This window comes from Triturus cristatus, chromosome 1_2, assembly GCF_964204655.1.
Source record: "Triturus cristatus chromosome 1_2, aTriCri1.1, whole genome shotgun sequence".
NCBI lineage: Eukaryota > Metazoa > Chordata > Amphibia > Caudata > Salamandridae > Triturus > Triturus cristatus.
The window spans coordinates 1,077,989,842-1,078,278,199 of NC_140580.1; the positions used below are offsets into that span (position 1 = coordinate 1,077,989,842).

Genomic DNA, 288,358 nt, shown 5'->3' on the forward strand with positions numbered 1-288,358 from the left:
AGACATGGCTATTCACCCAATGCTAATCTCTCCTCTGTTCTGTTGTCTCACTCGGTGTTAATCTTAGCTCTGGGGCGCCTCGTTGCTGGGGCCGCCATGCGCTCTACAAATACCTTAACATCATTCCATATACATGTAAGATAATGCATGCGTGTTAATGTATCAGAACAAATGCACGCACTAGGGGAATGACGCGGGCATCATTTGATTTAATTTTTTATTTACCGATCTAAGATGGAAGAAACCACTGGATTGGTAAATCAAACAATTTTTGGGAGAGAAAACACAATTTTGTTTACACACGGACCTCATAAGTGAAGGGGTGTGGTGAAGGATGAGCGAATGGTGGGGGCGATGGGGGGGCGAGAAGGGAATAAGCATTGAATGAGGGAGACAGCATAATCGTGATGGGGAGCAACATAAATGGAAAAAACAACAGAAAGCACTGGGGCATGGGAAGGGGTCAGGGAGTGTGGCGGTTTGGGGGAAAGAATCATACAAAAGAGCCAGAACACAGAAAAGTGACAGCAACATAGGTAGTGGGGTAGAAGCACAAGAGCGCAAGAACAAAATGGAGCATGAGGAGGTGAGGGGGAGAAGTATACAAGAGAGAACATGTAGCAAGTGTGGGCACTTGAGGGGAGCACAATGGAGAGTGTAGGAGATATCTGGAAATCACACGCACTCTCATAGAGTGCTTAACAAAAAAAGAAAAAAGGTTCCCTAAAACTGAACAGTGGAAGGACAGAAGCCAACCAATCAGTGAGATGGTAAAGAGGCTACACTCCAGGGGAGGAACAAGCAAAAGCTGGGACAAGAAAATCCATCAAATAAGAACAAACCAAATCAGAGTGAGAATAAATCCAACCAATTGTAAGTGTGCAGGCTAAAAGTCCACTATATATTCTTGGTAAGCCCACATCCGGCTTTTGAAACCAGACAGCTTGAGCAGTCTGATAGGCTCCACCTAAACAAGCACACATCCTTTTGCAAATTCATTCCCTACTATTCAGTTTCAATGCCCATACTCTTGTCCTCGCGGCATACACACAGTTCTAGCGCTATCATCACCCGGAATGTCAGGACTGTAACAGCTTGCAATGTTATAAGAGGTGAGAATCCGCCATTTTGGCCAGTTCTCTTGGGGTTGAGATAGAACCAGAGTCTCGCGCAGGAACAGCGATGCCGTGTTAAAACACTGGCTCTAGAGTGCTACAAAGAGTTCTTCTCTGATCTCTGGCCTTGATGGGCCGGCATAGACCCATCTGGTAGGCTCCACCTACAATCAGCTGGATTGCACTGGTCCCCCAACACATCTTTTTTCACATACAGACAGCACTTTAAATGAAATGCAGAAGTGAGGTACTCAGTAACAAAGAGTATCTGTTTGCTAAAGAGAGGTAGTAGTACTCTCCCGCTACAAGTACTGTACAAGTACTGAGAAGTGCTGGTACTCTCCCTTTCAGATTCAAGTGCAGTACTCTGTACCTGCCAGTACCTGGCCATTTACAGCACTGCATACGGACTTACTCCTCACATCTCAAGAATGTATTTATTTTATGTACGTACGCCGAACGTTTCCACATTAAAATGTGTGATGACTAAAATGTCCTCTCGTTTTTTAGTGTTTTGTGTGTTTTTAGATGCACAGTGTACGGTAAGTGCTCCCCATTATTCCTTCGGATCACTGCATCACCCCACATCCCCCCACTCTCCCAGCCTGGCAGGCCTTTCCTCTGCCTTGTTTGTCTGTTTGCTGCTTCCGTTTTCCTGTTTACTTTTGCCAGTGTTTGTGTTCCTGCCGTTCTCACGCATTTCTTGCTGTGTGCTGTGATTTTACTTAGAACACAATAGTCGCTGTGATGTGTTTTCTGTACTCCGTTTATATTGATTCACTTTTGTATTCCCCCCCCCCCCCCCCCCCCTATTTTTCCCTGATTGGAAACTAGTCTAGTTTGGTGTGTGATGACCTGATGTGCATTGTTATTGGAGGATCAGCGGGTCATTTTGAAGAACCATGCAATATCAGAATGCTGCATTGTAATTGGCTGATGAGCAGACCATTCAGCAAAACCAGATGAGTGTGCAATAACAGAATGTGTCCTCATTGGCAGATGAACAGATTATTTGGCAAGAAAGCATTCCCCACAGCACTCCCAAAGTGATACGAGCTCTAGGTCAATCTGATTGGCTTATTTCGGCAAAACAGATCGATCGACTAATAGAGTTGTGCATTTTAGCCACCCTTATTCATCGCAGAATGTTCGATCAGACGAACCGAAATCCGGTGCTGCCTTTGGAGACAGGAGGGCTAAGGGGTTTAAATAATGGAAGGCAAGATCCTTTTGGGGGCTGAGTATTGATCCCAATGCAAAAATCCAGATAGATAAATAAAAAGAGCCTTTTTCACCATTATACCCCGGGGGCAGTTTGTAGACCATCCTGCTGACTCCATATAAGCAAATCAATATCTGGTATACCTTACAATTCATTCAGATAGGGGAATCCTTTAAAAACAAATAAGAAACGTTGTGACCAGACCTGAAGTCACCAACAGTGATTGCTATTTTTTTTCTCTAGGGTTTTGAGGTCTTTCCCTTATAAAGTGCTTGAAATATAGGGACAATTGGCACACAAAAAACATTTCAGAGTCACACTTTTTTATGTCACTAGGTCCCAAAAATCCAGATAGACAAATAAACAGAGCCTTTTTCACCATTATACCCCGGGGGGCAGTTTGTAGACCATCCTGCTGACTCCATATAAGCAAATCAATATCTGGTATACCTTACAATTCATTCAGATAGGGGAATCCTTTAAAAAAAATCAGAAACGTTGCGACCAGACCTGAAGTCACCAACAGTGATTGCTATTTTTTTTCTGTAGGGTTTTGAGGTCTTTGCCTTACAGAGTGCTTGAAATATGGGGACAATTAGCACACAAAAAACCTTTCGGTGTCACACTTTTTTATGTCACTAGGTCCCAAAATTCCAGATGCATAAAATACTCTTGGTCTCATTCTCGGAACATCAGTAGATCTGTGCCCTAAAGTAAAGTTGACGTGGATACCTACGACATTCTGAGGTTTTTCCTAGAAAACCTTAATTAATTCCATTTTCTTAATAGCTAATATGGACAGATATGTCAAGCAATGCCCTAGCTTACTTTTTTATTTTTACTCTTCTCCATTTTGGAGGCACTTCTTCCCTTTCCCAACCTGCAAGGAGATATACTCCTGACCTTGTTAGGTGTCAATTTACAGTTTAGGGTGGAAAGGATTTGGGGGGTGGAAAGGATTCGGGGAGGAGCTAATGAATACCCATACATTTTACCCAAAAAAGTATCTGTTTGTGGGTGTCCATAAACTGACCAACCGTTCCAGCTCTTTAACACACACTCTAGTCCCCGTCGCCTCACCTGAGATCTTGGTGAGAGTTAATAATTTTACAAGTACAAAACCAACATCTGTCAATTCCAAAGTGCTTTGCCACTTGGCAAATGGCCCTTTACATCTATGAGCCAAACATACATGCAAATAGCTTAGTGATTTGAGCCCCATGTCCTTCCTGAAGATGGCTGCTTTCTTTGAAATTCACTCCTGGTGGACCTCCAACTGAAGGGACTTCTGTCTGTGTTTTATCTGGAATGATTTGTTCTTTCTTCTTATTTTGTTGTTTTCTTCCCCTGAGGTTTCGTAGTTTTCAATCTTGTAATTTATGTTATGATGTTTTATGGCTACTCTACTTTATATACAATCCTTTTTGTCGTGTTAGCAGATTTGAACAACATTCAGTTGCCATAGGCCAGGTTAGCACATTATAGACAAGTTAATAAAATAAAATGATTTTATAGCTATGAAGGTTAAGGTTGTGAAGGAAAACTTATGAAATAGCACAGTTTCCCAGCGTGGGCGACTGTGCCCAAAATAATTATATCATTGCATCTGCAAGCATCCAGGAAGCAAATAAAAAAATATTACCAAATAAAAAAATGAAATAAATTGTTTCTCTGGCAGTGCTTATTTGATATGTTATGCCAGAGTAGAAAATACCCACCGTTGTGCCAGGATACATCACCCCAGTTTTCGGGTCTGGCTTTAGAAATGACCTCTTGATTTTACTAAGATTAAACGTATGTTGTACTTACTGTTTTGCGTCAGCAGGTGTGCCCAAGAATCAGCTAGGCTAACCTAGAACACTATGACCAGCCTAAAGGGAGTAAGATGTACTTTGATTTTCCTGGCCGGCAGGGCTCGGCATTCTTTCATCTTCTAATGTCGACAGGACAGATTGTGGGTTGTATCTTAGCAATGGGAAAAGTTGGGAAGTTGGGGCCAAGTACCCAGGATTCACCAAAGCTAACCTACGACATTAGGACCAGCCTTAATGTGCTGGGGGTAGTTTTTTTTGTCCTGGCTTACAAGGCTCAGTGTACTTTCATCTCCCAACCACACGCCGTACATGGTGCAGCATGCTGTCTGTGTAGTTAAGAGCTTCAGCGCCCTCACCTATGGATAGTAAGCGCTATACAAATGCTACAATACAATACAATACTTAGAGGGCTTTTAGACAGCCTACTTTATCAACCGGTCTGTTAGTGTGTCATTCCCATTTTTCTTCCAAGTACTAAGGTATAGAGCAAGGAGAAAATTGGGTCAGCCCACTTCAGCCACTGGCTAACTTCGCTGTGAGTGATGGCATTTTGCCGTATTACAAGGAGCACAGCCACACACAACGTAGTTCCCTTAAGCGCCAGAAATGACTATAGAAATACGTGTTTTTAGAGACCAAGCATTTTTTTAGGTTAATGAGGGTCTGACGGTTTTTCCAAGAATGTTTTGTAAATGCTGTGACAAAACAAAACTATTGACAAAGCCAAAAGGCTGGTGGACAACTTTAGATATACCAGCTTTGCCAATCTTTGTTAAATCTGTAGCAGGACTTAAAATGGCAGCTACAGTTCATATGCCAGAGCCACAACCGCATTCCAGAAAATAAAATGCCATCAGAACTGGTGCCATCACATGCTAGGTTGACCTTTTGGTGCAACCCTGACTCTAAATTAAATATATTGCCTTCTTGGTTGGTGCCTTGGTCCTATAGGTATCTCTGGTACAGGTAGTGTTGACAGCCGCCAAGTGTAACTTACCCATCGGATACTGCTGACCTGTTTTAATGAACAATTAAGTTAGTGATGGTGTGCTTCTAAGAGCTGGATCACTTGTGGACTTACAACTTTGCACCAAAGGTGCTAGGACACTAGTACGCAGTCCATATTCCACTAGGAACATTAGGATCTGTCTGCGTTACAGTGAAGACGTTGAGTTGTATTCTGGACAACTGTTGCTCAGACTTGAAATCACTGACAAGTCCTGGCTTAAAAACACTTCTCACAACATCATGGATCTCTTCTTTCCTTCTGACTTCTACATTATGTGCTGTGATAGTGTGCCAGCGCCCAGATACCCCTAGGGGTGACAGTGTTGCACTTTACAAATGCTATTTGATTGAGGAGTGCTTAGAACATGTTATCAATCAACATGCTGTTTCCGAAAAAATATCTGCTTAAGAGATTTAAGTCCGCGTTCCTCTGAGACCAAGTCTAACCCAACATTGTTCAAAGCCAACCCGCATTAAAGACTCTACTCTAGAATTGATAAATTCTAAAGAAACTCTAGTTGTTTCAAACAATCCCATAGTGGTTGACTGGCCACTCACTACCTGATTCCGTTCTCACTTGTCCTCCCATTAATGGCAAATTCACAAGTAGCAATGAACTTGCTACTAATAACCTGGTTGGTTGAGATTAGCATAAACTCTGATCTATTAGCCAAAAAACACACTTAAATTCAATGAGTGTATACCTGAAACTCTTGAAGAAACAGCACCTCTCCAAACCAAGAGGAGAACACTGTAACGCCTCGAGTGCGGCTCTGAACCAACGTCTTTAAAGAAAATAATGCCTTTTATGCGGGCGAGGGAAGAAATGGAAACAATCGCACTCCCTCTCCAACATGTGCCCCCTCAGAATAGTCAGAAGGTTCAAAGAAAACGTTTTCATTGCCACAGCCAAACATATGAACACTCTATCCACAAACGGCATACTGATTCCATCCCAAAAGGGATACCTTCAACGATTTCCTAGATCTTATCCTGGGGGTCACTGCCAAAGATGTCGCACTGTCAGTTCTTTCCCTACTGGACAGATTTAGAGCCTCTCTGTCATACAATGGCTGTTTCCAGAATTTCTCAAAATAAACTAAGTTACTTCTATGCAGAAGAAGGCCTCAGCCGATTTTTGGGATCTAAACAAATTTCACTCTGTTACTGGTCTTCCTTTTCTGGCCAAAATTATTAAAATCTGGCTTGTGACTGAAGTAATACAACATATCATCAAGACAACGTTGAGTTGTAGATGATGCACTTGCATCCTGTATGATCGCGTCCTGAATTCAAGCAACTCTTTGAGTTCTGCCCCGTGCCAACATTACTGCTGCATTCAACACTGCGAACCACTCATGACCTTATAGTGAACCACTCAGTGACCTAAAACAGAACTGGGAAATCTTGTCTTACTCCTTGCCTAAGCTTGCAAAAAGCCAAAATTGGATGGGTTTACATCATCTGAAACTCAATCCCCTAAAGATAGAATTTCTCCTCATCACACTCAACACTCCAAGTCAAAACATGGATTAACGCTTGTGGAATATTAGATTGAAACCGGCCATCATTGTCAGTGCTACTCCTCTTGGCTGCATCGTAGACGATCAGCTTAACTTAAAAAAACAGATCAATGCAATGGACACAAACACTCTCTATAATACTACTGGGACCGGCCAGTTCATCCCAGAACAAGTCATTAAGACACTAGTCCAATATTTGGACCTCTCCAGACTCGACTATGGTAACTCCCGTCTGATCTAGCTTCCTAGAATACAGCTTGCTTCTGTCGCCCAACTTGCTACAGGAACTAAAAAATTCCAACCACATAAGGTCTGTGCGACTAAGGTTATGCTGGGTGCCCTTTGCTGCTGGAGCAATGTATAAGACTGCAAGAATTACCCAAACACTTCACACCTTTCCTCCCCTAAGTTTAGGTGGTCTCAATTCCCTTCGCAGCTCCGATACATTTCTTCTAGAACCAGCAAATTTCGAAAAAAGAACGCACTATTGCACAGACCTTCTCAGGTAATGCACCAATGGTTTGGAACTCTGCACCAGAGTTGGTGCAAATCTCTGGCTACTTTTAAAAAAGAGCTGAAGCTTCTCTTCTGAAGATAATTCCATCCTAACCGAATTTAATCTTGCATCTTACTCTTTATTTGTGCATCTTTTTCTGGCTTTTATCTTACCGTGTGATCTTATTGACCCCAGTCCACTTTGTAAAACTGGACATATTATATATGTTTTTTTCCATTTTCTGGTATATAGGACTCCACGTTCACATTGAATTGTTTGCCTTGTTGCTCAAATAGAATGTTATTGTTTCCTTTTTGTAGCCTCCTAAGATTGTTTCTAACCATTGAGCTGTATTAATTATTAAATAAACACATAAATATTCATTTTCAAATAAGCAGAGTCAACTGGATACTGACTTTTATTGTGTGTGATTACTGTGTTATACTATCCCCGGACACCGGCCGATCAACCTCACCCCTGTGTGACTCTCGGCTGACTGAGCTACGACTGGAAAGGCAGGCACAGAGCGGGATCCTTGGCGGATGATCTGAAGAGCAGTGGTACCCAAGGGCTTCAGACCCCAGGACAAGCAGTCAGTACGTAATTCATAACAAGCATTGGCATAGGCCGCATAGCCAATAGCAAAAACCAAAGGAAATGATGGACGGAGTGTTGAACATTGCAAGCACTCACCCCCAGTCAACTGATCTGGGTTTGATCCATCACCGTTCTTTAGCCCACTCTGCCACCCCAGTTCAGACATGGCCATATGCAAATCAGTCTGACCCTGTGCCTCATGGGAACAGTCCAGCCCGAACTGCCAAGCCATGTCTTCCCTGGACCGGAAACAAGCTTCCTAGGACCGGTTTCTGGCATTTCAGCCGTCTTCAGCCAGGCTTGCTTGAATCCAGTGGCAAAGTGAGCAAGGGACTCACGTCTGAACATACCCTGCCAACTTATGACGAACAAAGCAAAACCCAAAGGAAATGATGGACGGAGTGTTGAACATTGCAAGAACTCACCCCCAGTCAACTGATCTGGGTTTAATCCATCACCGTTCTTTAGCCCACTCTGCCACCCCAGTTCAGACATGGCCATATGCAAATCAGTCTGACCCTGTGCCTCATGAGAACAGTCCAGCCCGAACTGCCAAGCCATGTCTTCCCTGGACCGCGAACAAGCTTCCTAGGACCGGTTTCTGGCATTTCAGCCGTCTTCAGCCAGGCTTGCTTGAATCCAGTGGCAAAGTGAGCAAGGGACTCACGTCTGAGCATACCCTGCCAACTTATGGTGAACAAAGCAAAAACCAAAGGAAATGATAGACGGAGTGTTGAACATTGCAAGCACTCACCCCCAGTCAACTGATCTGGGTTTAATCCATCACCGTTCTTTAGCCCATTCTGCCACCCCAGTTCAGACATGGCCATATGCAAATCAGTCTGACCCTGTGCCTCATGGGAACAGTCCAGCCCGAACTGCCAAGCCATGTCTTCCCTGGACCGGAAACAAGCTTCCTAGGACCGGTTTCTGGCAATTCAGCCGTCTTCAGCCAGGCTTGCTTGAATCCAGTGGCAAAGTGAGCAAGGGACTCACGTCTGAGCATACCCTGCCAACTTATGGCGAACAAAGCAAAAACCAAAGGAAATGATGGCCGGAGTGTTGAACATTGTAAGCACTCACCCCCAGTCAACTGATTTGGGTTTAATCCATCACCGTTCTTTAGCCCACTCTGCCACCCCAGTTCAGACATGGCCATGTGCAAATCAGTCTGACCCTGTGCCTCATGGGAACAGTCCCGCCCGAACTGCCAAGCCATGTCTTCCCTGGACCGGAAACAAGCTTCCTAGGACCGGTTTCTGGCATTTCAGCCGTCTTCAGCCAGGCTTGCTTGAATCCAGTGGCAAAGTGAGCAAGGGACTCACGTCTGAGCATACCCTGCCAACTTATGGCGAATAAAGCAAAAACCAAAGGAAATGATGGACGGAGTGTTGGACATTGCAAGCACTCACCCCCAGTCAACTGATCTGGGTTTAATCCATCACCGTTCTATAGCCCACTCTGCCACCCCAGTTCAGACATGGCCATATGCAAATCAGTCTGACCCTGTGCCTCATGGGAACAGTCCAGCCCGAACTGCCAAGCCATGTCTTCCCTGGACCGGAAACAAGCTTCCTAGGACAGGTTTCTGGCATTTCAGCCGTCTTCAGCCAGGCTTGCTTGAATCCAGTGGCAAAGTGAGCAAGGGACTCACTTCTGAGCATACCCTGCCAACTTATGGCGAACAAAGCAAAAACCAAAGGAAATGATGGACGGAGTGTTGAACATTGCAAGCACTCACCCCCAGTCAACTGATCTGGGTTCAATCCATCATCGTTCTTTAGCCCACTCTGCCACCCCAGTTCAGACAGGGCCGGTATGCAAATCAGTCTGACCCTGTGCCTCATGGGAACAGTCCAGCCCGAACTGCCAAGCCATGTCTTCCCTGGACCGGAAACAAGCTTCCTAGGACCGGTTTCTGGCATTTCAGCCGTCTTCAGCCAGGCTTGCTTGAATCCAGTGGCAAAGTGAGCAAGGGACTCACGTCTGAGCATACCCTGCCAACTTATGGCGAACAAAGCAAAAACCAAAGGAAATGATGGACGGAGTGTTGAACATTGCAAGCACTCACCCCCAGTCAACTGATCTGGGTTTAATCCATCACCGTTCTTTAGCCCACTCTGCCACCCCAGTTCAGACATGGTCATATGCAAATCAGTCTGACCCTGTGCCTCATGGGAACAGTCCAGCCCGAACTGCCAAGCCATGTCTTCCCTGGACTGGAAACAAGCTTCCTAGGACCGGTTTCTGGCATTTCAGCTGTCTTCAGCCAGGCTTGCTTGAATCCAGTGGCAAAGTGAGCAAGGGACTCACGTCTGAGCATACCCTGCCAACTTATGGCGAACAAAGCAAAAACCAAAGGAAATGATGGACGGAGTGTTGAACATTGCAAGCACTCACCCCCAGTCAACTGGTCTGGGTTTAATCCATCACCGTTCTAGCCAATAGGTCTCGCCTTTGGGACCTTAAAAGTGTTTAGCCATGCAACAGTTGATGTTGTTGCACCAAGGATATTGTGCTAGATAACTAAACACTGATAAGGTCCCAAAGGCGAGACCTATTGGCTATACCAATGCTTGTTTATCTAGAGCTTTATAACTGATCATTAAGGCGTTGAATTTGACTCGTTGCCTGATAACCAGTGCAAAGCCCTTAGGTCGTCACGGATGAACTGCTTTTTGAGGACTTTGTGGATTATACGTGCTGCAGAGTTTTGCATCAGGTGGAATTTATTCAACAATTCTTCAGCCCCCCCCCCCTTCAAATACAGTGCATTAGCATAATCGAGTCTAGCCGTAAAAAGGGCATGGGCAAAATCTTTACGCGTATGCATGGGCAGGAATATGATAGTCTTTGAGAACAAGACAGAACAGCCTGACAACTTTCAAAAGGACAGCATTATAACAAAACTATTATGACTATTTCTGAATGTGAATTAAAACCAAAAGAATTGAGAGGCATGCAAAACACTTGCACACAGACACAGAAAATAATATATGATTCAAACTACACCAGATATTTATAGGTATTTCTTATGTATAAGCACCAAGATTTTACTTGTACAGACCACGTGCAGAAATAACTATCGATTGTTTTGCTCAAAAGGCCTAGCTGGTTTTGAGAACTAAAATAAGCTTGCTATTACGTATCGAATGAATATGGGTCAACATAAAACTGACCCCCCCTTTTCAAAACTTCTTCTTCTGGCGATGCCCATTCGCGAAGCGAGAATTCCGGTCTAAATTAACAAGATTACATTGTGAAATGCTGGTAAACTTCGATTTCTCTAAAGAGAAACAAAAGGTGTTTATTAACGGAGACCAGGCAAATAACTATCCGCAAAGTCCATGTTCTAAGAGCTAAAGTTCAGTAAGTATAGGTATGCCACCAATTCAGTATTGTGTCCACGGTTTGAACAGACCACTCAATTGTTCTCTGTACTGGTTGGAAATGCCTACAGTCAATAGAAGACACACCTAATCCTGCATACAAGCCATGCGAAGCCAAGCACCCACTTAAATCTTACTCACTAGATACTAGTCTCAGACAAAGCAACCCATGAAAGCAACTCACATGAGTCCTCATATGTACCCACTGCCCAATGAATGTCCAATATCAAGAATAAAGCTTTACAAGGCAATGTTCCAGAAACACAAACCAAAACAACACGTCACGTACCCTGTAAAATTGTTGCACCCCATACACTTAACATCGCTAAACCAGAAGCCCTACTGGCATGCAGCACGTGTACACACCTCAACCTACACATAAAGCAACAATGCTAAATGGTTGTGCCAATTTCAATGTTACCTTTTATAAAGCAGTTTTGGGAACCGTGCTCCAGTTGTCTTTGGGCATTCTAAGTATCGTCTATACAGCACGTCCTTATTAATTGCAGGAAAACTCATTACACCAATTGTGGCACAGCAGAAGTCCTAGACCTATTAATAAAGAAGCGTATAAAGCTCAAGCCTTCCTGGCGAACTTATGCAGCAATGCCCATCCGGTGTGTGAGCATGCAGTGCTGTGCGCCAGTCCTGTGCATACAACATCATGTGAGAAAGCACTGGTATTGAGACAACGCTCTTTTCCATACAGCATGGCATTAGGCTTTTGCAATACCTCAGAAGTGAAAGGAATGCAAGTAAAACGAACTTACAAAGGGAATACCAAAATGCAGGTGCATAGCCTACAAACCCAAGAACGGCTGGGTAAACAGAAGCAAGAAATATATGGAGCACCAATTTGTCATCGCAGTCAACTCCTAACTCTACCACGGCCCGCTGGCGTGCAGACAGTCTGATGTGGGTGCCTTGGTTCAGTACGTTCTACCGAAGCTATTGAAAGAACAGCAGTCAACCCACAGGCAGTGGCAGCTGCACCATCCCGCTCGATAGCATGCACACTGAGCAGAAGCGGAATAATTCAAGCCTGCGGCAGCCAATCCACACACCACGGAAGGTGTGGAGCAATGGAGCAGCTCATCGCTGCTCTGAGCAGCTGCACTGCAGGTGAGAGCCTTGTGTCACACTTACCGTACTCGTAGCAACGGCCGGAGGAGGCGCGTGCCTGGAACATGGGTTGCAGAAGCAATAGAGCCAGCCTGCAGACGGGAGACTCTTAGATCGGCCTGAGCCCTGCGTACACAAAGGGCACTCTGCAGCTCTCAGGAGCGGCGGGAGGGGTACCACAGGAGGTGACGTTTGTCAGACAATTGTACAGGCCGGGTGGATTACGGTGGTACATCTGACTACATATATCTGTTGAGGGGCGGGGTTAAATCTGACATCGACAGCAGTGGAATACATTATACTCACTAGCTCAGAGTCTGCTGGCCTGAAGGAGTCTTCCAACTACCCAAGACATAAGCGCCAGAAAGCTGGAACACAGATAGAAGCAGTCACCTTGCAAACAAGCTCAAAAACAAGCATGCAAACCCTCGCTCCAATGAGCACAATCAAAGATTGACGACTCTTTTTTTTCAATATTTGATGCTTTTAGTAAGCAGCGCAGCATGCCGCACTGCTTATTAAAAGCATCAAGTATGGAAAAGTGCAGTTTGCCGAGACAAAAAAAAAGTCCCCAGAGTGTCACGCCACCAGTGAAGCACCCTGTCCCCGCGTGCACATCTTCTGTCCGTCTGCCTGCACGCTTGAAATCCGTATTGATTCCAAAAGGCCCTAGGGCGTGTGCAGCGCATGTGCGCTGCTAACGCAAGGCGAGACCTAAAAAGTAATTGAGGGGTCCAAAGTAGTTTTAAGAGTCCTCCAGTCACGCTACCGAATTCTGGGTTGTCAAAGATCTTGTCCTGTTTTCTGTTATGCCTCTTTCTTTCACCACCCTACACTTTATGTCTCTTTTTCTCCCTCATGTCGATTATTTTCCATCAATGCTGTCTCGCTTCATCAGTTTTCCTGTGTTTCTTTTGCTCTTTCTTTCTCACTGTGTCTCTTTCTCTCTTAACCTGGGCCTGATGATGAATAAGTCCCGGACCCCAAAGATGAGTGTTGGTGCCCACCACCTGCAAACACCGGCACAAATTAAGCACTGCAAAGAACAGTCCTCATGAAAGACATGGTTCAGCAATCATTGACAGCACTAGCACCTGGAGAAAAGGCCTGACTCTCGCTCCGCCGTAGTTTTTTAGCATCGAGCATTTTAGAACTGTGAGAAGTCTTTATGAATATCCTGTATGTGTTTCTTTAGGTGTTTTCTCAGACCCTGCTCCTTCAGAAGTTGTTTCAGGATGGAGGATGCCATGTTAAATGTTGTAAACTTGTAAAGCGCACAGCTACCCCAGCAACGGGGCGTCCCGGCGCTGTAGACCGCTGGGGAACCCGTCCTGGCTATCCCTGTGAGATGGTCCCTTTCTGGGTATCTCCAAGGTGAAACCAGGCATCCCCGACGTCTGTGGGGGGGCCGTTGTAGAGATGAGGCAAGCTTAATGCCCAGAGTTGACGAGTGTGTTCCTGGTTACAGTAGGTACCGAGGCGAGAATTATCGAGTCCGTTTTGACCCTGGTCCACGACCCTGCCGCGTCGGGAATTGAACCCTGGTCCCTGGCCGATTCTCAGCTTACGGGTCTGCCGCCTCAAACTAGTGAGCCACACCTCTCCACATGTGGGAGACGGTGGCTTCATCTGGAGTGTTCTACAGTCCAGTGCACAAAAGGCAGCAGTTTCATGGTATGTGAGAGCGCTTGACAGGCAGTCTTGCCTGATGTAGTCTGGTCCTTTCTGAGAGTTGGTAAGGGGGCCATCGACGGCATCAGGTTTCTTGAAAAGGTTATTTTAAGGCTCCTTGTGAGTGGGGGTAGGGTGCACAGAGAGCTCTAAGGTGCAAGGCCAAGGAAAGCCACAGTCCAATACCTTGTCCTTGATGGAGTTTCTCCAATGTTTGTTATGTTTGGAGTGCTTGAGGTATTCATCTGCAGCCCCTTCACCTGTGGAGACAGGTAGGGCTATAGTGGGGCTGGTATCTGATAGTACTTCCATTATTTTCTAATCAGATGTTGGACAAAATACAGGACCTCTAATGTGATTCCCTGGCTGCCCAGGTGTCTGTGATGGGGTGTTTACTAGAAAAGGGGGCTTTGGATAGGAACAATTGAGGGTTTGATTCTAATGTTGGGAGTGCCTCTATTTACTCATTAAGTTATTGTCAGAGATCTGTGTCTTTAAGAAGTTGCTTCATTAATGGGAACCCCCTTTCCATACATGGCATGGGATTTCTCTGTCAAAGAAATCTGCTTACACTCCACCTCGAGTCTGAAGGAGTTTAGTGATGAAAAATGATGCAATGGTCCAGGAGGGTCACCCTGAACAGACTGATGGAAACCATCTCTACTCGTAGAGACAGAGCCCAAATTTACTCTCTGGCACACACGGGTTCCAAGTATAGGTCACATAGTAAGATGTCACACAAAGAACACAAGCGGGTGCCTAGCTGAGACCATGTGAACAGCAGAACGACCTCCAATAGTAACAGAAATGTAAATATTTTTGTGATGAGGAAGTTATTCATCTATTTAATCCAAAACACAAGTGCTTCAATGTTGGAGAAGGGCCCTTCCTGTGGGCAATGTAAGCCCGAGCCGGAAACCATGGCTGAGGCACGGTCTAGTTACACTCACTGGAGCCAGTGGATGTAAAGGGTTTATTTCCAGTCAGGGGTGTTTCAGAGTTCAGGTGATGAGATTCAAGGACGTTTTAAAGGTCACTGCCTTATACCTTCATATATGAATTAACTCACTCAGTCAGTCAGTCAGTCACACATCTGTATTCGGTTCAAAGGAACCATAAGAGTGAATAGATTAAATATTAAAAACATGATAAAATACAGGTCACAGTGCAAAAACATCAAATAAGATTCGGTACGTTTCACAGCATTTCATTGCAATAAAATACCATTTGATTAAGACAAAGCTAAGAAAACCAAAACCTCTAAATAGTCCATAAAAGGTCACATAAAGAGTCTGCCAAGTTACTCGGGATGTCAGTCCGAAAAAGAGTCTGACAAAGTATCAGTCGGTTTTACTTGGGACTATGTAAAACTGAAATGGCAAAAAGCAAACCACTTGAGCGAAGCGTATTATAATAAGCCTCCCACATAAAACCTGTAAAAGGAGTTAGCTGTAAATGATACATGATAAAATTGAGCGGGTATATATTTCAAATGCAGTACAAGGGTACATAATGCTAAAAATGATGCAGTTATCTTGAGCCAATTATATTTATGAGAATTTCTGATTTTCAAAACCCAACAGATAAAACTAGTAATGACCAAGTACAATATTTTTATTCTAGTCGTAAAAGACAGGATTTAACTCAGTTGACGCTGACCTGGGTGACTCATGTCGAGACTGCAGATGCGAGGGGTTGGTGGGCTGTAGTGGGGTGCTTGTTACTGGAAGCACTATGCACTGTTATTTTAAGGGCCTTTGATTAGCACATCATTCGCCAATTCATTGGTCCCTTTACACATTAGGCCTTGGTGGGCAGACACGTGTCTGTCGTTGTGAGTTTACGAAATGGAGGGTCTCTGGAGTGGGAGGGGCAGTCTACCTTACTCTGGAATTAGTATGTGTGGGTGGTGTGATTGTAAAAAGAGGGGTCCCCAATAGTGGTGTTTCTTAAGGGGTAGAACGTGTGACCATCCATCCTAATCTGTGTCAATGAGAGATATTTCATTGTTATCCCAGCGGGGTGCTCTTTAGGAAATGTTGGGGTTTCATGGCCTAACCCATGTCAACTATGTTAATAATATTGTGAGGGGAATGGACTGTGTGACCTTCCAAAAGAATGCTTTGCTTGTTAGAGATGACATAGTTCAGTGTGTGTTCCTCTTCTGCTTTTTGATGTACTGACCTTTGTACTTGTAGTTTCATGTAGCGTGTACATTCCCATATTGGCATCAGAGCACATTCTTTGAGAATAAATGACTAATGAATAGAGAATTTTACATAAGAAAAGCTGCCTCAGATGTTACACATACAAATAGATTCATTTTCTTTAAGATACTGTTGCTAGGATTCAGTGTCCAGGTTATTGCAATTGGAAGTCAACTTTGGCAATTGAAACATTATTCAATACAGGCCCCTTGAGGTTACATATTGAGAAATGTGTCTTTCTTCTGGACAAACTGCGAGTGGACCCTCACCTAATATGGCCACCAAATTGTCATTTGATTCGTATGAGAAGCAGACCACCATCCTTGGAGGGATGGATGCAGTATAGCCTTTTAGTTTTCACCTTGAGAAAAGATGGCTGCTAAGAGAGGTATTGGTGTATGATGTCTGGCCTCCTCTATTATCCATTCTGCCTTGCTCCCTCGCGCAGTCCTTTATCGGAGGGGGTATGAGGCCGATGAATGTGTATTGAGTACCTGTGGGGATAGTATGGGCATCCAGAAATGTAGTCTGTCCATTATTAGGTTTTGTGCATCTACCATCATCAGGTACTGCCAGCACGGCCACCCGAGTTTTCTAACCATCATGGAGGGATGTGATTGTTTGAGGTCCATCAGCATTGCACCCCCCCCCCCCCCCCCCGAACTCTCTATCAGGAAATCTTTGTGAAGGTCTTCTCTGGAGAGTCCATATGAGTGATTAGATTTGTATCCACATGAGTGTGGCAATCAGCGTATGGGCAGAGCGGTTCACTGCCCACCACATTGCAACAGGCGGGTCCAACACAGTTCTTAGCCTCTTATAGCAGTTCACATTTTGCTTGATAGTCATCAATTATCTACATGACACAAGACCCTAACATTCTGTAAGAATTTGATTGTGTGTGACATTTGTTTAATCTTGTGTAACTGTGTAAATTGTTCTTATGTATCAAAAGCAGTGCTTAATTTGAGCCCGTGGTTGACTTATTTTTCCTCAATATACATTTCCAGAGATCAAGAGAGAGAAAAACACAAAGGGGAAAGAAGGTGGAAAAGAAAGATGGAAAAACTGTCAGAAAGGGATTAATCAGAAACACGCAGGTGTGAGATAAAGGGGCAGACAGTGTCTGGTAGTCAAATAAAGAGGTATGGGGTGGATTTAAGACTGCACAGCCTTGGTATTCGGGGCACTGACATATGACGGCATCAATAGAAAGCTTATGAGTAGAGCTTTGGGCACCGGCCCTCATTGTTTTTCAAATTAAGCACTGAACAAAACCTTTGTAAAGGTTCTCTTGTAAGCTGCTTGTATGTAAAACGTACACATACACTTTTAGGTCTTGTTCGCAATACGAAAAAAATCACAAAATGAACAATAAATAAATCATTTTCTATTGTTCTGGAGTCTAGTGTTGCTGTGTCCTTGTATCTGGTATTTCCCAGCCCCTCGACACTGTATGTGTGAGTCCCTCTGTCCTTTTGTGCCCTCTGCCCATGTCTATGGTTCGTAAAATGAGGACTGCCCACACAACGGTATTTCAAAGGAGGCAGGAAGGACAGATCATGCATCCCCCCAACATTGCATTGCTTTTGCAAAGTTTTTCTGTCACTATGGCCTCTACACAGGTCTCCATTTTACCTGCTCCCTAAGAGTCACAGTCTTTGAGGCACTCTGCCCGGCAGCTTCTGTGACGGATTGCCATAGACCAGACCAGCTGACAGAGTGGCCAGTCAGACAATAAAATGCAACAATTCAACAATACAATGCAAAAACAATTTCAAAATCACACAGCTGCCTACAAAAGGCATCCTGGTGCTAGCGGCCTAGGTCAGACAAGAACAAAGTAAGACTGCAGAGTTAATGAGAAAGGTTTTCAAGTTTTTTCTAAAAGTTGCTTCAGAGGGGGCCAGCCTAAGGCTAGTAAGGGAACGGTCTTCCTCCTCTCCTTGCTTTTTATACCCAAGCAATTTGAGGTAACCTTTGACAGACACGTATGCACCTGCCTACGGCCCTGTGGGTCACTCTGATGTCTGTGCTGTCTGCCCTGAACTACTAATCAGTGGGCGGGTGGGCAGAACTCACAGAGTTTCACTCCGCGGAATTCCGCAGAGTTACATAAAAGCCCTGCAAGATTTTGGGGAGTTCCGCAAGTGGGAGAAATCGGTACGTCAGACTGATTTTTAGCACTAGGAGCTTGTTCGGTGCTGCAAAATCAGTGCAAACAGCACCATGCGGCGCGCCAGAGGACGCTGCTTTTTTGCTGCTTCTTCAGTACATTTTTTACTCGAGCAACAGCTTTCTCACCGCGAAAGGACACAACCACCTGTGTCCGCCTGCTTTGAGAGAATCTTGTTGGGTGCCGGTCTAGTGTCCAAAATCGTGCTAGGGGACACAAATTCTCACTTGCGTTCGCCAACTTATCGTTGGTGAGACACGCACAAGAAAAAGCTCTGCCACGATGCGGTTGGCAGAGTTTTGCCGGAAGTCTGCGTAATGTGGAGTGGGCAAAACTCTGCCAGCGGAGCCAAATGTATCACCCACCGCTGTGAATTTGTTGTCTGAGCAAAGGATAGCCCTGGTGTCTGTCAGAAGTCTGCAAGAGCTCTGTAGTCTGTCATGAGTGAAGGCTAGCTTTCGTTTCGGTGGCAACTGGGTGACAACCCTGATTCCTGCACCGAGTAGAGGTGTGGACACATTCTCCTAAGCTTGATCTCTTGGAACTTAGTGTTCTTGACAACTGTGATGTGAAAGGGGAGCCCTGAGTGTGAAAGATGTAGTGTGAACATATTAATTCATAATACAAGAGAACTTGCAATCCCTGTGTAATAACTCACCTCTAATTTCTTTATTACAGTTGAACTGTGACGTCCCTGGTCACATGAAATACGGTAGCTACTGAGCTGTAATAAATTATTACAGCTGAGTTCCGACATCACAATGCTGGCTGCCAGAGCAGCAGCATAGTTACACCTGCAGTTCAAGCACACAAAAAAGGAACGGCCTTTTCCGTCTTCCGATGTGTTTTTCGAAAAAGTGATCAACAGAACAATAATATTTAAGGATATATGTTTATGATTTCCACGGATTGGTCATTACAGAAGAGATGGAATGGCGGCATGCTTCCATACATTCTGAGCTTTTTTTAAACTTACATTAGACTGGTTCTAAAATCTTTTAGTAAAAACTACTAGCTGCTTTTGCTGCGTTTAGGTTCGCATCACAGATTCTGCTTGTATTCTTCCTGTGTGCAATATTCATGAAAGAATTTAAGCAGTGAAGGGTGATGGTGTCACCATGTACTTTATGGGGTAAAATGCCCTCTGCCCTACGTTTCAAGGATATTGCAAGCCACCTCGGATTTTGATTACTTTATAAAGGATCAACAACAAGGCCGAAGATCTTTAATATCCATGCAATGTACAACGAGGGTACTTTATCTCATATATCACCAGCGGGGCAGAGAAAATGGGAAATGCTGAGGGTGGGTGGAAAATAATTTTCGATAAAAAAGTAAATTGAGGAAATGTGATTGTTGATGATTTCCTAGCCATAAAAGTGCTTTGCGTGGCTATTTCAGATGCGCCACAGGCCCTCCATGGCTTCTGCTGGCCCAGCGAGGATGCCAAGTGGCCAGTGTTGTTTTAGGGCGGAGGAGGGAGCAGGCTGCAGGCGCTGATTGCCGTGTGTGTTGTTGTGACAGCGGAGTTCCAGGTAGTAAAAATGCCCGCACTTCTTCATGTCCGTTAAGGAAACAACAAATGCCGCTGTTGCTTTTCCTGTTGTCAGACGCAGGGTTCCCAGGGCGCGCGCGGCCGAGCGCGAGGAGGTGGCGTCCCTGATGGCGCGGGGCTGACAGCAGCTGCTTTCCTCACTTCTGGAAAATGGAAGCTCTTTGATCCAGTCAGGGAAATGTCAAGGAAGAATCCTGGGCCGGATTCCGCGAGCAGAGCGCATGCCTAAAATGCCGAACGTTACCCTGAGAAAATAAAAGTTGTGTGCCTTTTATATAGCGCGCACAATGCATGAAGTTATCGCTAGGCGCGTCATAGCAGGCTATTATTCCCTAACCTATTAGTAACTTGTCCTAATAGATTTCTAACCTTTGACCTGTATCTTGCATGCAGATCACTCCTGACTGCGTCCTGCAGACTGGAGACGCTCCGCAGGTTCAGCACCTGCTGCAAAGTTGGGAGTGCGCAATTGGCTGGGCACCCGGACCGGTTTGAATCCATTTCAGCTTTTCATCCTTTCCCAAGTCAAAACAACGAGCATCATTGAATTTAGGAAACAGTGAGGATGTCTAAGAAAGCAACCAGTTCGTGCTGTGAAATGCTAATTACACTGCTCGTGCAGCCCCTCCCACGTCTGCTCTGTTTCACTGTACAAGGCAAGGCCAATAAAAGATATCATCACCGAAGAGCAACGGACAAAGATTGTGTGGCTCCAGGCACAGTACAAACCAGCGCCAAAGGCAACCAGCCTTTGTACAGTGGAAAGGATTTCTCAGGCTTCACGAACAAACACAAAACAGCTACAGTGTGGCCAACAGCAATGTGTGCTCCTCTCACACTAGTCACACACCGAACAGGCACAACGTGGGCAGAAGCAATGCGAGCATTCTAGTTATTGCACAACCAGCTGTGCAAGCTTCTTTCTTTTCAAACACAGAACGTGATTAGCATAGGCAGCATCGATGCACCCTTCCTGGCACTCATAGGAATGGTACAGCAGTGCACACATTTATGACACAGAAGAGACACCGCCCCCACGGCAGCTGTGCAGGCTCCCCTCAAACACGCAGAGCAGGCAGAGCGCAGGAAACAGGGATGCAAGCTTCCTCCACCCATACAGAACAGGTATGGTTCAGACAGCAGCAAGAAAGGCATATGCAGTTCAAGGTTACATCAGGCAGAGGACAATGTATCTCCCCCACGACGGGTTGTGAGCAGCAGCAGTGCAAGCTTGACTCATACAACAGTACAAGCTTCTTTCATAACAGAACAAGGAGGCTCACTGGTAGCTGAAGGAGAGCAAGCTTCGTGGCACCAAGGAGCAGAGCAGTGGCATGCAATGATTCCTTTCACACACAAGACTGGTATGGGACAAGCAGCAGCAGCAGTGCAGGCTTCACTCGCACACAACAGTGCAAGCTTCTTTCATAACAGAACAAGGACGCTCACTGGTAGCTGAAGCACAGCAAGCTTCTGTGGCACAAAGGAGCAGTGAAGTGGGAAGCTATGATTCCTTTCACACACAAGGCTGGTATGGGACAAGCAGCAGCAGCAGTGCAGGCTTCACTCGCACACAACAGTGCAAGCTTCTTTCAGAACAGAACAAGGACGCTCACTGGTAGCTGAAGCACAGCAAGCTTCTGTGGCACAAAGGAGCAGTGAAGTGGGAAGCCATGATTCCTTTCACACACTAGACTGGTGTAGGACACACATAAAGATGCCCAAAGAGCCAACAAGTAACTCTCAACCTGTTACCGTCGGGCTGTCAAGACTAAGAGCCAACAACTGATTAATAGATCAGAGAGTTACACCTGCGGAGGCTTTAGATGACGTACCCCCACACGAGGCCACAAACGTCTCCCAGAACCCAGCATAGATGAACTTCAAGGAGGGGCATCTGACAGCAACAAAGACATCAAAAGAATTCAACTGTTGACACTGAACCTCGACGCAAGGAGGTGTCGATGCGGAGATTGAGGCTAGGATCAGGTCCTGTTTTGGAGATAGGAGTTCCTCCCAAAGAGGTAGCCGGATCATAGGGTAAATGTTCAGACTAATGAGCCCTGGGCACAGTGCTTAATTTGAGCCGGTGGCTTCCGGTGCTCAGCACCGCCACTTAATTGTCAACATTCTACTTTGAACAGTCTGCCACATGGTGGCACTGTTCATCGAATTTAGCAATGAGCAGAACAATGGTTGTTGCCTCCCCAGCCATTCCTTTAGCTTTGGGTACCTGGAATAATCTGAACTGTTGCCCTCACAAGTGGGAGAGATGGTTAGTAGTTTTATATTTGGCAGTGATGACAGGGGCCATGGGTGGTACAAGCTGCAGTGGCCTCCTGGTCAGGGCCCTGGCACTTATTATTTTACAAAAATAAGCTCTGCCTGGGCACTTTACTCTCTGTGCCTAGTCCGAGGCTATCAAGATGACTTGGTACTGGTCTGTTCTGACTTTTCCCAGAAGTCGAGGCAGAAGGGACAGTGGCAGGAACACAAACAAGAGACCCATGTTCCATCGCAGATGGAAAGCGTCACCCAGTGACCTTTTTAGAAGAACCACCAGTTTGCAGAAGCAGTGAATCTGAGCGCTCTTGAGGGTGACAAACAGATCTGGCCACGGTATGCCCCACTGATCGATGAGGACCTGAACTACCTGTGGACTAGAAACCACTCAGCGCGTCCACTCAGGTGTTCAGGGGCCCTGCTAATTCATCGGCTACCATAATGATCTTGTGCTGGACCAGCCATCTCCAGAGATACGGACTCTCCTAATACAGGATGCAGGACTCCACCCTGCCCTGCTTTTTGCAGTATCACATGAAAGTCGTGTTATCCCACAGAAGTTTGAGAATTTTTTTATTTTTGGCAGTTAAATTTGAGGTTTGCAGGGCATACTGGGTAGGAAAACGTTGGGGGACTCACGAAAGCCATACCTCGCTGGACTACCCCGGGTGTCTAGTTTTAAAAAAAGTGTGGGTTTGGTAGGTTTCCCAAGAAGGCCACCGAGCCCGGGGCCAAAAATCCAGGTGACCGCCCTTGCAAAACCAGGTTGTTTTGTGATAGGTCATTTTGATGTCTCCTCAGTACGTTTTGGGCCCTTGCCTGTCGCGGGTACTTGACCCACGCACAGGAGTGAGGTATCATTTTTATCAGGAGACCTGAGGGAACGCTGGGTGGTAGGAAATTTGTGGATCCACGTGGATTCCCGAACTTTCCCAGACAGAAATTTGAGAAAAAAATGATTTTTTCAGCTAAATTTGAGGTTTGCAGGGCATTCTGGGTAGGAAAACACTGGGGGATCCATGCAAGTCATACCTCGCTGGCTCCCCCGGGTGTCTAGTTTTCAGAACTTTGTGGGTTTGGTAGTTTTCCAAGATGGCTGCCGAGCCCGGGGCCAAAAACCCAGGTGACCCCCCCTTGCAAAACCAGGTTGTTTTGTGATAGGTCATTTTGATGTCTCCTCAATACATTTTGGGCCCTTCCCTGTCACGGGTACTTGACCCACCCACGCAAGAGAGGTATCATTTTTATCAGGGACCTGAGGGAACGCTGGGTACCTTTAGAATCTCCATGATGTTGGAAAAAAAGGACGCACATTTGGCGTGGATACCTTATGTGGTCAAAAAGTTACAGGGGTCTAAGCGTGAACTACCCCAAATTGCCAAAAAAAAAGGCTTAGCACAGGGGGTGGGGGAGGCCTAGCAGCGAAGGGGCTAGTCCCCAACACAACACCCATGTGAAAATGTACTCCAAATAAATTCCCAGCATAAGATAGAGTCACCTAAATAACAAAGGTGAACATGTCACCGATGTGGAATCCGGTGTGAGTGACATGCTGGTGCTTGACAGGAATGACGACGTTGCTCCAAACAAGCGTGCATGTCACCAATGAACACAGTATCTGATGTACATACTACCGCTAACTGACCCCAACACATTTAAACAGGTGTACATGTCACTGTCACCCACATATGCAGACACACGCTACTCATGACAAGCTGTTAATTGTAGCTCGCTGGTTGTGAGTGTCACCCCTGAATCTTGAAAAGTGAAGACACGCAGGTAAATAACCAATACCGAAAGTGTGTGGACTGCTGACTAGCCCGCGTAGGCATGATTCCAGATAAAATGGCAGACTAGAGCGAAAAGTCGTAGCGTTGGAGCAATATGTCATAGTGTTGTCCAATCCAAGATGTGGGCCTCAAGTAACTCAACCACTGAAGCGCCAACCTCTGCTGCTCCGTAACTTGGCTAAAATGGCTGCCTTACATTGCGTACTCAGTGAAACGCACACCTCCTTAGTGCTGCAACATTTAAAATGGTAACATATTATAACACAGAGCGTAAGGTTCTAATCACTGAAGAGCACACCTCTACTGTTACTGATTGGCACAAGAGAATAGTATAACAGACCAACTAAGATGGCAGTCTTTGCGTAGTATAGCAACGGGAGCGATTATTTGTACATACGCCTTGGAACAAGTCGAACCCCCAAAAAGCAGTTGACCCGTTTAGTGTTAAGAAAGGAGATTGCTCCAGCCCCTGCAACATATGCTCTGCACCAAAATTATGGGAAACAGTGACGCTGTGGAAACGCAAAAAAAAATGATGCCGCGCTCCCTCACTCACCTTTATCAGCCAACAGAGACGGAAAGACATCACCACATAATGGGACAGACAGAATATGCGTGGGCTTTGTGCAGTGCCTCCTGTTTGTTACCAAATTATGTTATGGCGAAAGAAGCACCAGGCAGGTTTGTTGAAAATTCGAAGAGAGTTAATTGCTAGTAAGTAACACGCAGTAAAGAATCCACCACTTTCGTCTTGTCCGGACTCACTCCAACTGCCACCCAGTGGAACATACCCTGAACGAGTTTCAGTGGTGGAACCATAGCATTAACATTCTACATGTTACAATACAACATTCTACATGCTCAATACATAAATGCAGAGCATTACATACTGCTCATAAACTAGGCCTCTAGAATAGCCCATAATTGGGTGGACATGCCCAGAAGGCACATCATATTCAGTCATGCTACATGAGGAAAACACTTTCTTGACAAAGGCAATGATGGTTTTTAGGTCTCGCCTGATCCAGCGCATGCGCTGGTCTGGCCGAGACATTTAGTGTACAGGTTTTCAAAGTGCTGCCACACGGCCTAGCGCTTGCGTTCACACGAGCGTGCACGTGCGCAGCCGGCAGCTTTCAGCGCCCGAGTCTACGTCGCTTTCCTTGTCTGTTTATCTCACACTTCACCATCTCTCTCTCTTTCTTCCCTTCTTCGGTCTTCCTCCTCTGGGGTCATTGTTTATGTTCCAGTTTACCTTGCGGTGTTGCACGGAGACGGTGTGCTCTCCTGACTTCAGTAATGGCTCTCACCTCTTGTTGAGCCGGAGACGCTCTGTGCTCCCTCTTGTAACAGTGTGATCTTGGTGTGGTAGAGCCTGTGCTCCCAGAGTGCTGCTCGCTGCTTCTATGACCCCCGGTGCGCGGGGCAGACCCGGCGCTCCCTGTGGCTCTGCCCAGTGACACCGTGCGTCCGAGTGCGCTGCATAGAGGATGCGTGTTCTTCAGTGCGCTATTTGGAGGCTGTTTGCTCCCCTGCGCCTCGGTGTGCTACGTCGGGTGTCCATGCTTCTTAGAAAGCTATGCACAGTTTGTGTTTCCTGGTGCACTGCCCACTGCCTTCGATTCTTGGCGTTCTGGGGTAACGTTCTATGTGCACCACAGTTCACTCCTCTCCGCTGCTCGGATCTCCACACCCTGCAGTGCGGGCCTCTATGGCTGCAAGATCCCCTGCCTGCTCTACAAGGTGACTATGCTCTGGGGATGCTGTCCCGGGGCTCTGGTGACTTGCACCAAGGCTGTGCGCTGACTGAGGTGCTACAATATTTCTGCAACCCCCCGCGTGATGCTCGAAGCTTTGTGCTCCCGCTGTGCTGCTCTGAGGCTCGTGACACAGTGGTGCCTTGAGGCCCCCAGATATGCTGTTCAGAGGCGCTTCCGTGAGCTGCACCACTGCTCACCCTGGCCAGAGTGTCACAATAGGTCTGTGCTCCCTGGTGTGAGGCCCTGGTGCTCGGGTGTGTTGTCAGAGGCCCCAGAAGGTACACCTGGGGTTCTTCACTGGCTAGAGTAGCTCTGTGCTCTCGGGAGCGCTTCTTTGAGGCCTTCCCTCGCTGCTGAGGCGCCCAGAGATGATGCACCCCTCTTTGCTCTGCAGACTTAGTGCTCTCCAGTGCACGGCTTAACGGTTCATTGGTATGTATGCCCAGGGCTTTAAGTGGGATGAAAAAACTGGGGTGTTGGGGTCTCCTAAACGGTGAGGCCAGTGTGATTAAGGGAGTGGCTTAAAATCACGTAAACAGAAAATCTGTGCTTACTTAGCATAGTGTGCCTCCTGTTTGGTATTTGGCTGCTTCTGTCACTGCTTCCAGATATATTATACAAGTAATTACAGCTACAACAAGCCAGGACTATTGGCTTTGTCAATGGTTAGGTGCATACGATAAATAAGCAACAACTATAGCGTCCTTGTATAGCATATTGAAAATGCTTCAGTTCTGAAAATGATGAGACTATGAAAGAACTTTAACGAGTCTCTTCAAAGTTACATCAAAGGTAGGGAAGGGTGGCACTGCTGCAGAACTAATATTTATATTTTCCTATAGGGCGAGGGCAAAACTGGAGAGCCCTATAGGAGATCCGTGATCATCGCAGCACCTTCTGTTTAGCACCGGCAGGACCCGGCCCACTTAAAGCCATGCATTTGCCGTTATGGGCGCTGTGCCCTCAGCCACGCTGCGCTGAGCTCTACCCATCCAAGGCTCGCCCTCTAGAACTGTGCGCTTTTCTAAGGCCCCTTGCTCTCTTCTGCTCCCCTCTGTCTCATACAGAGGCTGGATGCTGCTAGATCTCCGCACTCTGCATGTGGGTATATGTGGAGATTTACTCCCTTGTGTGTGTAACACAAATGCCAGATCCCCACCGCGGTGCCCTACCAAATAGCCTGATCTCACTAGTGCGCTGCGAGGCGAGGAGTCTCTGGAATTCCTCGTGTGTTGCACAAATAGTTGATCTCACTCGTGCGCTGCGAGAGGGCCCTGTGTGCTCCTGGTGTGTTGCACAAATGCCCGGAGACGCCTACCCTGATCTCACCAGTGCGTTGTTCTAAGGCTCTGTACCTCCTGGTGTGTTGTGCGGATGCCTGCCCTGATCTCACCAGTGCGTTGTTATTAGGCTCTGTGCTTCGTGCGCTCTGCTCCCCGTTGCATGTTGAAGAGGATCTGTGCGCCCAGAAACATCGAGCAGGCGCTAGGTCACCCCCAGTATACGGCGCCGGAGGCCTCTGTGCCCCGGTTTGCTGGTCACGACGGTGGCAGCGAACATTGAGTTATAATATTCAAAGCGTTGGGACCTTGTGGGCTGAGCCAGGGATTATCTGCCGACTCCACGATAGGCCAGCATCATATTACATGGGCTGTTTACTAATGATTCGGGAACATGCTTTTCTCTCGCTGTGAACGAGACGCACAGGTGAGTGTCGGGTCGCATATCAACAAACACCGTGGAGGTGACTGGAGGCTCTGAGAGCCTTTACATTCTCTCTAAACCCAACTTTCAATATATATTTTGCAATATTTTAGCTTTCCAAAAATTGTACACATCGTTGCCTCGGGCCATGCAACCCCAACTCCCTCTTCTGTGAGACCTAATACCGCCATGAGTCCAGGGCCGGCCTGGGACCTCACAGCAGCCCTGGCAAATGTTGTCACACCAACCACCAGAGGCGTTTTAAAGCATGGGCAAAGTGGTCTCTGGCCCGGGGCCCCAGACATTCAGAGCCCCACCTGATAGTGTATCAACAGAAACAAGCATTGGCATAGCCAATAGGTCTCGCCTTTGGGACCTTATAAGTGTTTAGCCATGCAACAGTAGGTGTTGTTGCACCAAGGATATTGTGCTGCATAACTAAATACTTATAAGGTTCCAAAAGCGAGACCTATTGGCTATGCCAATGCTAGTTAACACTGTATCAAGGGGATCGAAGGAAAAGCATTCAGACTGACTACTGAACGCTGGACCCACAAGACTTTTAGGCATTGGGTGTCTCGTCAAAAAGTCAGGGTCAGGTTAGGCCTGCTATATACAGCAATGCCACCAGTCACCTGGCCAGAGAGGCTGAGCATAACTTAGAGCAAGTGGCCAGAAAGGGCCCCTAAGGGCCTTGTTAAATGGTAGCAGTGGCTTAGATGAAGTTAGATCGATTGAAGAGATTCAGTCAATCAGTCGCCTATTAGGTATGCCCTGGACTACATCAGAGTCGAGTATCCTCTGTTAGTATTGTTTTCGTGTGAGAGGCCGAGTCTGAAGGTCTGGCTTTACAGCCACTGGTTGTGTCTTAGTTATTTCATAGTGCTACATAGGACTCGCGTAGGCCACCGTCAATTTGGGGTCAGAGACTGACATAAAAAATGGACCTGATACCAGTGCCAGCAAGGTCAGCATTGGCGCCAGGACGGGGCAACTGGTGTGGACACAGCAGCTATTGTGGACGTCTGGACCAGCCTCAATCAAAACGTTGAAATGAGACCTAACTAAGCAGGCGGCTCAGGGAAGGCGCACCTGCAGAAGTATGAGTGCCCCTTCAGCTCTGTGGGGCCTGAATGCGTGGAAAATTTGCAACAATTGCAACAATTTCCTGCTTGGGCAATGTTGGCCCAGGAAATTCATGGTGCACCTGGACCAAATGCATGACGGGCTCGAAGTCAGGAGACACTGGACCCTTCGAATGTCCCCCTTGCAACTTCTCTCCAGATTTCAAGTGATAGGGTGGGTCCCACTTGGTTTTCTTGCGCTCAAGACACAGCGTTAGCTTCAATTTACTAGAAGGGATAGAGTAGGAATGGAATTTTGCAGAGGATGGCAACCAAAAATGGCTGCATGGCTTAAAGTGGGAATGGGGCCTCTGTTTTGAACAAGAACTCTTCTTCTGCTTGGTGACTTATAACTTCACCTCCCACTTCCTGGTTATCTTCAGGAGCATGAGGACCCACTTATGGTACACCTTCAAGCCATAACTGGAGCTCCAGCACCAGAGGCACACACTGTGTGGGTTCGTGAATGACATCTACAGTCAGGTGCATCTTGAATCCTGATCTTTTAGGTGAAGCCATCTTAGCTTACACCCTGTGTTTGATAATACTGGAGTCATCGTACAAGCGACATTAGGAGAAGAGATCCAGATCTGTGTTGAAGGACACAAAAAGACAGGAACTGATGTCAGCGTGCTGGGGTGACACTTTTATGCAGCTCTGCTCTGTCACGTGGTTTGAACTGAAGTCACTCAGGAGTCACATGATGCCATGTACCAGTGTGCGGGGAGCTCAGCTGAAACAAATCTCCGGATCCAGTCTTCTGCCTGGGAATATTCTAAAGGGGAGGAATCTACCGTAGGAAGTATCCATCAGAAAGACCTTTTTAGCACCTTATTCCTCACTGCAGAGTGCAAAACTTGGAATCAGGTGCAACCAACAACCTTATACAATGCATAAGCTGCCTTTCACAGGATAGATTATGCACCCGATACAGCAGGGGTCCTCCATCAGTCCCACTCTTTTTAATGTATATGTTAAACATCTTGCATCATTGGTAGATTCCTTTGGATTCAACCTTACATCCTACGCAGACGATACCCAGATTGTGGTATCTTTATTACCTGCGGCCCCTACCAATGTAGCTGATGATTTTAAGGAGTGTATGTCAGCAGTGGGCAGATGGATGACCCTAAATTGCCTCAAACTAAACTCCAACAAAACGGAGGTGGTTTTGTTTGGAAATGATCCTAGCTTCTGGACACCTACCTGGTGGCCAGACTCAATGGGCTCACTACCCACGCCCAGTAGGAAAGTCAAGAACCTGGGCATTATCATAGATGATAAACTTTTGTTCAAGGACCAGGTCAATGCAGTTATCTCCTCCACTTCTTTTATTCTAAGATCACGCAGGAAGATACTCCCATTGCTCCCCAAAGAATCACACAGGACGGTCATCTCTGCCCTTGCCCTATCCAGACTCGACTACTGCAATAGTCTCTACATCACTGTGCAGGAAGGTCTACAGAAAAAGCTGCAGCTACTGCAAAATGCGGCGGCAAGACTGATATCAGGCATTCCTAAATATGCCTCGATCTCGGCCGAAATAAAAAAACTACACTGGCTTCCAATAAATAAGCGAATCCTGTTTAAAGCGCTATGCATGACCCATAGAGCTCTCCATAACAATGGACCTCTCCATCTCATTAGGCTCTTCCAGTGGTATTCTCCTGGAAGAACTCTGCGGTCATCTAAGGCTAATCTGGTTGCAGTTCCCAAAGTAAACAAAGCCAACTGGGGAGGACGCAGCTTCCTGTTAAAAGCCACCACGGCCTGGAACGCATTACCGCCAAACCTGAGACACATAACCAATCATCTTGAATTCAGGAAGGCGCTCAAGACCAACCTTTTTACCTCTTAATACCTTTGCACTGCTATTATTCAGGATAGTCTTCTGTTCTACAGCGCCAGGACACCCTCGGGTATTAGCCGCGCTCTATAAAACAGAATAACATAACATAAGATGAGGCCGTAAGTGGTGCACATATTTTCTTTTTGTTACTGGTCCAGTTGCAGGATCTGGTCAGACGACCTGTAGTTCCAAAATCTTGGCAAGTTAGAAAGAGCAGAAAGAAATTCTGTAACACATTGATTTTACTTAAGAAGAAACAATAATAAATCAAGACATGTAGGTTTCTGGTGCGCCACCTTTTTAGTGGTGGCAAAACCAGCAGTGCTGAACAGATCCAGTTTAAGGCAGAAGTAACAGGGCAGTGGCGTAAAGCAGCCGTTGGGAGTGATGAAACTAAAGCAGGTAAATCACGTCTCTGTAAACTTCACTTAATGTGCTGTTATTTGGGAGTGCCTAAACAAACAGTTAGGGCCATACTGTACATTACTTTAGGAGTCCTCTACGCCTTCCTGCCAAGCAGGCAGCACCTTCCTTTTAGAGAAAGGTCTGTTCTGCTCCTTCCTGAACCAAGCACTATGGTCCCCCGCACTTAGCCCAATATAGACAGTATTTAAGTTACATTCTCATATGTTGTGCATTGATGTAGATCTATCTGGAACTGCTGAATCAACCCCCCCCCCCACTCCCCCCCCCAATCTCTTGCTACTCTTAAGGAAACCTCTACCCACCGTACTTTTTACCTAACATACAGTGGTGTAACAAAAAATGATGGGGCCTTGGCCCCTCCAGACTCTGATGAGGGCCCCTGAGTCTCCCGTATCTCACAGATATTCATTGGCCTTGAACTTAATGGGGCCCCTTGAATGGCTGGAGGTCCCCCGTCCCTTTGAGGGTTGTGGGTCCCCTGCACCACGGGGGCTGCAGGCGCCTTCCTTATTCCCCTGTTAACACACCTATCTCAGCCCAGCCTCAAACCTCAGCACTACAGTACTGTCACTGTGACAGGTTTAGTTTGCACATTGCTTTGATAGTTTTTTAAATTGGAAAGTGCTCTGCAAATGAGGCCTAAGCCCCTCTTCCTGAAGTGGTGCATGACCACCTGGGGTAATACCATTCCTGAATGGTCACAGTCTTTCTCCAAGTGATGTTTCTAATTTCCGAGCCGTGAATGGAGGAAAAATTATAATAACAATTTTTTGTAACAATGAAAAGGTGTAGCACGTGGTGCATGTTAAACTTGGTCAATATTCCTACAGTAGCCAGTAGGAAGTTATAGATAAGACCTAGTTTCCATAGGAAGAGCACTTTTTGTTTTGGCAAGAACGTTGGCGTTGTTTGATGAATACTCGCGAAATCTTCAAAACTAGTTTGATGCAAACTTCATTTGCTGTCTTGAAAGTTTCAGGGTGATCCGTCAAGCGGAAGCTGAGAAAAAGGTGGTATCCCAAAACTCATTTTGCCAATGTTAATTTCCGTAGGAACTTTAGGCGTGGCTACAGCCCGAACTACTGAACGGAATTACACCAAATATGGCAGAAAGGTAGCTGTTGGTCCAGAAAGCGCCCTTTTTGTGATCTGGTGTAAATCCCTCAGTAGTTATGGAGTAATTTAAAGAAATTTCCAGATGTATGTCTAGGGAAGCGGAGGATCCACGACCCCGTCCGATCTTGTGCTGACATCTGATTGGCTGCCAACACTTCAAACCTGAATTCTTGTGACTCGGTTGAACAGAGTCACAGAGAAACAAAAATTAAAGAAAAGGGGGCAGGGTAGAAACACACTGACCCCCTATGCCTCTTGCGGTGGGGGGAGGAAACCCACAGGGACCCTGCGGGCCAAAAAAAAGGATTTTTGTAAAAGAATATGTCTGGAGTCGCGCTGGATCCACAAATCCCACAGAATTATTTTTTTAAACGAAGAGCGGGTTCCAGCGCTTTGTATCTAATCGGCCCCCAGATGGGACAGGCCCGGGGGCATTTTAAAAAAGGAGGGGAGGGGAGGCGCACCTCGACCCCCTTCTGAGGTATACTGATTCCCCAGAGACCACCACCTCCCCGGGGCTTAGAAAAATGCGGGGTAGGCTAGTACAGCCTCCCCTGTTGCCCCGGGGATCACCACATCCCTGGGGCTTGTTTAATTTTTGAGATGGGGAGGCCTCTCAGACCCCACCAGCCCTGGGGACTACCACCTTCCCGGGCTTAATCATAAAATAATGCGGTGGACCCCCATGCAGCCCCAGGACCGCCACCTCCTCGGGGCTTTAATGATAAATAATGCAGGGGGTTGACGCACGGACCCCCCACAGCCCTGAGGACCGTCAACTCCCCGGGGCATAAGTTTAATTGAGTCCGGGGGGGCAATTTACAAGAAAGGAGGGATCAGCGCGCCCCCCCCCTCCTGGAGCCATATGTGGCCTTGGGGAAGGCCACTCCCCCAGGGCCGGCTCCTGCTATGTCCCGGGGTGCCAACCCCCTGGACATAGCTGTTTGCTATGGATTAGCAGGAGCTTTACTGCTCCCATCAAGCCATAGCAAACTGTGCTCCGCTGCTAGTAAGTGAGAGCATTGAAAATGCTCTTGTTTGCTAGAAGCGGAGCATAATTGCTTTGACAGAGAGGGAGCTGCATGTTAGCAGCTCCTTCTCTGTCAAAGCAATACAGGCTCCCACAGGAGCTGGCAGGGACCGCAGGGGCATTGAGGCTCCCCCCGCAGTCCCCAACACTACTAAGTGGGTGCCCTGCGTGGACCAGGGCTCCCCCTCTAGAGGCTGGGCCCCAGGGGATGGGGTCCACAGGGCTGAATTCGGCCCGGGATGGGGGCTGTGTGGCCCCCTCCCATTATTTATTTATTTATTTATTAAAGGAAAAGGCTGGGCCCCGGGGGATGGAGTCCCTGGAGCCGAAATCAGCCCAGAAGGGGAGGCGCTCGGTCCTCCTCACTTTAATGTATAAAATTTTTTTTTTAAAAGGCCGGGCCCCGGGAGATGAGTCCTCGGGACGAAATTGGCCAAAGAGGGAGGGTCACATGGCCCCCTCCCCCATTCAAAAATGGGCTGGCCCTAGGGAGGGTGTCCCCAGGGCCCATATTGGCCCAGGGAAGGGGTGCCGTGCAGGCCCTCCTCCCTGAATAAATGTAAAAAAAAATTGAAAAAACCCTCCGGCAAGTTGACGGAGTCCTGGCCCCCTTTCACCACCACTCTGCAAATGTGCCTCCTGGCGCACAACCAGTTGGGGGATGAAGTTCCCTGGGCTGCAGAGCGTCCTTGGGGGCAAACAAGCCCTCCTGTTACCTCCAGTAAGTCACAAAGAGCTGGATTACTGAAATTACTTTGGAGGCCATGCCCCCTTTCTCCATCACTCTGCAAATGCACCTCCTGGTGCACAACTGGTTGGGGGATAAAGTCCTCTTGGGGGCCAAGAAGCCCTCCTGTTACCTCCAGTAAGTCACTTACAGAGGGATTCCTGAGAGCTGGTCAGAGGCCCCGCCCCCTTTGTCCATCACTCTACAAACGCGACTACTAGTTAATAAACCATAGAAATTCACTTAAAAAACCAAAGGTTACAGGGACGATATAGTTAGGAAATAGAATTTTTTTAAACTTAGTAATTCACAGAAAAAAACAAAGGTTATAGGGATGTTATAGTTAGGCTCAGATTTCACTCGTACAAAACTAGTGAAATTCAGCAGTCATAGCTACCTGAGCTAATTATAATGGGAAACAGCCTTTAAAACGTGGTTTTTACCACGTTGTACCTTTACCATGCATTTTTTACTATGCATGTTTTTAGAACACATATGCTTTTAAAACATATACCTTTATCATGCATTTAAGGTAAGTTTTGGGGTACTGGGGGGTCTCCCCACAAATACATTGTTTACATACATAAATATATACGAGGCGGTGAGTGTGCTGCCGGCCCACAAGGGCGTGACTGTGCTAATTAAATAAAGGGAGGCATCTGGTACTATGGCTTGTGGTTTTTCAATGCTGCCAGGAAGAAGGGCGCAATGCCCGAAACGCGTCGCAGCTCGCATTGGATGGTGAATGGTTGCAGGCACTCCCTTGTGCAAAAAAGATTGTTCCGAGTGCTTCCCACAAAAGGCAAATCCTTCAGTTTCAGATAATTCGGCCCGCCAGGTCGAGGGAAAGCACCACCGCGATATCGCCAGCGGGTCCGTGGCTGTTTATTGGGGCAGCCGAATACGTGAGGAGCAGTTTTGCACCATGAGGAAGTCTCCTGCCACCTGTGACATCTCACTTACCTGCGTGTTTTAAAATATTTTTCCACAAAGAGGGACTACCAGACCCATGATGCTTTACGAGGCGGTGAGTGTGCTGCCGGCCCACAAGGGCTTGACTATGCTAATTAAATAAAGGAAAGCATCTGGTACTATGGCTTGTGGTTTTTCAATGCTGCCAGGAAGAAGGGCGCAATGCCCGAAAACGCATCGCAGCTCGCATTGGATGGTGAATGGTTGCAGGCACTCCCTTGTGCAAAAAAGATTGTTCCGAGTGCTTCCCACAAAAGGCAAATCCTTCAGTTTCAGATAACTCGGCCCGCCAGGTCGAGGGAAAGCACCACCGCAATATCGCCAGCGGGTCCGTGGCTGTTTATTGGGGCAGCCGAATACGTGAGGAGCAGTTTTGCACCATGAGGAAGTCTCCTGCCACCTGTGACATCTCACTTACCTGTGTGTTTTAAAATATTTTTCCACAAAGAGGGACTACCAGACCCATGATGCTTTACGAGGCAGTGAGTGTGCTGCCGGCCCACAAGGGCGTGACTGTGCTAATTAAATAAAGGGAAGCATCTGGTATTATGGCTTGTGGTTTTTCAATGCTGCCAGGAAGAAGGGCGCAATGCCCGAAACGCGTCGCAGCTCGCATTGGATGGTGAATGGTTGCGGGCACTCCCTTGTGCAAAAAAGATTGTTCCGAGTGCTTCCCACAAAAGGCAAATCCTTCAGTTTCAGATAATTCGGCCCGCCAGGTCGAGGGAAAGCACCACCGCGATATCGCCAGCGGGTCCGTGGCTGTTTATTGGGGCAGCCGAATACGTGAGGAGCAGTTTTGCACCATGAGGAAGTCTCCTGCCACCTGTGACATCTCACTTACCTGCGTGTTTTAAAATATTTTTCCACAAAGAGGGACTACCAGACCCATGATGCTTTACGAGGCGGTGAGTGTGCTGCCGGCCCACAAGGGCGTGACTGTGCTAATTAAATAAAGGGAAGCAACTGGTACTATGGCTTGTGGTTTTTCAATGCTGCCAGGAAGAAGGGCGCAATGCCCGAAACGCATCGCAGCTCGCATTGGATGGTGAATGGTTGCAGGCACTCCCTTGTGCAAAAAAGATTGTTCCGAGTGCTTCCCACAAAAGGCAAATCCTTCAGTTTCAGATAATTTTGCCCGCCAGGTCGAGGGAAAGCACCACCGCGATATCGCCAGCGGGTCCGTGGCTGTTTATTGGGGCAGCCGAATACGTGAGGAGCAGTTTTGCACCATGAGGAAGTCTCCTGCCACCTGTGACATCTCACTTACCTGCGTGTTTTAAAATATGTTTCCACAAAGAGGGACTACCAGACCCATGATGCTTTACGAGGCGGTGAGTGTGCTGCCGGCCCAAAAGGGCTTGACTATGCTAATTAAATAAAGGAAAGCATCTGGTACTATGGCTTGTGGTTTTTCAATGCTGCCAGGAAGAAGGGCGGAATGCCCGAAACGCGTCGCAGCTCGCATTGGATGGTGAATGGTTGCAGGCACTCCCTTGTGCAAAAAAGATTGTTCCGAGTGCTTCCCACAAAAGGCAAATCCTTCAGTTTCATATATATATATAAAGATAAGCGTTCCTGGCTTGCTCGTTATCAGCAACGAAAACAGGTACAGACCACAGCGTGCATTTTCAGTGCAGGTTTAATGCATCCTTATTCAGCTCAAATCGTACAGCAAGTGCCCGGCATGACGCGTTTCGACAGCAGAACGCTGTCTTGATCACATGACGCCCCTTGGGCCAATCCTCATTAAATACGTTTTTTGGATGTTTAAAAAAACTGGCAAAACATTTTTTCTTCATTCAAATGAAATAGAAGAAATACTATGATATGTACGAAATATACTGACATAGTGAAACATGTAACAATAATTAATATATAAATAATGCAAATGCTTCATGAAAAACATGTCAACTTAATATATCATGGTTGTAATTACCACATAAATGACCAGTTTTAGAATAAAAGCTGAAGAATAAATCATTTTTCTTAAAAGAGAAAAAAATGTCGTAGAGATGCTGCCACATTTCTATGTACTATGCATAAATGCATAGAATTAACTAGCTAGTATAAAGTGCAAGGGGTGTTTTAAAGTGCAAACCATAGCCAATCATCATAGAATGAAATAAGTTAAATATCAAACTGTAGACAATGACTAAAGATAAAAGACATAAAGTGCAAGTGCATCAGGCTAAAAGTGCAAATACTTCGCTAAAGTGCATATCATTCATAATCATACAGTAAATAGAATGACATAATTGTATGATGATTATGTAAGAATGTCAAGATAAAGTGCCAGTGCATCAGTATAGCTTGACGATAATAAAATACATAATGACATAGTGAGAACAATAAAAAGAGAATGGAGAATGGATATGGGAAAGATAAAAGACATACTAAAATTGCTCATGTAGCTACCCCCAAACCTTGCCCAGTAAAAGCCAAGTAAAACCACAGGTAAAATCCGGAGAATCCCGATAAAACCAGTAGTAAAACCAAGCTAAAACCAGACACAATCCGGGAATAAAAAACATGAAGCAACACTAGAGAATACAAATACAGGCCAAAACCTCAATGAGTAGCAGGCTGTAGGAGAACAATCAGATTTCACAACTAAATATTAAAATTCATAAAAAGTTGTGTAAATCCTCTCCTGTGTTTAAACCATTAGGTATTTTGGTATCAAGTGTCAGTATGTAGTAAGACTCCAACTGCCTGAGCTTTTTCTCCCTATTGCCACCCCTTAATGACCTAGGTACAGAGTCTATTACATAATAACTCAAATCTTTGAGGTCATTTTTGTGAACATATTTGAAATGTCTGGCCACTGGGTAGCTGGGATCTGAGTTCACAATGGCTCGTAAGTGCTGTAATATGCGATTATACACTTGCAGTTTGGTGCTGCCTACGTATTTTAATTTGCATGAACATTCCAGCACGTAGACAGCATACTCTGTCCGGCAGGTTAGCAGAGTTTTGATTTTCAGAGGGTTAGACTCAAATGCTGTAGTGACTGTGTTGGTATTTTTCCCAAACTTACATGCTCGGCATGAGCTGCATTTGAAAAATCCTGTTCTCTTGCTGAGCCAGTTAGAAGAAATAACTACTTCAGGACTAGTTCTCACTAGTGCATCTCTCATGGAGGGTGCACGTCTAAATGTGAGAACAGGTAACTCAGGCACCAATTGAGACAAAGTCAAGTCAGTTTTGATAATGGGCCAGTTCTTGTAAATTATTTTCCTAAACTGTTTGTCCTGACAGCTAAATGTAGTAATGAGTCTAACCTTATTATCGCTACTGATAAGTTCAGGGTTGGTTTTAACTGGAGTGTTGACATTCAAACTGACTGGTACTTCAACATTAAGTATCTGACCATTGGCTTTGTCCATAGCTATAGTTAGATCTTTGGTTTTATAACCTCGTCTCATGAATCTTAGAAATGCTTCTTTTTGACAGAGCGTGCGATCATTTACAGAATTACAAATACGTTTTATTCTCAGAAATTCCCCGTAGGGGATACTTCTTATCAGATGGTTGGGGTGCAAACTGCTAGCGTGAAGTACAGCATTGCCTGCAGTACTTTTCCTATGTAATTTGGTGTGGATTGTATTTTGTTTGATATATATTTCCACATCCAAAAACTGCACAGATTCATTGCTAATAGTTGCAGAAAAATTCAAATTCAAGTTGTTTATGTTGATCTCATTGACAAAACGACTAGCAGACTCCATTGACCCCTCCCATACAACACAAACATCATCAATGAAACGCCACCAATGTTTAACATGAGTGTTGTACAGCATTCCGTGGGTGGTTTTGAGGACGCGCTCCTCCCACCAGCCAACGTGAAGACACGCGTAGCTGGGAGAGAAGCACGCCCCCATCGCCACCCCACGCAATTGCTGATACACTTCTTTGTTGAATAAAAAATAGTTATTATGCAGGCACATTTCAATCATTTTCACCAACATTACGTTGTGTTGATAGAATTCAATGTTACGCTTGGATAAAAAATATTGGACTGCTGTTATTCCATCCGAATGATGTATGCTCGTATAAAGGGAACATATATCCATGACAATCAGTACATACTCTTATTTCCATTTAATTCCTTGGATTTTAGATAAAAATATTCACTGAAAAAACCATAGGTTTCACACACGTTATAGTTAGGAATTAGCATTTAAAAAACCTTGCAAATTCAATGAAAAAACCATAGGTTTCACACATGTTATAGTTAGCTGGACATTTTACTCATAAAAAACCAATGAAATTCCCCCGTTATAGTTAGTGCAGGCAACTATAACTCACGCGACCGCAATCCTCTGCTGATGCTAATACTGTATTTAGACACTTATTTGCCCATGTCTTCTTCCATTAAATTTTAGCTATACATATATTACAAATATTTTTTTTTCATAAAGACACATATGTCATCAGCAGAGGATTGCGGTCGCGTGAGTTATAGTTGCCTGCACTAACTATAACGGGGGAATTTCATTGGTTTTTTATGAGTAAAATGTCCAGCTATCTATAACATGTGTGAAACCTATGGTTTTTTCATTGAATTTGCAAGGTTTTTTAAATGCTAATTCCTAACTATAACGTGTGTGAAACCTATGGTTTTTTCAGTGAATTTGTACGGTTTTTTAATTGCTAAGTTACTTTACGCCGTTCGTGGAGTGCGCGCCCACTTAACGCAGTTCGTTCCGTGCGCGCACGGTGCGCTTCGCGCACCGTGCGCGCACAGTGAGCGCGCGGTGCGCTTCGCGCACCGCGCGCCCACTTTACACAGTTAGTGCCGTGCACACACGGTGGGCACGCGGTACGCTACGCGCACCACGTGCCCACGTTACGCTGGATGGGCCATGTACGCACGATGCGCTTCGCGCACCGTCCGCACACGGAGGACATATTCGGCGCTTCGTTGTGAAATGTTAAATATTAAATGTTTATTTTATCTGTTGTGCAATGCACAAATGATGCCCTACGGGCACCTTTTGCACACGGGGTGTGGGAAATTGTGGATCATTTTTTTTTTATAATTATTTTTTAACGTACGCATACAGTAAGCGTAATTGCCGTTTTTTCGAGAAAATTTAAAATTGAATTTTTTGCCTTGGGGGTTCTTTTGGGACACCTTAATCAAGGCTAGGTGGTTAGGAGCTGTCTAACCAGCCCCTTTAAATGTTATCCACCTTTGTTTTTCCTCCCCCCCTCAGAGTGCGAGAGAGAAAATGGCGGCCGCCGCTTCCTGGTTTCGACCGATTTGAATGTTTACTAAGATCTAACAGCCAATCAGAATCGCGCTCGCGCACGGCACCGTACGCGTACGGTAAGCTTACCGTAAGTGCACGGTAAGCGCACCGTAAGCTGCCACAGATATATATATTGATTTAAATGCTATTTTCTCAGGAACTACTGAACAGATTTGCACCAGACCTACAAAAGGCACTTCCTTGACCTGTAGACTACCTCTCTGCCAAATTTCAAGTAACTCTGTTCAGCCGTTCGGGCTGTAGCTGTGTCTAAAGGTCCTATGGAAAAATGCATGGGAAAAACGCGTTTTGGGACCCCCCTTTTTTCTCAGCCCCCGCTTGATGAATCCCCCCGAGACTTTCAGGGTAGGAGCGGAGCGTAGTGCCCCATTAGTTTTGAAAATTTCGCGAGGATTCGTCGACCGGCGCCAAAGTTATTCCAAATAGAATGTTGCGGTTTTCCTATGGAAACAGGGTCCTAACTATAACTACCTACTGGCGACCGCCAGTAGGTAATATATATTTATATATATATATTGCACAGAAGTTCCTCTCCACAAATCCACGGAAAAGAAGACGAGCCACACCAGTCTTGCTAGAAAAGTGTACGTTTATTTTACACAAGGGGCAGAAGACGCGTTTCGGCTGACAAGCAGCCTTGGTCACATGACCTTTCCGGTGAACCAGGAAGTATATAACACATTTGTAATTTTGGCACGTCACAGCGTGCATTGAGTGAAAGTGAAAACAGACCTGGGAGAATAACAACAATTTTGCAGTGTCGTAGGAGTGTTTCAACTATAGTAGTTCATGGACAAAAATGATACAATTGTATTATCGACCCATAATATCATTAATTCCAAATTAATTGTTGAGACAATAGTAAAACGAAACGCTTCGCAGCTCGCATTGGATGGTGAATGGTTGCAGGCACTCCCTTGTGCAAAAAAGATTGTTCCGAGTGCTTCCCACAAAAGGCAAATCCTTCAGTTTCGTATATATATATATAAATATATATCCAAAATCCGCAAACGCTTCTTCCGGACAGCTGGCACCCTTGGAAAGTGGAGTACACGCCGGCGAAGCAAACGGCAATACTATCGTCAAAGTACAAAAATACGTGCGCTCTCAGGTAAGTAAACGACACATCCGAGTTGTAGTAGTGATCAGGTTTATTCCATAACGCGTTTCGACTGCGTCCGCAGCCTTGCTCACATGGAACCGTGTACTGGAAAACTAGATGCAAATGTATACACAGGACACAACTTAGAGGGCAGTGGAGTCAAAATAGGACTAAGAGAAAGAAGGCGTCCGCCATCTTGGAAAGGTCAACATTGGTAAACATAGTGAAAGGCAAAATGCAAAGCAAATTCACAATGACGTAATGTAAAAACGACCAACAGTACAATTGCACGAAAGAACATACTCCACTGTTACATATGTAATAGGTTAAATGACCGCAAAAAAGTGTATGGCTCGAAAACCAATAATATATCGTAGCACTTGTAGATGACTCACAGTAAACTTAACGTAAAATGAATACCTAGTGGACTGCGAGCCTCGTGATCCTGCGTCTTACATAATTGGAAACGCTAGGCCAGTGTGGAAGCACTGCAAAGTAATAGACTTCCGCTCTGCATGGAATGGTGGCTGAGTAGCCAGACAAAGGGGGGGGGAGAGCTGGACCCCTTACGAGGTATTACAATAAAGGATGGTGTGGTGATAAGAAAGAGTCAGTGATGGCATAGTCAACTGAGCAGTGGTTGCAAACCAATGTCATGTCAGTGCGCGTTGCACGAAGTGCAAAATTGACCCAAACATAGTTGATGGGCAAGCGAGTCCATGATCTGACGTACATGCATAGTGCTCATACAGTGCAAGACATCTGGTCTTAAATCATGAGGAATAAAATAGGCAGTGTGCCAAGATAAGAAACAAGTTAAGAAACATGTTAGAAAGACAGTGATGAGCAAGTGCCCTGGGTCAAAAGATAACCAAAAACCACTTATCCTGCTGCTCTCAAAGCCCTTCTTGAAGTGTCCAGTTGTGAATCAAGTGCCCCAATTCTATAAGTGAAGGTGAAGACGTGACTCCGAAGAGAAGGTTAGGCACCTGTGTGGTGATTAGGTGCCTTCCTTATCTCCTGCAATTAAAACATGAGATAAACATTAGCTGACAAGTAGGAGAAATATTCAAAATACCAAGGCAAAATAAAACACAAGAAGGTACATCCTAGAAAATACAAGACATCCCCAGTAAACTGTCGGAACGTAAATAATTACTCTTTTTTCAGATGTATTGACAGTTCCTCGTCCTGGTTCATCCCGCCAGGGGCCTTAGTTTGGAGATCTACAATGTATTTAGACTCTCTCTGTCTGAGTCTGAGTGTCCTGTTACCCCCTCTGTGATCTAACCGGACTTGTTCCAAAATAAAATACTTCAGTAGTGAGGAGTCAGAATAGTGTCGCTCTTGGAAATGTCTCGCCACCGGGTATTTGGGGTCTTTATTGGTGATGGCCCGCTTGTGTTCAAGTACCCTTTTCTTGGCCATCAGGGTAGTGCTGCCTATATAGTACAGTCCACATGGGCATTCTATCACATATATAACGAATGTGGTACTGCATGTGAGGAACTGGGTTATTGCTCTCTGCGTTAAGTGGGCGCGCACTCCACGAACGGCGTAAAGTAACTTAGCAATTAAAAAACCGTACAAATTCACTGAAAAAACCATAGGTTTCACACACGTTATAGTTAGGAATTAGCATTTAAAAAACCTTGCAAATTCAATGAAAAAACCATAGGTTTCACACATGTTATAGATAGCTGGACATTTTACTCATAAAAAACCAATGAAATTCCCCCGTTATAGTTAGTGCAGGCAACTATAACTCACGCGACCGCAATCCTCTGCTGATGACATATGTGTCTTTATGAAAAAAAAATATTTGTAATATATGTATAGCTAAAATTTAATGGAAGAAGACATGGGCAAATAAGTGTCTAAATACAGTATTAGCATCAGCAGAGGATTGCGGTCGCGTGAGTTATAGTTGCCTGCACTAACTATAACGGGGGAATTTCAATGGTTTTTCACGAGTGAAATGTCCAGCTAACTATAACATGTGTGAAACCTATGGTTTTTTAAGTGAATTTGCAAGGTTTTTTAAATGCTAATTCCTAACTATAACGTGTGTGAAACCTATGGTTTTTTCAGTGAATTTGTACGGTTTTTTAAATGCTAAGTTATGTATTTTTTTTTTTTTAAGGTTTTTCACAGTGCGCGTACCGTACGCGCACGGTGCGCTTCGCGCACCGCACGCACACGTTACGCAGTTCGCAGAATTTTTCCGTTTCTACCGTACGCGCACGCTACGCGCACTCCGTGATTTTTCGAAACAAAATTAAAAGAAATTTTGGCCCTTGGGGGTCCTTCTGGGACACCCTGACAAAGGCTAGGGGGTCAGGAATTGTCCACCCTGCCCCCTTTTCACGTTCTCCACCTTTGTTTTTCACCCCCTCAGACTGCGAGAGACAAAATGGCGGCCGACACTTCCTGGTTTCGACCGATTCGAATGTTTACTAAGATCTAACAACCAATCAGAATCGCGCTCGCGCACGGCAGCGTGCGCGTACGGTAAGTTTTACCGTACGCGCACGGTGCGCGCTTATAGATATATATATATGCTTTTAAATGCTATTTTCTCAGGAAATACTGAACAGATTTACACCAGACCTGCAAAAGGCACATCCCTGACCTGAGGACTACCTCTCTGCCAAATTTCAAGTAATTCTGTTCAGCCGTTCGGGCTGTAGCTTGGACTAAAGGTCCTATGGAAAAATGCATGGGGAAAACGCGTTTTGGGACCCCCCCTTTTTCTCAGCCCCCGCTTGACGAATCCCCCCGAGACTTTCAGGGAAGGAGCGGAGCGCCCCACCTATTTTGAAAATTTCGCGAGGATTCGTCAATCAGCGCCAAAGTTATTCCAAATAGAATGTTGCGGATTTCCTATGGAAACATGATCCTAACTATAAGTATCTACTGGCGACCGCCAGTGGATAAAATATATATATATATATATATATATATATATATATATATATATATATATATATATATATAGAGAGAGAGAGAGAGAGAGAGAGAGAGAGAGAGAGAGAGAGAGAGAGACATAATATGTGGAAAACACGTTTTGGGACCCCCCCTTTCTTCTTGTCCCCCACTTCATGGATCACCCCAAAACTTTCAGCACAGCAGCTGAACCAAAAAGGGGACGTTTTGTGAAAATTTCGTGAAGATCCTTCAAGCTACGCTAACAGTTTTGGCAAAACAAAAAAACGCTTTTAGAAACTTTGGTCCTAACTATAACTACCTACTGGCAACCACCAGTAGGTAATACATGTATATATATATGCATAGGGTTCAATTGGCATTTCAAAATAAATCCAGGTTGTATCACATTCTATGCCAAGACCTTTGCGCAGTCACTTTGAGTTTACCATACTTTATGAAAATCATGTTAGCATTCTGTCAAAGAACTGGGGACAAAAATCTAATTTGGAGGTGCTCCAGCAGAGATGTGCACATCAACGCCTCCAATCACTGCCCTCCTTCACACACCTAGGGTGATTAATAGCATAAAGCCCGTAATATAGCCAGTCACATACAGCTGCGTCGCAGGTGCTGTCTATCACAATGTAAATACACACACCCCAGGGTCCTGTGGCATAATGATGGTCATTTGTGGATAATGTCACCTAGCAATAAGGGTAGTAATATGTGGCATACTGTGGCCACCCATCACATAATGGTGGCCATCCACTGTGTAACACTAACCCCCGGAGAAGGAGTGGTCATTGTTATCATATTGTAAAAACAACAGTTGATGGACAGAATGAAGAACAATGTCATACATTCACCCCAGTGCAGAGATCTGGGCCTAAAATCATCGTTTTTTTGCTCACCATGCCATTCCAGTTTGAACCCAGCCATGTGCAAATCAGTCTTGACCCTGTGCCTCATGGGAACAGTCCAGCCCGAACTGCCAAGCCAGGTCCTCCCTGGACTGGAAACATGCATTCTAGTACCGGTTTCGGGGTTTCACCCCTCTTCAGCCAGGATAGCTTGAGTCCAGTGGCATGGAGAGCACGGGACCCACCTCTGGGCATACCAGTCCCACTCAGGGTGACAAATGCAAAAACAACAGTTGATGGACAGAATGCAGAACAATGTCATACATTGACCCCAGTACAGAGATCTGGGCCTAAATCCATAGTTTTTTTGCTCACCATGCCATTCCAGTTTGAACCCAGCCATATGCAAATAACTCTTGACCCTGTGCCTCATGGCAACAGTCCAGCCCGAACTTCCAAGCCAGGTCCTCCCTAGACAGGAAACAAGCATCCTTGCTCACTTTGCCACTGGATTCAAGCAAGCCTGGCTGAAGAGGGCAGTGAGCCCGAAACCGGTCCCAGGATGCTTGTTTCCGGTCCAGGGAAGACATGGCTTGGCAGTTCGGGCTGGACTTTTCCCATGAAGCACAGGGTCAAGAATGATTTGCATATAGCTATGTCTGAACTGGGGTGGCAAATTGAGCTGAAGAATGATGATGGATTCGGCCCAGATCTGTGACTGGGGGTGAGTGTTTGAAAAGTTTCAGCACTCAGTCCATCATCTCCTTGTGTTTGCTTTGTTCGCCCTAAGTTGGCAGGGTATGCCCAGACGTGGGTCCCTTGCTCACTTTGCCACTGGATTCAAGCTAGCCTGGCTGAAGAGGGCTGTTAGCCCGAAATCGGTCCCAGGATGCTTGTTTCCAGTCCAGGGAAGACATGGCTTGGCAGTTCAGGCTGGAATGTTCCCATGAGGCACAGGGTCAAGACTGATTTGCATATAGCTATGTCTGGACTGGGGTGGCAAAGTGAGTTAAAGAATGATGATAATTCAACCCAGATCTGTGACTGGGGGAGAGTGTTTGAAAAGTTTCAGCACTCCATCCATCATCTCCTTGTGTCTACATTGTTATCATATTGTCAGCATCCATGACATGATGATGTCCAGCTCTGGTATAATGCTGGCACTGGCATGATGGTGGCAACTCTTGGTATAGTGTGGCAATCCATGGCATGAGGGAAACGGCCTTTACAACCGGGGTGAGCCATGCGTGCCGATTCCCCACAAGCGGAACGACGCTTACCTTAACCACGCATATGCCTTAACCACCCACAGGCGTGGTTAAGGCAGTGCGCGGTCTAGATGCGTGGATGGGCGGGCACAGGAAGAGGAAGGATCGGGAGACGTGGACGTGGTCTGGTGAGTGGGGCTGGAGCCTGGTTTTGGAGGGTGGAGGGCTAGTTTTTAAGGGAGGGGGTAGTTTTTAGGGCTTGGGGGATTCGGGGTTGTTTTCAGGGCTTGAGATTGTTTTTAGGAGTCAGGTTGTTTTTAGGGCTCGGAGTTGTTTTTTTTTTTAAGCTCAGGTGGGTTGGGGTTGTTTTTAGGGCTCGGGATTTTTGGGTTGTTTTTAGGGCTATGGGGGAGTCAGGGTTGATTTTACGGCTCAGGGCGGGAGGGCTGGGGTGTGATCTTTAACACACATGTCCCATTACCAGACATGCTTTACCACGAAATTGCGTGGTAAAGGCATGCGTGGTAAAGGAATACGTAGTTTAGACGCATTAATTGTTCGGGCAGCTTTGTAGAGGAACGGGTGATTTAGCGATGCTTCCCTCTGTCATACAACCATGGTATGATGGTGTCCAACCTTGGTATAATGCTGTTCTTAGGATAACAATGTTTTTGCACCATAAGCATCATAGGTTTAATGGTTACATATGTGGGAGGCAAGTAATCCTGTATTCTTGATGAAATTGACAAAAGGATGTTTGGACACCAAGCATTTATTTACTAAAAATGTTTTTTTCAGGATGGTTAGAAATCTACAGAACTTAGGCCACAGGACTCTGATTCATATATGTATGTTGGGCATGTCCAATGTCCAGTTTTTGGGGATTTGACATGCTCAGCGCTGGCAGGCCATGGCATGTTTGAAGCACTACAGCTATCAATATGTACCTTTCTGAGTGTGGGCCCAGATGCAAAACCTAATATTAAGTGCACCTGCTACACAACAATAGTAATACTTGTACTCCCCCCCCCCCCTCTCCCACAACCCCCCAAGACTAACCGCAAAGCATGATGGAATCCACCCGGAATGCACTCCGCTCGCATTGTGTGCCTCTAAAAAGGTGCCACCCTGCCAGCCATCTATCAGACGCAAAGTAAAGTATTCTGTCTGTGCCCTCCCCAGCTGCCGAAGAACCCAGCGAGTTCGAGTTCAGCGACGAGCCGCATCATGTCCTGAACAAACAGCATCGCCCTCCAACGGCCCGCCTTTGTCCCTCCGACCGGGCCTGGCCTGCGCGCCTGGCACTTGGTAGCCATGAAAGGACATTCGGCAGGTATGCACCGCTAAGCTCTTTTTATTTAATTTGCTGGAGGCCGCCGTGCCGCTAAAACCAACATTCCCACACCGACGCCGCCCACTCACTCTGTGTTTTGGGCCCATTTTTCCATAGCTGTCAAGGGAATTATTAGACGCGGGATGTGCTTGTTTCTTTAGGATTTTCGCGTCCTGCGGGGGAGACGTAAGGAAAACATTTGACAGGTGTGCGCTGTTTGCTCAGATTTGTCTAAAGTTTGCGTGCGTGAGCTACGGGGCCTTGCGTGCGGTGAGGTAGATCAGCCTTGGCCTGAAGGGGAAATTCATAAAACAGGGGCGAATTAAATAACAACTGGTCGCAGGAAAATGGATTAAAAATCATGTGCTACTGAAATTATGCGGCCGTGGAGCACCAAATTATGCGCCAGGATTTAATTACGCAGCGTGTAAAGGCTAATTATGCGGCATAGTATTGCACATGTTTTGATAGCATTTTATTAACTTTTGTAATGTTTACATATGGTAATACTGTCTGGGCAAATATTCCACTTTATTAGTACCACTTTAACAACCAAATACAGAAATAACCAATTAAAAGATGACCAATTAACATTTGCCCAGGCTCATCCACTGCGCGCGAATACATGGCGCCAAGTTTCCGTTTGAACAAAAAAAAATGTGTTAAAATCAGCAGATTATTCGGCAGAGGATGGATTATGCGGCAAATCTATAGTTATGCTAAAAAAAAAGTTGCAGCTACAGAATTCCATAATTCCAGTGGCCCCGGCTATAGGGTAAAGTACCAGCAAGGCTGTCTTTAGAAATTTAAGAGTATGCAGAAAATGTTCGCCATGTGCTATCTGATCAGCGATGCTGCATACTTCCCTGAAAAAACAAAGAGAATGCAAAAGTAACGTTTTGCAGCTCCTAGGACTAGCGACAAGCCCATGGGCGTCGAGTCACTAAAATGCCCGGGATAGCGGAAATGAGGTCATGCGCCCTTTGTCCTCTGAGGATATCGGTGAGATGACACTATTCCCCTTCCCTTTGTTTCTCAACATCCTCCTACTAGCTGCTGAGGAGATCGTGAAAAGACAAACTATTCCTTCCACTGACGTTTGAAGTTTAGACCAAGGGTGGCAGGGGGTCTTCCAAAGTGCAAGCCGGGGGTAGCAGGTTCTAGCCCTCGCTAACTCCAGGTGACATCTCCTCATCCAGACTCCATCAAAAGCACTAGGACCATTACTAACAAATTACCCAAAGCAATCTAGAAGCCTAGAGTACTCAGAGACCACTATCGGGGGGATTCCGTTACTGGCTCGCCAAAGCACAGATGGGAAGCAAATATTGCAGGACAGATCCGTCCTCCTACTTCACGGGGTGGGACAGCCACTCCTGCCTTTTTCTTGGGGTAGTCACTCTTGGGTGTAACTCACCTCCACTTCTATAGGATACTTTAGCCAATCCCAGGTCTGCATGAATAACCACGTCTCTGTTCCTATACAATCTTGATGTTGCTGACGTGGATGAGACGTAATCAGCCATTCCACTATAAATGTGCACTGGACACCAACTCACCGAGTTGCTAAAGAGACCTGACTCTATCACAGTCCACATCTATAGGTCCCGACTAGCCATATACTCTGAAAATCAGTTGGAATCTTCTAGCTTTCAACGTCTCATAACAGCTGCGCACGTCTCTTACGTCAAAGCTTCCCTCAGATCCATAAGATCTCAGGCCATAAGATCTCAGGATGGACGACCTCTTGTCAAAGCAAACACAAGGGTACGATGGACGGAGCGCTAAAACTTTTCATTCTTTAGTTCACTTCGCCACCCCAGTTCAGACCCAGCCATATGCAAATCAGTCTTGACCCTGTGCCTCATGGGAACAGTCCAGCCGAACTGCCAAACCATGTCTTCCCTGGACCAGAAACAAGCATCCAAAGGACCAGTGTCAGGGTAACACCCATCTTCATCTTCAGCCAGGATAGCTTGAATCCAGTGGCAAAGGGAGCAAGGGACCCACGTCTCGGCATACCCTGCCAACTTAGAGCAAACACACGGGGACGATGGACGGAGCGCTGAAACTTTTCAGACACTCACCCCCAGTCACAGATCTGGGTTGAATCCATCATCATTCTTTAGCTCACCTCGCCACCTCAGTTCAGACCCAGCTATTTGCAAATCAGTCTTGACCCTGTGCCTCATGGGAACAGTCCAGCCCGAACTGCCAAGCCATGCCTTCCCTGGACCGGAAACAAGCTTCCTAGGACCGGTTTCTGGCATTTCAGCCGTCATCAGCCAGGATAGCTTGAATCCAGTGGCAAAGAGAGCAAGGGACTCACGTCTGGGCATACCCTGCCAACTTAGGGCGAACAAAGCAAACACCTCTTGCCATAGACATCATATAAATCTTCGACTCGAATATAAAGTAATCTCAAACATAATCATTGGGACCTGCGGAGCCAACTGCGATGACGGTACACTGTACACCGTAAACTGCATGCCTAGCTCTCACACTCCTCATTCATCACACCGATAAGCCTCGCATCCTAAAACTAAACAAGAGCACCTGTCCGATCACTCATGCATGACATGAAAACACCTCCCACAGAGGCTCAAAACCCAGATAAGTCTCCCAGCGACACGCCCCGCACATTGTAGCAAGATACCTGTGTGGTTAATCGCTTTAGCAGCCCGATAGGGGTAAGAAGTCCTATAGAAATGCTACAATACAATACACTGGAGCACGTGCAGTAAACATTGAATCTAGTCACATGGACTGTTGTCTGCCGGTGGGTTTCCCCTGCCGACAGAACACAGCGCTCAGCTCCCAAGATCACGTCGCTCAGCGCCCAAGATCACATGGGACTTCACGTGAATAGGGAAGCCGCCTACAGAAATGTGTTCCACCGACTCCTCGTGGTTCCACTGATAGGTCTCCCTGTTACCTGCTAAAGTGCTGGGAGGGGCAGCAGAGGGCCTGTCCAACTTCAAGGAGTGGTGCAAGAAGTCTCCACCCCAAGGGGAAGAGGTTGTTAGCAGACTGGAGAGTTCCAAGTTTTTGTCATCGAAGGGGGGTTAAATAACAGAGGTCACCGCCAAGACCGAATGGAAAATCGAAGGTAAAGAAAGAAGTCCAGCAACTCCTTATGAACAAACTTCTTCCATAGATTCCATGACTCTAGTCTCCTGAGGCGCTCACCTGATTACTCACCGCCGGCTACTTTTGTGCGCTTTTCTGTGCAGTAACATCTTTACTCCCCTGCTTCTCCACACTGCCTGGTACCTACAGTGGTCTGAACTATGACAATATGTTGTTTTTAATGGCGGAACTATGATACTCGGTTGTTAGTGAATTTTGAATTTTTACTGCATGTGATATTACTGATTTTCTTACTACTCTGCTCACAAACTCTGTAAAGCGCTCTGATACCTGCCAGGCTCATGTTCGCGCTATATAAAACTTTGAAAATAAATAAATAAAGGTGGAAGGGAGGAAGAAATAGGCTGTGGGTGTAAGCTGGAGTAGAGATGAGCAGGTTTGGGAGATATTTGGGTGGATTTGCATTTTATCAAGACAAGACACACATTCCTGTAAATACCTGTTTATTAGGACGCTTCTCTAAGTAAGTACCAACAACACAAACCTCAGCGCCTGCAATCAGGCTCAAGCAGCACCTGGAGTCAGTTACCAAGATTGGCGCTATACGTCACAACTGACACATTCCTGCACCTCATCATTTCAGGGCAATCATTGATTACTCATCGTCTTGCATACATCTCTCCTTTGTGGTCATGTCTATATACCCAGCATTACGATTGTTCAGCGCCGAGGACTTTTCACAATTTTGCAGATTCTGTTAAAAATACAGGGTCCTGCCGCAGCTCTTGGATGTGGCAGCCTGCTCGCGATGACCCTGCGGGATCTTGAAATATTGCCACTCAGCGAAACTTCGCAGTACTTTAGCATTTTTTGAAAGAAAAAAAAACGCATTTTCAGAAAATCCAACCTGGCTCCTGTTTGCCTGTACCATGTGCACTTCTACCTGAGAACCAGCAATGTTGACGGTTCTCACAGAAAGCTGGACATGTTTGGGCAGAGTGAGCCATGATGCCTTTGTCAGGGCAGGTTTCACTACACTGCAGTGAAACTCTACAGTGCAGCTGCGCAGGCGGTTGGTAACATCTCCGGGATTTAAAAGAAAATAATGGGCGTAAGTGGCGTATCAAGGAAAAAAACACGGATTCACAGGAAGTGAGTATTTTGCTCGGTTTGCTGTTTTATCAAAATTGTCAAAATGTAGTGCTCGGGGTGGGTGTGCGAGCCGTCGCTGCTCTACCTTGATGTGATTGGCAGACTCAGTGGTTCTGTTGATGTTCAAATACAATCGCACATGAATAAGTAGGCTGTTTGCCAATTGGATGCGTTCGACGTGGCACGTTAGTTTAAAAAACAAGTCCTTTCTCAGATTGGATAAAACCAGACCGAGTACACCCTCAGCTAGCAAGTTACACTGAAGCCACAGGCACTAGGCGCTACCCTTTTACCTGCGGTAACGTTAAAGGGGCCATGATGTCACAATACACTCAAAGCCCAAGCAGACACCATAAAACAAAGGAACGTTCCAGAATGTCTGCTGCTGGTAATGGTTAGCGATTCATTACGGGTAAAGAGAACTGTGTTTTCTCTGCTTTGGCTGGCCCCTTTAAAAAATGCCTGGTCTTATGTCTGATATGGTCAATGTAACACTAACTGTGATGTCCATGTATAATTCTTTTTATATTCCACTGATGTGTAGCCTATTGTAGACCCTTTCCCAAATATGCATATATTTTCATGGTTCGCAAATTAATTAAAACATGAAAAAATGAAAATAAAAATAGAAAATTAAAGACTTTGGCCCCTTCACTTCCTTTAGAATGCCCTTTATAAATGAACGTAAAAGAGGAAGCTCCTTTAGCATGTATTCACAAAGCCCGCGTGGCATTGGCTGGCTGGCTGCTAGCCTTTTCACTTTACCAGAGTCTGTTTTGTTGTGTATGGTTTTGCAAAACTTTATTTTTGGGTAATCTGTCAGGCCCTTATCATTCTTTAAAAAAAAAAACTTGGCTAAGAGCATAAATATTTTTGGGGTCGCAGTAGTCGCTGGCACTTTTTGTGTGGTTCTGCTCCTTGTAAAGGGAAGAATGGCGTCACCCTCAGTGAAGTTAGCCAATTGCTGAAGTGGGCGTACCCATTGCCCCCTGCTGCGAGCTGTAGTGGGCAGATGAAAAATGTGAATGACATGATAACAGACCAGTGGATGAAAAGAGCTGGCCGAAAGCCCATAAGTAGGTATGTTATCCACATCATTTTATTTCAGGGTTTTTTGTCGTAATCTCCTATCAAGCGTGTTGTGTCATGTGACATAATCCCCCTTCATTTCTTCCTCTTCATCCAGAGGAAGGAAGGTTCATCATAAATGTCCAGTTTTATACAGCGCCTAATCCCATCGGTTTGCCATTTTTAAGCACTACCATTTCATAACTGTCAGGTACCCTACCAGCATGTGAAATATGACACCTTCCACCAGTTCTGGCTTTAGCTAACAACAATTTGCATATTGGGCCTTCTAGGCCTGTGTCCATGATGGTAAATTTAAAACTACAGCTCCCAAAAGTCAAGGGAGCGGGAAGTGCCACAAAGCATTTGTTTGCATTGAATGCAGGGGCGTAGCTCAATGGGCAGTGTTAGGGGTGTTACATCTCCCTAAAATTTATATTGTTTAGTACATAGTTGGGCGCAAAGGCTTTCAGTCGAGTAATGTGAAGTGGTTGTCGGAATTCACCTGCAATTTTTACATGCCCAGAATGACAAAAACACACACACTCACTCTCCAATGTTTTGAAGGCCTTAGAAAATATTGATTAGTTTAAAAAATATTGCATTTTAAGTACCTCTAACAATCCACCCTCCTCGCTCTTTACAATGTCCCTTCAGCCCCCCTCATGTCCTGCTTCTCATATAATGTGTTTTAACAATATGTCCTCAATTGTGACAGAGGTACCCTTCTAAACAAAAGGGACAGGGTTCAATATTCATAAAAACAATAATGCATTATTGTTTTTATGGATTTTGTTAACAGGATGTTCCAGCATGATTGTTTGGAAATCTGAAGCTCACCTCTCCCCACCCCTCCCTCCCCCACCACCACCCCCCAAACACACTGACCAAGCTAGGCTGCTGTTGGAATGTTCTGAATAAGTTACTGAATGAATATTTAGAAGCACGTATTTACCCATCGGCATCTTCTCAATCAGATTAAGTAAGTGATTCATGCAGACAGAAACATGTGACACTAGTTAAAAAGATGCTTTGAGGAACAAACTGAGCGGAGTCTTTTAAAAATGCATTTGTTATGCATGGCTTGCATGGGAAGACTCTGTGGTTTACACCAGTTCTAAATCTGAACATTCACTGCTATGATGTAGCAACAGTTGATACCAAAGCTAGTTACCCAAAGAAGGGAATACTAGGCCAGGCTGAAATGGTGCTGCTTGTAAGCACACAACATAGCTGCTGGAGGGGGGAGGAAGGCAGGGAAAGTGTGGGGGGGGGTGGTTAAGGCTGGCAATAGCATTTCTGCTGGTGTGTTGTGGTGCTCATATAGGGCTGCATGCGACAAAAGGCTACTGCAGAGCGCTCAGTGGACTTAACTGAGAAGGGACCAAGACAGGATTGAGGCTCAAGAAATGTCTAGTTACTCATGTCACTGGAAAGGTGACTTGCTAAATGTATGCCTTACAATATGCTTTTATAGGACTTCTGGTTTAATATGTGATCTACGATGTACATCATCAAACAGTGTGTCCTGGAAAATTGGACTTGGTACTGAACAGCTGGTACAATAAATTTCGAGTGAAACAAAGAAAATACATTTGTTTTCGGACGAATTGTGGGCATGCATGGAATTTATTTGGAGGTCAAAAATCTATAGGCCAAATGTATCAAAGGAGGGAATTTCAATTTCTATCTATGGCCCACGTTGATGAGTCTTGCCTACATTGTTATTTGCATTAATGGAACCTCCGAAAGTAATTGGCTCTAAAAGCTGCAGTCACAACCAGGCAACCCATTCATCTGAGGTGTTTTGTCTCATTGGCTCGTCTTGGCTGCACACACAGTCACGTATGTTATGTTACCCAAGCTTATCTTGCGTTATCTTGTGTATTGTACGTTAAGTATAGTAGCAGGGGCACCAGTCCCAATATTCCATACTGCACGAGGGAGTAATCTGGAGCATAAAGTATCCATGGATGGTTCCACATGGAACATGGACATACCATGGGAAAGCTCTATAATAATGGTGCCACAAAACACTTTGATGAATTCGGCAAAATGGTACCTGAATATAATAGGCGAGTACCTAACTTGGGGCCTTCAATGATGTAGCACATCAATTTAAAATACTCTGGAAACATCTCATATATTTCCAGGGTGCAACATGGCACCTACGAGTCCTAGAGAGGCCACGCGTGCCTCAGCATTGCCAGGCAGCACCTGTCCTTTGATTGGGTAACTTGGTATTCAACCACCAGATATTCTTTGCCAGGAAAGAGATTTTAGGAATACACATCCTTTTAGGCTAATGACATATCCAGAAGAGAGATTTATCTGCTGCCTCCAAATACTGAAGTCCAAAAAGTGAGGTTCACACTCTTCTCCAAGAGGTACGCCAGTCACCAACCTCCTGTGCCGAGCCGTGATGTATGTAACACAATTCAGTACAGTTTAAATAAAATGATTTGAAAACAAATAGGATTACAATGTAACACAGATTATTGTGACAAGTTGCAAGCGCCTGTGTAAGGGGCAGACTCTATTACTTATTTTTTTCAGGCAGGGAGGAGAGAAAAGAAAAGCACAAATAGAGTTGAGATTCAAGGAGAAGGACGCTTAGCCAAGAAAGCAATATCTGGACCACAGTCTGTGAGAAGATGTAAGGCAGGTCATATCTTATGAAGATATCTCAACGTCTTGTTATAAAGCCGGGTTTATCTATTCGAAACAGTTAACGTTAGCTGGTTCAGAGAATATATTTATGCGAGCGGTGACATTTGGATGCTCAAAACATGACAAGTAAATGGCCTGACACAGAAAAAGTGAAGACAATGAATGGTTCTCTCTTGATTAACATTTTAGAGAATGAACTGCGGTTCATGAGAGAAGAGGGTTTTCGACATAGCAAACGCACAGATCATTTCAGTACCAAGAGTAGGGCAAATCAGGGAGGAGCAGTGTTCATACCTTTACAATGCAGTCTCAAGTTTGATAGAATTATAATTGGAGCGTGCCATGTTTCGGCTAATATGGAAAACATAGGCTGTCAGGACCTTCCTCAGGGCCAAAAATCAAATTAACACTTGCCTGTGTCATTCCACACTGCCAAGGAAGGAAACACCTTAGAGAGCTGTTGTTTTCTTATGAAGAAACAAGACAGATTGGAATACATTTGGTTAATTAGACCATCGAATTTGTTTGGCACTCAATGCGACCAGAGGCCCCTTCTTGGAAGAGGTCGATCAGAAGAGCATACTGGGACAGATGATCTCCGGAAAACTCAGGGCCCTGCTCAGACAGCAATCGTTGTGACAGATGCGTGTGCGAACTCTTGTGATTGCTTACAATAAATGAGTGTACGTTGGATAAAAGCACTTTATCTATGTTAAGGACAAAAAGAATTAAACACATTCAAGGTGGTAAAGAACCTATAAAAGTCAAAATCTTTAGAAAGCTGATTTTGCAACTTATTATAATAAAAAGCGCTCATAAAGAAGCTTTGAAACCACGTGTGAACGGAAGAAGCGCACTAAAAACTAATCGTGAATAGTGTGGAAACTCTGATCGGAAACCCCCCAAAAACAGAAATAACAATCTACATTATGGTCAAAGAAAATGAAACCATTCAATGAATCGATGCACTAGTGATTCTCCTTTAAAGACAACCGGAAAGTTCAGTTTTCTCAACAACATTTTAGCCACCAAATAATATTACCCAGTTGGTTTTCAGAATGCCCAGCATACATATAAATAATCCTTAATATCATTTATTACGTATATGAACATTTATCTCATGCATATCTATAGTGGATATTTTGAAAACCTGTCTACATTTTACAATTTGGTGGCTCAGAAAGCTCCAATTTAGTTGCATGTAGAGATGGGGGGCAGACCAGATGATATCTGCTCATGAATTGACGTCAAAATTTTGTTGCAAGATGTCAAATAAATTATGTTTTCTCATCGCTTCATCTGGGGTTCAGTCAATGGCAAAGTACTGAAGGGGTTAGTCAACTGATCTGGGAAGCTGACTTCTACAGTGTGCCAGAGGCCGAATCATTACCTGCATGTGGTGCTGGTGGTAATGTGTCAGAAAACTAGAGATGAGATGACAGCAAAGAAAGATGTGCAGTTCCTACAAAGTGGAAGGTCTGGGGGAGAAGGGTTATCCAAAACCAGACTCTCACCAATGGAATGTGAGTGCACAAGGGATGGGGGTCCCTTAAGGGTGGAACTGAAACCCTCACACACCCAGCAAGCTAGGTGTCATGCTTCATCATCTGGGTTTGCTCCTCACCGGGTCGGCGGTGCAATACCCGACGGGCACCCTTAAAGGGACCCTTTACCGGAGATCTTTTGTTCCCTGCTGTTTGGTGCGTGCGTGTGAGGGCCCGTGCATGTAGATGTGTGTGAGTGAGTAAAAAGGTTGGTTAGTCTGAAATACGACTTTATTGACTCAGTAAACCACCTTATTAAAAAGGTTGAGTGGCGTTAAAGCTAAAGTGCTCACAAAGGGAGGAGTGGCTAGCTACGCTCTACTCTTCTGGTCAACATGTTTCGCGCCCAAATGGGTCAGGAGGATCCCTTGGCGCTTTGTCAGGACCGGTGATACAATAGTGATATGTGCATCTGTTGTCTCCTGAGGGAATCGCCCGGACTTTGCTGCTGTCTCCTCCCTTGCCCTGCTGCTGCCCTTTGTGCTGGTCTCCCCTCGCCGCCGCCACTCCATCAACGCGGCTGACGAGAGGGGTGGACCACAGGACCCAGAAGGCTTAGCGGCGCTCAGCCGTTAGCGGGACTTTCGCGCCAGGCGGCGCTTGAAATTGACGAGCGCCCCGGCAGAGCGGGTGCTCCTGTTGTCTCCTGAGGGAATCGCCCGGACTTTGCTGCTGTCTCCTCCCTTGCCCTGCTGCTGCCCTTTGTGCTGGTCTCCCCTCGCCGCCGCCACTCCATCAACGCGGCTGACGAGAGGGGTGGACCACAGGACCCAGAAGGCTTAGCGGCGCTCAGCCGTTAGCGGGACTTTCGCGCCAGGCGGCGCTTGAAATTGACGAGCGCCCCGGCAGAGCGGGTGCTCCTGTTGTCTCCTGAGGGAATCGCCCGGACTTTGCTGCTGTCTCCTCCCTTGCCCTGCTGCTGCCCTTTGTGCTGGTCTCCCCTCGCCGCCGCCACTCCATCAACGCGGCTGACGAGAGGGGTGGACCACAGGACCCAGAAGGCTTAGCGGCGCTCAGCCGTTAGCGGGACTTTCGCGCCAGGCGGCGCTTGAAATTGACGAGCGCCCCGGCAGAGCGGGTGCTCCTGTTGTCTCCTGAGGGAATCGCCCGGACTTTGCTGCTGTCTCCTCCCTTGCCCTGCTGCTGCCCTTTGTGCTGGTCTCCCCTCGCCGCCGCCACTCCATCAACGCGGCTGACGAGAGGGGTGGACCACAGGACCCAGAAGGCTTAGCGGCGCTCAGCCGTTAGCGGGACTTTCGCGCCAGGCGGCGCTTGAAATTGACGAGCGCCCCCGCTTCGCGGGCACGCGCGCGGGCACCGCCGGGCTAAGCCCGGGCAAAGGGCGGGCCGTCTGTGGCCGTCAGGGGCCACAAGAGGCCGGGCCGGGCTACCCCACTGACATTTTCGCAACTGGATATATCAGCAATCAAGGTACTGTGACACAAGTCTGATATGCATTCTAAATCCCTGACTTATCTCATGTGTCTGAATCGGTTGACATTCTGATTTACAAGCTTATCGGTCATCCCCCCTCACAGCTTTGTGTCAACTAACACTTAAGGGATCAACTGTAAAATTTTGTGCAATTGTGTGTACTTTACACTTTGGTTGTAACTATGAAACGCAATGGTAAAAATGCTAGCCTATCTATTTCACGCCCAACAACTAGGCAACAGACTACAACTGCGCAACCCCTCCCAAGCTTGACAGCTATTGATAAAATGCTGCAGCAGACAATTGGAGCCGTGGCCTCGGCCATAGAAAATACAGAGCGGCGTTTATCAATTACTCCTGCAATTCCCCCTTCTTCTCAAATAGTGGAGAATGTGTCAATTGCCACAACTAACGCCCTTGATCTTAATTCCTCTTTTATTTGTTCCTTCGCTGATCTACCCTGCGCACAGCCCACTTCTAGTGATACGCACGCCTTCCAGGTTCCCAACTCCCCGCGTCACCCTCCTCCCAATAAGGCTCCTGTGACTCGTAATTTAGTCAAGAAATCTAGGGTTAGGAAGAACAAAACACTAAGGAAGAATAAGCCTCTAATTAATTCCTTTGCACCGATCGATAGTTCTCCTACCCTGCCCCCCACGCAGGCTCCTTTGTGTGCCACTCATATGATTTTAGATCTTCAGGCCCATATCGAACATCTACTTGGTTCCCATTTTAAATCCCTCCTGTCTAGGTTGGACAGATTGGTCTCCACCATTAACAACGCCGGCTTTGGCAAAACCAAGCAGCCTACAGACTCCACAAACTTCCCCCCCTGTCCTGTTCCCGCCGACAACAACGTTTCCGCCGCCACTGAAACCTTCCCTGCCCCCCCTCAAATAGTTGACATGATTGCTCCCGCTGCAACTATTTCTCTGACTAGGACTACAGACCCAGAAAGTTCCAGAACACAGAGGGAGATTACCAATGCGGGGGAAAAATACCCAGACAGTCGAGCTAGAGATCATAGAAATACTCCTACTGAGGGATCTAACACTGCTCTACCCTGTATTGACTTGCCACCTGAATCTCTCCCGTATGTTGTTGTGCTTGCTGGTGTTCCCCCCCTACCCGAAGGGAAGAACGAGGATTTCTCGGATCTAAAAAACAAATGTATACACTGGTTCAATTTAAACAGCCCCCTCCCCTATAACATCTCTGGAGAAATTCTGGGTGTTCGGAGACTAGATTGGATTGGGCCTACTCCTAAGTCCATCATAGGAAATTGTGTCATTGTCAATTTTAGACATCCACTTGCTGTAAATTATATCTGCAACAGGACACCCTTTAGACCTAACACTCAAATCATCCCATTACATCTGTCATATTTCTATCCAGCCCCACAGCATAGAGTAGGACAGATCAGGGGTATGAGTTGGGCGGGGGGCCAAAACAAATTGTACCCTAGATCAGTGGAAGAGACCCAGAATATACCCTTGTTGTCATTTTTTGCTCAAAAAAATAGATTCAGTGTGTTGGAGGAGGTGGACTGACCAGTCGTGTACTCGAGTCCTGTACCCCAACCTGACAAAGCTATGGGCGTCCAATCAGCTGTAGAAAAGGATAGATATGTGAGTGCAATTCTAGAATCTCTGCCAGCATCTTCTCCCCTGACCGCAAGAGTGGAAATAAAACAAACCACCCATGAAGACTTGGTTGTTCCCCCCGATGATCTTCTGTGTAATGTCAACCTTCTGGGCGCCACAACAGTAACAAACCCTCAAACAACTGAAGTCTGCACAGATTCTACGCCTGGCGACCCAGTAAAAAGGAATAGAGCACTAGGCGAGGGAATAAAAATATTGTCTTGGAATGTGGCGGGGATAAAAAACAAGTTATCTAACTTGGAATGGAGTGATTTTGTAGGTACTCATGACATCTGCCTTATGCAAGAAACGTGGGCCACCGAAGAAAATTCAAGGATTGGTTATGCCACTTTTGACACTTTGGCAACCACAAGTGGCAGAGGGAGGCCTTCGGGTGGTCTTTCAATTTGGGTAGGGACTCATTTGGGAGCCCAGGCAACCGTGATTCCAACTAACTCCCTGGATGTTCAATGCGTCCTCTTAACCCTAAAAGACAAACCATCTGTTGCTTTAATAAACGTCTATTCAAGGCCAGTCAAGAATGGCCAAGAATCTGGTGTAATAGATGCATTAAAGCATTTTATATTGTCTTTAGACCCCCCACCGCAATTAATAATAGGAGGCGACCTTAACTGCCAATTTGAACCCCTTGAGTCTCCTAATACGGGCGAGCCAGACGAAGAAGATCAGTTCTGGCATATACGTGAATCACAGATGTCTCCTGTCAGAGCCTGGACTCCGCTCGTCCTTCAAATTAAATCTTTAACTCTTGCACTTTCCCTAAGGGCCTGTAATGGGAGATTGGAACCCGATTGCCCAGGCCATCCCACGTTCAACAGACCAGGCCAAAACTCTAATATCGACTATATATTAATGGAGGCAAGACATTGGGGCAATTTATTAGAGTTTGAAATCCACCCCAGGCAAGATAGCGACCACAACGCCCTTGTTCTGACTTTGAAACCGGGTAGTTTTGGTCTAACTAACCCTCCTCCCAACTCAAATAGCCCTATACTCCCGGTACTCCTCTCTAATAATAGGAGGAGAATAAAATGGCCCTATTTTTTGAAATCCCCTGCTAAACTTGCGCAAGTATATCAGACAGCTTTGCCATCTCTTTCCGCAATGGGGGATGTAGGTATAGACAACTTGAGTGACTCAACTAAGATCCATACCCACTTAGTTAATAATTTGAGGGGCCTATTTAACCCAGTGGGAAACAAACAACACCAGCTTAGATCACACCCCTGGTACAAGGAACCCTGTAGAAAAGCAAAAAAGGACTTGCTCGCGGCAATCAAAGGTAATGACAGGACCAACATAAAGAAACTTCGTCTAGACTATAAGAAGGCTATCGCCAGGGGGAAGATGGATTGGGAGGAGCAAAGATGGGAGGATCTAAGATTAGCTCTTATATGTAGAGATCCTAAGGCGTTTTGGGCCACTGTGAACTCTGACGGGAATGGGGTAGTACCATCCCTTGTTACAAACATAGCTCCACAAGTCTGGGAATCCCACTTTGGGGAACTGTATGGGGATTCGGAGGACCTTTCTTCTACAGACATGTCTCTCGAGACTAGTTTGATGAGAGGAATTGATTCTAGTATATCTAATGCTGAGATTCATCCTCGCCCCTTTATTTTAGCACCTTCACATGTATGCCAGCCTCAACCATCGTTGATGGGTGTAGCCACTCCTGTGACAGAACTTCCTGTGACTATCACTCTTAAAGAAGTAGAAATCGCAATAAACAAGCTCCTTTCTAACAAAGCACCTGGCCTGGATAAAATACCACCGGACTTATTCCGCTCCCAACCAAAAATCTGGGCCCCGTATTTGGTGGTACTATTCAATTCCATTCTGATGGGGGCCGCTTTGCCAGACACTTGGTTGGGCGCGGAGATAGTTCCCATATTTAAAAAAGGCTGCCCATTGAAGCCGGCTAATTATAGACCAATTAGCCTCATTGACACCACTCAGAAACTAATGGGCAGGATTATCTTGGATAGAATACAGGAATGGGTGGATGATAACAACATCTTGACTACATTACAGGCAGGGTTCAGATCTGGGATTTCCACCATTGACCAGATCTTCCGGCTCCAGGTTCTATATTGGAAAAGTGTGAGAGTAGAGGGTGGCAGTCTCTACCTCATCTTTGTGGACCTGCGAGCTGCCTTTGATCTTGTCCCAAGAGAAAAACTATGGGAAGTCCTGGCAGAAATGGGTCTCCCACCCTACCTGTTGGATATCTTGACTAGATTTCACAGTGGTAATTATGCCCAGGTTAGATGCGGGAGACATGGTGATTTATCCTCACGTTTTCCCGTAAGGAAGGGAGTGCGCCAAGGATGCGTTTTGGCTCCAACATTGTTCAGCCTATACATTAATGGTCTTGTTACTCACCTGGCTGATGTCCCTAATAATGACGCCCCAAGATTGGCTACCGGCAGAGTGCCCGCTCTGATGTTTGCCGATGATACTCTGCTGATATCTAAAACATCATCGGGCATCCAGCGCATCTTGGATGGTTTCCTGGCATTCTGTACTTCCAGAGGCTTGGAGATTAATCTAGAAAAGACTAAATTCATGATCTTCAATCCTCCCAAACAGACTCGACCAAATCCTACCTTAAATGGCTCCCCCCTCGAGAGAGTCAGGACTTTTGTCTACCTTGGAATTACGTTGACCGAGAATTTTGATTGGGGACCTCAAATTGCAAAATCATGGCTGAGGCTGTCTCAAATAGCAGGGGGCCTTTGCAAAGTCCAGCAAGCCTCGGTATATAAACCAGCAGCTCCAGTAGCTGAAATATACCGATTGCAAGCTAGAACAGCTTCATTGTACGGGGCGGAGTTATGGGGCCATAAAAACATTGCCAAATTAACCCTGGTTGAGCAGGGCTTTATGAGAAGACTCGTTGGCCTTCCTGTAAGTACACCGCTCATCCCCCTACGCCTCGACCTGGGGCTAGAACCAATTGAAGACTTGGCAATTCTCCGACCCTTACTCTACTGGAAAAGGCTCTGGACGGTGCATGAACTGGCACCTTTCAGAGAAGAATTCCTAGAGGTCTGGCCATTAATTAAAAGTAAGAACATTTCATGGCTATCCCATATTAAGGCTCTCAGTGTAAAGATCGGCAGGACCGATCTCTGGGAACTACCGGAGGTAGCCTGCATACGGATTTCTAAACCTGATCTAAGAGGCCACATAAGGGAGCTGAGATTAGCAACCTAACATGGTTCAAGCTCTTTGGGGAAACTCACTAATGAGTTTCTCCTAGTAAAACTAGAAACAAGAGCAGAGGCCTTTCTTGATGTAATTTATCCGTCTCTTGCTAGGAAGCTTTATTTGCAGTTGAGGTATGGTACTTTACCGCTTAGAGTATTCACCTGCAAATGGACAAGATCGGAAAATGCAGTCTGCCCGGCATGTAATCATAGCAGTGAAGATATATGTCATGTCTTGTTTTTCTGTCCTGCATACCATTCAATAAGGAAAAAGTGGCTCATTCCCATTTGCAAGAACTTAGGGTTTAGACACTGCATGCTCGCATGCAGGGTCTTAAGATATGATACTCACCCCCCAATTGTTTTTGCTATGTCTCGTTTTTTACATGGGTTCTGGCGCAGAAGGAAAAGTTTTCTTTAAACACTTTTGTCTTTTACCAAATGAGTCTTTTGATAACATCAGTTTAATACAATTTTTAACTATTGTATTAACTTGACACTATTTATTGTTTTAAATGAAATGTGTAATTTTCTTGTTATTTATTCTGTGCTTTTATGGTCTCCGACCGAAATAAAGTTATCAAAATGAATGAATGAATGATATGTGCAAGAACTATCTACAGTGTGGTGTACTAGGGTGGGTGTAAATTGACTACCCACCCACTACTGGTTCCCCTATTTGTCTGTATTCTGATATCAAGGGGGTAACCTAGAAAAATAGAGAAAATAAAAAAATAGAAAAAAAAAAAAATGAGAAAGGGACATAGTGAAAAACCCCATTCCTTGAGATCTGTACAAAAAATTGCACCAGTTCATAATCAACCGGTATTGCAGTTTCACACATTCTAGACAACAAGCAGGCAGTCTTAATGTCCATGTATCAATGTATCAATACTTGTGATTATTGCAAAAAGGATTAAAATTAATTTTAAGGAAGCATAGCAACATCTGGTTAAAAACAGCTGTGGTTAGACAGTTGTGATAGGGTGCCATGGTTAAGTATGGACTCACCTAATCCTAATATAAAAACCTCATCATCTGGTACATGGCGTGTCGTCAAGGGGAGAAATACATTCGTTTCCTGTGGGACAGTAATGCAAAATAGGTGATGGCAAGTGTGAGCGCACAGGATACCATCAAGCATAGTCATTGTTCTAATCCCGTATGCCTCTTAAAATATAGCCGGAATGTATGCCGGCAAGTATCAGTATGTAGAGGGAAACAAAGTAGTTTCATGCGGGACAGAAAATGTAAAAACAGGTGATGGCAGAGGAGTGTATCCCGGTTAAACATCAAGCACAGTCACTGGTCTAATCCCGAGTGATTCCTAAGATACACCCGGAGTGTGAGCCAGCAAGTGTCTATATCCAGGGCCATATATATATATAATAATCGTATAGGGCCGCAGACCCGTTGCACCTTAAACCGGGCTCATTTAACTTTTAAGTTATTTCGTTATAACCTCGACACCCAAGTATGGAACAGTGTGATAAAATCGGGTGGGAGGAGGCGGAAGAGGGAAAGAGGTATTACCCTTAGTCGTCTGTTTCGCTCATTCCTTGGTTCCAAAGTCGGGGTAGCAAGATGTTTACTTACAGTTTATAGTCCCCCTGGAGGTCCGTTAACCTGCCCACGTCGCCGAAACCGGAAGGTAATCGTTGTTCCGGCGGCGCTGGGTTATATCAGACTGTTAATTGGCTAAAAGTCGGTCACGTGGTTCTGAAGCCACACCTGTAGTAACTGCTAATAGCCAGAGCGAGTATGCCTTAATGTAGAGGCTTATCCTCGGCGCCATGATGGAGTGGTGCGGTGTTAGTCAAATGTACAAAAAGGTTCTAGTGTGGGGATCGTAGCTCAGTTGGATCATGGAGTGGTGCAGTGTTTTAAAAGGCTCACAAGAAAGAGGGGTCTTTTAGTGGTATGTCACCAAAAGGGATACCTTCAAACATGGCGTCGCTCACTATTTCAAAAATACATGCGTACATAAATCGCTGAGTATAAAGAGTTGTGTCTAGAATGTTTACTTCTGGAGTGGTATATAACAATAAGGTGGGCTAGCACTATGTATGTTGTGATGGTAACCAAGTATGCATAGTGCATGTGCATTCTGGTCCAACAAAGGTCTATATAGACTACCCATGTATTTCTGGCTGATAGTTAGAAAAGGTCAAATACCCTGTTAGTGTGATACCGCCGCCCAGGGTATTTCATCATTGAGACCATGTGAGTTTGATGAAAGGCGGTGTACCCACCGTTGTTCCAGCCTGAAAAGGGAATGTTGGGACATGCCTGGGTGGCTTTCCAGGACAATCCAGCGTAAATCACTAGGGGTGTGTTTACGCTCAAGGCAATGGCTGTAAAGTTTCGTGTTTGATCTGCCACACCTTACATTACTTTTATGTTCAGTAATGCATGTTTTTACTGTTCGTGTCGTCATCCCTATGTAATAGAGGTCGCATGGGCATATCAGTAGGTATATGCAGTTAGTTGAATTGCAGTTCGTGTGTCGTTTTAGGGCCCATTCGAAATCGGCAGACAGGCGGATGGATTTAGCCACAATGGTGTGTCCGCAACACGTGCAACCCCCACAGCTGTAGTGGCCCTGTACTGGGGGGAGGTTCCATAAGGTGTTTTGTACGGGATTCATGTTTTTCTTGGGTCTGTTGTGAACCAAGGTGTCCTTGAGGTTACTGGTCCTCTTAAAGGCAAAACGTGGTGGGGGAATCGTGAGTGTACCCGTGGACAGTATCCCCCAATGTTTTTTTATAACTTTTTTAAGGTTATTGGAATCTGGTGTGAAGGAGGTAACACAGGTGATGGTCTCTGTATTTTCTCTTGTTCTCACCTCGAGTAGGGCCTCCCGATTGTTATTTCTGGCCCTCTTCATAGAGTTTTGTATCACTCGAGGGGGATAGCCTCTTTGTGTAAGATTTTCTGATAGGGTATTGGCCTCGGTTTTGTAGTCGTTAGTGGAACTGCAATTCCTCCTAAGGTGTAGGAACTGGCCGGACGGTAAGTTGTCACGTAGGGCCTTAGGGTGATGACTGCTGTAGAGGAGGAGACTGTTTTTGTCAGTTGGTTTTCTATACAAACTCGTACTCAACCCTGTGGATGCAAGCCTGATGGTCAAATCCAGGAAGGGGATCTCAGAGTCAGAAATGTGACGTGTGAATTTTAGAAACTGGTTTTTGGTGTTAATCCAGATACAAAACGCGATGCAAGTGGATAAATCACCTCTCCAAAAGATGAGGACGTCGTCGATGTAACGTTTCCAGAGAGTGAGGTTTGAACAGTAGGGGTTCTCCACATTAGCCCTCACTGAGAACTACTTTGCATTCAAAGAAAATCTCTACCATCAATCCGAGGGCACTTCCATGGGTAGTACCTTCGCCCCAAGTGTGGCCTGCCTGTACATGGCGGCTTTTGAGGATGCAGTGATAATGAATGTGGAGAACCCCTACGGCTCAAACCTCACTCTCTGGAAACATTACATCGTCGACGTCCTTATCTTTTGGAGAGGTGATTTATCCACTTGCAACAAGTTTTGTAACTGGATTAACACCAAAAACCAGTTTCTAAAATTCACACGTCACATTTCTGACTCTGAGATCCCCTTCCTGGATTTGACCATCAGGCTTGCATCCACAGGGTTGAGTACGAGTTTGTATAGAAAACCAACTGACAAAAACAGTCTCCTCCTCTATAGCAGTCATCACCCTAAGGCCCTACGTGACAACTTACCGTTCGGCCAGTTCCTACGCCTTAGGAGGAATTGCAGTTCCACTAACGACTACAAAACCGAGGCCAATACCCTATCAGAAAATCTTACACAAAGAAGCTATCCCCCTCGAGTGATACGAAACTCTATGAAGAGGGCCAGAAATAACAATCGGGAGGCCCTACTCGAGGTGAGAACAAGAGAAAATACAGAGACCATCACCTGTGTTACCTCCTTCACACCAGATTCAAATAACCTTAAAAAAGTTATAAAAAAACATTGGGGGATACTGTCCACGGGTACACTCACGATTCCCCCACCACGTTTTGCCTTTAAGAGGACCAGTAACCTCAAGGACACCTTGGTTCACACCAGACCCAAGAAAAACATGAATCCCGTACAAAACACCTTATGGAACCTCCCCCCAGTACAGGGCCACTACACCTGTGGGAGTTGCACGTGTTGTGGACACACCATTGTGGCTAAATCCATCCGCCTGTCTGCCCATTTTGAATGGGCCCTAAAACGACACACGAACTGCAATTCAACTAACTGCATATACCTACTGATATGCCCATGCGACCTCTATTACATAGGGATGAGGACACGAACAGTAAAAACACGCATTACTGAACATAAAAGTAACGTAAGGTGTGGCAGATCAAACACGAAACTTTACAGCCATTGCCTTCAGCGTAAACACACCCCTAGTGATTTACGCTGGATTGTCCTGGAAAGCCACCCAGGCATGTCCCAACATTCCCTTTTCAGGCTGGAACAACGGTGGGTACACCGCCTTTCATCAAACTCACATGGTCTCAATGATGAAATACCCTGGGCGGCGGTATCACACTAACAGGACATTTGACCTTTTCTAATTATCAGCCAGAAATACATGGGTAGTCTATATAGACCTTTGTTGGACCAGAATGCACATGCACTATGCATACTTGGTTACCATCACAACATACATAGTGCTAGCCCACCTTATTGTTATTTACCACTCCAGAAGTAAACATGCTAGACGCAACTCTTTATACTCAGCGATTTATGTACGCATGTATTTTTGAAATAGTGAGCGACACCATTTTTGAAGGTATCCCTTTTGGTGACATACCACTAAAAGACCCCTCTTTCTTGTGAGCCTTTTACAACACCGCACCACTCCATGATCCAACTGAGCTACGATCCCCACACTAGAACCTTTTTGTACATTTGACTAACACCGCACCACTCCATCATGGCGCCGAGGATAAGCCTCTACATTAAGGCATACGCGCTCTGGCTATTAGCAGTTACTACAGGTGTGGCTTCAGAACCACGTGACCGACTTTTAGCCAATTAACAGTCTGATATAACCCAGCGCTGCCGGAACAACGATTACCTTCCGGTTTCGGCGACGTGGGCAGGTTAACGGACCTCCAGGGGGACTACAAACTGTAAGTAAACATCTTGCTACCCCGACTTTGGAACCAAGGAATGAGCGAAACAGACGACTAAGGGTAATACCTCTTTCCCTCTTCCGCCTCCTCCCACCCGATTTTATCACACTGTTCCATACTTGGGTGTCGAGGTTATAACGAAATAACTTAAAAGTTAAATGAGCCCGGTTTAAGGTGCAACGGGTCTGCGGCCCTATACGATTATTATATATATATATATGGCCCTGGATATAGACACTTGCTGGCTCACACTCCGGGTGTATCTTAGGAATCACTCGGGATTAGACCAGTGACTGTGCTTGATGTTTAACCAGGATACACTCCTCTGCCATCACCTGTTTTTACATTTTCTGTCCCGCATGAAACTACTTTGTTTCCCTCTACATACTGATACTTGCCGACATACATTCCGGCTATATTTTAAGAGGCATACGGGATTAGAACAATGACTATGCTTGATGGTATCCTGTACGCTCACACTTGCCATCACCTATTTTGCATTACTGTCCCACAGGAAACGAATGTGTTTCTCCCCTTGACGACGCGCCATGTACCAGATGATGAGGTTTTTATATTAGGATTAGGTGAGTCCATACTTTAACCATGGCACCCTATCACAACTGTCTAACCACAGCTGTTTTTAACCAGATGTTGCTATGCTTCCTTAAAATTAATTTGAATCCTTTTTGCAATAATCACAAGTATTGATACATTGATACATGGACATTAAGACTGCCTGCTTGTTGTCTAGAATGTGTGAAACTGCAATACTGGTTGATTATGAACTGGTGCAATTTTTTGTACAGATCTCAAGGAATGGGGTTTTTCACTATGTCCCTTTCTCATTTTTTTTTTTCCTATTTTTTTTTCTATGTTTCTAGGTTGCCCCCTTGATATCAGAATACAGACAAATAGGGGAACCAGTAGTGGGTGGGTAGTCAATTTACACCCACCCTAATACACCACACTCTAGATAGTTCTTGCACATATCACTATTGTATCACCGTTCCTGACGAAGCGCCAAGGGATCCTCCTGACCCATTTGGGCGCGAAACATGTTGACCAGAAGAGTAGAGCGTAGCTAGCCACTCCTCCCTTTGTGAGCACTTTAGCTTTAACACCACTCAACCTTTTTAATAGGGTGGTTTACTGAGTCAATAAAGTCGTATTTCAGACTAACCAACCTTTTTTACTCACTCACACACATCTACACGCACGGGCCCTCACACGCACGCACCAAACGGCAGGGAACAAAAGATCTCCGGTAAAGAGCCCCTTTATGGGTGCCCGTCGGGTATTGCACCGCCGACCCGACGAGGAGCAAACCCAGATGATGAAGCATGACACCTAGCTTGCTGGGTGTGTGAGGGTTTCAGTTCCACCCTTAAGGGACCCCCATCCCTTGTGCACTCACATTCCATTGGTGAGAGTCTGGTTTTGGATAACCCTTCTCCCCCAGACCTTCCACTTTGTAGGAACTGCACATCTTTCTTTGTTGTCATAGCTTAGGGCCTATGTGCAGGACCTCAATAAAAATAGCCCACCCCTTTCTCTCCTCCCTTTTGTTGACACACTCAGAAAACTAGAGCACAGCTTAGGGGAATGTCTGCAGCAGTGTAGGCGGACTTGTGGCGGCCCAGGGCCTGATGTGTGGTGCTGTGTGAGATGTTTCCCATGTGAGGAACCTGCCAGAAGGATCACCTTGGAGTTTACACCTCTGGATATATCCCATATCTTTAGATATTTGTGCTCCAGACGATAAGCACACTGGGGTCCCACAGGTATGCCTTGCACAGATAAGGGATTCAGATGTGGCAATGAAGCAGTGTAGCGAACCCTAGAGTTAAGATAGTAATATATAACACAAACTGGGCAGTGATATTGTAGTGTAGGCATCTCTTTGAAGGGAGGTTGGAGTGCAAGTCAGGTGGCATAACCCACAAGACTTTATTCAGAGCCACTGGAATTAAGCAATTCTACAGATGTTGTATTTTCGACATAATTACACATTTACCACACTTACCAGGTAATTCACCATCTTCTGCATAGTTCGCAGATTTGATTAAAAAATATTTCTAGATCAAACAGATGAAAAGTTGCTAAAAATATTTTACCACCTGCTGTGCATGCATTGGTGGATCCCTTAAAAAGATAAACTGATCTACATGAAGTTGGTGATTGCCATATTTAGGTTCTAAATGGTACTAATGAGGGGAAACATTTACACAGACCGCATTAATGTGTGTCAAAATAGCGAAATAATACTCCAGGAGTACGTACCACATTATGCTATACAATTTGTCTTTTCTTGCTGCATAATTCAGTCAACCCTGCTGTATAATTTGCTCCATCATTGCAACTTAATTCCAGCGGTCATGACTATAATATTGACTCAAGCCACATGTGAGAGTGTCGAAGACTCGCATGCGTATATGGAACAATGGAATGTTCGGTGCTGAATTGAAGACTCTGGAGAGGCAGGGAGCCAATGATAGATGCTGCACATGCCTTCTGCTGAACATTCTAATTATAGTCTTTCTTCTCCTTCTATTAGTCCACAGTGAGTGGAATGTTACAGTCATTATGATGCAGGTCAGTCTACTCTAAAAGTATCCTCTTCCTCGTTATTAGCTATTGCCTCCGACTCAGGTTTTTGACTCAGGAATAAGAATGTTAACAACTGTTGTATCTGTAGCCAGTGGGCTAGTAGGTTGTCCTAGCCATCTCTGCATGCCGATTACATTGCACCACTACTATACATGTGTGCTGTTTATGATAAGCATAGAAAAGGCTCCCTTGCCAAGTATTTAGTTCTGGTTCTGCTGCCTGTTCATATAATAGTCAACGAGGGCACATTAAGAGATACACACCCCTCTTAGATATACGCATCACACTTTCTTTGTTTTTGTGGTTCTGCTCCCGGTGATATATCTTGAGTCAGTCTTAATGTGTAGATGTGTTCACAGGTCCAGCACCTTGTGGTTCATGCGTGGACCAGTTCCGTATTCTGTGCCAAGGCCATCCATTCTCCTTTTTAGCATCATTCCTCTGAGTGGGTATTGAGCGAGATCTGAGGCCTTCCAGTCCCCTGACCATCATGTATTAGGCTTCGTGTTCTAAGTGACACCCAAAGAGACTCGACATCCAGCACTTGATCGCGTCTAGGAACCCTTGTCCAAGCGTCCACCTGCTTGGCCACAATTCCATAGTTTATCACCTTGATTTACTCAGGCAAGTCAGATTTGAGTTTGGGGCGGAAACAAAGCAAACTTAGGAATTCTGTATATACAAATAATTTAAAAAATATTAATGAGACCGATTTTTATAAAAGGAATAATATCTAAATTATATTTATTAAGCTAAACACATTCTTCTAAAAAAACACCAAACCTTTTGATTTTACATGTTTGGATGCTTTTGTTGCACAAACTGCAGTGGTATAAAAAAAAACTATTTCACAGTTAACTGTGAAATATTGAAAATATTTTATGGTTCCCTGTGAAATATAGATTTCATTATCAGGATGTCGATTTCCAAGCCACTCTGCAGGGATTTACTTTTGTCAGGGCGACAGGGATTATGCAGCATAGCAGTCCAAATTATGCGACCACCTTATCTGAATTATGTAGCAAAAATGCTAATTATGTGCCACATTCTCTGGCTGTATTACTTTCATCAATTTGAAATAGAAACAATATTTTTGTGAAATCTGAAAATTATGCAGCAAATGCAAAAAATCCCACAGAATCACAAATAACCACATTCTCTCACTTTTCTGCATTGTTTTATCGGATATTTATCTACGAAAGGTAAATACAACCTAATTATAATTCCATTCAGTGCATGTTGTTAATATACACTATGAAGAAAACTTAATTTTTAAGCTACTGACCCCAATATAAAAGTGTAAAATGAAAATTCCATAACGCGTATCATGTGTTATGTGGGTCTCTATTTCCATGTTGGACTTTTGGTGTCATTTACAAAACACTTGGCTTTCAATCTTTTGGTATATGCTGTCACCAAAACCCCTCAATGGCAATGTAGAACCATATTACACAGTTAACCGCTATTGTATTCTCTGTACATAAACACATCATATTTTACATAGAAGAAGTATCCCAAATTTCATTAAGAAAAAAGTTGTTTCTACATTGTTGGTTCTGTATGTTAGCTCTACCAAAATATTCATCAGGAATGAATTAATTACCCTATATTATTAGTATTCATTTACTACATTTGCTGTCAATATACCCATTTTTTCTAACAAAGAGGTCAGAGAGAGGTCCACTAGGTTCCTCAGTTCATGTGAGAACTGGTCTTTAGAAAGACCCCAAGAACAATGCTCTCTTTTTTTAAGTTATGTTATGTCAGTTTCTATAAATCGAACCTCCACACAATTTTAGTCCCATTTTCAGATATAAAATTTCTGTCCACATAATAATAATAATAGTGATGCTTATCATGATTATTCCTACTATTATTATTGTTATTTTAAAAATGTTCTTATTATTTTATTATGATTGTGACTATGATTGTGGTTATGATGATTGTGAATTTTATTGTGAGCATTATTATTATTATTATTACTGTTATTGTTGTTAGTATTACTATTATTATTAGATATTTCTGGTCCGCCTTATTACAAGTGCATTGTACCAATGCACTTGTAATAAGGCGAACCAGGTGTTTGTCACGTTTGTGAGGTAGCAGTCCGCAAACTCTAAATCAGGACCTTACTTCCTGTCTGCTCCACCACCAGAGGTGGTTCTAGAGGAGAAAGATATTGCTATTGGAAATCCCTAAATTCAGGGTTGCAGTAGCCAGTAAACACTCTAACACAGCTGCGTCAGCATGGAACTCTCCCACTGCAAACCTCAGGTTATTGACACCTCTGGGGGCTTTCAGGAAGCAACTTAAGACACATCTATTCAAGCTAGTGTCTCAGTCCTTTGCCGTTGACTAGACTTGGGGCTTGGTCAGACCTCAGGCAGAGGCCCGCAGTGATTGGGCGCAGTCACTCAAAGGCAACTGGGGAGGTGGGTGTGGCCCACGTCTGTCCAGTGTTTGTCGGAGGTCCTGGCACCGTCGTACATGCACTGGTCAGCAGCTATGGTCCAGTCACGGCCATTCAAGTCATCAGAGCATTAACAGCCCCCAATCAGTCTCATTCGAGCACCATGGAATAGGAGCCTCAACCAGGCTGATGCAAGCATCATGTGAGTCGTAGCCCCACCCGGGCCTATGCGAACACCAGAGCAGTTGTTGCCCCAACTGGACAAATGCCAACATCAAAGGAGTTGCAGCACCAACTGGACAGATGCGATCAACAAGATAGCTGTAGCCCTTAATGGGCGGATGTGAATACCAAGGCAGTTATAGCCCTGATTACGCCAACGTGCAAAAGCACACAGAGTTCTTGCTAGGATTTGCAGAGATACCAGTAGGCTCTGTGCAGCATGGGTCACTCCTGGCTTTGCTCACAGGCAGTCTGCTTTCTCTGGGTACTCCTTCGATCAGGAACATGCTGGGATACTCCTGCAGGACAGTTTACCCTCCTGCAGTGCTTGGCAACTCTTTACCTCTCTCACCAGACAGGCAGGCTTCTAGGCAGGCCCTCAGCTCCTTCAGCAGAATGTGCAGACTGCAGCTGATGCCCCCATGTCTCTGGCTGCTGAACTGACACTGGCTTAGGCCACACACCAGTCTTTCAAATACTCTGAGGTGCATTCTCTACCTTCTTTATGAAGAACTTGAAACTGGTACAAAGTGAGTGGTCTTGGTTCCACTTTTATAGACTTTGTTTTTCTACCCAGGGGATGTTGAGTCACTATCTGGTACTTCAGAGCGGGTATTTGGGTCCTTCTCAAGCTGCTCTCCAGAAACAGCCTTTGTGTAAGGTGATGCTTCTCACAGCAAGTAACAATGAGACTGTCTCCAAACTGAAGCCTCCACAAAATGGACAGAATGAAGCTTGAGGTTTCTGCCCCTGGATGCCATCAGCTTCTCTGAAGCAGTAATCAAGGATAAACAAAATGGCAAGCCTGACCCAGAAGCTTCCTCACAACAGACACTGGAGTCACCCTTCCCATCCACCAAATGGCAGTGCTCTGGAAGAACTAATCAACAGCTCCTTGCTAATAAAGTCTTCACTGTAGTTATAAAAGCAGCCCTTTTTGGCCTACTCATGTCAGTGTCTGGATCTCCAACCTCCAGCCACAGGAATGCAAGCAGTACAGTTCCACTGTCTGGGAAGTTGTCTTCGTCCTCCATCGTGTGCCATGTAAAATGAGGGCTATCCAAAACGGATCCTACCGTCTTCAGTACTCAGACTCGTATACATAGACTCCTACTACTGCACACATACCTGACGCGTACACTGACTTGACATGGACACAGAATATTGATGCACAATTCTGAGTATTCACATAATAGCTGAACCTTACACGAGAAGGCCAGAAGGTAGTGGGCGTGATCATAGCAGCCAGACGCGGGGTCAGGGATGGTGTTGTCATCAAGAATAGATGAGGCAATATGTCCCTTTTTTAATGGGTAAGGAAGTCCAGGAAGCCGTTGAGTTGGTCAAATAAATAAGATTTATTAAGACTTAGTTACAGGTTACTAAGATGGTAAGTTTCAGGTAAGTAGTTCATTAGTACAAAGAAGATAGAATATAGCTTACAGCCCCACCAGGAGCAGCCTCCTTGCTGCTCAGCCCACACACTCCAACTAACGCTCTCCACCTCACCAGACACCCAGGCATTCCATTCCATCACCAAGCACTCTTTCCGCCTGCTCAGGCTTTGAAGTTCAAATCCTTCGGACCAGGAGCCAATTACTTTCATTAAGGTAATACACCGCCCGCCTCCGTTTCACTCTCGGCCCCTTGCCCTTGGGAGCCCTCACCTAATCCGTTTCCTCCATCCCCCTCGCCATAGGTGGTCCCTGAGACCCTTCCGACCTATCTCCCCCAACTGGGACATCACAGAGCCTCTCCCAAGGTCAGTGGTCACCCCTACACGCCAGCACGATACACCATCACCGCGCGTTTTCTCGTCACCTTTTGACATTGGGTAAACACTTTAAATGCGCCGTCTCCTCTTCTTTTTCACCGTGCCTTATTACTAATTACCCGTAACAGTATTGCTCTGCTCTACGATGTATTAGATCACTTTCCGCATTCTGCTCATGCTGCGTTCCTAGCCTAATATTATAAGGTGCGAATAGGGATGCCAGACTTTTATTAGTCTCACTCTTATCTCGCTATAGTTTGAATACGTTACTTCCTTCACACCGCCTTTCGAAAATTGCTAAACACCGGCCTTCTCACACCCCGTCCCCTTCCCGGCACTCAGTCTGCATCGCACTTAAATCGCGTTCGCATGTAGCACAACGTATTGCTCACTTTACGTATAGCTGATACAACCGATTTTTCGACTTTTTGTTGTAATAATGCTCCTTACCGTTGTAACGATTCTCTTATGACATGCTTAATCAATGGTGGACCTTATTAAGTTTTGAAATTTATATTTTTCTCCCTGTTCCTCTCTCCTTTTCCTGTTTTAACTCCACAGGCGTTCAAATTGTATCAGGCAACTGCTTAGTTTCTAGTCCTGATGATGATCACATTGTATTAGGAGCTAGGGATCGAAACGTCGACTTGTCTAACAGCACCGCATTTTAACCATTGTGCAAACCATAATGTGGTGTCTGTTGGTATGAGCTTACTTAATTATGTAATGTAAGCCGCCTTTTTGCTCCCAAAGTTCTTGCCTGCTATATTCCTTTTTCCCCCCTTTTTTCTATTTTTTTAATTCCTTTCCCTTCAAGCTCGGTACAGGATTGTGCCCATGTTTCACCCCTTTTTGCTTTCTTCACTCTGTTTATTCCCTATGCATTGTTCTGAATAAATGTTCCTCTGTCCGGCTGGGCATTGGAAGACTTTCCATAGCGCTCATTGTAGTCTATGTTGAAATGATTGCACTATTTATTCCTAAACTAAGGACCTTTGTTCTTAAAAATAATTAATTACCCGAGGTCCTTAGATTACCTGATCGGGTCCCCTTGTTACTTATACTCCTTCCATCACCAAGCACTCTAGCATTCCACTACATCACCAAGCACTCAAGCCTTCATCCTGGCTGAGCAGCATGGAAGGTGTAACTAAGGAAAAGGTGCATAGCAACAACTCAAGTCACAACACATCTCCTTTCCTTAGGGAAACTTTTCAGACAAATTATACAAAGTGCAAAAGGAATACATATCAACATAAATCATAAGAATAGGAAATTAAAGTACAGGCTGTACTATCTAATTGTTAATTCAAAGAGCTAAAGATTAAAAATTGATAGAACATTAGTAAAACATTAAATACATTAAAGTCACACCCATCCCCTTCCCTTGGGGAAACTATTGACACAAACATACCGTACACCTGAAAGGACATGGAGCATCAGGCAACGCACACCAGGGTACACAACCCTACAACGCACACTCATGCGGTACGCCTGACAGGACAAGAGCCTCAGGCAACGCACTTCAGGGTAGACAACCCTACAATGCACTCACATACTGTACACCTGGCGGGACGAACAGTCTCAGGCAACACACTGCAGGGTGACTCTACAATCCTTCAACATAACACAAGCCACACACCTTACAATTCTATGGGTAAAAACACGAGACCTTCGCACAAGCATGGCATAATACACTTAGGCAAGAAATTAACAACAGCATCAACACAATAGCATAGCAAAAATAAAGACACACTCAGACAAAACCTTGGCAGGAAATTAAGCATGGCATACAACAGCATACAATTGGGCAGCAAATGCGTTATGACCAAAAAGAAACACAATGGCAGCAAACATGTCTTGAAAGAACAGGACAGGATCAAATAATGACACTTAATGCCTCCGGTGAGTGATCTCTCACCCAAAGTTCTTTACCAAATACTGGATGCTTCCTGTTCCCATGCATCTCCTTGGAACTTCATTTCCTGTCAAGAAGAAGCGGTAAAGCTTGATCCTCAGAAAACCTCCACCATCAGTGACAGGGCTGCATGTTCCAGCTGTGTGTGTGGAGCAGTCCAAATTTATTTTCCCAGCAGTCACCAGAACGAGAAGAATGCATGCACATTGGGCCTTTACACTGATCCGCGGTCTAGTTGTTGGCCTCCTAGCAATTACCACGGCAATAGACGTTCATCATTCCATGTTCATTGCACTTTACAACTGCTGCCAGTTGCTCTTGCTCATCCACCTACTCCAGCAACTCCTTGTGCCCCCACACTTACTGACATCTGTTTAAGCACATCGGGGCAGACAGGCATCAGTTCATCAAGTCTATTGATGTAAAGAAGGTCAAACGGCCCAGGCTGCAGGCTGTCCAGATGGTAAGGGACACTGGTGGGGCTACCAGGGCGTTTCTCTTCCTTCAAGTTGCAGGTTACTTTACTTCAGTTTCTTCAGCAGGTTCAGATACACTTCATCTTTCACAACACACAGGTTTTTTTCACCAGTGTTGTAATGGTAAGGAAGTCCAGGCAGCCGTAGAGTACGTTACATGAATAAGATTTATTAAGACTTAGCTACAAGTAATTAAGATGGTAAGCTTCAGGTAAGTAGTAGATAAGTACATAGAAGACAGCCCCACCAGGAGCAGCCTCCTTGCTGCTCAGCCTGCACACTCCAACTGACCCTCTCAACTTCACCAGACACTCAAGCATTCCATTACAACAACAAGCACTCAAGCATTCCACTACAACACCAAGCACTCCAGCATTCCACTACATCACCAAGCACACCAGCATTTCACTACATCAACAAGCACACCAGTATTCCACTGCATCACCAAGCACACCAGCATTCCACTGCATCACCAAGCACACCGGCATTCCACTGCATCACCAAGCACACCGGCATTCTACTGCATCACCAAGCACACCAAGATTCCATTACATCATTAAGCACACCAGCATTCCACTGCATCACCAACCACACCAGCATTCCATTACATCACCAAGGATACCAGCATTCCACTGCATCACCAAGCACACCAGCATTCTACTGCATCATCAAGCACACCATCATTCTACTGCATCACCAAGCACACCAGCATTCTACTGCATCACCAAGCAATCCAGCATTCTACTGCATCACCAAGCACACCAGCATTCTACTGCATCACCAAGCACACCAGCATTCTACTGCATCACCAAGCACACCAGCATTCCACTGCATCACCAAGCACACCGGCATTCTACTGCATCATCAAGCACACCAGCATTCTACTGCATCACCAAGCACACCAGCATTCCACTGCATCACCAAGCACACCAGCATTCTACTGCATCATCAAGCACACCAGCATTCCATTACATCACCAAGGATACCAGCATTCCACTGCATCACCAAGCACACCAGCATTCTACAGCATCATCAAGCACACCAGCATTCTACTGCATCACCAAGCACACCAGCATTCTACTGCATCACCAAGCACACCAGCATTCCACTGCATCACCAAGCACACCGGCATTCTACTGCATCATCAAGCACACCAGCATGCTACTGCATCACCAAGCACACCAGCATTCCACTGCATCACCAAGCACACCAGCATTCCATAACATCACCAAGGATACCAGCATTCCACTGCATCACCAAGCACACCAGTATTCTACTGCATCATCAAGCACACCAGCATTCTACTGCATCACCAAGCACACCAGCATTCCACTGCATCACCAAGCACACCAGCATTCTACTGCATCATCAAGCACACCAGCATTCTACTGCATCACCAAGCACACCAGCATTCTACTGCATCACCAAGCACTCCAGCATTCTACTGCATCACCAAGCACACCGGCATGCCACTGCATCACCAAGCATACCGGCATTCTACTGCATCACCAAGCACACCGGCATTCCACTGCATCACCAAGCACACCAGCATTGAACTGCATCACCAAGCACACCAGCATTCCACTGCATCACCAAGCACACCAGCATTCCATTGCATCACCAAGAACACCAGCATTCTACTGCATCTTCAAGCACACCAGCATTCTACTGCATCACCAAGCGCACCTGCATCACCAAGCACACCAGCATTTTACTACATCACCAAGCACACCGGCATTCTACTGCATCACCAAGCACACCAGCATTCTACTGCTTAACCAAGCACACCGGCATTCTACTGCATCACCAAGCACACCAGCATCACACCGGCATTCTACTGCATCACCAAGCACACCAGCATTCTACTGCATCACCAAGCACACCAGCATTCTACTGCATCACCAAGCACACCGGCATTCTACTGCACACCAGAAGCACACCGGCATTCTACTGCATCCCCAAGCACACCGGCATTCTACTGCATCACCAAGCACACCGGCATTCTACTGCATCATCAAGCACACCAGCATTCTACTGCATCACCATGCACTCCAGCATTCTACTGCATCATCAAGCACACCAGCATTCTACTACATCACCAAGCACACCAGCATTCTACTGCATCACCAAGCACACCAGCATTCTACTGCATCATCAAGCACTCCAGCGTTCTACTGCATCACCAAGCACACCAGCATCACCAAGCACACCAGCATTCTACTGCATCACCAAGCACAACGGCATTCTACTGCATCACCAAGCACACCAGCATCACCAAGCACACCAGCATTCTACTGCATCACCAAGCACAACGGCATTCTACTGCATCAACAAGCACACCAGCATTCTACTGCATCACCAAGCACACCACTGCATCACCAAGCACACCGGCATTCTACTGCATCACCAAGCACACCGGCATTCTACTGCATTGCTCCAGTGCGTGAAAGAGAATCGGGGAAAAAGAGGGCCCATTTCAAAACTATTCCCCCTTGCATCGCAGACCCGACGTCACACTAGCTCATTCGCACACACAGTCATTGGTGGGGCCCATTACACCAACAATCATACGTTTTCTCTCTCACTAGAGTCTGCACACAGGAGGGATGATGAAATCAAGCGCTGGACATGTTGGGGAGTACCTTATTATCTATAGGAAAGAAAAGTCAACTTACAGAATATACATTAGCATCCCCACCTATAGAATCTTAGCCTTAAACATCAAGGCACTCCACCACTTGGTCGACGGACCAATTAGTTGGACTGGTTGATGGTGATTTAGAACCAGCTAAAACACATTTTAAGACTCAGAATCCTCTACTCTCTTCATTGAAAAATCACAAACTCGTAATTTCTGTTAATCAAATATTTGTTTATCTAAATATTGTTTGTAATTAATATTAGCATTTTAGTCATTCAATGTTTAAAATTTTGTTCAATCAGCACAAATTGCATGACATTTATATTTACATATTCTTGCTATCTGGATTTCTCCTAATTCATTTGGCTCTGCATAACCGAATTTAGCCGTTAAATTGTCCAAATAAAGCAGGCCAAAGCTTAAAGTCCGAAAGTTCTTTGCTCAGCACGTTATAGTCCCAAAGATCTCCAAAGGACCAGAAACCGTGCAAGCATCTGTCATCGCCTGTGGGGTCGATAGGGGTGTGCATTCATCGAAACCGCAGAATGCCAGAGTGGAAGATGTCCCTCCCTATTCTACTACCCTTTTTATAATAAAATTCGGGATAACATGTAACATTCTTAGGCAAAGAAGGAAAATGATTGGCTGATTGGAAACGTCCGATTTTACATCAGTGGATGTTCCCATGGATTTTGCTGGTTCACTTCCTCTGTCCATGTTACCCTTATGCAACAAAGTAAAAGTTTTGCTTGTATGTCCCAATTGTTCATTTAGACCAGTTTTTACTGACTGAAGTTTGGCAGTCCTCCATGTTCCTATCCTTGACCAGAAACACTGTGCCTTGGGTCGCCTGGAGGTTCACGGAGCCATCCGAGTCTGCGCAGTAGACATCGCGCTCACAGGACGGTGGCCACTTCTGAACTCCATTTTGGACGCCATGTTTTGGTAGGCCCAAATGCCAACTTAAGCGAAACAAACACAAAAGAATAATTAATACAAAGAAATTAAGATTCTAATGTTAAACCCTCACTAATCCCTCTATGTGTTAGTATTTTCCTAGCTTTTAGTGACATTTAAAGCAATAAAACTCACCCTTACGGTCCAAAACGGGAACGCAAACATCACAAAAGCAACATAAATCATGCGATATCCTATTACCACACGTACTACTGTTAATATACGTACATAATTTAGTTATTAGAATTATTCTGCCATGCAAATAGCAATAAGTCCCACATGTAATTGGTGTATGCAAATGGTTGATATAATATAACACAGCAAACCGTTAGTCAAATTATAATATAAGTAGGTTATATAATTAGTATGTTCATGCAAAATAGAGGAGGTATACAAAAATTTGCTTTACCTGCTCCATCAGCATCATCAAGCACACCGGCATTCTACTGCATCATCAAGCACACCGGCATTCTACTGCATCACCAAGCACACCGGCATTCTACTGCATCACCAAGCACACCGGCATTCTACTGCATCATCAAGCACACCAGCATTCTACGGCAGCACCAAGCACACCAGCATTATACTGCATCATCAAGCACACCAGCATTCTACTGCAGCACCAAGCACACCAGCATTCTAAGCACACCAGCATTCTACTGCATCACCAAGCACACCAGCATTATACTGCATCACCAAGCACACCAGCATTCCACTGCATCGCCAAGCACACCAGCATCATCAAGCACACCAGCATTCTACTGCATCACCAAGCACACCAGCATCACCAAGCACACCAGCATTCTACTGCATCACCAAGCACACCAGCATTCTACTGCATCACCAAGCACACCAGCATTCCCCTGCATCGCCAAGCACACCAGCATCACCAAGCACACCAGCATTCTACTGCATCGCCAAGCACACCTGCATCACCAAGCACACCAGCATTCTACTGCATCACCAACCACACCGGCATTCCACTGCATCACCAAGCACACCCGCATTCCACTGCATCATCAAGCACACCTGCATCACCAAGCACACCAGCATTCTACTGCATTCACCAAGCACATCAGCAATCTACTGCATCATCAAGCACACCAGCATTCTACTGCAGCACCAAGCACACCAGCATTATACTGCATCATCAAGCACACCAGCATTCTACTGCAGCACCGAGCACACCAGCATTCTAAGCACACCAGCATTCTACTGCATCACCAAGCACACCAGCATTATACTGCATCACCAAGCACACCAGCATTCCACTGCATCGCCAAGCACACCAGCATCATCAAGCACACCAGCATTCTACTGCATCACCAAGCACACTGGCATTCTACTGCATCATCAAGCACACCAGCATTCTACTGCATCACCAAGCACACCAGCATCACCAAGCACACCAGCATTCTACTGCATCACCAAGCACACCAGCATTCCCCTGCATCGCCAAGCACACCAGCATTCCAATGCATCACCAAGAACACCAGCATTCTACTGCATCTTCAAGCACACCAGCATTCTACTGCATCACCAAGCGCACCTGCATCACCAAGCACACCAGCATTTTACTACATCACCAAGCACACTGTAGTAATCATGTCCACATCAGGAATGTAGTTTTAAGTAGATTTATTCAAGTTGGTTACAAGATGTAGGTTCAGTAGTATTCAGAAGTGAATCAGCCCCACCAGGAGCAGCCAGCAAAGCGCTCAGCCCTTCTCCAACTGTGGGTTTCATAGATGAACATTCCACATTACATCATCTCCACAGTGTTCCACTGGTGGAGCAGTGAATGGCAAGAACAACACTATACCAAGATACTACACACACCGGCATTCTACTGCATCACCAAGCACACCAGCATTCTACTGCTTAACCAAGCACACCGGCATTCTACTGCATCATCAAGCACACCAGCATCACACCGGCATTCTACTGCATCACCAAGCACACCAGCATTCTACTGCATCACCAAGCACACCGGCATTCTACTGCATCACCAGAAGCACACCGGCATTCTACTGCATCCCCAAGCACGCCGGCATTCTACTGTATCACCAAGCACACCGGCATTCTACTGCATCATCAAGCACATCAGCATTCTACTGCATCACCAAGCACTCCAGCATTCTACTGCATCATCAAGCACACCAGCATTCTACTACATCACCAAGCACACCAGCATTCTACTGCATCACCAAGCACACCCGCATTCTACTGCATCATCAAGCACACCGGCATTACACTGCATCATCAAGCACACCAGCATTCTACTGCATCACCAAGCGCACCTGCATCACCAAGCACACCAGCATTTTACTACTTCACCAAGCACACTGTAGTAATCATGTCCACATCAGGAATGTAGTTTTAAGTAGATTTATTCAAGTTGGTTACAAGATGTAGGTTCAGTAGTATTCAGCAGTGAATCAGCCCCACCAGGAGCAGCCAGCAAGGCGCTCAGCCCTTCTCCAACTGTGGGTTTAATAGATGAACATTCCACATTACATCATCTCCACAGTGTTCCACTGGTGGAGCAGTGAGTGGCAAGAACAACACTATACCAAGATACTACACACACCGGCATTCTACTGCATCACCAAGCACACCAGCATTCTACTGCTTAACCAAGCACACCGGCATTCTACTGCATCACCAAGCACACCAGCATCACACCGGCATTCTACTGCATCACCAAGCACACCAGCATTCTACTGCATCGCCAAGCACACCAGCATTCTACTGCATCACCAGGCACACCGGCATTCTACGGCAGCACCAAGCACACCAGCATTATACTGCATCATCAAGCACACCAGCATTCTACTGCAGCACCAAGCACACCAGCATTCTAAGCACACCAGCATTCTACTGCATCACCAAGCACACCAGCATTATACTGCATCACCAAGCACACCAGCATTCCACTGCATCGCCAAGCACACCAGCATCATCAAGCACACCAGCATTCTACTGCATCGCCAAGCACACCTGCATCACCAAGCACACCAGCATTATACTGCATCACCAAGCACACCAGCATTCTACTGCATCACCAAGCACACCAGCATTCCCCTGCATCGCCAAGCACACCAGCATCACCAAGCACACCAGCATTCTACTGCATCGCCAAGCACACCTGCATCACCAAGCACACCAGCATTCTACTGCATCACCAAGCACACCGGCATTCCACTGCATCACCAAGCACACCCGCATTCCACTGCATCATCAAGCACACCTGCATCACCAAGCACACCAGCATTCTACTGCATTCACCAAGCACATCAGCAATCTACTGCATCATCAAGCACACCAGCATTCTACTGCAGCACCAAGCACACCAGCATTATACTGCATCATCAAGCACACCAGCATTCTACTGCAGCACCGAGCACACCAGCATTCTAAGCACACCAGCATTCTACTGCATCACCAAGCACACCAGCATTATACTGCATCACCAAGCACACCAGCATTCCACTGCATCGCCAAGCACACCAGCATCATCAAGCACACCAGCATTCTACTGCATCACCAAGCACACTGGCATTCTACTGCATCATCAAGCACACCAGCATTCTACTGCATCACCAAGCACACCAGCATCACCAAGCACACCAGCATTCTACTGCATCACCAAGCACACCAGCATTCCCCTGCATCGCCAAGCACACCAGCATTCCAATGCATCACCAAGAACACCAGCATTCTACTGCATCTTCAAGCACACCAGCATTCTACTGCATCACCAAGCGCACCTGCATCACCAAGCATACCAGCATTTTACTACATCACCAAGCACACTGTAGTAATCATGTCCACATCAGGAATGTAGTTTTAAGTAGATTTATTCAAGTTGGTTACAAGATGTAGGTTCAGTAGTATTCAGCAGTGAATCAGCCCCACCAGGAGCAGCCAGCAAAGCGCTCAGCCCTTCTCCAACTGTGGGTTTCATAGATGAACATTCCACATTACATCATCTCCACAGTGTTCCACTGGTGGAGCAGTGAATGGCAAGAACAACACTATACCAAGATACTACACACACCGGCATTCTACTGCATCACCAAGCACACCAGCATTCTACTGCTTAACCAAGCACACCGGCATTCTACTGCATCACAAAGCACACCAGCATCACACCGGCATTCTACTGCATCACCAAGCACACCAGCATTCTACTGCATCACCAAGCACACCGGCATTCTACTGCATCCCCAGAAGCACACCGGCATTCTACTGCATCCCCAAGCACACCGGCATTCTACTGTATCACCAAGCACACCGGCATTCTACTGCATCATCAAGCACATCAGCATTCTACTGCATCACCAAGCACTCCAGCATTCTACTGCATCATCAAGCACACCAGCATTCCACTGCATCACCAAGCACACCAGCCTTCTACTGCATCATCAAGCACACCAGCATTCTACTGCATCACCAAGCACACCAGCATTCTACTGCATCACCAAGCACTCCAGCATTCTACTGCATCACCAAGCACACCGGCATGCCACTGCATCACCAAGCATACCGGCATTCTACTGCATCACCAAGCACACCGGCATTCCACTGCATCACCAAGCACACCGGCATTCTACTGCATCACCAAGCACACCGGCATTCTACTGCATTACCAAGCACACCAGCATTCTACTGCATCACCTAGCACACCAGCATTCCACTGCATCACCAAGCACACCAGCATTCCACTGCATCACCAAGCACACCAGCATTCCATTGCATCACCAAGAACAGCAGCATTCTACTGCATCTTCAAGCACACCAGCATTCTACTGCATCACCAAGCGCACCTGCATCACCAAGCACACCAGCATTTTACTACATCAACAAGCACACCGGCATTCTACTGCATCACCAAGCACACCAGCATTCTACTGCTTAACCAAGCACACCGGCATTCTACTGCATCACCAAGCACACCAGCATCACACCGGCATTCTACTGCATCACCAAGCACACCAGCATTCTACTGCATCACCAAGCACACCAGCATTCTACTGCATCACCAAGCACACCGGCATTCTACTGCATCACCAGAAGCACACCGGCATTCTACTGCATCCCCAAGCACACTGGCATTCTACTGCATCACCAAGCACACCAGCATTCTACTGCATCATCAAGCACACCAGCATTCTACTGCATCACCAAGCACTCCAGCATTCTACTGCATCATCAAGCACACCAGCATTCTACTACATCACCAAGCACACCAGCATTCTACTGCATCACCAAGCACACCAGCATTCTACTGCATCATCAAGCACTCCAGCGTTCTACTGCATCACGAAGCACACCAGCATCACCAAGCACACCAGCATTCTACTGCATCACCAAGCACAACGGCATTCTACTGCATCACCAAGCACACCAGCATCACCAAGCACACCAGCATTCTACTGCATCACCAAGCACAACGGCATTCTACTGCATCAACAAGCACACCCGCATTCTACTGCATCACCAAGCACACCACTGCGTCACCAAGCACACCGGCATTCTACTGCATCACCAAGCACACCAGCATTCTACTGCATTGCTCCAGCGTGTGAAAGAGAATCGGGGAAAAAGAGGGCCCATTTCAAAACTATTACCCCTTGCATCGCAGACCCGACGTCACACTAGCTCATTCGCACACACAGTCATTGGTGGGGCCCATTACACCAACAATCATACGTTTTCTCTCTCACTAGAGTCTGCACACAGGAGGGATGATGAAATCAAGCGCTGGACATGTTGGGGAGTACCTTATTATCTATAGGAAAGAAAAGTCAACTTACAGAATATACATTAGCATCCCCACCTATAGAATCTTAGCCTTAAACATCAAGGCACTCCACCACTTGGTCGACAGACCAATTAGTTGGACTGGTTGATGGTGATTTAGAACCTGCTAAAACACATTTTAAGACTCAGAATCCTTTACTCTCTTCATTGAAAAACCACAAACGCGTAATTTCTGTTAATCAAATATTTGTTTATCTAAATATTGTTTGTAATTAATATTAGCATTTTAGTCATTCAATGTTTAAAATTTTGTTCAATCAGCACAAATTGCATGACATTTATATTTACCTATTCTTGCTATCTGGATTTCTCCTAATTCATTTGGCTCTGCATAACCGAATTTAGCCGTTAAATTGTCCAAATAAAGCAGGCCAAAGCTTAAAGTCCGAAAGTTCTTTGCTCAGCACGTTATAGTCCCAAAGATCTCCAAAGGACCAGAAATCGTGCAAGCATCTGTCATCGCCTGTGGGGTCGATAGGGGTGTGCATTCATCGAAACCGCAGAATGCCAGAGTGGAAGATGCCCCTCCCTATTCTACTACCCTTTTTATAATAAAATTCGGGATAACATGTAACATTCTTAGGGAAAGAAGGAAAATGATTGGCTGATTGGAAACGTCCGATTTTACATCAGTGGATGTTCTCATGGATTTTGCGGGTTCACTTCCTCTGTCCATGTTACCCTTATGCAACAAAGTAAAAGTTTTGCTTGTATGTCCCAATTGTTCATTTAGACCAGTTTTTACTGACTGAAGTTTGGCAGTCCTCCATGTTCCTATCCTTGACCAGAAACACTGTGCCTTGGGTCGCCTGGAGGTTCACGGAGCCATCCGAGTCTGCGCAGTAGACATCGCGCTCACAGGACGGTGGCCACTTCTGAACTCCATTTTGGACGCCATGTTTTGGTAGGCCCAAATGCCAACTTAAGCGAAACAAACACAAAACAATAATTAATACAAAGAAATTAAGATTCTAATGTTAAACCCTCACTAATCCCTCTATGTGTTAGTATTTTCCTAGCTTTTAGCGACATTTAAAGCACTAAAACTCACCCTTACGGTCCAAAACGGGAACGCAAACATCACAAAAGCAACATAAATCATGCGATATCCTATTACCACACGTACTACTGTTAATATGCGTACATAATTTAGTTATTAGAATTATTCTGCCATGCAAATAGCAATAAGTCCCACGTGTAATTGGTGTATGCAAATGGTTGATATAATATAACACAGCAAACTGTTAGTCAAATTATAATATAAGTAGGTTATATAATTAGTATGTTCATGCAAAATAGAGGAGGTATACAAAAATGTGCTTTACCTGCTCCATCAGCATCATCAAGCACACCGGCATTCTACTGCATCATCAAGCACACCGGCATTCTACTGCATCACCAAGCACACCGGCATTCTACTGCATCATCAAGCACACCAGCATTCTACGGCAGCACCAAGCACACCAGCATTATACTGCATCATCAAGCACACCAGCATTCTACTGCAGCACCAAGCACACCAGCATTCTAAGCACACAGCATTCTACTGCATCACCAAGCACACCAGCATTATACTGCATCACCAAGCAGACCAGCATTCCACTGCATCGCCAAGCACACCAGCATCATCAAGCACACCAGCATTCTACTGCATCACCGAGCACACCGACATTCTACTGCATCATCAAGCACACCAGCATTCTACTGCATCATCAAGCACACCAGCATTCTACTGCATCACCAAGCACACCAGCATCACCAAGCACACCAGCATTCTACTGCATCACCAAGCACACCAGCATTCCCCTGCATCACCAAGCACACCAGCATCACCAAGCACACCAGCATTCTACTGCATCGCCAAGCACATCTGCATCACCAAGCACACCAGCATTCTACTGCATCACCAAGCACACCGGCATTCCACTGCATCACCAAGCACACCGGCATTCCACTGCATCATCAAGCACACCTGCATCACCAAGCACACCAGCATTCTACTGCATTCACCAAGCACATCAGCAATCTACTGCATCATCAAGCACACCAGCATTCTACGGCAGCACCAAGCACACCAGCATTATACTGCATCATCAAGCACACCAGCATTCTACTGCAGCACCAAGCACACCAGCATTCTACTGCATCACCAAGCACACCAGCATTATACTGCATCACCAAGCACACCAGCATTCCACTGCATCGCCAAGCACACCAGCATCATCAAGCACACCAACATTCTACTGCATCACCAAGCACACTGGCATTCTACTGCATCATCAAGCACACCAGCATTCTACTGCATCACCAAGCACACCAGCATCACCAAGCACACCAGCATTCTACTGCATCACCAAGCACACCAGCATTCCCCTGCATCGCCAAGCACACCAGCATTCCATTGCATCACCAAGAACACCAGCATTCTACTGCATCTTCAAGCACACCAGCATTCTACTGCATCACCAAGCGCACCTTCATCACCAAGCACACCAGCATTTTACTACATCACCAAGCACACTGTAGTAATCATGTCCACATCAGGAATGTAGTTTTAAGTAGATTTATTCAAGTTGGTTACAAGATGTAGGTTCAGTAGTATTCAGCAGTGAATCAGCCCCACCAGGAGCAGCCAGCAAGGCGCTCAGCCCTTCTCCAACTGTGGGTTTCATAGATGAACATTCCACATTACATCATCTCCACAGTGTTCCACTGGTGGAGCAGTGAATGGCAAGAACAACACTATACCAAGATACTACACACACCGGCATTCTACTGCATCACCAAGCACACCAGCATTCTACTGCTTAACCAAGCACACCGGCATTCTACTGCATCACCAAGCACACCAGCATCACACCGGCATTCTACTGCATCACCAAGCACACCAGCATTCTACTGCATCACCAAGCACACCGGCATTCTACTGCATCACCAGAAGCACACCGGCATTCTACTGCATCCCCAAGCACACCGGCATTCTACTGCATCACCAAGCACACCGGCATTCTACTGCATCATCAAGCACACCAGCATTCTACTGCATCACCAAGCACTCCAGCATTCTACTGCATCATCAAGCACACCAGCATTCTACTACATCACCAAGCACACCAGCATTCTACTGCATCATCAAGCACACCGGCATTCCACTGCATCATCAAGCACACCAGCATTCTACTGCATCACCAAGCACACTAGCATTCTACTGCATCACCAAGCACACCAGCATTCTACTGCATCACCAAGCACACCAGCATTCTTCCTGGCTGAGCACCAGGCAAATTGTTAGTAAGGAAAGGGTGCATAGCAACAATTTAAGTCACAACAGTCCCTAAAGACAAGATTAAAAACAGCACTACGAAAATCAATCAAAAGTAAGAATGGATTTAAAAAGTGAGTTTGACTTGAAAAATTTGAAAAACCATGACGGTTTATTAAAATATTAAAGCGTAATACAAAATGGAAAATTAAGGATTAAGCAATTTAAAATAGATGCAACAATGAGCACGATCTGGAAATTAACTAAGGCGAGTGTGCAGTAAATCAACAGAGAATCAGGCAGCATCCCTAGTAAAGACTCGGAAAGATCTGTTTCGCTCCCAAAATTAAGGGTTTATGTATCTAATTTCACCATAGGAAATGATAGAAACTGCTATGTCTGCATGACGCAAGCAAAAGAATTGACATATTCTCAAATCAAATTATAGCTTTATAAAAACTGTAATATACATCAAAGATTGTTTGTTTAGATTGCAAACCATAATATTTTGCCCACCGGTATTATTAATTAAAGAAAATACCGACGAGGCTGCTCACTTACTGACTCAGAAAAACAGCCCTGTTACACTAGCCCTGTTACACTATCTCAAAACCCAGTATGCTGCCACCATCACTTCATGTGTTACATCCAGACCGGGAGAGTTGTTCTCATTCCACTAGGAGGTCATGCCTGATGTGTCCCTCCAGTTCACTGGACAGGTCCAGGACCTCGCATAGTCAGGAGCAGGCCAGGCCTCTGCGCATTTGATAAAGAAACGTGACGCCAGGGCCAAAATAAAAGTCAGGATTCCAGATATTTGAGGATAGGCGAGGATGTGGCATTACGGCCACAGCTGCTGACTTTGGTATTGGGGAACCCGGTTGGAGTCTCGGCGTCAGCTCAAAATCCTGTGATTCTAAGCAAATCAATTAATCTCCCCGTGTCTTACAAAAAAGAATCTAAATGTAATGTAATTGGTGCTCATGTGAAGTGCTCCTATACCCTTGGTTTGTGCTATATAAAAAAAGGGCAAAAAAAATGATATATACATGCAGGCTGGTAGTCGGGCACTCACAGCAGGGGAGCATGCCTGTATACCATGTTCAACACTGACTTTTTCCCTAGGAGTGATGGTACATGCTCACTGAATTTAGGAACTAGCCTCAGAGTGATTTAGCGTCAAAGGTTTTCTGTGTCAATTTGCACTTACATCCACTTTGTGCTTTACATGAAAAGAATTTCTGGTAAGATTATTTTTTTATCTCGCTAATTTCCTGATTAGGACACGGACCCTTGTCTGTAGCTATTCTCTAGAAGGATGGTTAAAACGTGAATCCGTGGCAGAGATGTCACCCCAATCCATATGAGGGTCCTCGATTTATAAAATCAGATGTAGAAACATTCATTTTCCCATTCTGTAGGTAGACTACATTGTGCAAAACTTAAGCAGTGCAATGTCGTGCTATTTCCATTAACCAACCAGCGCACTTGTTGATCAGTGCAAATGCTGTTGCAAAGCTGCACGTCATCAATTGTGCACTATATAATCATGTTTAGATTTTCGGGAAACTGGACCTTTTCTAGAGTAAAGGAAATGTTCAAAAAGCTACCAAATTAAGATCCTCAAATGTATCGACTCCAGTGCTTTAAACGGAAAAATTAAAGTGCAGGTACTTAGTATTCTATAGTACCTAAGTGCTACTGAGAATTGCTGGTACTCTCTCATTATAAGTATTCCACTTGTGCTGAGAAGTGCCACTGATCTCTCTTTTACATAAAAGAAGTGGAGGTACTCAGTACCTGTGAGTACCTGCCCATTTAAAGCACTGATCGACTCCACAGAAAAGAAGTAAATTTACTGCACGTCAACAACACAATAAAAGACGAAAAAACAGATTCCAAAATGATTCATTCTAATGAAATCAAACCCGCTCGCTGAAAAACGACAGCTTTCACACAATGCATGCCACAATGTACCATTAAGATGTTACAGCTGAGTACATTCAAACACAGCAGGGCAGAATGGGGAAAAGGCAGATTTGAGCTGTGAGGCTACGACTTCATAGCTCCTGGTGAGGATTTCTGGTGTGATCAGACTCATGGTATGTATATTCTTGATTTCTAGGGCCCCAGCATCTCACAGCTGTATAGCCCAGTTGCCCACATCCGATATGTGCCATATTGTCAAGCTTATGTCACTATAAGCAACAAGACAGAAAAAAATGTATGAATGTTCACAATATGAAGTGTTTGTGGACATTCACAAACGTTCATTGTAACATGCCCTATGGCATAGCGGACAGAAAGCAACATCCTGGCATCGTTGGCTATAATATTTATTGCTTTCAATGACTCTTATGAGGCTTAAAGCACTTTCTCAAAATTTGAGTCAGCTGCTTCGCTGTACATGTTATTTATACATCCTGACGGGTCTTGGATGGACCAGGAGAGCTGCTAGTTTACTTGTGTTTTTTTATTTTATCATCAAGCTACCTAAACATGGGGGGGAGGGTGGGGGGTCTGTTGTTCTACTCTGTTGCATTGGATGGTACATGTACAGCGGGCAGCACGGTAATGTGGATACTTTATGGGACATTGGAAGTGGGTCTAGGCTGAGATTGATGGGCTGTTGGTGGTACTTCCTTCTGATCTTCGCTATCGCCCAGTCATTGGGCGGTGGGGATGTGTGTGTATTTACATGAAACTTAATAAAAGTCTGTTTTAAAAAAAAAAATCAAGCTACCTAAACATCTTAACACTTATTGAGCATTTATGGAAATTTGGCGGGAATGTAGGGTGGTTAACATTATATATTTTCACCTACACATCTTATATATGTTTTGAGAGCAAAAACTCATGTATATCAGAATGATAAGTTTAACTTTTAGATCATCAATACTGAGAAATTCATATCATCGAAATATTTAAAGATTAATTTGGAAATGTTTAGAGGCTCCTATAAAAATGAAGAGTTGGCAAGAACGAATCTTAGGCTGCTATAGCAAGGGCCACTGGAATTATGCGATTCTGCGGCTGCAGCTTTTTTTGTGTGCGAAATTAAGGATTTGCAGCATATGCTACATAATACTGCAGATTTTAACAAAAAAACGTTTCTGGCTCAAATGGATCAAAAGTTACTAAAAACGTGGCAACATGAGTTTTCTAGTGTTGGAAGACACTTCACAAAGGTTAATTGGTCTTCTTTCAATTGTTTATTTGTGTATTTGCATGTTAAACTTGAACTAATGAGGTAAAATGCTTGCCCTGATAGTATAAACGTGTAAAAATGTCAATATAATGAATGCATCAAAAAATGTGCTTCATAATGCAGCTCAATTTGCCTTTTCCTGACGCATAATTTTGTCACCCCTGGCCCATAATTTTGTCTGGCTTGCCGCATAATTCATGTGGCCCTGGATATAGAGGGCGTAATCCAACTCAATCCCTATTAAACTGGATTGGACGCTATTTTCGGGGCGGGGGAAACAAATGGTTTTGTCAACACGGCAGGGGCCAACCCTCTTGAAAATGTGGAGCCGGAAAACACGCAGCAATGCACCTGCTCGTTTGCTTTCAGCTGCCCGGCTCTAGCCATCTGCCCCGATCTTATCGCGGTCCTGATGACTTACAACAACAATCTGCTGATAACCACCTTGATGATGACATATGGGACAATATCTGCTGATTTACCTACCGACCATTCACGCTGTGCAAGATCATCTGCATAGAAAGCGCATTGTATTTATATATTTTTATATTGCTTTAAATATCCAAGTGAGAAGGTTAGGTCACATTGTTTGATAGATGTGCGTGTATGTAGTTATTTGAGTGTATTTGAACTTAATTATTTGTATAGGGAGGTATGCGAATTATGTTTAAAAAAATATATGATTTGCTTGATGAATGCCTCGGGGGCCTCTTACGAATTTTACAGAAGTAGCAGTCTGTGTTTACTTGTAAGGAAACGTTCCATTAGAAAAGTATACAGAAACTCCAATGAGTCATACATACATACAGTGAAGTTGTAGTTCTTAGATTTGTACTAATAACTCCGAGCTCGCTTCAGCGCAGGGGATGGAAAAGCGCTTGTTTTACTTTCTACAGCTCTCTCTGGCTGCTTTTATCTGGTAACAAAAAGACGCCACCCTGCCAGCTTCCTTTCAGGGCTCTTTGGAACGCGCAGTCCGCCTGGCAGTGGAGCGCGTGAGCCTGTCCCCCTCCTCGCGCCCCTGCCAAGCAACACAAGACAGAAGTTTCAGAGGAGAAAAGAAACCCCTTTTGTGCGTCTCCCTCCGTGTGTCACCACAAGTACAATAAAGAAGCCCCGGGGGAGGGCGAGGGGGGAGGCAGGCCCAGCGGCGGCGGCACAGACTCCCGCCTGCCTTCTCCGCCCCCGCCCTCCGCAGCCTGCCTCACACTGGCCGGCTGCCGCCAGCGCCGCGCTCCACACGCTTCCATTCACATGCAGATGAGCGGATCCCTCCGCCGGCCGCTCTGTCCCGGTCCCAATGACACGGATCTATCCGCCGGCCGCATCGCCTCGCGCCTCGTCTCGGCTTCTGAAAGTAGTCCACCAATTGAATGGAATAGCTAATGACACCTCCCTCTGGAAAACTATGGGATAGCAAACTAAATACAACACTGGGTGCCCAGGTAGCATCGCTGCCTGCTCCTGGAGGCATTTTAAACGGTTTTGCAACAGGATTTGCAACTTTGAAAAAACTTAACATGATAAAGTGCACGTGATCACTTTTTGTGCAATCATCATGTTTATGAAAATCTACACTAACAACCTCCGAGTGACTCATCCCCCAAATGTATGCATCTCCCATTTAGTGCAGTAAGCCTGTGCGTTTTAACATGATCGTTAAGGAATCCGCGACTGTATCTGTGTCCTGGGGTGTCATGTCCACAACAGGTGCGCGAGGACACACTAAGGTACGAGCCTCGTGTCCATCCATCACCGTGCATTATGACGCTCGCTTGCTGGGGCATTTCAAATTCACTAGCGGTGCTCTTAAGTGATTCTGTGGCCTGGATGCCAGTGAACAGCTTTGTGGGCAATAAGTGTAAACCTGGGTGAATAGAGGAGTAAAAAAGTAGCATTAACACCTGTTTACTTCTGTTTTACCGGTGGATGTTTACTGCGCCTTTAATTGTAAACGGCAGTATGTTTGTTTACCTCCTAAGTTCTCTCTGCCCTTCCCTACATTTATTGATCTCAATGGTCTACCCCACATGCCTTATTTTTGACAACCGCCCTTTTCCCTTTTTCTCCATCGTTTACATTTTAACTTGCGTCCCCTGCTTTTGTTGTCACCATTTTTTGCTTATCCTCTTAATGTTTGTCCTTCCTTCCATTATTTTATTTTTCGTGCCCATTTTCTCTTTTTTTCTTATTTTTTCTTGCCACTTTTGCTGTTTCTTTTGTTTTTCATCATTCACTGCAATTTTTAAATATCTGGCAGTATGGCTGGCACGAGGAAGGGGAAAATAGCTGTTGATCCTTCCCACTCTGATTGTACTAGGCTAATGGCTGAGAATGCCCAATTAGGGTTGGCCACTTGACTTCAAAATTACTCCTTGCATTGCTTCCTTCCTGCCTTCATCAAGTAGTTAGGCAACGCCAATGACCTACACTAATGTGCCTACAGGAGGGTTTGGGCACCATGCACAGGTGTAATGAATTCTGCTTTGGTATTCTATAAACTAGAACCATATATAGCATCAACGTTTGGTGTGAATGTTTTCTCACATTAGGCCCTGGCTGAAGGGCTGTTTTAACAGTATTATAGACCCCCTGGGCAAAGCAGAGCACTGGGCCCTGCCTACACAACTACTCACAGGAATAAAAATGTTTAACGAACATTTTTAAATTCTGGTCTGCATGGGGCCCTCGGGTAACTGCCCAGCGTGCCCATGCGTTAAGACGGCACTGCCTGGCTAGGCATGATAACTTCTTTGGTTGTTTAAACCAAGTTGCAATCCACTAGGGCCGAGTAATACAGCTAAGATAATGATAAATAGATACATGGGTAATTAAATACATATCACTACAAATATGTGGCCTTTCAACAAAACAAGCCAAAAACTGGCTACAATTAGCAGATCCTAAATTTAAAATAGTAGTGTTTTGCCAATCCAAGCCCAATATTCTTTGGTGTACCTCACTTGGCAAGCTCATTAGACTGGCAGAGTGAGTCTTGCAAATTCCTAGAAGTACCAGTAGGGATAAGTAGTGTATACATACTCCTCTCCCACGATTGGTTAGGCCAAAAAAATGCAAATAGCGAGAAAAGTTATTAAAGATCCAGAATAAAAAGGTCTAGTCCATGAACCAAAAGGACCAAGAACAAGCAAATGGCAATTGTACGTAGCGAAAAAAATTAAAGTTTACTGAAAAATCAAAAAGATAATCAAAAAGTGAAGTAACAAAAAAAGAAGCACGCTAGGAGAGAATAATGAAACGAGCAAAAACATAAAATATAGAAGGAAATAAGAGAAGAAGGAAAAGTAATCAAATACTATACTGACCATATAAGCAAAGGAACAAACTGACGAAGGAAATAGAAAAAGGAAAGTGAAGAATTAAATGTGTGCACGAGGAAAATGTTTCCAATCTGTCAGCCCCAAGTACTTGTTAGTAAACGTCGTGCGTCTTTTTGTGGGCGGGGCTTGTTTCTGTCCTTGTTGTTTTTGGGCGGGGCCTGCTCTGCTCTGTTTTGCTAATCCTTTGTGGTTGCTGGCTGCAGAAGCTGGCAGGGTTGCTGCTTCAGTTTTGTAGTCAGTGGCGCCTAAATCAAGAGGAAGGCAAGATACCGAACTGCTGCGAGGAGACACCCGGGTGCCCGGAGCGACTGAGACACCCGCCTGGGACCGGAGCTTATTTATTTACGCACCTGAGAGAGATACTTACCTACAGGGACACTTACAGTAGCTGCTTCATCCCCGCTTGGAACCTATGACACCTTAAAACGGACACTTGCAGCCTAAGGATGCGGTTACCGGGCTTCGTGGCGCTGCTACTGAGCCTGCCCTCTCTGGCACCAGGTAACAAGGATCGATAACTTGGATAACACAGTCCTAGAACATCCCGGGCTTCTTGGCACCTTGTTTCATTTGTTTTGGTTTGGAGTCCGAAGCTGGGATTCGAGCCCTTGGGTTTGTCGTGGGCGAGGAGCGGTGTCCCTTGAACTAGAGGGGAACAACTCTCCAGGAGTCCCTGGACGTGAGAATAACCCGTCGGAATATTGTATTATTGTGTGTCAGTAGTTATTGGTGTGTGTCTTGAAGTAGAATGTGTGAACCTGATTTTATAAATTAGCATAATGTACAACTTTTTGGTGAAAATTTCGCGGATCTAATCTGTGGTAACACAACAGAACTTTCTGCAACTCGAGAGTTTGTTTCAGGTCTTGCGCGCGCGCCGAGCATCATGTATTTGTCGGCTTTACAAAGTGGCACGCTTCCCCAACTCTTAAACAGTAGTGGGGAACGCTTTCTACACTCGGTTTTGTGGTTGAGCAACAACAGGTCTTTTAATGCTCTGACTGCTGGATGTGTGTGCTATGTGTGGCTGACTCTAAAGTGTCCAAGAGGCGCAGATTGGCAAAACCTCACAGAGTCTGTGAAGCACCTCAAACTTTGCAGGGCGACTTGTCCCGTTTCCAGGTGCGCAGGCGGTATGGGATGCGCACAGACCCCCGTGAGAGACTCGCCTGCAGAACTTGTATTTCAGGCAGCATATTTCACCCGGAGTGCAAGATGGGTCATGCTACCAACCTCCCACGGGGAGTTGGGTGTTCGTCAGGTCATGTTGTGCAAGAGGGGCGCGCGGGGGGCTTCGGCAGAGACACTGCCGAGGGTTGTGATTGTTTAACGGAAACAGATTGGGTGCCACTTAAGGGCAGTGGTAAGCAGTGCTGAGGTGGGCACCGGGGAATACATCACAGTTTTTCTTCAGGGTAGATGGCTCAGAGGTGATGTTTCGGTTACAGTGGTACGTCAGAGCGAACGTTTAAGGTGGCGTTTGAAGCGCATACCCACAGGGACCTTTCAGGTGGCGCAGAGTAGCATCCATTGGTGCAGCATGTGCAGTGGCACCGGGGCGCAGAGGCCTGGTGTGCTTCCCGAACCCTGGTTATTGCTGTATATCACAGTTTAAAACGGCGGGGAGGGAGGGGGGGGCATTTCCTTCCTTGTAGTCCGGTCCATGATGACGACTGGCTACGCCGCCGGGGGGCTCCTGATACTAGGAGCACAAAGGGGCGCAGGATACTTTAAGGGCACAGAGAAGGGGGTGGGGGTATTAGAAACCTTTCGGAGGAGGATTTGGGGAAAGATCCAATGAAGTTGTGGCACCCGGGGAGACTGGAGGCCCCGATGGGTGTTTTAGAATCGCTACGGGGCACAGAGCGCCACAATACTTTCAGATAAAGTTTGGGGCGCAGAGATCGGCTTGACGTTTCCCTAAGATTAGGATGCACAGACTTTCGAGGGGGTGCGGAATTAGCCTTCTTCGGAATATTTTGAGAGAGGCCTTAGGGGAAGTTTCAGAGGAACTAGGGTGCGCGTATGAACCCCAAGGGGATTTTTTTTGTTTGGCGCAGTGACGTTCTTGATACTTTTAGAGAGCACAGGGGGCTTTGGGTCCGATAGAACCTGTACTGAGGTCAGGTAGGGCGTTCCCAGATGCAGCTGGACTCCGGTGCCCCCGGTTATCCTTTTAGGGTCCCATGAGATAGTTTCCTGGGAAGCAGAGGGCACCGCTGAGTTGCGAGATGCTCCCACAGTGCTCCGCGGGGTACTTTAAGTTGGGGTGTGATGGCCACAGATAAGTGACTTGTACTTTTACGAGTGTATGGGCACAGGAGGCACGCTCCTGCCACTCCCAGCGGGGGCATTGCCACCGAGGACTGAAGGATGCCTGGGTGATGGGTAAAGAGAGAAACGCGAGGGGCAGGTTGACATAGGACGGAAACGCAGCTTTGTCCAGTAATGCTGGAAGGGGGCGGAAGAGGCCAGCCCTGGAGATGGTGAAGTGAGCCCTGGGTGCACGCAGTGCGCCACGGGCCTAGGCCGCAAAGACACTCGCTGCTTTAGAAGAGGATGCTGTAAAGAGGAAACGGAGCAGAGCGGAGGCTGAGCGCCGATCGCACAGAGGGGCCAGTGTGGAGGCGCACGGCCCAGCGTGCTGTCATGTGCTCTGTGCAGACCGCGCTGAAAGACTTCAAAGGGTGGCTCAGTGCGGGAATAAATCCCTCTTTTATCTCCATCTGCCTTCCCCAGCAGACGGCCCCCATTTTGATAACCTGAACTTGGCCCTTTTCAATGCAGTTTCTTTTGTTCCCTTTCAAAGTGTTGTCTGTTCCGAGGCAGTCCCGACCTCTGTGCATATTTCACTTTCTAAAGTTGAGATGTGGGTGCCAGAGAAAATGGGTCACGTCCTACAGTGCTCCGTGGTGTGCATTCCGACAAGGGGTAGACGTGCCGCCCGGGCACCAGAGAGACAGGCGCGTTTGTCAAATAAGTGTGTTGCTTTTCTGGTGGCAGTTCGGGAAGGGCAGGCACTGTCATGTGTGCGCGAAGAATGGACACCTGTTGTCATGTGTACGTCTCAGGAGTACGTCACCCGGATGTCTGTAGGGGGGCTTTAGACACTTGAGCTGCAATGGTCTCTAATAGTGGGCCTTGGTCTTTTCTGCAGCAGGCCCATGGGAGCTCTGAGCGTGGGTCCATGGGCTGTACTAGAGCAGGCGCATGAAATCTGTGAGTGTGGGTCCATGGGCTGTTCTAGAGCGGGCACATGAAATCTGAATATGTGTCATTGGACTGTTCATGAGTTGGCACATGGGAGCTCTGAGGGTGGGTCCATGGACTGTTCTAGAGCGGGCACATGAAATCTGAATATGTGTCATTGGACTGTTCATGAGTTGGCACATGGGAGCTCTGAGGGTGGGTCCATGGGCTGTTCTAGAGCGGGCACATGAAATCTGAATATGTGTCATTGGACTGTTCATGAGTTGGCACATGGGAGCTGTGAGGGTGGGTCCATGGACTGTTCTAGAGCGGGCACATGAAATCTGAATATGTGTCATTGGCCTGTTCATGAGTTGGCACATGGGAGCTCTGAGCGTGGGTCCATGGGCTGTTCTAGAGCGGGCACATGAAATCTGAATATGAGCCATTGGACTGTACTAGAGCGGGCAAATGGAAGCTCTGATCGTGGGTCCATGGGCTGTTCTAGAGCGGGCACATGAAATCTGAATATGTGTCATTGGACTGTTCATGAGTTGGCACATGGGAGCTCTGAGCGTGGGTCCATGGACTGTTCTAGAGCGGGCACATGAAATCTGAATATGTGTCATTGGACTGTTCATGAGTTGGCACATGGGAGCTCTGAGGGTGGGTCCATGGACTGTTCTAGAGCGGGCACATGAAATCTGAATATGTGTCATTGGACTGTTCATGAGTTGGCACATGGGAGCTCTGAGGGTGGGTCCATGGGCTGTTCTAGAGCGGGCACATGAAATCTGAATATGTGTCATTGGACTGTTCATGAGTTGGCACATGAGAGCTCTGAGCGTGGGTCCATGGGCTGCTCTAGAGCGGGCACATGAAATCTGAATATGAGTCATTGGCCTGTTCATGAGTTGGCACATGGGAGCTCTGAGCGTGGGTCCATGGACTGTTCTAGAGCGGGCACATGAAATCTGAATATGAGCCACTGGATTGTTCTAGAGCGGGCACGGGAGCTCTGAGCGTGGGTCCATGGGCTGTAGCTCATAAGAGTGTGAGTCATTGAATTGTTCTAGAGCGGGCACATGAAATCTGAATATGAGTCATTGGACTGTTCATGAGTTGGCACATGGGAGCTCTGAGCGTGGGTCCAGGGGCTGTTCTAGAGCGGGCACATGAAATCTGAATATGAGTCATTGGACTGTTCATGAGTTGGCACATGGGATCTGTGAGTGGGTCCATGGGCTGTTCTAGAGTAGACACATGGAATCTGGATATGAGTCATTGGACTATTCTAGAGTTGGCACATTAGAGCTCAGAGCGTGAGTCCATGGGCTGTTCTAGAGCGGGCGCATGAAATCTCTGAGTGTGAGCCATTGAACTGTTCTAGAGCAGGCACATGGGATCCTTGAGTCGTGGTCCATGGGCTGTTCTAGGGCAGGCACATGGGATCTCTTAGTGTTAGTCATTGGACTGTTCTACAGTGGGCACATGGTATCTCCAAGCATCATTTCTTGGTCTGTTCTTCAGTGGGCACATGGGATCTCTGAGTCGTGGTCCATGGGCTGTTCTACGGCGGGCACATGGAATCTCTTAGTCTGAGTCATTGGACTGTTCTACAGGGTGCACACGGGATCTCTGAGTGTGTGTCATTGGCCCATTCTAGAGCAAGCACATGGGATCTCAGAGCCATAGGTCCTTGGACTGTACTAGAGCGGGCACATGGGATCTCTGAGTGTGAGTCATTGGACTGTTTTACAGCAGGCACATGGGATCTCTGAGTGTGAATCATTGGACTGTTCCAGAGCGGGTACATGGGATCTCCAAGCATCATTTCCTGGGCTGTTCTTGAGTGGGCACATGAGATCTCTTATTGTGAGTCATTGAACTGTTCTAAAGCTTGCTCATGGGATCTCTGATTGTGAGTCATTGAACCATTCTAGAGCAAGCACATGGGATCTCAGAGTCATAGGTCCTTAAGCTGTACTAGAGCAGGCACATGGGATCCCTGAATGTGAATCATTGGACTGTCCCAGAGCGGGTACATGAGATCTCTGAGTCATGGGCCTCTGGGCTGTTCTAGAGCGGGTATATGGAATCTCTGAGAGTGGATCCTCTTGTTTTTAAAGAGTGGGCCTTTGAGGTCTCTAAGAGTGGTTCCTTGCGATCTTTATAAATGGGTGCTTTTGGATCTCAAAAATGTGGTCCCAGGGTCTCCAAGAGAGGATTATTTGGGATCTCACAAAAACGGGCCTCTAACCACGGGTCATTTGACTCTCTAAGGTCTCTAAGAGTGAGTTATTTGGAATCTCCAAGTGGACTATTTTAAATATCTACTGGTAGGTTCCTGCGATCTGTGAAAGTGTTTTTTAATCGCTTAGAACGGATCTCTGTGACCTTTAAACAGGGGTGCTTGGGATCTCCACAAATAGGTTCTTATGTGTCTCTGAGAGTTTGATGTTGTGATATCTAAGAGTGGGTCCTTGGGATCTGTACATGGGAATCGTTGAAATCTCAAACAGTAGATTATTGGGCCCTGGGGATATTTAAGAGTGGGTCAGTGGGATTGCTATGTGTGGGCCAGTGGAAATTCCCAAAATTGAATATTTGACCCAACTGTTGTTCTCCTTTTTGATAATCAGAACGCCTAAAGTTTAATTAAACACTATAATGATACAATATATAATTATACTTTGAGATGTTAAAGATTGGACTCTCGTCAAGTACATCATCGCGCCCTCAGCATGGGTGTGTGCTCTGTCAGTGAGTGGCTTATTGACACATTTTGGGACTGTTCCTCGCCTATTATAGAGTGAACCTAAGGCTATGTAAGAGTGGGCTCTCTGGCTGACCTGAAGAGAGTTCTTGGGCTGTCAAAGAGAGGGACCTTGGTCTGTGTTTGTGCATCCTCTTGGGATGACCCAGTGAGGGTTCATAGGCCCTCTTAGAGCGGGGCATTGGGCTGTGTTCATGCATCCTCTTTGACTGAGCTAGACAGGGTTCTTAGACCCTCTAAAAATGAAGATATGGGCTATGTTAGTGTGTCCTCTCTCTTGGCCTGACCTGGACAGAGTTCTTAGGCCCCGTAAGAGTGGGATGTAGGGCTGTTTTCGTGCATCCTCCTGGACTGACCCTGTGAGGGTTCTTAGACTCTCTAAGAGTGGGACTTTGGGCTATCTTAGCGTGTCGTCTTGGGCTGACCTGGAAAGAGTTCTTAGACTCTCGAGGAGCGAGGCCTTGGTCTGTGTTAGCGTGTTGTCCTGGGCTGACCTGGAAATAGTTCTTAGACTCTCGAAGAGTGGGGCCTTGGGTGTTGTTTGTGTATCCTCTTGGGATGACCTGGAGACAGTCCGTAGGCCCTCTAACAGCAGGGCATTGGGCTGTGTTTGTTCATCCTCTCGGGATGACCTGGTGAGGGTTCGTAGGCCTTCTAGGAGTGGGACCTTGAGCTGTGTTCATGCGTCCTCTTTGGTTGAGTTGGACAGGGTTCTTAGACTCTCTAAAAATTAGGTCTTGGGCTGTGTTGGTGTGTCTCCTTGGCCTGACGTGGACAAAGTTCTTATGCTCCCTAAGAGTGAGATGTTGGGCTGTGTTTGTGCATCCTCTTGGGCTGATCCAATGAGGGTTCTTAGACTCTCATAAGAGTGGGGCCTTGGGCTATCTTAGCGTGTCGTCTTGGGCTGACCTGGAAAGAGTTCTTAGACTCTTGAGGGGCGGGGCCTTGGTCTGTGTTATTGTGTTGTCTTGTGTTCACTGAGAGACGGTTCCTTATCTGTCTAAGAGTTGAGCCTTGCTCTGTTGTTAGTGTGTCTTCCTGGGTTGACCTGGAGAGGGTTCGTAGACTAAGGATGGGGCCTTGGCCTATGTTAGTGTGTCCTCTTGGGCTGACCTGGACAGAGTTCTTAGACCTTTTAAGAGTGGGGCATGTTGGGCTGTGTTCGTGCATCCTCTATAGCTGATCTGGACAGGGTTCCTAGATCTCTAAAAATGGGGCCCTCGGTGTAGTTAGTGTGTCCTCTTGGGCTGATCTGAAGAGGGTTCTTCCACTCGGTAAGAGTGAGGCATTGGGCTGTGTTAAGTATTCCGCTGCCCTTGTTCATTCTCAGAGTAGACCTGTGGGTGGGTTCTTGGGCTCTCCAATAGTGGGTCTTGTGCTCTTTGAGAGTATCCCCGTGGTCTGTGCAGTAGTGTGCTGCAATGTCCTAGTGTGTCTACCTGAGCTTTCTAAAAATGTTTCTCCCCCACCCGCTTGTTTTGAAAGAGTGACTACCTGGGCTGTCCTATAGACGGTCCTTGGTCCCTCCAAGACTGAGCAGCCAGTGAGATGATTTAGAGTAGGTTCTTCGCCGCTCCATGAGTGGGTTGTTGATTTGTCTCAGAATTGCTCTTGCAGGACCTAAAGTCAGTGTTTGGCGTTTCGTAAAGTGGTCCAAGGGACTTTCCAATGCCTTGGCTGGTGTCTCTCTCAGAGTGAGTCCATGCACTCTCTAGAGTGGACCTGTGGACTCCTTATGACTGGAGCTTTTGGTTATTAAAGAAGTGGCCTTCTGGAGTAGCCAACACTTGGCCCTTTTAAGAGAAGGGCGTGGGCTGTGTAAGAGGGTGGCCTGGAGCCACCTACTAAAAACCCCATCGGTTGTCCTAGGCAGAGTCCTTACGCTGCTTAGACTGTGTTCTTGGTCTCTTTTAAAGTGTGTCCTTAGATTATCTTAACTTTTATCTAATAGTCGGCTATCGGAAAGTGCGCTCTTGTATGGTCTACGACTGGCTCTGGTCTGTCTTATTTGCAACATATTCTCGAACAGTAGGGCTTGAAGCTCTCAGAGAGTGTGCTCTTCGGCTGGCTATACAAAGTCTCTACAGTGGGCTCTTGACCTCTTTTTGAGTATTGAAAATTCCATCTTTTGACATACCACTCAGTACTTCAGTATTGACCCTCAAATGTTTCTTTAAAATGTGTTACTATAACCTTAATGAATGGTATTCAATGTGTGGCCCTCAGAAGGATGCAAAGCTAAGTGCACCGTGCCAGGATTTAAATTTGTGCCCGCAGATCTCATTAGTAACCACTTATTCCACTGAACTTTATGCCTGTTCCTGGATCTCTGTGGGTAAACTGCCTGTTGGGACAGCAGGCAGCGGGCTCCTGGGTCGTCTGACTGTGGTCTTTGCACATGCAGTACATGTACATCTGTTAGGTATCAGCAGAGTGGGTCAGTTGGACCATACAGAAGTGGGTGTCTGCGCTGCTTAAGAATGGTTGTCTGGCTCTTGGGGAGCAGGTTTGTGGGCTGTTACTACTCCTTTGCCGACCCATGGGTTCTCCAAGTGGGCTTCATGTTCCATCATGAGTAGGCCATGGGGATCTCTTAGGGTGGGACCCTGGGCACCGGCTGTCGGGCTGTCTGGGAGGGCCCTGTGGGCTATCCAGGAGTAATGGTTGGTGCTTTTTGGGCACTACAGAAATCCAAAAGTGGGTGTTGGGCTTATCTAAGATATGGGACCGCCAACTTTCCAAGAGTGTCCCTGTTGAAAATCCCTGGGTGGGATTTTTAGACTTTAAGACAGTTTGGTCCTCTAGAAATGGATGATCAGTCTCACTAAGAGTGTCACCATTGGTGTTGGACCCACCGAGTGTCTAAAAGTGATACCCTTGAATTATCTGGGCTAAGAGTACCACTGTTGGCACTCAGTGAGCGGGGACATTTTACGAATTTCAGGGGCCCTGGTCCAAAAGTCATTTAGGGGACCCTGTTGCGAAGAGCTTAAATGTATGATTCAATTTCATCTCTTTCATGCCTTCTTTGGCCTGGTCACTGACACGGCACAGACACACTGGTCCAAATTCTAAACGTGTTTACATCTAATATTCAGGGTCAGTGACGTGTGTTTTCAATATTATAATACAGAAGCAACTCACTAATATTATTGTGAATAATCCCGCCTATTTTTCATATGTGAGGTACTGTTTTGATCTAAGAGAAACTTTGATTTTGGATGTTGGATGCAGTTGAAAAACATGAACATTTATCTGCAAAATTCCGGGTATAGACTCCCGCACATCACCCACATTAAAATAAAATGAAAGGATAACGCCATTTAAAACAATCTGTTTACGAATTATTCAAGGGCATCAGACCAAGACTCTGCACTCTATCAGTGGGGCCCCTGACAGGCGGGGTTTTTAGTCTATAAGGAAGATTGGCCCCCTACAAATGGGCTATGAAACTCGCCACCAGTGGCTGAGCCTACCATTTCTCTGAGAGTGGTGGCCTTAAGTTAGCTAGAATTTGGGCCCTCGAATTCTTCAAGAGTGCCCATGTTGGCAGTCATTAGTAATTCAGACTCTAATAGAGAGCTTGGTCCTGTAGTCCTTTGCTGGCAATCAGTTAACTCTGCCAATCAGTGACAGGCGTTCTAAGGCTGTAAGAAAGGTTGACTTTCTAGAAAGAAACCCTTTCACTGTCTAAGCCAGAACAGAATGTGGGCGCACACACCGTGCCATCCAGTGTAGAGGGAAAACAACGTTTCTCTTTCCCTGTCCTGCGTCCATAACTATCTCAACAATAGGCATTCTAGAACGTGTGTTTGATGATGTCAGCTCCTGTTCAGAGGTGCACTGTGACATCATTTAATGCCTGGCCCCTTTAAGAGCGGGGCCCTTGAGTAATGTGACTGGGAGCCTCTTTGGACTTGGCCGAGTATACCGTGAGGTTCTAAATGTGGGCGCTTAGACTTTGTAGGGTGCCCTTAAAGTGTACGGCGGGGTCCTTGAACTATAAAACTTTGGAGCAGAGACCAGCACTGAGCTGCCTCCCCCACCCCCACCCGAGATGCTCGCTGTCGGACTCCATCCGATTCCGGTAGCTCAGAAATGTCCCCTGACGTCAGGTTTCCGGTTTGGCGGCTGCTTTTCTCGGTCTGGCTTTTGGGCGGGTGTGCATTCGCAGACCCGGATAGAACACGTTTTTAGGGGCGGGGGAGCGCTCAGATGAACTATTACGCAAAACACACAGCGCGCACTGCCTTTGGCGGAGGCCAGCATCTTCGTGGGGGTGATGGCACGGGGTGGATGGCATTGATGGGTGGGCACCCGGGTGCCGCGTGCTGATGCTGAATACAGTTGTCATTATGAAATATGTCATTCACACGAGCCCTGCCAGGCGAACTGCAGCTTCGTTCACAGAATCATGAGTCCCCACAGAGCCTCGTCTGGCTTCTTCCCTAGGGGAACTTTCGCTTTACACACAGAAGACCCCCATCCCCCCCTTTACACCCGATCCCCCTCCCCTCGCCACCAACCGGGTGCAGAAAATTGAGGGAGCTGTCAAGGGTGTTTTCACTCAAAACGATTGCAAAGCGCTCTGATACCCGCAAGTGTCATGTTCGTGCTATATAAAACTTTCAGAATAAATACATATAAAACTTTCTAAATAAATACATTAATTACATTTTGGCGCAGGGAAGCTAACCCCTTGGGGTGGGGGGTGGTTAGGAAATTGTTCTGTAAGGAGATAGTTTTCATATTATCCAGTCGTTGTCAATAGCAGACACTGGTTGCCTCTCGCGCCCTCAGGTGACTTTCGCACAGCATGGGGGGGCGATTGCCCCATATCAGGTGTGAGACGCTCCTACTGTGCTGTTTTGTCTTGGCTTTCAGGCGCTTGCTATTGTGCGTTCTGAGTTAGAAATGCCGGACCACAAGTCCCAGAATGCAGATGAAAAGTAGCACTCTGTAAACTGTGCACACACCTGTTAGGTAGTGTCTGATAGATACCTGTATCTCGAGCCATTTGAGTGGGCCTAGTGTTCTGGGGAGTGAGGGGAGACGATTACTCCCTGAATCAATGCAGACCGATTTTACAGAAAGCTTGTAGGGACCCCGTCTGAAATTATTCGTTACTTGTCAAATTGGAGGAGGGTGGTGAGTGGTAGGATGTCGCGATGGAACATCAAAAGTATACTGGTGAACTTGTGATCGAAAAGTAATGTGCGGCGCAGTGTACAAATGCCCTGGCCACCTATCACCGGCCAACTTGTTGTGCACGGCGCTTCGAAACGACAGAACTGCGACCTGCAGCGCTAAATTAAAAACAGATCAGCATGGGACCATCTCTTTTTTAAAACTTGTTTTATATGTGTGTGGGGGAGGTGGCAGAAACTCAGAAAGTGTTGTGAGTGACTGTACCCCACCCACTGTTATCGGCTCCAGGGGGCATAAAGCGCAAGACAGGGAGCTCCGTGTACATCATTGTCAAATAGCGCCTCTCTTCGCGGTTACTTTGCATAACCAGCAGACGAGTCTGCATTTTTTTTGTTTCGTATGGATTGTGTCTGTCGGGAAGTGTGAGGAGCGAACTTTAGTTTCTCTAAGTGCAGTTTCCGGAGTTTCTTGGGACTTCCCAAGCCAGCGTCTCGCTCTGCAGGGGATCCCTGCCCTTTCGGGATCCACTTAACGAACGCTCTCATTTTTTGGAGTGAACTCACTGTATGAGGAGGCGCTTCCCGCCTCTACCAAGGTGCCTCGACTCCCTTTGAATGTACCTGTGGTCGCCCCCTCGCCTCCCAGCCACGGGAGACAGCAGCGTTGTCTGCTCTGCCTGCTGGGCGGGGGCGGGGCTCGCCCATTGCTCCCAGGCAGGAGGTTCAGGTATCACGGGTGTAAACAAAGCGCCAAGTGTCTCCGGCGCTTCACAATGGGCGGCTCTGATTGCGCCATTTGTTTAAAATCAGAGCGCTCCCTGCTCAGCAGCTGTTGCTATTTTTTTCCCACGAGCTCGGGAGAGAAGACAACGTATGTTTGCTGGAGAGACACAAACGCCCTCGACCCCTCCAGGGCCTCGCGGATGGGGTCACCATGAATATTGCAACAGTTGTCCTTTTCTTCCTGCACCTTTGGTGGCACCATTACACCCATTCACGGCGCATCTTGGTGGACAGGCCCAGCTCCTGGGCATTTTTTCGAATTTAGCTTCACCAGTCCACACAACGCTCAGAAACAGTCTTAAGTCAGAACCAAAAATAATGTTATTGGGTCTAAATAAATTGCCCATAAGAGTACATTGAGAAGTAGCAGCTGCATTAAAAACAGTCTTAGGTCAGCGAGGAACGTTGTGCAGGGTAGGTACTTTCTAGCAGATTGCATCGTCTCTTATCTCATTAATAAAATATGGAGTTATTGTTGCAACCCAGTGGCCGCAATAAATATTTCAACAGTTACGTTGCGGTAGATCTTTGTGAAAAGTCACCATTTGTATCTAAATTTCTGAACATCTGAGTCCGCCCCTAAAAAGTTCAGCAAAGAGATATATTTTTAAAATATCCGACCTGGAGCTCAGTTTTAGAACAATTAAACTCCTCTGCAAGGGCCATCAATAAAGGATGTCACAAAAGGTCTAAAAAATAACCACACATCATCAAACACAATCGTATTCAGAGATCTGAGCAGACATCAAAACTCTAGAACATAAAGGCCTAATACCATCAAACTAAGGTATCAGGGAATCTTAACAGCAGGCGTTACCCAGTTAACAAAATACACCCTGGGATCTAGAACCAGGTCAGAACCAACAAATTAATTACAGAGCTCGAAACCAACCAGACACTACCAAACAAAAGATAGTCCAGAATTTAAAACCAAACTTTACAGCATCCAACATAAAGGCAGTCCAACTGGACTCCACCACATATAAGACATCCTAAATTATAAATTCAACTAGACACCGACAAACAATCAAACATTCTAAAATGAACAAGCCAACTAGATGCTGTCAAACAATAAGGTGTTCTAAAATATAAAAAAACAACCAGACACCATCAAACAAAAGACATTCCAGAACCTAAAACCACATTTTAAGGCATCCAGCATAAAGACATTCCAAAATCTACTATCAAACTGAACACCATCATGTATAAGACATTCTAAAATATAGAACCCAACTAGGCACTGTCAAACAGTAAGATATTCCAAAATATAGAACCGAACTGGGCACCGGCAAACAATACACCATTGAAAACTACCGAACCCAACCAGACTTCGCCAACCAATAAGACATTCTAAACTCTAAATCCCAACCAGGCACCGTGAAGCAATACAACATTCTAATTCAACCAGGCCCCATTAACCAATACAACTTTGTAAAATACAGAACGCAACCAGGCATCGTCACCAATAAGATATTCTAAACTATAAAACCCAACCGGGCACTGTCCATCCATGGGCTTACTCCTGGGAGAGTCCTTGTAGTTGAATCCATCCATCCTCAGCCTCAGTGGGGTAGTGGTCTCACATGGATCAACCAGTAATTTAGACGTGTTCATTCAGTGCTGAGAAGTGAATTTAGGAAACCCTTGGGGTAGAGTAACTCAGGACACCTCGTGAACAAGAGAGGGTACCACCTCGCAAGCTTGTTATGCCAGGCGTCTTCAATCCCAGCGTTCCAGTGCCTAAGAGGTGCCTGTACTCCAGCATAAATGAAACATACATCATTTCAAAGAGTTTTTACGCCAGGCAAAACTTCACTACCAGCTATCATCGTCATTGAGGCATTACACTGGACTTCTTGGCGCACATACTTGGCAAGGGCAGTTATAAATTAGTTATTTAGACATACTCATGAAGGTACTTCAAGTTATGAAATCAGTACACTGGCTGGCACAATGCCAGCAGAGATGTCACTGAACCTGTGTCAAACCATGCCAGCCGGCCCCATTGTGTACACTGGTGGCACGTGGATGGCCGTGGCACACCTAGCGGTAGGTTTCAATTTTCTTAGCTACAGGAGATTCATCTATGTTAATAACATAGAAGGCACTTAACACTTTGTGTTTGCAACACTCCTTTTGTTACTCCTTCTATACATTTTATCACGTCATGTCTTCCTTTTAAGGATCAGCTCATCTGGAAAATGTTTACCCTGAACTCTATGATACACCTGGATAGTCTGTCTCTCGCAGCTCCTCTCTCTCCCAGTCTTGCCATACTTGAATGCCTCGCAGGGCCCCCAGTGCACTTTGTTTCGTTCAGTTCAGTTCTTCCATATCATGGCCTCTGTCCCTAGTGAGGTGTAGCCTTCAGTACTGCACTCCACCTCCAGGGGGAGCTACACAAATCTCTTCACATGCAGAATAATACCACGGGTAGGCTGTGTCTCTTGGCTGTGGCCAAAGCAGGCCTGGCCTCACCACTGGCAGCTGGGCTGTGATTCCTGCGGCGAGGCAGATGTTTTTCGGCAAGCTGGCTCTTCAAGAGGGCACCAGGGTGCTCTGGTAGCACACTGTTTGCCCACAGGGAGACTATCTCTGAAGGCAGTTCCTCCAAAGCCCCTACCTCTCCAAGGGGTGATTTAGGGCGAATGCTCTATTTTTGGCTCTCAGCCCCACATTAATATTATTGTATTTAATTGCATTTATATAGTGCTTTCTAGCCCTGACGAGGCATTATAGCGCTTTTTTCGGCGAGTAGCACGGTACTCTGGAACCCATGAAGGATTAAGGTTGAATTATTATAGTGAAATATGAGAATAATTTGAGTGGTGGGTAGGTAAGTCAGTTATTCGGATTGGGAAGGATAGCAGAAGGGAAAAAAGGTTTGTATTTATATAGCGCTTGTTACCCCTGATGGCGTGTTAAAGCGCTTTTTTTGGCGAGTAGCACACTACTTCGGAAACCCATAAAGGATTAGTGGTGAATTAGTATAGTGAAATATGAAAGTAATTTGAGTGGTGGATATTCGTCAGTTATTATGAAACTCTATTGCCAGGGCCCAGATAGTAATAGGCGATCTTGGGCCAGCACACCGGTTCCTTTACACAAGGGGCATCATCTTGTGTGTGTGTTGAGTGCCTGGGTTTGTGTGTATTCTTCTGATTTACTTTCTTTAAGTCTAACTTCTGGATTCAGGTTACTAATGTCTAAAAAGTTCTCATTTGTTTCATTTTTTGATAGTAATTTGGTGCAGGAGAATAGAAATAACACATTTGTCGCCCCTTCTCACAGGGGCAACACATTTCAAAAGCAGTGTCCTTAAATATCATATGCATGTGATAGTATGTTACAAGTGATGGATGAGGGGCACCCGTAGTTCATGTAGCGCCTCTCCTTCGAAGGCGCCTTGCAGCATGCCTCTCTGGGTGCTAGCATCCACGCTGGAGGTCTTCTTCCACAGCATCATCCACTCATGTTGTTTGTCAAAATGTGCACTAATAAAATATCTAAACAACTAAGGCACCTTAAAATGATCTCTTTATCCAAGTACCAAGGAAGCCCTGTTCCACTGTAATTATCTAGGAAAGAGCCATACGGGTCCCAGGGGCCTAGCTGGCTTCGGTACAGCAGGTGCAGTGGCACCAGTGCCTAGAGGGGCCCACTGAACCCTGATTGTTGCTGCAGACGGCAGCCAGGAGGGGCATTTCGACCCTTGCACTAGGGCCCGTGACAAACGGACTCCACCCTTCCACCAGGGCCCCTGGCACACTGGCTGCGCCACTGGTGGGTTATTCTTTTGCGCGCCCGGTGCCTGCTTTAGTTTTTCCCTCCCAGCCCCGCAGACACTGCAGCAGACCCTCCAGACTCCCTTCTAAGCTCTCTTGAGTCTGTGCGTGCCGCGGGCCTCCACAACACCAATGGCTGCTCTTATCAGCCGCCTCCAGGGCTTAGAAATCTGCTCCTTCGAAATCCGTAGCCCTTGGCTGACTCTGCTGCCTGGTGGCTATCTCAGCTCTTAACTTCAGCATGTCAAGTCCCTTGGACATACAGCTGACGTGTCAGGAGAAGGACTTCAACTAGCATTTTCAACTAATAGGTCGCCCTGCTTCATGAACGTATCAGATGTCGAGACTCGGCAATGAAGAAAAACTGAAATTAACATATATGGCAAATGTAAATAACATGCTTCCCGAAATTGCTACATTCTCAAACCATTAAGAAATGTATATTGACTCTTAAACTAATAAGACAAACTACCGTTCAGTGTCAAATTTAGATTCCTTTCCTATTAATCTTTATCCGACCAAAAGCAAGGAAAGGGTCGAATTAGCGTCGAACACAGGCCCAAAAATATCACTTTTGAGTGTTATATTTACTTGTGTGAATATTAAGGTGTCTGATGATCTGTGAAGTGGAAACAAAACATGTGCTTATTTTTTTCAGCGCTACGATGTACTCTGCAGAGTGAAAAATGCATGAATGGTGGAAAGTGCGAAGCCCTTCCCAACGGGACTTCCGTCTGCACGTAAGTCATTTTACCAAAATCATGAAACATCCAGGTTTCTTATTTGGAGAAAGAAACTGCCTAGCCCTAGAAAAGAGAGCATCGGTTGTCTTATTAACTCCTGGTGTTGGAATGTAAGGTTGGAACATTTTAGAGATACAAGCGAGAGCATGGTTCGTGTGATTTTATTGGCTGAGTTAGGTATTGATTTCTTGGAGGTCACCAGTGTGTAACCTAGAAAATTCCCAGAAAAAAAACGAACCTGGTAAATGTTCCCAATTTGAAGTTTCAATAATGTAATTCTAATGTCATTGCATGAATTAATTTGAGTTGTTGGTTCAAAACAAAATGTTAAGTGGTCATATAGTGGGTTTCTGCACAATGTCAGTTTTAGTGTCAACCCATACAGTTAACCAAAAACTGTACAGCTAAGAAGCAAAAAGCGCAACTCTCCCAACACACGTCAAAACAATTTCCTTCACACTGTGTAGCAAGTGTAGCTACACTTCCACGGCTGTCTTTTCTACTTTGCATTGTGTCCTCCCTGCTTGGTATCAGGGAGGGTCTTGTATTTTTTTTATCCATGGATCTGGGCAGACGTTTGGCAGGCCTTGAACAGTTCAGCATCAGTGCCCTGTTGATTGCTTTCCAGCCCCCAAGAAAGGGCTCTACCACAATGAATGCAGATCCAATCTCTTGAGAGAGCGGACAGGCAGGTTCTATTTGCTTTTTGAGAAGATGTGGGCCAGAATTTGTTAAAAAAATGTTTTTTTAAAAATGAACCGCGCTCACCCGCCCTACTCTGGAGGAGGTTTTTACAATTGTAAAACATTTCTCCAAATCCATATTCAGAATCCTCTTGTGGCAGTGAGAGTAGAAGGAATCTTCATGCCAACTGTTGAGTGCTGAATTTCCCGGGCAACGTTAGCGTGTTTGTGGATCTTCTCCCGCCACTGGTGTTGTTGAAGACCCTCTGGGTGCTTTTCCAAGCCCACCCCCTTCGTCCAGGCCAATCCTCCAATGAAAAACTTCTGTAAATTAATCGGGCCCATGAGCAATTTAATAGACAAAGGGCTAGCATGTCTTTGTGGCCCGCTAATGAATGCACGCCACTTTTTCCGCGAACTGAAGCCTTACGGACGCTTGATGCTCTAAATCTTGTTTTCTTCCATTGAAAGCGCGACAGCTGGGGTTCGGTCGAAATCCAGCGACCATTGTTAGGGGAGACAGATTAATGCCGTGTGACTAATCATGTGTGGCTTCCCGAATGCATAAATGGCCCCTTTTCCTCGTGGCCTTTCACTCCTTGTACAACCTGCGGCTTCTGATTTGCATTAATACATGCGCAGATGGCCGCGGAATCTGCTCCGGGAGAGGTCTTTGCCAGATCCATCAAAACAAGTCAGTGGAAACTCAGAAACTCTTCCACAAACCTGAAGAGTAAATATTCAGTTGGCTATCGAGAGAGAAGGGTTGCTTGGAGTGTGGTAGTCCACAATGGCACGCTTGCGCAAGAGGTTTGGCCTGGTTCTGCATCACGTCTACAGCACCCGACACAACAGTTGTAGTGACTTTCAGCAGGTGTGGCAAGAGTGTTCCTGTGGTGAAATTGCTCATAATTATACATATTTATAGATTCACACAGTGGAAGGAGGAGGCGTGGCTGAGTGCATTGTATTGAGGCAACAGATGCTGCCATTTCTGCATTTGGGGCAGTCTGGCATGACACGTGCAAGCGTCACCAATCAGATTCGTTGTTTGCTGTTGTTTCTGCAGGTGTTCGTCCTTCACCAGTTCTCTTTCAATGCAAGCAAATTAAGATAAGTACAGGGGTGTGTGCCAGGCTTTTTGATGTTTTTTTGGCATATTGGAGGCAACCGATCTGATGTACCACAGCTATCCCTTCCCTCGGCTCTGAAAACAAGGCTGCTATTCCGCCTCCCATTGGTGCAGACCCACAGATACTTAAATGTCAGTGGAGCAGATCATGAGATAGCTTCTTTGACACTCTTTGTTTTCATGGAACATCTCCCTTGGGCGTGGGATAACCTTGACACTACTGGAAACATCTGCTATGGGGTGTGTTACCGCGCACAATTACCGCAGCCCTCCAAGTATGCAGTGTGATAGTGGCACTGGCCCAGGATTTTATGGAGCAGGTGTCATCCCATTGTTAAAAGACAGGCTGGGCAATTCATTTTAATATCAGTGAACAATTCATTTTCTGCTGGTTTGCGTGTTACGCTCTCCTGCCATCGGAATCTCATGCTGGCGAGTTTCCGTGAATGTAAGATCTTTCAGCGCAAAAAACAGGGAGTTTTTATTCCGCTAAGTGAATCTCCCATTGTTATTATTTTTTATTTAGATTACCGTAAGCTTATCCACGTTCGACTTCTCAACGTATGCGAGATATAAGTGCTCGTAAAGCTGGTTTGTCAGCTACATGGTTGCCTTTGTACTTTCTCGAAATATCTATGTCGAGAATTTATTAAAATTGCTTGCATCTAATGTAGTGAGACACTACTTTTTCACTATTGTTCACGTTACAAGAAGTTGTCACTTTTTTAGTTCAGGTCTATGAGTCTGTAAAAAGTTTGTACATGACACAGTTCTAAGTTTTAGCCTCATTCACCTAAAGGGTTGATTTCCCATGAAAGGGGCTGATGTCAACGAAACGAATCAATCTTAACTAAGGCCACAGGCGTATGATAACCACGTACACATCTTAACAAAGGTCACAGCCGTATGACAACCTTGTACACATCTTAACAAAGGCCACAGGTGTATGAAAACCTGGTACACATCGTAACAACGGCTACAGGCGTATGACAACCACGTACACATCTCAACAAAGGCCACAGGCGTATGATAACCACGTACACATCTCAGCAAAGGTCACAGGCGTATGACGACCACGTACACATCTCAACAAAGGCCACAGGCGTATGATAACCACATGTACCCTCTCTACTGGGATCCACACAGTCACATATCTCAGTGACTTGACTTTAGACAATCTGGACTATCTCATTGATGACCTTGAGTCCTTCAAATAAGGAATCCACAGATTATGTGCAGTTGTGGCAGCCCCTTAAATTAATGGTGGAGCTCTTTGGGGTCTTGGTTGCTCCATATATTCCGAACAAATATATCAAAGTGTAAAGTGTACGGCAAGGAATAAGAAGGTGACATTTGATCAAGGTCAAGAAAGGAGATATTGCGTTTTCCTGGGTGAAATACACCATTGTGACCATTGGCCACATCGCAGCTTGGACTGGTCCGTATGCTAATATGGCTGCAACCGCTCATGGACTATAAATAACGCTTCTCAGATCCTTTACCTTGGATTTTTTGACCTGGTGATATACATTGAGTATGGTTTGCCACCTTCTCACTCCATTTGAGCCTTGAAAAGACCCCAGGCCTGCACGCCACAAGCCACAACGGGGCGAAACACATGTAGCCTGTGGCTTTTTGGTTGTGAAGAACCCAGACTAAATTAATTTACCTCTCATCGGATCTCCTTTACTATTTTTTTGATGTAGTGGATGACTGTCCATACATATTTATACATTGGATGAATGTCTTTCCTCTTTGTATTAATTAATCCATAAGTGACTAGCGGTATTTAATTACTTCATCTGTGTACAAATATTACCGACTCTTTAAATAATCATAGTGTGTCTACCTAGATACCTTGAGCACCAACACTACTACAGCAATCCGATTTTGGAGGGAAGTACAAAAAACACTTTGTAAACACCTAGGTTGTTGATTGCTGATGTAAAAACATCAATTTCAAGCAACAGAAAAGGAGAAGGCTGAGGCCAACCACACAAATGACTGCCCGTCATAAGGAGGGTTATGCCCGCTTTGCGTGCATTGGAAATTTTCTACAGTCATTTATAGCCTTGTTCTTGCTGGGGACCAACAGAGTGATGTACAAAGGAGACATAGAGAGGACACTTACTGGTGGTCGATTGGGGGCACAGGTGCATCTTGAAGAGTTTTTATTGTGTTTTTAAGGGATTTTTTGATGTGCAGCTACCTCAGCAAATGGAGTCGCTTGGCGCTGACGCGTTAGACCGGAACATCACATGGAAGCATTACTGGTAAACAGACGGGCTTTGAGGGCTTTCCTAAACTTCTAAAGCTGAGGGATGAATTTCGAGTGGGAATTTAGCTCTGTGGCCTCTAAAAGGCTGGGCGTCCGCAGGTGGACCTCCTCCTTTCTGTAGTGGAGGCCCGATGGTGGAGGTCTGACCTATGACGAGCCGTAGAATGTAGGCCCTCTGCCAACATGTCGCTGATGCTTCTCACTTGGTTCTGGTACCGGGGAGTGAATTGAAGATCAGAGGACAGTGTCACCTAGCATATCATAGCTAAGGCGCCCACTGCTTTGTCCAAACACAGGCTGAATCCGACATTGAGGCCTGCTCATTTTCGCAGCTTTCTCTTGCTCTACTTGGGCCACATAGATATCTGGAGAGTACTGAGAATTCATGTACATAAGCACATGTGCTGGGGTTGGTCAGCTCAGTGGGTTGAGCTCCTCTGTTGTAATTTGTTTAAATGTAAATGTAAATGTACGTGTCTTGTAAAGCGCACTGCTGCCCTGAGGCGTCCTGGCGCTGTAGACTGCTGGGGAACCCATCCTGGCTATCCCTGTGAGATGGTCCCTCCAGGGTATCTCCAAGGTGAAACCAGGCATCCCCGGCAAATGTAGGGGGCCGTTGTGGAGATGAGGCAAGCTAATGCCCAGAGTTGCCGAGTTTTTATACCTGGTTAGAGTAGGCACCGAGGCGAGAATTATCAAGTCCGCTGGCCCTGGTCCACGACCCTGCCGCATTGGGAATTGAACCCTGGTCCCGGGCTGTCCTCTGCTTCCGGGCCTGCTGCCTCTAACCAGTGAGCCACACCACTCCTGCAGCCTGCAGCCTGCAGGTTGTAGTAGTGGGACTTTTCCTCTTCTTTCTGTGCTCTCTCTTTCCCCTTGCTGTTCAGCCTGAGCATGTGTGGAATGTTGATGACGCCTTGGAATGTTGGGTGCCAGATCTGAGTGAGTTGGTTATTTCAGGATGAGCAGCTAGGAGGCTGCTCCTGGTGGGGCGTACATACTGTCCTACTTACCAACCTACCTTTCTCCTTACCTTCCACTTTTTTACAATCTTCTACGCCTGTAACTGAAGTATCAATAAAGCTTCAACCTGGAACCTACTACTTGGCCTCCTGTGGAGTTTCTATCTTCAACACAGGTCATACTTTGACCTGTCATAGTTTAGCTGTTCCTCCTTCCGAGGTCGGATACTAGAATGCTATTCTGCTGAGGCGGCCACGATAGCACGTGACCCACAAGAACCTAAAATATTCCAATGTACCTGTGCTTTGATGTGGCTGTTAACTGCTTACAAAAACAGGTATTTTTCTAACTTCTCTCTCCAGAGCAAGTTATGTTTTTTCACTGTGGCCAGCAGCGTGTTCCTGGATTTGACCCGTTGCGTGACAATGTATTTATGTTTTTTTAAAGTGATCTTGAAAGTAAAAGACTTTTAACCGGAAGTGGTAACGCCGACCTTTACACAGCAGCTGCATGCAGAAGTGTGGGCTTTGTGGTGTGTCGCAAACCAGGCATTTAAGAAATTGGGTAACCGGTGAAAGCAGACTGCCAGCCCCTGGGGCGATGGGCCCAATGTGTTTCTAGAGGCCTCAGCAGAATCCAGCTGTGAATGAGATGCAAAGCCTCTCCGCCCTGAACCCTGAGGCTTGCTAGCAGAGCAGGGCAATATGACATTTTAATCGCAAGAGTGTGCCACGTAGACCCCTGAGGGCCCGATACAGGCAGGATTCGCATGATATCCATCCGCATCAGATCAATTTGCATACAATGAATCTCAATTTTACTTAATTACATAGTCTGCATAATCAGGTGGTGGTGATCTTGAAAAGTTGTTCTGCAACCTTCCCTGGTACCTTGTTCAGCCCTTGTTTCATAGCCTGGAGCGCGACAAGACAGACACAGTGAGCTGACGTTGGAGGCATATTTGATACTGTCTGGGGTGTTTTGTGTGTATTTCTTTGTACTGTAAGTGTCACACCACAGCAATTGTGTGCATAAGATCCTGCATTTTAGGCCACCATCTTTTTCTCCTGCATTATCCAGTTTGGGCCAGAGTTGGGTTTTCAGATTGTGACCCAAGTATGGAAGTTGTGTCTTAGCCTCTTCAGTGCCCATGACGAGATAGTCTTGTCATGGAGCACGGTTGCGCTGTGCCCATGACGAGACTATCTCGTCATGAACCCCGCCCGCTAATGCAACACCCGGCACAGGGCGGGGAAAGGGCGGGGCACTGAAGGGGTTAAGGGCACAACTCTGTTGTCTTGTATTGTAATTGTTAATTGCATTTATATAGTGCTCACTACCCCGGAGAAGACGTTGAAGTGCTTTTCGGCGAGTAGCACGCTTAGTGGTGAATTAGTATAGGGAAATATGAAAATCATTTGAGCGGTGGACATGTGAGTCTGTTATTTGGGTTGAAAAGGAATAGTGGAGGGATAGAAGAGGGAGGGGTTTGCATTTATATATCTCTTGGTACCCCCGATGAGGCATCTAAGCACTTTTCAACGAATAGCACGCTATTCCGGAACCTAAACAGGATTACTGGTGAATTAGTACAGGGAAATATGAAATTCATTTGAGGGGTGGACATATGAGTTTGTTATTTGGGTTGAAAAAGATAGTGGAGGGATAGAAGAGGCAAGAGTCTAAAAAGTGTTTATCTGGAGATTCTAGCAGCAGGAGGGGCTTTGGGAGTCTTCTGTGGGTGGCCATGTGCCACTGTTTGTCTTTTGATTTCCTGAATGAAGCAAGATTCCTTCATGTGCACTAACCTTTCTTTCTCCTGAGTCGCGCACAACAGTGAACAAGACCTCGCCGCTTAGCAGTGGCGCTAAAGACCCGTTGTCTTCGCCGACCCTACCATACAGGAATACTGTCTGAAATTGATGGCAGTGGCCAGTGTTTATCCTGAAAATTTGGCACTAATCCAGCCTCTTTATTGTGTTTGATGTGGGTATCCCAGCTTTAAACTTACCCATCCTTTAGTTTTGTTGCTGTTGCGGTTAGTGTTCTCAACACGGGTACGTTTGGAACAGGCACCATGACAGGAGCCATCTTGGGTTCAAGTTGTGCCTTCCTGATCTCCGGCTGAGCACAGGTGCTCGGTACTGCAGTTCGTGTAGTGTCTTCTTTCTATGAGACTGCTGTGTGTTTTGTGAAGTAGCCACTGTGGCACAGATTAAATTAAGAGGAGCTCTTCCAACAGCAAAAATATGTATTTACTCCAGGGCAGTGTGTTCCGGCTCCCCAGAATTTATGGAGAAATATTAAGGAAATTAAATTTTGCAGTGTGAATCTTTTCTGAATTCACATGCTGTGCATTATTCTGCCAAGTAGTGGTTTGTTCTGAACTACTTCTGCTAGTTTTTTTTTTTTTGCTCTTTTAGTCTTGTTCCTCTTAACTTGAAGTTCTCATAGGTATATTTAAAAAGAGCGGTCTCATTAAATCTGAATATTCCTTTATTTAGAGGAAAGCACTTTTTGAGCAACTCGTCATTCATGTTTACAGTAAAGCTAAGAAAAATTACATCTGCAAAGGCTCTGTTATGGCCCACAACAAAATGAATGTTCAGGGTTACAGCTCACTCACGCTTCACTTGAGGTGTTACTTGAAGTTTGAGCACCTGGATGCGCTACGAAGGATTTACGAAAAATTGTCAATAAAAAATTGGTGAATTCGAATTTCAGTTTAGTTCCCAGACTCTTTTTTCGATTTTAGTGAGTTGTTTTTGAGAATCATGACTTCCCAGTCTTTTAACATGAGTCATGCACTTTGGTCAAACCATTGAAGCATGGCAGACAGGCAAATCATTCAAGGAGGAGACACTGAAAATTGCTACCACTGGTACAGTAAAGTCTACCCCTTTCAACTTTGTACTCAAACCTTGAACACCATCTTAATGAAACCACCATCCTCCTGCGTGCCTGGGCATTCTTGCCAACTCCCCCTTTTTAAAGGGACTTTCCCTCTTTTAGAAAACTTCTGATATTGCAAATCTTGTTACATTTCACCCTTCTCAGAATATCCCTCGAGGTTGGGCCCATTTTCTCTGCCCTCCCTCTCATGCCTCTTCTTTCCGCTTCCACCCCTACATTAGCGCCTCGATGCAGCATTAAGGTAGGACAAGCACTGTACAAGGAATCAAGCTGACGTAAAATGATATGACAAAATCTAATATCTCTCTCTTGACTTTGGTATTGAGTAATGCATTTATTCCAGAAATGCAAAATCTATGTAAAACAATAGTTTGAAAATATTGCCTTTTTAAAAAGTTGGTTCGGGAGGCTTTTGGGATTTGGCACATTTGAAGCAATTTACGCTGGCCGTTAAAATTAATGAAAAGTTTTTGGGAAGGAGTTAATTTTTCTCTTTAAATTCAGTCAGCTGTAAAGACACTTTCTGTGAAAGTGAGGTGTCTACCTTAAATATATCTCGGCTTTGTAGCTTGAACTACAGTTGACTGCAGTTAATTGAGAGGGTGTTAATCTAAGCAATGAAAAAACACATTTAGCAAATGTTTAACTACTCAGGCTGTTTAATGTGTGGTTGGTTACATGAGAAGAAACACGATTTGACTTGCTAGTTAGCCTCGAGGTGCAATCTATGTGCTAGTTATTGTGGAGGGCATTTTCCAAAGGGTTGCAATGTTCAACTTGAGGAAAAAGAAAAAAGGAAACTTGGATTAGGTTGATTTAGAAAATGTCAGTGATTTGGCTGTGTGTGCCGTTGAAACCCATGCAGAGGGCTGATTAACCACGCGCTTTCACGGGTGAACTCTTCAAGGTGAGAAAGGACCTGCTGAACCTCTCAGGTTTTTGTAACCATGACACTCTTTGTCGATGTCCATAAACTAAGGCATTTTAGAGTGTTCCCTTCTTTATTTTTCGACAGTCGCCCTAATATACTTAGTTGTCCTCCACTGATGACAGACTAACTCCAGTGTACATTCCATCATCTTGTGTGTTTTGCCATTCCTCAAACCTGACAGATTCCCTCCTGAAATAAATTCATTCTGCAGGTGAAATGTCCACTGAAACTGATTCTGTCAATAAGAAGCAGCACATTTTCATACATGTACAGGTTGTTTGCACTTGTAAGTCACACTTACATGCGCAAAGATCTTTGTGATTCGAGCCCTTCTGATTTACTCAACTCCTTGGTTGTCTTTACGGCCGTGTTGACCAAATCTTATCGAGCACTGGTTGTACTGGAATCAGGTAGTTGATTCGGTGTCCCAGTGCTGTTCACGGGTACAGTTGTGAACTGGACCGAAGTGGACTCATTCGGGTAAATCATTGACGACGTGGTTTTGCTGCGTTGGCGAAGCACCTTCATTTACCTGTTGTGTGGTTGGCTTCGGAGAGATCCTGTTTCCTTTGAGGCGGATCGGGAGACCATATTTCTTCTCTGCGGGTGCATTTAGCTACAGGTAAACTCAGAAGCTTAATAAACCAGCATTCCTTAGGTTTAATGCTCCGCTGGTTGCAAACGGCCTGTGATGCCAGGTTGGTGAACCCATCCATGACTTGCGGACCATAGCTGGAGTCTTTGTAAGGGGCAGAAGGGCCGAGCATTGTGCGTCACCTCCGAAAGCATTTCATATTTGGATTCATATAATAATTCCCTGCACCAGTATGGCAACTCCGAAATCAGATATTTGCAGACATCAGGCTTAGACCGGATGGAGGTTATGGGGAATATATGGGGCATGCCAAGCGCAAGGGGGGGAGGGGTCCCGGCATCTCCCATTAACACAGGCAAGAGAAATTGTAAAGTATTGACTATCTGTGGTGAAGACTTAGGGAGACACACAAATAGAAACGGCAGGTGAAGAGCCACACCAAGCAACACATTCCAACAAATATTAACCAACTTAATTGGGAAACTCTGAGTGTTCTTCGAGAACATGCTGGTGTCTGTAGTCATTTGCGAGTCATTGCTTTGTCCCAGTGGCCCTGGGACACAGTGTATCCTCTGAGTTATCACAAAGTTTGAAATGCAAAGCAGGGTAAATATTGACTGTTTGCGATGCCAGACAGTATTGTGAATAGAATTACTTGGAGGCCACTTGCAGTCTGTGTATATAATAACACAACAGTGTTTATACAGATAACAATCCTATACATTTCTCCAACAATAAGAAGTTGGGAGAAGTTGAGATGGTACTTAACATATTTTAGATTGAGGCCCATCTTGAGAGTAAAAAAATAGAAAAAGTAGAGTAACCAAATAGTAAAAACGTTGACAATTTACTATAAAAAGTAGATTATATTTATTTAAAAAATATGTATTAAAGGGTATTAAATAAAATGCATGGGTATGGGTTGGGGGGGGGTCAAGGGAGAGGATTAAGTATAAAATACCCCAAGATTTGCGTTATGTTTAGGGGGTTAGGATTGTGTTCGAGTGAGATAAGGAGTGCAGGATGGTACATGCGATCTAACGATAAGGATTGGGTAAGGGGGTAAGAAGGTAACCTAAGGTTTAGGTTATGTTTAGGGATTAGGGTTGCATTCGAGTAAAATACGGCAGGTATTGTATACAGATAAGTATAGCGGGTAGGGATAGAATTAGGTAGAATTGGGTAGAAGATAATCTAAGGTTTAGGTTATGTTTAGGCGTTAGGGTTGGGTGTGCGTAAGATATGGAGTGCGGGTGGCAGGTATGGTATACAGATAAGAATAGCGGTAAGGGATAGGATTAGGTAGAATATAACATCAGGTTTAGGTTATGTTTTGGGTTTAGGATTGGGTTTGAGTAAGATATGGAGTGCAGGGTGGTAGATATGCTATACAGAAAAGGATAGGGGCAAGGGCAGGATTAGGTAGAAGATAACCTAAGGTTTAGGTTATGTTTAGGGGTTAAGATTGGGTTTGAGTGAGATATGGAGTGCAGGATGGTATGAATGCTATACACATAAGGACAGAGATATGGGACAGGATTAGCTACATGGTAATCTGCGGTTTAGGTTATGTTTAGGGGTTAGGAACGGGTTTGAGTAAGGTAGGAAGTGTGGGGTGGTTGGTATGGTATACAGATATGTACAGTATGGTATGGAAATAAGGGCCGGGTAAGGGATATAATGTTATGGTGGTGGTAAGGGTGAGGCGCTGGGGTATTAGATTGCAAATTAATTACATTAATTTCAGAGGTTGAGTTACAGTAAAGATTAATATAGAGGAAGGAGCAGGGAAAGGAGTTATGATCAGGGTTGGAATAAGACTCGGGCTAAGTGTTAGGTTTGCGGTAGGCGATGTTGTTTTGCTTAGGTTAGGTTTACTGGTTGGATTAGGTTTTGGTGATGCACATCTATGACCATGTAAAAATGTGACTTTTTTACTTTTTCAGGTTGTTTTGTATAGTCAGTGGATATACATGTTAGCCACAAGTTTTATTGCCTCCTTGGATGCCTGCAGCGCAGTGTCTAATTGGGGCTCGCTGGCGGTGAGCAGGCGTGCAGGTGTGTGTAATGATATGCTGGGGCGAATGCATGCGCAACAATTAGCAGATCACAGAACGCTTCTCTGAAATTAGCAAACTTTACCACCATAGAAAGATGAGCATTACCGTGGGACTTCCAGAAGGAAGTAACCGCCTGATGTTTTTCCCACACCCTCAGCATTCAAAACATGTCTTTGAAGCGACTCTTGTCGCGGACAATGGAGAGGCCGTTGTTGGGCAGTACGTGGCTTATGCTGGCCACTCCAGCTAAGTGAATCATTCACCAACTGTGTATTATTGGTGCTTAATATTCAGTCAGACCAGCTTTAACACGTAGTCTAACGAGATGTAGGCACCATGGCTGGAAATCGTTACAGCTTTTTATGGCTTGTTTCCGTGTCACCCCCCCCCCCCCTATTATCTGAAGCCCTGAGGCTGCTCAGAAATGATATTGGAAAGCTTGGGTGAGAAATTAACCATAACGAGCCATTAAAGCGCCCATAAATGAGAAACACTACAAAGAAGTGTTTAACTGTGGAGCTTAGCACTTGGTCAGGCACCCAACCATAACTGTAATGGAAGGTGTGCAGATGTGGACTGGTTTTCCGCTCGTTTCTCTGAAGTTCTGAGCAAGAAAGGGTACTGGTAGCTTCTCGGTGACCATCTTAGTTTCAGGGCGTCCAACATTGGTTCAAACGGGGCGAATACGTTACGTATCCACATGGAATCATTTTACATACAATATATCTCAATGGGAATCATTTACATGCATGGATGTTGTAAAAATCTGGCGTCAACCCTGTCCTTGTCGACCAATGTTGGGCACCCTTTGTTTAGAAACTCACCAAGTGGGAACAGTTGAGATCGGTCTACATGGTATTGATGTCTGTTGTGGTGACTTGTATAATCAAGGTTTTGTTGTTATAAAATCATACTTGTTGTACTGCGCAAGTACTATGACAGGGATTAAAAATAACAACAAGGGGCTCATTGGCTTGTACAAAGTAAGAGTATACAGCCCCATGTGATGGCAGGCGTGTGTATGCATGTGTGTTGTCCTGCAGTTTGAATAAAGTGGTTTGCCTTGTGTTTCATGTCAACCTTAAAGCACTTGCTAAAAATGCAGTGGTCTAATACAAGTTGCCAGTTGAGGTGGGCAAACCAATGAAGCAATGAAGGCTGGGCATTGTCTTTGTGGGTAGTGCAGGTTTATCTGGAAGGAGCGATCGAGCTTACAAATAAGCTACTTGTCTCTAACAAGCAAACAAAGTTACTATGTTCACTGCAGCTACTTGTACCCCTAGTTTACACCATGGCTTTTTGAATGCTTTGTATATTTTAGATGGCTCTGTTGTGTGTTGAAACCAATGTGGTGGCCCGTGTATTGGCTCTTGGGGCCACAATAGACTTATGGCTCAGCCTGGATTCAGAGTTCTGTGGATTGGACACCTCTGGTTTGCATGTCTTGGGCAGTGCAGGCCACAAAAGAGCAAAACTTGCCCAGTTTAGCCTGCTTCACAGGCAGCATTATTGCTTGCAGAATAAATCACTGGTAAATTGTAACTAAGTAATGACTTCAACCCGTGGACAGATTATTTATTAGGGATGTGTAGAGTTGCCTGTAACATTGCAGAGGCCAGACTATAAGGAACTGATTGCCTTTCTACAATGTTGGAATTGTAATTCCACTCATGACATGTGTGTTTAAAGCCTTTTTCAGCAGCAATGAAAAAGTATGTGTGGTATATATTTGCAATCCTTCAGTTGTAGTCATCACTTTCTTCATTGACCAGCAACGACTCAATCTCATGTCTGAAGGAAATCCACTGTCCTGCCCCAGACCTCTCCTGTCGATGAGAAAGAGTATTCGAGTGGGAGACAGCGTGGCATCTTATGAAAAGCCCATGCATATGCGCTCCTATGAAACATGGTAGATGGACGGACTTGGAGTTAGAATGCAAGGCATGCACACGCATGGCTTCTTCAGAGGTGCAGTAGGATACGAGTTTCTACGGTGCAGGTTGGAAGTATGCAGGCCCTGAAAGCTGCCAGCACGCTCCTATTGTGTATCTCTAGACACTAAGGCTTTGTGTTGACACATGGAATTTATCGCCATGAGGGACCCACCGTATAGACTCATTTCTGAATCCAGACACAGCAAAGAAAACAAGGCCTCCATGAAAATATATTGAATCTGTCAATACTTTTGTTGTCAATATGGCTTTGATTTCCACACGCATAAGAAGTTCCACAGCAACACATTTGCTATGGAAACTCATACCTCCTTTTCTTTCCTCGTCTTCGATCTGCTTTCTTTCTTGATTCTCCATTTTTACAAACCTCTTTTCTCTCCACATCCCCATCCCTCTCCCACTCGACACTGATTCTAATTATACCCTGTTTCCTTTTGCCTGGTGTATTGCATGGGTTGGCCATGCCTCGCCATGCCATGCCTTGACATGTTTTCGGGTGACTTTGTTGAATTAGAGCCCGCATGTGCAGTTCGGTCCATGGTTTTAGTTAAGACTACATTCTGTAAGAGCACATGTAAGGTGTTAAGAAGCAATCACTGCATTGCACGGTCTTGCTGATGGCCAAACCTTTTGTGGCTGGAGGGCAGGTGGCAGGGTGACTGCAGTAGTGTGGGTCAAGCCAGACCTCCCTTCAGGATGACTGCAGTAATGAGGGTCGAACAAGACGTCCCTTCGGGGTGACTGCAGTAGTGAGGGTCGAGCGAGACCTCCCTTCGGGGTGACTCCAGTAATGAGGGTCGAACAAGATCTCCCTTCGGGGTGACTGCAGTAGTGAGGGCCAAGCAAGACTTCCCTTCAGGATAACTGCAGGAGTGAGGGTCGAGCTTGACTTCCCGTTAGGATGACTGCAGTCGTGAGGGTTCGAGCAAGACCTCCCTTTGTTCTCCACACAAGTGTAGGAAGATGTCAGTTTTGTAAAATAGCTTTGCCCCATCACTAAAATGTGCCCAACAATCAGCTGAAATTGAACAGAAATCCTAGGTTAGTTGACTTTGAGAGGAAAACATTCATGAAAATGTGTAGGTGTAAAGGCATCGCAACGCCACATCTTAAGTGGAAACAGCCCTTGTGGGAAAAGTAATTTGTATTTGAAAATGTCCTACTGTTCCCCTGAATCCAGTGTTATCAAGAGCAGATGTTCTTAGGCGTGGTTGCTGGAGGTAACCATTTATGAATTTAAAGACCGCCTAAAACTTCTTATGAGGTGACAGGGGAGCGCGGCCTCTCCTCGTCTCAGCCCAGATGGTCCTTTGAAGTTTTTGGTACAAAAGTTTACTCCAGTAGAGATGTAGTTAATGTTTGGGTTGACCTACAGTGGCCATATGCAAACTTGTACCGCTGGACATAAGGAGATTTCTGAGACCCCCGGTATGTCTATGAATCCAATCAGCTGTGGGCCGAAACGGTCACATGCCATGCAGTCTGCCCAGTCACGTGTCGTGACCCCAGATTGGAGGCATCAAGGTCCGCAGAACATGCTCTGCCCAGTCACTGACACTAGATAGCAAAGCCAGAGAGGTGGGGCCCTATTTTGTACCACCATAGATAGCATTAACGTACCTGTTTCTCTCCCTTCGGGCATGTGAATTTGGAGGGGCAGGAATGATGGGGCCAGACCCCCCCCCCCCCAGTCTGAAGACCAAAGCAGCAGAAGCATTCTCTATCTGGAGGTGCCCCCCTAGCACTGGGTGTATTTTGGATAATTGAAGTTCTCTAAGTTTTTATCTGGGAGTTCTCGAACATAAGGAAACACTCTAATTGGTCCAGAAACAAAATGCGGAAGTCTGTCTACTGCCCGGATAAATACGGAGCATTTGCTTGAATTATTTTGAGGACATTGCCTTAATAACACTTCTCGGGGCAGTGCACAAACAGACACTTTTATGTGGCGGTAAGGCCGCTTTTTAACCCAAACAAACTCTCTTTTATTAGATAAGGACAGCCGGGAGCTAGGGAAAGGCTTAAAACACAAAACAGTCCCATGATTCCACTGCCCCCCCCTCCCCTCCCTCCATGCGTTAGCAAAATTCTATGACGTTCCTGGAGGTTAAAGGGCAGCATTTGCTCTCTGCCCTTAGACATCACGCGCCTGACGACAAAATGTGAATCTGGGTGAAGTTTAATTAAGAATAACGGAGAACGGGCAGAAGGTCAAATATCACCCCTTGACAGGAGAATGTCGCAGACCTCTGTTAAGGTGAGGCGAGCAGGCTCTTCTTTGGCCAATAAAGCCCGGGCAACGAAAGCTTCAGGTCCTGGGGCGACAAGTGAGAAGTAGACCCTGGGCTCGGCGACGCAAGTTAGGTTTAACCTCGTTGATGCGAGTTAGGTTTCAAACAAGTTAGCCCACCCCACGTGCAGCCCAAAATACTGTGTCATGACGAAGCGTCCCTCGCTTCCTGGGCACCCAATATGCCAGGGCCTGTGCTGTTCTCAATACTCTGGAGAGCATGGATATTTATGAAGCGAGGGGCAGTCGTCAGCACGGGCAGATCTCACCATCACTTCCGGTTTACAAGATGACTGTGCCCAATCCAAGATGGCACATGCGACTCTGCACGCACTGAACTTCAAGCTGCTTCTGAGGACAAATCGCCAACAAACCCCTTGTCAATCATTCTATGGAGTTGGTGTGTTAACCTCTAGAAGTCTGACATACACATGTACACCTTTCCAGGGTCCATGAGGCTTTTACTAGAAGCACAGTGCCTACAAACAGCCTACATACAACCTGTGACCCTACTTACCAATTTACAGCGTTGGTAACACGTGCCCTGGCCGATCATCTCCAGAACATACCGCCATTTAATTTATATAAAAAGTCTAAATATTAAACAAAACAAAATATCTAGAACGTTTCTAAAAGAAGACCACGCCTCGTTGAATTCTCCACCATCTCATTTTAAAGAGACCCCGTTCAAATGTATGAAGGACACACAACCAGAGCTCGTCTCCCTGTTCTACGTCTGCAGTGGGTACAGGGTTTACGTTTCAGATGTTCAGCATCTGCTTCACCGTAGACACTCACACCTAGCACGGGGCACTTTCTCCTCCTCACCAGCTCAGATTCTTGGAAATTAACTGCTGTCAGGGCTCTAAGGCCTAAACATGTGATGCTGTTTGCCTTTATTGGGTGTGGCGAGGTTATTCAGTGGGACTGAGTGCCAAGAATAAACTCCTGGAGTGCTCAGAAAGGCGCATTCCTCGAATAAGTGTTCAGGAGCTATGCCCTGATAACAGGTCCCTGGTGCCCGGGCTGTAACAGACATTATCACAGACATGCCGCCTGGTATGCAAACCCTGACCCCTTCCATTGAAGCCAGTCAGGAGGCGCAGCCTGGCGCAGGAGTGTTGAGTGTGCTTGCATTACACACCCAAGTGGTTGTGTCGCTCTCAAGCGGGCTCCCTCGTATATGTGCACTGATGGGAAGGGGTGCCAGGCAAGTGTCCTGTTAACTCTCATTAACCCCGCACGTCTCCCCGTGGAGGCTGCCCCTGGGAACAGCCTGTCTGTCGTGTTATCAGGACCTTACTTAGAACTCTGCAGCAGAGTGCAGCCTTTCTGAGGTGCAGCGAGGCACCGTTGGGGCTAGCTCGACTGCCAAACTCTCAAAAACGCTCACAAAAGTAGCCATTTTACTCTAAATGTGCTATCAACGTTTAATTCCCCTCAGTGGGCCGAGAGCTGTGTGTGTCTCTATGCGTGCGCATCTGTATGCGCCGACGTGTGTGTGCAGTCACGCATGTCTTTGTGTGTGCATGTTTGTTGTGTGCTGGTGTTCACTGGACAGGAGGCTCAGGAGTCAGTTGCAGTGGAGGTTAAGTTGCGTGCAGTGGCACCCGGAGTATGTTCTAAATCGTTTAACCTGGGCTGTCACTGACTAGTCTCTATAGGTGCCTTGGGCAGCTATCATGCAGGCTCTCTGTGTGCGCGGGTGAGCAGTTTGAATTGGCATCGCTTCTGGATTGGTAGCCACTGTAGCTCTCTGCGGTGGGGCGAGATGTGTGCATTGTGGGGATATGTTGAGGCTGAGCCTGGCGGCGGCACTGTGGGCAGTCTGGAGTCTTTGTAGGAGTTGATTTGTGATGCCGGTGTAGAGTGAGTTGCCATAGCCTCGCCTGCTGGTTATGAGGGCCTGGGAGGCCGCGTGCCTGGTGTCACTGGGGAGCCAATGGAATATCTTGCGGATCATACACGGGATTAAGAAGGAGGAGGAGGTGACAGCGGCCCCTTGTTTGGCTAGCGTGAGTCTGTAGTCCACGATGATGCCAAGATTTTTGGCGTGGGCGTGGGCCCCAGGTCTGTTGGCCACCAGGAGGAGTCCCATGGAGAGCTCCTGTTCCCGAAAATCAGGACTTCAGTTATATCTGTGTTGAGCTTTAGGCAGTTCTGTTTCGTCCAGTTTGCTACGTTGGACATGCCACAGTGCAGCCTCTATGTTCTTTACGCTACTATAGTAAGTACACTTGCACTTGACCAGGAGGTCAGGCAGCTTGGATATCTGCCAGAGACACTTGTCAGAGCTTGGCCAAGAAGTCAGGAGGCTTATATAGGATAATTGATGTGATTGGAAGAAGTATTTGGAATCAACGCATGAGGTCTGTTCTTTTGGGGCTCTTGATCATGGGCACTTGATCGACTGCGAAAATAAATTGTACTTTTGATTATATGTCCAACAACACCTTCATAACCAAAGTGGGCTGCAGGGCAAGAATCTACCCAGAGCACCACCCCTCGACTGACGGCAAGTCTTTCAGGCTGTCGCTGCCCTCTTTGTCGTGAGCAGCATTCACACATGGAAAGCCTTATTCCACGCTAGGACCGGAGTAGAGTTTACTACACAAATTCTCTCTGCTGAAGTGCGTCGCTCTGGCACGCCAGAGTCCCATGTTCGGTGTTTGCTGTGATTCTTAGGTGCAGTCCTCCCCGACACATGCTAGTCCTTGCACACAGCGGAAGAGAGACTAAAACACGCCTAGTACTATAACCATAAAGCCTGTAGTTAAGCAGAGATTACTCAGGCCTCCCATTGAAGAGCGGTAGACCTTGATCCACCAGGAAATGCCATCCGAGATTAGCAGAACAGCGAAGTCAGAGGACCAAGATATCGACAATAATAGAAGGCACGGTGGATTTATAAAGAAAACTTCCAACCACCACTAGAAATGCTGGTCCCCACTGTTCCACCAAGTGAGCTCGATGAAGGCATCTTTGGCCATTGAATGTACTACATAAAGAATTTACAGTTCATTTGAGAGATGAGGAACAGATGAGCCCAACACACTATGGATCAACAGCGGCTCGCACCGGTTATGGCACGCATTGCACATCGTACCCCCATCAAGGCACGTATAGCTCCAAGGGGACTCCCTACCACATCTGATGCTGAGAAGGACAACGGTGCGCCGCAGAATCACTAACATCTCTGATGTGGTACCTTCGCTGAGATAAAGATACAACGATGCAGGCGCTGCATGTCTGTGAAGTGTGCTTTGTACGCAGGAGGCTAGCCACAGGGATGTTCTGCTACTCCCAATCCCAAATGTCATCACTGCGCACCTGCTATAGGAGTAGGCGTACATTGGCTGTGCAGGACTTGGAGCTTGGAAATATTTGACGCATCATAAAGTTGGCATCTCTGCTGCTTATGTGTGACCTCTGAACTGGGAACTGCAGGGACGCAAAACAAAGTGGCTTTCAGTACTGCAGAGTGCAGTTTTAGAATATTGAGTCAACACCTAAGCCCCTGTGCTGGGTATCTAGGCAGGGGCACCACCTCAGCCCCTGTGCTGGGTATCTAGGCAGGGGCACCACCTCAGCCCCTGTGCTGGGTATCTAGGCAGGGGCACCACCTCAGCCCCTGTGCTGGGTATCTAGGCAGGGGCACCACCTCCGCCCCTGTGCTGGGTATCTAGTCAGGGGCACCACCTAAGCCCCTGTGCTGGGTATCCAGGCAGGGGCACCACCTAAGCCCCTGTGCTGGGTATCCAGGCAGGGGCACCACCTCAGCCCCTGTGCTGGGTATCTAGTCAGGGGCACCACCTAAGCCCCTGTGCTGGGTATCCAGGCAGGGGCACCACCTCAGCCCCTGTGCTGGGTATCCAGTCAGGGGCACCACCTAAGCCCCTGTGCTGGGTATCTAGGCAGGGGCAAAACCTAAGCCCCTGTGCTGGGTATCTAGGCAGGGGCACCACCTAAGCCCCTGTGCTGGGTATCTAGGCAGGGGCACCACCTCAGCCCCTGTGCTGGGTATCTAGTCAGGGGCACCACCTAAGCCCCTGTGCTGGGTATCTAGTCAGGGGCACCACCTAAGCCCCTGTGCTGGGTATCTAGTCAGGGGCACCACCTCAGCCCCTGTGCTGGGTATCCAGTCAGGGGCACCACCTAAGCCCCTGTGCTGGGTATCTAGGCAGGGGCACCACCTCAGCCCCTGTGCTGGGTATCTAGTCAGGGGCACCACCTAAGCCCCTGTGCTGGGTATCCAGGCAGGGGCACCACCTCAGCCCCTGTGCTGGGTATCTAGTCAGGGGCACCACCTAAGCCCCTGTGCTGGGTATCCAGGCAGGGGCACCACCTAAGCCCCTGTGCTGGGTATCTAGGCAGGGGCACCACCTCAGCCCCTTTGCTGGGTATCTAGTCAGGGGCACCTGGGTCCCAGAAGCACATTCATGTTCTTGTAAGTGATTCCTGAGCCCTGGAGACAGAGTTTCAAGCAGCGAAATCTCTGGCCCAGAAGAGCAGCCTCTCGCTTTCACTGGTACCCAGGCCCCAGAGGAGCACCCAATCAACGTCAGCCACACCTTGTCCCCCAAATAGCATTCAGTCTTCTTCAGAGATGCCATGGGCCTGGAACAGCTACCACTCTGCACCAGAGACAACTTAGCCTTGAAAGACCACCCAGTCTTCCTCAGCAACACCTGACGCCCAGAAGACATGACATAATGTGTGTTTGTAAAGCGCACGTTCACCCAAGGGCATCTTGGCGCTGAATAACAGATGTTTATTGACCAGGCAGTCTCCCGTCAGTGGCACCCCTAGACCCGAAAGAACACCAAGTCGTCATCAGCAAGCTAAGGGCCCCGAAGAGCTCCTTGTCTCCATCAGTGACACCTGGTCAGTGGTCCCGGGAGCTCTTCCCGGCTCCCTCAGCAGGGCATGGACCCCTGAAGTATGCCCATTCTCCATCAGCCAATCCAGAGACCATGTCTGTATCAGTCACACCTTGACTTTGAAGGATCACCCCCTCGGCATCCGTAAGCCATGAGGCGCGAGGATCACCTGGTCTCTGTTCAGCACACGTGGCCTCCGATGGCGCCCAGGGGAATGTGGCTGGGGGCGCAGACCAGATTCGGCGGGGAGAACCTGGCTTCCCAGGCAGATGTCAGCAGCCCCGTGTGCTCAGGGCTGGGCAGGCCGCCGTCTCACCTGCCAGCACCTGCAGGCAATTACAGGCGTAGGGGAGGCACAGAGAAAACCGCTGGCACAAACCATTTATTCTGAAAGCGGGGGAGGCTCGTTAAATCTCTGACCCCTCGCTTTCTGGGTGCCTTTCCCACGGTGCCTTTACCATGGAGAAAAACAAACATGGCATTTATGTTTACAGGAGAGGGAAGTTGGAAAGCATACTCGATAGTGCGTGAGATAAGGGATCAGAGAGTGGGGTCAGTGAAAGTAAACCATACAGGGAGGAGCTAGGACTTCAGTGCAGGTAGTATCCATAGTAACACATTCATTCAGGAACCAGTCTCACATTATTTCCTATAACACGCGAGTTTATATCTGTGTACCTATAAGTAGCGATGTCGATTTCTGCTGTCTCAGGTGTAGGTACCTCGTCTACCTCTGTTTCTCCATTGCATTCTGGAACTTGTAGTCCTGCGTGTGTAATGGGAAAAGCAAAACTGTAAGCCACTTGCAAACAAAATCCTATGATGGAGTGAAGTGCTCGTGCCTAGCTGTCAGATAAATACAACACATAGAACATTATACAAACCGAATTGTAAATAGGCGCTTATTTCAGGTGGAGTTATTGGCTATCTTGGACATAGTCATTTAATCGACCTTATATGCGTGAAAGTCTGCGTGGCCCCACCAGAATTCGAAAATCTGACATTAAGGTTACAGACAGCTATCCGCAGTACATGCATGATCCCACTGAGCTATCTTACCAGTCGCCTTGTCTGCCTGGTTAGGGTGCTTGAGGTCACATTGTAATGGATCCTGTGCCGTGAGAGAATAGATCGAGGTGTCCAGTGTCCCTGTTGAGTTTATACGAAGTGTAACTGCCACCTTTCCAACTTGCTGTAAAAGTAGATGTTTAAAAAAAACAGCCTGCACGACGGCTGTACCCTGACCCTCATGGGCTGGATCTGGCCCGGGGTGAGACTGCATCTAGTGTGTGCCACTCCATTGAAAAAGAGAGTCCCCGAGAGATTCCAGCCTCTAAAAACCACGTCTAGCTTTTCGAAGTGTTAAAGAAAGCCCGACGGGAGGCTGCTTTCCAATGGGCGAGACGCCGGTCAAACCTGAAGCCATGTTGAATCCGTATGGCTGACGCTTTCTTTCTCTCTTTTTTGTGTCTCTCACGCTCTCTCTCCCTCCGCTGTCTCACCCGACGCTCATGATGTCGCACACAAGTTTGTTGACATGCGTAAAATGCCTCTGTGTACTTTAGAGGGTCACGGCGTTCAGCGCCTCGCTCCATTTCTTGATGAATGTGTGTATACACACTCACACACTCTGTTCTAATGTGCAACACAACATAATAGGTTCACGTGCCACGATTTTGCCTACTGAAACCAGTTGTGCTTTAGACATCCGACCAAGGCCGGTGTCACCCTTTTCAACACTTTAAGCTCGGCATGGCTCTCATTCACAAGTGAGCTCCTGGGTAATACGTGCCAGGTAAGGCCCGGAACATAATGTCACGTTCAGCCCCTGATACACTGGTTTATCGCTTCACCTCCACAATTCCCGTTTTATCACACGCCGTGTGCCAAAGTCCTACGGTAATTAGTGGTTAATCTCTCGCCCCCTCCCTCCATTTAGCTTTTTTCCATTTAATTGTCTGTCCCAGGGCGGCAGATGGCAGCTTAGCTTGGGGCTGGGAGGAGGCGGAGGGGGGGAGGCATGGAGACGAAGGGACCACGGCAGAAGTCTGCATTCGCCTTGGGTCAGAGGTCATAGGAACATCTGCCCCTGGATGCTTCCAGGAGTCACATTTCTGCAGATGGGGGGAGGGCGTGAAAAAGACACAACCTGTTGCCCGAGGGGTTAAAGGGAAGTGTTGAGCCGGCGAACAAAAGGGCAGACGATGTTTGTTGGACAACTGCGGTGGGCGTGTCTCCGGCGAGCTGTACTCGACGCTTTGGGGGAGGAATAGATTTTAAAGGCACTTTCCTATTTTGTGAGGTTTGAGTGGATTTTTTCTCCCTTTTCTAAATTCGCAGAGCTGTGCATTTTCATGTGCGTGTCTCTCACAATTCCAGCCCCGTGCTCAAACAACTGGAAAATCATAGCCTGCTAATTTGTTGCTTGCGACCTATGTTTTTGTGGAGCTGGGGAACACGAGTAAAAATCTTGGCTTTCGCATTTGACCAAATTGTGTGATCTTGAGCAAACCACTTCATCTTCCTTTGCCTTCTATCTTTTATCTGCCAAAGTCGGAGATCCTGTAAACACGGGCTTAAATGCTGTGTCTCATCTTGGGACACATGGTCTCGGTACATTTTCTCCAGTCGTTACTCTGTGAAGGTTGGGTGAATGCTATGGGCATCTTTCAAAGCCTCTGCTCGCCTGGAACGAATGAGGTACCAGTTTCTAAGAAGGAGATGTCCAAAGTCTTGTTTTTTGTTTCATAAAGCAAATGGAGATGGGCGATGTTACACATATTAACACGTTTATTGTGTAGTGCTCACACCCATAGACATGCAGCTTCGTGGTGCCATAGCCCATTTCATTCGAACTCATTTTACATAACTCAGATGGATATATGACTGAGTGGGCCCTGACAAGATTGCAAACTCTAACTTTCACGTTACTGACCCTGCAGTGCAGCAGACGCACCAACCCTGTGAACTACAGATAAAAGTTGTAGAACCTAGGTTTCTTACCTTCTTGTCATACTGTTGTGTTGTAGAATTTATATAGCGCTTCCAATCCCTGACAAGGTCTCAAAACACTCCGATTTATATCGAGTTCCTGGCCCCTTTTAGTGCATCGTTGATAAGGGTTGAAGTCTCGCATATATCGGGGTGTTGTGTGAGGTTTGGGGATGTGCTCTAAAGATGACGCAGCTGCGCCTACGCAGGAGGACAGGCCTGCACAGTATTCCCACCAATCGATCCCTGTAAAATCCATCATCCTATCGATAGTGTTGGATTTTGCAACCTTTTCGAAGGAATAGATGGCTTTTCCATACTTGATGTTCCAGTCTGACCTGCGGCAGCCATGTTGAATGTATCCTGGTCTCCATGGTTCTGGAGGCGCGCGCTCCATGAATTCGTGACTTGTGCTGGCGATGTATTTAGCACGTCAGTGCAAAGTTAAAGACCACACTTAGAAATGCCCCAAGAGCGTGCGCTGAGCTGCTATTTTGAAACCTTGGTGTTTGACTAAAGGCATCACCATATCCACGCGACACATGAAAGATGCTTACTCCGCCATATTTCAGCAGAGCTAGCCAGACGGACAACGCCCATCAGAGGTGGTGAGGAATGTTGTGAGTAGCTGCCGGGCAGGCTCTAGGCGAGGACATAACTCTTCCTTGAAGGAGTTAGAGGGTCAATCACAAATGCTTGAAATGGACCCTTTTGTCAAGTTCTTACCATTCTGTTAGTTTCTGCACAGTAGTGAGTCACAGTTTCTATTTGTAAGGTTAGCACACACTGCCAGATTTTGACTATAATCAGCAGGCCAACAACCTCAGCAACGTGTTTGAATAAAACATCTCTTGTTTCTTGTTTTAACAAAGAAAGAGGAAATTTGCTGTATTAATTTCAACACTTTTTCCCTTCATTTTTCCACGGGAATACCCTTTTAGCCCACACGTTTCGCCCCAGTGTAGGTTTGCCTGGACTTTTTCAGGGCATTAAGGCTATATGGGAACTTCAAGAGGAAAAGACAAAGTTCTGAAGTTGTAAAATGTCAGTGCGGTCTGCAGTGCAAGGCCTGTGTGGTCTGTATTTGGTCCCTAATGCAGTCACAGAGATAAGGTGACCCCCAATATAACAAAACTGCATTCCACTTTTTAGGCAACACATCCAGGGTCCTAATTCCTCGCAGCCTTTGTGTAACACAAGCACCCACAGCGGGCTAGGGAGACCACTGCGAGAGCCTGCGATAGCATGACCACCTACTCGTGAAGGACGACTCACGCAAGAGTAATTCTAATGGTCTGCCTAGCAGCCAATCAAACAATTTGTAGCTATCGCTTTACTTGTTTGAATTGAGTAATAGTGTTTTTTTTTTTGTTTGGTAGTAAATCTACAGCGCATTTAACATGGTGTGGCATGCTGGAGGACTTTGTGGTTGATGCCGTATTCACATGTTGTAATAAACTTTGCATCTAGCCTTTAAAGAAAAGAAGGCGAGAAGTTCTAGAAAGGCATTGCTTCTGGGAGGACTGTTGAATGCTCTTCAGTCAGCATGCTTCCACTGGGAGTGCAGTCAGGAGCAATGGACAAAGGACGCCTCTCATGCCAACAGCAGGCCTCAGAAAGCGGCCCTGCTGCATTACCCAGGGCTGTATAATTCACTTGCACCCGCCTCCACGAGCCCCCAGCAGCCATTAAAGGTTGCTGGGGGCTGGCCCTGCAGAGCAGCTGCCACCTCTCATTAGCATGCACACACCTGCTCCCGGCGCCTTTTGTACGCCCGCAGCAGATGCCCAGATTTATCTTGGACATTTTCTTTCACTGGGTCTGGAGAATGCAAACTTGTTTGCTTGAAAAGTCTCCGGGCCCCCACCCCTTCCCAGCCTTTCTAAGCAGTGAATCCGTGCTGAGGTTGGCAAGGAAGCGAGAAAAACTCGAGTTTGGCGCAGTGCTCCCTCGGATTTGCCCGCCATTTCTCTTGTCGTCGCCCCCACCCCATCCTGGATCCAACTTGTAGGCCATGTTGACAAAACATCGACCCCAAGTTTGGAAAGTGCTGCTTTTGTGCACGGGCCAATTTATGTCCAGTTCACCGGAGTCCTCCATCTCAAACGTTTCAATATCCGTTCTTTGATCGTGTATTACATGCATTGAGTAACACTTCTATCAAAAGTGGGGCACATTAGGCAAGTTTTCATTTCATTACATACATAAGCCCATATATGGGTTGTGTGGGGTTACAAACACAAGTCTGGTGTTGTTACCCGAGTTGCATGAACATCGTGGACAGCTGGCAGAGATAGACATCTTACAAATGGACAAAGTACAGTTTCGAGGAGAGATCTGCGTCCTGACAGGCCCCTGCGGTGGGATATTTGGACTTACAAAAATCAGTGCTCAATTTTTCACTCTATAGAAGCTTGAGTCTAAGGAGTGTGTTCACTGTAAAGCGAGCCCACTTTCTTTACCCAGCAAAGAAAGTACAAAAGTCATTTTAACCTCCCTTCATCTAGGTAGGTGTGTCACCTGAGGTCAAGGCGTCGTTCAGCAGACAAAGGACCAGTGGGCGGGTTTATTTACAGGTGAGCGGAAAGAAAGTCTGATCCCTGGCCTGGTTCGGGGCAGGGATCAGACAGGCGAAGACCACACACAGGAATCTGATGAAGCCCTGGTCCAAATCTCCGAGTGATGCTTGTCCTAGTCAATCCTGGACAAAGATTTGTCTTTCCCCTTCCGTAAAGACCTGGGATTAGAGAAGCGCTCTTTGTGTCAGCGTAGAGCCAGTCTGTCAGTATCTGACATCACCTGCCTCGCTCAAGCTGCTGGTTCTATCTCAACCCCGCAGAAGGGCCCAAATGGCGGATTCTCACGTCTTACAGTATTGCGGGGCAGTACCAGGTCCTGACATCCCAAGAATGTCTTGTACGCCACAAGGACAAGAATATGACCACTGAAATGAAATTGAATTTTCTGAGGCTGAAAACTGCTAGCGGGGACGTGCTTGTTTTTATTGCGATAGCTGCATTGATAACCAGTGTAGCCTCTCAGAGAGCTTATTTTCAAGCACCCTGATAAGGGCGGTGGGTTTAGAGTGTGGAAGAAACAGCGCATTGCACTGAAAAGTCTTGATGCAAGAAGGGTTCTCGAAGGAAGTGTGCCAGGCAAGCGATGAGGGCCCAGATCTCCAGAGCCTCCGAACCCTGCCTGTTTTTTTTCCAATTAAGTGCTTATTATTAATTTAAACAATACATCGTTTTTAGAAGACCCATGATCCACGTTGATCAATGGTCCTCATTCACGGAGACATTTCGGCTCCCTGACATATGATTACTTGTTCTCATTTATGTAGGGTACAGTACTAGGCTATTCCCCCAATTATGTCTTCAATAGATGTTTGTTGATTTGCTGTGGGATACTGTCCGGCTACAAACATCCACACAAACCCTTTTTAATAGAAACAACAGCAACCAGGCCCCTTGCAATATTCAGATGAACCAATCCTAGCCATTAACAAGTACAAACAACAGCAACCAGGCACCTTTCTGTATTCAGATGAACCAATTCTAGACATTAACAAGTAGAAACAACAGCAACCAGGCACCTTTCTGTATTCAGATGAACCAATCCTAGCCATTAACAAGTACAAACAGCAACCAGGCACCTTTCTGTATTCAGATGAACCAATCCTAGCCATTAACAAGTAGAAACAACAGCAACCAGGCAGCTTTCTGTATTCTGATGAACCAATCCTAGCCATTAATAGGTAGAAACAACAGCAACCAGGCACCTTTCTGTATTCAGACGAACCAATCGTAGCCATTAACAGATAGAAACAACAGCAACCAGGCACCTTTCTGTATTCAGATGAACCAATCCTAGCCATTAACAAGTAGAAACAGCAACCAGGCACATTTCTGTATTCAGATGAACCAATCCTAGCCATTAACAAGGACAAACAACAGCAACCAGGCAACTTTCTGTATTCAGATGAAACAATCATAGCCATTAACAAGTACAAACAACAGCAGCCAGGCACCTTTCTGTATTCAGATGAACCAATCCTAGCCATTAACAAGTACAAACAACAGCAGCCAGGCACCTTTCTGTATTCAGATGAACCAATTCTAGCCATTAACAAGTAGAAACAACAGCAACCAGGCACCTTTCTGTATTCAGATGAACCAATCCTAGCCATTAACAAGTAGAAACAGCAACCAGGCACATTTCTGTATTCAGATGAACCAATCCTAGCCATTAACAAGGACAAACAACAGCAACCAGGCAACTTTCTGTATTCAGATGAAACAATCATAGCCATTAACAAGTACAAACAACAGCAGCCAGGCACCTTTCTGTATTCAGATGAACCAATCCTAGCCATTAACAAGTACAAACAACAGCAGCCAGGCACCTTTCTGTATTCAGATGAACCAATCCTAGCCATTAACAGGTAGAAACAACAGCAACCAGACACCTTTCTGTATTCAGATGAACCAATCCTAGCCATTAACAAGGACAAACAACAGCAACCAGGCACCTTTCTATATTCAGATGAACCAATCCTAGCCATTAACAGGTAGAAACAACAGCAACCAGGCACCTTTCTGTATTCAGATGAACCAATCCTAGCCATTAACAGGTAGAAACAACAGCAACCAGACACCTTTCTGTATTCAGATGAACCAATCCTAGCCATTAACAAGTACAAACAACAGCAACCAGGCACCTTTCTGTATTCAGATGAACCAATCCTAGCCATTAACAAGTACAAACAACAGCAACCAGGCACCTTTCTGTATTCAGATGAACCAATCCTAGCCATTAACAAGTACAAACAACAGCAACCAGGCACCTTTCTGTATTCAGATGAACCAATCCTAGCCATTAGTAACTTTGAAATATAAAATACTCGGTGTGAATTAGCTGCAATCGTGTCCTCTCAGAGTTGAGGTGCCCAGACACAGGCTGTCAGCCGTGTGTCTGTCCCCTGCCCTCCCTCACTCGGGGTCCATCTGTTGCTTGGTGCTGGCCTCTTGCAGTCTGTCTTCCTTTCCACTCCTCCGGGGCTCTGTGTGCTGAGAGCACCCCTCTTTGTTCTGTCAGTAAACAACCCAACCCAATGGGCAGTAATTCGTCTTCTTGCACTTGCTTTGTGCAAGTCCAGACCTTTGAGCTTTCGGGCAACAGATGGCGTGCCCTTGTGCCCCTTCCAAAAGGGCTCCTCGCCCCCTCGTAACAGCCCCGTGGTTGTGAGGGAAGCTGCGGGCATCCCACACACCTGCACTGCCCAGGAGGTGTGCTCATAACAGTGTCTATCTCTCTAAGATCTGCCACACATGACGCACAGCTATTCTGGGAAACTGCACAGGCGACACTGAGTGAAACTTCTGAAACTCATATTTTCCAGTTTGGCTGATTTTTGTTATTCTCCGAAGAGCCTTTGATCATAAAAAAGTACGTTCTAACAATGTTATCCTTATTTCAACGATCATGCATAACACAGAATAAAAGAATAGTAATCAGCCCGATGATGTTGAAGGAAAACCATAACTTGTTCGTAATATTGGCTTTCGGAGGCCACTTTGCAGAGGTTCATGCCACTGTTCCTGAGTACTAACAGTTGGACATGCTGTGAAGGGCTATGCGCCCTGTGTGCCTCTCATTGACGTTTCGTGCACATGGGGGTTTTATGGGTCTTCACCAGGGCCCCTTCATGGTTTTTGATGTAGTGCACACTTAGACAAGTGTAACTTTCTTGAGATTGTTGATGCTGTTGTTCTCCCGCCGGACCCTACATGCATGATCAGCCTCAGACACGTGTGTACTTCTTCTACAAACAAGTATCACACATGAGGATTTTTGCAGAGTCTGAATGCGGTTATAAATACCCTCCATTTGCTGTGTTCATGGCGTGTAAAATATGACTGTCCAATAGGAAAATACAGCGTCCCTGCCGTAGGCATTACTGGGTAACCCAGGTGTTGGCATGGGCTGCATATCTGTCTAACATAGGACCGCGGGGGTCTGGATCCAATCCAGATTTTCAAGATATTCATTAACTAGGTAAAGGAGTTCCATTCAAGTTGTTTGCAAATTAATCTCATGCAGATGCTCTAAAAATGTCGAACCTGTCCTCCCGGAACCTGTGTTGCCCACCCTGGGGGGCAGGCGCACAGCTCCTTCAACTTGAGGCAGGTGTAATTGTATGCATCCTCCAGCAGACCAATAGGCAGCGTTGGCCGAGTGCGCATGCGCGCCTTCAGCCACTGGAATGTGTCCACTCTCATTAGGGTGTCACAAAGTGAAACAGATCAGTTTCCCTCCCAAACATGGAAACTGCCACAGCTAATCTGGAATCTGCTGTGCAGTGTTTGCGCCGGGGTGGGAGGCTGGACGCTCATATTTATCTTGCCTGCTTGAGTGAATCTGTTCAGAGAAGGGGCAGAGAGCACTGGTCCCTGGAGGGTTTCTTTTCCGGTTCATCTGGCAGGCTGGGGGCAGGAGAAGACTCCCCTGAAAAGCTCTTTTAAGCTCCATGATTTACGGCTCTTGGGGGGTCAGTGGGAGATGCAGGAGGCAGGTAGGAACGTGCAGTGATGGTCCTTGTGAACCAGGGATTCCCATAGAACCGCTGGTCCACTTGGACGGAGGGGTCACGTTCTAAGGGCGGCGCTGATTGATTGCCCCCTCCCCAAAACAAAACCCATTCATTTGAGGATGGGAGTGGGGCGCTCTGTACAAGGAGGCAACACAGCGTCGTAGCTGTCAAAACACCCTTCCACCCCCCCTCACAAAGGAAACTTTCAAACAGCTCTGGTGTTTCATCCAGTCCAGCTGAGCATTCTGGGATTTCTATATTCCTACTTATATTGAGAAAACTGAACTACGAATCCCAGAATGCTTTGTGCTCGCTGCGTAACCCAGATGCGAGGGGCCAGTAGACAGGTAAGCAGTGTCTAGTAAGTTGATCATGCTGCGGGCAAGATAGCAATTACAGCTCTTGCAAACCCCACTTGTATGGGAACAAACACTACATATCTGCATCTTACATTTTGGGGAAGAGCCTGTACTGTGCTGTAAGCAAGGTTGTGTATAAGGGCGCCACTTGCCTTATAGACAGCAGATATGAAAAAATTGCCATGGAAGAAAACAGAAAAAAAATGTCACATCCCTTGGACAGCAAAGTCCTTGCACACTACCCTCCCCTGCTCCCTTTTTACCACATCTCCTCCTTGGGAGTAACTGATTCAGATTAAAAGGCCAGCTAGATGAACACACAAAGATCCCATTTGTTTCCTGTGATCGAACAATGTGTGATCCCTATGTAATCTTGATACTTTGGAATTCTAAGAAGACCTGCTTCGGTTGTCTGTTGTTTGTCCATGGATAACACATTTATTTATTTATAGGAGTCTTGTAAAGTGTTCTAAGTACATTTCCGGTTACTTCGATGAGCAGACTTGCTAGTAGCTCTGTTGTTTTTGTTGGAACACAATCACTAGAAGTGTGTGGAGAGGTCTTCATAGGCTGTTGAATGGATCTTTGATGGGTGGTGCTTGGTTTCTGGAAGTCTGTTGGAAGGATTTTAGCTGACTGTTGACTGGCCATTAGTGACTGCCGAGTGGGTATTGGAAAGGTTTTGGAACACTATTGGATGGGTGTTGGAAGTGTTTTAGAAGGCTATTTGATGGGTGTTGGAATGCTATTGGTTGAGTGCTGGATGGTTGTTGGATGGCTTTTGGAATGCTATTTGATGGGTGTTGGAAGGGATCTGAAATACTAATGTTTGGGTGCTGGATTGGTGTTGGTAGGGTTTTGGAAGGCTATTTGATGGGTGTTGGAAGGGTTTTAGAATGCTATTAGTTGGGTGCTGGGAGGGTTTGGGAAGGCTATTGGTTGGGTGCTGGAAGGGTTTTGGAATGCTATTGGTTAAGTGCAGGATGGGTGTTGGAAAGGTTTTGGAAGGCTATTGGTTGGGTGATGGAAGGGTGTTGAATGGCTGTTAGTTGGGTGTTGGATAAATGTTGTCTGGTTGTTTTAATAATGTTGGAATGTGGTTTGTTGGGGTTTGGATCGATGCTGGAAGGATATTATGGATTTTAGATTATCACTCCGAAAGAAGTCAATTATACTCGGGTACTTGAGAGGCCCAATAAATAGAAAAATAAAGACGTGAAGCAAATTGAAGTACAGTGCACTATTGTTCAAGACGCGAGATGAGATATGTGTTGCGTTGAAATCACCCAAACTGAATTTTTTGTTGCAGGTGTAGCAGCAGTGCATTTGTAGGCGAAAGGTGCCAATACTCCAACCCCTGCCTTAGCTCTCCATGTATGAACTCCGGAACGTGCCAAGTCGAGATCCGTGGAAACACGGTGGATTATAGCTGTATCTGCCGCTTGGGATACTCCGACAAGTTGTGCCTGACTCCCACGGATAATGTTTGCCTGAATAACCCTTGCCGAAATGGTGGGACGTGCGAACTGCTGTCTAGCCTCACCCAGCATAAGTGCAGATGTCCCCCGGGGTGGACAGGTAAAGTGGAAACTCAATGAACAGATGTCTGCGTCACACTGTACTTAATTTGTGTCTGTAGTTACCAGTGGGCACTTATTTCTGGGGATCAAGAGCTTTATCACATTCTACACTAATTTCCACACTGCCCCTGTCCCTTTTAATTTCCACTGTGGTTTATGGAAATAGAAAAAGGACAACCAATAAAGTTATCCTTTACTAGTTGTTGTATAGGCAGTCCTTCTATTTTATGTTGTTCTCACTCCTGACGGCATGCAATGCTGCTATCCAGGCAGGCCTAAAGTAGACCTGGGAGGGCATGGAGTTTGGTAAAGCCATCCTCCCTGGCCCATCTGACCTCTTCGCTCAGCCTTCTGAGCCTGGAAAAAGGTTTTGGGTACCAGTACATATTTTGTTATAAATGAAGCAAAGGTAATATACATTTAGGAAGGAAGAAACATTGGGTATCTGGAGCTAAATAATGTTTTCCTTTTCTTTGGCTCTTTAGGTGAAACTTGCCAGCAGGCAGATCCCTGTGCCTCGAACCCGTGCGGCAATGGGGGACAGTGCGTGCCTTTCGAAGCCCAGTATGTCTGCAAGTGCCCTCCAGCTTACCATGGACCCACCTGTAAACAAGACACCAATGAATGTAATTCTGTCCCATGTAAGAATGGAGGTACATGCGTGAACGAGGTGGGATCATACCAGTGCACCTGCAAACCGGAATACACGGGACGCAACTGCGAAAATTTCTACGTGCCTTGCTACCCCTCCCCGTGCCAGAATGGCGGAACCTGCCGACAGACAGGGGATACCACCTATGAATGCGCATGTCTTCCAGGTATGTGTTTTTTTTCCTCTGCCTTTTCTGTTGCTCCATGGAGCTTTGTGTTGTCACCTGTGTGATAAACCCCTGTACACGTTGAGAGAAATGCATAGTGGTGGGTAAATCATACTTCCCAGCATGCATCCTAACCAAATTGTGTGGTCCTGGACAAATTACTATATCTTCCTAGGCCAGTGGAATTTCATAGCAGTTGAAATTGAGAGCCCTTTGAAGCAGGTGAGCCCCAATATCAAATGCAAAATCATTTTATTTACCCATATCATATAGAAGGATTTCCAAGTTTGCACCTAAAATGCAAGATTGACATAACCCTATAATTGGAACATTCAATTTCCAAATCTGACTTCAAGCATACATGTATAGTTAGCTGTAGTTTCGGCAACTATCTAAAAACCTTTTAATTTGCTACAGGAGTTCTGCACCAGAGCCGTACCACTATTGGTGCACAGTACATACTTTCATGTTTTGTGTTTCTTGATCGTGGACATCCTTTCCGTGTGTCTTCTAGAAGCTTTTCGCAACATGGGCGGCCTGCAAACTAGTCTCTCTCCCCTTAGGAATGTTCTTAGAGATCTCACTTTAGGTGGAAAGCGGCCGCCAAGGACAGTGGTCTTCACATTCTTCAACGGAAGACAAAGGCGAGCAGTATAAAACAGAACCTTTTTTAGTATCTGAAAAACCCTAGAACTAGACGGAATGTTGGAAGTAGAATCTTGGAAAAGACTTGGCATGTTATATGTACCCAAGTGCTCAGTCTGTAAGCTGGTAGTGGATTTATTGGGACAAGCCGCTCTTGTCTGTTGTCATATAATAGATTTTTATGGGAAATTCCTTCCAGAGCCTGTTCATGACCTGATCTCTCCCAACCTACACACTCCAGAAGGACTTAGCAAGGCTCTTTTCCAATTCACAGTTACTATGCTCTGTTGGTAATTTGAATTTTGGCGCGCTCCATTTGGTCGGTTCTCTCTTGAAACTGCTATTATGCAGCACCAGCCCCAGCAAAGCATCTCACCTTCTTTGATGCCCTCACTTTAGGCTCTGTGCACATTCAGAGGACCACAGCTCGTTTCAAATTCCAAACATGGGGGAGCCAACCTTCCTTCAGAGAGAGGCAAAGGCACTATGCTACAGACTTCACAGTATCATGCGCATACCCCTGGGAGTGCTACAAAAAGAGAGTTACTAGTTTAGCTTCTGTGCCGATTCCTCCCAACCCGAGCTTGAACCTTAAACCATAAGTTGCAGCCAGTTTCTTTGTAGATGAATACACATGTGCGGACACTAAAGGGAAATTGCTAATGAGTTGAGGAGCTTTCTGAGAGCATCATTTGTGGCTAGAAAGAAAACTGAATTTGTTAATATTATATACATGTGTTTTTCTTGTATAGCCATATTCCAATAGGCGTTATTGACAAATAGGCCTGTGTCTAAGACCTGGTATTGGCCGGCTGTATCTCAGAAGAGCCTGTCTTGCTACCACTCGTGGTTCATCATACCAGCGTCACATTGGCGTGGGCGCTAGTGTCGGACACCCAGGGGTAACGTCTCTGTCGCGGATGCAAGCGTGGCGTCCATCCATACCACAGTGGTGAGACCACTCTACACGCCACGGCTTCTTAACAAGGGAACCGGCTGCTCACCTTCCAACTCTACAACATGCCGACCAATAAGTGAAAAGTTCAACAAGTTTTGAGGTGTTTTTTTTTTTTGATTGTAGATATTTTCGTGACAGGAAAGAAGATGGATTTCCTGTTCACGGCAGTACTTGACAAGCTTAACACATTTCATTGCTCTGAATTCTAAAAACAAATCAAACATAAGAGAAACAGTTTATTCCGTGAAGAAGACAACATCGAAAGGTTATGAGAGGACATTGTTGAGCAGATCACTTTTTATCTAATGACTGAATGCAGAATGGGCCAAGAGTAGTTAGATTCGTTTTGAATGATAATAATGCAGATTTTTTCCCCCGATCACATCCTCTTGCAAAGAAAACAGAAGGCTTGCTGAAGGAGGGCCATTAAACCCAATATCTTGTCAGCTGACAGCTGTTGGACTCTCTGGCCTGTAGAAGCCGCCCTACCTGAGACCTTTGTCTTCTCAGCCAGAGGAGCCTGGGGCCAGCCATGCTGTGATGTCATCGGTAGGCGTCACAGCCACCTCTTGACACTAGGGAGTAGTGCAGAGCTTGTAAAAGGAGCCCTGAGTTGTATGTTACAAAGAGAGCCAAAGAACGTAGAAGCAAAGTAAGCTCTTCATAGTTTATCTGGTGGCTCGTAAAAGATTTATAATTCCGTTTCAAAACATTTGAAGGTGCGACTGCTCCTAATTAATTTTTTGATAATATCCACTTTAAACATGCTTCTATTCTGCCAATCGTTTGTTTGCAAGTATCAACTTTCCCAACTGAACCCCTAGCGCAGCAGTACATTATTGTTTACCAACTGCCAGAAGTTGCAGTGGGTAGGGGCGGCCAGACCTAAAACCAGAATTTGTAGATGGCAAATTGTTGGAAGAAGTTAGCAGTTATGTCTGTGTCTCTTAAGTTGCCACACACATGCCCTTTTAGTGCATGCTTGTCTCTTTAGGCCACTTTTTAGACTCGTAGTATTTTGTAGCAAATATATGGGTTAAATACTTAGGGTTTTCCTCAACTGATTGTAGAGCTTTTATTCGTAGACGTTTAACTTGTAACTAAAATGCAAAATATAGGTTTTTCAAAACTAGAGAATGGATTTTAGGAAGAGGAAATGGTTTTCCCACAGTAAATGTCCAAATATCTCTAATTCCCCGTCAAAACCCACCTGTGCGTTTCACTTTCAAAAATCCATGTAGAAAAAAATGTGTAACTATGGGAATCGGACTAAGCTTAAAGAATCAATATGTTTGTATTTCTTTGATTAAAAAAGATATACTTCTTCAGTGCGTGCTGTAACGGTTGTTGTAGTAATCTCTAAATGAGGCAGACAGCGCCACCCAGTGGCAGACTGTCACAAGTGCCGGTGTTGATAATTGAGTGCCGGTGCCAGCACCGGAAACCACAGGCTTAAATTAAGCACTGGGTAATATGTAAGTTGTACTACTTATGGCAGTAGCGGCTCGCACAGGTAAGAGCGGTGGGCAGTGGGGTGGGGCGGGGTGGTAGAAGTCGACAGGTTAAGCAATAATAAATAAATAAAACCACTCACCTCGCCGCATCGCCCGTTTCATTCACCCGCCGTCTGTTCACTTCTACCCCCTACCAATCTTACCTGTGTTGGCAGCTACTGACTTGTGGCTGTAGTAGAAGTGGTAGTAGCAGTGGTTGCAGTGTTTTTTTAAAAGTGGTAGTAGTAGAAGTATTAGTGGTTGGAGTCGTAGTATTAGTTTTTGTAGCGTGGTAGAAACAGTGGTAGTAGTAGTGATTGTGGCTAGTGGTGGTAGCAGCTGTAGCATTAGTACTATTGCTGTGGTAGTTACAGTAGTAGTGGTCATAAAGTAATGCAGGTTGAAGTAGAGTTTGTGGTTACTTCAGTAGTACAGTGAAGATAAAAAAAGCTGGAAGTAGTGGTTACAGCACGCGCTGAAGAAGTATATATTTTTTAAACAAAGAAATACAAACATATTGATGCTTTAAGCTTAGTCCGAATCCCATGGTTGCACTTTTTTTCTGTGAGGGCCCGAAATAGCCCGCTTTGTCACTCTTTAGGAGTGGGAGGGGTAATAGTTGTGTTGTTACTATCGTTGGCAGCACAGCAGGGGCACTGTGTGGTGCAGGCTGCAGTAGCCTCCTGAAATCAGGCGCTGAATTACCCCCAGGGTCTCAGGCGCAGGACGCCGCGCTGATGATGGCTGGCGCATGTTTTCTGTGCTGCGTTGGGGGGTTGCAGCATTGGCAGAAAAGGGAAGCAGATTGTCGCTTAATTCAACGCTAGGCTCGCAAGCATTTCTGAAACAGGAAGTCAAGCTTTGCCTTTTGACTAGTCACGTTTCCTTCAAAGAAACCTTTGGAAGAAAATGGAGCAGTCGCTCCTTCTCTGGCCGGGCCCTACTGGGCTGTTTTCGATGCCGGGTCAGGGGGTTGCACATCGCTGCAGTGAGATTTCATGTCATAAGGTACACACCAGTAGACATGTCATCTGTGTCAGTAGTGAAGTGCTTAGAAGTCACTGCTAAAGTCGCGTATTGTAGCAAGTCTTATATTGTACTAGCCCTGTTGCCATGCAGCGGACATGACAAGATGGCGCTGCAAGTGACATGCTGGCTTGTAAAATATGTTGCGGTCTGAAGGTCACATGTCTGAATCCCAGCCAGGCCAACTCTTGTCGAGGTCAGGAAATTGGGCACCAAACATTGAGTAAAATTAACATCTGTTACTTGCAGTGCGCAGTGATGCGCCATATCTGTATATTAATCGAGCAGTGACGTAAGGCCACCAAACGTATCAGCCATTACATGTGTTCACAGGTGGCAGCACTGTAGAGGAGTCAGTCATTAACGTCTTAATTTGGAATGTAGAGTTGCGCATGTGCCACTTCCAAGCAGGCAGTCATTGGTGCCCGCCCCTATAAAAGTGCAGCAATGCACCTGCACACAGCTGTGGCCCTGCAGAGACAGGGAAGGAGTTAACAAGAATCCCGCGTTATCACTTTAACAGCATCCCAAATGGGGGCAGGAGGCTGGTGCAACCGAGTTGGGGAGACGAGCATGCACGTGGGCTCCAGACAGCCCTCTGTTGTACCCCCATCAGATCACCGAGCTGCCCCCTGGGTTCTTTCTCGTTTGAGAAGCTCTGAAAGAAGCCACCTGTATGCTGCACCGGCAGGACACACCTTCCCCAGCATGCCTGCCTTCACGGAGATACCTTTTATCAGTCTCTCGGTGTTTGGCTTGCAGTAAACGGCTGCCCTGTGTTTGCCTAAGAACATTTAATATCTTAATTTTTGTATCTGTGCCCCGGGTTTGTTTGCACAAAAAACATAAAAATCAGGTGTCGGCACTTCACTCAAACGGCCGCGAGTGAATATGTGATTTTGTGTTTGTTGTCTGTACACAGAGGCTGGAGTGTGCAGGCGCAGGCAGTTTGTAACTTTGGAAACAAAGGCTTAGTTTTGCCAGTAATTGTTGTATCAGTGGGGACTGACTGTTTTGGTAGCCTCCTTCCAGGTGCAATAACCGGGTCAGGTTACACCTGTTTGGGGGGTTGTTGTGCAAATGCAATCCATCTTTTTCGGCCTCCCTGGGCTCACTGCCCTGTTTTGAGTTGGCAACCAGGGAAAGGTCAAGTTAGAGGTTCGGTTGAGGAGAATCTGTTTACAGTAAATATGTCCAAATGGCCCACAGCAGAAAGGCGGCTCTTTCGGAATGTTCAGAAGCAACAAAGCAACCCCTTCACCCTGATTGGTCAGATCCGGAGATCAGACTCCGCCCTGCACTTTTCACACCTGGCAGAGACGAGTCGGGCCAAAGGCGGGCCCTTGGTCTAAACACTGCCGAGCCCCTGGCATAGTAAGGGGTCAAACTTCAGCGTCGATCTCTTACACGAGGCAGAAACGGGGCCTGGCAGAACTTTTTGTCATTTAAAAGCAGACATAGGCAGACCTGTGCTACTCATGAGCACCGACATGTGAGGTTTAACATGTTTCTCTACAGCCTACTTATTCTGTGTAAGCACTTATGTGACTTATATGGTTCGGATCTAGCCACTGAGCAGCGTGGACGTCATTCTCGAGTCGCTCGTAATGTTACGGTTCTGAAAGTATGTAATAGTTGTGAAAGTCTTAAAAATGGGGCTCGCTGTTTTTTGGGAGAGGAGTTGTACGTGGGCAAGGGGAGTACGTAAGTAGTTTAATTTTAGCGCCCAGTTCCAAAAGAAAGAGTGACAAGACACTCGTCCACAGAGAGCACCTAGGCGTCTCCTATGGGGTAGGAAGCGCTTTATAAATGCAACTGAGTGGAAAAGTCAAAAGAACAAAGCCCATGAGAAGAGGGCAGGGTTTCCAAGATTCATCGCTTAGAACGAAGCGCAGTTACCTGTGCTGCGTGGGCAGGTTAATCAGTAACAGGCCACAGGTGAGGCCTGCGGCATGGCCTCATTCAGTCTGGCGGCATCTTAAGTGGAAACCTCCCGTCTTTATCATCACTGCTCAAGCCAGAGTTGTAAAAATGAATAGGTAACCTGCCCCTGAGAGATCGAGCGGTGCCCGGTGTGTGCCAGTGGACGCCCGCACCTCCAGCGCAGCAGGGAGTCCATATAATACCTTCTAATCTGTGCACGCATGTCTGGTTAGCCATTACAACAACAGGTCCTGGTTTATTTTCCTGGGAAGGCGGCATTATTTTCAAAGACAGATCGGCGTATACAGGTCTGGGTCAGCAGCACGTGACCGTCTCTTGGCTCAGAAATCTTAATGAGTGACTCATTTGTTTGTAACACAGTGTCACGGAAAAGATACACTGTGCATGGATTTGAGCATGGGCAGCACCTTTTACAAAATCCTTAATCTGACGAATGTTGAAGGATCCTGTGTCTTCCATTCTTATGTCTGGGTTTTAAAGGCACATCTGAATAGGTTTTAGGTACGCTAGCCTCGTTCAACCATTTTGTCAGTCACATCTTGGCTCCGCCCAGTTGCGTATTCATATCTCAGCTAATGCTCTGGGCTGTTTTGTGTATCCTATCACCCTCTTGACATAGGACAAGCACCAGTTCCCTTAAACTATGTCCTGCGGGGAAGAGTAGAAGCAACATCTGATGCCATCTTGTGGCATCAGCTTCCTTGCCATTGATAACCAAGCCAAGGTTAACTTGAAACCTACAAAATACATGTTGCAGCACCAGTGTGGGCCCATAAAAGGCCCGATCCTGTGGAATAATGTTCTCTGCCCCCCTTCTGACGACCCTCTATGGCATGGGAAAGAGACAAAGTGAAAATGTAACCTCTTGTTTATTTATTTATTTATTCATTTATTTAAAGAGTTTTATATAGCGCTGGCTAGACCCGGCGGTATCACAGCGCTTTACATGAGGATCTTGCTTCGAGACTTTGGGTCGTGTTTGAAATCATCCAGCTAAACATTTGTCTTATCACAGGTTTCGATTCTCAGAACTGTGAGCTGAACATTGACGACTGCCCCGGTAACACCTGTCAGAACGGAGGGACCTGTGTCGATGGGGTGAACACATACAACTGCCAGTGCCCCCCCGAGTGGACAGGTAAGTCAGAGTTGTGCCACCTGTCTCCTACAAGGGACATCCATCTGTATTGTGTTACCCTTAATGCTTTATATAACAGAAGTGAAAGGGGACGTTCCACTGCAACCTTTTTAGGGACCTATTATTGTCCGCTACATAAAATCCCAGAAACATCCTCTCGTGGTTTTGTACCGGGTAAATTCTGTCACCTTTTTCCAACTTTAATAGCTAAAAGTGAACACTTTGCAGCCGCCATCTTTCTCCCTCTTTGAGGTTCACGGACATATTTCAGGTGGAGAAATAAGTTGTTGCATTTTCAACAAATTTACATGCTGTGTGAATCTTTTGCTTTTCCTTATCTAATATATCTCGTATACATCCTTTTTGTGGATGTGGACGTTGTCGTTAATGACAGATCCCGTCCATCAGACCGTCCAATTTCCTGGAATCAAATCTGATGAAAAATGTGAAAAAATACAAAAAATGTTCAATAATGAAAATTAAGGGATGAACTGTTTTGAAGGCATGATTTCCTAATCTGACTTCATTAATGTTTCTTTTTGTAAAAGTCTATCAGGAGGCCATGGTTTTGTTTGGTGGGATAAACATTTTTTGAAAATGGGCATTCTCGTCTATCGTTGCAGGGCAGTACTGTACGGAGGATGTTGACGAATGCCAGCTGATGCCAAATGCCTGCCAGAACGGGGGCACATGCCACAATTCCCATGGAGGATACAACTGTGTGTGCGTGAATGGTTGGGGTGGCGAGGACTGCAGTGACAACATTGACGATTGTGCCAACGCCGCCTGCCACAGTGGGGCCACCTGTCATGACAGAGTGGCATCTTTCTACTGCGAGTGCCCGCATGGACGAACAGGTCAGCTATCCGACATCTTTATCCACCTTAGAGGCGGGAGAGTGAGTTAATGCTCCATTGACTATTTTGTAATCGACAATGATGTGGGTCCATTACTTCTTCCAGACTCCGGCTCTCCCGGCCTTGTCCGTACCATTTTAAGCAATATTGTATCATTCCCTCACCCCTGGATTTGGTTCCAATGCTCCAATGCAGAGTACAGCGCTTCATTGCTTACCACCTAGATTTCCGCCATAGAAGTTCAAGTACTTGCAGACATGCATATTACAGAACATGGTAGTGTACAATCACAGCTTATTTCGAAACCAGTAAATACGCACAGTTATGGTATACATAGCAGAGCTAGAAGCCCATATGAGGTTGTTTTTGCCTGGAAATAATAGCCCAGAGTGGGATTTTCAGCATTTTTTAGAATAATGGATTCATGTTGGGCAGCTCATCCCAAAGCATAGATTCAAACCGTAGGACTCGCCTTCCACAATTAAATTCTATGACAAAAGGCTGGACTATCAGTAACTGTCTCCAAGAACTCATTGATAAAGCAACCGCGGGTGAATATTAGTGGGAATTTTACTTCTGGTGGCCGCCCACAGGATTCCTCAGGATTTCACATGCTTTTGCAACCCGGCGGACATAACACGGCAGATACCTCCTTTTTAGACTCTTTGCTATCAGTGAACAATCATATGGGGTTATAGTCAGTTTCAAACATCAAACTACCACCTCACTCAGTAACATACTTGTCATATGACGTCCACTGACCCAATGTCTGCTATGTTTCAAGGTTGTAAATGGGCATGTAGTATGGATGTATTGAGCAGTTGAAAGGGGCCACCCAGTCCTGCATACGTAACAGTGATCAACAGAAGGCGTTCTAGACTGTTGCTTTGTTTGGTGATGTCAGCAGAGGTTTTGAGACCTATTGTGACATCATTCGCTAGATGGTCTCTTTAAAGCACAGGCCTCAATCAGCCTCTTGCTGTCTTACAGAAACGAACGCTGGTCTAACACGTTTTCTACCAAGCACCCTTAATTACACATAAGGGGATTCCTAACAAGTGCTGCCACCTAACTTGACCCCTATGTTTTGACAGGGCTCCTCTGCCACCTCAACGACGCCTGCATCAGTAGCCCTTGCAATGAGGGTGCCAACTGCGATACGAACCCAGTGAATGGAAAGGCCATCTGTACCTGTCCTTCTGGCTACATGGGGCCGGCGTGCAATCAAGACGTCGACGAGTGCTCTCTTGGTAAACAGATATTTAGTGCATCTTCCAGTTTTTTTTGTAAATCTCAAATTGAACGCTCGCTGTAAGGGGTCTTGTTGCATGCATCGCATGAAGATAGCCCGACCAACCACATTTCCAATGGCCTTAGCACTGTGAATCAGTAGGCTTGTTAGCCCTAAAGGGAGTCCTTCCTTTTTACAGGTTCCAACCCCTGTGAGCATGCCGGCAGGTGCCTGAACACCCTAGGATCCTTCCAGTGCCAATGCTCCACGGGATACACGGGTCCCCGCTGTGAGATGGATGTCAACGAATGCCTGTCCAACCCATGCAAGAATGATGCCACTTGCCTGGACCAGATCGGGGAATTCCAATGCATCTGCATGCCAGGTCAGTATATGGGCTAAGAGGAAGTGCCGACAGATATGGACCACTGGGTCAGTCTCCTTACTTGGAGAATTTCCAGGGTGCAACAGATGTCAAGCGCTTTAGCAGATGTTTAGCGCTGGGATGCCTTCGGGTAGCCAAGCACTTGAGATGCCTTTTCAATTCATTTCAAGTGCAGTAAGTACCTTTAGAACAAACATCAGCAATCATCGTTTTTACAAAGAATATGGAAGCATTTTATTATCAGAAGTTATTATGGTGGACCAGTTCCGATTTTGCAAATTGAATGCGCCAAGGGATTCTAACCCTTTTGCTGTGACAAAAACTGCGGCGTGGATTCTTTGTAAGTGACTTTCTGCTCATATTGAGCTTCTGTACTTTAATTTTCCAGGTTACGAAGGTGTTTTCTGCCAAACAAACACAGATGAGTGCGCGAGCAGCCCCTGTTTGCACAACGGCCACTGCTTTGACAAGATCAATGAGTTTCATTGCGATTGCCCCAAAGGTAAGTGACCTGATCAATGGCCCTTTCGTCATCCTAGGCTTCATCAGTGTGAATCTCTTCTAGATTCACATGCTGTTTACTGTTTTGCCCGATGATGTTCGGGTCCTGAAATGAATTTTAAAGTTATTTGCTAGGGTGCAGACTATCGACAGAGTCAGTAGGACTTGCCATGACGTCAGCGGTAAACTCAGTGTCCCAGTATGTCTCCTCAGTTTTCAGATTCTCTGCTGCACAAATGTGAAGGTATTCTCTTTTATGTGACTGTCAGAGCAGCATTTCCAGATGTCAGTCAAGATGCTTTTTATGTTCTTCCTCAAATTCATCAGTTTTGGAGTTAGTTTGTAAAAGTCCTTCTGCAAGTGTACTCAGGACGCATGATTTCCTTCCAGTGTTTTGAATTGTTGATGTGTAGTTCTATGTGTGTGTTTGCTGTCTGCTGGTTGTCTTTGTTAATTAGCATTTGTAATAAGCACAACGTTATTAGACTGACATCAGAGTGCATTTTAGTCCAGGGTGTGTTTACATTGCCAGTGCCACTGATCTGTTTGTACATACTCTGCACAAACATGCAGAATTTTAAATATTTTCTATTAGTCGTTCCTTCCTTGTCAATTTCTCTTACCTTGCGCCACTCCAGTCTTGAACTTTCTTTTATATCTGCTCTTCACTGTTTTATCCATAATCCATCTTTAAGAAAGAACTCATTACGAACGTGGCCTAACAGTGTGTGAAGTAACCGTGGTTGAAAGGTGCAACTCTTCAGTAAAGAAAGTAGCCTGAAAAATGAAATGTGCAGGGTTTTCTATATTATTTCTTCCATATCCTGCTTCTTCAGGTTCAGTGTTCCATTTATTAAGGGCGATAGTTTTAAACTTGATAGAGTAGGCAGGCTGAATTCTGACAAACATCCCCCCTTCCTAAGGGTATCTAGAACAGGAACCCTGTGTTTGTCCAAGGCACGAGACCAGGCAGGAGCCTCTGGGTAAGAGGAAGGTGTCAGAGCACCAGAGAATGGGGAGGCATTTCATCCTGGTGTCGAAGATTTATATGTTCTGCTCAGAATGGAGAGACCACTCCTCAATGCCCGCCTGGGCCTCCATTCACACTCCCCGAGAGTCCCATCCATGGAGACCTGGTGTGGGCTCCTGGACGTGTCAGAATCCATGGGGTTGCAAATAAATCCTGTAGCTTTGTCCTGGGGTGGTAAAAGCTTTGATCATAGGGGCACGAGTGCCTCTTTCCCGCCTTCCTACGCCTACATAGAAAGGGCTCATGTCATGGGTGCACTCTTAAGGCGGGCGCCTGCAGAATTTTAAGACTTGCATCCTTTACAATTTGCATGCTCGCGAGGCAAGGCTGAGGTCATTCCTGCACTCAAAGGCGAAATCGACGCTGGGGGACAAAGGCCTGTTCTCGTGAGGAATTTGGTTTGAAATGGTAAGAGGTAGAGGTATGCCGGAACTTTTTATGCCCGGGGACAGCAGGGGAAATCTTTTCACCACCTTATTGTTGAGAATTGAAAGGAGGGGTCCAGCGAGGAGCCGGTGAAAGCCAGGCATGGCTGTTAATCCTTCCTGGGGAGAGCTGCAGGAGTTTGTATAGAACTTTACAGAAGGCAGGGGCTTTTTTGTAAATTAGGAGGGTCAGATGAGAATTTCTTTACCCCTAGCCTGCAAACAAATTGCCCCGGATAACGGCCACGGTCCTTCTGACAAGGACACGTTCGCTTTAGCATCACTAATTGCTGCTTTCGAATTGTATTACACCAGAATTGTGAATAAAACCTGGCGACACATTGCATTAATTTAGTGAGACATGTATGTGATGGAGCGGTGGTGACGGGCTGTTCCTGGCCCTTGTTGTGGAAGCTCATGCATGGTGGTGGGATTGTCGACTGGTTTCTGTCGTATTTCCACATCACATGGGCAGGAAGCCGGCAAACGACTGGTGTCACAGAAAGGCCCCTGGACCAGAACACAAATGACCCATTTACCTGTCGTTCATTGTCCTGTCACGCGTGTCAGGGGGCCAAAGTGATGTAATATGTAATGAATACAGTCATACTTTAATGAAATGACAAGAGTCGCCATGAACCGTGTTTTTGACGCGTTTTTCTCTCTTATAGGTTTTGCTGGCCCCCTCTGCCAGTACGACATTGATGAATGTGCCAGCACTCCTTGCAAGAATGGAGCCAAATGTCTGGACGGTGCAAATTCATACACGTGTGACTGTGCAGAAGGTATGTAATCAGCCTGGGAAGGAGGGGCATTGTTGTAAGACGATGCTTGGGAATTCCATGAATCACCTACAGCATGCTTAATAAATGTCTTATTTAATGGTAGCGAATGCAAATGTCACAAATAAATAACTATTTGGAAGTCTCCTGTTTTAGTTCTCGCCTCAAACATTTAGACCTCTCAACTTCCAAAGACATGTCAGAGTGAACAGAGAGTGCAGTATGTTTATAAGTCGATTCAACAGACATGAGCAAGCATAGTTGGCTAAAGGGGTTGCTTTTAATCAGAGTTGAGGAGCCCGCGTCTCCTTCTAGGGGAAAACATTCCACTGAGCATTTCCAACAGATTAACCAATGGGAGGGCCACAACTGTCGAGGCTGCGAGTGAAACCAAAGGAGAGCCTGGACACAAAGCGAAGATATGAGCCCTGGCTGCAAACAAAGTCTCCTTTGTGGAGAACTCCCGCCAGAACTCTACTGCTGAACGGCCTCCAATTATGGTCCCGCTGGTGGCGGGCAGCGATGAAAAGAGGCTGCGCGGGCTTGGTGACCCATAGGGAACGTTATCCGGGGTGCTGTCTAAAAGCTTTACACTGTGCAGTGGGGCCCAGGGTATAACAGGGCCATTAATGCCTCAGAATGTCTTTAACAACGAGTTCATGGACGAGAAAATGGAGGTGCCTTCAAGTCAACAGATTTATTAATGCTACCTTCAACATGAAAAATAATGATGTCTATTATTCCAAATCCTGTAGAATTCCACAGATGGCATGTGGAGTCCATGCAGAAAAAGCTGAAGGTAGGTGTTTACCTGCCTGATGCCCCGTCCCCATGCCTTTCCCTCTGTCCGCGGATGTGACATGCGCAGTGGTATAAGGGGTCCTTTGAAGGGCGTAGCCTTTAGTTGCTCACACGTCCAGTGTTCTGCTGCCCCAGTGGTCGCAGCAAGAATGCACCCTTTGGTGTTGCAGTTTCTCTGGTGAACACTTGCAACTAGGACTGGGGCTGGCCCTTTTCGACAAAACTTCTTCACGGTCTGTGCGTTCCAGCTAGCATGATTGTTTCCTCACGTGAAATAAACATATTCAAGAAGTAGCCAGGCTTCACTTAAGTCTCTTACGGTAGAATGATCATGTCTTCATTCTGGTATCTGTAGACAAGATGCACTGCCCGTTGTAGTCTACACCTGGTGTTCCCTCGGTGACCATCATTGAGAGACGTGAGCCCGGCACAGAGGCGAGGGCAGACGCAGTCTGGGTGCACATTTTTACTGGCAATCACGATTTCAAGCCAAACTGCATACCATGACCATATCCTAAAAGAAGGGCTTCTGAAACGAACTCGTGATTTAATGTCACCCGTCTTCCAAAGCATGCAGTGAACTTGGGTTAGTAGCTGCCCTGGTCATTGGTGATGCCTACAGACAGTGCCGGCATGTTAATCTACTGCCTCTTGCTCGCTGGAACATCAGATTCCCATTAATAGGTTCATATGAATAGAGTTAGAAGTTACTCTGCAAGCCCCAGACTGCAAAGTGCTCTTGCCTACAAGGTGTGAATTGACACAAGGTGTCCCTCATGAAAAGGGCCCACCTGGCTGCTCTGAATCATCCTTTCAGACAGACTCTGCCTTATTCAGGTGACTTGTTAGGAGAGTGATGAGGTTTGGGAGCTTGGAATGATCTACTGCACATGCTGTCCAACCACCAACATAAGTGATCGAGTGGATCCCACACACCCCCTCATTCTGAGGTTATCATTTCCAATCCTAATGAGGAAACAGGCTCTAAAGATGGGGACCACTCCTTGGGGCTTTGCCGGTGTACAGTGGACATCAGTATGATCCATACAAATGCCGCATTTGGCCAATGCCCAAACAGATTATATATCACACTCTTTTTCCTGACCCAACCACTAGATGAGGAATCTTGCACATCATGTGAATCTAGAATATTTGCAAGCGCTAAAGCTATTATCGCAGGTAAGTAACCTTACCCATGATGTCGGCACCACAACGCCCACCCTCATGTTCTCACGGACTGACCTCCTCAGCGGACATTTTGCCGCAGCCAGCTATCAGGAGCGTATGCGAATACTCATGTTAACCCCTGTTATGTGTATGTTTGCCTTGTCAGGATATTCTGGCTTCCACTGTGAGACGGACATCGATGAATGCGATCCTGATCCCTGCCACTATGGGACCTGCTCCGATGGCATTGCAGGCTTCACCTGCAGCTGCGAGCCCGGCTACACCGGCCACCGATGTGAAATCGACATCAACGAGTGCCAGAGCATGCCCTGCCAGAACGGAGGAGAGTGCCAGGACCGCAAAAACAGCTACTCCTGCAGGTGCCACAAAGGAACCACAGGTACCTGCCTTCTTCATCTCAATGTTCTCATGGTTTGAGCTCAGTTTTAGGATTACCTTTAGAATTTGTTTCGAATGCCGACACCGGACAGCATTATTTTTGCAGAGCAATGTGTCCATCCTGCACATTGCACTTAACGTTGAAGAAAGATCATGATGGTCTTTCGTTTGTTGTTTGGGGTGGTAACTGTCATGCTATTGATTATCATTTGTTGTCTGCGGAGTGCGCGCTGGTCTCTGATGGCTGCTGTTAACATTCTTTCAAAAGGGGTCAATTGTGAAACCAACATAGATGACTGTGACAGCAGCCCTTGCGACTACGGCAAATGCATCGACAGGATAAACGGCTACGAGTGCGCATGCGAGCCTGGGTACACAGGTAAGACTGCCATGGAGCGGGGCTCATTCTGATGCCTGCGACTACTTACATTTGAGCAATCACCATTGATTGTGGTAGATCTCGTGTCCAGCACATTGCTTGTCCATTGCACAGCAGGGCAGCTCAGGCGGAATAGCATATTGAAATGTAAATTGATAAAACCAACTTAATCAGCACTTTTAGCCCTTTTAATGCCATACAGGAATGAAGGGCCATCAACTAGCCCCTCTTCCTATCTACACAGGGCTGTACTACTGGATTCAAGGTTTGAATCGAAAGCAACTAACCAAAGAGAACCTGGTCTGCGGTAAATAGGCTTAAATTACAGTCCCTGTGCTTGACAATAATTGCATGAAACATAAAACAGTGCCTCAGGTCAGGGGCTTGTTAGAGATGTACAGCATTGTTCCCCATGAAAAGAGATGTTGTTGCGCATGTGCAGCTTTTGTTTTTTGCACTGGTTCATACATATTGTTTTTTGGCACTCGTATATACATGAGTTTTCGCGAACCCTAATCCGTAGCTCGTTTAAGTAGAGGCCGACAAAAGTCGAGGAGAGGGCAGGTGGAAAGCTAACATTAAATGAATGTGTATGGTGGTGGCTTTGCCTGCTTGGAAAATTTATATAAATAAGTTAAAAGTGGCAGAGTTATCAGAATGGTTTTGGTCTTGAGGCCGCCACAATAATCTAAGCTATTCCACGCTATTGGTGGTATTCGAACTCAGCGCCTTTGACACATATCGCTAACATTGAATAAAGGAATGATTCTCAGGATAGAGCTTCCTTTGGTGAATTAAATCTAGACTATAATTAGAAATGGGATCGCAGGGAGCGACTTTGAGCCAGCGACAGTGCACTGAGCGCAAGGTTGTTTTCGCCAGACCCAGAAGACGACAAAAGGAAAGAGAAGCTCGCAAACGAGGCTTCCAGCCTGTTGAAGGCTGGTGGGTATCACATTGCTCGCCTTGTCAGACTGGTTCTGTTTGATCACCGCAACTCCCAATAGACCCCTTTGAAAAAGGAAGACCCTCTCCTCCGGCGCTTTTGCTCACCTGCGATACGGGTTCCTTAATCGTGGAGCTGCTCACCCAAAGGATGCCTATGAAGCAGGCACAAAGGGGCTTTTCTTTCCCTTCATAGGCAAGGACAGCTTTCTTTAGTATTTCTTTGTCTGATGCTGGAGGTGTTGTTTTACAAGTGAAAGACTCCCGTAGCATATTATCCGATAGTTGAGGTTCACAGAGAAGGAGAATTTCCTGCATCATTTATTTGATCATGCGTAGAATTTCTCGATGAGCATGATTCTTAATAGCCAGTAAGTTGTTGAGCGATGGCCCAAGATCTTTGAAGCTAGCAATACAAGCATCTCTTGTCTACATACATGAGGAAGATGATACATGTTTTATGTGGCCGAGTGTGAACAGAAAGACAAGTGTGGCTCTCAGCAGATAAATGTTAGGCATGGGTTTGAAAATGTACCACTACCTGATAGCAGCCAAGTCTCCTGAGATGTTTTGAGGTCCAAGAGTATCTTAAACCTTTTTTCCTATGTTTAGGGATCATGTGCAACATTAACATTGACGAGTGCGTCTCAAACCCCTGTCACAATGGTGGCACGTGCAAGGATGGCATCAATGGCTTCACCTGTGTTTGCCCGCAGGGCTACCAGGATCCCACCTGCCATTCAGAAGTCAACGAGTGCAACAGCAACCCCTGCATTCACGGAAGATGTCATGATGGCATCAACGGGTACGTATAGTACTTTGAGCTTTATAAATTAATACATTGACTGTGCAAGAATAGAAAGAAGTACGGTTGTCCAGAGGAGGTGGGACTTGACCATTTGGGAGTGAGAGTAAGATTGCATCTACTTTTAAAAAGTCTTAGTGAGTCTGTCGCAACTTGATTTTGAGTCTCAAACTTCAACTACAGAAGGAAAATACATGTTATTTTAGATTCACTATAATTTTTATAGAAAAGTGTTCAATATAAATTTTCTGCATGCTCTTTGTCACCACGCTCACCACTGTTAATACTCCAAAGAATTTTCAGTGTGAAGTGCGGGATAGGGTCTTCTTGTCCTAACATCATCTGGGTGGCGTGATGGTAGTTTGATATCTGCTCGAAGATGGCCACATCCTGAGCTGTACCAGTGGCGCGAAAGAGAAGTGGCTTGCTGATGATGTTAGTGGTATTTCCTTGCATCCTGTTTCGTTTTGCTGCCCTCCAGGGCAGGCGGATGGGGCAGGTTGCTAGGACCACTTTTTTTAGGTATAGCAGAAGGTCCCATATGCACTAGAATCTGTGCATGCACTCAGGTTAAGCTAAGCATAATCTTTTTTATCTGTTCCTTAAATTCAAAAGATCATCCTATTGGTTATTTAATGCGGCCACTGTAAGCGATTCAGACTTTTTGCCCAAGAAGCAACTAATGAAGATTCACGTTGTTGCACTATGCTAGCCGTCTTGCTCACGATGACTGCACGAGAAGACAAACACTGCGACAGTCCTTCATTCAGTGGGCCTTTGTCCTCGAAGTGGATACTTGTACCAGGAAGTGATGGTGCATTATAATTTCCAGCCACGCTCCTGTTTTTTAACTGATCCTGTACCAGCTCCTCCTCTAACACTGAAGCAGCTCATCCTCTCTTAAGCAGTCCTCTGATCCTGCCCTTACCATGCCCCTGGGCACTCTGCTGGATGGAGGCATCTTTGTGCCCAAATATTGCAGCAAATTAATAACTGCATTCCCTTGAGCATTGGGAAACAGAGCACATGGCAAAGAAAAGCACCTGGGCATTAGGAAGTTTAGATGCGTTAGCCAATCAACTGTAGTTAGCATAAGATGCTATTGGTTATGTTTTTTCATCTTTGCCTTTTCGTACTACAGATACCGCTGTGACTGTGACCCGGGCTGGAGCGGTACAAACTGTGACATAAACAACAACGAATGTGACTCCAATCCCTGCATGAACGGAGGAACATGCAAAGACATGACCAGCGGATACCTCTGCTCCTGCCGGGACGGCTTCAGTGGTAAGAGCATCTTGTTGTTGGGGATGAGTGGAAGTTGTATGGGGCTGTGTTCGGAGCCAGAAATGGTAGAGCTTTGGTTTGTCGGTCCACAGCATCTTGTACTCAAACCCCCATTCTGTTTTGAGCGCATCAATGGGAGCTTAAGCTGAGTGGTTGAGTACAGCTGTGGGGTTGATTCCATAGAAGGACCGCAGTGGGTAGTAACCGAATAGGCATCACATGATATTTAGAACTGCATACTTTCTATAGCCTCACAACTATTACCACGATCGGGAATGGTTTCTCCATATTCACCAAGACCACAGAAAACCTTACTCTAGTTTAGGAAAGAGCTGAAGAGCCCCCACTTAAACAACACTATATCACAACACAGTAGCATTCCACCCCTGCTCTCAGAAACTATCTTTCCTTCCAGTTACTCGTTGACCCTATCTTTTCCTTTGACCCTGTACTGCGCTACGCTGACTTTCGGCTAGTTTTGTGCAAAACAAATACTCATACAAAAATTTGTACCCACAGTATTCTTGGAAGTAATACAGTTGCATTCTCTGAACATCCAAAAGAAAGTTTTTGAAGAGTTTTAAGCCCACCAAGGGTCTCAGAGAGTTTTAAGCCCATAAAAAGACCAAAAGCCATAAAATTCAGTGTTATATCAATTATGTAAAGACTGCAACAACACTGCATTTTGTATCCTTAAAATATATATATGGCATTGGACATTATAAGATAGACCCACCAAACATATAAAGGACTCAATGAATAGGTACAGAGACTTTGAACAAGCAGGGAATAGACTGCTAGAACGTTTGTGAAGATTTGGACTTACTCCAAGCATGAACATAAACTTATCATGTGGTACCATTTTTACACGGGTTTCTTGAAATGTCTGCAGCTACCCTAACATCACTGATAAACAGATAATCCTCAGCATTTTCCCAATCGCTTTTTTACTAATGGTTTCCTTTGTGCCTTTTTCATTACAGGCCCCAATTGTCAAACTAACATTAATGAGTGCGCTTCTAACCCGTGCCTGAATCAGGGAACCTGCATTGATGACGTGGCAGGGTACAACTGTAACTGCCTGCTGCCGTACACTGGTAAGGATGGCGCGTCAACTGAGGGCAATGTTGGTGCTAATATTCTAAGGACATGAGGTTACTTACTAGACCTTGGTGATAATCACAAATACACCCAGGAACATACACTTGCTGATGGTCTCTGAATGCAGATGTAGTGTTTGCAGCATAGGGGATGGCCTGGCCCTGCTATTTCCATAAAGCATGGTTGAATGGGTCCTTCCATGAATTTGAAACCAGGGGGCATGCTTACTTGCACCTCTTTGGATTTCATTAGCTCTAATGAGCCACATAGGGGAGGAAAGGGTGTAGCAGACCGTTCGTTGGGTCTTCCACAAAATTATGATGGGTTTAATATCTCCTCCCAACTTTAGAGAAGAAATGCTAGTCTGTACACCACAGCTCCTGACTTACAAAAGCAGTGATGTACCCATACCTGCAATGTAGACGGGGCATTATTCTCAACAGCCCGCATTGAGCTTTACTTGTGAAAGTCATACACCCAGGCCATGAACATGCATGGGAAGTGATGCTGCTTGGTCACTGATTCAATCATATTGTTTCTCTGCATATAATCCTCATCTCTAAAACCACATAATATGCTTCTTTATCTAGTTAGGAACCCTTTTGCTGAATCTCGCACGGGGGTCAGGTGTGTGTGACTGAGGCCATGAATCCTATCAAATTAAAAAGAACTTATGAGTCAGAGGGCAGACTTTTTTTTGCACCTTTTTGGGTCTAGCATCTTATTCTGAGCTGACCATTGGCCCCATACCACATCTACAATCTTTAGCCCTCCAAGCCTTTTTTCTCCTGCCGCACTTTTCATTCTACAACTTAAAGTTTAACTTTCCTGTTAGCAGTGTGGACCTACAAATTGCATCTTGGAAGGTGCAGTTGGTAAAGCCTGGACTGGCTAAAAATGAGACACATGACATGGGGCGACTGGGCAGCTATGTGAGATGGATCAAGGGGGTGTCCTTTGCAGTTCATGCAAAACAGGCAGCATCGCCAATGTTAAAAAAGCGGAAACCTCACGACGGATTAGGAAGTACCAGAACACGTTGTGCGTATTACGGCAATGGAATAACATTTTCCGTAGCACAGAGAGCCTCTTTCTCCCTGCAAATGATGCAACCTGTTATTCAAGAAAACACACAGCGATAGGGTGTTAAAGTTTTATGTTAGGGAGGAGAAGCAAACTGGCCCATTCTCTGACACTACATTTTGGAAAAATACACATCAGATCATTGGAATAACAGCCTGGAGATTGTGGCGGGCTGGGAATAGCGGCTGACCCGGCTGTGAGGCTCACTTCCTGCCTCCTCTCGCAGAATGGCAACATATGCACAATTGCAGGAAGCTGTGTCGAGTTTCCTGTCTCTGCTGGTTACCGTAGTAACCAGTAGAGTAAAAAAAAAAGTCGCTGGAAAAATCACAGAAGGCCTCCTTAGAAGATAGCAGCTGACAAGTAGCATACATTTCTTCATTTCTTTTATCCCTTTCACTGTATTTGTAAACACGAGAGCTATACATCGGTTCATTCTCACGTTCCGTAACATAGCCTAACACAGATGTTGGTTCTATGCTCGTCAAGGGTAAATAAGGCAAGTCCAACTGGGCTTTTTACTGTCTGTTGGCAAGTATGAATAGTATTATTTCCACATTTATGACCCTTTACATAACCTGCTTTTAGGCCACATTTACAAGGGGGTGTTGTCTGTTTACTTATATGGTCGGTAAATTAATGCACCGCTCATCGTCACAAACTAAAGCATTGGTGGTAAGTTTAATTAATGCCTTGAGGGTCCTACAAAGGAGCTCAACATTGAAACACAACTAGGATTTTTGGCAGATCCCTTGCAGATCAGAAATATGGAAACCCCATCTTCTCGCCATTTGAACTTTAGCTTGGCTTTCCACTGTGTGGCCACTCCAAAGGCGATTAAACAGGTTGGCTTTGCAGTGCAGGTCCCACATGCGGGGAGGTCTTGGCTCCATTCCCTGAAACCCCATCTTCTCACCATTTGAACTTTAGCTTGGCTTTCCACTGTGTGGCCAGTCCAAAGGCGATTATACACGTTGGCTTTGCATTGCAGGTCCCACATGCGGGGAGGTCTTGGCCCCATGCTCCGATAACCCATGCAAGAACGGAGGCGAATGCCGGGAATCTGAAGACTACGAGAGCTTCTCCTGCTCCTGTCCTGCTGGCTGGCAAGGTATTGTGAGAGTTATTTACTGAATGGGGCCGTTTCCCAAAGGTGCATCAAAGAGTGAGTGCATGTGCGTCTTTTCGTGCAGATCATGTATGTAGATCATATATGCTATTGTATGTTTAGGGGTTACTTAAGAATCTTGCTGTAAAATGACAGTGTCTCTTAACTGCAGTCCTTTTGTGCTCTTGGCGAAATTTTGTTTCACATCCTACAAGATTGTTCTCCTTCTCCAAACCTTTACCTGCTTTTCTAAAAAGGCTGGGGTATATGGCTGTCTAGTATGGACCGCTTGATGGAGGGACCTTGCTCCAGGAATACAGATATAGCTATTTCCTAAACCCTGACAGGGTGACATTACACTTAGAACTTCAGATTGATCGACCTAAATTAAACGGTATTTTATTATTCTGGCTGATCAAAGGAAGCTTTGGCCACAGACCTTAGTTCTGAAGAGGAACAAGACCAAGCTCCCTTATATTTCAAATTTGTCCTGAAGAAGTCCTTAGGGTTGAAACGCGTCGGCTACGCTGTTTTAAAAAAAAAAAGAACTCAATAAAGAAAATCTGAAACAAGACCTGCTGAACGGATTGACATATTTTATATGACTGTATTTTGAATTAACCATATGGAGTGCTGGATCGCAGTGTTGGGAATATGACTGTCTTGTTAGAACTCTGGTATGTTTTACAGTCTCAGGTCAGGAAGAGAGGGTGGTGCACCTAAGTGGAAAGGCCTTTTTCTAGGTCTGCTAAACCTATTGTTAACGATGCTTTCAAATATACATAGGGTAGGCCTTGGCTCCACCTAGTGGAGTATTACTTTCTCACCGCATGTTGGCGCTGGTTATATCAGTCCTCACCCTATTGTCCGCTTCCATTGCAATGCATGAGGAACTATTTTACATCGTTGAACTACACTGAATCATCACACACTATATCCTTTATATCATGGATGCACTGTATACAGAAAACTACCTTTTTTCCCCCTTCTCACTGCAGCAAAATGCAAGCTAGATCTATTGGCTTTGCCAACGCTTGTTCTTGAAAGTAGCCCTTCCTCAAAGTAATGTCACATTGTTTCTCATGCTAAATAAATATTACATTAAATGCTTCAGTATTACATATTTGGATTATTGCATATTCTAGTGTTTTTAATTGGGGAACAGACATGAGCTCTAAAAGTAGTCCCGCGTTGCAGAAAACCTGCCTCGGTCTAATGTTTTGTTGCAGACGTGTTTTTTACACTGTTTCTTCTGTGGGATTTATGGAGAATTCTGCAATTTTCATGAGTTTTTCATGCGTGCTTGAAAATTGCATGACTGAAAGCGTTAACGTGGAGTGCTCAGCAAATTCTGCATGTGATTTTCTTGAAGATGGAGGTGAATTTTGCTGCTGAACAGTGGCCCCTTGTTTCGGCCACTGCATAATCTGCAAGGGACTCAGATGAAAGAGATTCCTGTGTCAAGTAATCGGATAGCTTAAAACATTCCTTTGGAAATTCAGTCGCTCTTTAATCCTGAATAGACATTCGGTACCAGTTGTCTGCTGCACTAATGTCAGGTCCTTCCCCTGTTGAATACATGCCTGTCCTGAGCATTGTTTTTTTTAGCAGCATGAATGCTAACTCTATCTGCCCTTTTCTCATTTTCTTTAGGCCAAACATGTGAGATTGATATCAACGAATGTGTCAAAAGTCCCTGCAGGAATGGTGCGGCGTGTCAGAACACCGATGGGAGCTACCGGTGCAACTGCAAGGCAGGCTACTCTGGCCGCCATTGCGAGACGGACATAGATGACTGTCTGCCGAGTGAGTGGTCACTTTTAAAAAGTAATAGTGGTTAATTTACAATTTTGCAAAGAGGGATTGATGCAAAATAATGCTGGAGTAATTTAGACCACAAATTGTGGTTCCTGGATCTCTTTTAAAGGGTGCCATAAAGCAATGTTTAGACTGGTATTGGCCTGTGACATAAGTGTTTGAGTTGGTGAATTGTCAAACAGAATATGTCTTTGCCAGGGGATCCTTTTAACTTGTCACCAGGCTTTAGTATGTTACTGGATTTGTTGTTTTGCTGTGGCTTCTAGTTGGCGTGAGACTCAATTTCATGGTTTGTGCATTGCCCAGATGTCCTGCTAGTCTCACGGTCCTACATTTCCTGTATCCACATTAAAATATGGCATGCCCCACTTAGAGCTTCAGAGAACAAGCCTACATGGCCATCTCACTGTCACTAACCTGACAGTGGTAGCAGGCATTTTGGTGAACTAGGCACAGAGCTCCAGATTTTGCTTCCATCTCTGCAACATGAGATTAAAATCAAGGGCTTGCTCAATTTGAGCCGGTGGTTGCAAGTGGAGCCCACCAGAACTTATTTGTGGGGACTGGCACTTACTGTTCCTTATCAGACTTTGACCCAGAGCAAGAGGGAGTAAAACACAAAAGAAGGAAGTAGAGAAAGAAGCAAAAAACAATCACAAATGAAAACATCAGGGATGAAAAAGAGACATGAGGTTAAGGTCACGGCTTTGCAGCCTTGGTATTGAGCAATACCAACATTGGTCAGTGCCAGGTGAGGGGCTTCAAACGAAAAGTTTGGGACTGGGCACTTATTACTTTTACAAAATAAATACTGGGGAACACATTAAGATCTGGCACATCTCGTTTGGTTTCTGAGAGCGTGGTGTACTGTTGCCGCCCCTCATTTAACGGTTTTATGCTTTTTGCATGCTGTAAACCCTTATGCATTCTGAGGCCCTCCCTCTGGTTCTCTGTCCTAAGGAGCTAGATTGCAGGGAATCTGTGTGGTGTCTGCATTGAATTGAAATCTTGACTTCATTTTGTTTGTTGACCTGTTTCAGATCCTTGTCACAGTGGAGGTTCGTGCTCTGATGGCATCAACGCGTTCTTTTGCAACTGCCTCGCCGGGTTCCGTGGGCCTAAGTGTGAGGAGGACATCAACGAGTGTGCCAGCAACCCTTGCAAAAACGGGGCCAACTGCACCGACTGCGTGAATAGCTACACTTGCACCTGCCCATCAGGGTTCAGCGGGATTCATTGTGAAAACAACACCCCTGACTGCACTGAGAGGTACAAAGTTGCACATCTGTTCTTTCAAAGCCATACACCTCAAGCACATAGGGTGGGCCACTTTCCTGCCAACCAAGCCAGTTCAGGTTTTGGGATATGCAGGCAGCACATGTGGAGGCTGCAAGCGCCTTGCCTTGCAGTTTTACAAGACTTGTGTTAACGTACAACAAACCACAACACAATTAGTGGTGCTGAGACTCCGTATTCCTTCGCAGAGTGTGCATTTACTATTGTGAGTGCTGATGTTAACACTGGGAAAATAGACCTCTGAACAGTGGATAACTGTGAACGGGGCCAGATGTTTGTGGGATAAGCATGGCAAGCACTACAATTCTTGGGTAATCATGTGGGTGAGGAGAGAGTTTAGAGTTTACATGTGCAGTTCTGTAACGATTCCCTCTACAGCTTGTCAAAAATAGTACGCCCAGTCCCTTCCATCTCTTCACACATGCCACAACGTTTCCTTGGATGGGTATAGAACGTATTAGATAACCACTGGCAGAGAATGCTAGAAATTGGAAAAGTTACAGATAGGGTTTTTGATACATCCCAGCCCTCCCACCTGCAAACCCATGGGTTTAATTGTCAACGTTTTCATAGAAACTTACCTATGAAACAAAAATGGAAAAAACAGTGAAACATGCACAGGCCATACACTCCAAAAATCCCCACTGCAAGGGTTAGGTTAGCAGAATTAGACCTTCTCCCAGAAGAGCATTGGGGAAATGGTGGAAAATAAAATATTAATTATCACGGTATCTTATTGGTAACACAAATAAAATGTTGGTTCATTTGAAAAGAGCTTTATTAAGAAACAATGTGGGAGTAGTAATTCCACATTACAGTGTACTGGGAAATATGTTTATAATATTCTGTTCCTTAGTATAATCAACACCTATAAATATGTATTCATTTAATGTGAAACCTAAGTTAGAAATGCTTCTTCAAAAGGAATGTTCTGTTCAGTGTTGTCACCATGGCAGAGTTGGAAAGTTGTGTTAAACAAGAAAATTTGGTAATAGTCAGAAAAAGAATGCTTGGTATGGAGGGCTGTAATTTAGGAAGAAAGACTAAAAGAGTGTAATGTTGCTAGTGTTCCAAAATGTAGAACTATAAATACTTGTAGGATAGTAATAGACTAGAAGACACCATAGCATGTTTAGACTAGGTTATTGTTCAGGCACCGGCCTTTCCTGTCATAAGTGATGAGCCTTCAAGCACATCCTCAGTAAAGTTCCACATTGGCAGTTCCTTCATGCCCTCTAATGTAGGTTTCAGTAAGGAAGCCGCTGCATTTCATAACTGGTGAAACCAATAGACATCAAGGTGGGGGGGGGGGGCTGTTGGACTTGGACACCATTCTGTAATAATGCTTTGAAGATGCCATGGGTACTAGCACTAACAGGCCTGCATTTCTCTGGTTTCAGCTCTTGCTTCAATGGTGGCACTTGCATCGATGGCATTAACACGTTCACCTGCCGGTGCCCAGCTGGCTTCATAGGAAGTTACTGTGAGCATGACGTCAACGAGTGTGACTCCAAGCCGTGTCTGAATGGTGGGACTTGTCAGGACAGCTACGGGACCTACAAATGCACCTGTCCCCAGGGTTACACTGGCCTCAACTGCCAGGTAGGCATGCATGTGATGGACTGTAACTTACTAAAGGCCATGCACTCTTCCCTTTCACCCATTGGTCCACTCAATGGAGAAGACAATAAATAAATTGTTGTTCATATATCTCCTGTGGCTATGGAAGAAGTGCCTACTTTCTGTAGCATTTCCATGTATTACTGCTGTTTTTATATTTACACCTTGCCACGTCTGGTGTGGTTGTGCTCTTCATAGCACCAATACACTAACACAAATGTGCAATGTGATTATTCTCCCTCCAGAATCTCGTGCGCTGGTGTGATTCCTCCCCATGCAAGCATGGAGGCAAGTGCTGGCAAACCAACAACCTGTACCGCTGCGAGTGCAACAGCGGCTGGACCGGGCTCTACTGCGACGTGCCTAGCGTGTCTTGCGAGGTAGCTGCTAAACAGCAAGGTAAATAAAGTGTGACTCTGAAAGCCAGAGCCGAGGCTTGCAGCCTTTTCTTGAATCACACAACCAACCCTCTTGGTGGAGACTATGCTGAGTATTGTGTGTGATAACATGCGTGCCATGGAGTGTCGTACTAGCTAGCTTTTAATTCAATCAAACTACTCCCGTAGCGAGGGAAACTCTAGCAGTTACTTTTTCTTGCATTTAGAATTTTGAAAAGAATGCTAGACATTGATGGAATCACCAATGACTCAAGTAATTGTTCTCTATTCTACTTTGTGGATATTATAATATCCCTTCCATCAAGAAACTTCGTTCGTACACAATTGGATATGAGGGCTGCTAATCCTTTAGTGATCCACTGTGTTTCTCAGCCGCTGACCATTCTTTGCCAATTCTAGGAGTTGACGTGGCCAATCTGTGCAGGAACTCTGGCCTTTGCGAAGACACTGGCAACACTCACCACTGCCGGTGCCAGGCAGGTTACACCGGGAGCTACTGCGAGGAGCAAGTCGACGAATGCTCGCCCAACCCTTGCCAGAATGGCGCCACCTGCACAGACTATCTCGGCGGTTATTCTTGTGAGGTAAGACATTACCCTACTTTCAAAAGCTGATGAAATTAGTAGGTAAAGAAAGGTCCTACTGTGATCCTTCCACATGCAGATGGGATGGTAGTGAAACAGTAGTCCAGGCACCAAAGTGTTTGTTAATGTTCATGCTGTAGAAATACCATGAATAGCTTAGAAGATATCTGAACATTTGAAATACTTTGACAACTCCAAAACCAGAGTATTCCATATAATTAAATATCCCTCTATCCACCTTAATAGTTATCCTTAGTATTGATCATATTTTAAATGTCCAAGTCTAAACCATTGCAAAAAGATCAATTGGTCTAAACCATGTCACATCAGATCGCAGAAATATTAAAATTTAAAATGCTGGCCTATTCATTTAAATACGAAAGCTTTCGAACCATTAAGTGGTTATAACACAATGTCTCCTTCTGCAAGAAAGTGGAACGCGTTTACCATGGTTGTGGTGTATCAAATACAATTGAATTTGTAGCTGCAATGCATTATGACTTTTCATTTTGCACACAGGTCATGCATCCAATATAAACAAAGCTCTACCATAACGTGCTTCTTTGCATTGTCTTGTTACAGTGTGTAGCTGGCTATCACGGGATTAACTGCTCACAGGAGATCAATGAATGCCAGTCTCACCCCTGCCAGAACGGAGGAACCTGCATCGACCTCGTCAATACCTACAAATGCTCTTGTCCCAGAGGAACTCAAGGTGATTTTGAATATCCAAGGCAGTATTATGCATACAGAACTGGGGGCGTGGCTGCAAGTGTCATTGTTGGTCGCCTTGTTTACTTCGTATCACCAGCGGGGAAAGGATACGTGTTGACATCACTGGCGACTAGGTCAAGTGCCCTTACAACACTGGTGAAAGCATAAGCCTTACACAGCACCCACTTTGGTGCATTGCCCTACCTAGTCCAGTGTGTGGAAGCTGGGCAACTGTATTAGGATTTGGCAAAAAACACCATTCCAGCCTCTAGAATGGACCAGCAGAATGGTGCTCCCTTCGTCTGGTCTCCGCTTCTTTTTCTACTGCAGGCTGCGCAAAGATGAACAAAGAATTTGAAAGTGGGTGGAGGAGGACCAGGAAGATGTTGAATTGTAGCAAGCCTAGATAGGCTTTGAGGATCCTTGTCTGCCATCAATAGCCATATTTTGGAATGTGCCCCTGTGGAGTTCTAATACTCTTAACATTAAAGTGTAAATCATAACAACAGTTCACTTCCCTGCATCTCAAACTATCACCAGTCATGGTCATTCTGGAATGTAGCTTTGTTTGATGACGACACCAGGTGTTTTGAGGTGTATTGTGACATCATTTACTGGATTTGACATATCACACTGTGTTCTCCATCACTAAAAGTTATGTCACTTTGAAATAATAGAACATACAATGTATGACACTTTTTCTTTGTATGTCCCTTCTTAACATTAGGGGTGCACTGTGAAATCAATGTCGACGACTGCAATCCTTTCTTCGATCCCGTCAACCATGAGCCAAAGTGCTTCAACAATGGCAAGTGTGTTGACCGGGTTGGGGGTTACAATTGCAATTGCCCCCCTGGCTTCGTTGGCGAGCGCTGTGAAGGAGATGTCAACGAATGCCTGTCCAACCCATGCGACCCCCGAGGAACTCAAAACTGCATTCAGCTGGTTAATGATTACAGGTGTGAGTGTCGACATGGATATTCAGGTAAGCAAAGCCTATTTCTGCATTATGCCATGCACCGTACACCTTTCTGGTCAGTTCCGTTTTATAATCATCTCATTTTTATCCAGGACGACGCTGCAACACAGTGGTTGATGGATGCAAGGGCAAGCCATGTAGAAATGGTGGAACATGTTCTGTCGCGAGTAACACGGATCGCGGATTCATCTGTAAATGCCCACCTGTAAGTAGCTACGCTTCAGTGTCTAGTAATATTACAGATATGCCTCTGTAGAGGTTTAAGGTCTTTGGGAGTTGCAACGTTTATGAAAAATGTACTTCCTGGGCTAAATGTGTTGTGTCCTCAAGTTTCACCTCTATGATGAGGCCCGAGAGGCTGAAGTATGTCCGGGATAGATTGTCCTCCTGTTCAGAGGGGACAGGATGTGACCACTAGTTCCATGTATACCAAATATACCGCATAGCTGTTCAGTGCTACATCAAATTGTTTTCAGGTTGCCACCTGGGCAACTATCTCCATTTATAATCCCAGTTCTGGGTTAGATAATGAATACTAACATTCTGACCTGTGGAACTTTGGATGGGCATAGGGAGTGGAGGGGGGTGTTACAGCTCTTGTAATGTAATGCAATAGAAGGTGGATTTGTAAAGCACTGCTTGCCACCCGCGAAGGTATTCAAGTGCTGAAAGAGAAAAACAGACCAAAAAAAACACTATCTAGTTGTTGCTAACAAAATCACTTGAATGTTTGTAGAAACCCATCAAATTTTTGGGGGAAGATGTGAAAAATGATAGTTTTCATTGTATTTGCAGGGCTTTGATGGTGCTATCTGCCAATACGATTCAAGGTCCTGTGGCAACCTCCCCTGCCTGCATGGCGGAACCTGCGTCCCGACTCACCAAACCTCGCAGTGCTTGTGCACCGCTGGCTACACCGGTCCCCAGTGCCAGTACCCCGTCAGCAGCCCCTGCAACTCAAGCCCTTGTTACAACGGGGGCACGTGCAAATTTGTTCCTGAAGCCCCATTTTATCAGTGTGTGTGCCCCGGAAAATTCAATGGCCTCTACTGCCATATTTTGGATTTTAAGTTCAGCGGGGGCGTTGGGCAGGACATCATTCCGCCCGAGATTGAAGAGGAGTGTGAGATCCCAGGGTGCGCGTCCTCTGCCGGGAACAAGATTTGCAACACCCAGTGCAACAACCATGCATGCGGCTGGGACGGTGGCGACTGCTCCTTAAATTTCAATGACCCCTGGAAGAACTGCACTCAGTCCCTACAGTGCTGGAAGTATTTCAACGATGGCAAGTGTGACTCGCAGTGCAACAACGCTGGATGCCTCTATGATGGCTTTGACTGTCAGAAAGTGGAAGTTCAGTGCAAGTAAGTGAGATTTTGGCTTTATTTTGGGTACTCCGAGAACACCTTCTTTTGCACTCCTATTATTGGCTGGTCACTTCATGAACTAATATATGCATCTACTTTTATAGTTTTGCCTTTGTGCATGTTCAAAAATAGTTTCTACTATTAACTTTCTCGAAAAACCTTGTGCAGCGAATTGTATATTTCTTGGTAATTTGTAGTTTTGGTCGTAAAATGCTCTTTTACACACTATCCATAGAGCTTCTTATACAACCACTGTTCTGTAAATTTGTCATTTTCTTTGTCAGAATTAGGGCTATGAACACTAATGTTTAACGAGTATTGATCCATGGAATATTTTCCGATGATCCGATTTTCAGCTCCGATTTGCCATTAACAGCGTAAAAATAATGACACTTGCCTTACAATTTGCCCTTCACCTTTGCACAGCAGCTCTTCTAGGTCCATGCACTTATTTCAAGTGCAATGGATTTAATGAAGTCCAAATAAATAGAAGTCTTACTTGGCTGAGCTGAAAGAATTACATTTTGAGCTAATCTAAAGCTCTATTGGTTAGCATCTATGAGCTTTTGTAGTGGTACTTCATGTTCGAGGCATATGAGCTGCAGATCACACACTTAGCATAGATCGCCATCTGGTGTTGAGCCCAGATGTTTGCACTTGTTTTTGTTCTGGAAAGTCTTTGGAAGTCACAAGATAGGTGGCTCCTCCTTTGGATCATAGTGCGCATGGGCATCGGCTCCATCCTTAGATTGTGCCTAGAACAGATACATACTGGTAAGTAGCATTTGCCTTATGGCCTCTTCTAAGGTAGATTTCCAATAAACATAGACCTCTTCAGACTCAGGGAGGGAAAGTAGCTATTTCCAGTTGGTTCGCTCACAATGCAGTTGAAAAACACTGACATTAATGGCTTTACGTTCAATCTAATTTGAGTATTTGTTACCTCATTATGACAGATAATTTTTTCATTGGTGTGTTTGATAATGTATGGCCAAAGAAAGACGTTTAAAAACCTAAATGCCACTTTTTTTATTTATTTGCAGCCCGTTGTATGATCAATACTGTAGGGATCATTTTCAAGATGGCCACTGCGACCAAGGATGTAATAATGCAGAATGTGAATGGGATGGTTTGGACTGCTCCAATAACATGCCAGAGAAGCTTGCAGATGGCACCCTGGTTATCGTGGTCCTCACACCTCCTGAACAATTAAGGAATAACTCCTTTAACTTCCTGCGAGAGCTGAGCCGAGTCCTTCACACTAACGTAGTGTTCAAGAAGGACAGCAAAGCTGAGTACATGATAATCCCATATTACGGAAGTGATGAAGAGCTGACTAAACACCACATCAAGAGGTCGACTGAAACCTGGTCAGACGTCTCCACGAATGTCTTCAACAAAGTAAAAATGTCCCTCTATACATCATCCAATGGGAGGCACCGCAGAGAGTTGGATCAGATGGAAATCAAAGGGTGAGTAAACCATTTGATCAGAAAATAGCATTTTAGAATATGGCATCAACGGTAAAACTAAACCCGGGTTTAGCTTTAATTTTACTTAAAGGGATGTTTCTAATTTCTCACAACTTCTGAGCCAATAGAAGTTAGGTTTGATGGTTTAGGCCAAAGGGATACTTCCTTGGTTGGAAAAATAATATTTGCACAACACGAGAACGAGACGAGTTACTGAGATTGACTTGCTTTGACATCCAGTGAGTAAGATTTCGAGGTTTCACAATTCCTGATATATGTAGCTGTTGGCGGGACTGGTGAACTTAGATTTCTGAATTTTGGAACTTGCCGAAAGAGGGGACGGTGACCATGCAATTGTCTCCATGCATATGATAATGCTTGCATTTTTACTTTGAAATATGCACACACGGTGGCCAGAATCTTAGTAAATAACCCACATTTTGATTACTGTTGGTGGTATTTATACTCACTCTCATAGTGACCACGTTTCTTTCAAATCCCTATCCATTTCTGCCTCCTAATGGTGCTCCGTCTTGCTGCCAGTGTACCTAGTTGGTAGAGGTCGTTGGTACCTCCCTTACACTGAGCTTGTGTGCACATTCCTAATCATTTCTACCATTTCTGTGATCCAAATTGACAAGACAGTAAACAGCGGGTGAAGTCCTGCAGTGGCAACCCGCTGCTGCTGGATTTCCCAATTGCCCGTTGCCTCATCATGCTCTGATTATCCATCAATCTGATCAAAGAACACGTCAAGTGCACATCCATATTTATTGGCAATTCAGCAATCAGGAAAATCTGAATATTAACAGATTCTGATTGGTTGAAGGACTGTCTATCACTTTGGACTTAAGTCTGCTTGAAGCAGATGCACACAAGAGAAAACATGTTTATTTTTCCCCAAAAAAATGTCCAGTGCATGTATGCCACAGTACACAGAACACAGAAGATGAATGGGAAGCTTCTGACTTTGTCTACCTATAGAAATGTATACTGTAGGGGTTAGCCCAGGTACACATCCTTAGCTAAACGGAGCACGCTAACCTCTGCAGCATAGAGCACAGCTGTGTCACGCAAGGGAACCTTGCTTGCAAACCCGCTCGAGGGATGGCACTACCAGCAGGCTAGTCTCTATAGATATGGCACTGTACGGAGTTATGGCATAATGTGGCACGGTAAATGTGGATGCTGCGCTGCATAACAATGAGTACATCTGGACCCAGTGTTTAAGACAATCTGACTGATCCCGCTTCAACCAATCAGAATGGCTTTAACACCCGATACTGTGCTAACACGGCTATGTGGTCCAGGATAGGGCACGGCATCAACGGGCACTGCAGTGCACTCAATACAGGCTGGCTGGGGGGTGGGGTGAACTATGAGTTAGCCGCATAATGAAATTGGCATATTCCACCCAACCCTATTCTGTAGACTCTTGGCACAAAGTACCACCCTTGTCCAAAGAGAAAATGAGCCTCGGTCAGCTTCTGGGGGTAACTGTGTTGGATTTGTTGACCTTGATTAAGTTGTGCACCTAAAATGATGGATTACAGAAAGGGTACATAATCTTCTAGAGTGAGCGCGCAATGTCCATTTAAAAGCTGAAAGCTGTGGCGTGCAAAATGACATTTGACGCTGCATATGTACTGCAATCCTTCTTTCATACCGACCCTAACATCACTGACTACAGGTTAGACCTGAAATAGCTCTTGGGAAGGGAAAATATATAGTAAAGTGCAAAGTCTTTGTGCATACTTTAAAAAAAAAAAAAAGATGTGATGTGTGTTTATTGTGAAGTCTCACGTTCCTGTTGTGCTGAATACCCATTCTCCTTCTGAATGCCTACATGTTTTGTCGTCCACGTAGGTCAATTGTGTATCTGGAAATAGACAACCGCCAGTGTTTCCAGTCCTCGTCGCAGTGTTTCCAGAGTGCCACCGATGTGGCCGCCTTCCTTGGCGCCCTGGCCTCCCACGGCAACCTGAACATCCCCTACAAGATCGAGGCAGTCAAAAGTAGGCGGCCTTACTGTTTCTGTCGGCATCCACCGCCGGGTGATGAAATATCGAACGCAGCCGCTATTGGGTGGGTGAGGGGAGGGGGTACGGGGGTGCCAACATCCTTTGAAATCATTTTTATTTTTCACATAACAAGTACAGCAAGTGTACCGGAGCCCGGCTCTGAGCGGCTTAATATCATAAGGGATTCCCCCCTTTTTTCTGCTCAATGAAGTAAATAGACTCGGTCTTATTTTTCACCGATGGATTTATTTCAAAATCATTACTGTTTTTTTTTTTTTTATAAAGCAAGAAATTGATCGATGGCCTGTGCAAGGTGTTGAAGTTTGTATCTTGAAAATCCCCTCTAAATCCTTTGTCTTAACAGCTCAGTGCGAGTGCGGCTGATTTGAAGTTTGCTAATCCTTTTTCTCAGGAGGGGTAATAGTGAAGCACTCTCTGCCTTTTACAGGAGAGGAAGGAGGCATAGTTTGCAATTCTGATTAATAGCGCATAAAATGACCTTATTTCTTCAGAGTGATGGCAGCCTCCCTCCTGCTCTTTTCCCTGTAATGAACTCATTCCGCCCCATACTCGCTCCTGTCATTGGTTTGAAATGCAGCCTGATGTGTCTGGACCTCAACGCGCTCTGCTTCTTTCCAGGTGAAACTGGGGAGCCCTCCAAGGGGTCTCAGTTGTATCTTATGTACGTGGTGGTGGCGGCCCTGGTCGTGCTGGCGTTCATCGGCGTGGGGGTCCTGGTGTCTCGCAAGCGACACCGGGAGCATGGGCAGCTCTGGTTCCCAGAGGGCTTCAAAGTGACTGAGACCAACAAGAGTAAGCGGCGGCCGCCCCTGGGGGAGGACTCTGTGGGCCTGAAGTAAGTCATCTAAAGATTCTCCGCTGCACGGAATGCGATGTAACTTTCATGCACGCGCAATATGTGTCCTGCGCGCTCCTGCACTCTTCGCTTTGGAATAATTCACTTCTTATGAGCCTAGCAGTATATTTTAGATTTTTGTTTATTGCAAAAACACCTTATTGGGATCATGTTTTGTTTGACTCCTCGTCTGTTTGTTAGATATTAATTGATTTCCGTCTCTTTCTTTTAAAGACCTCTGAAAAATTCCACCGACTTAATGGATGATAATCAGACTGAGTGGGGCGATGAAGAAACATTGGACAGCAAAAGATTTAGGGTGAGCCATTGCCAAGATATTCTTTTTGTTTTACCAGAGGATGTTGATTGAGGTGTAAACACTAAAGGACTCTAGTTGGCATAGGGAAAACGCGAATCCCCATTTGCAGCAAGGTATACAAGTGTTCCTATGGCTTTTGTTGTGTGACGGCAGTCTTTGTTGGTGCACTCTGCCCTCCTTGTTGTCTGATGTACCTATTCCCTTTTCTCTGTTAGTTTGAACAGGAGGCTATGCTGCCCGACATGAACGATCAGATGGATCGCCGACAGTGGACTCAGCAGCACCTGGATGCGGCTGATCTGCGCATCTCCTCCATGGCCCCTACACCACCCCAAGGCGAGATTGATCCAGACTGCCTGGATGTGAACGTCCGCGGTCCTGGTAAGGGGAAAACTGAATTTCAGAGAAGCAGAGTTGCAAATTATTAAAATTGATCCCCGCTCCTAATCTTTGCGCGTGAAAAAGACTGAAAAATGAATAGGGTGAACGAAAGGAGGATAAAGCCAGACCTTACGGAAGGCATTCCAGGTCCTTACGGACAAATGGCACGAAAGGCATGAGTATTTCAGCAGGATCCTCATTCCAGGGGGTGTGATAGTAAAAAGGCTTCGAGATACATCTGGAAAGATTTAGTCCAAGGCTGGTAAATGGAAGGAAGAGGCTGTACTGGCATTGTGCAGCCACAAATGTGCATTCAAAGATGATTCTGCGATACTATGGGGAGAGAAATGAGGTCTTCAGTTTAGGGATCGGAAACGGGTTTCGAAGCCTGTGCCTTGTGCCATAGTCTTATCCGGGTACGGGGATCCGTCGTCAACATCCTGCTCCTTGTGAGGTTATAGGGGAATGTTTTTGGGTGGAAGTTAATGGGGTTGAAGCCCGCAGTGGAAGAATTGAGTGAGTTAGGTCTGTGATGTGTTACAGTAATGAACCACATAACTGCTGCTTCTTCCGCATGCTAGCACCCATATTTTATGCCTTTTGGGTTTTACCTACCATCTTGCAGGGACATTTAACTTCGTTTGTAGTATAATGAGGGTGTGGGAGTACACAGAAGAGGCTAGTGGGTTCATTCAATATACAAGTACAGTCCAAAAAGTAATATGGGCTTTGGTGTTTCTAAATTAGTTCTAATCTACCGTTTCCCCACTACTCTAATTTGGAATATTTGTTTTGTCTCACTTCATCTCTGTAAAATACACATCCTTCACTCAATAGCTTTCCCTCGTTCGCTCTGAAAGAAAAAATATTTTGCCTTAAAGCTGCTACACTCATGATGTGCTTTTGTATGCAAAATTGGTCCAGTTTGTTAAGTGATTAAAAACAGGGTCACAACATGTTTGCGTCCACTTCTTGCGGAACATAAAAAAATGAAACAATATTTCAAAAAGGCACAAAGCACACTTATAAAGAATTGTCTCGTAGAATCAGCAGGCATACCTTCTGCTATGAAACAATATCATCACTCTCTTGGTGTAAAGGCTTATTGTATAATTCTGTGATTTGTTTCCACCCTTTTTCAGATGGATTTACCCCACTGATGATTGCTTCGTGCAGCGGAGGAGGACTGGAAACAGGGAACAGTGAAGAGGAGGAAGACGCATCTGCCAACGTAATTTCCGACTTCCTCTACCAGGGTGCCAATCTACACAACCAAACCGATAGGACGGGAGAGACAGCTCTCCACCTGGCTGCACGGTACGCACGCTCAGATGCCGCTAAACGTCTGCTGGAGGCGAGCGCTAACGCCAATGTTCAAGACAACATGGGACGGACTCCGCTTCATGCCGCTGTGGCTGCTGACGCTCAAGGTGTCTTCCAGGTACGTGGACGTTCGTGATTTTGCAGTGTTCTTGGTTCTGGAAAATAAGGTGCTGATGAGATGCATAAAGTCAGCTCTTCCAACCTAAAAGCATGTATTAAGATATAAATCATCTCGTCTCTGTGACCTCCATCCAAGATGTTTGGCTTCTGCCTGCCATCGTCTATTATTCTTTACAGATGGCGTGCTTTGTCTCCCCCAGTTAATGCAGAGGTATTGGTGTGGGATGGGGATGGGGGTGGCGGTGCAGCTCCTCTAGAGTTTGCTGAGAGTTAGCCTGATTTCAATGAAGTACCCTAGACAGTTTTTCAAAACCTGGTCTTTATGTCACAATATTAAGGTTCCTAATATCAACGGCACGTAAATTGACTTTACAATATTGACTACCGACATACTGTCAAGACAAGCATACATAATGAAGATTGTCAATATTGGGGAGTCAATGTAAGTGCAGATTGATACTACAATTTGAATATTGTGGTAGAACCCACCCGATACCTTAGCATCTTATTGTAACATAAAGTCTTAAAGAAGGATATATTTATTTCTAGATGTAGGGGTATGGAAAAGGTTTGCTCATTCTTGCTAACATACACCTTTCTTGCAAGAGAAGAAAGGCAAATTGTTCTTTCATTGGATAGAGGAAAGGCAGTGATGATGCAAATGGGATTCAGACCTACAATTCCATGTCACACATGCTACTGTTAGCTCCTTAGTCAACCAAGCTACTTTGCAGTCCAAAAAAAAGACATAAAACTAAGTGAAGATGAAAATCGTTTATTCATCAGTGAGTGTGCCAGTGATAAAAGCGCACATTATCAGAGGTGTGAAGTTATCTGTTTAGTTGTACAGTCAGTTTATTTCACCAAATACACAGTTCTTCATTTAATTTTCTTATTTTCGACCACCCTCTACCTTTCTGCACCCAGATATTGATCAGGAATAGAGCAACTGAGTTGGATGCCCGGATGCATGATGGAACGACGCCATTGATCCTGGCGGCGCGACTGGCAGTGGAGGGCATGGTAGAAGAACTCATCAACTGCCATGCAGATGTCAACGCAGTGGATGACTTAGGTAGGAGAAAAGTTTGTTCACAGTATGGCTCAGGAAAGGGTCCAGTTTATGACGCATGTACTGACCCCTCTGACTTTGATGATTGTAGGTAAATCTGCTCTGCACTGGGCTGCTGCTGTGAACAACGTGGACGCGGCCATCGTGCTCCTGAAGAACGGCGCCAACAAAGACATGCAGGACAACAAGGTAAGCTGTCGCAGCCACATGTCAAAGCCACATTACTCCTTGAGCACTAAAAGCAGAGGTGGAGCTCGGTGGTCTCTTTTAAGCTTCCCTTACTCTGTGGTTGGCATATTTATGTCAATACTTGATGTTGGTTCACTCGGTGCTTTGTAATCACTGTATCATTCTTATGCTTGTTATAGTGTTTATAACAGAGTTGCGTAATGTCATAAGGGATTCCCCTTTTTTTTCTGCTCAATGAATGTGCGGATGTGGTGTGAGAGTGTCTGTGTTGATGTGCTCATACATGCCGTGGTGTGGATGCGTGTGTATGTGTGTTTGTTTACATGCATGCTGGATGCATTTGTGTTTGTGTGTTTACATGCATGCTTGTGCAATCACCAGCTCTAGCTCCTAGCATGTATTTAATTGAAATGCATGTCAGACTGATAAACATGTGTTGCATAGCTGTAAATACCTAGTTTTAATGTAGATATGCAGGAAATTCAAAAATCGTTGCTTAAACTGCAAACATTATTCACATTGTAACAATATTGATCTGTAAGGGAAAAAAAACTAGGCTTATGTCTGTTGTCTTTTCTTTTCCTTATATTTACAGGAGGAAACACCACTATTCCTTGCAGCGAGAGAAGGAAGCTACGAGACTGGCAAAGTTCTCTTGGACCACTTCGCAAACAGGGACATCACAGATCATATGGACCGGCTTCCTCGTGACATTGCTCAAGAGCGCATGCACCATGACATCGTGCGACTTCTGGATGAATATAACTTGGTCCGGAGCCCACAGATGCACAACAGCCTGGGGGCACCCACGTTGTCGCCACAGATCTGCTCTCCCAGCAGTTACCTGAGCAATATGAAACCTGCTGCTCAAGGGAAGAAAGCCAGAAAGCAAAGTATTAAAAGTAATGGCTGCAATGGGAAGGAGTCCAAAGACGTCAAAGCTCGGAGGAAAAAATCACAGGATGGGAAAAATCTTCTGGATAGCTCCGGTGGATTATCGCCGGTGGACTCACTTGAATCGCCCCATGGCTACATTTCAGACGTGGCTTCCCCACCACTGATGACCTCTCCATTTCAACAGTCTCCTTCAATGGCTCTGAACCACCTGCCAGGCATGACCGATGGTCACATAACCCTCAATCATCACAACCTAGCAGGAAAACAAGACATGACAATGGCTGGCTCCAACAGAATGACTTTTGAGCCAGTGCCTCCGCGTCTTTCCCATCTGTCTGTGTCAAGCCCCAGTACCGTAATGAGCAGCGGCTCTTTGAACTTCACTGTGGGCGGAGCACCAACCATGAATGGGCAATGCGATTGGCTCTCAAGGTTACAAAACGGGATGGTTTCAAACCAGTATAATGCACTGAGGAATAATGTCCAGTCGAGTGCCCACCAGCAACCTCACAACATGATGACATCCCTGCAGAACGGCTTGCCCACAACAACATTGTCCCAGTTGATGAGCTACCAGGCAATGCCAAACACAAGGATAGGCAGCCAGCCCCATTTGATGCAGGCTCAGCAGCTACAGCAAATACAACAGCAGAACCTGCAACAGCAAATTCAGCAGCAGCAACAAACTATACAGCAACACCACAATTCTGGCTCATCTGCTAATAATCATATTGGTCAAGTCTTCTGCAGCAACGATTTAACCCAGGCCGATCTCCAGCAGATGACCAGCAACAGTATGGCAGTTCACGCAATTTTGCCTCAAGATACCCAGCTTCTCACATCATCCCTACCATCTTCACTCACCCAGTCTATAGCGACTACACAGTTTTTAACTCCGCCATCCCAACACAGTTACTCTTCTCCAATGGACAACACTCCTAGCCACCAACTTCAGGTGTCCGATCACCCCTTTTTGACTCCATCGCCTGAATCCCCAGACCAATGGTCAAGCTCTTCTCCTCATTCCAACATTTCCGATTGGTCAGAAGGTATTTCTAGCCCCCCTACGAGCATGCAAGCACAAATAGCACACATCCCGGAGGCATTTAAGTAAAATAATTTGTTCTAGAGACAGCGGTACACAGTGGAACTTAAAGGTTTTACCTAAATATATAATTAAAATAAACTTTTGGGGGGAAAAAACTCTAAAAACACTGTGGTTTGACTGAAGGATCCTTTTATACAATTTTATACAGAAGAAAACTTTTTTAAAAAACTTTTTTAGTATTTATTTATGTGCTTTTACATGAAAACACTGCCTTTTTTATTTATACATTCTGTTTCTAAAGATTCAAAGTTCAACGCTTTGTCAAATTTCTAGAAATTTGAAACTAGCTCTTCATAGAGATTTTTTATCCATATCATTAATATAATGTTCATATTTTTTGTAAAGATATACGCAAAGATTCTTGATTGTGAAAAATACATGTATTTATTGATTTACCTGGAAAGTAAAGACAAGAAATGTGGCGGGTGAATATCAACAGTACACTGAGAAATGAAACAGGAAACTGATCTTTTAAAATGTACTATAAACTGTGTCCTGGAATCTTCAATGTTTGTTTAAAGTTTCAGTATTATAAAGTTGTATATATATTTGACTTTAACAACTAGTTGATGCTTTGCCTTTTGTCCTGAATGTAAACAGCTGCTACTGCTGAAAGTTTAGGCCCTAGATTTTCAAAAAAGTCAATAAGCTAAATTTGGATAACCACATTGCTTGAATGACAATTTACTAAACATAGTTGGGAAGTATATGAATAGACGGAAAACCCCCTTTAATCACTGTGCTAAAATCATGTGCCCTTTATTTGATATACCAATAGCCAAATGATGTGCTGGGACACGAACGTTTAGCGAAAAGGCACAAGTATACAAAAGCAAATTGGTAGATCTGATAGGTCACGTGAACCAAAAGAGAACTCTTAGGGTTACATCCCATTGGAGGATTTGAAATTATCTTCTTTGATAGGATCTAACTAGCAGCAAATATCCCACCAACAGGAATTGCTACTTTTGTGAACCAAACTTTGGGAATTCAGTTTAGTATAAAATTTGGGTAAGCTGTTTGTTAGCCAGGACTTTTCTTTGGTGGCAGTTAATCAACACCCTTAGAAAATGCATCAGAAATGTATTCAGATTCTAAGGAAAGTTAACAGAAGGTGATGTCACCCAATTTAAATACCAAATTCACCTCTCCCAACTACAGCCACTTTCCTCTGAATGTGGCATGAACTGTTTATCAGCTTGATGTATATACTGAAATAGTTGGTTTTCAGCTGAACAAAGTTCTGTTCGAGACTAGGCAGGAGGCACTGCAGTCTGGCGGGTGCATTTTATCCTGTGTACCAGGATGCATCATTCACTGAGACAAAAACGCAACCATGTAGTGTGTTGTATAAGCCTGTGGCGATGTTTTATGTTTGTAAATATCTTTTTAAAAGGAGGATTTTGTTTAAAAAATCTCAGCAAGTGACTCTTATATCATGCTGTTCAAATGCATCGCGCTTGTCATGTGCCGACAACAGGGATGGTGCTTGGAAGAATGTCTTGGAACAGTCTGCAACAAAACACTGTATATACCTGTGACTACTTGTCTTGGGATGTAGATGGTGCAGATTTCCAATAGTGACCAAGATTTGAAGTTTGCCAAATAGACTTGTCTGCAACCTATTCCTAACTGTGTTATCTGCTGGTGAAATTCTGCAGTAGTGACTTTGCAGCACCCCCCCATCAGGCATGGTGAAGTCAGCTGGTGCCGGTTCTTAACGGTAACGTTTTATAAACTACTTTATACTGTAGTTTACAAAAGAATGCTGTAGTACAAGTGTCTACCTGCAAAGTTGTAGTTTGCAAAAGCAATGTATTTTTTGTTAACTGATCTGTACTCTCTGATGTGTCTTCCTCTAATAAAAATTATGCTAAAAGGTGTCTAGATTTTAATAAAACTAATTTTGTTTTGTTTCATAAATTCCTTTCTCTTGTGGTCTTATCTTTTTCCTCCCAAATATCTCTTTTCTCCCCTCTTTCCGAGCAAGATTATTCAGTTTGTCACAAGTATCTTATTGAAAATTCATCATCTACATTTCCTGCAAATTAATGTTTAAGTTGTGCACCTAGCAGGGGAAGGTGTATACTATTAAATATATTTAAGTGTTGTTTATCACAGTTTACATCAATCATACACTGATGTGGGAAAAGGCTGGCAGACTGCACCGGTGGCTTATTAGCAGCACTTCATGCTACTTCCCCTTCCGGTTCTCAATTTTCGGAGAGATATCACTGCAACGTTCTCTGTTTTACGCATTGCTGGTGTTCCTTCTGGATTGTATTGTCCAGTTGGGAGGGAAGAGTGGCAAAACGTCTCTCTCCTGTAGGTGACTATTTTAGTGTTGGGGGTGCCACCCAACTTTAATTGGTGGAGCGCGACGAATAAGTAAAGACATAGAAAGTAACCTTTCCTAACCGGCGGAGGGCGAACTCTATTATAACTAGGGCTCCCAGTTTTCCGTTTTTACTGATTTTTACAGATAAATACAGACAGAAAACTATTTTTTTCCTGTGTGTATTTTATTTTTAAATACAGAAAAATACGGAAAAAATGTCTTTTTTCTACTATCAATCATGAGTGCCAGGTCAGTAAGTGTACAGATTGAGAGGTAGGGCAGATGAAAAAAAAAAAAAATTCCTAATTAAGTGCAGATCTACAGTTATTTATGCTATTTTGCAATGCAAGTGTTTTCAGATAATACTATTGCACTGTATACTGCTGAAACCTTTTGGACATTCAAATGCAAATGTTCATTTATCAGTCAAATAAATGTGGAAAAATACCCATTGCAGCTTCATTTATACAGAAAACACAAAATAGAAATGGATAAATACAGACAAAATTAGCAAAAAATAAATATGGATAAATACAGACGGAAATGCAGAAAAAATAAATACCATAAAACCGGGAGCCCTAATTATAACTTATGGAAAATCTAGACTTCCTTGAAGGAGGGAGGCAATTCCCTGCGTCATGAGGCCCCAAAAATCTGCACTATTTACTTTGTACCCCATCCAAAAGGACATGACCTAGCAGTCAGACTCAACTGTCTCTTTCTGCACTGAGCAGAGAACGTGCTGCATATGGTTTCTCCCTGTCTTAAATGGAACAGTGAACAAGAAATGATGGAATGGATTGTGGACAAGAGTAATGATTAGAGGTCACTTTGCTTTTATCTTAAAAGAGAGGACCAAATGATGCTAAAATTAAGAACAGGTTTTGATTAAGGGCAAAATTAATAAACGCATATTGTTGTCATAAGTTACATCTTAAAGTGGAGAAAGTTATTCACAGTGTGGTGTTTGAGGAATTTTCTAACCATAAATCCCACACACATCCATGGAAAAATCTGCCATTGTGATGGATCTTGAGCTGTCCTAAATAAAGTTTTATGGGTGTTCCCAGTAGATGGGGCCGTAAGGTGGGCTCTGGGAATGTGGTACAAAGCTGCACTCACATTTGGTGGACTTCAAATTAGGGGGGGGGGGGGGGGTAGCTGGAGTGAATATCCAAATTGGGCATCACTGTGCCCATATTTTCAAGGGGTGCAAACAAAGGCTTTGCTTCCATTTGTGAATAAATACATATACAAAGTCGGATTTTCCACACGTAAAACCGTGGACGTTCCCCAGGAGTGGGCATATGGGATGGGAGTAGGTATGGAAACTGGCAACTTGCGTAGATTCAGCAGGCCCGCTTCTTAAGAATTTGTGAAACCCTAAAATTGCCCACATCAACACAGATATTCAGGAACATACCATGCATAGATTTGTGTATATTATTGTAAATCGGGTTCTGAGTGTGGAAGTTGGAAGAGGTTTTACATTTTTGTAAATCCAGAGAAATCAATGCGAGACCATAACCTTAGGACCATCTGCACCAAGGGGCATATCATCAAGGGCATTAGCGCCGCTATAGCGGCACTCGGCAATAATTTTAACGCCCTATCAACAAGGCGGCACTAACGTGCATTAGCGCATAATAGCTGCCGAATTCCCAACGCCTGGCATCTCAGCGATAAACATCGCTAATAATATGCAAAGTAGGCGTGGCTGGGAAAACAACATGGGGAATTATCGCTAAGGCAGCTTCTCTATATCAGCAAAGAGCCTTAGCGATAATAATCATCGCGTTAACTATGCCTTAACGCAGGAATTTAACGTCTGTTAAATTCCTGACTAAGGCATACCTAACATGGGAGGTGGATTATGGTGATACGACCACAGGGTCGTATCACCAAGGCTATCGCCGTTTTGAGCGCAACATCGCTCGTTTTCCAGCGATGTTGGCCCATTTCCCTGGATATCGCTGGAATATTATCGCCCTGGAGTAACGCGTTGTTAATAAAGCGCTAACCGGGCGATAATTTCTAGCAATAGACGGTGATAAATATAAAAGCGCTAAGCGCGCTTTGCGATGTTTATCGCCGTCTGTTGCTGATATGCCCCCAAATTCGGTAGACGCGCAGATCCAACGGGTTATGCTATATATTTATTTCTTATTGTTCCCTGCCTCGGCTCTCTAACTTCTCCCAAACCTCTTTTACTGCTATGAACGCAAACAGCCCTTTCCTAACTCTTCTTTCCTCTATCCAACCGTTATCATATTCATCCAACTAACAGGCCCACATGTCCACCACTCCCAATAACAATGTATATTTGCTCCTTCTAATCCAACACTAATCCACCTTTGGGTTCGGGAGTAGTGTGGTACTGGCTAAAAAAACGCATCAACGCCTCATCAGGGGTAGTAAGCGCTATATAATAACTGACTAATATACACCACTCAAATTTCTTTCCTATTTCAGCATACTAATTCACCACTAATCCTTATGGCTTTCCGGAATAGCGTGCTTCAAAACCCCATCAGGGGTAACAAGCGCTATATAAATACAAACCTTTTTTTTCCTATTCTATCCTTCCAAATCCAAATAACTGACTAACCTACCCACCACTTAAAATTTACTTGCATGTGTCACTATACTAATTCAACACTAATCCTCTATGGGTCCCGGAGTAGCGTGCTACTTGCCAAAAAAGCGCTTTGACGCCTCGTCAGGGGTAGTAAGCGCTATATAAAAGCAATTACAATACAATACAATACAATATAAATACAATTACAACTATGTTTCTATTTTAACAAACCATTGATTGTGTGGAAAAAGCTATAAATAATCAATCTCATCTACAAGTTGTGATGATTGTTGTGTATTGCTCTCTTTCATTTCATGAGTCATTGGAGGGATGTCAGTCACTCGGACATGCCATGTGCAACTGTGACCTCATATGCATAGTGACGAGGAAAGCGGAGCAAGAAAGACCGTCTGTCCTGACTAAATAAACAAGCGTTGGCAAAGCCAGTAGGTTGCGCCTTTGAGACTATTGTCTCTGCCATTGCCTTTTGTTCATGCTGTACAGCATGGGCAGTGCTGATTTTGGTAATGATTGTGGCCATGCTGGTACTGGTATCCAAGCTACTCAGCAAGGTGATCGATCCCCCGATCCGTCTGCCTCTTCGGGAGGATCTTCTGTCGCAGCAGCAGGAGACGGTCCTCCACCCGAACCTGCCCAGCCTCCACCTCCATGCGTGGAGATTGAGCGGCGACAGTTGACAGCCTTCGATCTTCCTCCTGAGGTCTGTGATGTCATTCTGGCAGCCAGGCGTCCCTCCACTAAAACGGTATATGCCTGTAGGTGGAACAAGTTTGTGGCATGGTGCACAGCAAAGGCTGTGGATCCCCTTTCTGCCCCTCTTTCTGAAGTTCTTCTGTTCCTTCTTTCTTTGGCCCAGCAGGGCTCTGCTCTGGGCACTATCAAAGGTTATCTTTCATCCATCTCCGCCTTTTTGAGGCTTCCAGATCAGCCTTCTCCTTTTAAGTCCCCGGTTGTTAACCATTTTCTTAAAGGCATTACGCACACGCTTCCTCCCGTGCCGTTCATCATGCCTCAATGGGACTTGAATCTCGTTTTGACCTATCTGATGTGCGCTCCTTTCAAGCCCCTTAATACCTGTCCTTTGCATCTTCTTACTCTTAAGACAGCTTTCCTGGTCGTTATCACCTCTGCCAGAAGAGAGAGTGAGCTCCAGGCTCTTTCTTCCAAACCTCCTTTCCTTTCTGTTCATCCGGACAAGGTGGTGTTAAGGACCCATCCTTCTCTTTTTGCCAAAGATGGTCACGCCCTTCCACATCGGGCAGACCATCACTTTGCCTACCTTCTTTCCGCCTCTGCATCCTTCAAGGGAGGAAGAGAGGCTCCACCGTCTGGACCCAAAACGTGTGCTTGCATTCTATCTAAAGTGTACAAAGCAGTTCCGGGTGGATGACCAGCTTTTTATTGGCTACGTGGGCGCCAAATAAGGTTGTGCTGTGCACAAACGGACCATCTCTCAGTGGGTCGTTCTGTGCATCAAAGCATGTTACTCCTTGGCTAAGAAGGAGCCTCCTGTGGGGCTGCTTGCCCATTCTACCAGGGCAACTGCAGCCACTACTGCCTTGGGACATGGCGTCCCCTTGCAGGACATTTGTCAGGCAGCTACGTGGGCCTCGCTGCACACGTTTACCAAGCATTACTGCCTTGACAGTCAGGTTCAGAGAGACGGCTTCTTTAGCCGTTCTGTTCTGCGTGACTTTCTGGTGTAATCCATTCGCAGACCCACCACCGGTGTTGGTATTGCTGGGGTATTTATTCTAAGGTAAGGAATCTATCACTAACGTGTCTCTTTCAGATAAACAAGTTACTACTTGTGTAACGCTATATCTGTAAGAGACATTAGTTAGTGATAGATTCCTTACCGCCCCACCCATCCTCCCCGTTCTGCGAACTGATTCTAGGGTTAAGGTCATCCCCTTTCAGGGCCCTAGTTTCATGGCACCAGTGGTCAGTTTCTTGCATGGCTCTGCGTTCCTGGCGCGGAAAGTCGTGTTCAGATCTGACGTCAGCGCGCATGGGTGGCGCCTAAGTAGTCTCCGTGACGTCATCTCGACGCTTACGATGCCAGTGATGGACGCGGAGTCACACGACGCCACCTACTGACGCGCAGGGTTACTGCTACAGAAAGCTTTCTGGATCCAGTCTGACATCTGGGGATATTCTAAGGTAAGGAATCTATCACTAACTAATGTCTCTTACAGATATATCGTTACACACGTAGTAACTTGTGTTGTAGTTTCAAAGTGTTTTTCCAGCCAACCACCTATCCCTAACCTATCCTTATTTAACCATTCTGACTCTACTGCTGTGTTTTGAAATACATGGTTTGTGGGATATTCCCTTCAGGGTAGAACGGACAAACCCACTCAGGTGGCTTGAAACCCATAGTTTGCAACATATCTGCTTTAGGGTGGATACACATCTGTGATAGATTACTGTAAGCCTGCGGCATTCCTGCTTCTGGGTGGACCTGACAAAGACAACTGAGGAGTTTTAAAATCCCTGGGTCACATCAGTTCTGCATCTTGGTGTACCTGAGACACACAATTCAGGCTACAACTTATCTCCTTCTGGATGGACCTGATGGCACAGTTCTGCAGTGTCCTAAATTATCCTTAAAACCACTAATGCTTCTGGGAGGACCTGACAGACGCACTACTTAGGTGTCTTGAAATATATGGTGGCAGCATTTTCAGCGCTGGCTCCAAATCTGTGGATTGAGGCATATTTGAATGAACCTGACGAACACATTATTTTGATGTCTGATTCTTCGTCGGCCACCTTTGTGTGGAACTAACAGAATACATGCTATAGTGATCCTTAGCTTGCAACATTCTTACTGTGGAGCCTACCTAACAGACACTGTGGTGAGAATGGTTACGCTCACGCTGCATCAAGTCAACATCTTGTTATGGTTTGAAATTACAACAAATTTAAATACTCGATCAAACAAATAGCTGAACTTCTTCCACTCTATACTAAACTTGCAAATATCAAAACTCAGAACCCACAATGGAGTAGGTATACCGTATAAACTATTAAGTGTCCAAGTGGCATTATAGTACGCTTCTGCTATTCCAGGGCAAAACCACCAAAACACCAAAAAACCCTCACATTAATTAGGAATGACCAGGAACAGATGCACAACACAGATATCACATTCTCTTGAGCCTAGTAGCAAACCTTCCCGTGTTGCGGAGCTATTAATACCACAAGAGATCAGAACCTGCTAAATATCCAGGTGGCCCAGGTATCACCTCATCTGCTACTATAGAAACACCACACTTTAAGAGCAGTACTGAAAGGACCAACAACAAAAATCTAAAGCACACAGAGTCAGAGAACTATACAATTTCTTTGGTCAAATTTTAAATCATATCCACATCTACAACTCACCATCCTCTGCTACCTATATCCTTTGTTCGCCCACCCTTCAGCCAGTCTGCCTTGTCCTCACTCATCTTCTTACCCTTTTCTTCCTTCCCCACCCTCCCCCAACCAGGCTAGCACGTTTTCCTATACATCACTTTCACATTCACCCCTTTACATTGTGTACTTCATATACCCGCCCAGCCTCTTATTCATACTTGATGACTCTTACTCACTCACTAACCCTATGTCTATGCCTACTCTCTAAGATAATCACCAGACAGATCACTTCTTCTCTCATTCCTCTGATCACAAATCCAAACAGCTCTTTCACACTCTCTCTTACCCTCTTCCCTCTCACACTCTCTTCCACCCCTCCTACCAACACATCTTCGTGCACCATTATGGACACTTCCCCGTACTGTGCTCACCACTTTCGTACCCTTTCTCCCAGTGATTGTCATCCTCAGTCATCATCTCAATATCCGTACACAAATCTCAAAATCAGTCTCTGACTGCACCGCTCATGCTCCGTGTCACTAGGGGGCGTATTATCAAGCACCGCGTTAAAATTATCGCCGGTTTAGCAGCAGAAAACTGCAGCTACAGCGGTGATAATGCGCTTGATAATATGCCGCAGAGAATTCCAATAGAAGCCCATGTTGACACCAGACCATGGGCTTCTATGGGAATTCTCCAGGGCATATTATCAAGCCCATTATTGCCGCTTTAGCTGCAGTTTTCTGCCGCTAAAGCGGCGATAAGTTTAACGCCGTTTCTTGATAATATGCCCCTAAGTAACTCATAAAAGACAGACTGCCTTCATCCCTGCCCCAACTCTAACTACCCACTATCCTGTAGTTTCCTCTGTCCCTCAGTGGCGGCTGGTGACATTTAAATTGGTGAGCATATTTCCTGTCTTGGATGCCATGTGACGAGCGAGACTAATTCTTACAATTCTGGCAGCCAAACAATGATCATAGCAACAGAAACAGTAACCCACTATACTACCTTAACAAAAACAATAAGGGACAAATACAAACATTCCTGAAAATAACAAGCTGTCGATATGTGTACCTCGCAGACGAAAAGCAAATGATAAGACTTCGATCAACCAATTAAGAGCAGCCGAAAAAAATTATTCAAACCTTCAAGATGTTTTTATGTAACTTGAAAGAGACCCTCAGATACAAACCTCAATTCAAACCTCCAGAAGTCTGAAAGAGAGTTACATATCACTGAGCAGCACTAGCTCGCGGCAAAGCACAGAAACCTTCACTTTGACTTTTTTTTCTAAAGAGTTTAATGAAATTATTGTGGAAATAAAAATAACACCAAATATCTGCAGTGTGTTTTGCCACTTCCCGTTTACAAGGTAGTGGTGGACAAACCTGGATGCTTTCAATATTGAGTGAGGCCTCATGGCCACAGACCCACATCTGTAGTTCATGCACATCAGGACTGATCATTCAAGACTAACGGAAACACAGTACATTATTTAAAAGAGCACTAAGTTATTGTTCCTGGCACAGCAGCTCAACTGTGCAGCATGTTTGTTATTGTTACTGCTCATCTAGTTATGGTTCATAAAGGGTTCCATGCACTCTGAGTAGTTCTCACCAAGCCCTCCTGTGATGCCCACTCAGCGCTGCTCTCACCCTGGCATGCCCAGGAGCTGCCCCTTCTCAGAGCCCGGAGTTCCATGCTATTCCACCGCCCCACCACGCTGCATGCCATTCAGTCCAGTGGAGTTTGCTTCGTGCCTGCCTGGCCTGGCCCAGGGAACCAAACCCAACATTGCTCGTTGAAATAAAGAGTATTAGACTTTTATTTAAGTTTATGAGAGCAGGCCTGGGAGTGGCTTGAGCAGCCCAACTCAACGCTCCATCCGAGACAAGGGGCTTGCTGACTTAGACCCCCAGGCTCTGTGCATGGATGGGGATCAGAGGCCTTTAAAGTGTGCATGTCAGGTTGGGCTTAGCCAAAGCTCTTGCCAGCCCAGCATGCGCACTTTAATTCACGGCAGCACTGTTCCCTATAGGCATTACAAGAGGGTCACGCCTCCTCCCCTACACAACTGTAACAGCGCAATTGCTGCGCAGCTTTCATGAGAATTTATAAATGTTTTCAAATGACATTGTTGGGAGGATTAAAAAACAAAGAAACAAACTGTGCATTAAATGGACATTGTGCAGAAGCTCATTGGTGCCGGACCAACCCTCATTTGCCCCTATGGATGAGCTGCCGCTCTCATCCCTCCCTTCCACAAACTTCAGGACTCTCTACACTGTCTAAACGCCTTAAAGCCTTCGGGTATTAGTTTGTGCTCAATAAATAAATACCACCTGTCCAAACTAATCTTAGCTCACCTAACTTCTACCCACCTCCCTCTATACACACCTTCTACTCTCCCTCTAAGGGCTCCTTCGGGTACAGTGAAGACCTGGTTTGGCTGTTGTGCTGGACTGTTCCCATGAGGCACAGGGTAAAGGCTGATTTGCATATAGCTGGGTCTGAACTGAGGTGGCGAGGTGAGCTAAAGAATGATGATGGATTCAACCCAGATCTATGACTGGGGGTGAGTGTCTGAAAAGTTTCAGCGTTCCGTCCATCATGTACTTGTGTTTGCTTTGTTCACCCTATGTTGGCAGGGTATGCCCAGACGTGGGTCCCTTGCTCACTTTGCCACTGGATTCAAGCTAGCCTGGCTAATGAAGGGTGTTACCCAGAAACCGGTCCCAGGATGCTTGTTTTCGGTTCAGGGAAGACCTGGATTTGCAGTTCGGCGTGGACTGTTCCCATGAGTCATAGGGTCAAGACTGATTTGCACATAGCTGGGTCTGAACTGAGGGGGCGAGGTGAGCTAAAGAATGATGATGGATTCAACCCCTGAAAAGTTTCAGCGCTCCCTCCATCATCTCCGTGTGTTTGCTCCTTAACCAACTATTACTGTCTTAAAGATCGTTCTAGCCTGGGCAGGTAAGCTGCCACAGGTCCTGTGGGTAACATTGAAATTACCCTAAGAACTGAGCGGCTTAGCCGCAACAGACTTTGAAGTCTACTATTGTTGTGCTCAAGCACACTTCACACACTTTTGGCATCGACCTCCTCCGTACATGGCACGCCTGGCGATTGAGCATGACAGTGGGTCTCTCACCCCGATGGAGTCTCATCTGGGACAGGCCTGACGCTTTAGTCAAGTAGAGATCGATACAGTGACATTCATAGCATGGGAAAGGATCCGCAGGTGACTTAACTATCCAATACTTATTCCCCTAAACAGTCCTTAAACCAATTTCCCCTAAACTCGCTCACCTGTAACAAAAGCTATGTTTGGCAGTGAACTCTTCTCTTCGGGCTAGTCCTTGGAATGCCAAACAGAGGTTGAGGGTCAGGGACCTTATCCGTTAGATATCGTCAAGTACTATCGCCTCAGTGCACTGTGCCCAACCTTTCCCCAGGAACCGTCAGAGTCGAAATCCCTGACAATGTTGATGACTGCACCTAAGGTAAAACATCTGGAGACTAACCTGTACTCCTCTATACAGGCTGAGACCGCCTCACCAAGCTCAAAACCAAGAACATAATCCAGTGTGGACCTGGGGGGAATTTTTTCAGATAAGGAGTGGGCTTACTGTTGTAGCCAAATAGGGGAACTGACTCCCAATGGCAGATTGTGACTTATTCACTTAAAATATGAATTTTGATTCTACCACATCTTCCATAAACTATGTGTACACAAACTTCAAGAGCAATCCTGCTGAGCTACGTGTAACATGTCAGAGGGGGGCTTCCTGCCCCTAAGGTAGCAATGCCCGGCGGTGGAAAGGGACTGGTATGGGGTGGGCCGTGTATTGTGGGACACGATTACTGAAGATATAGAGATATCTCCTAAAGTGGCATTACTGGGATATACCAGAAATATATTGCACTCTGTAGTTTGCCCTCCTGGTACGTGCATCCTTGTGTAGGGCGGAGACCACAGACCCAGGGACGTAGGATTGTTTGATGACATGATGTTCTTTAATGAGCAGCTAGAGCTACACTATTCCACGATCCCCCTAGATTCAACGTCCTAGGAATATATTGTACCCCTACATTCATACCTGTTAAACCATGCCATTTGTAACATCAAAACTGAATGAGCGGGTAGCTGAAGAAGAGACAGAATTATACCTGTTCGTGTATGTCATATGATGGCCATGGATGCCAGGGGATGGGGTAGGTGGATAATTGGTAGTACTGCAAAAGACGTCCCATGCCGAGGAGATGGACTCGATTTACGTTGGGGTGGGTCAAATAATGGATGCATTGCATGGCTACTACCATGATCATGTCTACGTTAGTATTGCTGAGAACTGTTTGTAATATACTGCTGGCTTGAGCCTGTTTGTATTGAATTGTATTATCAGTAAAAGTTTAATAATTAAAAAAAAACTATTACTGCCTTGGCATCTACTCGTACACTGGTTATCCAAGGCACCCGATCACACAACGCCCGAGCTGAGTTTTACCCTTGACAGTCAACAAATGGAAAATGCAATACTAAATGCTGTCATACCGACCAAAAGCACCAGAACAGTTATCTACTGATCACCATCCAATCAAAGCATTAGATCCTAGAAGATCCCCAGTACAATATATTCTATTGCAGCAGAACAGGCAAAAAATCAACAAGCATAAACACAAGAAAACCCCACGTTGATGCGTGGGGAGGGGAACTAGAGGCGTGGGCAGCCTTCAACAACAAATGTTAACCACAACAAGAGCTGCTCCTAGTGTAGTGACCACTATGAAATTACAATTGAAATGTGAGTGTAGGCATCTCTAAATGTGATGGACTGGTCTCACACACCCTCAGGTGTCATGCTTCATCACTGACCAGTCCTCGCCCTCTAGAAACTTGGTTTGATAGAGGGCGGGCATACACCCGACGGCAAGGATGCACTTCTAAGCTAAGTGGGGGCCCGTGAAAAAGCGAGTGAAGGTAAAAATCATTATAGTTATCAAATTATGGATTTTAATATGACTGGTAACTATATGATATTAAAATCAGTGGACGGTATGTGGGGAAATAATTGTCCCCTAACCGTAGTGAAAGTGGTCGACATGTTTCTGCCAAAATGGCCCAAGAGGGTCCAGGGCATTCATCAGGACCTTAGTACAGAAATGGGGCTCCGTTCTTAACAACTCGTGGTTAGAAGATACCACTATGCGGGTGTGACATGTGTCACTCCCCACTTTTGAAAATGGCTTCTAAATTCAAGCCCTATACAACAAGACTACTTGCCCCATGGGGAGAGGGGAGAGGAAACCCCCTGTAGTCAAACCTGCATCAAGGAAAGTTTTCCACGATTCTCCTAGGTGTCTGCTCCCGGTCCTGATGAATGCCCTGGAATACCAGTCATATTAAAATCCATAATTTGATAACTATAATGATTTTTACCTTCACTCACTTTTTCATGGGCCCCCACTTAGCTTAGAAGTGCATCCCTGTCGTCAGGTGCATGCCCGCCCTCTATCAAACCAAGTTTTTAGAGGGCGAGGACTGGTCAATGACGAAGCATGACACCTGGTGGTGTGTGAGACCAGTCCGTCACATTTTGTGAGATGCCTACACTCACATTTCAATCGTAATTTCATAGTGGTCACTACACTAGGAGCAGCTCTTGTTGTGGTTAACAAAAAATCAACAAGCCCATCTCTAGTGTCATTCAAATCAGAGCAATCATCAACTTTGTCAATGACTCCAGAACCACGGTCGAGCCGAACACCAACTAAACACCCCTTACTATGCCCTCAATAAGACCAACCATGACCATCATTTAACCAACCAGAGAGTATGCCCCCTACAAGAACCATTTTTATTTAAAAAATGCGTTCATAGAATACCACTGCTTAGAACCATTTCACCTAAACCTTTTATTTGAAATTTTCAAAATATTGGCATTTACTTTTTAATTTCAAGACTGCCTTTTTTTGCATGCTGATTATGTAAGGAATAAATGGCAATAACTTTGAAATCTAATATATATGTATGTATCTACGTAGATATAAATTAAATAACAAAACACAGATAAAATACCGTTATGGTTAATAATTCAAACCAAAAAAAGGGCAGAAATTTGCAAGTTATGGTTAGTTCTACAATCCATAACTTACACAATCAATCAATCAGGGTTTTTTAAAGCGCGCTACTCACCCGTGAGGGTCTCAAGGCACTGGGGGGGGGGGGGGGGGGGTTCAGCTCCTGATCAGTCAAAGAGCCAGGTCTTGAGGGTCCTCCTGAAGATGTGCAGAGTAGGGGCACATCTGATGTTGACTGGGAGCTTGTTCCAGGCCTTTGCTGCGACGTAGGAGAAGGCTCTTCCATCTGCTCTGGTTCTGAGGATGCCTGGGGTCTCTGCCAGGGCGAGGTCGGCTGAGCGGAGCTTCCTTTTGGGTACGTGGAAGGAGACTCTTTCGTTGAGGTATTTGGGTCTGATGTTGTGCAGGGATTTGTAGGCGTGGGTGAGTAGCTTGAAAGTTACTCTCTGCTCGATGGGGAGCCAGTAGATGTCTCATAGGTGCTGGGACATGTGCTCATGTCGTGGGGTTCCGAGGATGAGTCTGGCTGCGGTGTTCTAGATGGTTTGGAGCTTGTGTAGCAGGACTTGTTGATTCCGGCGTAGAGGGCATTACCCTAGTCCAGTCTGCTGGTTATGAGTGAGTGGGTGACAGTCTTTCTGCATTAGCCATGCAAACCATAACTCGCACACCAAATACAATGAACACATGTTCACCCTTCATGTGACAGATGCAATCACAAACTAAGTAAATCATTTTACAGATGAAATGACATATCACAATACCCATTACACTGTGAGAGAGAGGCCTAAGAATGTAGTAATTTTTTGGGGTTTCATTATGTGTTGTAATTTAATTAAATTGTGTTTCTAGTCGTTGTTTCTTACTCATATAAATATTATGAGGTCGTAAGCATTTCATTTAGCATGAGCTGTAGTTTAAATATTAAAAATAGCTGACAAGGTCTGTTGGCACATTAGTTATCATCAAAACAGCACACCGTCGACTCCTATGGATGGCGGTAGGCTGGATAGCTCAAGAGAAGCGTAAAACAATATAGAATAGAAATTAAAAGCCTTGAAAGATAATGGAAGAAAACATGCAACTAGAATGATAACATCAAACCTATAACACAATATAAGGGACATCTAACAAGAGCACCCACCACTCATCGTATCTCAGTGACTATGTGCCCTAGTAAAGAGCTCTGCAAAATCTCTAATTTGCATTAATCGACCTGCACTTTAACTCACGTAAAACACAGTAGAAACTCTGCACCTATTCAGCAGATCACTACATAAAAAAAGCTGATAAATTCCTTCGAGATCAGTAATGTCCCCAAACTGCCGTACTCGATCATACTTCGTCCACAACTGTACCTATACTAATTCACCACTAATCCTTTTTGGGTTCCAGAGTAATGTGCTACTCGCCGAAAAGAGCTTTGACGCTTTGTAAGGGGTAGTAAGAGTTATATAAATTCAATTACAATTAAAATTACTACACTTTGCTCATTCAGTCTTATAAGAATATAACAAATTACACACATAGCAGAATCTCCACATATAAGTAAGCATCTAAGTAACTGACGCCACCGAACACCGTATTAACTGCTCCTGTGCTACCTGAAAATATCGTCAATTAAACCCAGAGAGAAGAAGCAGGTATTTCATCATAAAAAATCACATACCATTAGCCAATGGACTATGTAAACTTATTGAACAGAAACTGTGTTCTGTAGTTCACAACCATCAATGAACTAAACAGACTGTTCTCTGGCATAAATGAGTAAAACCAGGAAGGAGAATGAAATCAGCACTAATCTTCATCTGGGATCTCCTCAAGAGCTGCAGCACTATTCTCACTTCTCCTAACACAAGCACCCAACACTGTAGAGTAGCATTTAAAAAAAAATAAAAACTTGTGTTTATTGTCATTTTTTGTGGTAAACATACAGAATGCAAGACAAGGTATCTTCAAATCCATCAAGGCAATATTCAACAGGCATACGCATTCCGACAATGTTTAGGCGAATGGTTAACTCCTGTATAGAAAGCTTCAGGACCACCACAGGAGGGGTCTGCAAACAAATACCGGATTCATTCCTAACCACGTGATTGCCTGGCTACAGGGTTCTTCCATGACTGTGCAGCCCGGGACCCCCATCACAGTTACAGCCTGCCAGGGTCCCCCCTGTAGTGTGCCCACCAATTAGTTCAATGCATGTCATCCGCAGTATCATATGACTGTGAGATCCTCTGCGGTCAGTAAAATATTGGACCAAGAGGGAGAGGAGGAAAACATGTTAACAAACTCTCTCAGGGTGCGTGCGGCTCACTTGAAATGGAAAGTATCGATTGGAGGGAGCTCGGGTAGAATATATGATGTTACAATGTAAACAATTACAATGCATGCTTTTACAACGCAGTTTTTACATCTTAACTACTATTACATCGCATGATTTTACAACGCATGCCATTACAACGCATTTTTTTAAACTACTATTACAACGCATTCCATTACAATGCTTACCATTACAATGCATAACATTACAACTCATAATACTTTTAGGGCAACAGTAGGGTAAGTGTTGGATAGTGTAGGGGTAAAAATTACTATTCCCACTCCAGTGAGTGCAACAGTAGGGTAAGTGTTGGATAGTGTAGGGGTAAAATTTACTATTCCCAGTCCAGTTAGTGCAACAGTAGGGAAAGTGTTGGATAGTGTAGGGGTAAAACATATTATTCCCATGTACCCCAAAACCCATACCCACCAAAAAACAAACAAATCTCCTTTAATTACCTTATAATGCATTGTCATAGCATGCGTTGTAATGGTATGCGTTGTAATGGCATGCATTGTAGTGACATGCGTTGTAATGGCATGCGATGTAAAGGCAGTTGCGTTGTAACAGTTGCGTTGTAAAGGTAGTGCGTTGTAATGGATGTTTCCCGCTCGGGTAGCCCTCGGATGACTGGGAGGCCAGCAGTGTACAGGGGCCATTGCAGCAGATCCAGGGGAGGTGTATGAGTTTTCAGGTTGACTGTGTCAGGGGAGGGTGTCCTACCACAGGGGTGAGGGGAGCCTTTCCTAGTCCTCACTTGCCCCATCCCCATCTCCAAATGTGTCTCCTTGGTCTTCTCTAGCCGCTTCATTCTGTCCATCAGGCCCCTCCTCAGTGTCTCCCTCTGGGTCCTCCCAAGCCTCTTACACCTCTGCCCATTGCCCAGCTATCGGGCGTCGTCTCACTCTCCTAGTGTCTTCTCTTATTAATATCCATTCCTCAGCCCTGCCCACATGGTGACATCTCTCACCCAGGTCTCCATTACAGGTCCCGCTGTCGACTTCCAGACCATCGCCATCGGTCTATTGTCCAATATAAGAGCTAAGTCTAGGAACCTAGCGCCCACCTTCCAGCGTTTGGGTCTGGGAAGACCCCCAATAGGTATGTTTCTATCATGCATGTGAGCGTGCGACAGAGCGTGCTCAGAGCAGCATCTTTTGACCAAACGGCAGAAGTGTCCAGGGCATGGTCCTCTATTGGATAACATCCTACGACCCTGACAGAGACAAGATTGTCACATTTCCACCATTCCAGTGGTTGTCATTCACCTCTAAGGTAAGTGTCTCAAAGCTCAACCATCATTCCTTTCCTTTTATGTATATACCTGTCTCTACTTCCTGCCTAGGGAAACGTTGGTCTTACCTGCTACTATCACTAGGCTGATGATACACGTATCATCTTAAAATAAAAAAAATAAACCTTGTACCTAAGAGCTCCGGCCTTGGCAAAGTCCCTCTGGAATCCGACTATTAGATGCTAAATAACCTTCTAAAAGTGAACTCTTCACAAATGGAAATTCCCGGGGAACCCTTACCCACCTGGCCCCCAGAAATAGAACTACAAACAAAACCACAAATGTGACATTAATATTTGCATTTCACATGGTGAGACCAAGATGGATTATGACAAAATGGATGGGTTAAGACAAAATGGTGCCAATTTAAAATAGGTCTTGCAGAAAGTCATCCTCTATTTGCCCAGTTTACCACCTGAAATTACCCCTTCAAGGGACAGACGTAAATATCTTTAGGCTGCCTACAGCCGCCAATATATTATATTTACCTTATTAAAATATTATTTCTATACAAGATGTCATTGCTTCATGGTTTGGTCTTGCCGATAAACATGGGTCCTTACCACTTACCTTAATTATTACAAGAGAATTTAAACGGTATGAATTCATCATCCTCTCATCAGATGGGTTTTTGATGTTGATATGAAAGCAGTCTGGTGCTGTCTATCCCTCACACGCTGTCTGGGAAGAATCCTCTCCGGCTTGTCCTTCCCATTCAAAGTGTGATATTTACTCTCCAACTGCAGCACCCCCACCTCCCCCCGGGGGCAGTCCTTTTTATTACCACACTCTAAAGCCCATACTAACCCCTAAGCTGGCATTAACCTTTCCAATACTGGAATCACAGAGATGACAGAAACAAAGGACTTCCTCTCCACAACAGAAGCCCTGGATGGCGAGCCCCCCTGTAGGAGGTCTTTCTAAGTGTACTGATTTCACCAGTGATGCCTCTGTAGTGCCTTATCGAGTAATGTATTAATGCCAATAGAGGTTCTGTATGTTTCACCGGGAATAATAAACAAAGGACTATAAATCAATAAAAGACATATCCCCCTAGGCACTTTGTAAATGACAGACACTGTTGTTCTCTGGGTTACAGGAATCTACTTTAGGGTGATGAAAGTAGTGGCAGAAAGTAGTGGCAACAAATCAGAAAAAACAGAGGGCCTCTCATTCTGTCAGTCTCTTACTTCATGTTTTTGTGTCTAGCTCCTTTTCTCCATCTTTCTTTATTTCTTTATGTCTCCCCTCTTTTCCTTTTACTCTCACTCTTTTTAACGCAAGATGCTGGAACAAATCATATACTCCCGATAGGAAGTAAATTACTTGTTCCAGCATCTGGTAGCGAGGACTAGGGGCACAATGATAAACTGGTTCTCCTCACTGAACGAATTAAAGGAAAAATAATGTGGCAAAAAGTCAAAGAAATCAAGTTTATTGGTGCACATATTTTCAAATACGTAACTTGCGTAAATCATAAAAGATAATATTCTTATCGCCTTGTTCTTCCAAAATCTGTTAATAGACCTAGAACCTTCATGTTAATCATAGTTCATATGAATGGAAAAGCCAAGTTTTCAGCTGTGACTCTTCAAAACGTGCATCTAGCCCAACACATTTCAGTGAACATGTCAGGATGGGTGAGTATGTAGGAACTCTACAATCCCACTATCACCTCCTACGCCCACCAGCATCAGAGTATGAGCGCATTCCCTGACAGGCCTGTGCTCGACCCCACAAGAGCTACTCAAGCACCCACTGGACAGAAGGATTCTGCCGCCACCACCATCACATACATATATGAAAATGACAGGAAGAGGAATGCATGATGTGTGCTTGTGATTCACCTTTGCTGAACAGACACTGAGATCTTGAAGATTCTCTAAAATGAAACTCACTTGGGTGCTCGACTTCCTCTGTTCTGTTTCTTTTAGAAGTCGCAGCCAGCTTCCCCTACTGTGGTGTGACTTCCCGGAACGCACACAGGCAGACAAGAGTCAGGGGTCACTGTGTCAGGCAGCACCTTACTCACCACACCTCTGCAGCTCAGGGCCATTCACAGGCACACACCACAAGTCTGCTGTCAGTTTCACTCCACAGCCTTTGCTGTTGCAGAACAATAACCTAACGCGTCTTCCACTGTGAAGATGGACAAGAAAGGAATATACTCAGCTCAACTCCTCAACGTTCTAGAAAGATAAAAAGGCATAGGATTTCTCCTTATGCATTTGTGCTTCATATTTTCACCAGCTTCACCTTCTCTCATTCAGGCTGGCATGGACATTACTTGTGCAAGACCCCAATTGTATATACACACTTCAGAGTCATCACTTATTGGTGCTCCCTGAAGAAGTGAGCATTGAAATGTCATTGTATGCTCGAGAGAGTAAAATGCAACCGGCAAACCAAGTCCACGCGAACGACAGTTCCTCGTGGGACCTTAGGAGGCTGTCCTGCCCATCTGGGTCACCAAGCTGTGCATGGTTTAGGTGATGGTTTTTTGTATTCTAAAAGCTAAAACTCATTTAACCTTCATAGCAGCCCCAGTCCCCGAGAATGCTGTACGCCATTAGTCCTTCCTCATAGAGTATTTAAGAACAAAACGCCAGATGAACAGAAAAGGATTACATCAAATAATTATTCCCATGCCAGCACAGTCCAACTTTCACATTTAAAACAAATCTCTGGTCTTCATCATCAGAGGTGAAATGTTTGTATTCGTTGCATAAATGACAGTGTGTGTCGGCACACCTATTTCTTGTCTTATGTGCCTTCTCCTCATGTAGAAAAGGCCGGTAATTAAGTAAATGATTATTGTTAATGCTTTGTGGTATCACAGTCATTCATGTCTGATCTGTGTATATACGCAGCGTAACACGTATATGGTTTGTATTGTTACCACAAGGCAGTTCAACATCAAACAGAACACTTTAGACCGCACATGTCACAGACATTCAACACTGCAGAGATATGCTTATAGCCATCAATTACCCCATTCCCATTAACTACCAAGAATCCACAGACACAAATACACCACAGAACACATCAGACCGATCACCATCCAGAACATTGGATTGTTCGGTGTCCATTGCAGATAATGAAGAGGTTCAGGCCCAATGGTGGCTGGTGTAGGCTTTCTGCTCCGACATCCCAATGCTTGTCTTGCTGTTTGCAGCTCAGGCCCAATGGTGGCTGGTGTAGGCTTTCTGCTCTGACATACCAATGCTTGTCTTGCTGTTTGCAGCTCAGGCCCAATGGTGGCTGGTGTAGGCTTTCTTCTCTGACATCCCAATGCTTGTCTTGCTGTTTGCAGCTCAGGCCCAAAGGTGGCTGGTGTAGGCTTTCTGCTCTGGCATGCCGATGCTTGTCTTGCTGTTTGCAGCTCAGGCCCAATGGTGGCTGGTGTAGGCTTTCTGCTCTGACATCCCGATGCTTGTCTTGCTGTTTGCAGCTCAGGCCCAATGGTGGCTGGTGTAGGCTTTCTGCTCTGACATCCCGATGCTTGTCTTGCTGTTTGCAGCTCAGGCCCAATGGTGGCTGGTGTAGGCTTTCTGCTCTGGCATGCCGATGCTTGTCTTGCTGTTTGCAGCTCAGGCCCAATGGTGGCTGGTGTAGGCTTTCTGCTCTGACATCCCGATGCTTGTCTTGCTGTTTGCAGCTCAGGCCCAATGGTGGCTGGTGTAGGCTTTCTGCTCTGACATCCCGATGCTTGTCTTGCTGTTTGCAGCTCAGGCCCAATGGTGGCTGGTGTAGGCTTTCTGCTCTGACATCCCGATGCTTGTCTTGCTGTTTGCAGCTCAGGCCCAATGGTGGCTGGTGTAGGCTTTCTGCTCTGACATCCCGATGCTTGTCTTGCTGTTTGCAGCTCAGGCCCAATGGTGGCTGGTGTAGGCTTTCTGCTCTGACATCCCGATGCTTGTCTTGCTGTTTGCAGCTCAGGCCCAAAGGTGGCTGGTATAGGCTTTCTGCTCTGACATCCCGATGCTTGTCTTGCTGTTTGCAGCTCAGGCCCAATGGTGGCTGGTGTAGGCTTTCTGCTCTGGCATGCCGATGCTTGTCTTGCTGTTTGCAGCTCAGGCCCAATGGTGACTGGTGTAGGCTTTCTGCTCTGACATCCCGATGCTTGTCTTGCTGTTTGCAGCTCAGGCCCAATGGTGGCTGGTGTAGGCTTTCTGTTCTGACATGCCGATGCTTGTCTTGCTGTTTGCAGCTCAGGCCCAATGGTGGCTGGTGTAGGCTTTCTGCTCTGACATCCCAATGCTTGTCTTGCTGTTTGCAGCTCAGGCCCAATGGTGGCTGGTGTAGGCTTTCTGCTCTAACACCCCAATGCTTGTCTTGCTGTTTGCAGCTCAGGCCTATAACTCAGGTGCAGCGCCTTTAGCAACCATGGCATTGGGCTATAAGGCTGTAGTAAAAAAAAAACAATATTGACTCCAACATGAATCCTGTTAGAGAACATAGGTTTAATAATGAAGCATAAAAAAGGAGCAAAGGGTAGAGGGAGGCAGGGCAGGGAACAGGTTAGGAAAAGGAATGAGGGATGGAAATTGATGTTCACAAACTAAAGTAGAAAAATTAGGAACATGGGTGAGTGGACAAATAAATTACTTTTAAAACAAGAATTGGCAATTGCCAATAGGTCTGACTTTAAAGGAATGTTGTATAGTAATGTGAAACAATACAAGTAAATAGCATGGGGATAGATATGAATTTGTGTGGAAGCAAAGAAATGTAAAATAGTATAGGTGTAGGTTTAAAGGTAAGGAGACAGTTGCACTGTCATGCCAGGTCTAAAATCCATGTAGGTTAATGACTAATCTCCTTGCATCTGTGCTGCTGCCAGCAAAAAACAACACAAATTATCTAGTTATCTCAGACACTTAAATAATATTCCAAAGTCAAGTGTGTGTCCTAGGCAGTTGGATAAATAAGCAAAATCACCACAGCTGTGTGGAGGGCAAGCACTTTTTTGTGGAAGTACACAACGTCTGCCCAATCAAAACATGTACTTCTAGCTCCCAAAAAGTGGCTAGAGCAAAACCCCTCACTAGTGATGCTCACATATTTGTCTGGCGACAGCTGTGTTGTAAACCAGACCATAAAAAGGATCAAGGAAGGTGTCCAGTGGTGCTCCCAAAGATACAAGGGGGAGGGAAGTGAAGAAGTTGTGATGGAAGTGACCATGGAAGTAGACAAAGGAGTGTAATGACGATATGAAGGATCAGGAGGTGTGCCCTGCTCCCAAACGGTAATTTAAAAGAAAAGTGAAATGGAGGGCGTCGCTTCGGTGCCACCTAAGATGGCCGCCTAGCAAAAGAGGTCCGCAGCACATGGGACGTCTGCGACATATTGGCGTTTTTTCACACCTCTTTGACGGATACTTTTTGGATGAACTGACAGCGCAGTAAATGGGCATCATGAAAAGCCGTGTATGTTGAGGTAGGGCACTCATTTTGTGTTCTCTATTGGCAGGGCGCAAGTCCTAAAAAAAGAAGTGGGGGGACGCTGACGTCACAACAGGAAGTGACGTCACGAAAGGTGGCTTGCACCATCAGACTCATTGCCTCCCCTCACTCACCCCTTAGATGCGATTGCATCAGAGAAGCCAGCGCGTTAGCAGCGTTCTGAATGAGCTCCGATCTCGCCCTAGAGAGGCCAAAGAGTGAATGTGTGGCTCCATTTGCTCCAGTTATCGAGCTCCCGGTAAAATAAGTGGGGGGATACCGTCCACCCGTGTGGTACCCCGATTCGAGCACTGTCTATTGGCATTGCAGATGCCGCCTCAGTAACGCCAGCCATTTTTGGACTCTCACAGAAGTTAAAGAAATGGAGGCGAGCTTCTTTTTCACTTTGTAAAAGTCTTCTGGACATTTTCTTTTTTACTCTATTTTGCTGTATGTATACTGAGTTCCAGAAGACTAATGTTAACCTTGAACCTAGTGTATTGAACAATTATATGGAATGTCAAGCAAAGAGAACTATATTTTACGCTCTGAAAACTTACAATGCCAGTTGTTATAGTGGCTGGTAGGAGTTATCAAGGCCTTTCAGCTAAGTTTGTACTGCCAATATAAACACGACTTAAGTTTAAGACCCAGAAATCTGAGTTGGCTGTCCGTGATTTATAAATCTAGGAAGAGATAAGGAGCTCCTGGAAGATCCTACAAACTTCACAAGAAAAGGAGTGGATAAGTGACAATTTGTTACGCTAGTTTTGTATTGTTTCCTGTTGTCTGTGTAAATTTGTAGCCTTTTGGGAATGTTGTGACTCTTCGCTAGCTGTGGCTTGGTTTGAGTATCGATGGAGACTACATCAACTTCTAATACGCTGTATACACTGTTTATGGGGAAGCTGCGGAAGACACAGTTTGTTTTCACCCCGAAGCCACATCCCCCTGCTGCACTATTTGCTGGACTTGTTTCAACAGTCCATTCGTTTTCCTCTGTTTAATTGGTGACCTCCATCACTCCCTGAGCTGCATCTGTTCAACCTACGGGAAACAAAACTTCATCACCCTCTTCTGCATCCAAAAGATTGAAGCAAGACCCCCTTCTCCTGAAAAGTCAGTGTCCCCTGCATTGCATCCCTTTGTAGAGGAGATTAACAATAGAATGCAACATTTGGATGATAAGTGGTCATCAATGGAGAATCGGGTATCTACAACGGAGCAACACATTTCGGATCTAAGGGACAAATCTCATAAAATCCATTCTTTGGAACAGAAGATACGTAAACTCCAACAGTACACAGAGGATTTTGAACACAGGAATCGGAGAACTAACCTCCGTATTTATGGCTTGCCTGAGGATTTGGAAGAAGATGATCCTGTCTCCTTTTTTACCTCCTTCCTCCCGAAGCTGTTAGACATGCCTTCTTCAACCTCAATTAATATCTAGAGGGCTCGCAGGCTTGGTCCTCGTCCCTCTTTGTCTGCATCTTCTACTAAACCTAGGGGTGTCATTATCCTTTTTTTTTTTATTTACGGACTTACTGGCAGTTTGCTCTGCGGCTAAAGCACAGTGTCGAGTTACTTGGTTTGGTCAAAGGGGTCTTCTTGTCTCAAGATGTATCCAACATCACTGCAGCAAGGCAAAAGAAATTCCTTAACCTTCGAGCTCCACTTAGTTCTTTTGGCACTAGATATGGTCTTTTTTCACCCATGTACTTTTAAAGTGACCTTCCAGAATAACATTACGACTTTTGAAGATCCAGCAGAACTTAAGAAATGTATACAGTCACATACTTTGGCTAATATGGATACTGCTGGTCCATCTAATGGTGGAATTTCCTATTCTCTTCGCTCTCATATGAATTCTTCTGATTTGTCTCCTCAGCTGTTTTGAAATGTTCTATTTGATTAAATAGCTTTGTTAGTTATGTTTTATATGATGTCTTAGGAGGCTCTTGTTGTTGTTTTGCAGATCTGCCTTATGTATCTGTGTTTGTTCGGTCCGTTATCTTAAATGCTTAATTTTTTTGGTCCTGACGTGGCTTGGGCCTTCTCCCCTTGGGTGTGTCATTGTCACATGTGTCGTCATCACCCTCTTTTTCGTCTTTTCCTGACTTTCACAGGTATGTTACTTCAGTCGTCGCCATGGAATATGTACTGTCTCTTCGTTTGGCTATCCTGTCTTCTTTCTTGCCCTTCCCTTTTAATTCTTCTCATTTCCCTTTTTCTCTTTCTATTTTTCTTCTCACTGTCATCCTTATTTGTTCTTCCTTTCCTCTTGTCGTACTCCGATTTTTTTCTTTTTCTAGCAATGCTACTTTTGTTTCACTGTTTAGAATAATTCAGTATTATAACATGGAATATTAAAGGATCTAGAAATCCAGTTAAAAGACAGAGAATATTATCTCATCTGGGAAAATCTAATCCAGGTATAGTTATTTTACAGGAAACCCACCTTAAAGAATTAGAATCTTTTAAATTCAAACATAGCTGGGTAGCGACTGTGTTTGTTACCCCGTCGATAAATTAAAAAAATGGGGTTGATAAATTGTGCAGGAAATCTATTAATTTTACTGTTATTTCACAGGAAACAGATGATGCAGGCAGATAGATTATTGTTACCTGTCTTATCCCTCTTACGATATTAAATGTGCATGCCCCTACGATTCCTGATTTTACTTTTTGGCCCTCAATTGCTAGGAAATGTGCGCAATATCATGATTCGTATTTTATTTTATGGGGCACTGCAATCAGGTTATGGATCCCTTTCTAGATAGTTGGTCTTCGTCCAATGTTTAACTCAAAGAATGCATAAACAATTCCTTATGGCCATCACACAGGGCGCATTGGTAGATTCATGGAGGATTTTCAATCCTACTATGCGGGATTATACTTTACCTTCTCATGGGGCATTTTCACGCTTAGATCCAATTTTTTTTATCTAAGTCTCTTTCGCAGCATATCACACAATCATATATTTCCCCAATTGTTCTCTCTGATCATGCTATGGTTATTACTGACTTGGATTTGGCTCCCTCTGACCTTCCTTCACGTAGATGGAGATTCAATAACTCTCTTTTACAGGAGACTCAGTTTTCTAGTTCTTTCAGCTCTTTTGTTTCTGAATTTTTTTCAGATTAATGATAATGATACAGTTTCTCCGCTGATACTGTGGGATACGTTTAAAGCATCTGGAAGGGACTTTATTATGTGTTATGTTTCTAGAACTAAAAGAAGCCATGTAAAGGAGCACGTAGACCTGCTTTCTTCCATAAAATCTTTAGTACAAAAGTATTTTCCCTCTAAATTGCCCTCAGATCTACATAATGTAATTCAGGCAAAATTAAAATGTAACTCTATTTCTACCAATGAGGCTAATTGTATTGTCCTTCAACAGAGTGTTTGCTTTTATGGTGCGAAAAACAAAGCTAGCAGACTGTTAGAAAATTATTTAAAGGTTAGGAAGTAACTGTGAGTTATTGACTTAGTGATGGATGTTCAAGTCGATCTATTACTAACCATACTGATATTCTAGAAGAATTTGTTAAATTTTCTAAATCTCTATATAGTTTCGAAACACTGGCTCAGTCTTTCACTATTGTAGATTATTTAAGTTGAATCTCACACAACATCCCTCCGTATTTAGACTTCTAAGCCCTAGAAGAGGATCTGACTGGGGCGGAAATTTTCAGTGCTTTGCAAAAGTTAAAATTGGGGGAAACCCCAGGGCCAGATGGTTTTACAGTGGAGTCTTTTTTACATTTCTGAAATATTCTTCTTCCTTATTTATTTTGCTTATTCACCTATTTTGTAGATTCCTCTTCTACGTCTGGTACATTCCAGGAGGCTATTTTATGTTTAATTCATAAAGGGGGTAAAGACCCTCAGGATTGTAAAAATTATAGGACCATTTCATTATTATATGTCGACTATAAGATCTTTGCTAAGTTGCTTGCTCTTAGGTTATGGGCTTTTCTCCCAAGCCTTATTGGAAAAGAGCAATCAGGATTTATTTAGGGTAGATTTATTTCTGATAATACTCGTTTATTGTTCAATGTTATCAGTAAGGCCTCTTTGTTTAAATCCTCGCTTGTGGCCATAACAATAGATGCAGAAAAGGCCTTTGATAGGATTAGTTGGGAGTTTATGCTCAAATCTTTAGCTTGGCATGGTTTTGTTCCTAAATGTATTGCTTTTGTCTCACTTTTGTATCCCTCTCCTAAAGCCTCTCTTCTGGTTAATGGTAAGCTCTCTTCATGTTTCTCTCCTTACAGAGGAGTAAGGCAGGGTAGTCCTTTTCCCCCCTTATTATTTGTACTGGCGCTAGAACCTTTTCTTTCTCGAATTCATCTTAATTCATTGATTTCTGGCTTTCCCTCTGGAGATCATCACTTGAAATTCGCTGCTTACGCAGATGATATTCTTCTGTTGATTTCATCTTCAGAAACCTCTTTGCCCTCCCGTTTGATGGAGATATCTCTTTTCTCTGAGGTTTCGGATTACACAAAGTAAATAGGAATAACATAGAAATTCTTCCCCTCAATAAATTTACTTTCAGTCATTCTTATCGTATGACTGGTTCTCAATCGTCAGCTTCTGCCAATATTAAATAATTAGGTATATGGGTTACAAATTCTTTTGCAAAAATGATTAGGATTAATTATAAAGATCCGAATGTAAAAGTTGGAAATCTTCTTTGTTCTTGGAATTCCTTATTTCTTTCTTGGTGGGGTCACCTGGATGTGGTCAAGATGATGGCTTCACCTATTTTCTTATAGCTTCTTTCTATGTTACCTTTTCACATACCTAAATCCTTTTTTAAGAAGTTTAACTCAATGCTTCTTTCTTTCTTGTGGCACAAAAAGAATTTGTGTGTAGCTCTTTCTGTTTCGCAGAAACCCAAAGCTGTTGGGGGGAGTTAATTTTCCTAATTTTTACTATTACCATACAGCTTATACTTTGAGACAAGCTGCTTTTTGCATCCCTAATGTAACTTCACCCCTCGCTCCTCTGTGATTGGATCTCCAAAGGACTTTTGTTAAACCCTTTTCCTTTAAGGAGGTATTGTCCTTTTCTTCTACTAAATCATTTCATTACTCCCCTGTTTTGAAGCAATCTGTGTCACTGCTTAAGCCCTCATTTCTCCCAACTCAGTTGACCCCTTCTGTATTTCTTGAAATGTCATTATGGTATAACTCTTTAATTCAGATTAAAAATAGGGCTATTTTTTGGTGTACTTGGTAGGATAAAGGTCTTATGTGGGTACATCAGCTTTTTTCTACTAATGTTCCTATTTCCCAATTTTGCGAAGCTTATCATTGTCCCAAATATTTCTATGCTCAAATTCTGTCACTGATGAATGTGGTGCTTGATAAATACTTTTCTCTTGAAAATTCTTCGTCGAGCATAGTATCTGTCTCCTCTGGATTTAGTGAGTTTCTTTAACTAGTCCAAAAGCAGCAGCAATCTATAAATGTATTTATTTACCAGATCCTATTCGAGCCAAATTCAGGATTGATCTTGCATGGGAGAAGGACTTTGGGTATGCTGGCAAGTGAGTTTATGGAATAAAGTTGGGGACGGATTTATAAAACGTCTAGATCAGCTAGCATTACTCAATTTCTTTTTTTCATACATCATAGATTATATTATACCGGGACACATTGCACAAGGTTTTCCAGAGATATTTCTCTGAAATGCTGGTCTTGTAAATTTCCTGAAGCAGACTTATTGCATATGTTATTAAAGTGTTCTGATACCCTTTCCTTTTGGCGTAGGATAAGGTCTCAAATTCAGAATATCTTTAAGATACACCACCCCTTTAATGTGCTCTATTTATTTTTGGGTACATTGTCCCAATCTGTTTTTCCTGCGTTTGCTAGTGATAAGTTATTGGATAATATATTAGCGATTGCATTTCAAGAAATTATTTTCAATTGAAAATCCTAAGATAAACTATCAAATAAAGGTGTGGTGGGACTCTGTGTGTTCAAATCATAAGTTGGATACAATGTACATGATGCTTAGTGCTTCCCCTCCTAATGTCCTCAGGTTATGGTTACCCCTAACTGTATATCTTAAACAAGTTAAGGTTAAGGTCTCACATACAGTTTCTACATTGTCTGAAAGTTTTGAACCACCATGAACATTTTATTCTCTGTTTTTCATTTAAATTTGTAAAGATGGTTATATTGTCTGAAGTTTCATTCTAGTGATGTGTATTCACATTGTCGTGGTAAAGGGTATATTTTATTCATATTTCCCTTTTTATTTTTGGATATTTTCACTATTTATTCTCCCCTCCCATCACCTCCCTTCTTTTATTTTTCCCTCCCCTTTCCCCTTTTTTCATCCAAAATGTATAAAGACTTAAGAGAAATTTATATAGAGTTTATTGCTGAATCTATCTTGCTATCTTGTTCTTCATTTTTCTACATTACTATGTATTCTGTATTAAATAAAGTCTTCCGAACACAAAAGAAAAGTGAAATGTCACCTAGTAACAGGACTCGAAAATGAAGTGAATAAAAAAAAGGAGCTATCCAAATCTTGTTGAAAGAGCCCATTTTCAAGATTAATGACATTTACAACTTAAACAGAGCATGTAAAGGGTAATTTTGAAATAAAGGGCATTCAACACAATTAATTTCTATCAAGTGATAAATATTACTTATCTTGAAATGTTTGATTATTCAGTTTAGATGAAATGGTTTGTCAGAGGCGGTATTCTATGTATTTCTATTTCTAACAATCTGCATATATTTTCATGCTCCTCAACGCAGGCGAGGCAAGCATGCTAGACGGCTTTCATGTGGTACCCAACAGCACCTTTTACCAATACATGCCACTCACATGCATTTATGCGACGAAACAGCTTTCATATGGACAACACAACTCAGATATGCCAAGAAGACAGCTATCACGAGGCTGTCAGCAGCACTATACACCAAGATACACGAGACAAAGACATCCAACAGAGCACAGTATAGACTCCTAAGATTGTGCCCAACACAGCCTAGATAAGCTGTGTAATCAACTTTCTCAACTCCCCCCAACACTAGCCATGCAAGACAACACACACACACACACAACTACATCCTCTGTCCATTGAGACTGGCTACCCATCTAGAATTTGTCTGAGTAATTGGTAAAACCTTCCAGTTAAATTCATACATTCACAGCATATGAATAAGATTCCTTAGTGAGAGAAGGATCAAAACAAAATACCTGTAACCCATCATCGTAAGCCAAAAGAAGGTCTAGTGGGCATTTTGGAACAATTTGGAAATTCAATCCCAGACTTCAAAGGTGCCACAAGGCCATCCCAACTGCAAACATGTCCAATTTACACTGGAACACCGGGTGCGGCGCACATTAGGCCCTAGAGATTTGTCTGACTTCTTTGTTATGGAAAGGGTGCATAGGGTGCTGGCACAATTTCTTCCTCTGGGCACCCCTCCGAAGCACTTCATTGCTACAATACTGAACTACAGGGACAGAGTCACGGTCCTAAGGGCTGCCAAAGAGGCACTTGTTTTGCAGTTTGAAAATCGTAACATTGCAATTTACCCGGACTATAGCCAGAAGGTCCAGGAGCAACGCAATTCTTTCTTTGAGGTGAAAAAGAGGTTATGCACCACGGACTTCAAATACATGCTCCCCTACCCGGCCAAACTCTGTGTCATTGCGGAGGGGAAGTTGTAATTCTTTGAGCATCTCTAGGACATCTGGTCCTGGCTGGACATGTCGGACAGGCTTCTGGTGCACCACTTGTTCAAAGTGAATCCCTTCCACACCCGTAATGGGCGGCGTTGATGTGGGTGCCCCCGATTCAGGGTGGCAGCTAGCCGAAAACTGGAGAGGCAGTGGGCGCATCATGGTACGGGACGATGGCCCCATGGATGCCGCTGAAGCAGAGACCCTGCTGGTGCCAGAGACACTGCCGAGAGGGCCCACACAACTACACAAGATGTCGTGGCTTCGGATGCTCCGTCTCAATATAGTGACCTTGTTAACGACACTATACCTTCTTGATGGATCTTCGTTTTTCTTTTGACAGCAGAAGGGAGACCTTGCTGGCTGCTCTCCCATGTCTGGGGTTGGATCTTGATGGCTACCGTTCATGGAGGATTGACTGAGGGGGTTTGCGACACCTGTGCTACTGTGGGGTACCATGAGCAGCTCTAAACCTACCATTGCATGGGATGACGGGATGCCTGGGTGGTGCATATGCACAGCTACCTGTCTGCTGTCACTGTGTTATGCTTGGGATGATATCTATCTCCTTGGATGTGCATACAGGTTTGACACTTGCTTTAGCAGGGAGGGGTCGGTCTTCTATTTGTTGAGTTGATCGTGGAGTGGTTGGGTAGCGATTTCGATCTCTTTGGAGTTGTATGAAGTTGTGATTTAGTTCTACTTGTCCAGGAGGGGGGGGGGTGATTAGTTGTGTGTTTAGTTGTGTGTTCTGTATGTTGCTCTGTGGGTTAGCAGACATCGTGTATCAGGGAGGGGGGGGGGGTGTTCTGGTTGCCCTGCACGCATTGAACCATAATGAGTAAGCCCGGATCTTGTAGGCTCCTTTAATGGAATGTACGGTGGTCGGGGTCCTATCAGAAATAGGGTTCTTGCCTGTCTTAAGAAACACACGGTAGATATTGCTTGCTTGCAGGAGATTCATCTCTCAGACACGGAGGCCCATAAGTTGGCTTAGAATTGGAGGAGTCAGGTCTATTATGCCAACTATTCGACTTTCTCATGGGGTATCCTTATATAGTTCACATCAGGGATTCCTTTTGCCCTTTTATACATGGAGGCGGACGTGGAGGGTTCTTACCTGATGATACAGGGCAGACTCAATGGGGTGGAGGTCGCCTGTGTCAATAACTACGGGCCCAACGTTGATGATGAGACCTTTTATCTCAATGAGTGAGACGTCATCTCACCTGCTTTAGACTCTCGGGTTCTGTGGATGGGGAACTATAACAGTATACTAGACGGTAACCTCGATAGGCACCCTCCACATCATAATACTAAAACTAGGATGACTTCCCCACTCTGGGAGATCACTGCACACTTTGGACTATGTGACATTTGGAGAGCTTTCCATCCCACGTCGAGGAAATATACTTGTTATTCCCAAGCACACGGTACCCACAGTAGACTTGATCGCATTTTGCTAACTGCCTCACTGGGTTCTAGAGTCCTCGCTGTGTCGTATCTGTCCTGCTACTTGTCTGCCCTTGCTCCTGTCTGCTGTAACATTAAAAGAGGGGGCAGTGTCCCGTCGCCATTAACTCAGAGGCTACTCCAGGAGGTCCTCCAGGATACAGAGGGCAGGGAGACTCTGGCAGGTGAAGTGGACGATTTCTTTGAGATTAACTGGTCTTCGACGCAGTGTTGGTCAACCGAGTGGGAGACAATGAAAGCGGTGATCTGAGGGCACTGTATAGGATAGGCCTCCTCTTTGGGGTTAGGCATACTCTGCAGACCAAGCTCATTCAGAGGGAGGATGATCTGGCGCTTATTCAGCCGCTTCCTCCGGAGGATGTAGAGGGATAGCAGGGGGACCTGCTGGTTCAACGGCAGGTTACGGAGGTGGGGGATAGGCTGGAGAAATACACTTTAAAACCGGATCGCCAGTTTCTCCGTAGGGAGGAGGACAACTCTGTTTGGTTGTTGGCCTGGATCCTCAGGTAGGAGGCTTACTGCCTTCCCATACGTCATCTAAAGTCCCCTTAAGGCGAGGATGTTGACACACAAGAGGGGACAGTGGATGTTCTTCGTTCTCATTTGGAGCAGGTGTATCATATTCTGCATCCACCTGAACCAGAGCGCAGTGATGCTTTTCTGACCTCCTTGCCGCTTCTGCAAGTAGAGGGGGCGTTTTTCAAGATCTGGGTGCCCAGCTCATCCTGGAAGAGATCCGGACGACACTTGGGCAATTGCCCAAGGGTAAGGTGCCAGACAGGGATGGTTTCCCCGCCAAATTTTATCAGGCTTTTACCCCATTCTTACTCAACGCTTGTTGGAGGTGTACTTGGAGGCCAGGGACTCTGAGGTGTTCCTTCCGTCCATGCGCAAAGGCTATATCTTCACGATAAGAAGCGTGGTTCGGATGCATTGGAACAATGATCAATAAGGATACGAAAGTGCTCTGCAAGGCACTGGTCCTTCGGCTGCATCAGGTGATTTTTCAGTTAATCAATGAAAACCGAAGGTGGTTTCATACGCAGTCGTAGTACCACTATGAGCTTACGGTGGCTAATGCATGTGCTGCATGAGGTGGAGGGGCGATAGGAGGAACTGGCTGTTGCCACCATTCACATTGTTGAAGCCTTCGACATGGTTGACTGAAACTACCTTATGCGGATGCTGGAGGCAATGGGCTTTGATGAGCACGTTCGTGCCTGGGTGCGCCTCTTGTATACAGGTCCCACAGCAAGGATGTGAGTGGATAAGTTATGTTTTTTATCCATGGGTAGTGGGCAGGGGCAGCAGCGGCCCATGCAGGTAAGCGCAGTGGGGCCAGGTTGGGGGGGGGAGGGGATTCGACAGACGATCAAGAGAGAAAATAAAATAAAGAAATCATTTTCCCTCGATGTCGTCTGTTGAACTCAAGAGAGCAGCTATCAACATTTATGATGTTTTCTAACAATGGGAGCCCTATAACCTGAATAGATACCACAGACAAAGAATCAAAAGGTAATAACTATCCGTGGTATTGACACCTATTTATGCGCCACTTCGATGAATATGGTCTTCTGCTGTGAAGGGGCTTCTGTTTCGCATGCTTGAGAGAGGCGGAGCTCCAGACCGGTGCCGCTACACAGCCAGGAAGTGCAGGTCTATTAGTTCTAGTACTATTACTTCCAGTTTTGACATCAATATACATACCAGTACTAATATTTTATTTCAAAGTGTGTGGCTCAGTCCATAGATGATCTTTCAAGGCACCAGTAGGGAGAGGAGCATTAAGATGCAGACAAAGATGAGTGGTCAGGATGGAGACATGGAGCGCATATGGGTGGCAGCGTGAAGCCTCCGGCCTTTCTGGGAACAATGACAGGGTTCTTCCCATAGTTTTGAGCTCGGTTCTCTCGGTACATGGGGCACTGTATGCCTCAATTGGAGGGGGGTTGACGCGGGCACACTGACAAGGGGGGATGGTGGTAGAGAGGGGGCGGAGTGGGGGTGTTAGGGAGAAAATGTTGAAGAACCGTTTCTCCTGACATGTCCTATGATGATTAGGTCTCTTGCAAGAGACTATTGTATGTAACGTTGATTTTTGGTTGCACTGGCTGGGGAAAATTCAATAAAATTCTTTAAAAAAAAAAAGATGCAGACAAAGATGTGTGTAAAAGGCCAGGTTTTATGTTGTGTGGTGAGGAGGTTGGGTCTGTTCTGAAATATATTAGAGAATCACTCCTCCAAGAATAGCACTATTATTACTACTATGTCTGTCAATAACAGTACTATATGAGTACAATTACAATGAGTACTACTGTTTCTACTGAGAAGTAATATCAGTAGGACTTGTGGGACCACTACTACCATTACTGCAGTAATAGTAACTGCACTACTCCTTGTACCATTATTACATCTACTTCTTTTATTTGTGGTAATAGTACCACAAGCAACACCACTCCTTCTACGCATAGAACTGCAAGGAGTATTAGTACGGCTAGTATTAATACCACTACAAATAGAGGCATGTACTAACCGAGCTGATATTAAGCCATCATTATCAACGCTCCACTGATGAGTCCTCGGCATTGTAGAGGACAACAGCTTTCATATTTCACCACTGCCTCATTCTCTTACATAAAAAGGTCATGCTCAAACAAGGCGATTATTCAGGGGAGGCCTAAAGTAGCACCCTATAGAAATACTACCCAGACCTAACTTATCGATGCCCTATAGTACTTAAACTGTAGCTATCCCTCACAGGTTTGTGCCAATCTGACAGCAACATAGTAACCCTACAGTCATTTGTAGCGCATCAAGGGGCTGAACAGTAATTGGTTTGCAGCATCGAATAAAACATACCCAAACAAGAGCCTCTCTTTTGTTTAAGATAATCTACAAACACCTACACACCTGATCCCTCATGCTGGTCTGCGACACATGTTTAGTCTCCTCTGGTTTCTACCTACAGTACAAGTGGAGCAGGCTGTAGTGAGAACCCCTCAAGTTTAAAAAAAAGGTCTAGAGCACCTGCTTTTTTAGTTTTCTGATCATCCACTGAAGAACACCCAGAAGTACATTTATTTTACACTTGCATTTCCAACATACAAGATGCCTCATATAAATGTCCCCTTTCATCTTCTAGGACAACTAACCTTTCTGCCTCCAGATATCAAAGTGTGTGAGAGTAAGTGGCAAGCCCTTTGTCCCAAGCAGCGCCCGTGTGTGTGTCATGCATGGCCAGTGGTGGTTCACCATCAACACTTCCAAGCCACGGTCCCGTCATGGGTAGTCCTATCTCTGAATCTTGCAGTGTTCCATCAACACCCCAGCCCTGTCCTTTGGTCCTAGTGGCCCCTGCAGCAGAGTTGTGACAGCCACGTGCAACTTCCCCAGGCCTGAGGGATCTGCGCTCCCCTCTCTCCCAAACAGCCAATATCCTCCGATAAATTGCATTTGGGATGTCAGTGGAATGGATTCAGGCACCCTCGGCCAAGACACTTTCTATGGAAAGAACTGCTAAAAGTGGGTTCTCTGCAGGTTTAATGGCTGTTATTATTTTAGCAGGGTTCCTCCTCTATGGTTCGAGCCACTTCCTAACAAACACTACTTGACTGATTGGGAGCGGAAACCCGCTATTGTTTGTTTTTAACTTCAACCTTCCCCTGGCCTCGGCACTAGCCAGTGCGGTCACTTGGTCCAACAAAGTAGCCGCAGTGGCTTCTGTTTTAAAGTTATGTACTCTACTGCCATCTTGTGGCCACCTTGGTGAAAAGCGGCCTATTATTTGTCAATGTAGTTTGCTCGGCCTCCCATGAAACGTCGTGAACCGTGGTTTCCAATAGAACATATTTTAATCTGCTCTGCAATGCAGATGGCGGTTTGGCGTTGAAGGTGTGATAATAACACATGCATTAAGTTTACATTTACTTGGTATGCACCATAAATCGAATTACCTATGCGGCATAAAGAGGAGATCTTACCGTCCAGGCGCAAGAGTATTCTGGCTACCTTAAAAATTCATTGTATTTTATGTTAATGTTCTTAATGTTGTAGACTTGTAAAGCGCACAGCTACCCCAGCAACGGGGTGTCCTGGCGCTGTAGACCGCTGGGGAACCCGTCCTGGCTATCCCTGTGAGATGGTCCCTTTCTGGGTATCTCCAAGGTGAAACCAGGCATCCCCAGCATCTGTGGGGGGCCGTTGTAGAGATGAGGCAAGCTTAATGCCCAGAGTTGCCGAGTGTGTTCCTGGTTAGAGTAGGTACCGAGGCGAGAATTATCGAGTCTGTTTTTGACCCTGGTCCACAACCCTGCTGCGTCGGGAATTGAACCCTGGTCCCTGGCCGATTCTCTGCTTACAAGTCTGCCGCCTCTAACTAGTGAGCCACACCTCTCCACTATAGGATGAAAAATATAATAATACAACAGTAGGCTGAACAAATCAGAGAACGTATTACAGGAGTGATGTACAACTGCACAGATTTTTAAAATATCAAAATGGCATTTATACTACCAAGGTATCCACATGATACCAATTAGGTAAGCAAAAGGGTAAGCAATGCTGTTGTGTACCCTTAGACTGGAACACGAATGTCAATGTTGCTGTCATGTTTGCAAATATGTGCTCAGTCCTTAATAAATTAAATAAATAACGTGATTCTTCGCAGATACTAGAACAAAAGGACGAGGTACTGCGAAATGCCAGGTCCATTGTTAAGCATAAATACGAATTCGAAGAATTTATGGAATATCATAAGCCAGACTTGGCATTTCTTACAGAAACTTGGCCCGATAATGCATCCAATCCTGATTTGAAGATTGCCATCCCGAAGGGATATGAGCTGTTTAGAGTAGACAGAAATGGTAAACGCGGGGGAGGGTTGTAATTATTTACCACAACTATATTAAAGCAGTTTTTACCCCATCTCTCATTTAGAGGGAGAAGCCCTGATGTTTATTCTTACATTTAATAATAACTTTGTATTCAATAGTGCCTTAATTTATCGTCTGTCAGGCCCAAGAGATAGTTTTGTCAGGTATTTCCAGACCTTTAAGGAGTCATGTATAGAGTATCCAAGTTTCACTTTAATGGGTGATTTTAACTTTCACCTAGACCTCAAGGAAAGTAAGGAAGCTGAGTATCTGGCTGACTACCTTAGTTGTTTTGACCCAAGGCAATTAGTCAGTGAACCTACTCACAAGACCAGTCATACCCTTCATGGAATTTTTATCAATAATTCAGAAATTAGCTTCGGTAAAGTCCAACCATTTACTTGGACTGATCATAGCGCAGTGTTCTTTAAGTTAGCTGTTCCAATAAAAAAATGATGTTCTGTAAATTCGACAAATTCCACCAAAATAGGTCCCTGGTGGAAAATTAACAGATTAGAGATAGATTTTGCTCTAAATAGCCACAGTCCGCTACTAGACACCAATATCGAAACTGCCACCTCCAACTTTTCAAACTGGATAAAATCTGCTGTTACTCAGCAAGCCCCTGAAAAAATAAGGATATGCAATAGGAAAAATCCATCAGCCCTATGGCATTCTTCTGAATTATGAAAACTCAAAATAAAATGCAGGGGCGCAAGAATGGGGATGGAGGAAAAACTATAGTACAGAAGAGAAAAATAAATATAAACTAGTTATTGAGGAGTTTAAAGCTGTAATTATTGGAGCAAAAACCAAACATTTTACTGAGAAAATTAGTATGGCCAAAAACTCTACTTAACTGTCACTGCTCTCTCGTTTCGTTTCGTTTAAAATCTTTATTCGATCTATTTACAAACAGATCATAAAAGCACAATTTCATCAAAACAAACAAATAATTTAAAAAACGTAAAACAGTTTAAAGTCTTAATTGAGTTTAAATCCACCTTGCAGTAATTTAAGGCAACAAACCCATCAACTTTCTTTTTCTCAAACAGGCCCTCAGAAATGATGCTACTGAAAAACAAACATAGGGATTGGGTAAAGCCATTAAAAAATACAATGCCACCCTACATTGGTTAAAATTATGACACCTTAAAAATGGAAGAATAAACGCTTCTCTTTTGTTTAGAAAGAACTTACAAAACAATACCAGGTGTAAATCGGACTGGGGAGAATAGATGTCACAGGGACATAGACTCAGGTCTGCATGCTTGAATTTCTTCCCAGGGAACCCGAGCATCAGAGGAATGAAGTTCAAACGGAAGCGCAACAAGATGAATCTATGCTGGGCTATAGTGATGCGAGAGAGATAAGAATAATCTTCCCCGGATCTTGGCGGGATAAGGACATAAGCAGTGAGCGCTTTTTGGTGGCGGTTCTTTTCCCTACGGATAAAGTTAGCCCTCTGCATCTATAGCTCAATTATTTTCTGTTTAGGGACCTTGCTACAAGAGACAGGGTCCCTGAACAAATCTCCCTGCCCAATGTCATTTAATTCTGCCTCTACGTATCCAAGCCATCCAATCCTGCTATGACCCTCCAGCTTCAGGCAGTCACCAATAATACGATGTGTTAGGTTAACCGTCGACCTGCGCCAAATCGAGAGCCACAGCAAGATCGGCGCCTGTCTAATAAAATCAGACAGATAGGGAAGCCCTAATTCAAGATGTAAAATATAATTGGAAGATGAAGATGGTAATGAAACCCTGGACTTAAAAAAGGTGTCTTCCATTCTCTGCAATTGTTCAATGTGGGCCATCCCCCAGACTCCCGCACCGTAAGTTGCCGCCGCCTTTGTTTTTGCTTCATAAATGTTTTTAATTGTGTCCACGGGGCTGGCTCCCAGCTTCTTAGCCAAACCTTTTATAGCTTGTAGGCTTCTTTCCATACTCAGGGCTCTTGCTGCCACCAAATTAGACCAAGATTGTTTATTGTCGAACAGAACTCCCAGGTATGCGAAATAGTCGACTACTTCGATTTTCTTTGAATCCAGGTGGAAGTGAGGGGATTTCGCTCCTCTGGCAGCTCCAGCTATAAAGATGAAAGATTTGGTTTCATTTACTCGAAGATCTAAGGAGGCCATGAATGAAGCATATGATGTTATAAGGCCCTGGAGAGTTACCCCTGTCCTAGCAATTAAAACTGCGTCATCAGAATAAGCCAAAATTGGAAGGGGAGTGTTGTCAAATCTGGGCACGTTTAGGGTCAAACCAGACAGGGCTGCCTCCACCCCGTTAGTGTAGATGGAAAAAAGAAACGGGGTGAGGCCACATCCCTGCCTGATACCTTTCTCTATCTTAAATGAGCGCGTGCATTCCCCATTTATGCCATATCTCCCACAGGCAGTAGCATTGGCGTATAACTGATGGATGAAACAAATGATCAAGGGATCAATTCCCATTGCCTCCATCATAAGCCACAACTTATGATGAGACACACAATAGAAGGCGGCTGACAAGTCCATAAAGGCCATGTATAACCGGCCCATGAGATTGGCCGTTGTACCCAGAAGGTAGATGGGTCTATAGTTCTTCTGGCTGCCCCTATCTTCCTTCTTGAAGATTGGAACTGTAACACTATGTTTCCAGGATGGGGAGGACCCTCTACCGCTATGCTGTTAAAGACATTTGTTATTTGGGATACCCACATATCGCAGTTGGCCAGTCACGGGGCTTTTCCCGGGACGCAAGCTTCCTACCCTATTCTAACTTCTTGTTAAAAAAATGTCAGGGTTCTATGGGAAAGGAGTGCTAAGTCAGATTGTGGGGTCTCCAAAGTGGGCTGTCGTCCAAAAATACCTTCAAAATGCTCTATCCACGACTCTCCCTCGACATGCGTATCCAGAGACGGGTCTTTTGCGTCTTTAACATATGGGGCATTTATGACTTTCCAAAACTCCCTACTGTTTCCTGAACTGGCAGCTTATTCGAGGTCATCCCAGGCCTTCTCCCTTATATCCTTTACTCGTTTATTTCTAGCCTGATTGTACTCATTTCCCTGAGATCTTATCAAAGCCGGGTCTCTAGGCTGGGATTTTAAAGCACTAACAACGACTCTCTTTGCTAGGGAGCATGATGAGTCGAACCAACAACTAGGTTGTATGTCATATACTGGCTTATGTCGAGTGAGTGCGGCTTTTAGTTTTGTTAATAAAGTTCTAAACTGATTGACTAGTAGTGGGGGGGGACTCCTCGGCCAGGCAGTATAGGACGTTGTCCCTCACTTGGGCTATTATTACAGGAGCCAAGTTCTGCTTCACAACCTGTGCCCACTTTAGTTGGTATTTTTCCTGGATAATACAATATTGTCAGCTACCTGTTGATGTCTTTTCATTTTATGAGGGAGGCTTAGATGGATGAGTAGAATTGCGTGGTCACTATAGCATGTGAATAGGTTGGCTGAGTGGTCCACTCTATCTAGTATTATAGAAGAGACTAAAACAAAGTCAATCGTGGACTCACAATTGTTCCTCCTAAATGTTTTCTCTATCTGGCCTGACTTTGAACTGTTAATTACGCTCAGGTGCCTCAAGTATAATAATCTGTTGAGGGTATCACCATATTCGTTATGTGTAAAATGTAGGAGGGGGTTGCCCTGCAAATCGTCCAACCTGCACACCCTAGCCTCATTATACTTACACAGGTGGGTGTTAATATCCCCCATCCAGATTAAGCTAAATGGGCCCCTATGTGTTCGTAGATTAAGTAAACATAGCTCATTATTTAAGTCATCTGCCACTCGCTTTATGTTTCCCCCAAATTCATTATTATAAAAGTTAATTAAAATCCAATAGCTGTCATTTATGGACTCCAAAGGAGAATTTGGAAATAATTATTATGGGTGCCTACCTGCTTTACTTGGAAGGGTAAGGTATTAGAAATTAAGGTTAATAGTCCCCCTTTGGCTCTACCCGACAGTGAGGGCACCGCTGGTGTCTGGATAATACAGTACCCTGCAAAAAAGACTGGGTCCTTAGCTCACGTTTCTTGGAAACAGATAATATCCAACCTTTGCCAGTGGTTCTGCCACTCGGCATTTCCTACCTTCAAGGCAATCCCTGCCACATTCCATGATGCCAGACTGATCTTATTTCTGTCCACTGTTCCCTGGATTAGGAGGGACGTGGAAGGCTCCTGGGAGACAAAGACTAAATTGGATGGTATAGGGACGGAAGGGTGGGTGGGTGTTGGTGGTCAATCACAAGCTTCCAGGTCTGAGAGGGGGTAAATCTGTTGGATAACCCAATCCTTGAGTCAGTACTCGCGAGATCCAAGTATTGCGGCGTGTGCTGGGGTGGTCTTGCCCTACCCCTCTGATTGCTTCCTGGTGGAGGACCCTGTTTCTAGAAATGCCCCAATTCTAAAGGAATTATCTGTGTGCTCCTAAGAGATGTTCTGTGGAGGTTTCCAAAAAGAGAGGTACCAATGTGAGCTTTACTTAAATTTATCACCACGCAATCTCCTGCAAAGGATATGATGGAGTTGCCGAACCACCCCACTCTCCTAGCCATGATGATTTTATTGGCTAGCTGATGACTCCTCATACCCCAGTCCATAAGATGATTTGATAGCCAATGCAGACATTTATCCATTAGCTGTGTGGTGGATTCGTGCTGCTGGTCCCGCAGCAGCGGAACATTTGCCAAAACCAACACTAAGGGGGAAGCTGGTGGTGGTAGATGAAGTACTTGCTGTGGATGACCACAAGAAGGTTGTGGATTCCTGATGAATGAGGTACCATTCTTGATTCACCCAGTATGATCTGTATCCCTTCTACCCAGGAGCGTTGAAGGTTGAAGCTCCGGTTGTTCATTGGGTTGGGCGTGAGATGGAGGGGCCAATCCACCCCACGCAGGTGTCCTTGTTGAAATACTCAGAGGCGGAAAAACATTCACACCCTGGCCAGCATGTGCGTCAGTTTTGGACTTATCCATGGCTGATGATGCGGAATCGGCCGGCTGGGTCGCCATCAGAAATGAGGTGGGCATTTTATCCCTCTTCAATTTTAGTTAGCTTGACATAATGGGATCAAGTAAAGTGGACATGAATTTGGTTACTTCTGCCCAAAAAGCTTTGTCCAAGACTATTTCTCGAGGTGTTACACTTGCAGTTAAAGGCAACAATGTTGTTAGAGTGTTTGATATAACTGTCTTAGCGCGAACAGCCCTGGGTTTAGTAGCTCAGGTGGTTTTGGGTTGTTTGGGCTTGTCAGCCCCAGGACCCCTGCATCGCTTTGTTGGAGGATTGGAATCTGAGTCAGTGATGGATGGGAATGCAGCGTTCCTCCTATTGAAAATAGGTGACAATTGAGTGGTAGGTGAAGGCTCCCGTTGGCCAGGCGGAAGATCATCAGATGATACCAATTGTGTAAATGGAGTATGTGGAGCATTTGCAGAGGTGATCCCTAATGGCAACCTATTAGAAAAGAGACGTGGTTCCATGGATAAGGGTCTCTCTGTCAGTTCGATTTCATGTGAGAGAATGCTCGCTGCTCTTGATAGGAACACATCAAGTGTTGCTACCTTCCCACCCCCTGCTTTCTCCATTGGAACCTTCCGTCTCCCCATGGTGGCAAATAGTCAATAGAAAATAAATAAAGAAATAGTACCTTAGGTCAGAAGCAAGTTGGGGGGGCCCAGCCCAGCCTCTTCTGGGCTCTGACATGCTTGGATTGGCCCGCCCTTGGCCCGGGCTTTGCCCGTGCGAGTCCCCGCATGCGTCCAGAACCCTGGGCTGGCGTCCTCCTTTAGTAGTGCGTCCGCGCGCTATGCTTCGCGGGAGTTGTGGTCCTCCTGGACCGAGTTGCGGGAGACCTTGGGCGAGCAGCAGGAGCCCAACAGTGGAGAGTGGATACAACGCACCGCGGGCCAGCATCCTCCTTTAGTAGCGTGTCCACGCGCTATGCTTCGTGGGAGTTGTGGTCCTCCTGGACCGAGTTGCGAGAGACCTTGGGCGAGCAGCAGGAGCCCAACGGTGGAGAGCGGATACCTTTCTCAAACTTTGAACAGAGCAGTTTATTCTGGACCAAGAGTTTTGTAATAACCTTGCTGAATCTTCCCAAAGAAAAGTAAACAGTGTTTATGAGGAATTTTCGGCTAAACAGAAGGTAAATCACAGGGTTGTTTTCGCTTGCTCATCTTTGGTGGAGCGAGACGATAACCCAAACTATGCATTGTAAGATGAGGTGAGTACCACCGCTCGCTGGTCTCAACTGATGCTGAGCGCCCTTTGCTAGAGCCGATGCTCTGGAGCTTTAAGTTTCAATCGAATACAAAGTGATTTATTGCAGTTTATAATTACTGGGGTGTGACCAAGAGGGGCCACATTTCTGAGCCATTGTTGGATAAGTGTGGAGCAGTTAGATGGTGCAATGAGCGGGAACTCTGTTTTGAGTGGGTTAAGTTTGAGGTGCGGTATGTCATCCATAAGTGAATTTATTTTATTGATGATTACTCTTTCTGTCATTAACTCAATGAGCTGTTCCATTAAGTTGGTGTAGATGTTGATTTCAGGAGAAGGGGAGGGGGGTGAGGGGTAAATAATATGCATTTTCATACAGTTATTTTTCCCATTGTGGATTTCAACCCTGAGGCTTGATAAAGAGGGGGAGTGCAAGTTCTTAAGGTTCTTACATGTAATCTGGTCTTTGAGGATTAAGGCCGCGCCTCCTCCTGTTTTATCATGTGATCGAGGCGTATGATGGAGAATCTCGTAGGAATTACGAGGGTCCATGACTGGTTGGGAAGCTTTGTTGAGCCTTGTATCAGTTAGCAACAAAAGGTCTCCCAAGTGTGATGTAATGAGATTGAAGATTTCCGTTTGGTGTGTAGACGCTGACTTGCAGCTGTGTAGATCATCCTTGAGTGCTGTGCTATTGTATAGTTCCCTTGTGGTAGGAATGGTCTTAATTTCAAAGAGGTTTTCTCGATAAGGCAGGTCCCCCGTGTCACCCGCAGTATACTCCTCTGGAATGACGGTGAGGATGGTCCCGGCTGGAGCAGTGTGAAGACTTCTTTTTTGGCCACAAAAGTACAGGGTTGGTGGCCATGACAATGGTGGACATGCTGGACTGGCACCAGGTGTGGATGGGCATACACTTGATGGTCTCTCCTCTGATTCAGAATGCTGGGTGTCACCTGTAGTATGTTGAAGCCATTACTATGTGGTTCTTGAATTCAAACCCTCTCGCTGGACTATCAGCTAATAACACAAAGGTGAATATCATTACAACACAGTTGTGGTTTTGCCCTTCGCATTTTAATAGGTCAATTTCAGTCTGTCTCCATCCGACTGGAAGATGCTATGTGGTTTAGATGTTACCGACTGATCAAGCCATATGTTATCTCACTTTGTGCGTGACCTTGACCACAGATATTTCTTCAGATGCGACTCGGAATTATATGCATGTAGAACAATCCCTGTGGCAGGTTCAACTATTGGGTCTGGAATAAAGAATCATGCAGAAAAACAGTCTGTGTCCTATTTCACTACTATCACAGCTCCCACGATGGGCTCATTATTATGATACATCTACTATTTATGATTAAGAAAAGTACATCTAACTCACCTGTGCTGAGAGGTGTTCCCAGACTTTATGCCTTCAGGGACCCCCGGAAGATGCAAGGGAATGACAGAGAGAGACATGACCCTCTGCACTCAGAGTCGGACTTTCAGGTGGGATGGGGAGAAACCAGATGTTGCCAGGCCCCCCGGTGGTGGTTGTCAACAATCTCAACATACATCTATTCATGTCATTCTACATATTATTGATTTTATTCACTGCTAGAGGTATGTGAACACATCACTTCAGGGCTTGGCAAAGAGGTCATGTGAAGGGGTGATGTTGCTGGAGGCGAAGTTAAATCCTTGATGAAGGAGAAGATCTCTTTGCTGTTGATCATCCAGGCATAGATGCAGTCTGCAATGCTGTGTGCTAGGTATCACTTGGTGGTAGCATCTTATGGGGGTTGTTAAAATGTTTTTTTCTGTGGTCTCTAGGGTGGTTATCCATTTCTGCTCCAGTTGCTTGCAGTGATGTTTTGTCAGTCTGAGTTCTTCCATGTACCAGCTAATGTGTGGTCAGGATCTTGCTGTGGTGCTGGGTAGGAAGGCAGGATCCTTCTGCATGGTTACCCCCACTTTTTGCCTAGTGCTGAGTTGGTTTTGGACTAGTCTGACTGGGATCCAGCTAATCAGGATCCCAGTCTATCTGCTTTCTCCCTAAATTGGTTATGTTCGGTACTTAGGTACATCCCAGATTGGATACTGGGGTACCCTTATAAGTCCCTAGTATATGATACTAAGGTACCCAGGGCATAGGTGCCCCAGAGGTCTCCCAGGGGCTGAAGCATACATTATGCCACCCATGGGAGACCTTTCAAAATGGAACTACAGGCCTGCCATTGCAGCCTATGTAAGTTGGTGCTAGCACCATTTACTAAAGATATACGTTTCCTATACCTAGGGTCACTGCACTTAAAACCTATAAGCAGAAGTGGACGAAATTCTTCTACTGCTCGGGGGAGTGAGTTCCAAATTCTTGGTGCCGCTCCAGAGAATGCTCTGTCATAAGTTCTCTTCTTTCGGAAGAGGACAGGGTTCAGTAAGAGATCTCCATTGCTCCGAGAGACTCTGCTGCCTCCTAATAATGTGATTTTCTGGGCCAAGTATAGTGGTGTTTTATAATGTATCGCTTTGTGTGTGATGCATGCCATCTTTAGTTGGATTCTTGCTTTGTAGGGTAGCCAATTAATCGCTTTCAGATGTGGGGGGATGTGGTCAAACTTTCTGGAGCCTGTTATAAGTCTCGTGGCCGCATTGAGACAAGCTTTTAGCGGGGCTGTTGAAATCTTGGGTAGTCCTGATTAAGTTGAGCATCTGTACTCAAATCTCGAGATGACTAATGCCTGGACAGCCGTTTTGAGGTCTGATGTAGCTTTGAAAGGTTTCATGTTCTCTAAGATAGCTCTGATGGAATTGGGCATTTTTTGCCATCGTCTTAATGTGGGTTTGCATGTTCATGTTCTTATCTAGCGTAATTCCAACTTGGTTGAGTCTACTAGACTCAGAGTACAGTGCAGCGAAGTGATCAGTTTGGTCCATTCCATTATACTTGTAGAACTTTTCTGGGGGAAATCAGAAGGAATTCTGTTTTATGCGGGTTAAGCTTGAGATGATTATTAGTTAGCCAAAGGACGGTCCTCTTTAAAGCCTGGTTCATGATGATGATCACTTCCAATGATGTAATCTTGATATATAGCTGTGTGTCATCTGCATACATGTGGAAGGAGATGTTTGCCTGCTGTAAGATTTAGGTTAGTGGTTCTACAGATAGATTGACTAGAGATGGGGATAGTGTTGATCCGTGTGGAACTCCAGTAAGATTTGGGGATGATGCTGACAGTGTTTGGTTCACCATGAATCTTTGTGATCTGTTCTCTAAGAAGGATCTAAACCAATCCAGGACTGCGCCCACTAATCCCATCCTTTCCTCCAGTCTGTCTAGTATTTTTCCATGGTTTACTATGTTGAATGCGGACGAAAGGTTGAGTAGAATTAGGAGACAGAATCCACTATGTGCAGAATTGCTGTTTCAGTGCTGTGATTTGGTCTGAACCCCGATTGGTAGTCATTCAGATGTTTGAATTCAGAGATGTGTTGGCTCACTTGTTGTTGAACACATTTTTCCAGAACTTTGGCTAGCATGGGAATGTTTGTTACCAGCCGAAAGTTGTTAGGGTCTGGGGGGTTCTCAGTAGGTTTTTTAAGATTGGAATAACTTGCCCTGTTTTTAGGCAGTCTGGTAGTGAGCCTTGCAATAGCGAAGCATTAATATTCTTGGCCCAAGAGGGGATGAGCTAGTGTTTTATTGTAGACCAGCATTTTGAGGGGAGAGGGTCATTGAAATGATTGTTCGTTTTTATGGTCAATAGAGTTTTGGCAATATCTTTGTAGTCATATAGTTTGAATTCTAACCATAGAGCATTATTTTTGGGCATTGCCTGGATTGTTTGAGACTGAAGCTTAGCTGGAGTGCTCTTTTGGATCGAGGGGTCCTCCGCAGCATTCTTGAGCTCCACCTCAAGGGAGTTGGCTTTGGCTGTAAAGAAGGAAGAGCATTCTTCACAACTGATGTTCGATTTTGTTGCTATTAGAGAGGATTTCGCTGTTTTGTTAGATTGATCTTTTAGCAGTTCAAAGAGTTTCCTCGGTCTGTTTTTTGCATTATCCAGTTTTCTTCTAAAGAAGTCTTTTTTGATTTTAGACTACTTTTATAGTATGTGTTTCTGGCCTTTCTTAGTAGTTTTAGATGGGGTGAAGACGGGTGTTGTCTCTATTTCCGTTCTGTTAGTCTGAGTGACCGTCCTTCTTCGTTGAGGGATCCGTTAAACCAAGGGTTTTTATCTTTGTCTGGTATTCTTTTGAGTTTTAAAGAGGCTATGTCATCAATTATTTTCGTCATCGTGGTGTTATAGTATTCCGTGAGTTTGCTGACTTCTGCCAGGATATTAGGAGGTTGTAGTTCTTTCTCACATCGTGCTTGAAGATTCTCCATATTAAAACCTTTTGTGTCACAAACCCAATGACTGGGTTTGATTGATTGTGAGGATGTTTTCCTTTTTATGTAGGGTACATGGAAGGTAATTATGTGATATTCTGACCAGTTAGACGGGATGATCTCGATTGTATCAACAGCTTTTTCTTTGGAGATGATCCAATCTAATGTAGAGCCTTTTGTGTGGGTTGGTAGCTTGCATTCTTGAACCAAAGATTGATCTTCCAGGAAATCTTTGAGCATATTGACCTGAGTATCATTGTGATCTTCCCAGTGAAGATTGAAGTCTCCTAAGAAAATATTGTTGGATTGAGGAGCAGAGTTTGCGGTGAATATTTCTATCAGCTGGTCTATGAACATGGTGTTTTTTCTTGGGGGGTGGTAAAACACGTTTAGTTTGCAAAGTTGGTTATCTATGGATCTTAAGGACAGACCAAGACGAATGTACTTTCGTGATGGCAATGTCAGATTTATGTATACAGGCGATGCCTCCACCCATTTTGTTTAGCCTGTCAAGTCTCACAATGCTGTAGTTTGGTTGGACTAATAGATCAAGGCCTGGGGAGGATGATTCTGATAGCCATGATTCTGTTAGTATAGTTACGTCGATTTTCTGGTTTAAGATGAGGTTGGCTATGTCTGCAGCATTTTTCTTTGCTGAAAGACAGTTAAGTAGTAGGCACGAGATAGGTTTCTGTGGGATGACCCTAATTGAGTCTTGCTTTTCGGGAAATAAAGACACTTTTTTCAGGTTGTTGAGGTTTGGTTTTCTGTGGTTAGTCTTTGACGTTCTATTTGCGTTGATTAGGACTGATTGAATTTTATTTTCGTCTACCTTAGGGGGGAGATTGGGCGATGAGTCATAGGATAGCGATAAGATTTGTACCTCTGTATGTGTCAGATATCTAAGTTGATTGCGAGGTAGTTTGAAGGGGGCCTGAGACCGGAGACCTTTCCAGCGCCGTGAGGGCAACGGCAGCCTCGCATTTGCCTAGGAGGGCTCCTAAGCAGGGAGCAATCACCCGGTAACAGACCATCAGGTCCGCCGTGAGGGCAACGGCTCTATCAAGAAACTACATCCCCCAGGCTTCCCTGTTTGGCGTTCGCAGGTGACGTCAGTGGCAGGCGTCACCTGCCTACATCTTCGCCGCACGCCTCCCGCAGCGCGGGACGCGTTTGAAGGGGGCCTGAGACCGGAGACCTTTCCAGCGCCGTGAGGGCAACGGCAGCCTCGCATTTGCCTAGGAGGGCTCCTAAGCAGGGAGCAATCACCCGGTAACAGACCATCAGGTCCGCCGTGAGGGCAACGGCTCTATCAAGAAACTACATCCCCCAGGCTTCCCTGTTTGGCGCTCGCAGGTGACCTCAGTGGCAGGCGTCACCTGCCTACATCTTCGCCGCACGCCTCCGCAACGCGGGACGCGTTTGAAGGGGGCCTGAGACCGGAGACCTTTCCAGCGCCGTGAGGGCAACGGCAGCCTCGCATTTGCCTAGGAGGGCTCCTAAGCAGGGAGCAATCACCCGGTAACAGACCATCAGGTCCGCCGTGAGGGCAACGGCTCTATCAAGAAACTACATCCCCCAGGCTTCCCTGTTTGGCGCTCGCAGGTGACCTCAGTGGCAGGCGTCACCTGCCTACATCTTCGCCGCACGCCTCCCGCAGCACGGGACGCGTTTGAAGGGGGCCTGAGACCGGAGACCTTTCCAGCGCCGTGAGGGCAACGGCAGCCTCGCATTTGCCTAGGAGGGCTCCTAAGCAGGGAGCAATCACCCGGTAACAGACCATCAGGTCCGCCGTGAGGGCAACGGCTCTATCAAGAAACTACATCCCCCAGGCTTCCCTGTTTGGCGCTCGCAGGTGACGTCAGTGGCAAGCGTCACCTGCCTACATCTTCGCCGCACGCCTCCCGCAGCGCGGAACGCGCGCGGGCAGCGCCCGGGCGAAACCCGGGCCAAGGGCGGGCCCGTCCTTGCCCGTCATCGACAGGAAGAGGCAGGGCTGGGCTGCCCCTCTAACACTGACTCCGTGCCCCCGGACACAAGGATACGTGAAGTCTGCTCATTATTACTGTGAGTAAGCATCGATTTGAAAGTACTGTGTAACTAGAACAGCATTAGTAGTAAGTACACAAGGATTGAAGTCCATCCATGTTCATTTGGGGTCATATGACTGCAGTACGAACCAGTCATAAGGAGACTGGACTGGCTCTTTTCCACGTGCAGCCATCGAGGTTTAGACCAAAAGAGAGTTGCGATTGTGGCCGGAGTAACTCTGAAGGTATAAAAAGAGATACTGAGTCAAGGAGGTGGCGATCAACGGGGGTGCTGAAGACTCACACAGGTGTCACGGGTAATTCTGTAAGGGTCTGTTGAGTGATTGGTGGGAGTACAAGTTGCCATACACTGTCTGGAGATTTAAGGATAAGACATAGATAGCATGGCAAGTACAGTTAGAACACGTTCAACCAAATCCAAACTAAGGTTACCCACCCCGTTAAAGCCGTCCTCAATGGAAGACGGCACATTGCCCCTACAGGTTCAACCCACGGCAATTGACCGCATGTTACAAAAAGCTATTGGGGCGGTCTCTAGTGAAATTGAACACACAGAGAGACGCCTATCCCTTACCCCATTATTGGAATTATCGATCCCAACACAGGTGATAGACTGCGAGAGAGTGGAAACTTCCCCTCCCCAAATTCAAGAGTCCAGTGTCCTGGATCTTCCATGTGCCCAGCAGATCCTTGAGGGGGATACGGGGGATCAAACTACGGGTATATTAACAGAGGCATGCAGGAAACGTAAAGCCGGCTCAATGAAAATCAGATCAAAGAGACCCAAAACTGGCAATGCCCCGTTTACCACGAAAACTAAACCTGGGATAGGGAAGGAGGCTGAGCCTAAACAATATGCAATCCCTCCAATCTGGATGTCGCAAATAGTGGCTGACCTACAATTACAATTGGAAACGTTTATAGTCAGCCAGATTAAACCACTTGTAAGCAGGCTGGATAAGATAATTAATGAAGTAAAAATCAGGGACAGGGCATATAAGTCAGCAACTGATACCATTAGTATCACCAATCCCACCGGCCCCAATCGAGCACCTGTGGAAGAGGGACAATCTAGTAACTTAGAGGAGGGACAAGCACAAGCCTTACAGACATCAGTACGAGAGGCTCATACAACGCAGCAGACTAAGCCCGTAAGCCAAAAGGGGAAGGATCAGCAAAAGGGAGTGGGGCAGGGCTCACGTGCCACACTAAGGGATCAATCAAGTCCCTCGAACATAGTTCAAACTAATCAAGCGACCTGTCAATCAACGAGTGTGCCTAGGCTAGTACCTACAGTTTCCCTCCCAACGATAAATCTACCGCCAGAGGCGTGCCCATTAGTAGTGATTCTTGCAGGGGTTCCAGAACTTAAGGGCGATCAGATGGAGTCCCATCAGGAATTAAAAAATAAGGTCATACACTGGCTGAGTTGTAATAAACCTTTGCCACAGGGGAAAGATGGGGAGATCCTTTTTGTCAGAAGGGGGAACTGGCTTGGCAACAGGCATAAAGACATTACAGGAAACTGCATCATTGTTAATTTCAGGGATAGCAGTGTAGTTAAATACATTTTAAGAGAGGACATAGCTAAATATAGCAGGAATATAAAACCCCTGCCCTTGGATTACTTTTATTCCCGTCAACTTGCCCAAAATGTGGAAAGACGTTATGAGGGTGGACAAAGGGAGATAATTCGCATAAATCCTCATGCAATTCAGGGATGTCAGGGAGAAAGGCTGGGGACGTGGGAAGTAGGCTCGGCTAGGTGGGAAAATAGGTTTACCCCCTTATGTCCCTAGAGGATAATGACTGACTAACCTATTCTTCTGCCAAAATGCTACACCAAAGAAATACAGGGAAACTTAAAAATCTGTGGGATGAGGCAGATGGACTGTTGAGCATATTACTGGATGTCTCCCCCATAGTCAAGCGGCAAATGAACAACACAGACCAGTTAGCATTATCATGGGAAATAAGAGAGGTTGAGTCCGCTGATCAGCTAATTGCCCCCAGTGGAGATATATTATGCCCTAATAGAGTGGAAAGTGAGATAGAGGAAGGCGAAACATTTCAGGGCTACGAGGGAGTAAGAGGGGAGTCAAGGGCGACAGGAGGCTTAGGCGGGGCACAAGACATTACTCAGAGTTCGGGTCAGGCAAGGAAGTTTGAGGGTGGTCTAAATATTATTTCCTGGAATACGGCCGGATTGGCAAGTAAGTTTCATAACCAGGAGTGGAGGGAATATATCACAAAATTCGAGGTAATAGGTCTCCAGGAAACCTGGGTGACTGATAATAGCTCTTTTCACATACAGGGTTTTACATGTTTTTTTATTCCAGCCCTAAAATCCAGTTCAGGCAGAGCCATGGGGGGCTTGTCTATATATGTGGACTTAAGGGTGCAAGGCAAGTGGTCAAACATATCAAGCCCATCCCGTAACGTACAGGTCGTAAGGTTTGAGGGGAAGGGATTTGGCCTGATATTATATAATATATATAACCTGGGTGATGGTAGAGAGGGAAACGACACCCTGGGAGCATTAGACTCTATACTGAGCAAGGACTACCCATACACAAATGGAGCAACGCACCCATCTAATATAATTATGGGCGATTTAAACATCCATTTATGCCCATTTTTGCTTCCAATAAGCTCAGATTGGTCACGCTGCCCCTCTAAAAAAGGTCCCCATTTTGCCCATACACCAGAAGGTAGAGACCTGAGCAAGCTACTGATTAGCCATAACATGGAACACACAATAGATATGATGACTATGGAAAGTGACGGCACCCTCCCCCCGACTTTTAAAGGGAGAGGGTGCTCGTCAATCATTGACTATTTTTTAGTCTCTAGGCCTCGCAAGCACTGGATTATAGCGGTTGGAATTGAGTGGAGCTCATTTAGTGACCACAATCCCTTAATAATGAAATTACTGTATCAGGTCTTACCCAGGACATGTATTGTGGGGGATATCATTGAGAGGGCGACAGACCAAGGTAGGCGACTTAAGTGGGCTAAGATTGAGTGCACAGCATTTTATAGAGCCCTGATTGAGCAAGGGAAACAGCCCATTGAAGAATGCCTTGACCCAATAACTGAGGGGCCACAACTATTAAGCGCATTTGGGAGGATAACCAGTTTGGTTGATGGGCTTTTGACAACACGAATCGTAAAAAGAACCCGAAATCAACCAAGATGGTTCGACAGTGACTGCTCACGGGCCCTTAGAGAGTTAAAAAATTGCCTAAAACAGAAACCCAGGAACACAGACAGGGTTACCCAGTGTAGAGCAAAATATAAGGCCGAGGTCAAAAGAAGGAAATTAGTTCTTCAGGGGGAAGTGTGGGCCGATCTAAGGGAGGCAGCAGAAAGTAGGGATCTCTCAAAATTTTGGAGCATAATTAACAAACCCTGCTTTCATGATAGCCATACCCCGGAGGTTGGTGTTAATATCCTCCCGGAGCAGTGGGTCTCACACTTTAAGAGTTTGTACAATCATGAAAAGGTGATTGTTGCCCCTGAGGAAGGTGTTACCCCGCAGGAACAGTTGGTCGAGTTCACCCTAGCTGAAATATCCGTGGGTATTAAGGGCTTATCTAAAAATAAGGCACCAGGCCCTGACGGGGTACCACCCGACTTGTTCATCAGTAATGTGGAGTTATGGGCCCCATTAATGACTAGGGTAATTAATGCAGCAATCATGTTTGGTCTGCCGCGCTCCTGGTCAACTGCCATTATCGTCACTATTTTTAAGAAGGGCAACAGGGATAACCCTCAGTGTTACCGGCCCATCTCACTGATTGATGTCTCTGCTAAGATCCTGGGAAGGGTAATCCTCAATAGATTAATTGAATGGACGGAGGATAATAATATCATCTCAGACATTCAATATGGATTTAGATCAGGGAGGTCAACCAGTGATCAATGTTTGAACCTATACATGCTAGTCGCCAAGTATACCAAGACAAGTAATTAATCCATTCACTTAGGGTTCATGGACTTGGCGGCTGCCTTTGATCATGTAAATAGGGATAAATTGTGGCTAATGATGAGACAACTTGGTATTGATCAGGGTTTGATCACAATTCTTAGGGAATTACACAGGGACACCACAGCTAGGGTACGTTACAACACCGAAGGGGGCCTCACTGAAGCTTTTGTGTGCTCTAGCGGAGTGAGACAGGGGTGCATTCTTGCGCCCTTTTTATTTTCTCTTTATATTAACAACTTAGAGCAGACCCTGAGTGCTTTAAATACTGACTGCCCGAGAATCGGTATGCGTCAAATTCCAGTTCTGCTTTATGCAGATGACGCAGTTTTGTTAGCCCGTACCCCGAAAAGCCTACAGATCTTAATTAATGGTTTTGTGAAGTTTATGGGAACTTTAGACCTTTCTGTAAACCTTGGCAAATCATTTGTAATGATGGCAGGCAACAAATCCCGGTCTAAGTTCCTACACAGAATTGGGACCCACACACTGGAAAAAGTGCAGATCTTCTCGTATCTAGGGATATTGTTTGATGAGAAGTTCAAATTTACATCCATGGTAGAAGAGAGATGCGGAAAACTAATATCTTCAAATGGTGCAGTAACTAGTTACGGGCGACGGTTAGGACGATGGTCTCCAGAACAAGTAATGCATTTGTATAGCTCCATCTGTTGCTCTAAAGCTCTGTATGGAGCGGAAGTCTGGGGTTTTGTAGACACAAAACAACTACAGCGGGAGGAAAATACAAATTTTCGGTCCTTATTAAAAATCCCCCAGAGTACTCCAGCTGTCATTGCCCATAGAGAGCTAGGGAGGCCATATATTGAAGACATGGTTAAGTATAGACCCATTTTAGTGTGGCTCAATATTTGGACAAACCCAGAAGCCAAGATAAGCAGGCTAATATTGAGTGACTGCCTAGGGAGAGAAAGATGTATGAACATACCTTGGCTCAAGTATGTCAAGACTACTTTGGAGAGTCTGGGCCATACAGAATTCTTCACCAATCCGTCAGTAATTAGAGCTCAGGATAAACTCATGTTAAAAAAATTGTTCCTGGCTCAAAGAAACACAAGTAGAACATTGGAAGAAGGGACCAAAGGGTCAGTGAACGCACATAGCCTTATTAAGACCACTGTGGGAATGGAACCTTATCTTTACTTAATGTATAATGCACAGGACAGATTTTTAATATCCCGTTTTAGGCTCAATCTTTTACCATATTTATTAGCTGATCCATTAGGCTATTCTGTTTCGATTGAGCAGAAGGGTGCCTGCGGCTGCGACAACTTGTCTCCGCAGGACACCCTTCATTTTGTATTTTTTTGTTCTTTTTATTCCATTCCAAGGCGAAGGTTTTTAATTAATATCCTGAAAAGGGCCAACCTGACTCAAGCTAAACCAGCGCTACTGTTTTTACAAAGGGCAGCTGACCCATTGACTTTGTGCTGTATATTGAATTTTATTAAAGTCGCATTGAGATTAAGAGTAACTAAAGGACAGGCTTAAACTGTGATTGCCAAGAAGCTATGTACCCCTCATGTGATATGTACCCCTTTTCTCATCAAGAGTTCTTATGATGCTGATTTAATTGTCTTTTTAAAATTTTGTATTGTGTATATATGCTCTTTTATGGTGTTTTTAACAACCGAATAAAGAACTATTGATTGATTGATTGAGTCTTGCTTTTCGGGAAATAAAGACACTTTTTTCAGGTTGTTGAGGTTTGGTTTTCTGTGGTTAGTCTTTGACGTTCTATTTGCGTTGATTAGGACTGATTGAATTTTATTTTCGTCTACCTTAGGGGGGAGATTGGGCGATGAGTCATAGGATAGCGATAGGATTTGTACCTCTGTATGTGTCAGATATCTAAGTTGATTGCGAGGTCGGTATAGTCTGTTTCTCAAGGACATTGGGGTAATATTTAGCTTGTTGTGGGGTTCGTGTACTGATTTCTGAAAAAGCTCCCTTTTTGATAGCTATTTTTCTGAGAGGTGTCAAATGTTCTTCATATCTCTGATAGCGAGTTGCAAGGCCTTGTAAGTCTTGTTCGATTGAGAGCTAAGATTTTCTAGCTCCAGTCATGAAAGGAGAGAGATGGGTGGTTGTTGTGGTGAGCCTGTTGGTTTGCTGGGTAAATCAATCTCTGTGAGATTGTGGCTACTTTTTGTCTTTACTGTAGATATTTTCCTATTCGTTAGAGCTATCTCAAGATTCTTATTATTGAGAATAAGTTTACACCTCCGGTTGTCATGGGCAATGACTGCTGACTCCGTCCAACCGTATTTTTCCAAAATAAGGTATTGTCTGGTGTTGGGGTTAGGACTGGGGCCAGGGAAGCAGTGTTACTTTAGTGTGTTGCGGGCTGTTGTACCTAGCTTCGATGATTCTGGACTCCTGTTTCGAGTGCTGGAGCTCTTGAACGATGACAGAATCTACCTTAGCAGATTGACTCATGGGTGGGGTAACGGCTTATTAGTTATTGTTTTGCTGGTGTTTTGAGTTACTCCTGGGTATGGTAATGGCTTATGAGATATTGTATTGATGGGTTTTGAGGGAGGGCTGTTAAGAACGCATTCTTTTAAAAATGTGAAGTATTCCTCAAATAGTTCGAGATCTTTGTTGGCTGCTTATGTAAGTATTGTGCCGTTTTTATAGCATGTTATGTTCAGTGTAGCTCTTAGATTCAGGAATGGTATTATCAGCATCTTAGTGCTGTATGGAATGTTTCTTCGTTCCTGTACGTTTAGAAATTTAGACAGGGTATTGCGCCATTCTGCCAATTTATTAGCAAAAAATATTAGGTCATTAATAATGGCGCCTTTTTTATGTTAAAGGAGAGGTCTGAGATTAGAGTATTTTCTAAGTAGGTTGTGTTTAAAGGTTTTGGTTGCATTTTTAGAGAGATTAGGGGTATAATATAGTATAGGAATTACTTCCTGCAGGTTTCAGATTGGTCTCTATCATATTTGTATGTTATGAGTTCAGTCCCTATCTATTCAATCTTCTCATGCTTCGTTTATCTTGTAGCAGGAAGAAGTTTGGGATACCTTATACTATAAGCTTCCTCTCACGACTCCAGTGCCTCTGGCCTGTGGGCCCATTTGTGGGCCACCATTGTTTCTCTTGGGCTCCCCTGATTGCTCTGGCCTGCCCTGACTTCCCTGCTTGTGGTGAGTCCCCTGGACCATGCTTTGCTAGTTCCGACGTTGCTCCTTCTTCAGCTCCTGCGTTGGTTGCATTTGCCAAGACTTTTTGGTGCTCCCGCCAAACACTGACCCCTCAGCACTCGCCATCCTTCGTGGGACAGCTTGTGCACGGTCCTAGTCTTCCTCAGCATCGCCTGGTCCTCACAGCTGTAGAGTCATGGTCCTCGTCAACCCTCCTGCAACACCCGACATCGGAGGGCATTTGTCTTCCAAGTCTCCTGGTCACTCCTGAGTGACATAGACTCTGTCCCCTCTGCTTGCAGGTACTTCTCATCTAGAATCCCCCTTCGGATATTACCGGACACTTTCTCCTCTTCCAGCAGCGGCACTTTCCTGAAGTCCTCCATTGAAAATGATGGCAGTTTCCGACACCACTTAACACGTATGCACCCAGCTTCCCTGGTGTAGGTACCGTGGGTGCTAGGGTATCCACGGGTGGGGTGGCTCTCCAACCTTCTGTCTTCCACAACTTCCATCAACTGTTGTTTTTGCATTTGTCGCCCAGAGTGGGAAGGGTATGCCCAGACGTGGGTCCCGTGCTCTCCAGGCCACTGGAATCAAGCTAGTCTGGCTGAAGAGGGGTCAAACCCCGAAACCGATCCTAGGATGCTGGTTTCCAGTCCAGGGAGGACCTGGCTTGGCAGTTCAGGCTGGACTGTACCCATGAGGCACAGGGTCAAGACTGATTTGCATATGGCTGGGTTTAAACTGGAACGGCATGGTGAGCAAAAAAACGATGGATTTAGGCCCAGATCTCTGTACTGGGCTGAATGTATGACATTGTTCTGCATTCTGTCCATCAACTGTTGTTTTTGCCCAGCACTTCTACAGCCTCTCGACATTGTCTTGACTCCAGTCGTGTTTCTTATACCACTTTCTTAGTATATGGTTTGGTCACCTTTGGGGCCCACTGTGTATTTCGTGCTATTTACTGTGATTTCTCGATAAGTATTGTGTGCATTATGCATATCTCCAGGTAGCAGATATTTGTATGTGTTAGAGAGTTCATATAATAAATACATATTTTTATAAATATCTTGTGTGGGTATTTTTCACTTTATCTATACTATAAGATTGCATTCTGATAATACAAGCTGCTTTATACTCATTCTGGACTAAGCCTGAAGGCTGCTCTCCACAGCTACCACTTAGAGAGCTTTCTAAGGTTGTCTAAGACCTCTTAAATCACCATAAGGGTTGTCTGGATTAGTGCAAGGTGTCCACTTACATAAGTGTACATCATATACCAGGCCAGCTTTTCACATGCTGCATCTGAGGGGAGCCAATGCGTCTGCGCATGCATGGATCTAGCTGTTGAAGTTTCCGATGGCGTTTGGTAGGCTGCTGCCATGATTGGGCCAGTGCATGGAATGAGGCGGCGGTCCAGTCTGCCTTGGTGATTATAATCTAGCTCAGGCGGGAAGGTCTGGTGATCGTGGTGATGCAGGATGGGAATACAGAAACTGCTGAGGGCGTGGTCTGTCCAGGTATTTGGCACTGGCTTGTCAACTGTGACGTTGCAGAGGGTCCAGGAGGTGTCCGGCAGAGTGGATGGGTCCGGTAACATGCTGGGTGAGGCTTAGCTTTCCGAGGTTCTCTATGAGGGCTGTAAAGTTTGGGCCAGTGCTTAATTTGTGCCGGTGCTTTCCGGTGCTTAGCACCGGCACTTATTTCTCAGGGCCGGGTCCTCATGAGATATTGCATTACTTATTTTCCCGCGGGTTTCCCCGGTGAGCAGCTGATAATCACATGTGACTGTGCGCTAAGATATTTCAAATTGGACACCGTTTAAATGTCCCAGTTCTTTATTTTATGCAAAACGTGGAGCTTGAAAAGCCCAGCCCAGGCAGTGAAATGCTGCGAACAGCATATAGTCTGTTTTAAAACCATTCCTCCTGGGCCCGGCCAAGCGATTCCAAAGGTCTGCTGAGACTAGTGTTTTTCTGGAACATTCTTTCCCCACAAATGTTGCTCAGGACAGGTGCTGGGTCAACACCATGCAAGGGCGGGCATTGAGTGCTCAGGATGCACCCGGTGGGTAGCTGGTGGAGCAGCTTAAGGATGTCCTGCACGGTGCGAGCTCCAGAAAGCTTTCACAAGATGACAGTGTGGTCACTGTCTATCCGGGCGCATGGTGGAGGCACTAACGCCAATGATCCCTAAGGGGGCTGCCTGGCAGTGGGTTCGGGACAGCAGCGCTGCTGTAAAGGCAGCCTGCAGAACCATGCCCAGACCTGGCTCCGCCATTGCTGCAGCGAGAGAAGACGTGCCCTAGGACAGGGCACTGCCGCTCTGTGGGGAACACATGAATAGGGTGCAGGCGAGTCTGTCCCCACTTTCGTTTCTCCTGCAACCCCGCCCACCCCAGCATGCTGCACAGCCGCAGTCTGATCTGCCACAGAAGACGCAAGCAGCACTTCGCGCAGCAGGCCGGCCATAGAGTTATTCAAACTAAAAGGCAGTAAGTAAGTAAAGATTCTATGTCAGGACCGGAGGCTCCGATTATGCTTCTCAATCTTTACTAGAAGCTCACAGCAGCCAATGAATACAGAGATAAAATCACGTGACAACCATAGAGTCTCTCCTATATTAGGTCCCTGTCAGCACATAGTCCTCTTTCTTTACTGCTCCGCAGCCAGTTAAGTACACTTATCTTTACTTCTGATGGTTATACGCGTTATTAAGTATTTATGCTGATGGTTAACGTGTGATTGAAGTGCGCTTACTGCTGGCGCCTATGGTTCAAGATACGCGCTATCGAAGGTCGCGTGCACTGCTATTGCGTTTATTTGCTTCAAGTGTTGGTGATTGTGTCTCTAAGCTCTGAAAGCTGTGTGTATGCTGCCACGCTACGAGCGCTTACCGGATTAGTCATTGCCTTGATCGCGGGTTAAGCGGGGTTTTCCCCGCGTCGCCGGTATCTGTGGAGCGGGAGGTTGGAGGAGCGGGGACGCGCGTCTGTGTGACGTGCAGTCCCCTTTCACTGTTCAGCGAGCCTTGGCCAGCGCGCATGCACGGCGGCCATATTTGCCCAATAACGTATTGAAGGGCTTAAATTGAACGCCGGAGCAGCGTGTTCATGCTCCTGACCTGGATTTGTGCCAATTTCTCAGGCGGAAGGCTTGTTTTTGCTCCTCAGACGCCCCTATATATAGATAACACAGTGGGGCTGTATAATTGAGCATACGCTTTGCCTAGAGTGGGGTTTGCAAGCCCTCCCTCCCTCCACATTCTAAACTATTAGTGAGATTCACCTGTGGGTGACTGCTTTAGGCCTTGCCTGGGGTTACCACTCCCCCTGACCTCCGTTTTTGGAATACCTCAGATATTTGCTGACTTGCCAGAGTCACAAGCACTCCTCCAGGGTCAATAATTGCACATTGTGTGGAGAAAAGATGTCTGAATACTATGAGGAGGACTACTACTATTATGAGGAGGAACCCTCTGCGTCTATTGAGTATGACCTCGGGGAGGCACTGGACGCGGGGGTCCAACAGTCGGTAAATTCAGCTTTGGTGAGAGCAATTGCGCCCTTAAAGCACCACCTTTGCTCTTATGCACAACAACAAGGCTGGCTTCCAGCGTCAGGTCCCCGTGCAAAATCTGGGGGTAAAGGAAGAGCGAATCCCCAGGCAGCGGATTTCGCTAAACTGGCAAAGTCGATGGCGGAACAAGAGCGCTCTGCTTCTAGTAGAGAGGCTACCATTACTGAGATTTCCCAAGAGGATGATGGTCACGACACCACCCCAGATCCTACCACTGACGAGGAAGAATCCCCCCGTCCTGCCAAGAAAGCAAGGAAAGAAAAACATGCCGGTCCGTCCACGTCGCCTAAGGTCCTCACTTTTGAACCGGCTGACATTATCCATCCTAATTCCACATCTTGGCTTCCGTCACGAGAGGTGGCGGAGTATGTCCAGACCCACCTGCGTCAAGCGTTTGACACTGACGTGCGGACCCGACTTAGGTTGGAATGCCATAGGCCCGAGCTGGCGGATAAGGTGGCGGCTACTCCAGAGGTGGACCCGTCCATGTTAACTTACTTGAAAAAGTATTCTAAAGATCCTAAGAAAGGTTTGGACAGATCCTGGCGGTCCTGCCAGGATAAGTTGCTGGACGTCATAGGCCCTCTTACTAAGATTCTCAAGATTGGCTTTAGGGCCAAGGAGTCAGCCCTCTTAATTAACCCTGACGAGCTGATTGGCTGGGCACAGCGGGCAGTGTGCCAACTGGGCAACGCTAATTGTGTGCTGTCGACGGAGCGGCGCCGATCCATCCTATTGAATCTGGATCCCAGGCTGGCCGAATTGGCCACATCAGAATCGGGTCCGCTGGCCCAAGGTCTTCTGTTTGGTCAGCCCTTCCTAAAAGAGCTAACAAAGTTTGTGGCCAATTTCAGCGGGCTCTACAAGGCCCAAGGCTCTTTGAAGCGGGCTTCCCGCCCGGTTTTTGGCAGGGCCGGACGCTTTCGTCGGCGCTTGTTCGGCCGGGGGTACAAACAAGGCGCCCAACGTGGCCAACAACGAGGAGGTTACCAAGAGAACAATTCCAATACCTCCAACTTCTACCCCTCGCGCCGTTCAAGAAACAGGTTCCGCAAGGGTGGCAGGTTTGGAGGACACTCCAACAACCAGCATGATGCCGGAAACTCAGGTGAGCCTAGTTCCTTTTTCAGAAGTGACATTGGGGGGCAGAGTGGGATGTTTTCTCAGCAAATGGTGCGAAATTGCGCAAGATGCATGGGTGTTGCAGACTGTTCAGGGGTACAGACTAGAGATGTACAGCTCCCCTTCTCAGGAGTCTCGCCCTCTCCCTCTGTCTTTTTCCCAACAAGATCGGACTTTTATCACGTCCTTGTTACAGAAGGGCGCGATTGCGCCCTCCGTGCTGCATCCCCATGGCTTCCTGAGCAATGTCTTCCTAGTCGAGAAGAAAGGGGGCGGCTCCAGATTAGTGCTAAACCTCAAGGAGTTCAATTCGTGGATTGTTTACAGGCATTTCAAGATGGAAGGAATCCATCTGCTACGCGACCTCCTCCAAGAAGGAGACTGGATGGTCCGGTTGGATCTGAAGGACGCGTACCTGTCCATTCCCATTTTTTCCCCCCACAGGAGGTTCCTTCAGTTTATCTGGGAGAAGGTGTGCTACGAGTACAAGGTCCTTCCATTCGGTCTGTCGTCGGCGCCGTGGTGCTTCACGAAACTTCTGAGACCGGTAGTGGAGTCTCTCAGGGCTCGAGGAGTCCGCCTCATAATATATCTGGACGACATAATCATTTTGGCGTCCTCTCCTCAGACAGTCCAAACACACCTCAATTGGGTGGTACACCTGCTACAGAGTTTGGGGTTCATTGTCAACCCGCAGAAATCAATGTTAATTCCCTCGCAGTCCATCGAATTTCTGGGTTTCTTGATAAATTCTCTAACGTGTCAGATCCTGCTGCCAATGACAAAGATCAGGGCGATCAAGAAGGAACTGCGATCTACTCTTCGCAAGCAGACGACATCCCTGAGATCGTTAGCCCGCATTGTGGGGCTGCTGGCTTCTTCCATCCAGGCGATCTTCCCGGGCCCCCTTCACTATCGGGCTCTTCAGAGGCTCAAAATACCCCATCTCCGGAAAGGTCTCAGTTACTCAGAACAGATTCCCCTCTCAGAGGAGGCGAGACTGGAGATGGACTGGTGGTTAAACCACATGGAGGCCTGGAACGGCCGAGCATTATTCGGATCGGCACCGGATGTGATAATCGAATCGGATGCCAGCCGATGGGGTTGGGGAGCCCGGTGCGACACGATGTCCACGGGTGGTCGATGGTCGCCGGAAGAGCTACACTTGCATATCAATTGCCTGGAACTGTTAGCTGGTTCCTTTGCGATCAGATGTCTTTCGCCTCAGAAAGCAGATTGTTGTATCTTCCTTCGGATGGACAACGTATCTGCGGTACGTTACGTCAACAAGTTGGGTGGTACCAAGTCGCAAAAGCTGGCGGAAATCGCCAAAGATTTCTGGCACTTCTGTCTGCAGAACAGAATTTCAGCGGTTGCGGAATACCTGCCGGGTTCCAGCAACCAGATAGCAGATTGGAACTCCCGCCATCTGCAGGATTCCAGTGATTGGATGTTGTTACCCAGCGTGTTTTCGGCGCCTGACCCAGCTTTGGGGTCCTTGCCAGATAGACTTATTTGCATCTCGACTGAACAGGCAAGTTCCCCAATTCTTCAGTTGGAGGCCGGATCCGGAGGCGAGGGCCACGGACGCCTTCCTGCAAGAGTGGCCGAAGTCTCTATGCTATGCGTTTCCCCCGTTTCTCATGATTCCCAGAGTTCTAGCGCGAGCAAGGACTTTTCACGCAGAACTCATTTTGATCACTCCTTTATGGAGGGCTCAGGCATGGTTTCCGGTGGTGTTAGCCATGAGTTGTGCGATCCCGATTCTTCTTCCACGGTTGCAGAACCTATTGCTGGACCCTCTTCAGAACCCTCACCCCTTGGTGACATCGGGTCAACTTCCACTCGTTGCTTGGTGGGTTTCAGGGACAGATGGAATGTACCGGGCCTTTCACGCGAGGCTAGCAACTTCATCAAGGAAGCTTGGTCGGCCAACACCCACAAACGATACTCCTCATCTTGGAGGAGATGGTGTGGTTGGTGCGCTCAACGGGACGTGGATCCCACTAAAGCGCATGTCTCTTTAGTGGTCAACTTTTTAGCCTCTATGGCTTCCTCCGGTCTAGCGTACAGGACGGTCAACAACCTTCGGTCCGCGATTTCGGCGGGTCATTTGCCTTTGGAAGGGAGACCCATAGGAGAACATCCGTTGGTGTGTAAGTTGCTTAGAGGGGTCAGGATGGTGAAACCTCCTTGTCCAAAGTATTCTCATCTCTGGGATGTCTCTATTGTCCTTAAATTTCTGGAAGCCGGGCCTTCCAATAGATTCTTATCTCAAAAGCAACTTTCGGCCAAGTTAACTATGCTTTTATGCTTGATTTCTTGTAAACGGGTGTCTGACGTACGGGCGCTAGATTTAGCGGGACGTCGATTTACCCCGGAAGGTGTGACCTTCATTTTGTCCAAGAGAACCAAGTGTAACACCACTTCTGTCACGTATCCGAGTTTTCCTGCTAATCCCAAACTGTGCGTGGTACAATGTATTAAGGATTACGAGGTAAGTACGGAAGAATTTCGTACTAATATGCAGGGACAATTGCTCATTGGTCTGCAGAAACCATTTCGCCCAGCGACACCGGCTACCTTATCTAGATGGATGCGTTGGCTCATGGGCGAAGCAGGAATTGACATCTCCACATTTGGAGCACACTCTGCACGCGGAACCATGGCTTCGAAAGCATTTTCAACAGGTGTCAGCCTTGCAGATATCATGAGTACAGCTGACTGGTCTAATGAGAGTACTTTTAAGACATGTTATTATAAACCTATTGTGAATGTTGCTTCAATGGTGGTGGCTCAGCTTTGAACAAGCATAATCGGAGCCTCCGGTCCTGACATAGAATAAAAAATTTGCGAACATTCGTGACAAGAATTTTCAATTCTATTAAGGACTACGGAGGCGAGGATTATCCCACCCAGAGATGAACATTGTTTGATGTAATGCTCTTTTATCTCATCAGGCTCTTCAAATTGGATGTTATGATGCTTTTATATTTGCTCAGGCTATGTTGCTGATCATGCTATGTATTTGCATTGCTGTAGATTTCCCCCCCCTTTTTCTCTTGTAATGTAATGTTGCTTTGACATGCAACCTGGAACGGCTTTTACGGGGTGTTTCTTTCTTTCAGGTACTGACAGCAAGTAAATCTGGTTCTGGGTTATCAGTGATTGGATGGTTTACAGTTCGTTGTTCCGCTCACAAGCGAGTTGTCTGGACCGGGATCCAGTGAGAAGTTCGGCCCCGTTGGGCATGCAGTTCGTTGGTTGGAGAAGGCCCTACCTATCGGTGATCCTCGAGAGCAGGTCGTGCATGGACTTAACTACTGTTACAAAGAAAGAGGACTCTATGTGCTGACAGGGACCTTATATAGGAGAGACTCTATGGTTGTCACGTGATTTTATCTCTGTATTCATTGGCTGCTGTGAGCTTCTAGTAAAGATTGAGAAGCATAATCCTCGCCTCCGTAGTCCTTAATAGAATTGAAAATTCTTGTCACGCATGTTCGCAAATTTTTAATTGTGTAACTTGCTAGAAACGGGGTGTGAAGTTACTGTGAAGCAAGTGATGGAAGGTCAAATGTACGAACCTGTGGTTCTTCTGGTAACGTGACTCTCACTAGTTCTGTCTCCAAATATAGAGCAGCCCGGTCCATGCTGCTGAATGCGTGACTCTCTTCTAGTGATCAACTGTGTGCATCTTTGGTGAATATGTGTTAGTGTTAGAGGACAAAACGTATGTTAATGTGGCGAAGTCTTAAAAGATATGATTATCTGTGCCTGCAGAAATACTTTGTGACGGTCTTGCAGGGACAGACAAGTCTACTCTATGCGGCGTGTGCAGGTGTTGAATAAACAATGGGGCATCCTTACAGCCTGCTCTTCCCATGGGGAAAAAGGGGCAAAATTTCGAATATACACATAACTGGTAAGTGAACGTGTCACATGTTCTCTCTGAAGCATCAATAGGCTAGAGCCTCTTAACTGTTTTGTCAGTTTCGGTTAAAACAAAACATAAATGCAAAGGGCATACATTACAAAGACTTGCTTCACAGTTCCATAAAAGAGGAACGTGCAGTCTTCGTTCTTAAAAACTCCTATATTCTGCAAGACTTGAGAACACTTGCACGGAAAACAATCTTTTCTTGCCACACCTTAAACTTTTAACTTGAGGTGTTACTTAGAGCTGCTCTTCTCCCCATATATGTACCTTGACAGTATTTGTATTGCCATACCAATAAAGAATCTGGGATGTGGCACAAAGTTAGGCTGGTGTGATTTTTTTCCACCTCCTCGCACTTTGAGTTCTCCACAAACACTACGCATTCTTCCAAAGGCGGGAACCGCCATTCTTTGATATGCCTCGCTTAAAAGTATGTAGTGCTTTACGTGAGAGGTGGGTGCAGGACTCAGCTTCTCCTCAGCGAGCTTTAAACATTGTGGCTTTCGTCATGAAGAGGTAGAAGGAACAACCTGTGAATTAGATTGCATGGATGGGGTAACTTTCTTTCGAACATGTGAGTTGCTTGCTACATTTCCAAGAGTAAAATACCGACTGCTTGTTGTTTTTAAGAGTCATTTGTAACTTGGCTCGTCTTTTATTACTTACTTATTAGTCAAGGATACTTAGCTTTAGGAGATTCTGCTTATTTTTGTACCGACCAAGATATTAAATACCATTGATGACATTATAAAACTTGTCTGGTGGCAATCCGAGAAAGTGCAGCAAATGTGGCACTACATTTGGGGTGGAGGTTTGGAGAGTGGGGGTATCTGCTCACATCTCAACAACAGCGGGCAGACTCACTTGAATTTTGTGCTTTATTAGTTCAAAAGGCAGAGTGGAAGCCTCTCTGAATGTAGTTCAATTTCTTACTTCATTTTGAAATAGGTGGCAGTGGCATTTTGTGTCTCACAGCCTGCTCGTATAAGAAAACTATTTCTTTAAAGCATGAGAGCCCGATTCTCTATCAAAACCTAATCGCGATGGTATAACTGGTACTGTGTTATCTTTTATAAGGAATACTTATTGTGATGGCACAAAACATCTTTTGATGGCCTAAAACCTTAACACAGTTAAAGAATCGCTATTGTGTGTCTTGAACAGCACAGCTATGCCTTGATCAGACAGGCCAAGAACGCTACAGCCCTGTCACCCCTTAACTTTACATAATTATTTACTGTAAATTTAATAAAGCAGAGTAGTACTCTTTTCTTGCTCTCCATCAGTATCTGCTTTTATTTCTTCCCTTCACACCTCACTCCTTCCCTTGTCTCCATTCTTCCTTCAGTTTCTGCCCTACGTCCACGGTTCATCACTTTCTGCCCTACGTCCACGGTTCATCACTTTCTGCCCTACGTCCGCATTTCGCCGCCTCCCTCATTAACTGCTTTTCACCTTCACATCTTTCCCTTCCACTCTCCTTTTATGCGCCCCCGTGTCTACTCTTCTCCCCGTGCCTTTCTCCTCTTTCCATTTTTCATTCTCATTATGTTCCATTTCCAATCCTGCACTCCCAATCTCTGCTCTTACAATTTGTCTTCACATTCTATGTCTAACTTTGTATCTATTGTTGCCTTTAGACCCCTTCTCCTTCCTAACTCTCCCTTTAATATTTTTCTTTCTTACACATATCTCTTCATATTGACTCCAGGAATCTGTGTTTGATCTTAGGGTCACTCATTTAAATCTTGGTGTGGCCACTAAGTCGTTCATCGTTCTAAGGTCGATAAAAATAGTGGCATTGAGTTGAATAACCTTTTCAATTTGGTGTCAAGGTCCCCTCTGGTGAATATGTGCTAAAAACCATACATGGTGTGTTAAGGACATAGAAATACATTTTAATCTTTTGTTTCCAAATTCCTTCCTTGACTCAGTACCTTTCATGCTCATATCCATTCCCCTGACCTCTTTATTGTCCTTCTTCCCATCTTTATCCTTTCCGTTTTCTCTTCATCAGCCTCTCCAGTTACACCTTCTTTCTTCTTTCTGTTCTTGTTTCCTTTCCTTCATTCCACAGCCTTCCTCCCTTGGTGCAATTCTTCCTTCTTCCTCCATTCGTTCCTCACTGTCTTTTTTTCTGCTCCTTCCTTCATCCATTCTTTAATTTCTCCCTGTCTTATCCTCAACTCTTCCTTCTGCTTTTCTTCCTTTTTTCCTTTTTTCTTTCTATTCATCTATCACACATTGTTTACTTCATTTCCCCCTCTATCCCTTCATTTATTCCTTTCCTATTTGTTTCTTATTTCCCCCTTCTTTGATCCATTACTTATCTATTTTCTCACTCCAGTACACCCCTTCCTGCTTACATTTGTTGCTGCCTTCTTTCTTGTATTCCTTCCTTCATACCTTCCTTTTTTAAGCACCACACCACAATCACATTCTATTTAGTTTGCAAAGCTGACTCAAGTCCTCGAGTGACCTTTCCTAAAGCTGCATTTTGAGATGTAAACACATTCTCTTATTTGAGTTCCCTTTTGAGTTGTTTTCATAGACTTTCCATAGATTATATGATCTTATATTGATTTGTAGAGCACACTAATCACCCAAGAGTATCCAGGCGCTTGTGCAGGTGTTTAGGTGTGAGGTCCCTGAGGTGCTTGAATGGAGAACCATGTCTTCAGTTTCTTGTGAAACTCAAGAAGTGAGGAGGTGGCTCTGATATGTTTAGGTTCATGGCTGTGGGTGGAGCCAATAAAGGATTTTGGTCGGGCCAGTAGAAGAAGTGGGCGGACCCGGGGAAGTGGGTGTGGCCTCCTAAAAAAGTGAGCACCTGCACTTAATATTTTACAAATTAAGCACTGGTTTGGGCTGATGTGGTCTTCTAGGTGGAAGTTGATATTCCCAAGGAAAATTAAGGTGCTAGAGTCAATAATGAGGGGTGCGATGAAGTCCGTGATGTTACTGTCAAAGTTGGCATGTGGTCCTGGAGGTCTATATACAAGGGTTTTGCACAGGGTGAAAGTGGCTGTGATGTGTAAATTGAAGGTGAGTCATTGGTGGTGACTTGGAGGTGGAGCAGCTGATGGCATCCTTAAATACGATGGTGACTATGCCTCTGGGCTTGTTCTGACGGTCCTGTCTGGCGATCATATAGCTGACGGGGATTGATGAATCGATGTCGAGGACAGAGGTTGGTTCAGCCATGCTTTTGTGAGGAAAAGCAGGTCCAGAGGGTGGCCATGCAGCAGGTCCAATATCTCTGTTGCATGTCTGGTGAGTGAGCAGGTGTTCAAGAGCAAGCATGCATTGTGACATGGTCTGCAGGTGGTGATTGGTCTGTGTGAGTGTGGGCAAGTGGCTGGTTTGTGTGCGTGTGGCAAGTGGGGTGCTGAGTGCTGTTAGTGAGGGAGTAGTGAGTGTGGGATATGTGAGAGCCCATAAGAATATGCAGGAGAACATACAAGTGGTGCAGGTGAAGGTCCCTCTGTTGTGTGGTGCAGTCCAGCAAGTGGTGGCTGGGGATGAGCACGCAAGGAATGCTGCAGGGTATTGTTGAGTTGGGAGAGGAACCAGGGTTTCTGGCACTGGGTGCAGTATAGGCACAGGCGGCCTTTGATGCACCTGCTGCACATGTCCACTGCGCGCTGCCCTGCAGCTGCCATTAAGTAGGTCCGGGTGGGGGGAGGAGCGCAGTGGGTGGGACCGGTGTGGGCACAGGAAGTAGGCGGGCAGGATACTGGCGAGTAGGAGGAGCAAGAGGAGCACAAGGACGAGGTAAGGAACAACGAAGAGAAGGGCAGAGCATAGAGAGTAGGAAACAGCACAGAATAAGCAAAGCAAGGCTGGGTACCTGAAAAAGGTGAAAGAAAAACAAAAGAAGTGAAAAAATATAAAAAAGCCAAAAAGTACTTCATTGGCAGCTGAGAGAGAGAAAGGTGGTGAGTAGGCGAGGGTGGAGAACTCCACTCCGCCAGCGGAGTGTTGTGAGATTTCCCTACTCCGGAGTAGGAGTAGGGAAAAAAACTCTGACTCCACAGTAGAGCGGAGTTAGCCACCCCCGCTAAATTGCCCCCCCGCCTCCACAACCCCCTTATAAAATATTAGTGACAACTTAATTTAAAAAAAATAAAGTCACTTACCTGTATTGCGGCGTCCCCGGGCTGCCCTCCTCCTTCTCGCCGGACATATTGCATGCGCAGTTCATGGAGGAGGAGGAGGGCAGCCCGGGGACGCTGCAATACAGGTAAGGGATTTTTTATCTCCTTAAATTATGTTGTAACTAATATTTTATTGGGGGGGCAGGCGGCAGAGCGGAGTTCCACTGAGTTTTCTTCCAACTCCGTGGACTTCCGGGAAGTTGCACTCCGCCAGCTCCGCCCAGGGTTAGTGGTGAGCAGATGTGCCAGAAAAGGTGGAGAGGTAAATTCAGGAGGCTCAGTGGAAAAAATGGTCAGTTAAGACAGAGTCAAACAAAGGCAACAGGTCGCAAATAAGGCAGGAAAAAGCGACAGACACAAAAATCAATGGAGATGACAATGAAATGGGAAAACCAATAAGGCAGGATAGCGAGAAAGGAACAAGAACAGATGGAGATGACTACATCGGTAAACAGCTGCAGAAGGCACTATGCACTTTAGACCAATAGCTGCAAGCCAAACGTTTATGTTTAGATTTTTGATTCAATGTTTTTTATGAAATGACACTGAATCTCAGACGATTGAACTCTTACATTTTTTATTGCCATATGTTTCTGTTTTTTCTTGTTTCTCTTTCCCTTCTGTACTTGAGACTGTCCCCTTGTATTTAATGGTTTAAAGTAATCATACTATAACAGAAATGCATCCATTCATTCAATGAAATGGCAACACCGAAGCCGGCAGAACAAACAGTGGTAAAAACAGAGAGTGGCAAATACAAACAAATACTGAAATTGGGAAACAGACAAATCTAGGAGCAGCTTTTGCTTTCAAATGCCTGATGCAGTAAAGTATGACAACCTAACTTGAAACTTAAGGAAAAGCTTGGCGGTCCAAGCTTTGGGCCCCTGAAGTCAGATTACGACAGATGTTTTGTGTCGGGCAAACCGAATCATAACGGCTGTCCGATTCGGTCATTGTAATTGCTCGTTCGGAAACCATGTCCATAGAGCTGTACGAATCGGCTCCGAACGACTTGGTCTGCCCGAATGCCGCGCCGAACCGATTCGGATAGCCCAAACGGTTTCCTTCCATTGTAATCGGTCATCCGGAAAGGTGTCCTATTCGGTCGGAAACATAGGTTCGGAATCGGATTTGCCGATTCCGAATCCCGTTTGGCACCTTTCTGGATGTTATCGTAATCGACACCTTGGAGGGAACAGGCGGAGTACAGAGGGATACATCTAGATCCATGCGCAGTAAGGTCCTGGAAGGATGGGGTTGTCAAGGGAAGGAGGGGCTGGGCAGCCAGTAGCCTAAAGTGTCCTGTGCTGGGATGTTCTTGTTTCTTTTCGTGTCTGTATGTAGAATTGCAATGTGTGTAGAGCTCTTTGAATTGGTGTTACACTCACTGTGATGAAAGTGTAAAATTAATTAAAAAGTAAAAAGAAAAAGACCTTGGTAACTTTCTGAGATCTGTTTAACATGAGGGATATCTTTGCTGTCAGATGTTAGAGTCTGAAAAAACTCTCTGATATGAGGAAAACCTCTGCATTTAGAAACATGATCCTTCAAGGCCTGTGTAACACGAGGAAATCCTTTGGTGTCAGATGCTTGAGCCTGAAAGAGCTCTGTAAACTGAAGGATAGTGCTACTATGAAAAGGGTATTCAGACAAAATATCGAGTCAGCAATATCGACTGACACAATTATCGAGTAGAAAATATCATGACACAGAAATATCATAAGCAAGAAAATCGTGGACAAGAATATCGATTTTAAGGTAAGTAATATCGATGTTAAAAATATTGTTGTTAAAATCGATCTTTTATTATTTTTGTCTATTTTAACCCTTCTGCTGCTAGGTCTTTCCCCCCCTGTGCTAAGCATTTTGTTTGGCTAGTTGGGGTAGTTCGAGCTTAGGCCCCTGTAACTTTTTTCCACATAAGGTATCCGCACCAAATTTGAGATTTAAAAGGTACCCAGAGTTTGTGGATTCCCCCTGGAGGGGGCCCAGAAATTAGCCAAGATACAGCTAAATTTTGGTTTTGGTTTTTTTCCCCTGGAAAAATTGGGGAAAAGTGCTGCAGAAGAAAGCGTCTGTTTTTTCCCCTGCAAATGGTATCAACAAAGGATTTGTGGTGCTGAAATCACCATCTTCCCAGCTTTCAGGGACAAGCAGACTTTTGTAAGAAAACCAAAATGTTTCACACAGTTTTGGCATTTTACTGGGACACATCTTATTTTTGCTACTTTTTGTGCTTTCAACCTCCTTCCAGTTAGTGGTAGAAATGGGTGTAAAAGCAACAACGGATCCCGGAAAGCTATACATTTCTGAAAAGTAGACAAACTTCTGAATTCAGCAAGGGGTCATTTGTATAGATCCTTCAAGGTTGTCTTTATAGAAACTAACAGGTGAAAATAAGAAGAATTGAAAATGAGTTGAAAAAAACAGCCTTATGTGCCAACGTTTTCACCTGTAACTTTTTTTAAGTAAGACAGATTTTTTAAAGCAATATACCGTTACATCTGCTGGACCCTTCTGGCTGTGGGGATATATAGGAATTGTAGGTTCACCAAGAACCCGAGGAACCCAGAGCCAATAACTGAGCTGTGTCTTGCAATGGTTTTTCATTGTGTACCGGGTATATAGCAATTAATTTGGTAAAATATAAAGAGTGAAAAATAGGTATCAAGGACACCTATGTATTTCCGAAATGGGAACAAAATATAGAGTTTAGAAGCAGTAGCTATTTGCACATCTCCGAAATTGTCCATACCCATATTAGCATATGAATCATAGGACATTTTTCAAAGTGACTTATTTTTTACACATTGTCTTACATTTGGAAGGCAGAAATGCACAGACAGTCAATAGGTAATAATAGTTTCTCTACAATTCTGTGTTCCCCTAAGTTTCCCGATAGAAATGGTACCTCACTTGTGTGGGTAGGCCTAGTGCCCGAGACAGGAAACGGACCAAAAAGCAACGTGGACACACCACATTTTTACAATGAAAACAGACCCTTTTTTTACAAAGTGCCTAGCTGTGTATTTTGAACCCTAGCTCAGCTGGCACCTAGGCAAACCTAGCAAACCTATACATTTTTTGAAACTAAATATCCAGAGGAATCAAGGATGGGGTGACGTGAGTGGCTCTCTCCAGGTTCTGTTACCCAGAATCCCTTGCAAACCTCATACTTTGTCCAAAGAAACACATTTTTCTCACATTTCTGAGATGGAAAGTTCAAGAATCTGCGTGGATCCACAAAATTTCACCCACACTGCATTCCCAAAGTCTCCCGATAACAATGGTACCTCACTTGTGTGGGTAGGCCTCATGCCCACGACAGGAAAGGGGCCAAAACGCAACATGGACACACCACATTTTTACAGTGAAAACATACCCTTTTTTTGGAAAGTGCCTTGCTATGGATTTCGAACCCTAGCTCTGCCGGGACCAAGGGAAAACTAGCAAACCTATACATTTTTTAAAACTATATACCCTGGGGAATCCAGGATGGGGTGACTTGTGTGGCTCTCACCAGGTTCTGTTACCCAGAATCTCTTCTAAAAATCAAACTTTGTAAAACAAAAATATTTTTCCCACATTTCTGTGATGGAAAGTTCTGCAATCTGCGTGGGTCCACAAACTTCCACTCACCCCGCATTTTCCAAAGTCTCCCAATAAAAATGGCACCTCACTTGTGTGGGTGGGCTAAGTGCCCACAGCAGGGAAGGGCCCAAAATGTATTGTGGAGACATCAAAATTACCAATCATAAAACTACCTGGTTTTGCAAGGGGGGCATCTGGGTTTGTGGCCCCAGGCTCGGGGGTCATCTAGGAAAACCTACCAACCCACACACTTCTGAACACTAGACACCCTGGGGAGTCCAGGAAGGTATGATTTGTGTGGACCCCCAACATTGTCCTACCCAGAATCCCCTGCAAACCTCAAATTTAGCTGAAAAAAGCACTTTTTCCACACATTTTTGTGTGGGATCACCGTTTTGGGCAGCCCCCACCGCTACGTATAAAAATAAAAAAATCCCTGGCATCCAGTGGGCTTTCTGCCCCTCCCTCGGAGGGGGCAGATCGGGGGCTACAGCCCCCATCTGACACCCGGGGGGGCAGAAAGACTGTGTAATTTTGCAGGGGGTGGGCGCATTGGCATGCCCATCTCGGGCAGCCCCCACCCCTAAATCCAATAAAACAAAATCCCTGGCATCTAGTGGGCTTTCTGCCCCCCTCCGGGGGAGGCAGATTGGGGGCTACTGCCCCCATCTGCCCCCCAGGGGTGGCAGAAAGACTGATTCGCCCCAATTATTTTGGGGGGAGCAAAGGCCCTTGCCCAAGGGGCCGCTCCCCCTCCCTGGTGTCCAGTGGGTGGATCCCTGCTTGGGGATCATCCTCCTGAGGCGATCCTCAAGCAGGGATCCACTAGGGGTACCATTGGAAAGGGGAGATTTTCCCCTTTCCAACAAATCCTATCCTGACTTTCTACGTGCTCAGGGGGCTAAAATAGCCCCCTGAGCACGTAGAAAGTGGAACTGAAAGAAGCCTATCGGCTCATTTTAGTTTCGGTTTCTCTGAACTGATGTCAGTGCGACGTACGTGCTAATTGTCATTTCAGGGAAACAACACAAACAGCCTCGGGAGCTGGGGAAGCTCTTCTCCAGCTCCGAGGCTGTTGGGGGGAAACAAAATCACTCTGGTGCCCACACCAGAGGGATTTCCAGTGCCATGTGCGAGGACGGCCGGGAGTCGTACTGTGCACACGAGCACCGTGGCGCAGGACGGCCAGGAGCCTGGAAGGGGTTAATGTGTATATATATATATACTAATTATATATGTTTTAAAATGTTAGTTTAAATATTGTTAGTATTTATAATATGGTTCATAAATTATTGTTATTTTTAATACCATAGCTAGTTGTGGGGTTTATAGGGGAATTGGGTGGGAAGTAAATACATTAAAAATAATAATTATTTTTTCAAATGTAATGTTAATTATTTAATTGATAATTATTTATGTCAATTGTACAATTAATCATTTTTTAGTTACGTTTTAGGTGTGGATTGTGGGTTTTGTGGGAGTATAGGGTAGGAAGTAAATTAATTAGAATTAATTAATAAATATTTTTAAATTAATATTCATTATTTAATTGATAATTATTTATGTTAATTGTATATTTGATATTTTCTGTTTTTGAGTTTTAGGTGTGGGTTGTGGGTTTTGTAGGGGAGAGGTTGGGAAGTAAATTAGTCATAATTAATGTTTAATTATTATTCATTATTTTAATGATAATTATTTATGTAAATAGTATTTTTTTTGTAGGTTTGAGGTGTGGGTTCTGTGCTTTGTAGAGGTATGGGGTGGTAAATTAGTTAATTATAATTAAATATTAATTAATGTTCAATTATTTATAATTATTTAATTGATAATTATTAATGTTGATTGTATAAATAATTGTTTTCAATTTAATTTTAACATGCAGGTTGTGGGTTGTGTATGGGTAGGGGGGAAGTAAATAATTATAAGTATTTAAAAATTATTTATTATTGTAAATAATTATTTAATTGATAATTAAGTCTGTAAATTGTGTAATATATATTTTTGTTTGAGGGTGTTTCATAGTTTGTGTATGGGTAAAGGATATGTAGGAAATGATAATAATTAATAAATAGTGTTAACTTTTAATTATTGTTTAAATGTTAAAATAATTATGTAAATACGTAATTAAAATATTGTTTAGGTTATATGTGTGAGTTGTAGTAGCAGGGGTAAAGGGTGGAAGTTAATTAAATATAATTAATTTATTTTTAGGTAATTAGTAATATTCATCGTTTAATTCATTATTAATTATGCAAATTCTTTATTTAATTTTTTTAATTTATATATTTGGTGTGGATCATTTGTTTTGTATGGATAACGGGTGGAAAGGTAATTAGATGTAATTGTTTTATAAGTAGTTAATTATCAAAAATATTTTAATAGATAATTAATTATGTAAAATGTGAAATATTATAACTTTAAATGTACATTTTAGATGTGCAGTGTGTAGCTTGTAGAGTTATAGGGTAGAAAGTTATGTCCGTAATAACACAATTAAAAAGAGTAACTTCGTTATTGTAATTTTTTTATTGTATGTGTTAATTGTGTGATGATTTTTTATTTGTAAAGAATATTGTATTTATTGGTTGTTATCATTTTGATAATAGATGGGGGCGTGGCTAGGTGCCGATGTGAGGAGAAGCGGATCTCGGAGCTCCGTCCGCGGCTTCCCCCAACTGCAAGGATCCTGCATTAAATACTGACCCTTTCCGCTCTAAGCACGGCGGAATGCATGGCAACTAACCCTGTCTGCCCACAATAAAGCTTGGTGCTAATAGCGGGAAAAAATCACCGAGACTTCTCCGACGACGTGCCACTTTGGTGAAACCAAGATGGCGGCTTCGGACTGAGGGGGCGGTCCGCTTCGCGTTCACCGGTGGCAGACTTGGATGTGGGGATGAGCAACTCGGAGGTGTGGAAGCGTACCCGCGCACATAAAGCAGCCGGGTGAGTGGCAGCCTAACGGGAGCAGAATCTCACCCTGAAGGTGCCACGCACCTACTGCAAAATGGCGGCTGGAGGCAATAAAGCTGAATTTTGATGGCAGCGGCGGTGCGCGACTGATTACAGAGGGGCGCAGTGGGAGCACTCCATGGTGAAGAGGATCCCATACAATGGGGAAAAGGGAATACTGAAATATACGCCCCTGCCAGAAATCATAGCTCGGTGGAGAATAGTGCCAGCACTGCGCCTGCACTACGGAACCCAGCCTTCTTCCTGTACTGGGCGGTAGCATCAGGAGCAACGACTGGGCAGCTGGCCCTGACATATGCGCACAGGCATGGGAAACAATAGTATTGCGGCACTACGGAGGAGCGTGATGGGGTGGCGGCCCCGGAAGAGGAGCAGTGTGAGTGAGATCTCTGAACCCTGACTCCCCCGCGCTCGGATCTTAAGTCGCGCGACAAGGTGACACTGCCGGCTGGTGGGCCCATACCGCCTTAACCCTTGAGCAGCGTTTGGAATGCACACCTTACCTCCTGGGTGGCAGAACTCAGAGGAGTGTGAGCAGAACTGGTCTGGGCCCACTACGGAGTACAACTTAAATATTGGCGCAGACAAACTGAAAGGAGTTGATTGTTGGGAGAGAGAAGCCTGTGGATCTCCCAAGAACTTGCCACCGAGCCCACTGCAAGAACGAGAACAGCAGAAACACACATTTGCATTACTGAGCTCAGTGCCGTGGGGAAGTGATTGCGGGGTATCTGGGACATTTCCCCACACCAGAGGACTAAATTGGAGCACTTGGAAGGGGGACGCCACCAAGTTGAACATAGCAGGACTTTGGCTCTTTTTCTAGTAGTGAGTGGTATTGACGGAGGACTGAGGCGCTAGCCAGCAATATAGTTCTGCCCACTGTCTATGGTCATACGTATTGAATAGGCTCCCTGACGACCTATGAGCACTATTGAAGCCCAGGAAGATAGACAATGCTTCGATCTGCTGCCCACACCTGAGACCTGCTCCTTCTCGCTGTCTGTCTGGATACAGGTGGGCTGTGTAGACTGCTGCTAGAGCCCTGACGCAATCCAGTGAACCCGCACAAACCACCCACAATGGGGAGAGTGCCCAAAAAGAAGGGATTTGTTGCTCTGCATGTGGAAGATACCGGACAACACACTGATGATGATAATGAGACATCTGAAAGACGGCAAGATGGTGCACCTGAAGGACCTACCCTGGCAGACATTATGCAAGCCATTACCTCCTCCAGAGAAGCACTGGAGACAAAAATAGATTATATAGGGGCAGAACTCAACCTACTGCAAGACGAACACCGTAAGCTCAAGGAGAGAGTGACACTCAATGAGAAGAACTTGGAAGATGTCCCGGAAGCAGTTTGCACTTTACAGGGCACCTTGAAAACAGTGGAAGCCAGAGTCAAGATACTAGAAGTGAGAGCAGAGGACAGTGAAGGGCACTCCCGCAGGAATAACCTACGGCTAGTGGGAGTTCCGGAAAGGGAAGAAGGAACTGATGCAATACGCTTTCTGGAGAACTGGCTCCGAATGGAGGTGGCCCCGGAGGGTCTTTTCCCCTTTTACGCACTTGAACGTGCCCATAGAGTCCCTGCCAGGCCACCCAAACCAGGTGCCTCTCCTAGTCCGTTGGTGGTGCAACTTCTTCATTATCGAGACCGGGACCACATACTGCAGCTAGCCCGAGATAAACAGAACTTGGAGATTGGAAACAGCAAAGTGAGTATCTTCCCGGACTTCACCAGAGAGGTACAGCGCCAACGTGCTTCTTTCCTGGCCATCAAGCGGAAACTGCGCCAATTTCAAATTCCATATGCTATGTTGTTCCCGGCGCGACTCCGGGTGATTGATAAACAGAACACCCACTTCTTTAATGTTCCACAGGATGCGTGGGATTGGCTTGAAGCCCGACAGAACACTGATCACCGTGCCGCATCGCTGAACTTGACCCAGCGGAGGTCGCCCACTCCCCCACATCAGGTAAGAGCTCCATCACCCAAGGGACGCCGACTGGAATGGCACAAAGCGGTGCAGGCAGTAGCAGAAATTAGCCAAGGGGGTACTAGTCCGACCATGACCGCCAGTGATCAGGACATAGGCAAATCTGAAAGTTCTCAGCCAAGCAACACGAACGGAGACTCAGAGATCGAGCTGTCAGTCGTTACCCCGCAGACAGCGGACGACATAACCTGAAGACTGCACGCCAGGTCGTATGAACATGAGAAGGATGTTATTGAGTATCGCTCCCTGATGTAACCACTGCCTACTAAAGGCAGCACACTGGCACCGGACAGATAATGGGGCTGCCGCATGTACTCAGCAGGTGGGGGGGCCCGGGGGAGCTCTGACTCCAGCAGGGTCAGCCTACGCTCCGCAGTCTTACGTGAATAGTTGTTCACACATTCTAGTTTGAATGGGAATCTGGTTGTGCCTGTCCTGGGGGGTGAGTGTTGGGGAGTCCCTACTGTTGAGGGGCTGTTACTGGGGAACAGGCATGTCGCTGTACTGAGAATTATTAAAGCTTCGATTCGTATAGCGCAATGGGATCCGCCATAGATCTGAAATGCCTAACTTGGAACGTCAGGGGCATGCATACCATGATACGTCACCATAAAATACATGCCTACCTAGTCAGAAGAGGGATACAGGTCGCCCTTTTACAGGAGACTCACTTATCTCAGAATGAAGGGGTGGCATTGCAGAGAAGATGGCGGGGACAGGTTTTTTACACTACATACTCCGCCTTTTCTAGGGGAACTCTGATCTGGGTGAGGGCGGGAGTCCCTTTCCAGTCTCCAGTGTACTAAGCAAATAATAGATCTGGAGGGTAGGTTTGTGGTGATCGCGGGACGCTTACACAGACGGGACATAGTGATGGGGAGTATCTATGCCCCTAACGAACAACCTACATTTCTAGCACAGCTCTCATGGACATTAGCATCAGTGTTGACAGGCTCAGGTCTAATCGGGGGCGACTTTAACTGTGTTACTAACGTCAGACTGGACCGCTCTCACCCGCCTCTCCCAGACGCTCCCACGCTTAGAACTGCAGAAGCTAGACGTGACTGGCAACAACACTGGGGGCTGATAGATACTTCGAGAGTCCAGCACCCAGTTGAAAGGGATTATTCTTATTTCTCTGCCTTACACGAGTTGCACGTTCGTTTAGACTCCATTCTGTGCTCCCCGGACGTACATGGTAGCATTAAATTCAGTGAATACCTGGCTAGAACGATTTCCGATCATAACCTGCTGCTGGTGTCCTTAACTTGGGTCCGGGTCAGCCCTAAAATACCTAGCTGGCGGTTTAGGCCGGAACTATCGGAAGATCAGGTATTCCGAACCACAATAGGGAACGCCATTGAGGGGGTACTTTTTGGATAATGCTAACACTGCGACAAACCCACTAATCAAATGGGACGCCTTCAAAACTGTTATTCAGGGTAGGTGTATTGGGGAAGTGGTAGGAGTGCGGAGGGTCCTTTTGCGAGAGGTCCAAAATGCAGAAAACAGTCTACGGGATAAATGGGGTGCATTGTTAGCCTGGCTAGCCAACCCAGCGCGTAGATGTACGACGATACTTGAGCTCCGGAGGCGGGAAGATGAGGTCTATTATAGTCAGCAGGACATTAACATGCAATTTTTGCAGTATTACACGGCTCTGTACCAGAGTAGACTAGACCTCAGAGAGATAGACGAGGTGAGGTTCCTGAAGGATATAGGCCTTCCTATGATTAGCGACGAGGCAGCTGAAGCACTAGGTAGGGAAGTTGAGATCGGGGAGGTATGGGGTGCCATCAAACATATGGCAAGAAATAAAACCCCCGGAACAGATGGGATCCCAATAGAGTTTTTTTCGGCATACGTAGATCTATTGGCGCCTCAATTAGTGGCACTATACAACAGGCCAAGGCAGGGGAGTCATCTACCTACCACAAAGAAAGAAGCGGTAATTATTCCACTTTTAAAACCCAGTAAGCCACCTTGGGACCGAACTGCATATCGTCCCCTCGCAATGCTTAACTTAGATTATAAAATACTAAGCTGCATCCTGGCCAGCAGACTGTTAGACCACATGCCGACCCTAATACATACAGATCAGGCAAGATTTATCCCATCACGGAACACTACGATGAATATCCGCAGACTCCCTATAACTCTTGGAGGCCGATTCATACAGAAAGGAGGCCTGTGTTCTGGCAGTTGATATCGAGAAAGCTTTTGATAACCTCGAGTGGCCGTATCTTTTTAAAGTGATGAGAGCATTTGGCCTGGGGGAACGGTTTGTAGAATGGACGGCAATCCTCTACAAAAACCCTACCGCCAGAGTTAGAACAGGGGAGCTGATCTGAGACGCCTGCCCAGAGGGAAGAGGAACGAGACAGGGCTGCCCGTTGTCGCCCCTGCTGTTTGCACTGGCAATGGAACCTTTAGCCACGCATGCCAGATCGGGTAGATATTACCAGGGATTGGAGGTGGCAGGACAGCTGCAATATATAGCACTATATGCAGATGACCTCCTGATGTTACTGGCTAATTCCAGAGAGGCTCTACGAGGAGCCAAGGATCACTTGAGTGCACTGGGGAGAGTCGTGGGGCTTATGGTAAACTGGGCCAAGTCGTGTCTCTTTCCTACACACTCGGGGAGGGTTGGACCTCTAACAACGGAAGACGAGACGTGGGAAAATAGATGCCTCACCTACTTAGGTGTCCAGATATATCATGACCCTGTAGATCTGTTTGAGAGTAATATAGGACGTGCCATACGAGGCACCAAGGGCAACTTTGAGTTTTGGGGGACCCTCCCGCTGTCTGTAGCGTGCAGGGTGGCATTGGTAAAAATGGTCACACTGCCTAGACTTCTCTACTATTTTGGGTCGCTTCCAGTTTGGATCCCACCAAGAACTTTCGCTCAACTCAACACACTGGTTACGGGGTTTTTTTGGGGCACGGGAAGGCGAAGGGTAGCACTCTCCACAATGATGAGACCTAGGGCAGAGGGGGGATTCGCGGTGCCTTATTTCGAAGCATACTATCATGCCGTGCAACTCCAGTGGTTCACAAAATGGATGGCAGGGCGCCTTAGGAACACGACGGACCCGGGAAGTTCGGACCCGAGTTTGCGGCTTCTGTCCCGGGTGCTGCTGCGCCTTCCTCTGAGAGATCAGGCAGCCTGCGAAAGTGCTGGAACTGGGCGCTCAGATGGGCACCAATCGGAACTCCATATGCGCCAGATATCCCCTTAGAGGTGGGCGAGGCACTGCCGCATGGGGGAGATTGGCATAGACTACAGACATGGAGAGAAGCAGGGGTCTCAACTATAGGGGACTTATAAGAGGACAACACCTTGCTCCCGTTTAATGACATACTGGAGCGCCACGACATCCCGAGAGGGGATTTCCTACTACATGCTGCCCTGACAATGGTTATCCGCAAGCATTGGCAAGGAGGGATGGAGGAGCCCCAGGCCTCCCTGGCATGTCAATATATAGTGATAGCTGCTGGAACTTTCAAAGCGGTTACCTGTCATTATAGACCCCTTACACAGGAAGTGCGCCAACCCTTAACAGCTTTACGTCTCAAATTGGAGGAAGATTTAAGGTGAGGCAATTGACGAAAAGCCATGGGGAGAGATAGTGGAAAGGGCTTGGAAAAGCACTAGGAATGCGCGCTTTAAGCTGATCCACTTCTATATCCTGCATAGGGCATACCTAACCCCGGGTAAGATTAATGAATACTTCGGAGCCCTGACTGCCTGCCCAAGATGCAATCTGGAAGGCGCGGGGTTTATGCACATGTTCTGGGAATGCCCGCATTTGGGAGAGTTCTGGCGATGGGTGACAACTGGATAAGCGGCTGTAACGGAAAGGGACGTAGTATTATCTCTAGGGTATTGTCCACTACATTGGTTTCCTCATACTGCTAGAAACAGGATCACAAGCAAGTTCATTGACTTGTGGCTGGTGCTAGCTAAAAGGGAACTCACTAGTCACTGGAAGATGAGAAGTGGTCCCAGCGTAGTTAGATGGACAAGGAAACTTATGAAGTGGGCGCAATGTGAAGGGACCTTCCAACTACAAATGGCCCAAAGGACCGGAAATGAAAAGAAGTTGGAGGCAGCGAGGGCATCGGGGGCCTTAGTAGACCTGCTGAAGCATCCGTCTGACGATGATGATGAAAACCCTATCGGGGAAGACCCCCCTGCAGTAGGCTGAGCTCTTGGCGCATCCACTGACTCAAATTGCTGGCTAAGTAATTGGACTGATGTGCATGATGCACATTCCATACACAACACTATCAAGAAGCTAAACCCATTGAAGTAACATACATAGTATTTTGCTGGATTGTTCAACAACTATATACATAAGGGTCAGCGATTTAACGACATGCCTGGGGAAGGAGGGGGGAGTCCGGAGAGAGATGGGGAAGGTGGTAGTTGTTTGATGTTAATTGAGGAGGGGCAATCCGAGGAATCTCCTATCTATTTGTGTGCTTCGCGCAGCACGGCAGGGAGAAGAACTGAGGGCCATATTAGGGCCAGACTGGACATTTGCCTCTTTGCTGTTAAAGTGAAACTGGCGATCGTAGGGGGATAAATATCCTTGGACTATCATGTTTAAATGCACTATGGTGTATAATGAGACTCACATGTACTTATAACAAGATAAGTGAGATATACTCTTATGGTTTTCTTTGTGTTTAAAAGCAATAAAATCTGTTTAAAAAATATATATATTTTGATAATAGATTTGGGTATATATAAAAATAATATTTGTATTAATTTATAATATGGCTTGAGTGGGAATAGTACATTTTACCCCTCCACAATCCAACACTTTTCCTACTGTTGCACTGACTGGAGTGGGAATAGTAAATTTTACCCCTCCACAATCCAACACTTTCCCTACTGTTGCACTGACTGGAGTGGGAATAGTAAATTTTTACCCCCAGCTATCCAACACTTTCCCCACTGTTGTGCTCACTAAAGTGGAAATAGTCAATGTTACCCCTGCGAGCTCCAACATTTTACCTACTGTTGCATTGACTGTAATGGGATTTGTAAATTTTACACCTCCTGAGTTCGAAACTTTGTCTTATATATTATTAAAACTTATATTAATATGTTTTGGTTATTTAAATTATAATATTTTTAATCATTAATGTTTTTAATATTTTATTTCTTTTTTGTAAATTCAACATTTTTATTTTGTTTGAGTTTTTCATTTGCAATTAAAATAGGTTTTAAACAAAATATTTTATGTTATTGGATATATGTATTTATATTTATTTTTATGTTATTACATTTAAAACGTATTACAAAATAATATAAATGAAAAATATTAATTTAGTTATATTTTTTAATTAGACATATGTAAATAAAAATATGTTTAATCATATATATTTTTTGGTTTATTATTTTTAAATAATGATAATTGTTATATTTTTCAAAACAGTTCCGGTCATTCAGACCGCCACGGAAAGGCTGCTTCCCGCTGCCATCATATGGATGACCATATCAGGCCCCTTTTCCGCCCGGTCACCTGTGTGATCGGCGGAAAACTGGCGGACGGTCTTTCCGTCTGCCGGGGTCCCCCTGCCATACTAATATGGCGGGGGGAAATGGCATGTGGGCGGAGGAGAATGTCGGGCGGTGGCGATCCGACGGACATACTAATAGACCCCATAGTCTTTAGTTTGCTTTGTTAACCCTGGCCACCAATAGCGCTGCTTCAATAAAGAAACAGTCGATATAACCCCTGTATGCAAAGAGCAGAAACCCTCATGTGCAGCTACTATTAACCCTTGCCTACGATCCATATTTGGTATTACTCTATCCCACACTCCAGGAATCTAAGCAGATGGAATGTTTAGTGCATCTAACTTGTAGGAGTACTTGAGTGGAAATCTTTTAAGTACTGCTGAGCTGCCTTCGTGCGAAGCAATGGCAGCAGTCATTATCTCACCATCTATTCTCATTTTTGAACGAGTCAGTGCAGCTACGGAAGCCGTGCGTACAGCCCCCTTTGCGACTTCATCAGCCAATGAATTCCCTTCAACGTGAACGCCATCACACTTATGACTCAGTGTATGAATCACGTGAGTCCTTGATAGCTCGTTTTTCAATTCTGCTACCTGTTCCCATAGCATTTTATGTTTAATCGTGCCACCTTTTGCATCTTTAAACCCGTTTTGTTCCCAATAAGTACTCATTGTACGACTGTACAGAGTAAAAGAAATCACACACGAATAGTGTTGGGAATTTGTGATCCGTATTTACGAGTTCCAGTAGTAGTGCTTTTAGTTCTGCCAACTGAGCCATGAAGTCCCCAAGAGATTGCGTTTTAGTGCGCTGTATTGCTGCTTACTTCCTATGGCTGGTTGCCCTGATCGAGAGGCAAGATTTCATTTGGTAGAGGATATTCTTGTTTGTATTGCAGAAATGCTTGTATTTTTCAACTTGGATCAAATCTGTATTCAACGTCCGTTGCAGTAAGAGAATTAGCCCATTGTATCCATCTCAGATGTAAAGCTTTTGCATTTGGAATGCTAACCTTTGTAACAGCTTCTAAATCCGGTACCGGGGTTACGACAATAACGTATTATCCCTGAGCCAGTGCTTTTTCTCTTGCTACAGCGGTTTGAACTGCTGTCAGGATTTTCTCTGTTGAAGTGAAACGCATTTCTGCATTTGTGTACAGGTGTAATTTGTATGCGATTGGTACCGTTTCGCCTTCATTGAAGGTTAAGTAAGTGTACCCGCATTGACCCGTAATTATACGGCTCACCAAGTGGCATACGTTTACGCGTGTTTGTACGTGTTTGTAAGCTATCACGTCTTCCTGGAGTGAACAAAGAATATTTGTGTGCTCATGTGTCCACTGTCTGGCTGAAATGTCAGGTTTTATTAAGTCATAGAAAGGTTTTACTCTTTCTGCGTAATCTAAAATGTATGTTCTGCCGAAATTTGTGAATCCCAGTATTGATTGTAGATTTTGTAATGATTTTGGAGGTTGGAGCAGCGCACACTTTTCTAAAAAGTTAGCTTCCAAACATTTCCCTTTTTGATTTTTTAAAGGTAAATTTGTAGCCCTCAGAGGCGAATTCCATAATAATGGTGCTCACCCTGGTCAAGTGCCTTTCTAAGTCATCGTCCGTCAGATATATATCATCCACATAGGACAATGCTTCCTCATCAAATTTTTGAAGTAACTCTGTTACCCTTGCTGAAAATACCCAGGGCTATTCATATACCCCTGGGGGAAACGACAAAATTGTCGCTGTGAACCCAACGCTGAGAACGCGGTCAGATACCTGCTTTCAGGCGCTATATTTTGGCAGAAAAATCCATTTGAGATATCAAGTGTAGTTTTGTATTTTTTTCGCACAATGTTATTCATTAATGCGGCACTATGTGCATTTTTAACTGCAAATGTCTTTGTGCATGAGTTTAAATGTCTATAATCTAAAACTAGACGATATGTATTGTTGGGTTTAGAGACTGGAAACAAAGGATTGTTCATTGGAGAGGTACATTTTTCAATGACCCCCTGGTATTCAAGTTGATATAAGATCTCCCTGACCTGTTTTTTAGCTTCTTGCTTTCCAGGGTATTGCCTTTGAGCATTTGGTGAAACATTTAACGGGATCACGTGGTAGGTTGAATCCTCATCCCATCCAGCGTGATTTTTTGTATAATGCTGGAGCTTGGGCTGCCACCCACTCCCGTGCATATTGATATTTAAGGTGTTAGGGAACGTGGTCGGAGAGAGATGGAAAAATTATACTTTCTCCCCTGGGGCACTCCATAACGAATGCTGGTCAATCTTGTTCACCTAACAGGATGTCGTAACCAGATGATAGGTTCTTCCAAAAGAGACCTTTTACTTTTCTGGGCTTGTCCCCCTCCATCCGGAGTGTTATTTCATATAACTTATGTGGGACACTCACCCTTGTGTCTGGTGTTTCCACAGTGATGTAATCATTCAAGTCCGCTGTCACCAGAAATTCTTTCAGGTTCCGGTGAGCTATTGTTACTTCTGCCGCACTGTCTAACATCGTCTGAGCCCATTCCCCGTTCAGAAGCTGAATCCTCAGAATTCTGGGCATGTCTGATCTTCAGACCTGCAACTTTCAGTTTCCTAAATTGAGGTTTTGATTTTGGTTTATCTTCTTTTTTGGAAGTAAAGTCTTGAGCGTGCTGCTTGTCTCTGAACTGTGTGCTCTCTTCTCTGTGTTCTGACTGTTCTCTCTCTGAACTTTTTGTCGAGCCCTGAAAGGAACCAGAGGAACGTGTATCAGTATCCTGATACCTGTCAGGTTTCCTAATGTTATCCCTATTCCTGAGATTATACCTCTTTTCAGAAGGCTCCTGTGGAGGAGACCTACCTCGGGACTGAGATCTGTTGTCTTTAAACATTTGTTGTTTTTTATTATCCTACTTCATTTTAGAAGAAGTAGGTGTCTGCTTAGAAGTGTACTTTTCAGGACTGCCCACTAGTTGAGGTTGTAAGGCTTTCCCACCCAAACTGTCTCTGCCTAATTCTGCATACACATTTTCAATTATTTTGGGTACTTCGTGTTGTTGATTTAATGGATCGAACTCCCTTAGGCGTTGGCGGATCATCCCTAAGTTCAGGGCAGGCTCTGCTCCGTACTAGTTTTGTATTTGTCTTAATACATCGGGTATTACTGCTAAAGAAGGAATACCATGAGTTCTGGTATATATGGCAGCAAAGACTGTACCCCAAGAGGTATAATCCTCTAATTGTGAGGGTAATCCCCATAAGCAAGCAGATTGTTAACATTCTGTGTTTTTCAAACGGAGTTGTATCTGGGAATACTGCTTCTAACTGAGTGATTTTCTGGGCCACCCAGAAAGGTATTTGTTCGCATTTAGTGGGCATTTTTCCCATTACCGCGTGTAATGTTTGTGGAGTAATTTTAGTAGCTGTGCTATGTGTAGGAGCTGCATTTGTTGTAATTACTGTTGGTTGGACCGCAAGTGTCCTCAGGATGAATTGTGTCATGTTCCTGTAAAGTTTTATCAACTCTTTGTGTTGTAAAAGCAATTCTCCATGTGGCAATGTGTCAATGTCAGGATGTGGTGCATAGGTTGCTAATATTGGCCATGTTGCTCCTGGTCTTCCTAATGGACTGAGTCTTGCTCTTCTTCTTGAGTGGGGTAGGGTGCCATTAAACCAGTAAATATGTTTCTGGTAGGTAAGCGGAATTTCAGTCTCCTCAAACGGAGTGTAGACCGCTGGGACTTCTTCATGTACATAGTAATAAAATGTCTGTGTTACAGCATTTGCTGCTGGGAATGTAACTCAAGAATAGAATACCTCTGTCTGAAAATCTTCATGTGCCTCTATCACGAATATCACTATACCGCCCCTGGATGTTAAACCATGTTTGAGAAGTTTAAGTGTAAGTGAACGTCTGCCATTGTATGCAATCTGTATTGCATTGGCATCCTCGTCTTCTTCTGACTGAGGAAGTGCTTGTGTCAGCGGGTCTAATTCTCCTTCTTGGTTAGTCATTGTGTTTAGAACACGGAATAACTGTTCAAGTGATTTTAAGGTAAGGTGTTTTGCAAAATTTTGGGAACAACATGTCCCTCAAGCTTGATTAACCAACAGCCAATAAATAGGATTTCTCGCCTACTCAGCTGTGGCGGAGTTTGTGCCCACCCACTCCAGACATCTCTGGTGCAATAGCCATGAACACATACATGGATATAAAATGCATTTATAAAAGAAAGCGCATACTCCTAAGATGCCTATCTAGATGTACCTAAGTGTACCTAGCATGTGAGTAGGTGCTAAAAGAGAGCCAAGAATCCCACTAGGATTTAGTTGAAGCCCATTACCTGAATAGAGAGAGTGCGTGAACCCGTCCTGGTCTCAAGTTGGACACCCGGCAAGGGATGGTTAGACCACTGTCCGCTGGAGCGACTGCATGCAGGAGCCTCAGCGTCTCTGGTCAGTGTGTCTGGTTCCCTCTAACTACTGCTAGCAAGAGGTGCTGTATTTATACCGAAAAGTATAGAAGTCCCTTTGTACCTTGTGTCCTGTGTTTAGCCATTGTTGGGTATGAAGATGACGTATGGGATGAACCGTTTACGTAGATATTAGGAAGGTGGTGTGGAAGGTGGTGTGTAGCCCCTGACTGGTTTCCTAAAATCCTTATGAATATTTAATCATTACTGGATGAGCACATCAAAGATGTTATAGGAGGCCATTGTTCAGGAAAACCCCTCCTTCTGTACCCAGACCACAGACTAGATAAGGTTCAGCCCTCACAGCCCGTTATTGTGGAGTATAGAGAACTAATGTAAGTGAAAGATTATGCCTATATTAGGGCATCTAAAACCATGCCTATATTAGGACATCTATATGAAATATAACAGAGACTGTAAAGCATGAGCAACTTAAAAGATAGTACTGCTGTCAGAGGCATAAACAATAGTGTGAGGTCTTCTAGCAAAGCTCTTGCATGAAGATCTCTGTGATCAGAAGGATAACTTTGCAGTGAGATGCTTGACCATGTAACACAGGTTTAACTTAAAGGACGGCTGTGCTGCCTAATGCCTGCACCTGTGAGATTTGTGTGAACATTTCTTTTGAATGCATAGTCTGGACTCTGGCCAAGCCCTGGACTAAGGGATCCTACCTCTACAACAGCTTTAATGATCAATTATGTAATTGTGAGATGCTCATGCGATGTGTGATGTCACAATTTATGTTATCAAATATGTACTGTGATTTCATCTATGATGCAGTCCTCAAGTTGGTAGCCAATGCATTGGAGAGAGGTGTGGTTGTGTAATTTCGGCCATGTTTAGGTTTCGAATAGTAAATGTGTCTCTTCAGCAGAGGATTTTAGGTAAACTTCCATTGTCTTTTACTACAGATATTATTTTCAATTATAAGTAAGACCCAGATCAAACCCAGCTCAGAGGAAGTAGAAGTAAAGTCTTCTGAAGGGGCTAGTGGAAATCCTAGATACCAGGGGTAGTCTGGCACTTGGAGTCCTCTGGTGACCACACACACACACCTAATGGAGGGTTCCTGAAAGTGAGCACACAACCCATAACTTGGAGATTCTATTACATGATCTCTGTGAGAGATTTGGAACTTCCACCTGATTCTAAGGAAAGTTCACTGACCACTTCCTGCAATGGACATTCTGTAAAATACACATGATGGTCGATGGGGAGTTGGATTACAGGGCACCTCCATCAACATTGCATACTCAGCAGCACCTAAGAAACCCCTTATATAAAGAATGCAATTGTAAGGAGAGGTCTGCTTGTAATAGCCCTTGCCAGAGTGTGTAACATGGCAATTATTTTTATTTTTTAATAGGGATCTCTCCCGTGGGGGGCAGGAAAGCCCAGGTGAACAATTTAACTCTGACAAATAACCCAGGTGGTCCACCGGTATAGAAGGTTGCAAACAATATCGCAGGTCAAAGGCAATTTGCAAATCTGTGTCTGTCTTACCCTGGCATGGAGCACGTTCCCTTAGTAGAGAGGATGGAATTCTCTCTTTGGGAACGCTATAACCAATTTACATGTTTGGTTCTCTCTCATAATGGCACATCAATCCAAACAAATGACTGAATATAACATATTTAGAATTATTAGATATAGCATTTCCATCTCATGTTTAATAATTCTTATGTCCAGACTAAATGACAGAAGTATGTCCAGATATTTGCCCTTGCTCTATGCATTTAGGACCCGGTGTCTAGCATAGGTCAAGGCCAGCCAAATCAATGTTATATTTTCGGGATATACATAATTAATAAATGTACATACAATTCATCTGAATACAAATGATAACTATAATGTGTTTCCTGAAAAATCTGTCATGAATCCTGCCCTCCAGGACCTACACTGCCATCCCGGTTTTAGGAAGTTAGACTTCACTTAACCTTACTGGCGACATCCAGCGGTGCACAAATGCCTCAGCCCTTTCTTGTTTCTTGTCAAGCAGAGAAAGTAAACACCGCTGAGCACCAAGGGGGCGGAGTTGGGGGTGGTATTTAAAGTAAAAAAGCCAAACGGGGGAAGAAACGTAAGAGATGGGGGATGGAGAAATGCCGGATGAGCTGCAGCATGCGAGAGCAAGAAAAAAGACATGCACTCCTATGGAGTACTGACAGCTCCATCAAGAGGCTGTGACCCAACAGTTAGATCGGTTGACCTCAAAGCTGGAGAACTGGGTTTGAGTCTCGGCAGGGATGCTCAACTTCCTGTGATTTGGGGCAAATCACTTAGGGCCTCATTACGATGTCGGGCGGACACCGTTGTAGAATCTGGCCGACCGACCTGCGGTCACGACCACAGTATTAGGATGTGACCGCACATGGTGCGGTCGCACACTCCCACATCTCTATAGGAGTTTGTGCTGCGGCCGGAAACCGGTCACAGCACAAGCTCCCATAGAGAAAAGGGAGTTTTTGTTAATCCCAGCACCACGTGGCAGGCACCACACGGTGCCTGCCATGCAGTGCAGGGATTAACGGGGGCACCATATGTGCCCCCCAGATCCCCAACCGGAGGCCGCTGTTGCAAGGCGGCCCTGCTAGGGGCCCTAAAAGTGGTTTTCCAACATGCTTTTCATGTTGGAAAGCCCGACATGAAAAGCCTGTGGGAAACCGACACCGTAATCGTAATCCCGACGGCAGAAACGCCGTCCTTAAGAGATTATATGCCGTTCCGACCGGTCCGTCAGAGCCAGCCGGAATGACCGGCCGGTTTCAATTCCGACCACCGTATTCGTAATACAGCGGTCGGTATTGAAACCGAAGATGTCGGTCGGCAAGCTCTGACATCAAAATCAGGGTCTTAATCTCTCCGTGCCTAATAAAATGAATGTGTCTGTCGGTAACGTAACTGGTGCTCATGTAAAGTGCTCTGATACCCTCGGGTCGAATTCACGCCATATAAAACTCTTAGAAAAAAAACCTAAGCAGTGGAGTGATCCAACTTATCCAGTCAGAACAATGTGAGACCAAATTACTCCTAGGCATGGCATCCATAAGAATGTAAATGCTCCACAGACAAGTCTGTGTAGTAAGGCTTTATCTCTGTAAACAAAGGTAAGCTACCTTGCTCGTAATTTACTACTAGGTGACCCTTCAGAAGGCCATTATGTGACATCAACAGTCAGTGAAAGCATTTTCTTAACTTAAACCCTACTTACAAAAGTATACAAACACGCTGGAAGTTCGATGGCATCATATACAGGATTCTTATCCTGCCTCTTCCATGGACATCCCACGGAAGAGGCATAAAGATTTCTGATTCCCTGAGGGGTACTAGCGGGGTGAATGAGGATAAAGAAGATTCCGGGTACTTTTATGTTTTTAATGGCTGCCTCCATAACACCTCCTTCTAAAAAACTCAAAACTTTAAGATCACATTAGTCCCTTTTCTATTTCTAATGTCAAAATAAAACTGAGGGACTGGACAATAGCAAGAGGAAAACAGTTATGTAAGGGGGGCAGTGAAAAGGGGGACTGCAGGGCTGAAGTCACTTGGTAAAAAGACACGTTTAGTAAAATAAGAAAAAAGGATAGGGTAAAAGAAGACTTAGGGGCACAGTAAAGGGGTGCAAAAAAATTAAGAAAATTAGAGGTGTGTAGGAGGCATATAAAATTAGATATTTCAGGTGGTCTAGACACAAGCAAAGACAGCAGAAATAAAAAGCAGGAGGGATGATGTCGAGTCAGAGAAAGAAGGGAGGAAGAAGTAGTAAACAGTGAGAGGAAAAACAGCTACAGGAACTATTGAGAGTCTCCACTTGAGGTATCAAAAGAGGTCGTTGATAAAGTTAATAAAACAAGCACTGGTAAAACCAATTGGTCTAGCCTATGCAAAAGCCATTGGCTTTGCAAATGTGTTTTAGCCATGCTGTACACCACTGCGGCTGCTATTCAGCATGGCTAAAAGTTAGAGGCAAAGAGGAGAGTGATGTGGAGTGTTGTGAAGTGGAAAAATGAATAGTGGAGTATATTGGAGTGGCATAGAATGAAGTTGCGTAGAGTGGCGCACAGTGGAGTGGTGAAGAATGGAGTGGCGGAAAGTAGAGTGGACTGGTTTGAAGTGTATTGATGTAGATGGTTGCAGAGTATAGTGGCGTAGAGTGCCACAGCATAGAATTCAGCGGTGTACAATGCAACGTTATAGAATGCTGTGGCATAGATTACAGTATTGCATAGTAGAATGTAGTGGCATAGAGTGCAGTTGTGCATAGTAGAGAGTCATAGAGTGCAGTGGCATTAAACACAGTGGTGTAGAATGCAATGGTGCAGAGTAGAGTGGCATAGAGTGCTGCAGAGTATAGTGGCATAGAGTGCAGCACCATAGAATTCAGTGGCGTACAATGCAGAGAGTCGTAGAATGCAGTAGCGTAGATTACAGTGGTACACGATAGTCTGCAGTGGCGTAGAGTGCAGTGGTACAGAGTGGAATGGTGTAGAGTAGAGTTGCATAGAGTGCAGTTGCATAGAGGACAGTGGCATGGAGTGCAGTGGTGCAGAGTAGAGTGGCAAAGAGTGCAGTAGCACAGAGTCTTGCAGAGTAGAGTATAGTGGTTTAGAGTGGAGTGGTGCAGAGTGCAGTAGCATAGAGTGGAGTGCTGCAGAGTATAGTGGCATAGAGTTCAGTGGCAGAGAGTGCAGTGTTGCAGAGTTGAGTGTTGTAGAGTCACAGTGGTATAAAGTAGCATAGAGTGCATTGGCGTAGAGTACAGAGGCATAGTAGAATGCCGTAGAGAGCAGTGGCATAGACTACAGTAGTGCAGAGTAGAGTGCAATGGCATAGAGTGCAGCGGGATAGAGTAGGATGGAGTAGAGTAGAGTGGCGTAGAGTGCAGGCGCGTGGAGTGGTGCAGAATGGAGTAGAGTGCAGTGGCGTAGAGTAGTTGGTTTCAGAGTAGAGTGGTGTGGCATAGAGTGGAGTGGTGCAAGGCAGAGCGAAGTGGTGTACAGTGGAGTGGTACAGGGCGTAGAGTGGAGTATGCATGGTGTGCCAGCACACTGCCATTACAGACAACTCATTTTTTATTGAAATGACCATTACATTTGCACATACTGTTTTACTAATAAAACTATACAGCGCACAAATGATAATGAGTGGCAACGGCATTACCTAGTGTATTGATTTGTTTTGCTCATATTAAAGTATTTGTTTCCAACACACCTCAGAATTAACAAAAAATGTGCTTCATTTCTGCTTTGCCAATTCTGATATATTCTGAAATATTTGTTTAGATCATTTAAATGTTGTTGGGTGCTAGAAATCAGAGAAATAGAAATAAACACCAAGCTCCCTCAGAAGACAAAGCCTTACATTTGACCTCTGACTGAATGTGACAAGATAAGAAGAAGATTTACAGGCCTGTTTACAGAGCGGATCACTCGTGGAAGAATAAAAGGGGAGCTGTTGTGAAAAAGCTTTGCTCCTGGGGAGGGACGAACTAAACTTGGACAGCCTAAAACAAATAAAGCCAGCAAATAGTAAGCCAGAACATGTGAGTGACAAACCATAAAGCCAATTATAAGCAACGGGTGGAATGCATTCCCAGGGAAGCTTTCAGAATGTCCCCAAGATGTCTTCAGCAAACCAGACAGCCGCACTGTCTGGTGGGCTTCAACCTAAAAAGGAGTTGAATGGTTTATGTGATCCTTCAATAAAAACAAAGTGATAGAATGCAATCCAGGGATGAGTGGCATCCACTCAATTGGATTCTAAAAATTGGCGAATGCTATTTATGTTGGAGATTTCGAGGAAACAAGTTATGTGATATGGATTCTTAACATTGGCATGCTACAGGTTTGATTTTGTTAGAGATTACAAACAAATCGATGACCCTCTATGGAAAGCATTTTCTACATGCAGTTCTCACATCCAACGCCCTTCTCATTCAAACAAGCATGCACCTGAGAGTGAGATAACAGCACCTCAAGGCCACATTACTCTACGCATCAGTACAGAAAGCTTTGGTTTCTATTGTTAATACGGTAGACATCACCAATTGAAGTTACTAATGTTGGCCACTAGGCGGGAGTATTGTCTTGGAAACGGAGAAAGCAGGCAGGAACTCGTGTTAATAAAGTAAATGAAAGTGGGAATTTGTATTAGTAAAAATAAGACTTTTATTAGGTCTAGCGTTATAAATATATGATTTCACTGGCGTGAGGGCAAGGAGCACATCCACGTAGTGCCAGTGACTACTAGGAACAAGCATTTGCAATGCAATAGGTCTCGTATTTGCGAAAGTTTGATCTATTGGCATTTGTAAATGACACTACCTTTTATTTATGTGTTTTTTTTTTAAACTGATAAATAAAAGGCATTGTCATTTACAATGCCAATAGCTTATTTTTTTACAAATGCAAGACCTATTGCATTGTAAAGGCTTGTTAATAAATTGGAGCAATTTCCAACCATGCACACAGCCGTTTATAAATAAATTACTGAGAACCTTGTCAATCCTCCATGGTGGGATTTAACTGCAAGTGGCAGGCGCGCAACACCCATTGGACTCGAAGGGCTTCAGCAGCCCCCCCCCCCCCCCGTCGTGTGTGGCAGCCCGGGATGAGACAGCTTCCCGGGCAGACACACTGCCGCACCCGAGCACTTCACAGGTCTTTAAAAGACCATTTGCATGTTAATGAGGCCTTGCTGTTGTTTCACCCCTTCTACGAGCCCCTGCAGCTCCATTCTGCCTATTGCTCACCCCTTCTAAGAGCCCCTGCAGCTCCACTCTGCCTATTGCTTAAAGTTTCAGCCCCCCCCGAAATTTTTTCTTAGCCCCCCCCGAAATTTGACTCTAGTTGCGCCTCTGGCAAGTGGTGCACTGTAGAACCACGGAACCAAGCACAAGCCCACTCCGGCATTCCACCTTTAGGCTGCGCAGTTTTTTGCAATTTACCAAACACGCACTGTGGTTTAGCACATACTTTACAAATGCCCTCCCCTCCCTCCCCCCAGCAGTGCATGCCTGCTCTCTTAAATGCTAGGCTGGTGGCTAACTGTAATGCAATTGGTGCTGATTTAAAGAACTCTGATACCTTTGTGTAAAGTTTGTGCTATATAAAAGTGCAAACAAATAATTTAATAAAGCCTACCTGTACGACGTCCAATCTTATTCTGCGATGCCTCATGCCTTTGGGTCCCTCTACTGAATAACTGCACCCGGCTGTGGGAAACTTCCATGGCAGGAACAATGTGTTGCGGTCCCCAGCTCTGGACTTGCTCCCCTGTTTTGTCATTGTTCCAAGTTACCTTTTGAGGGTTGTGGGACATGCTCCCCAGTTCTGGACATGTTTCCGATTTTCATGCAGGGGTCAGTGGACATGCTCCCTAATTCTGGACATGATCTCTGTTGTGAACATGGGTCCCCGAAATGAGGACATATTGCTCACTTTTGGACATGCTCCCAGTTCCAGACATGTACCCCCTGAACGCACCTGTACTTTAAGGGACACCCTGCCCACACCAGCTGTTCCGCGGCCCTCCTCACATACCATCCTTCCCTGCTCCCCCTCTCCATTTTCCCCTGTCCCAAAATACGTTTAATTAACTCCCAGCTTTTATCCTTTCACTATCTGAGCTCGTAAAGACGATCTGACAAATAATTAACCCCCTCCCTAGGAAGAGAAACCCCTGATTTATGAGCAGATAAAAAATATGTTTCATGTGACAGAGGCAAAATCAATTCCTCCAAAGTGGCATGAAAAGCTGCCAGTCAGAGGGACGATCACCCATCCATCAGCGCTGCAATGAAAGCGCCGGGGGGCGGGCAGACACTCATCTGCGCCGTAGAGAGGACGCCTCAATTAGCTTCTAATTAATGCTCATTGAGGTGCCAGAGATCGGATGGTCACCAAACACGGGCCTTATAAACAATTTCAAACTCCCTTTGTGTTCCTTCATCTCTTCACTCCATTTTGTAGTGCATGTGGGTCTCGAGTTTTATTTTTAAGAAATTCACAAAGATAACCCCGAAATGTTATTTCATGACCATTAGACCATTATGTTCAGAAATATTTTGTACATATTTTCTTTAAATCGGCGAATTACAACTTGGAACAACTGAAATACACACACAGCCCAAGGCACTATGAAATACAGCAATTTGACCAAATTGCGATTCTCATATTACCATGACTAGAGAATCTGGATTTCATTAATGACACGGAGGCTGACATTATACATTATGCATTATTCCTTTAATGCAGTCCAAGCAGCCGCTTACATCACAATATTAAAAGGTTCCAGAATAGAACAATAGCAACACATGAAAGGCATGAGCCATCAACAATCTGCCTCTTTTAAATGTGGAGGAAAATAAGTTCATGAAACTTGAAACATCAAAACGATCTTCTGATGAGCAGGATGAAGGAGAAGGAAGAACGAAGGTAAAACCAAAGGCCAGACGACACACAGTTAAGGAGCGTTACCTGAAAAGAGAAAGAAGTAAATATCTCTTGAATGTAAAAAATAGTGTCAAGCTTATCAAGCTAAGAGGAACAAGAGATGAAACAAGTACTGTCAATAAAAGGTACAGTAATAAACTGTAACAAAAACAGCATTAAATCATTGTAAGACCACCAAGGGGTGGGATAGGCGGGATAATGTCAGCCTCCGCGTCTTTAATGAAATCCAGATTCTCTAGTCATGGTAATATGAGAATCGCAATTTCATTACAAGAACGGAGGCTAAATTATGCATGTTGGTAGCTTTGTAAAACAACATCAGACATATGTTCAATAGGCTTGTAATAATGACGTGCACAGGTGCTAGCATTTGACCAGTCAGCAGCTTTGAGAATGTTGTCCAACTTACCTCCAGACCAGAGAGATTGACTGGCCATAGCACCCCTCTAAGGGAGTGAGTTTGAAATTTCTTTAAGTGAATGCCTGCTAGACCCATAACAGTCTTAACCCATCCAGCAATAGAGGTCGAGGTTATGCCTTTGTGGGGTTTAACAAAGGATATAAGTAATTGGTTAACATCCTGAGGGCGAAGAGCAAACATTCTGCGACCATACTCTCTCATGCAGTCCACAACGCAAAGTGTTGGACATAAATCAAAACGTGGGTAAAAGATTGAATCAGACATAGTCCTTGTTCTTCTATAAATCTCAAATTTGATTCTGAACATATCTATTCGTAATCTCCAGGGCTTTGACATCAGAGACCCTTCTGCATGAGATCAGGCATAGTAGAGTAACCACCTTAATGGAAAGGTTTTTAAAAAAAAAAAATTATATTATTTTTGAAAAGATCAAGGATTAGTTTGACATCCCAAAGACTTTCATATTTAGGTTTAGGAGGTCTTCTTAAACGAATGCTTTTCATCACTCTACAAACAATGACATTTTTACCTACCGTTTTACCATTGACAAGGACATGACCAGCAGAAAAAGCTGATCTATAGCAATTGATAGTTCTATAGCTGAGGCCTTTATCAAATTGTTTAACAAGGAAGTTAACTATGTCAACAATAGGTGCCTCCAAGGAATCCAGGTTCCTTTCCAGACACCAATGTACCCAGATTCTCCATATGTTGTTATATCTGTAGTGAGTGCCTGGGGCCCAAGACTCTCTGAGGAGAGTTGCAGCCATTGCCGAAAGTCCTGAGATTTCATTGGATCTCTTCACACTCTACAGGCAAGAAGGGTTAAACTCCTGTTCTGAATTAGGGGGTGAACTCCTCCGTCTACGTCTGCAAGAAGATTCTATGGTAGGAATTAAGAAGGGGGGTTGCAAGCTAGTTCTAGAGTGGTGGGGAACCATGCTTGGGATGGCCAAAAGGGAGTTATTAGGACAAGGAAGCACTGATCCTGTCTCACTATCTGAAGAACTCTCTGAATCATGGCAAAGGGAGGGAATGCGTACACCTTGGCTCCTTTCCAAGATTGTAGTAAGGCGTTGACTGCTAGAGCAACCGGGTCGGGCATCCAGCTGAAGTTGTTCTCCAGTTGAAAGGATAGTCTGCTCGCAAATAAGTCTATCTCTAGAGGGCCCAAGATCTTGTTTAGGATACTGAACACGGAGACATACAGTTTCCAATTGCTGTGTTCTAACAGGAATCTTGAGTTCCAGTCTGCAGAGATGTTCGATTTCCCCGGAAGGTATTCCGCTTTGAGAGCGATCTTGTGTTCCAGACAGAACATCCAAAGTTTCTTTGCTAGATTTGAGAGGTCCGCAGATTTGGTGCCTCCCAGACGATTTATATAGGCTACCGCTGACATGTTGTCCATCTTTAGAATGACTGACCACCCCGGAAAGTGTTTGAAGCTCATGAGGGCGTAAAGACCAGCGATTAGTTCTAAATAATTTATGTGGTGAGATGATTCCTCTTGTGACCAGATACCACCAGTGTTCTGATTGAGAAGGCAAGCTCCCCAGCCATGAAGGCTTGCATCTGATTCTAAAACAAACTCTGGTTTTGAACCAAAGATTGCTTTTCCGTTCCACGCGTCTAGGTTCTCGAGCCACCAGGCTAGTTCCGATTTGGCTTCCTGATCCAGACAGATCCAATCTCCGTACCATAGGCCAGATCTTAGGGCTCTCGCCTTTACCCTTTGGAGGGCCCGATAGTTAAGGGGACCGGGAAAGATGGCCTGGATGGAGGAGGAGAGGAGACCCAGAAGTCTGGCTAGCTCTCTCAGAGATAAGTCTTGTTGTTTCAGGACGTGTCTTATTTCCTTCCTGAGTTTGGTAATCTTTTTGAAAGGTAGTAAAAGGAGACATTTCAATGTGTCTACTGTGAAACCTAGGAACTCCAGAGATCTGGAAGGGGACATATTTGATTTTTCTTTGTTTATGATGAATCCTAAACTTTCTAGGAGATCCATCACAGTCTTCAGGTCTTTGGCTAGTTGTGAAGGATCTTGAGACATTATAAGAATGTCGTCTAAGTAAATGATTAAACAAATGCCCCTTATTGTTAGAGGTGAGACAACAGCTCTCATGACCTTGGTGAAGCACCAAGGGGCAGAGGAGAGTCCGAAGGGGAGAGCCTGAAATTAGTAAAGGTGATTTTTCCAGACAAATTGAAGAAAGGGTTGGTGGGATTCAGCCATAGGAATGGTGAAGTAAGCATCCTTTAAGTCCAATTTGACTAGCCAGTCTCCTTCTAGAAGTAAATCCCTCAAGAGATGGATGCCCTCCATCTTGAAGTGTCTGTAAACCAAACATTTGTTTAGTTCTCTTAAGTTTATGACAGGTCTCCAACCTTTGTCTTTCTTTTTTACAAGAAAGAGTGTGCTTATAAATCTTAAAGTGTCTAATGGGACCTCTATTATAGCTCCTTTCTGAAGCATAGAGGAGATCTCCTCCTCTATTATTTTTTGTTGCTCTGGAGAGAGAGGCATGTCTCTCGGGAAAGGAGTTTGTAAAGGTATGTGAGTCAAATCTATCATAAGCCCATTGACAGTGTTTAAGAAACAAGGATCTTGAGTGATCAATCTCCAATTTTGAAGGAAGTATTTGAGTCTGCCACCCACTTTTTGGGGGGAAGAAGGAGAAGGGAGAGGGGAGAGAGTTCACACTTGCAGGGTTGTTTGAGATGAAGGTTCCACGGGATCTAAATCCTCTGATGCGTTGGCCTCTAATTCTCTGGGTGTAAAATTGAGGCACGTTGTACTGCTGATACCATCTTCAGAAACCACAGAATCTTGGAAATGGTCTTTGATTGAAGCGGCTGGAAGAGAGGCCCCGTCTTCTGGCCCGTCCAAAAAGGTTAGGATTGAAAACTCTGCTGATATTTTGCTGGGCCTTGTTCAGGGCTGTGAAAGTGGAGACGTATTTCCCCAAGGATTTAATGAGGTCTTCTCCAAAGAGTAAACCTTTTGGGTTTTGCGAGGGTTCTTTATCCGCCATGTCAGTTAGTTTTGGATTTATTTTAGTCAAAACGACTCTTTGTCTTTCTGCATTAATGCTAGCGTTGGCATTACCCAGTAGAATTAATGCTCTCTGGCTCCATCCCCTGATGAGAATGGTGTTGAGAGGGGTGCCATTGATGTAGCTGTCTTCTGCGGAATCTAGGATTCTGGCCAATGGTACCAGTACGTCGAGAAGACAGTCTTGGCACCCTTTCAGGGATTTTTCCATCCCTTTTCTTGGATCACTTCCAAGTTTTAATAGGAATTTAATGAGTTCAGGGTCCAAATTGGGGGTATAGCAGCTTTCATCCTCAGTAGAAGGTCTAGCGCATTCAGCTCTAAGGATGGTACGAGTGTCCCTTTCTAAGAGGTTTCTTATCCATTTTTTAATGAATTTTGCGACGTGGTCCTGAGGGAACCACTCGGAACTTCTTGGGTGTTTCATATTTAATGGGGAAAACATTTCTTCCCCTAAGGGGTCAAGGATAATGTCCTTAGAGGATGATGGGAGTTCCTCTTATGGATTGTAAAATTCTTGATCATCTTCACCAAGATCAAGGACATACTCATCAGGTGTGTCTGAGGATTCTATATCATTAGATTTGTTATCTCCCATATTGTAAAGAGCATTATGATATTTTGTGCCGCTAGGGACACCCAGATGTTTTGTGCCGTTAGGGACACCCAGATGTTTTGTGCCGCTAGGGACACCCAGATGTTTTGTGCCGCTGGGTACACCCAGATGTTTTGTGCCGCTAAGGACACCCAGATGTTTTGTGCCGCTAAGGACACCCAGATAAGTTGTGCCGCTAGGGACACCTTGGGAGCTCGAGGTGCGAGGACCTCCATTAGAAGTTGAGGTGCTAAGACCTCCCTGAATTGATGAGGTGCTTGGACCTTCTATATTGCTCTTATCAATGTTTTTACTTTTCTTAAGTCTTTTACCCCTAATTCAGTGATCTTGTCAGAGTAGGGGTTTGGAAATATCTGAGATTATGTCCTCATCAGGGAGTGACCTTTTAGAGGACATGATCTGACTTAAGGTCTCAAACATGCAGGACCTCAATTCCTTATGAAGGATTATTTGCAGGGCTTCGTTGTCTATGTTAGGAGTAGGGGCAGAAGCCTTGTCTGAGTCAGACATGGTATATAGGAAATGTTAACTTGTAAAAAGTGGTAAAGCTCTTTAATGAAAGATAATTAGGGAGGATTTCCCTTAATAATAGTGACAAGGTTTATAGATGA

The 288,358-nt window shown here is 45.3% G+C and overlaps 1 protein-coding gene across 2 annotated transcripts; it reads left to right on the top strand.

Annotated features, from left to right (window-relative positions):
• The first annotated feature begins 51,496 nt into the window (after nucleotides 1–51,496).
• Nucleotides 51,497–188,369, top strand: NOTCH1 (notch receptor 1). Of its 2 annotated transcripts, none has more exons than XM_085612969.1 (34): nucleotides 51,497–51,628; nucleotides 113,361–113,442; nucleotides 145,374–145,642; nucleotides 146,130–146,462; nucleotides 153,544–153,666; nucleotides 154,290–154,523; nucleotides 155,618–155,773; nucleotides 155,954–156,139; nucleotides 156,528–156,641; nucleotides 158,767–158,880; nucleotides 161,012–161,245; nucleotides 161,513–161,623; nucleotides 163,181–163,373; nucleotides 164,515–164,660; nucleotides 165,644–165,757; nucleotides 167,836–167,955; nucleotides 169,606–169,758; nucleotides 170,811–171,039; nucleotides 172,467–172,668; nucleotides 172,932–173,085; nucleotides 173,484–173,668; nucleotides 174,251–174,383; nucleotides 175,110–175,367; nucleotides 175,454–175,566; nucleotides 176,157–176,725; nucleotides 177,772–178,200; nucleotides 180,067–180,215; nucleotides 180,861–181,077; nucleotides 181,312–181,396; nucleotides 181,612–181,777; nucleotides 182,920–183,218; nucleotides 184,148–184,295; nucleotides 184,384–184,481; nucleotides 185,077–188,369. In XM_085612969.1, the coding sequence occupies exons 2-34, from the start codon at nucleotides 113,393–113,395 to the stop codon at nucleotides 186,490–186,492; spliced, it is 7,500 nt and encodes a 2,499-aa protein (XP_085469095.1). In that variant the 5' UTR covers nucleotides 51,497–51,628; nucleotides 113,361–113,392; the 3' UTR covers nucleotides 186,493–188,369. The 2 variants fall into 2 exon arrangements, with proteins under 2 accessions (XP_085469095.1, XP_085469086.1); XM_085612960.1 differs by lacking the exon at nucleotides 51,497–51,628 and adding an exon at nucleotides 97,260–97,523.
• The last annotated feature ends 99,989 nt before the right edge of the window (nucleotides 188,370–288,358 follow it).

Coding starts and splice junctions, on each gene's coding strand:
- NOTCH1 (XM_085612960.1), top strand. CDS start 97,469: ATGCGGTTACCGGGCTTCGTGGCGCTGCTACTGAGCCTGCCCTCTCTG. Junction 146,463..153,543: donor TGAATGCGCATGTCTTCCAG/GTATGTGTTTTT, acceptor GTCTTATCACAG/GTTTCGATTCTCAGAACTGT. Junction 155,774..155,953: donor CGTCGACGAGTGCTCTCTTG/GTAAACAGATAT, acceptor TCCTTTTTACAG/GTTCCAACCCCTGTGAGCAT.